At 42.3% G+C, this 243,793-nt stretch overlaps 7 protein-coding genes across 23 annotated transcripts; 3 read left to right on the forward strand and 4 right to left on the reverse strand.

Moving 5' to 3' along the window:
* Window positions 1–1,987: 1,987 nt before the first annotated feature.
* PMFBP1 (polyamine modulated factor 1 binding protein 1) lies at window positions 1,988–52,752 on the forward strand. Of its 6 annotated transcripts, none has more exons than XM_043599562.1 (21): window positions 1,988–2,158; window positions 4,899–4,970; window positions 10,072–10,227; window positions 18,825–19,067; window positions 21,625–21,846; window positions 24,414–24,584; window positions 25,563–25,673; window positions 29,659–29,785; window positions 29,877–30,034; window positions 31,989–32,229; window positions 34,206–34,395; window positions 34,558–34,711; window positions 35,337–35,504; window positions 35,773–35,910; window positions 41,244–41,408; window positions 41,957–42,124; window positions 42,436–42,603; window positions 43,440–43,546; window positions 44,035–44,109; window positions 46,145–46,383; window positions 46,943–47,195. In XM_043599562.1, exons 2-21 carry the CDS (start codon window positions 4,920–4,922, stop codon window positions 46,957–46,959), a joined length of 3,069 nt encoding a protein of 1,022 aa, XP_043455497.1. In that variant the 5' UTR covers window positions 1,988–2,158; window positions 4,899–4,919; the 3' UTR covers window positions 46,960–47,195. The 6 variants fall into 6 exon arrangements, with proteins under 6 accessions (XP_043455497.1, XP_043455496.1, XP_043455500.1 ...); XM_043599561.1 differs by lacking the exons at window positions 1,988–2,158; window positions 46,943–47,195 and adding exons at window positions 4,005–4,133; window positions 52,412–52,752; XM_043599565.1 differs by lacking the exons at window positions 1,988–2,158; window positions 46,943–47,195 and adding exons at window positions 4,005–4,133; window positions 49,314–51,102.
* Window positions 51,211–70,684, reverse strand: DHX38 (DEAH-box helicase 38). 2 transcript variants are annotated; one of them, XM_043599558.1, is made up of 27 exons: window positions 70,408–70,684; window positions 68,067–68,406; window positions 67,531–67,718; window positions 66,779–66,880; window positions 65,817–65,964; window positions 65,544–65,662; window positions 65,317–65,393; window positions 64,695–64,850; window positions 64,016–64,177; window positions 63,714–63,821; window positions 63,254–63,366; window positions 61,559–61,696; window positions 60,760–60,946; window positions 60,439–60,624; window positions 59,913–60,053; window positions 59,453–59,563; window positions 59,241–59,357; window positions 58,969–59,076; window positions 58,308–58,420; window positions 57,366–57,574; window positions 57,087–57,241; window positions 56,502–56,657; window positions 56,271–56,405; window positions 55,944–56,069; window positions 55,102–55,197; window positions 53,555–53,676; window positions 51,211–51,705 (listed from the first exon to the last, which is right to left on the reverse strand). In XM_043599558.1, exons 2-27 carry the CDS (start codon window positions 68,387–68,389, stop codon window positions 51,621–51,623), a joined length of 3,681 nt encoding a protein of 1,226 aa, XP_043455493.1. In that variant the 5' UTR covers window positions 68,390–68,406; window positions 70,408–70,684; the 3' UTR covers window positions 51,211–51,620. The 2 variants fall into 2 exon arrangements, with proteins under 2 accessions (XP_043455493.1, XP_043455494.1); XM_043599559.1 differs by lacking the exon at window positions 66,779–66,880 and having other exon boundaries at window positions 70,408–70,681.
* Window positions 70,685–70,813: 129 nt separating this feature from the next.
* Window positions 70,814–112,766, forward strand: TXNL4B (thioredoxin like 4B). 5 transcript variants are annotated; one of them, XM_043599569.1, is made up of 5 exons: window positions 70,908–71,096; window positions 74,056–74,224; window positions 75,478–75,629; window positions 77,416–77,622; window positions 77,864–78,351. In XM_043599569.1, exons 2-4 carry the CDS (start codon window positions 74,093–74,095, stop codon window positions 77,579–77,581), a joined length of 450 nt encoding a protein of 149 aa, XP_043455504.1. In that variant the 5' UTR covers window positions 70,908–71,096; window positions 74,056–74,092; the 3' UTR covers window positions 77,582–77,622; window positions 77,864–78,351. The 5 variants fall into 5 exon arrangements, with proteins under 5 accessions (XP_043455505.1, XP_043455507.1, XP_043455504.1 ...); XM_043599568.1 differs by lacking the exon at window positions 77,864–78,351 and adding an exon at window positions 73,039–73,314 and having other exon boundaries at window positions 77,416–77,581; XM_043599571.1 differs by lacking the exon at window positions 77,864–78,351 and adding an exon at window positions 73,039–73,099 and having other exon boundaries at window positions 77,416–77,581.
* On the reverse strand, window positions 81,415–87,024 carry LOC122494413 (haptoglobin). Its single transcript, XM_043599567.1, has 5 exons — window positions 85,695–87,024; window positions 84,475–84,557; window positions 84,066–84,167; window positions 83,241–83,315; window positions 81,415–82,328 (listed from the first exon to the last, which is right to left on the reverse strand). The coding sequence occupies exons 1-5, from the start codon at window positions 85,697–85,699 to the stop codon at window positions 81,550–81,552; spliced, it is 1,044 nt and encodes a 347-aa protein (XP_043455502.1). The 5' UTR covers window positions 85,700–87,024; the 3' UTR covers window positions 81,415–81,549.
* A 5,399-nt stretch (window positions 112,767–118,165) lies between the features above and the next one.
* Window positions 118,166–128,242, reverse strand: DHODH (dihydroorotate dehydrogenase (quinone)). Of its 2 annotated transcripts, XM_043599573.1 has the most exons (9): window positions 128,142–128,242; window positions 125,849–126,061; window positions 125,529–125,728; window positions 123,727–123,809; window positions 121,155–121,342; window positions 120,372–120,485; window positions 119,329–119,482; window positions 118,996–119,155; window positions 118,166–118,515 (listed from the first exon to the last, which is right to left on the reverse strand). In XM_043599573.1, exons 1-9 carry the CDS (start codon window positions 128,160–128,162, stop codon window positions 118,461–118,463), a joined length of 1,188 nt encoding a protein of 395 aa, XP_043455508.1. In that variant the 5' UTR covers window positions 128,163–128,242; the 3' UTR covers window positions 118,166–118,460. The 2 variants fall into 2 exon arrangements, with proteins under 2 accessions (XP_043455508.1, XP_043455509.1); XM_043599574.1 differs by lacking the exon at window positions 118,996–119,155.
* A 138-nt stretch (window positions 128,243–128,380) lies between these two features.
* PKD1L3 (polycystin 1 like 3, transient receptor potential channel interacting) lies at window positions 128,381–210,600 on the forward strand. The gene is given in 35 exon segments (XM_043599384.1): window positions 128,381–130,357; window positions 130,359–130,459; window positions 131,965–132,085; window positions 147,704–147,835; window positions 151,398–151,565; window positions 153,236–153,363; window positions 154,472–154,592; window positions 154,902–155,133; window positions 156,858–157,051; window positions 159,818–159,856; window positions 159,859–160,059; window positions 161,057–161,094; window positions 161,096–161,171; window positions 161,423–161,497; window positions 161,499–161,605; window positions 165,730–165,882; window positions 170,852–170,908; window positions 170,910–171,028; window positions 171,555–171,565; window positions 172,756–172,818; window positions 172,820–172,930; window positions 173,551–173,768; window positions 173,871–174,105; window positions 180,703–180,802; window positions 183,299–183,436; window positions 184,399–184,545; window positions 184,548–184,674; window positions 201,377–201,510; window positions 205,448–205,545; window positions 206,155–206,234; window positions 206,236–206,313; window positions 207,519–207,720; window positions 208,205–208,306; window positions 210,189–210,274; window positions 210,276–210,600. Coding segments are annotated over 35 exon segments (4,230 nt in total). The 5' UTR covers window positions 128,381–130,162; the 3' UTR covers window positions 210,319–210,600.
* Window positions 210,601–212,002: 1,402 nt separating this feature from the next.
* Window positions 212,003–243,521, reverse strand: IST1 (IST1 factor associated with ESCRT-III). 6 transcript variants are annotated; one of them, XM_043599584.1, is made up of 11 exons: window positions 243,411–243,521; window positions 242,830–242,992; window positions 222,738–222,840; window positions 222,147–222,327; window positions 220,831–220,918; window positions 218,201–218,284; window positions 217,580–217,690; window positions 216,482–216,688; window positions 215,756–215,848; window positions 214,601–214,649; window positions 212,003–213,405 (listed from the first exon to the last, which is right to left on the reverse strand). In XM_043599584.1, exons 3-11 carry the CDS (start codon window positions 222,823–222,825, stop codon window positions 213,206–213,208), a joined length of 1,101 nt encoding a protein of 366 aa, XP_043455519.1. In that variant the 5' UTR covers window positions 222,826–222,840; window positions 242,830–242,992; window positions 243,411–243,521; the 3' UTR covers window positions 212,003–213,205. The 6 variants fall into 6 exon arrangements, with proteins under 6 accessions (XP_043455519.1, XP_043455518.1, XP_043455523.1 ...); XM_043599583.1 differs by lacking the exons at window positions 242,830–242,992; window positions 243,411–243,521 and adding an exon at window positions 242,650–242,775; XM_043599588.1 differs by lacking the exons at window positions 217,580–217,690; window positions 242,830–242,992; window positions 243,411–243,521 and adding an exon at window positions 242,650–242,709.
* Between the last annotated feature and the right edge of the window lie 272 nt (window positions 243,522–243,793).

A 243,793-nucleotide genomic window follows, 5' to 3' on the forward strand; every position in this document is an offset into this window, starting at 1 on the left:
ATCCATACATTCTGGGTGGAAATAATTGATTGTACAAGGAACATTCCTACCAATTCATGGTGATCACATATTTTTTGAAAATAGAGGAAATATTGGGGTGCCTGGGTGGCTCAGTTGGTTAAGCATCAGACTTTGGCTCAGGTCATGATCTCACAGTTTGTGAGTTTGAGCCCTGCTTCAGGCTCTGTGCTGACAGCTCAGAGCCTGGAGCCTGCTTCAGATTCTGTGTCTCCTCTCACTCTCCCCCTCCACTGCTCATGCTTGGTCTCTCTCTCTCTCTCTCTCTCTCTCTCTCTGTCTCTCTGTCTCTCTCTCTCTCAAAAAGAAATAAACATTTTTAAAAACATTTTTAAAAAATAGATGAAATATTGAACATCATCTCATTATTTCAGTAATTAAGAGCCCTAGGATTCATCACACCTTTTACATTAGTAGGAGGTGGAACATTGGAGAAAAATATAAAACCCAGCAAGAATAAAGGAAAGACTTATGGCTGAGTGCAGGTAAATATACTCGTTTTGATTAACCCCCAAGGATAACTTTAACTTTATTTTTAAAACTCATTTTCTTCCTGACACACAGCACTCTATAAGCTTAATGTGTAAAGCATAATGGCTTGATTTACATATGTTGTGAAGTGATTACCATGATTAGTTAAGATCATCTAAAAAAAAAAAAAAGATTTTTTCCTTGTAATGAAAACTCTTAGGATTTACTCTCAACTTTCAAATAGACCATACAGCAATGTTAACTATAGTCATCGTGTTGTATATTACATCCCCCATTCTTATTTACCTTATAACTGGAAGTTTGGTTTTCTAAGGCTTGTAGTCCATCGATATACCCAGGGAGTACTAGCTCCTTGGGGAGAAAACCAGCATCAGCAATCTGTGGTTATGGCATTTGTGTAACCTCATGAGGGTAGATGGTGTATGAAATACTAACATATGTTTCCCATCCTGCTTGCTCAACCTGTATTTCATTGAACTCATTCACTTGTACTCTTTTTCCTTCCTCTCCCAAAAACAAAACAAAGCCTCTCTGAATTAGGAAAGAGGAAGGAGAGGGGAATTTGAGCATAAGCAAGAGAATTAGACTCTGGTGAGATTGATGAGGTGGGAAAGAGCTGGGGAAACAATAGAACCCCAGATAGGTTTAGCAAAGCAGGGGCCAAAGAGACTTTTGATCAATACCAGGAATGGGAGGCAGGAAAGTGAGCAAAACCTTAGGATCCTATCCCCTTCATCTTAACACCTTTCCAGACAAAATGTAGAATGATGTTAGGACAGGTCTAATAAGAGAAATCCTGAGACGAATCTCGTGTGTGTGTGTGTGTGTGTGTGTGTGTGTGTGTGTGTGTGTCTGTCTGTCTGTCTGTCTTTCTCTATGCATTAGGAACATCCTTGGAAAATGAAACAGGGCCAGCAGCCCCAAAGCCCACAGTATGAGGAAGATTCAATAAATCCAGCCTGTTGACCAGGACACTGTTAGCACACTCAATCTGGGAGAGATGTCCATGACCATGGACCAGAGCCTCCTCTGATGCCAGTCTCCAACCTAGGACCCCAAAATTTAGGTGTACTCTGAAGAGGAGGTAAAGAGGTGGAGGGAGATGTGAACTGATTTACTTTTAACCTGAAAATGATGGCACTTTCTCAGAAATAGCTAAGATGCTGTTTCTGCCATTTGTTGGAATGAGGCTCAGTAACCAGGTTGAGTAATAAAAAAAGTTACTTTTTCTTTACACATCTGAGTTCATACGTGCTAAACTAGTGACTCACGTGAGGTACAATGCTAGGTGTTTCTTGAGAATCTGGAAGGTGCTCTGAGTGTGAGCTGAGGCCAACCAGGAAGCACAAAACATCACTGGATACTCTGACTTTCTGGTTTCACTAAAATTGTTTATTTGTTTGTTTGTTTTTCTGGTCATAGCCGTCATGAAGAGAAGGCCTGCTGGGGCAGGGGGGAAGAGGGCAGGACTTTTGAATACAAGAAAGCAATTCCCTGGGCAGATGCAGCAGAATTGGATGTGCCAGTGGAAGAGATGAGGCATGAAGAAGTGGCGATTTCAAAAGAGATACAGAAGACATAGAATGAGGCTTTGAAAAGAGAGAAGACATTCAAGTCCTTGGCCCAGAGATCTGTACCCACAGATCAGGTAGGGAGCCCTCCCTCTATTATGAGTTCTGTCCTCTACAAAATATTGGTCCAGCCACACTCCTCAGAGAGCACTGTGAAGGTTCCACATGATCATTTTATAAAGCATTTGAGGCTCCTTCAAAGCACTCTTCCTTACCCATCTGGCAAACATTACTGTCAAATGCACTGAAAATTTATCATATAACCCTTCCATTTTTTTCACCATAAGCAATTCCAAATTGCCCACTGCTGTTGTTAATGACTCACAGGATTCCCATGTCTCCTTCATGGAGACACACAACTTAGTTCTCTCTTTCTTTTCTTCTAACTTACTTTACTTAGTGAAGTCCAATATCTTTTCATGTAAATATGAGGCCCTATGCCTTACACTTCTCCTTCCAAACATTCTTGGCCCTTGCAGCTAGTTGTGTAACTCCATAGTTGACAAAACCATCACAATCTAGACAGTCCTTTCTGTCCTTGGGATAAGATTTTATTTGATTTACGAGTCATCTCCAGACCATCCTGCAGGTCTGCCTGTAGAGGAATATTTTTTTTAATATTTATGTATTTATTTTGAGAGAGAGAGAGAGAGCAGGGGAGGGGCAGAGAGAGGGAGAGAGAGAATCCCAAGCATGCTCCATGCTGGCAGCGCAGAGCCCAATGCAGGGCTTGATCTTGTGAACCATGACATCATGACCTGAGCTGAAATGAAGAGTTGGACACTTAACCAACTGAACCACCCAGACACCCCTGCCTTTGGAGGAATACTATTCTCCAGGATATATTTGTCCCATTCCAACTTTTGTGTGATGCTTAGGCTGGTTATACTAAAGAAACATGTGCATCATGGTAGAACATTGAATCAGTAAACCTTAGAGACAATGGTCATTTAATTCAACCCCCCAACCTCAGTTTATAGAGCCAGAAACAAAGCCTCAGATAGATGAGTACCTTTCATTCCAAAGGCCATTCCTTGACATGGGTGCTAAACTAGGTTTAGAAGCTTGGTGGCCTAGAGCCTTGCTTAGTGTTTTTATGCCACATTACTTTTAATCTTCTAGTTTAAATGTTTATGTCCCCCCCCCCAACTCATGTGTTGAAATTCTAATTCCCAAAATGATGGTATTAGGAAGTGGGGACTTTGGGATGTGATTAGGTCATGAGATGGATTAGTTTTCTTCTAAAAGAGACTCCACATAGGTCCCTTGCCCTTTTAGCCATGTAAAGTTACAGGAAACACACACACACACACACACACACACACACACACACACACACAGCTGTCTCTGAAGAACGTCATCACCAAACACCTAACTTGCTGGGGACTTGGTCAAGGATCTCTCAGCCTCCAGAACTGTGAGAAATTTCTGTTGTTTATAAGCTACCCTGTTTGTGATACTTTGTTACAGCAGTCCATCTGGCTGAGACACCTAGTGTAGACATCATTTGTGATGGTCACCAATACTTCCTTTAGGGGATAAAGGAAGATGTTAGGCATGACCACGTGACTTGTTTTGGCCAATGAAATGTAAGCCGAAGTGAAGTGTGTCACTTCCACTCTAAGACCCTGTATGTTACCCCTCTGCTGCCATGGCAACAGTCAACATACTAGATGACAGAGGTTCTACCAGCTGAGGACAATGAGGAACAGCCCCAGCTGACTCATAAAGGGCATGTAGCACAGTGAGAAGTAAACGTTCATGGTTTTAAGTCACTGAAATTTGGGGGCTGTCTGTCACTGCAGCATCACCTGGCCTCTCCCTACTGGGGAAGCCTGAGCTACACCCCCACTCCCATGATGCACCTCTGTGCACGAAGACTAAAGAGGGTAAACAATGCAACATATCAGAATACAACCCCATAAAACATTCCAAATTCCATGTCTCACCAGCATTCTTTCTTCCTCTTGGCTTATATTAGGGGTGGGGGATGTGGTTCATTACAAAGAATGAGTATTTTGATAGCTTCTCATTCTTGGAACTATTCTGCAGGTAAGTGCCTGGCGGAAATCTCCTTTAGTCTTAGAATGAAAAACATGATAAATTGGATTATTTTAATAAGTCAGTTCTTTATGACCTCAAACACATTATCCTGTAGTTATGCACACACATGTGCAAAAATCTTTGGTTTTCTTTGAGGCTTTTTATATAGATAATTCTCAGCACTCTATGAGTTTCTACATAACTTTATAAGCACCAACATACAGTAACTTGATGCTTTGAAAAAACCACATCATCAGATATCTCCAAATTAATAGTTATAAGTTAATGACAGCTCCTCATGGAATAGTAAGACAGCCTGTGTGACCTTGGGTAAGTCACTTAGCCTCTCTGGACTTCAGTTTCCTCCTCTGTAAAACAAGGATAGTGGGGTTATCCTGAGAATGAAGTTGGGTTGTGCACATTCTGTCTGGTTCATAATTAGTGCATAATGTTAACTATATTTGAGCCATTGAATAGTGAGAAATCTAGAAAGTAAGATCTCAATATTTTGCTTTCCAAGAAACTATGAATTCAGAAACTCTTTGGCCCACCAAGTGTTGGTTTTGGGGGAAACCTGTAAATCCTTGGTCCTGTCTTTCTGGTAAAGGTTTTAACACGCTTTTGAAAACACAGATGGGCAGACAAGTAGGTATTGCTAACAGTTCGGGAAATTTTTCCAGGCTCCCTGCTGAGAGCACACATCCAGATGGGAAAACCTTTAAAGGGCCAGGCTTATTTCGATTTTTGCCATCTTAAATTCTTGGACTTTTGCAGGTTTATAACAAAGCTCAGAAAATGCTAAAGCTTAAAGAAGAATTGAGAGGTGCCAAGGAAATGAAAGATGAGGTAAGGCTCCTAACTCTTCTACACACATGGAGTCGAACCTTTGTTACAATTAACTTCAAACTCCAGTAATAAGCATCCCAAAATATCACAGAGATGTAGGCAGCAGACCATAGCATTTAAGAGCCCAGACTTGAACAAAGTGGGTCGTCATCCACATCTAATAGCACTATAATATTGGGCATGTTACTTACCCTCTCTGAGCTTCCTTCCCCTTACTTCCCCTTACTTAGAATATGAATAATTAGCACCCTTTTCAAAGGCTTGCTGTGAGGATTGAGTAAGATACTGTGTGTAAAACACCAATGCTCAGGACATAAGAAGTGTTTAATAGATCTTAACTATTGTTGCCAACATTGTTCTTTATCTGGAATGGTATGGAAATGGAGTGTTCTAATTAGTCTAATATTTTGGCCAAACTGTGTTTACCTATTCCCTCACTTGTTCCAGAAAGCTTTTAAGGCGGATGTTTAGGTTAGCATAGGATTGTCCCACATGACTTATGCTTTTAACAGACCTTCTTCTAATGAACACTTTCCTGCTGCATTACTGCAGGAAGCTGTACAGAATTTGCTGCATATTCTTCAGGGAACAAGGATCTGGCATGGATTTTCTAGAAGGGCATTTCTTCATTCAACTTATATCCTTGGCCTGCCTTAGATGTGCCAGGCATAGTTCTAGGGGGTGGGCATAAAGCAGTGAACAAAATAGAGAAATATCCTTGTTCTTGTGGAGCTTACTCTCTAGTGAAATAATTTGTCCAAGGGTATGATGGAGAAAAGTATGTAGCAATGGCCCAAGTGCCATAAAAATCAGCCCATAGGTGGCTGACCTCTGTCATATGTCATGTGTATCCTAAACCATATATTTATGTAGTGTGCCAATTTTTAAAGAACTTAGAACACAATAAAATTATACTCATTCTTCACTAGATGAATAAAATTGGTTCCAAAATTTTTGCTCACAGGCAAAACTTTGTATAAGTGCCCATTAATTCCCATTATAAGTAATCAAAATCTGCAATGTTTCTATTGAGGGAAATATAAACTCAGGAATAAAGTTAGTAAGATTGATAACAGTGCTTGAAATTACTGTATATGACTGTAAAATCTACTATTACATAGTAAAATGCTTCATTCCTGAAGCAATGATAATTTTAAAACATAATTCTCACTAGAAATTTATACATATTGAATGGTAGTCGTGGTTTCCATTGTTTGTTAAATATTTGTCTTTATCCTCAGATAAAAAACATAATTTCCCAAAGATGATGACCTTTATGGTATCGTTGGTTGACTCCAAAATTACTCTGGAATCCACCACCTGAGGTTTCTTGTTTGAGTGCCAAATCCTTCATAGAATGCTGCCATCTTAAATCTTTGTAATGCTCTTGACTTCTGAGACTACTTCTGAATCACAGGCTTCAGTTTCACATCAGCTTCCCCCAAAAAGAAGCATGAAACCATTTGTCAGTACTTTGAAGTCTAGAGCAAAATTTCTTCCGAGCTTTTGAAATGTATGTTCGAGAAGACATTCTCTTTGAAAAAGACCCATTTAATCAATACAGAAGATTTGCTTCAGTAAATAATCTGTTTTCCAATAACTATCAGCATTGCAACTGCAGTATCAGCCCTCACCATTTTGCCTGTGGTTGGTAGCTGCTGCTGATGTCATATGCCTTCAAATGGTGACCAGATTCCAACCTCGTATAAGTAAAACCAGGGTATATAAATGCATGGCTTGTGAGTGAAAACTCACCCAGCAGCAGAGGCTTGTGATTTCAGCCATCGTTAATGACTTCAGATCTAGGGCAGGATCAGATGGTGCCTGCAGGTCAGCATTATGAATCTCAGTTCCTCTCATGCCCCAGTACTGGTTACAGAGCTTTGATTGATGAAATGTCAGATTAAATCAATTCCTGCCACATATTGATACTCAAAAGGCATCTGCCTGGAATTTAGCCTTCATAAAGTAGATAGGATTAGAAATAGTGTACACTGACCTCTGTGCAAGATATTAGCAAGAAATTAAGTTTCCTGGAACCTCAGAAACACTTGCATTTCTGGAGTTCTGAGGTGAGCACATCCTCTTCTTACAACTGCCTACAGTAAAAATCTTTTGTTGTTCATGGGAGTCAGCTCGTTGCTCTCCTAGCATTTCCACGCCTGTTCTGATGAATAAAAAAAAACCCTGTATGATTTTGACTTTCAGAGTGAATGGTTAGGGGTTTCTTTGTTTGGTTTTTTGGGTTTTTTTTAATTTTAGAGAGAGTGAGTGGGGGAGAAGGGCAGAGGGAGGGAGAGAGGGAAAGAGAAAGAATTAAACAGGCTCCACGCTCAGTACAGAGCCTAACTTGAGAGAGAGAGAGAGAAGGAGAGAGAGAATTAAGCAGGCTCCACGCTCAGTACGGAGCCCAACTTGAGGCTCAATCCCATGACCCTAGGATCATGACTTGAGCTGAAACTAAGAGTCAGACACTCAACTGAATGAGACACACAGACGCCCCTAGTTTTGATTTCAAAAGCAAATTTCATTTGACATCCAACAAAACACATTTGTTATTCAGTTGGTTTGCAGAATCCTCTAAGAATTATTTATTCCAAACCTCTTGTTTTCTGAATGAAGAAATTGCCTCAGACACTCTGAGTCAAAGCTAATGTCCAAATTAGATGAGATCATCTACATTAAAGATCCAATTCTGAAGTCCTGTTGGTGCATTAGAATGGTGGCAAGCAGGTCTTCTGCTCAGAAGACATCTAAAAGTAGAGGGAGAGGGGTTTTTTATTGGCCTGACAAAGAGAAGGCATTTAGCTTTTAAGTTGGAGAAGCTCAAGATGTATATCACTGCTACTTTGTTAATGAGTCCACAGTGTGCCAGGCTCCATATGGAACAATCCGGTGACATGGTCCTCACCTTAAGATGTGTATATTCAGCATTAAAGCAAGAGTATGGGGCACATGACACTCTATAAAGCAGGCATTGTATTGTCGCCTAATCTGCTCATAGATGCCAAAGAAAGAGTCCTGTGGCAACAGGGGGAGAAGATCCCTAGGGTCTCAATACCCAGAGAGCCTCTATTCCCTATTCCCAGTGAGGCAGCAATGAGAAAAGGAATTTAAAGAACTGGAATCAAACTTCTGCTCCAGGTCGAGTCAAGGATTTTTTCTAGTTAGAAAACAGTGTCCGTACACCATTCTTTTTTTTTTTAACTGCTCTGCACACATTCTCTTAAGAGAGTCCCTGGTAAATTGTTGTAATGGTAATTACATGCTTGGGGCAGTTGACATCCACTGTTATTTTTCTGAAAGTGAGGAACGAGGGACAGGAGCAAGAGAGGAAGAGAGAGAGTTTTGAGATAATGAAATCCTTTTAATGACAGAGCCATGCCGTTAACCTAATTAAACTGTAAAGTGGTAAAAAAAAAAAAAAATCCAGGTACTAAATGGAAATGAAGAAATAAATCAGCTGAGACAGCAGCACTTCTGGGAAACCTTCTGAATTCCGAATACTCTGACATTGCGGTGTCCGATTCTCGTGGTTATCCTCTGGCCCCCCTTGGCCTTGTGCAGAGGTCTCTTAAACTGACCTGTCCAGTAAGGCTTGATTTATGATGTCCATATCAGGTCTCCAGCTCCCCTGGGGATGAGTGTTATGTAGCTCATGTATTTAAGAAGCCAGAGCAATCAGTGGGGTATGGTGGCAGATCACTGGCTACAGGGTCAGGAGAGCAGACCTCTCCTCATTCTGCTGCCAACCAGCTATGAGACCCTGGGCACTGTCGTTTGGATCACTTTACCATTTTTGTGCACCCATGGCTTCTGTATGCTTTTGTACCTGAAACGCTCTTAGAAGAATTGCCCTTGGGCTATTGGGGTCACTTTGCTCATAAGAGCAGAGAGCTGGAAGTCCTTGGGAGATTATATCCCATGGGGTAGCCCTTAGCCGTTGACTGGCTGATAATGAGTCTAACAGCCCAGCTTTTGCAACTAATCAGGACAAACTCCGGAGGTGTAACTTACACTCCAGAGTTCCCTGTGGGATCAGGCAAAAGCTACTGCCTTGAGAACTTTGTCTGAAATAGTGCCTTTCCTTGGTTTCTTCTTCTTTTCCTGTCTTGCTTCCTTCACTTCCTGGTTGATTTCTCTTGGGAGTGTTTCTTTAATAGATGCTGGGAATCCTTGCCTAAGAGCCTGCTTTGGATAATCATGTACCATAAAAGTACCGGACTCAGTTCCAACATCTAAAACTCAGAAGTGGTAGTGTCTATCCTCTTGAGTGTTATGAAAAGTCTGCACGGTGACAGGACTAAAGCACTGGATAGGTTCACAAAGGGCTTCTTCCTAATTTCTTTCTATACTGTTGCCACCCACAACAGTGAGAGTGGACGGTGGCATCCTAGTGTGATGGAGCACACACTCTCTTACCACAGCTCTACACCCCCAACTCCACCCAAGTTACTAGGCTCCGCACACTTTATTTTGATCTCTATCATTAATTTCCATTCTGACCTAGCTGTAATTAGCTAATCTTTTTCACTCGTAATCAAAGACAGATTATTTTATGCAACCAGCCCAGGGATTTTACTTTTATTCTCATTGGTGTATGTCTCCACAGAAAAGCACTCAGTTTACAGGTGAAGGACGTCTGTTGGATTAGTGGGTAGAAGAGAAAGTTAAAACACTTCAGAATCCACATCAACTCCATCACTGATTCACTATAGTCCTGACAAGTTCATTTGACATCTCGCTATGTTCATTTCATCAGTGGCAGAACCATTAATATTTATAGACAGTCTGTGAGGTGCCTGGAATTATTCTAGGCACTGACTTCCTCTTGAAAAACAGAGGAAGTGTCTGTGATGTACCCACAGCAGTGGGTGAAGATTAATTAATGTAAATAAGTAATTGTCTGAATAATGCAGAGCACTCAGACACCTCGCAAATGGATACTGTGTAAATGTTACACTGGATGAGTAATAACAGCTAAGAGTTGATGGACAAATTTCCAGCAAATTTAAAGTCTCTGTCAACCAGTTAAGTGAACGAAAGTAAGCATTTTCTTGATAGTTTATAATTAATGCTCGTGTTTTTTCTGACTGCCTAGGTGGGGGAGAGAGACCGAGAAGTGAGCGGCCTGAACAGCAAGCTCTTGAGCCTGCAAGTTGACATCAAAAATCTGCATGATGTCTGCAAGAGACAGGGGAAGACCTTGCAGGAGAACCAACTCTGTGTGGAGGAGGCAATGATGAGTAGCAACCGCGTAAGGGATTCAGCAGCTACTACCCACCTCTGCTCCCTCAACTTCCACCTCTGCTTCCTTAGGCAGGAACAATAATGGAAAATTCTTCCACTAGTCATTCAAGAGCATTTATTGAGCAGAATTAAATACATGCACTCTCTCACTCTCTTGCTCTCTCTTGCTCTCTCTCTCTTTCACACACACACACACACACACACACACACACACACACGAACACCCCATCCCTGCCATCAGAACTTTTTCATTTAGCTGTCTCCAAGGTCATCTACATTTGAGGCCCTGTCTTTTCCTTATCTGGCCTTTTACACCTGGATTTACAGCATCTGAGGCCAGAAAAGACCTGAAAAGACCAAATCCTAATTATATAAGGAGAGTAGCATCTCCTAATGGATGTTAGACAAACTTCTAAGTCAACCATGAAAATAACAACTGTCCCACTCGCTTAGAGGTGTCAATGATCATCAGCACAGCAGGTGATCTTTATTGCCACATCTGCAGCTCTCTGCCTACAAGCTTTTCTTCTAGATGCAGGAACCCAATCACCAGAGAAGCTCAAATGTGGAATGGCTAATGCCCCCAAAAGCAGCCCTCAACCAACGACTGATGGGGAAATGGATAAATAATCTATGTCTCTTGGCCCTCAGTCATAGAATACTCCAGGCATGCTCTTTGCTCTGTCCTGGAGTTCCTCAATGGGATCCTGCACCAGCTACCCACAATGGTAACTAGCTTGATAACACCCCCTTCCTTGTCTCATTTCTCCACCCACCTACCTGAATTCCCCAAGATCACTTCCCACATAAACTACTATTTAACACTCAGTCCCATGCCACAGAGCTTGCTTCTGGAGGTGTGCAAGCCAAGACACTCAGTAACACTTGTCCTGCACATGTATGAACAATGGCATGATCATCTTCCCCTGGAGTGATTATCTTTTTTGAACTAATACTTACCTGTAGGCTAGGCAGTTCACCAGCTGAGGCAACAATTAAGCCTGAGGTTTTCTCTTTTTGGAAACTCTAGTTCTAGGCTCTGTAAACCCATCTCTAAATTTATCCCCAGAAGCTGGGAAGCCAGCTGGAAGATATTTTCCCATAGCTCTCTGAAAACTTTGGGTTTATAAGATGCCTTATTTGCAGTCTTCATATCTTTTTAGGGACTTGAGTCCTTGGCAAACATGAAGCAGCTACTGGTTGCATAGATCTGCTGCTAGACCCCCTAGTTAGCCTTAGCTGTGTAAGACTGTGTAAGACTCCACTGTCTTCTTCAATATTTGTGGTCTGGTCTCTCTTAATTGGGTCTATTAGACTTCTTTCAGGACTTACTACCTCTCTGTCGAAACCACAGATTTTTCCTCTACAAAGTCCTAAAAATGTTACCAACAAAGCAATCCCACCTTATCCTACTGAGCGTTACTGTCCTTTCTCCAGGAGGTCACAAACATAGAAAAATCCATTGGTTTTCCTAAATGGATCTCAGGAAGAATATTATCATAATTTACTTCTTTCTAAATATTAACATTTTTTGATATTCTCACCATTGCTGTCACAAGTTTATTTATTCCCCCAGTCAGGGATAGCCATGTGGCTTATAAATGTACCTAGCAACTTGGAAGGAGAAAGGTATTAAATCGCATTTTATTATTCTAATTGCCCAGAAGAAGGTCTAACAGCTTGAAATAAGCTTTAAAACAGGCTCTCTTTTTTTCCTAGCACTTAGTGCAGAATTTAAATTGGAGACTGTGCATACAAATACACAATTAGATGTAGACTTATACTCATCCACTCAGAAAATCCCTGCAAGATCTGCCTTCTACAAGGAAATGTAATATGGGAACAGAGGGGAAAACCCAAGACTTTCTGAAATTTTTGACTACTATCTAACAAAGATCTGGAGAAATAAACCAGAGGTCATAATTAAGAACTAGAATTAGGAGACAAAATTAAAATACTACATCGGATATTAACATGTAACTACAGGGATCGCAGGCAGGGGGTGGGTAACCTAGTAAATCAAGAATATGTCATGCTCCAAAACCCAGGAACAGAGATAGCTAAAGCAAATGAGGTACCAAGGGTACAAATGTTATAGGGCACTCACCCTCAAGTGCCAACCTGGAGACTGAATGCCTTCCTAAAATCTGCACTTGCCTCACTGTAGTCCTGAACCTGCCCAGGAACCTTTCAATTAACGTGAAAGGAGAAAAGAACAACAGAGGTATCATAATAAAAGAATGATCAAATTAGAAAAAGAAAGGTCTTTCTGTGCAATTTCCCAGGCCCCTTTGGCCCCGGTGGTGGCCTGGGGAGAACACCCTGATTTTCAGTAGAGCTTAGATTATCAAACTCATCTTTGAAGTGGACGTAGGACACTATTCTTAGCATAAAACTGGGCAAGAAATTTGATTTCTGAAAATAAAAGTAACCAGTTGAATACAGGTTAATACATCCTTGATGGAAATTATGGCACAGAAATATGACTGACATTGAGTCATTGGGAATGAAAAACAATTTGTTATGTGGAACTGCTAAATGCCTTGTGGAATCTGGGATTGGATCCTCGAACAGAAAAAAAAATTAGTGAGAAAACAGATAAAACCCGAATAAAGTATGTAGTTTAATAGTAATCTACCAATGTTAATTTTCTAGCTGGACAAATGTACTATAGTTATGTAAAATGTTAGTGTTAGGAGAAGACAGGTAAAGAGCATATGGGAATTCTATATACTACTTTTGCAATTTTTCTGTACATCTAAAACTATTCCAAAATAAAGAGGTTTTTTTCTTTAAAGGGAATCTCTGATAAGCAGAGATCACTGATAAGAAAAATGTCTGAACCATGAAGATGTATCCAAAAGAAATGCATGTCACTTAAACACACAGTTTTACACTCTACCAATACAAGAAAGTACAAGAAATGTAACTTGTAGAAGATATGAAAAGTAACAGATAAACTAATCTGGTGATAAAAGGCTAAACTAGAGTTACAGAGAAAATACCTCGCTTAACACCTCTAAAATAAAGAAGTTCATGACAATGACTGGGGAAAGATGAGAGTTTCAGTTCTTAAATGAAGGGGAAAAGGCAGCAGGGATCCAGTTATCAGAGCAATGCCAACCTGAAACAGAAGAGAGTGCAAACTAGAATAGGGAATAAAATGGTTAAAAAGTATTTTGAAAAGCCGGCTTTAGGCAAATCAGCAGGACCTGATGACATACTTTGAAGAGTACTTAAGGAATTGGCAGGTGTTATTACATAGCTGCTAGCGATTATTTTTGAGAACTCAAGAGGATAAAGGAAGTCCCTGTAGACTGAAAAAGGGTAAATGAAGTGCTCATCTTTTTAAAAAGGGAAAAAGGACAATCCTGGTAATTATAGACCTGTCAGCTTAACTTCAATATCAGGGAAAATATAGAACTTAACATCAATCAATTAGCATCAACTTGAAAAGCACAAAGTATTGGGTAGAAACCAAAGTGACTTCTCAAAAGGCAAATCATGCCAGGCCAATTAATTTCCTTCTGTGATCAAGTAGCCACATAGGCAAGGAAAGAGCAATAGCTATAATCTCTTTGACCATAAGTAGGGCTGAGAAATTGACTAAATATGGCAACAGGTTCCTACAGGTGGCCAGTGCTCTCCATCTTTTAAAACACCTGAGGCCTGGATAGAAATCTGTCTGAGAAACATGGTGGACCTGACAGCCTTCTGGAACCATTCAACTCTGAATGGTAACTTCAAGAACTAATCTTACTTCCAGAAGATTACTTCCAACTTGCTTATTTTCTCCAAATCTCAGTTTAAAGGTCAAAGCAGAATCTCATAAAATATCTATGTCTTCACTAGAAAGAAAACTTAAAAAAAAAAAAAAAGAAGAAGAAGACAAAGAGGCAGTAGAAAATGCACTGATGCCTTTCTCATACTGCTCTTTGGCACATCTATAAGTGAAATGCAGACTTCATCCATAACATGTCATTTTCTATTAATTTAGAATTAAGACAAAATAATCTTTTGAATACTTAAGAATAAATAAGTAGAAATTTAATAGGTCTCAAACAATTTCAGGCATTTCTCCAAGACTTTGAAATTTGACCTCTAAACACATTGGTATCTATAGTGTACAAATGTTTAAAATTCTCATCAAGGAAACTCTAGTTTCTCTGCAGATATGGGCAGTTCTTTGGATCTTCAAAACCAGACAAATTTGGCCAGGCATTATGTTTTCCCTGTACTGGAAGATTTGAATGAACTCTCATCATCTGGTTGGCCTATCATGTTACCTCAAACCAAAATTAAACCCAGAAGACTCAACATGACCTCTGGGGAAGAGAAATTGGAACTAACAGTTCACCAGTATCACTAACAGTTTGCTGAGCTTTATACACATAGGAAATGACATTCTTTATCTACAGGAGGCTTTCAAGCCACAGAACAATTATGAACACACCTAAGATGAGATGATGTACCACATTCTAGGAGGGGAAACCCTAAAGAAAAAGTTTGACTTTAAAAAAAGGTGAACAAAGAGCACTTCTTTCATTCTTTTGTGTGATGAAGAGAAAATAGGAACATGGAAATAAGGGGAAACTAAGAAAGAATGAACAGTGAAGAGAGCACAGTTTGTTTTCAACTGGGTCATATATATCCATCAGTAGAGAGGCAGGTCCAAATCAACAGTTACACACAAGTACTGGAGGGACCAGGAATCCAGTTTTTATAATTTTCAGAGATCAAATCAACTTCAACAAAGCCAAGAAAAACTGAATTTGGGAAAAATTTGATAAGGATTTTGTTGGTTATCTGCTTCACTAAAATAAGCCCTCTGAATTGACCCTACCCCAGGATGTTCACCCCCTTGTTTTGGCTCTAGCCACATTTAATATTTATTCTTGACCATGTCTTTTTCCAAGTAGCTTTCCACCCCCAGCTTACCTGCAGAGACAGAAGACTTCGGCAGTTGAGAACATCCCCCTATCCATGTATGTGTGCATGCACACACACCCACATACCACTCCCAAGTCCCTTCTCTTTGAACCTCATTCATCGATGAGTTCTGAGAATAGCAACATTAAAAAAAATTTTTTTAATGTTTATTTATTGGGGGTGGGGGAGGGGACAGAAGGGTAGAGAGAGAGGGAGACCCAGAATCCGAAGCAGGCTCCAGGCTCTGAGCTATCAGCACAGAGCCCATTGCAGGCCCCAAACCCACGAACCATGAGATTATGACCTGAGCCGAAGTTGGATGGTTAACCGACTGAGCCACCCAGGCACCCCAAGAATAGCAACATTCTTATTTTGAAAAGAATGAGAACACTTAACTAAAAATATTCCATCTAAATGTTGGCAATTATAGCTGCACAGAGTAAATACAAAATTCAGCTTTGTTTGGCTTAAGAAAGAAGTCATCATTAACTTCCCTTCCGCCACATACACCAGATATTCAGGCCAAAAGTTTGGCTTGTCTTTGTCTAGGATTTCTTTTGCTGGTGACCACAATGGTCCATTTTCAGTCTTCTCATTCAGAATGAACTGACACAATTAGCTTTTGTCTTTCTCCTTTTGAGCTGGGCTGAGCTTCCCTTCTCTTACCTGAGCCACCCCACTCACTCTCACTAGAGAAAGTTTTCCCTCTTTTCAGTCCCAGTTCTCACAAAATTAATCTCATTAAACTTCAGTCTCTCCAGGTACTCAGACCAAAACCTTGGAGTCGATTTGCCTTGGATGATCATCATCTCCGACCATCCAACACAGCAACCAATCCTATGGAATCTATTTTCAAAACATATTTACAATCCAGCCATTTCTCCCAACTTCCACCTTGGTCCATGCCACCATCCCTTCTTGCCTGGATTCTTGTAGCAGCCTCTTTGCTGGTCTCTCTGCTTCAGTCTTTGCCTCCCTACAGTTGATTTTCAGTAGAATGGGCAGTGTGTAACATCTGGGCCTTTGTAACATCTAAAGGATATCATTTCACTTGTCTGTTCAGTACCTTCCAATGACCTTTTATCTCACTGAAAGGAAAAGTTAAAGTTTTTAGAATGGACTATGTGGCCCTGAAAGGACCTCACCTCTCTTTCTTTCTCACCTCATCTGGTACCACTCTCCCCCATTCTCTGCTCCAGCCAGAACAAAGTGATTCCTCAGACACCACCAGGCACCTCCCACCTCCAAACCCTAGCCCAAGCTGTAGCCCAAGCCCTAGCCCAAGCCGTTATGTCTCCCTGGAATGTTCCTGCTGTAGATTCCCACCAGGCTCTTTCCCTGCCTCCTTCAAATCTTAGCTCAAATACCACCTTCTCAATTTGGTCCTCCGTTAAAATTCTTAATTCAAAATTACAGTTCCCTCCATGCAAGCATTCTTCATCCCTCTCCCCTGCTTTACTCTCTTCCATAGCACTTTTTCCTTTTAATACACTACATTATTTACTTACTTAATTTGCTGACTCCCCCCTCCCCACTAGATGAAAAATGCATGAAGGCAGGTATTCTGTTTTATATGCTTCTATATCCCCAATACCTGGTACCGTGCTTGACACATAGTAGGTACACCATAATGTTTGCTAAACAAATTAAAGGAAAATATCACATCTGCAGATGGCTACTATGTTAATGCTCATAGCAGCATTATTCAGGATAGCCAAAAAGCTGAAACAATCCAAATATCTATCAACTGGTGAACAGATAAACAAAATATGGTATATTCATACTATTCGGCAATAAAAAAAAGAACAAAATACTGATTCTTTCTATAGCCTGGATGAACCTCAAAAACATTATGCTAAGTGAAAGAAGACAGACACAAAAGATGACATACAATTCCATTTATATGAAATGTCTAGAAAGGGCAAATCCATAGAGGCAGAAAGCAGATTAGTGGTTGCCTGGAGCTGGGGTAGGAACAGGAGTGACAAATGGGCATGAGAGAATTTTCTGAGGTGATGGAGATGTTCTAAAACCAGATTGTAAAATGGTTGCACAACTATATAAATTTTCAACAAATCATTGAACTGTACACTTACAATGGTTGAATTTTATGATATATAAAGTATACTTCAATAACCCTGTAAAAAAATGTTAATTTTTTAAAAATTTTGAAAGTACTCTGTTAATTAGCCCCAGACCACAAGCTCACATTTTTGGGAGCCAATGATATTGTCTGTTCTCTGTTTTACTTCCTACTTTCCTTTAATACCTAACTGTGTATAAATCTCTATGTCCTATAGAAGCAGACATGGCCCCGGCCTCCAGGAGTTTATAATCTAATTAGAAGTTAAGATATACAGAGGTCACTGCAATGCAAGTTGGAATGTGAAATGCCATATTAAAGACATGCCAGTAAAGTGTATAGTATTGGTGCAAAGGCAACTTTGCAGGGAAAACAAGGAAAGCAAGAATTGGACAGTTTTAAAGAATGAATAGGAGGATAATAAGCAGAAATGGGAGTTAAGGAATGCCCATGGGCCACCCTCTTCATCCACCTCTCTTTCATATGTCATCAAGGATGTTGGGCAAGCAAATATAGAAACTTGAGTGCAAAGACCTCAACTGTACTGTAATAAATACCTCAGGGATACATCCTACCAGCAGTATACCTGATACAAAGCAGGTGCTCAGTGTATGTTTATTGAATGATTGAGTCAAAACATAAGATGGGTCTATAGCAGCTTTTCAAGTTGACTGTGGATTAGCAGGAAGAGATCTCTCTCTCTCTCTCTCTCTCTCTCTCTCTCTCTCTCTCTCTCCCCTCTCTATTTCTCTGTGTGTGTGTCTCTCTGTGTGTGTCTCTCACACACATACATACACACACACACTCAGCATCTACAGGGTCACATCTTCCTTCAGGAGGAGACAACAGAGTCTGTGCCCAGATGTCCCTGAATGATAGCTCTGCCTCCCATTTCCCAGCATTCCAAAAAGCTGTTTCCCCAAGTTTACCTTTTTTTTAAATTTTTTTTTGACGTTTATTTATTTTTGAGACAGAGAGAGACAGAGCATGAACGGGGGAGTGTCAGAGAGAGGGAGACACAGAATCTGAAACAGGCTCCAGGCTCTGAGCTGTCAGCACAGAGCCTGACGCGGGGCTCAAACTCACGGACTGCAAGATCATGACCTGAGCCGAAGTCGGCCGCTTAACCGACTGAGCCACCCAGGCGCCCCAAGTTTACCTTTTTATCTGAGCATTTTTAATAATCGAGTTCAGTCCAAGAACACTGACCAGAAATTCACTACATTCTAGGTCAGTTAGGTTATTTTTAAATTGAAGACCAAACAAACAAACCCATATTAACATGTGTATCTTTATACTACTTTCTAGATTCTTTAGCTGTATGTTTTTTTCTTCTGGCCCAAATAATACGACTGGTAGATCCAAATAGTAAGAAAGACCTAGGTTTTTTTTTCTTTCAAATCCTCCTTACAGGATGGAAATATAAAATGATTTTTCATTGTGAATACAGTGAAGTGTTTAGTAAGTGTTCTGTGGATGAAAGGATGACTATAGATGGATGTGAATTGTTGGGCAAGTGAAAAAAATCAAAGAATGAATGCAAACTGAGCGACAACCTAAAGTTCTTTCCATATATTTGATCTCAATTGCAGAATAAGAAGCAAGTGCTAGCATTCAAGGAGCCGCGGATGGAGTTTGAGCCCAGTAAGCAGTGCCATCTGAGGCAACTCCAACAACTCAAGAAAAAATTGCTTGCTCTCCAGCAAGAACTGGAGTTTCGCACAGAAGAGCTGCAGACTTCTTACTGTTCCCTCCTACAGTATCAGTCCGTCCTAGAAAAGCAGACTTCTGACCTGGTTCTTCTCCACCATCACTGCAAACTAAAAGAAGATGAGGTATACATAGAATAACTATGGAAATGTCTCCTTGCCCATGTACCTACAGAAATCAGGTCGTACCTACTAGAAAACAGACAGTGGGCTTACAGAGAACTTCCCAATATCCTGAGCAGGTTTTATCAATGTTCCCTCTTTAATTCTCATTCTTTTTGAAACCAAACAGAGGGAACTGAACAGAATGGCATAAATGAGAGCTCCACTAACGATACATGTGGGGCACACGGTGTGTGTATGTGTGGTGTGCATATAGGTCCATCATTTCCATCCTATTACCATTGCAATTTAAATGCAAAAGACTCTAGGTCTCTGAGGGTTATAAAAAAGAGGCATAAAATCCATTAAATGAACCATTTTTAGAAAAATTAGATTTTGATAATATATAAATTTTTAGCACTTTGATAGTTGATAAGATAACCAGACATTGAGTCTGAGTCAATCACTGAGAGTACCAGATTGGTCATTTTTTCAGACTGGAGTTTTAGATCATAGAGACTTAAGTATATTCTGTACATTCATTTCTATTCATGTGCCAGGATAGTATTTTTTAAACCAGAAAGAGCATCCTTGTGGAATCCCGAGTCAATTCCAAAGACCAAAACTATAGAATTTAAGCCAGTTAAGCAGTGGTAGCACTAGCAGCAGTAAAAACTATAGGTTCTATGTAATGAGACAGGCGGCCTCCCCTGGTATTTTCTTCCTTTGCCTTTTGAGATAAAATTCCAGAGACTCTCTAGGATAGTGCTAAGATGGCTGGAGGTGGATGGTCTAGGACTATTTCGGGAACTGCAATTCTAGGGTCCTATCTTTTGGGTCCACCATCATCAGCTCCAGACTTCCATTTTTTAGGTCTCCTAAGATGGCTGCTGGAGCTCCAAACTTCACATCCTGTGATGGGGGCAAATAATCAGGATGGGGGCAAGGGAGGAGGAGGAGAGGAAAAGACACTCTTCTCTTTTAAGGACACCTTCCAGAAGCCCCACACAACACTTTCATTTATGCATCATGGGCCAGAGTTAGTCATATGGCTACAGCTAGTTTCTAGAAAGCCAAGGAAATGTATTTTAGTGAGGTGCACTGCCGTCCCAAATGAAGTCAAGTTTCAACTATGAAGGAGGAGGGGGAGAGTTGATGTGGGATCTGGCAAGTAGCAGTCACTGACAAAGATCTCACACAAGGAAAGCATTGGAAAAAATTTCTCTCAACATTCTGCCAAGTTTCCTCAATACTTTGTTACTCAGTAGCATTAAACTTTGTGGAAGGTTGTGTTTCCCAACAGCAGAGCCTACGACAAGGAAATGAATGGAAGTAGTTTATTCAGGAGGTGATCCCGCAGAGAGAGTGAGCAAGTGAGTCAAAGAAAGGCAGGAAGCCCATAAAGAAAATCACAAGACCCCTGCTGTGGGCACCTGGGGTTCATGCCCTCTGGAGAACCCTGGGAGAAAGTGTAGAATATGGTGATCCCATGCCAACCCACCCAGTCAGTGGTTGAAGGATGCACCTGAGACTTTTAACTCCCCAGTACTTGTAACCTGCCTTGTCTTTCTCCTCTGCTTGAGTGGGCTCCTGAGGCCAGAGCATCCCTCAGGCAATGAGTTGAAGATGTTTGTGGTTGGAATGCATTTAGCATGCAAAGGAATGGTGAGTGCCAAGGGGATGTGAGCAAGTCACTGACAGCTTCGGTTATAGACATTTAAACATAAATATTCCTTTCCTCTTTCCCTTATCTAATAAACATCTCAAACTAAGTGACCTTTTCCTAAGAGTAACTTCAAATGGCAATAAATAGCTTAGACTTACAGAATGCGTTCTATCCACTTTCTACACTGAACTATTTGAACCAAGATGAAACATTCCTTGATGACCCTCCCGCTCTTTTCTCCTTCAATACATATAACTCTAGCCATACAACCTAGCACACTCAACTCTAGACAGTTGTTTGCTAGTTATAAATTACATATTCCCCCAAATTATCTCCTCAACATATCCCCTCAACACCCAAGACATTGCTTATGAGCACTCAATAAATACCTGTCAGTTGGTTGACTAATTAACTGATTAGGAAGGAAAGGAATCTAGATAAGAATTGTTCAAGTCCCAGAGGAATTTGGGGTTGTTCCCCCATGGTCTCTCAGGAACTTTGCTGTGTGCATGAGGGGCTCCACTTTTTCTAAATTGATCTCTAGAGAATACCTGGGAAGGAAAGAATACTGGCATTTCAAGCCCTTAAAAAAATGGAGCTATAGAAATGCATTCATATTAATCAACTGACAAGTTGTTATTGAGTTTTTACTACATACCAGGCAGAATGGGAAATAGAAAATGGCCCCTGCCTTTAAGAAGTTTACCATCCAAATAGGACCATCTTTTTTTCTATTTCTAATCATTAACATTCTGATATTGTATATCATAGCTTTTAAATCTGTGCTGGGCCTATTCTGAACATCTGGGCTTCTAGTTAAGACATAAGACTCCTCTACGTGGGGTCTGATAGCTGTGCTCTTTCCTCATGAGATGCCTCCATGAGTTCAGTGTGGTTTCATTCCTACACCAACAGGTGATTCTCTATGAGGAGGAAATGGGAAATCATAATAAGAACACAGGGGAGAAGCTCCATTTGGCACAGGAGCAACTTGCTTTGGCCGAGGACAAGATCATCTCCCTAGAAAGGAGCCTAAACCTCTACAGGGATAAATACCAGACTTCCCTAAGCAACATTGAGTTACTGGAGTGCCAAGTGAAGATGTTGGAGGGTGAGCTCAGCGGGATTGTCAGTCAGGTAGGACTCACCCCAGACCACTCAGACCAGGCACTCCAGCAAGTGGACGTGCTTCCTGGTTGTCCCTGCTAACAGTCCCTGCTTCCTCTGAGGGAAACCCAAACCTTCAACCAGATGTCGTTCCCTCCCTTCAGTGTTGGAGCCCTCAGCTTTCAATTTCCAACCTTTACATCTCCTTTAAGATTCCTCCCTAGGAATTTTGAAGCTCCTTAATTAATATAAAGATGCAGCATTTCTAATAACTGGACTCTCAAATCTTCCATGTTCTCATGGGGGGGTTCTGGCTGGGGGGCTCATGTAGGTCACAGGACTCATGCATACCATACCTCAGGGTCAAACGGGGAGAAACCCATAAAAGATAACAAAGAAGAGCCAAAATGCCTGAATCCCCTTTTTTTTCCTTTAATTGCTTTTTTTAATTACACAAGTAATACAACAATGTAGGCTCTCTAGACAGAATTACAGAGATTAAACTTGAAAGCCTGCCTTCAGCCTCCTCTACCCCCCCCCTCCTCCCCTTAGGTAATCATTTGAAAAATCTGTTGGGAATCTTCCTCAGTCTTTTGTTATACAGTTACATATATAAATGGTTAGGATTTTCTTTTTATATAAATGGGTCATTTCATAAATGTGGTTCTCCACCTTGCCTTTTAAATGTAGATCTTGACAATTTCCATTTCCTTGTATTCTATGGTATGACTATACCATCTACTGACCTATTTTGTCTATTACAAACAAGCTATAATGAACATCCTTATTCCTATGGGATAATTTCCTGAAGTGGGATTGCTGAGTCAAAGGATATGCTTATTTTTAATGTTTAAAGATACTTCTAAATTGAATGTCAAAAAGGTTCTCCCAGTTTACACCTTCACCAACAATAATAAAGGGAGCTTACTTCCTCTCACTCCCATGGTTATGTTTTCAGTCTTTTTACATTTTGCTAACCTGATGCATGGGAAAAAAAAAAAGTTTTTCATTACAGTTTTCATTTCCTTTAATTCTGACAGTTGCAGGTTGGGCTCCCCACCAAGCAGACTCTGAGACAAATTGGCAAGCAGTACATTTTGGTAGGCAGATCCCTGGGTATCAGCACCTGTGACAGGAAGGAGAAGGAAGCAAGGTTGAGCAGGGGGAGAAGCTGAGCTGTGATGCAGTCCCAACAAAGGCCTTAGCCAACCCTGTGGGGAGCTCTGGGGCTGAACAGACCTTCAAAAGGGGCCCAAATTGGGGGAAAGGAGCTAACCGTCTAGCTCCATGTTGATCAGTTTTGAGTGTGAGCTGCCCCTAGGAAGAGGCATGACTTTGGGCAAAGCAATTTTCTTCAGCCCAGGCAATCCCCAAAAAGGGCTGACAACTGAGGGCTGTCTCAGGGCAGACCTCCCAGCCTGGGAGACACATCACAGTGCCCACACCTCCATGCTGACAAATGTTGAGCACTGCTCATGAGTATTTTGGTCATATGGATATCTGTTTGATGAATTACTTATTTAAATCCTTAACCTATTTTTTAATTGGGTATTTAGTCTTCTGTGTATCAACTTACAGGAACTTCTTAATATACTACGTGTAATAGTGCTGTATTACATATGTGACAAATACCTTCTCCCAGTTTGTACCTTTTCATTTTACTTTACTAATGGTATTTGTCACTATATAGAAAATTTTTTTATTGTTTTAAAAAAAATTTTTAGTGTTTTTATTTATTTTTGAAGGAGAGAGCATGAACGGAGGAGGGCAGAGAGAGAGGGAGACATAGAGTTTGAAGCAGGCTCCAGGCTCTAAGCTGTCAACACAGAACCTGATGCGGGACTTGAACTCATGAACTGTGAGATCATGACCTGAGCCGAAGTTGGACGCTTAACTGACTGAGCCACCCAGGCACGCCACTATACAGAAATTTTAAATTTTTATGGAGTTAAATCTCTGAGGCCTCCTTGATAGATTCGAGGTTTGATTTCATGCTTAGGAAGACCTTCTCTACCCCCAAGATCATAAAAGTTTACCTCATTTTCTTTTTAGCACTTTTGTAGATTTGTACTTCCATGTTTTTATCTTTAGTCTATTTGGAATTGATATAGATGGATAGAGAGAGAGAGATAGAATCTACATATATAGGTAGATAGATAAATATAGATATACATAATTTTGTGTTTTCCAAAAGGGGTCTCCAGCTGTCCCAACTTGATTTGTTGAACCTCTTTCCCATTACTCTGAAGTGCCAACTCAGTTTATATACCGATGTGTATATATGTATATACATAAAATATCCCTGGAAGGATACCCCCCAAAACTGGTAACACAGACTGTCATAGAAGAAGAGAACTGGGTCATGGAGGGTCAAGATGGAAGACTAACTTTTCAGTGTATCCTCTTATGAACTGTTTGAAGTTTTCACCATGTGTATGCACTGGTTAATTTTTTCCTTTAACTTAGGGAGATATGATTCACATATATGAACATAAACTTTTAGAATATAGAGCAAAGAGATTTTCCATGCTTCTGTTATTCTGAAGTTAACTCAGATATCATGAACAAAACCAACCCATTATTTCTAAATATCCCAGGACCCTGAGAATAAGGGTGACCATTCAAAGGTGCGTATATATACTTCTTCCTGCATGATTCAAGAGCATCAGGAGACCCTGAAACGACTGTCTGAAGTCTGGCAAAAGGTCTCTGAACAGGATGATCTAATCCAGGAACTTCGAAATAAACTAGCCTGCAGTAATGCTTTGGTAAGTGACTTCTAGAACATTTTTCTGAGACACCAAAAATAATGCCATGAAGAAAGAAAGGAGGGAAAAAGAGTCACCTAAAGTAATCTCTTTCCCCAAGACTCCTCAAATATCTTAATTATACTTGCCCCCACCTTTTGTTCATATTCTCCATGGATGCATCCCCCGAACCCACACTAAGTTCAAGATTCTAAAGAGACTTAAAATCTCTCACACAACAACCTAAGTGTTCATCAATAGGGAGATGGTTGAAGAAATTTTTTTAAAATGGTTAAAGAGATATCCATACTGTAGAGTAATATGCAGCCAAGAAAAAGTATTAAGTAGATCTGTAAGGACTGTGTAGAAGGATGTTTGTGATATATTGTTGAGAAAGGTTGCAAAATACTATGAATAGTTCAGTTCCACTTTTGTTTTTTAAACTCTTTGATCATATTATGGAAGTACGTACAGTAAATTGCCCATAGTATCCACTGCCCCCGAGTGGAAGGGAGAGAAGGGAGACTAAATGGAGAGGAGATTTCACTTATTTTTGATGATTTGGGTTTTGTTTGAATTATTTTCAACCAACAAGAACAAAATTTTCATGCTTTTTAAATTTTTTTTAAAGTACATACACATCCACCCACTGCATAAGAAACTTCCTTCTTTAATTCTTGAACTTTGAATCCTGTCCTCTGATACATCAGGTATGTTTTTCCATCACAGTTTTTAAAGAACCTTCTGCCTCATAAACTAGACCATACAGAGGTTCAGGAGGGAGTCCAAAATGTGGCCACTGACAGACTTGAGACAAACCACTGCCTATGCCTTACTGAACCTTAATGTAAGATTGAGAACCTAATTCTTTCTCTGAACTAAGCACACAGGAATATTACAATGAACTTAGGCTGAAAAAAGGAACACCCTGCAACATTAGTCTAGTAATAATCACATTCTGTTGATCACCCAGCATGACTGACCTCCACTTATACGCAGGTTCTGGAGCGTGAAGAGGCTTTGATAAAATTACAAGCAGATTTTGCTTCCTATACAGCCACACACAGACATCCTCCTAGCTCCTCAGAAGATTGTGAAGACATTAAAAAGGTAGGCGAACTTTTGCTTATTTGTGCCTGGGGTGTCGAGTGGAGTTGAGTTTGATTCTGGGTTTTCTTGCTTATTTTTCATTTCTATATTTGTGTGACCTTGGTTGGCCCTGTCACAAAGATACTGTATGCAATGTATGCCAAGTCCCAACGAATGTGTCTGGCAGTATTCAATTTTGTGGCTGAATTTTGGAATTGCACCTGCTTCTTAACCCCCTTTCAACAGTACTCCTAAATAAGACAGAGACTCCTCTTGGCTTGCTAGGTTCAAAAGGACCATTCAGCTTTCTAGTTTCTGGTTGGAGTTGAAGAGCACCAAATTTAGGGAAGATTGTCTATTCACAATCAGTCCTTTTTTTCAAAAACTCATTATTTTCAAAATTCAAAGCCATCTCAAAAATTGTTTCTAACAGTGAATAAGCATTTAAACCATGTAAACAAATAGCAAGATTTGACCAACTAGTAGCCAAAGCTAGGTTCAGTGCTCTCCTAGGTGAGATCTTTTTTTTTAAGTTACTTTTTTTTTTTTGATGTTTATTTATTTTGAGAGAGAGAGAGAGATAGCGAGGGAAGGGGAGAGAGAGAGAGAGGGAGAGAGAGAATCCCAAGCAGGCTCTGCACTGTTAGACCAGACATGTCATGACCTGAGCCAAAACCCGAGAGTCAGATGTTTAACCAACTGAGCCGCCCAGGTGCCCCTTAAGTTTTTATTTTCATTCCGGTTAGTTAACACACAACATTATATTAATTTTAAGTATACAATACAGTGATTCAATAATTCTGTACATCAGTTGGTGCTTATCATGACAAGTGCACTCCTTAATCCCCATCACCTATTTATTAACCCACTCCCTCACCCACCTCCCCTCTTCAGTTTGTACTCTATAATTAAGAATCTGTTTTTTGATTCTCTTTATCTCTATCTCTATCTCTTTTCCCCTTTGCTTATTTGTCTTGTTTCTTAAATTCCAAATAAGAGTGAAATCATGGCATTTGACTTTCTCTGACCAACATATTTTGCTGAGCATTATACCCTCTCGTTCTATCCATGTCGTTGCAACTGGCAAGATTTCATTCTTTTTTGTGGTTGAATAATATTCCATTGTATATGGAATATACCATATCTTCTTTATCCATTCATCAGTTGATGGTCATTTGGGCTGCTTCTGTATCTCAGCTAATTGTAAATAATGCTGCTATAAACATAGGAGTGCATGTATCCCTTTGAATTACTCTCCTTGTATTCTTTGGGTAAATACCCAGTAGTGCAATTGCTGGATCATAAGACAGTTCTATTTTTAAGTTTTTCAGGAACCTCAGGGGTGCCTGGGTGGCTCAGTTGGTTAAGCGTCCAACTTCAGCTGAGCTCCTGATCTCGTGGTTCATGGGTTTGAGCCCCACATCAGGCTCTGTGCTGACAGCCCAGAGCCTGGAGCTAGCTTCAGATTCTGTGTGTGTCTCTGTCTCTGCCCCTCCCCTGCTCAGACACTGTCTCTCTCTCTGTCTCAAAAATAAATAAACATTGAAAAATCTAATAAAAAAAAAAGTTTTTAAGGAACCTCCATACTGTTTTCCACAGTGGCTGCACCAGTTTGCATTTCCTTGGTGAGATCTTAAGTCAGTCATACCTGAACCTGGGATCCAAGGCAAAGCCAGCCACCTGAGGCCATACTGTGGGTAGGCAAAGGCAGGTAGCAGGGAGAGTGAACAACACATATAACCTCTCCAAGAGTCCTCTACTGGAGGGATGGAGACTCTTCTCTTTCCAGGACTTTCTGACACCAGAAAGTTTAAATGAATGAAGGATCAGTATTGAATTTTGGAGTTCTTCCTTGGACATCTGTCAATATTTATTTTAAAGGTCAGTTCCATATTATTCACGTCCTGACCTACAGCAAGATCTCATAACACTCCTGGGTTGTTTTTTTTTTTTTGTCTGAAAAATGTCTTTATTTCTCCCATACTCTTATTTTTTATAATGGCAAAAATACATATAACATTAAATTTGCCATCTTAATCACATTTAAGTGTACATTTTAGTCATGTTAAGTTATATTCACATTGTTGTGCAACAGATCTTTAGAACATTCTCATCTTGCAAAACCAAAACTCTATATCAATGAAACACTAATGCCTTTTTACCACTACATTTTTTAAATTGATGCAGACTTCCCTATGAAACAGACTATACTTTCCACTGCCATTTTATGTGTCCTATCCAAAGCTTTCATGTTACCTGGATGTTCTATTAGGAATGGCACTATCCAGGTCCCAGCTGGCCTGGCATAGAGTGAGCCTTTTTGTTTTAAGTTTATTTATTTATTTATTTAGAGAGAGAGAGAGCGCAAAGAGAGCAGGTGGGGTAGAGGCAGGGAGAGAGAGAGAGAGAGAGAGAGAGAGAGAGAGAGAGAGAGAGAATCCCAAGAAGGCTTTGCACTGTTGGCTCAGAGCCTGATCCAGGGCTTGAACTCATAAACCACAAGATTGTGACCTGAGCCCAAGTCAGACACCTAACCAACTGAGCCACTCTGGCAGCCCCTAGAATGAGCTTTTGAGCCTCTGCAGTGCCCACACCTGGATCATATGGTGATTACCCTATATTCCTCCAGCTGTCCCCTGCCCTGCCCACCCTCATGCTGCAGTCTCCTCTTCCTGACAACTCTGAAATCACATAACTCTCCCTTGATGTCCAGATGACTAACTGCTCCTCCTCAACCACATCTTCCTACCTTCTCTTAGTTACAGCCTCCTGCTTCGGGGTAAAAAGCCAAAGTCCTTGCCCGAGGACTACATGCCCCCCATGATGCTACCACCCACTGACCTCTCACCTCATGTCCCCCTACTCTCTCCATCACCTATCCCTCTAACCACATGACCTCCCCATGTTCTCTCCCCAAAGTCTGGTCACCGGCTAGTTCCCCTGTCTGCAGATACCTAGAGACACTACAGCATGGCTCACTCCCTGCTCAGAGACACCTTCTCAGTGGGGCCAACCTGTCCATTCTATTTATAATGACAACCCCATCCCCCCATACACCCCCATTCCCCTCTTGCTGCTCTGTTTCTTCCATAGCACCTATCAACTGTTAACATTGTCTGCAAGTGACTACTTAGGCTCTTTGTCTGTCTCACCCCACTGTAAGGTCAGCTCAATGGCAGCAAGGATTCATGTCTGTGGGGTTTTTTGTTCCACTGTCCCCAGCACTTAGGATAGTGCCTAGCACATAGTAGGTGCACCATCAATGACTGTCAATTGTTACAGGGCAGAAGGAGACAGGGCCTAGTACATAGTAGGTGCTCCATCAGTGACTGTTGATTGTTACAGGGCAGAAGGGCTGGAGGCTTTTGTGCACATTCTACATGAGGATGTTAAGTCTGCCACATTTTTTTATTATTTTAATATTTTTAAATTGAGATATAATTGACATACTTTAAAACTCACTGTTTAAAGTATACAGTTCAGTGGTTTAAAAATAGTCACAAGGTTGGGCCACCATCCCCACTAATTCCAGAATATTTGTATCACTCTAAAAAGAAATCCCATATCCACGAGCAGTCACTCCCCATCCTCCTTCCCTCAGCCCCTGGCACCTACTATTCTTCTCTGTTTCTCTGGATTCATCAGTTCTAGACATTTGGCAACTTAAATGTTTGTTTATTTATTTTGAGACAGAAAGAGAGAGAGAGAGTGTGTGTATGTGTGTGTGTGTGTGTGTGTGTGTGTGTGTGTGAGAGAGAGAGAGAGAGAGAGAGCGAGCAGGGGGAGGTGCAGAGAGGGAGGGAGAGAGAGAATCCCAAGCAGGCTCTGCACTGTCAGCACAAAGCCCAACATGGGGTCAATCCCACAAATGTAAGATCAGGACCTGAACCAAAATCAGTGGGATGCCTAACCGACTGAGCCACCCAGGTTCCCTGAGAGTCAGCATTTTAGAAAGCACTGTTCCCCCATATCCTCATCCCGCCCTGCTCCTTTCCCATCCGCCCAGATACTGAAGCACTTGCAGGAGCAGAAAGACAGCCAGTGCCTGCACGTGGAGGAATACCAGAACCTGGTGAAGGACCTGCGCATGGAGCTAGAGGCCGTGTCCGAACAGAAGAAGAACATCATGAAGGGTGAGCCAGGGAGCAGTGGGGGCCGGGAGGGAGGCAGAAGGAAGCCGGAGCCCCCCTCTGAGCGAGAAGCACATGCCCCATCCCGCTGTAGACATGATGAAGCTGGAGCTGGACCTGCACGGGCTGCGGGAGGAGACATCCGCCCACATGGAGAGGAAGGATAAGGAGGTCATCATCCTGCAACGGCGGCTGCAAGAGCTACAGATCCAGTTCACTGAGACCCAGAAGCTGGGTTTGAAGAAAGACAAGGTAAGGCAAGAGGAGCCCTCTGGGTAGAGCCACCAGTGGGACAGGTGAGAGGCTGGACCCTGGCCAGAGCAGGCCCTGCAGCTCTGTACCCACGCCCTGTGACAGCCCAGGGACCATCAACACAGGAGCAGTGAGACTGTGGGGTCCTTAGGCCCAGAGGCAATTCTGAGCACTTCTTTGGGATTTATCATAGCACATAATAAATAAATAAAATACTTTTGTTTGTACTTGATAGTGGAAAGAAATTCTGGAATGAAATACGGCCTTTTATAGCAACGTGGATGGAACTGGAGAGTGTTATGCTAAGTGAAATAAGTCATACAGAGAAAGACAGATACCATATGTTTTCACTCTTATGTGGATCCTGAGAAACTTAATGGAAGACCATGGGGGAGGGGAAGGAAGAACAAAAATAAAAGTTAGAGAGGGAGGGAGCCAAAGCATAAGAGACTCTTAAAAACTGAGAATAAACTGAGGGTTGACGGGAGGTGGGAGGGAGGGGTGGGTGGGTGACGGGTATTGAGGAGGGCACCTGTTGGGATGAGCACTGAGTGTTGTGTGGAAACCAATCTGACAATAAATTTCATATTTTAAAAAAAAATTCTGTAAGGTAAACTTATTATGAATTTCAAGAAATTTCAATTTATAAAATGACAAATATCTTATGAATATGCAAATCAGGCAGTTTGAAAATACTAATGGAACTATGCCTTGGAAGATCTATAATTGCCAACATAAGTCAAGGTCCTGGAAAAGCCTACGAATGGAAGTAAGGACAGAAAGGTTGTGAAACCAATGCAAGCTTGTGTAGTCAGTGCTATTCCAACTCTAAACTTCCATCAGAGCTAATAGAAATCATCCAACCCCTTGACTGGCTGGTCATTCAAACCTCCCATTTGAAGGTCTAGAGGGGATCCATTAGTCAAAATGGAAATATCAGAGAGATGACCACAAGAGGCAAGGAGTCTGGGTAAATAGCTTTGAGTCATTCATATATTCAGTCAACAAATATTTTTGAGTTCCTGTGGTATGCCAAGCACCCAGCCAGCTGGGTGGCTCAGCTGGTTAAGCGTCTGACTCAGTTTCAGCTCAGGTCATGATCTCACGTTCCTGGGATTGAGGCCTTTGTCAGGCTCTGCACTGATGGCCTGGAGTCTGCTTGGGATTCTCTCTCTCCCTCTCTCTCTCTGCCCCTTCCATGCTCAAGCTCTTCCCCTCTCTGTCTCTCTCTCTCTCTCTCTCTCTCTCAAAATAAATAAGTAAACATTTTTAAAAAGAATATAATAACACATGCAACATCCCTACTCCCCTGGAGGTTACATTCTAATCCCAAGAGACAGACGATAAACAAATCACAGAACTCATATATAATATAATGCCAATATCAGGTACTGATAAATTCTTACAACAGCTTTGTGGCTATTTCACACAGGGTGGTCAGGGAAGGCCTCTGTGATAAGGTAACATTTGGGCAGAGATTTGAATGAAGTGAGGGAGCCACCCAGGCAAAGGTCTTAAGGAAGAATATTCCAGGCAGAGGGAGTAGCAAGTGCAAGAGCCCCCTTATACGGCAGTCTGCTTAGAATATTCTAGGAGATAGGCTGAAGGCAAGAAGGGTAGGGGTGCCATGAGGTGAGGTCAGACCAGATCATGAGCATCCTGGGAGGTCATTGTGAGGACTTTGGCCTTTTACTAAGTGAATGCGGCTAGCGGAGGGTTTGAGTAGAGGCAGAACGAGATCTGACTTAAACTTTCAGAGACCCCCACCCTCCACCCCTTCCCTGGCTGCTGCGTTGAGAGCATCCTGAGTTAAGGCAGGAAGCAGAGGTAGGAGACTACTGTGATGTCCACACAAGAGAAGACGGCAGCTGGAGAGGACTCTAGACAATCTCTAACTGGCCTCACCAGGGCACTACTGAGGCCTCTATCAGCATCCACATTTTGCTTTCCTCAGATCCTCCAAGAGAAAGATGAGATGTTGCACGAGCTTGAGAAGGAATTGGCCCAGGTTCAGAACAGCCTCATGAAAAAGGAAATGGAGTTGGAGAAGCAGCAACGAATGACAACAGAACTTGAAATCACCATCCAGGAGGTGAAGCAAGATAAGTTCAAGGCAGAGTGTGGAGCCCTGCAGGCTGAGATCCAGAAGCTGAAGGACTGTCTTGAAGATGCTCAACAGCAACAGAAGCTGATTGGTGAGGCCCCGGCAGGTGGTGTCCCTGTCCCCAGCACACTTCAAACCCACAGGGCCAGAGCAGTCCCTTTTTTCTCTAACGGGCCACTTTCCTCTCCTTCCTCCACTTCTTCACTCCAAACCTTCAGTGACCTCAGGGTACATCTCCCAGGGATCACAATGCCCTCTCGAGCTCCTGCACGCACCCCTAAGTGGGAAAGTGGACTACTGAGCTCACATGCCCGCCGCCTTCCCAACTGCCTCAGGTGAAGGTCTTCTCCTCTCCCCATCCTGGGGAGGACAGGTATCCATATTCTGCTTCAGTGCACTGCTTTCCTCCCCATCTTCTCCAGGACCTTCATCATACAATTTACCTCTCCTCTCCCTGGTTTAGACACATTCTCTCCCCTTTTTTTTTTGCCTCCAAACGCATCCTTTCTGTGCAGCCTGCACTGTCAATTGTGTCCTTGCTCCACTGCTGAGACTGCTTTCTCAGAGGTGGCCGATAACTTGTTGCCCTGGGTAAGGGGTTCCTCTTGGGGTGATGAAAAATGATCAGAAATTAGACACTGATTGTGGTTGCACACCTTTGAGAGTATTCCAGAAGCCACGGACCTGTATGCTTTAAGGAGTTCAATTTTATGTTATGTGAGTGACATATCAATTTCGGGGGAAGAAAGGGTCCCAAGTGTAGCCTCCTTCCTCCCCTCCTGTAACAGTGTGTGTCTGTGTGTGGTTGGGCTCCCACATTCAACCATTGTTTCCCAGCTTTGGAGACATAACAGGTCCCTTCTTTCACAAACGTCACCATTGTTTCCTCTTTTCCCTCCTTCTCTGGCAGTAGTCACCTGCCCCTTACATTCTGCCCTCCTCCCTCTGCTCTAGTTCTCTGGACAACTCTAGAACCTAGAGCCCCCACCCTGACTTGGCACCTGTGGTCACTCATTTTGGAGAGCAGCCCGCTCTGGGCTTTAGCCCTCTAATTCTTCATTCCCAAAACTGAAACTGTTCTCTTCCCTGCTTAAAAACAGAAAATCTTCCTTCTTCTTCCAAGTTATATAATTATTTCTATAGACCATCTTTCTTCCGGTCTCCAAGGCTGAAAAACAGAGACTAGGGTGAGGTTGAAGTTAGAAACAAGAGTAGAAACTTTAGTATATAGGAGCATATTCTGGTGTAGAGAAACTCCAGTAAGCAACGTATTTGAGGTTTCTCCCTTTACACCCAGTGGGGGCAAAGGAATGGACTAAAAAGATATTTGTAGGAAGTCTTTCCCCATTTAATACATTCTAGTTTTCCTAAAATAGTCTTTTCTTTATGCCAGGTCCCTGCTCAAGAACCCACTAAATTAACTCTGAACATTCTCTCTGGCTTTCCAAGTCCTCCAAAGCCCTCTCTTGTCCGTGTACCTGCTCAGCTGTCTCCCAGCACCCCTTCCCACTTTTCTTTCCAATCAAACCAGTCTCTTCCCATCCTCTTCCCACATGCCTCCCCTGTTCCCTTCCCATGTGTTTGCTCTAACAATCCCCTCATCTGGAATTCCTTTCCTCCTCCTTATTCTCAGGCTCAGCACAACCTCTATTCCTCCATAAGTCCATCCCCACCAATCTTGCTTCACAGGAGTTCACAGTGAGTGCACGCTTACTGTGTCCTCTATGTCGTGTGGGCCAGTCTGTCTCCCTGACTAGACTCTAAACTCCATTAGGGTCAGGATTTGTCCATAATGACAGGATGAGTCACATAAGAGATACCAAGCAGTTTATACTGATTTGTTGAACTTTAGTCCAGAAGCAGGCCATGGCTGGGGGATAGCTGAAGACGGATAATTTAGCAGAGTTCCTTAGGAGTGATAATGAAATGGAGAGAAATGAGGGCAGGTTGGAAATTGAGGTAGGGCACAAAATGAAGGAACAGACTGGTCTTATTTGGGAGTCTGGTCTTAATGCACACTCCCTCCTCACATGCACATGTGCCTGGCTTGTCCCCTGTGTTCTGCAGCTCAGCAAGCAGCCCAGTATAAAGAAGAGGCCCTTCTGGCAAAGAGTAACCTAGAGGATTCCCAGAGGAAACTGCAAAGCTACCTATTCATGGAGAAGCAGAAGACGGAGACCATCCAGGAGCTGCAGAGAGAACTTCAGAAGCTGCAGAAGGATTCCTTGACGGCCGGAGAGGAACTCGCACCCAACAGGTACCACCACGCCACCTCTAGAGAGAGGCTCTGTCCGTTGCGAGCCAGCCGGGACACCGCGGCAGCTGCCCGGGAATGGGCCAGCAAGCCCCGTGCGGGTGGCTCATGATCCGCCCACATAGACACTGAGTCTGTCCTCCTGTTGTTGCCATGTTGCTTTAGGAAACGGATAGAGGAGCTGACGTCAGAACTCTCTGAGGCCCGGAGGAACCTTGAACATTCGGAGAAGGAAAAGAGGCAGTTTCAGAAGACAACAGCTGAGCAGGACGCGAAGCTGACTGACCTGCTAGATCGTCTAAAACTCCTTCAACACCAGGTATAAAGGGCAAGCAGGCTGCCAGCTCAAGCATTTGCTCTGCTCCAGATTAAATATATTAGTCTTTATTTGGGAAGATGCCACCACCAATCCATTCAAACTCATTGTCCAGAGTTTGTGTTAGAAAGCTAAGCCAGCCTGTCAGCTCTAGTTCCCATGACCAATAATAAGCATGTTCAAGGGCTAAGCTTAAAAACAGTCAGAGGACAATGTTGGGTTTTTTTTTATAGGATTCAAAAGCCATCCTTGTCAGTCATTTTAAAGTCTTTGATCTCTGAATTATTCTTTCTGTGCTTTTCTAAGATTTTTTTAAAAACTTTATTCAAAGAGGTTTTTATGTGGAAAGATTTAGTGAGTAAGTGGGAGAGAAGGCTGATGCTGTGGGAACTGGATCTATAAATAAAATAAGTTGGTATATCTAATTGAACAAAAAAAAATGCTGAACATCAGAGGAATCTGTTATTATCTATGCTAAATAACCAAGGAGTTGCCCTCATGTTTATTTCAGCCATTCCCTTTATACAATTGTCAGGGGAAGGGGGTTTTGTTTTGTTTTGTGTTTTGTTTTGTTTCAAAAGCGTAGAGCCTTAAGACTGTCTTTCAGGCCAGTCTCTTTACTTCTCAGCATAGGGAGCAAGCCTCCGCCAAAAGCAATCTAGAAGAGGAGCTTCAGGAGGTAACAAGATTACTGGAGGAGAAACGGGAGCAGTTGAAAAAGAGCAAAGAACAGGAGAAGTTGCTGGAGCAAGAGCTGGAGACATTCCGACAAGAGGAAAAAAGGAAAGAAAAGATGGTGAGAAGGAGAACCCAAGAAGAGCTGGGTCATGAACCCGGGCAAGACTTGAGCCCCACTGAGCCTAGTAGGATACAGAGGCCATGGGGACTCAAATCTCAGGAGAGAAGGGGGAGGGAAGGTGAGAAAGGCAAGTGAGGAGGAGAGAGAAGGCCCAAGAGAAGGCAGGCTGCAGGATGGAGCTACAGGCTGGGAAGGGGGAGCAGGCTTCTAAAGGAATCTGAGGTAACACCTCTTTTCTGGGCTTTGTTCTCTAATGGGGGAGCAGACAAAGGAAAATCTGAGAATATTGGAGGAGGAAAATGAGAATGTCAAAGCACAGTTAATGCAATATTCCACGCAACTGGATTCCTCTCTCAGCAAACAAAACGCCTCCCAGCAAATGATCCAAGAGCTAAATAATGAGGTGAGTTGGCAGAAACCCCGAGGGAGTAAGAAAGTTAAATGCTGTGACCCTTGACCTGAAATCAGACCTGTCTCTCCTCCACCACGGAAACACAGCTAACGGCCCAGCCCACGTGCATCATCCGTGGTGCCTGTAGATCCACTTCTCTCCTTGAAGTCGTAACCCTTCCGCACCCATTTGCTCAGCCAAAGAAATGTTTCTTCCACGTGTGGAAGGTCTTATTTAATATCTGCTGGAGCTCCCAAACTACCTGGGCTTTGGCAACAAGTATTCCACTACAGCATTTCAGACCGGAGTTGGGTGAGTCCATGGCTTGGAGCGCTTTGCTAGGGTACACTTCCAAAAATAGTGCCAAAGCTCAAAAAGGGGATGGAAAGAGAGACAGTTCTTTATCATCACACAAATGAAGAGGAAAGAAAAATGTAAATGGTACCTAACGTATGCAAGGTACTGTGCTTGACATCAGGCATCATTTATTGACTGTCTATTTAAGTCCTTCACATGCCTTCCATCTGCTTTACTCCCCGCAACATATAGAGTTCTATGATCCTCATTTTACAGAGGAAAGAAAGGCTGAGGCTCAAAGTAACTGATTACTAAGTGATGAGCTGGACCAGTATTTGAACCTGGATCATCTAGCTCCAACACTAACCTCTTTCCCCTTCATCATGAATGTCAATACTTTCCCCCAACTGAATATATTTCATCTTTCTGCAAGAAACAAATACAGCGTCTTGATAGGTGGTCTCTTGGGTTGCAAATGAAAGACCAAGCAGCCATCATTCTTTTATAATTTAAGAAGAAAAAATGTTAACCTTAAAAGACTATGGACTATGCAAAGTATAAGAATAGCACTGCCTAGTGGCGCCTGGGTGGCTCAGTCAGTTAAGCGTCTGACTTCAGCTCAGGTCATGATCTCTCTGTTCATGAGTTCGAGCCCCACATCAGGCTCTGTGCTAACAATGCAGAGCCTGGAACCTACTTCAGATTCTGTGTCTCCCTCTCTCTCTGCCCTCCCCCACTCACACTCTGTCTCTCTCTCTCTTAAAAATAAATAAACATTTAAAAAATAATTTAAAAAAGTAATAGCACTGCCCAATAGAACTTTCTGTGATGATGGAAACATTCTATATTAGAGCTCTCTTGTATACTGTATCTACTAGCCACATGTGACTGTTGAGTGCTTGGAATAGGGATTAGTATGACTAAGGAACTGAATTTTTTTTTAAGTTTTTTTTTTTTCAACGTTTTTATTTATTTTTTTTTTTAATTTTTTTTTTTCTTTTCAACGTTTTATTTATTTTTGGGACAGAGACAGAGGATGAACAGGGGAGGGGCAGAGAGAGAGGGAGACACAGAATCGGAAACAGGCTCCAGGCTCTGAGCCATCAGCCCAGAGCCTGACGCGGGGCTCGAACTCACGGACCGCGAGATCGTGACCTGGCTGAAGTCGGACGCTTAACCGACTGCGCCACCCAGGCGCCCCTCAACGTTTTTATTTATTTTTGGGACAGAGAGAGACAGAGCATGAACGGGGGAGGGGCAGAGAGAGAGGGAGACACAGAATCGGAAACAGGCTCCAGGCTCTGAGCCATCAGCCCAGAGCCTGACGCGGGGCTCGAACTCACGGACCGCGAGATCGTGACCTGGCTGAAGTCGGACGCTTAACCGACTGCGCCACCCAGGCGCCCCTCAACGTTTTTATTTATTTTTGGGACAGAGAGAGACAGAGCATGAACGGGGGAGGGTCAGAGAGAGAGGGAGACACAGAATCCGAAACAGGCTCCAGGCTCCGAGCCATCAGCCCAGAGCCTGACGCGGGGCTCGAACTCACGGACTGCGAGATCGTGACCTGGCTGAAGTCGGACGCTTAACCGACTGCGCCACCCAGGCACCCCATCTGAATTTTTTTTTAATTGTTTGAATGTTTATTTATTTTTGAGAGAGAGAGAGACAGACAGAACGGGGAAGGGCAGAGAGAGATGGAGACACAGAATCTGAAGCAGACACCAGGCTCGGAGCTGTCAGCACAGAGCCTGACACAGGGGTCGAACCCACAAACTGCAAGATAATGACCTGAGCTAAAGTCAGTCGCTCAACCAACTGAGCCATCCAGGCGCCCCAGGAACTGAATTTTTAATTTTAATATTAACTAATTTTATTTTTATTTAAATGTAACTAGCCTCATGTGGCTAGTGGCTACCATATTAGACAACACAGAGGCTGACGTTTCTGGAGTTTTGTCCCCCAGAGATATAAATCTCTCCTTTGCTGTGGTCCAGAGTTGATCTTTGAATTACTGAGATGCCTAAGGAACCTCCCTAAATATAAGGGGTATTACCTAAATATTTAATATGCACCTGTTATCACGTTTGCCAAAAGAAAGATAGCCATTAGAAGTAAAAAGTATTAATTTCAGAATTCCTTTGATGGAAACCAGGAGGCTAGAGGGGTTTTTTTGGTGTGTAAGCATGTTCAACTTTTTAAAATCATACCTCACATATAGTAGACGTATTATCAATTGAAACAGTCATTAGAAAGAGGTTTAGTTTCACATTCTAAAATGCATTTTCTTTCATCAGCACTCCATGTCTTAATTTTCAAATTTCCCATCTGAAAGCAATAGATCCTGAGATTTTTTTTTCATCTCTTTGATTCTAGGACATTTTTCCACCATATTTTATAATTAATTACTGTTAATAAGAAAGCTAATTTATTTTATATATTTATTATGTATTTGGACATTTTACTGAACTCACTTCTAAGCAGTAATAATTTTTCAGTTGTTTCTCATGGATTTTTTAGGTGGATGGTCATGTCATTTGCAAGCAACAACAATTCTCTAAACTTTTGTAATATTTATTCTTTTTTTTTTCCTTATTGCATTAGATAGTACCTATAATTTAGTGTTCAACAGTAGGATCCTTTTCTTGCTTTGAACATTAATGGAACCCATCTGTTTCAGTATGATGTTCTTTATAATGTGGTGAATGAAATTAATTAATTGATCCTAATTTGGGCCCATCATTACATTACTAGTATGAGTCCTAACTGTGTGTCATGTATTACTCTTTTAATACAATACTTGGACTATTCTAGGAAGTAAAATAAGGCCAGTATGATGGAAGTGTAGTAATCGAGGAGGATATTGGTATAGGATGAAAGTAGAAACATAGGGGTGGACATTATGGTCTCTATTAGGCAATTTGGGGTTTTATTATTAGAGCAATGAAAGGACATTGATGACATTTCCTCAGAAGAGCAGGTGAGGTGATTTGATCTAAGTTTTCAAAACATAACTGTGACTAATGTGTGGAAATGGATTGCAGAGAGGAGTAGGTATGGAAGTGAGGAGGCTATTGCCATTCAAGCTAGAGTTTCAGCAAATTCATGATGTGTTTTGGCAGCAAAATTAACCAGACTAACAATGGACTGAATGTGAGAAGAGAGGAATCAGGATGACTTAGTGGAACTCACCTGTAAAACCTTCCGGGCCTAATGCCTTTAGCCAGGGAGAGAGTATATCTTTATGAGAACTCTTATCAAAACTCCTTGATTCTATAATTTATGTATAACTATGTATATGTCTCCAGTACCTTTCTCCAAGCTAAACCACTGATGTTAGAGAAATTTAAAATAGAGCCTCCAAACTCCAGTGGGCTTTTAGTTCTTAACAGCCTTCCCAACTTACCCCTTTCTCCTTAAAAAAGCATATCTCTCCTTGGTCCCCCAGACTTGCCTATGGTTTTGCCACAGCTTGTTTGTCCTGGATTGCAATTCTCTTTCATTCCCAAATAAACCCATCTTTTGCTGGTAAAATTTTAAAAAATAAATAAAGCAATAAATAAATAAATAATATAAATAATAAATAATACATATTTATTACATATAAATAAATAATACAAAATTAATTTAATTAAGCTTCTATTTTAGCTTCTAGCATCATTGTGATTTATGTCCCACCCTTCTTTTCAATATCTCACCTCTGTGGTTACACATCTTGATTTGGCCACCATTTATTGAAAACTTACAATGAATCACATACAGTGATTCCCCTGGTTTACTGGGGAGACCCAGATGACTTCATGTTTTCAGAAGTCCCCAAAAAAGATGCACTTCTTTTTCCAGAAGACCAAATTATTCTATCTTTAGAAATGGTTTCACTCCCAGGACATGTAAATATAGGGTCAGAAGTACAATCTAACACTTCTCATCTCACTAATTCCTAGAGTCAAAGATACTCAAAATTCCATCTGAAACAATAATAAACTTCAAGCCCTGAGCAGCTACTGAAGAAAACTCAACAGAGTGTGTTTCTGTGTATGTGGCCACATAGAAGATGTGGGTGTAATTGAAATACTAAAGAACATATAAAATACCAAAGAACAGAAGTTGGGCATGTGAATTTCTAAGGTCTCTCTCCTATTTCTGGACTTGGAAGTAGATCTCTGCCCTGTACTTAGAAATATTTAATAAGATGGCTAGTTACTTAGTATGTTCATGATCATACAGCTATATAGTAATGTATACCTTACTAAGCCCTTTTTACCTACATAATCTCATTTGATCATCACCAAAACTCTACAAAACCATTGAAAGCATCCTGGTTTGCAGAAGAGGAAACTGAGGCTAAGAGAGATTAAGTAAATGACAGAACCTGGACCTCTAACTCCAGATCTTAATTCCTTTTAGCTTTGGCATGAATACTAAGTTTACAGCAAGGACTTTGGTTTTTAAACACACTTCTACCATAACTATATGTTCAGTGTATCCCTAATTCCAAACATTGCTGTGTATAATATTACATTCAATCAAAAAAATTATTTTGTATTTACTGAGCACATATTATGTGCCATGCCCTGAGCTATATAGGCAGTGGTGATACAGCAGTGAAGGAAGCACACACAGTCCCACTCTCATGGTGTATCAAGTCTAGTGGATTATGTCAGGAACTAAGAAAGGCACAAAATGTACAAATGAAATGTTGTATCATGTCTCTTAACCTAGAATTGAGTTCCAGCTCTTTATCAAAGGCTACAGAGTCTGTGAAAGGGACTATTCATGTGCTTGATACATCATGGTCCAGTACTGCCAGTACTCTTTGTATCTGGTGGACTTGCTAACTTAGAAGGGAAGTGTCAGGGGAGGGGTGAAGAAGAGCCTGGAAAGGCAGCTGTTCCTTTTATAACAGTGAGAGGAGGGTGTAGGCCTTATCACAGACTGCTCTGCAGGCTAGTGCAGAGAGAAGAGAACCCAGCTCTTATCCATTTCCTACAGACAGAGAATGCCTCTACTGGCATAAATCTTGACAGTGATATTTCCCCTCCCTAAAGCTAGTCCTTCAGAAGGAGGCCTTAGAGAGTCTGCAGGTCCAGCTGGACAAGACTGTGCAGAAAGAGAAGCAATATCTCCAGACCATGGTCAGTAAAGAAGCCTATGAGGAATTATCCAGAAAGTCACTCGCCTGCCAAGATGACCTGACACAAGCTCTGGAGAAGGTAAGCCATACCCTCTCATCTCCAGGACTGTTTTGGGCAAAGAAACATCTGAGTAGCATGAGAGATGTAAGAGTCAATCCCCTGCATGACTGGCTGCCACCAGGACCATCTGCAAACCCTTGCACAAGCTGGGAGATCCTTCCAGAGAAGGCCTGCTTCCTCTTAATGAGGCTTCTTTTGAGGGGAAGAAGGGGAGGCAAAGATGGAGGCCAAATCCAATCAGTCTTTCTGGCCACAAGTGACCCAGGGGCGAGGTTTTCCCAAAACCTAGATTGTCTGGGTAATTTGTGCCCCACTCAGTACCAATCATGCCTAGCTGATCAGTTCATAGAATTGGAAAAAGAGGAAACAGGAAGAAAGGGAGGATGTAGAAAACCAACCATTGTCACTTCCCACCCCTCTCTGGGACCCTAGGCAAGTGACTGGGTGTCTCTGCCACCCTGAACAGAGAGGATGGGGAGGGACTGGAATGCTTCTCCATTCAGCACCCAACAGAAAGGGCTAAATGGCTTTGACAGCCATTCTCATCCCCTTTGTCTTTGTGGAAGCTCAATCATGCGACCTCGGAGACCAAGAGCCTGCACCGAAGCTTGGCACAAGCCCAAGAGAGGAAAGTTCAGCTGGAAGATGAAATCATTGCTTATGAGGAAAGGATGAAAAAGCTCAACGTGGAATTAAGAAAACTGCAGGGGTTCCATGAGCAGAGCGAGCTAGAGGTAGGAAGCAGTCAGGAGCTCAAGCTGCCTTCCTGTTCCAGGTCGCCAAGGTCTCCTCTTGCCCCTCGATCTCTTTAGCACTGAGCCATTCACCTCGGCTGACCGGTTCCCTCCCTCCACTTGGCTGGCTCAGCGAGCCTCAGGCAGAGGAGGCAACCGTCAGAGCGGGGGCGCCCTCTGCTGGTACTGGAAGTAAACTGCCCCCTGAGGAGTCCCCAAAGCTGAGAAAGCTCTCTTAGGCCTTGTCATGGATGCTCTGGGGTCAGGGCCTCAAGCCAGGGTCTCCCTTCTCACTTTGTGCCCCTGAGCAGGTGCATGCCTTCGACAAGAAGCTGGAGGAGATGAGCAACCAGGTGCTGCAGTGGCAGAAGCAGCACCAGAGCGACCTCAAGATGCTGGCAGCTAAAGAGGAGCAGCTTAGGGCCTTCCAGGAGGAAATGGCCACCCTGAAGGAGAACCTCCTGGCAGACGAGAAAGAGGTGGGTACTCCTCAGCTTCTGACACCTCCTCCCAGACCCTCCCAACACATCCACGACCACCAGGATACCAAACAGCCCTTGTGGGGATGGGGGCACCTAAGAGCTAGGCAAGGACACCCCCAGCCCACACTCTATTCAGTGTGAAGCAGGGTCTCAATGTTCTAAGTCCCATAGCAGTTGTCTCAACCCAACTGTCTTCCTGTGCCTTTGTTGACAGCGATATTGAGCAGAACAAAGGCCTATTCCAGGGAAGAGAGTGCCATCTCCCTGTCAGGTATACCACCTGCCCTGACTTAGATAACCCACAGGGCAGTCCCCCTCCAGAGCCCATCCTGACACTTTCACCTACCCTGTAGTAGAATCTGCTAAGAGATCTTTGAGCATGCCCTATGCCCTGGTCCCTGAGCAGTGAAGTGCGTGGTAGGAGGCCACAGGATATCTCAGGGTAGCCACAGGGCCTTAGCTTGCATTAAAAAAAGGGCATCCATTCCTCAAGATATTTGTTTTTCCATCTGTTAAAAAAAAAAAAAGTGGCTTAATGTATTGCTTTTGTAGAACAAACTGTTTTAATGCCTTTGCCCAAAAATCATTATTGTAAGCATACATGTGTCCTTTGTCTCTACTGTAAATGGTGCCCTGGCAGAGATGTCACCTTGTGTGCCTGTACTGCTGGAGGCAGAGGTTCTGCTGTGGCAGTCCCAACTCTGGCCTAGGGGTTGGATGGCAGAATCAATGTTTCTTCTTCCGGGAAGAGAGAAGAGGCCTGATTTAGAAGTAAGGAGATGACAGGCCTATGCTCCCACCCCTAACCATCTCCTTTTCTTCTTGTACCAAAGCCCTGTTGTGTGCCCCAGAGGTCTGCACCTAAAGATACTACCTGTAGGCTGCACCAAGAGAATGATCAGATTATGTCCAACATGGAGCAATGGGCAAAAGAGCAGAAGTAAGTAAGGGAGAAAAAAGTAAGGCAGGGTTCCAGGGCCTGGGCTGAGCTGAGAACCTGCACACACACTGCCCTCTGGGGACATGGATCCAGTATCAGCCCACATTCAGAGGCTGGGAATAAGATGGAGGGGCCTCAACTAGTCAGTCAGAATCAGAAAGATCTGCTGACTTAGAAACAGAGCAGCTCCAAGATAAAAGAGATGCTTTGCTGTGGGTCATAGTCCCTCTTCCCAACCTGGAATCTGGCTTCGCTGCCTGAATCCCTTGACATCACCTGAGATCATGGTGATCTTGCATGGGAGTTTGAGAATGGAGGGTCCCCTTAATTGCCAGGTGCTAGGGAGGCTCTAGCTCTGGGGACTGGGTAATGAACAGGGTCTAGGGTTCAGCAGACACCTTACTGAAAACACCAACAACCCATCCAACCGGCTCATGCCCTTCTACATGGAGGTCTGGGAACTGTTTCTCTTTTGGATTTTATTACAGGATCGCCAACGAGAAACTAGGAAACAGGCTCCGTGAACAGGTCAAATATATTGCCAAGCTAACTGGAGAAAAAGAGTAAGTCATCCCACACCACCCAGGCTGCTGCTTGGGCCCCAAGGAGAAGGGTCAGGCACGAGCCAGGGCTGGCTTTTCCATTAGATACATGCATCTGACCTCAGGAAAGATTTGGGGCTTTGGAAAGATTCTGAGTAGTGAATCCACATTTATGTGACCTTGGGCACATCACTACCTCTTTGGGCCTTTGTTCCCTCACCAACAATACAGGAAGGGGTTAATGGTCCCTATGCCCCTTCTCACTGTTACCTTCTGCGATTATCAGAGGTCAAAAATTCTAAGAAGGAAACATGAACTGAAAGTTAGACACTACTAGTTAGGGTAGAGACTAAGCTGCTGTAACAAAGAGACCTCCGAATGAAGGAATGTAGAACATGGAAGGAACATCCCTAGGAAGTGAACAGTCCAGGGTGGTGGGGTTCCTCTGTCTCACATGGTCATTAGCGAACGGAGGTTCCTTCTACTTGCTGCTCCAACCTCCCCTGTGGCCTTATTTCACCCTCCTGGTCAAAGCTGGGTCAGCAGAGTGCAGTGTAGGAGGAGTGTTGGAAGTTTGGGAACAGAAGTGAACATATGGACGTCTAAAACCAAGACTTTGGAGATGGTACAGGTAACAGGTCATGATAAGCTCCAGGGCAATGTTTCTCAACCCTTTGTCAGGGAACACTTAGAAAATAACCACATTTGTTTGGCACAGTGGAAGGATTTGGGATGGGTTGTTTATGACAAAGTTGACCAACCAGTAGCTGCCCCAAGAGCTGGGGGTGTCCATATCTCAGTTGGAAAGCTCTGAGCTGTGACCTTAGGAGGGTGGCTGAGTTTAAGGAGAAGATAAGATCATTGGAATACAGAAGTCAAGCAACTGAGAGGCCAGGACTTGGACAGAAAGTACAGGATGTTGAAGACACTTGGGAATGCTGAAAGAAGTGGACCAAAGAGAGTAGCAGAGAGCCAGGGAATGAGGGCATGGTGAGGACCCCTCCTCCAGGCCCAGTGGCATATGGAGTATGGCAATGACATGTGGGGCTCCAAGGGAATAAGTGTCTTGGACACCAGCCAGGTTTATAGAGAGCAAGAGGACAAACCACAGTCCCAGAGAAGTTGGGAATGAATTCTTTGATTTCTTCTAGAAAAGACCATGAAATTTTTCACTAGGACAAAAGCATTTTCTGAAAGGGATTAACTGAAAGAAAAATTGTAAGAATCTGAAGGTAACAGAAAAAAGCATTTCATCCTTTTTCTTATATTGTGCCCAGTTCCAGGAAGTTCTGTTTCACAAAGAACTCATTCTTAAGTGAATCCATTTGAAGGAAAACCATCTTCTAATAATAATAATAATGCAAATACTATTTGTCAGTTTCCTGTGTAAGACACTGATTTAAGTGATTCATATGTATTAATTTATTTAACCTTCATAAGAAACCATGAGTTCAGTACCATTAAAATCATAAAACCGTAAAAACTGTCATGGGGGAAGAAAGAGAGGAACCCAAAGGCTAAATAACTCATGAATAGTAAATGGCAGAGCCAGAATTCCAATTCAGGAAGTCTAGTTCCAGAGCCCACTGTCACCCACTGCCCTGAGCATTGGTTTAGAGAAATATGACCATTTATTGAGCCACAGGAGATATGCTAAGTTCTTTCACCTCACCTACATTGCTGCCACCATTTCCTCATCTGTAAAATGGGGATAAGTTACTTGTCCAAGCTCTCAACAGAGCTGGGATCCCCTGTGCTCTCAACCTTCCAGCAAAGGAAGGCAAAAGAACCTGGACTTTGGCATCAGAACTGGATGAGAGTGTTTCCCAGGTATGGCCAGCCAGGACAGCCCGAGCACATGTGATTGTTCATAATAGCCTTCTGGCTCTTCAAATCCAATTTCTATCATTTGTCAAACTGGATCTTTCTATGAAGCACAGAAGGCAGATCAGACTTTATTATCCCCATATGACAGATAGGAAAACAGGCCCTGAGCTGACATGACACAGTGGCTCGGGAGTTGAAGCAGACTGAACATCCTCTGTCCTTTCCTCAGCCACCTCCACAATGTAATGGTCCATCTGCAGCAAGAAAACAAGAAACTGAAGACTGAGATAGAGGAGAAGAAGGTGAAAACCGGGCACCCAAGGCTATACACCAAAGCCCTATGCCCGAGCAAAACGGAGCCCATACCAAAGGGAAAAGTGTGTGCCACCTTGGGCTGGAGGGGGATGTCCCAGGACATGAACCAAAGAATGGACATCACCAAGTTTGTCGGGATACCCCACTGTTCAGGTATTCTGCCATTTATCTTTTGCTACTTATGTGATATCATCTCAGTCCCATGGTTCAAAAAAAAAAAAATAGCAACAGCCTGATGCTATTTTTCAAGAGATCACTGCATTGGGAATTCAAAGTGGGAGCTGGGGGACAGATCTTTTGCTCAGCTACTCTAGACCAAAGATAATTGTTTCCTCATCTGTAGAGAGAAGAGGTGAGTGAATTAAGGCTCGTTCTGATCTAAGACTCTTTGATGATACCCAAGTGCATCATATGTCAGACCCATCCCTCTCCCTGACCCAGTCCCTTTTGGGCAGTGTAGGGACAAGGAAGGAACAGGCAGAATAGACATCTTCCTCCCATAATATGTTCGGAAAACCCCAAAAGAGCACCCCAGTCCCCTGTTCAGCCTGGGTCGACGGCTACCTTTTCTGTCACCTATAGACTCCATATTACCCCCAAGGGAAGAAGTCACCCCACAGCTGAGATGCCTGGCCATGAGGCCAGTCCTTGAGGAATCACCTCATTAATTTCTCCTCAAATCAAGACTATCATTTCCTCCCTGTTCCCTCAGGTTCCTCATATTGCTAGAATCAGCGCCTTTGCCCTGAGCATCATTTCCACGCACGTTTTTCAGAGGACAGTGATTTCCCGCCCCTCTCTCTTGGATCAGCTCTTATGGGAATGCCTCAAGGTCCCAGCCTATTTTGCAAGATGCAAACATTTTATTGAGTTTTGTCCACTTTCTGCAGTGGAGTGAGCATTGGAACCGTACTACCATCTCCAGACCCAAACTCTAAAATAAAAACATGAGCATAGCAGTGTCAGTGAGCTCTCGGCGTCTTGCAGACATCTCTGCCCCCTCAAGCCCCCAGCAACATGTTCATCCTGTTTTCTTAGTATTCTAAAAGATACAGTCTCTCTCACATATATGGGGAAGCTCTAACTCCCAAAGCAAGCTTCTGGATTACCTGTATTAGTTTTTAAAACAAGAGATAATTAACTCCTTCTTTATTTCCATCTGTCTGCAATTTTAAGGAAAAAAAAATATCTAAAGACCTCAAAAAGGAAAGTGATCCTGAGACCCAAAAGAAAGGAAGAGAAATGAGTGATACATTTTCCAAATGGAAGAGGGAGAGAGAAGCATCTGCTTTCTCCTTGGCCGCCATATTCCATTTCTCCTTCTAATATTTTGTTTTTCTCCCCAGCCAGCTCAGTACAAGTAAAATTCCATTATAACAAACTCCAAGCACAACTAAACTATTTTATTGTGGCAAGATTTTGTTAAACTGAATATATGTCTGGAATATATATTCCTAGTCTGTAGGAGATTGACAGAAATAGCTACTAAGATAAAGTTAGAGAAAGAAATGAAAGAGCTTGCATCTTGGGGTGGAGGACAGGAGAAGTGAAGGAAGAAACCCACTTCCTTGGTAAGGGGTTGGTAAGGATTCTTAAATATTCTTGCCTCACTCCGCAGCCAAACAAAAGCCAAGAAAATTCATTCCAAATAGGAACATGTTGCATAGAATGCACATACCAATACCTGGGAAAAGCAAATACGAGAGGTGCAGTTTGAGGCAGGAGTGACGGGCATCTCTGACAGTCTCTGCTGTGACAGTGTTGTTTGTTTGTTTATTTTTAACTATGTACCCCCATTGGGTTTAGAGTAAGGATGTATTTTCCAGAGTAAACAAAAACTGAAGAATCTGGTACTAATGAAATGGTTTCCTGCTTCTACCCTGTAGCCCATTCACTCAAACAAAAGTTCAGTGTCGTTAAAATCCCTACTACAATCCACTAAAAAAGACATTTAGTCTCTATATTTATGAAAAAGTTTCAGGGGCACCTGGTGGCTCGGTCGATTAAGCATTCGACTTCGGCTCAGGTCATGATCTCACGGTCCGTGAGTTCGAGCCCTGCGTCGGGCTCTGTGCTGACAGCTCAGAGCCTGGAGCCTGTTTCAGATTCTGTGTCTCCCTCTCTCTCTGCCCCTCCCTCGCTCGTGCTCTGTCTCTCTCTGTCTCAAAAATAAATAAATATTAAAAAAATAAATTAAAAAAAAAAAGAAAAGGTATCATATATTTTGGCCAAGATAATAATAGCTGGATACTTTTTTTTTTTTTTAAAGAGAGGGAAAGTGAGAGAGAATCTCAAGCAGGCTCCACACCCAGCATGGAGCCCAACATGGGGCTCAATCTCACAATTGTGAGATCATGACCTGACCAAGATCAAGAGTTGGATGCTCAACTGACTGAACCACCCAGGAGCCCCAATAGCTGGATACTTTGAATGTTGTACATTTTTTCAAAGTTATCTTTCACTTCCTGTGGGGTGACTACACCAGAGCATGGCAGGTAGTGGGTTACAGAAAGGGCAGAGCAGGAAAACACAGATATGTCACCCCAGCCATCTGGCCCTGTGAGCCCAGCTAGGGAGGAGATCTGATGGGATAGAGGAGTTGAACTTATAGAAATGTAGTTTCTCTAAAGATAAGACAAAGGGCAGGGAAGTTGAGTGTTGCCTAATTATAATTCTTTAAGAAATAACCAAAGGGGTTTCTAAAAGGTACTTTGAATAGCTGATATTAGAAATGGTCTCTGTAGGATATAGCGATGGTGGACACTTGTTCATTATAAATTTGTTCAAATGCATCAAATATGTACCACCAAGAGTGAAGCCTAATGTAAACTATGAGTTCGGTGGGATAATGTGCCAATGTAGGTTCATCAGTCGTAACAAGTGAACCACTCTGGTGGGGGATGTTGATGGTGGGGGAGGCTATGCGTGTGTGGGAGCAGTGGGTATATGGGAAATTTCTGTACTTCCTGCTCAATTTTGCTGCACACTGGAAACTGTCCTAAAAAGTAACAAAAAAAAAAAAATTAGTGCTTCAGCCACCCATTGAGAAGATGTCACTCAGATTCTGATATCTGGGCCCACAGAATCCTTTGCAACAGATTCTCTTGGATCCACCTGGAGTATAATTTTCTCCACTGAGCTGAAGAAACCCAGAGCAAACATCAGCCCCCTCAGGCTGTCTTACTAAAGGGAAGGAGAAGTTCATTGGCATCACCATGTTGCCCCATAAGCACTTGTCTTTTGAGCCTTCTCTCCACAGCCCAACTGAGGAGGAAGTTTCCTGCCATAGACAAGACCTTGCAAACAAGCTCTGGAGTCCCCAGAATAAACCCCCATCTCAGCCCAAGACCCACAACTGCTGACATGTGTCTAAAGTACCATCAACTAGGCATTTAAGGATAGATGCCCATGACTGAGAGCAACAGGGGGTCCCGAGAAAGATGTCCAGTTCAACAGCCTCACTGTTCCTTCACACCAGGAGAAAACCTAAAAGCCAATCTCCAGAATCCCCTTCAGGGTTTTTGTCAAAGACATGCTTTTGTATCCCTGGGGGCAGAAATCAGTTATTATCTGAGGAAGAGGTGTAAGAATCAGAATATTAAAGTGGGAAGGAACTTTAAGGTGGATCTGAACAGAAAGCATCCATAATTTAAAAGAAAATATTAGAGAAAGAGGTCCAGACAGACTCTTGTACAGAAGTTCCAACACCAAAACAGATTTGGGAAGTGCTGCTGGGGGGTGGGGAGCCTCCCCAAGCACCCTGTGGCACCTGGTGTGGCAGGTGTCCTTGCAGGTGCTCCTTGTTTTTAAATGAGAAGTTTGGGTTGACCCATGGTTTTCATCATCTCTGGCTTCATGTTTGTGATCTAAGGAATCGGAAGGTAAGTTCATGACCAAGGTCACAGCCTGTGTGTTAGTAACAAAGCCATTCACTGGAACCTCCATTTCCCCCCGTTCTTCTGCATCCCAAGCCCACATCTGTAAACAGATCACATACCCAGCTTACTTCTTTCCACAGAGCAGGTAGACACCTTCTGCTAGCCCTTCAACTTGGTGCCATGATTAGAAGCCTTCCCAGAGGGGCAGCCAGAAGCCCTTTCTTCACTCCAGAGCCATGAAAAATCCGTTTCTACCTGAATTCCCAATAAAGGCAGTTAGAGGTAAAAAGAATGGAAGTGGAGGTGGTAGCTGGTGCTGGCTGGCAAAGCCAAGCTTCCAAATTCATCTGTAAAATTGACTTAAATTTTAAATTCACATCCCAGGAACAAAGTGAGAAAGGGAATAGAAGTAATAGCAGCATGACCCACGGGGCTGGAGCTGAGTGCTGGCCTGGGATCAAGGTGCTTCTGAGCCCCAAGCCAACCCCAGCAGTGATTCAGCCCTGACACAGAACCTTGCAACCAGCACACCCAGCAGAAGCCCAACCCCAGGGGATCACAAAATAAAGACCGTGCGTGATGCAAAGGGCCAAATACCCAAAGAGCCACCTCAGCAGATACAGGCTGCTTAACAAGAGAAAAGCTTAGTGATTTCAGCGCAAGGATCATCCTTTACACAAAAATCAAGAAGCAGTATGTTACACTAGTTTTGCCAATACAGCACCCTTACACACGCAGAGCAAACTTCTGCCATTCTGAGCAAGAGAGCAGCCAACCCACACCTGGGGAAGGGAAGAGGGCACATGGCTACTCACCTCCCTCCCACTTGGCCATTGGCCAGCCTTGTCCTGCCCACCAGCCTTGGGAACAGTGAGGCGCCCTCAGAGTTTGGCCCGCCTAGTGCCCCAGGCCATTATCTGTCCCTGCCAGCTGTGTCCCACCCTGCCAACCCTCTTCTAAGAGGACTGCCTGGAGAACAGAAATAAAGTGAGGTGAGATTTTAGAAGGAGCCACCTAAAGAAAGTCCAGTCAGCGTCTTGCCCATCTTCTATCATTATGTAATTTAGGGCAGCGAGGGAAAAAGGAACAGTCCAAAATGCAATAACGTTTTACAAACAATAAATTTATTTCCAAATCCTGAATTATAACCAAATTACAATTCCCTGTAGGTCTATTTTGCTGCTTTACACAGAATTTTAAAAAACCATAGTTACGGCCAAGTCATTTATACACCAAGCGTCCCAGGAATGGTTTATTTGGACACAGTGGGTCTGGCCAGCTCTCACTGCCCTGGCAGCTCTCGCTGCTCCGCACCCTGACCTGCACCCCTGCACCAAGGAACTGCCACTCCCTCTGTTGTAGAGCTGGCCCCTGCAGGAGCTTCCCCGGGGGCTGTGATGTACACAGACGAAAGTGCGCAGATGAAAGGGTTTTGTTGGCAGGCCCCGGATGCTCTGGCCACAGGGCTCAGGACTCAACACACGCTGCATCCTCTGCAGGGAGAGCCTCGGCTCAGAGCCCAAAGCGGGCTGGCGTGCGGCGAGGGGTCATGGGTTCCCCTTGCTCCTTCCGACCTGGAGTGTAGATTTTTGTAGACCTGGAGACACGGAAAGAGGGGTGAGGAATCACACTGCTACTCACGCCAACCAGGATGCACAGCACAGCAAGGAGCCTGAGGCCTTGCTCTTTCCGTGTGTGAGCAGGCTTTGGGGCTGAACGGTCTTCTCCCCCAGCACATTTCCCCCCTGCTGCCATCCCCATTTGTGATGGGGAGCAGAGTAACAGCACCACCTGACTCTGATACCCACCAAGGACTGTTGGCAGCTAAATTTTTTAACAATTCCTTTCATGCCTCCCAGGTGAACTATGGAAGCAGTCTTCCAGCCACCTCACCAGACGGCCACTCCACCTTCTAATAAAGAATCTGGCTGGCCCTAGTCCCCAGTCCTGGGAGGTCATCTCTAAAACCTCAAGATTTCCAGAGGGATTGAGTGTCTCTGTTACACATGGTAACATCTGATAGTTTATCCTAACAAGAGGACTCAGGATAAGGGCTGGCCCAGCTAGAAAGACCAAGTACGTGGGACGCCTGGGTGGCTCAGTCGGTTAAGCGGCCGACTTCGGCTCAGGTCATGATCTTGTGGTCCGTGGGTTTGAGCCCCGCGTCAGGCTCTGTGCTGACAGCTCAGAGCCTGGAGCCTGTTTCGGATTCTGTGTCTCCCTCTCTCTGACCCTCCCCCGTTCATGCTCTGTCTCTCTCTGTCTCAAAAATAAATAAACGTTAAAAAAAATTGTTTTTAAAGAAAAACCAAGTACGTGACCAGAAGGCTATACTTTGAGACTCACGATATCAGCTCAGCCTCTATGGAAAGGAAGCTGGAGACTGAGTCAATCACATGGATACATACTCAACCATTCGTGACTATGTAATGAAACCCCAATAAAGCTCTGGACGCTGAAACTTCCCTGGCTAGCAATGCTCTGTGCATACTATCACACACCAATGGGCCAGGAGGGTAATGTGGCCCCGAGGACAACGGAAGCTTCTCACTTGGGACCATCCCAGACCTCACTCTATGCATCTCTCCCTTGGTGCTGATTTGTAATCTTTGGCTATAATAAAATTGTAATCTCAAACACAGTACTTTCCTGAGTTCTGTGAGTTATTCTAGCAACTTATTCTAGCAACTTATTCTAGCAAGTTATCAAATGGCGGGGGAGTCCATGCAGATCCCCAAATATGTAGCAAGGTGGTCAGAAGTGAGAGGGATCTTTAGCACACCCCAAGTTATAGCTGGTGTCTGAAGTAAAGGCAGTTTTTTGGGTTTTTTTTGTTTTTGTTTTTTTTTCAGAGAGAGACAGAGCGTGAGCAGGGGAGGGGCAGAGAGAGAGAGGGAGACACAGAATCTGAAGCAGGTTCCAGGCTCCAAACTGTCAGCACAGAGCCTGACACGGGGCTTGAGCTCAGAGAGTGCGAGATCACGACCCAAGCTCCAGTTGGACACTTGACTGGCTGAGCCACCCAGGTGCCCCTGAAGTGAAGGCAGTCTTGTGGAGAACTGTGCCCTTCACCTGTGAAGTCTGACCTGACTCCAGGCACCAGCAGACACAGAAGCCCAAGACTCTCCTCCCGTCTCCACGTGATTTCCAAGCCCTAGTCTGTCGGTAGAGCTATAAGCCCTGCCTACTTCTCCAGCCCACTGCAGGCCTCAGTACAACATGACAATGACCAGGAGCTGCAGATGTATCACTGCCCCTTGAGAGTATGTCTGGAACTCCTCCCATGCCTCCATGGAACCAGTCAACTTCTGTGACCAGCTCAGCTCCACACACTCAAATTTTAGATCACCGGCCTGCATGGGGACCTGCTCAGTCTATCGGGCTGCTCCCCAGAGCCTCCCAGGGGCAGGCACCATCCCAGCCAGGGTCCCGAGGCCGCAGCCCACCTGACACTGCCCAGAGGGCTGCGCTTTTCTTGCTCCTGCCGGCGGGCTCGCAGCTGCTCCTCAGCCAGTGCCATCTCCTCCTCCATGGCAGAGGCTTCCTCTTTGGCCCGTCGGCGGTTCTCCTAGAAAAGGGAGGGCGAGGTACTGGGGACCACCACCAGCAGGTGGAGAGCCTTGTCCCACCCATCTCCCCACCACAAGCCAGGTGCCGTGTACACAGTGCCAGCAACCAGAGGCGGGGCCACATGGCTCCCTGCCCCAACACCAAGGCCATCTATTCTTTTGAGGCCGGTTCGTTGATTCAAGACAGACACAACACGATTCAGTCCTAACCCTATCGTGTCTCAGCTCTCCACTCAATTCCGTAAGTACTTTCACTCTCTTACCAAGTTCACAGTAATGCCAGGAAGTACAAGAAATAGGGAAGACACGATCAGCTGGCTGGGAAGAACAGACATAAGGAAGGTGTGCACAGACCCAGTGTGGACAGTACATACAAGAGAGGAAGGAAAGCCCCCCACAGTCTGAAGCCCTGAAGGACAGCTCGAGGCAGCAGCCATCCACGTACGCGAAGAGCATGAGGAGGTGGAGCGGCAGGAAGACAATCTATCCTGGAGGAATCAGGCAGAACCACTGACCACTCTCAGCATCCCCAAAAGTGGGGCCACCAGCCCTTACGTGCTTCCTGATAGGATCTAAAAGGAAGTTCACGGCACTGCACACATTTGTGCATCTTTGCCCAACACAGCTGAACCTGAATCTTATCAGGCTTTTGGATTAATTACTAGTTTACAGAAAGAACATGGGACAGAGGCACAAGTTAAACGCCATCACAAAAAGCAATCGGCCAAATACAGAAAATGGAATATTCTACAAGTGACCTGGTCTCTCCAAGTAATCAATGCCATAATAAAGAATGAGAACAGAGCACATTCTAGAACATAACACTTACACATATACCAACTAACTGTAACATTCAGATTCTGATTCGAGCAAATCAAATCATATGAGTTTATCTTTGAAACAAATGACAAAATATGAATAAGGACTGGAAGACATTAAGGATTAATTCTGTTGAGTGATAATGGCAAAAAGGTTACATTTTAAAAACCAGTCTTTTTAGAGATGTTTACTCAAGTATTTATTGGTGAAATAAAGTGTCAGAGAGAGGCTTTAAAATTTTTTCTAAGAAAAAAAATTAGCATATGGAGAAGAGGAGGAATAAGCCAAATAGGCCTGACCAACATGTTGAACATTATGGAGATTCGGTAAGGAATACATGACAGCTCCCTATACTGTTTTTTATACTTCTATGAATATTTGGACTTTTCAATAATAAGGTTTTTTTTAAAAGGCTCATCCGACCAAGCAACTGGAGCAGATGGGCGAAAATCTACCATACCAACCTGGCTCCATCACAGCTTTTATGTTTGAGAGAGAAGTAAGGAGGACAGGGGTCAGGTGAGGATGTGTCTTCAATCCCGGGCTGTGAGAAAAATGGGTCCCACGGGCAAACAGAACCTCTGTGGCGAGCGCGGGATGCTTACCTGCCGAGACTTTCCCGCCTGTTTGACGCTGTAGAACATGGGGCCCAGCTCCGCCAGCCACTCTCCATCCACAGCAGTGACACACTGCATGTACTCCTGCAGGCAGAAGGGTCACAAAGCGGTGGTCACAGGAAGGCCAATGCTTTGGGCCGTCCCTCACCGAGTAGTTCCACAATCGGGACCTACGTGGGAAGGGCCTGACCCCCAGCCCTGTGAGGCTGAAAAAGGCAGACATAAGCCCCAGACACTGGAATTTTAATCCTTTCTCCCAAATCCCTCCATGCTTGAAAAAAGGCCCCTCCCCCACGCCCAGTATCCAAGAGAAAAGGCCTAACCCCTCAGAAAGCCTTTTTTTTTTTTTTTTAATTTTTAAATGTTTATTTATTTTTGAGACAGAGACAGAGTGCGAGCGGGGGAGGGGCAGAGTGAGAGGGAGACACAATCCGAAACAGATTCCAGGCTCTGAGCTGTCAGCACAGAGCCCAATGTGGGGCCTGAACTCACAAACCGTGAGATCATGACCCGAGCTGAAGTCAGACACTTAACCAACTGAGCCACCCAGGCTCCCCAGAAAACCCTTCTAATGACACCAACAGGGGTTGCTCATCCCTGGCAGCAAGTAACAAACAATCCTGCTGGCATAGCTGAGGTCACTGGCATCTGAAGGTTAATTCCAAGTAAGCATCCTCAAATCCTCAAATCTCTCAATTCGTCTCAAAGCAACACATGTGGCCTCAAGTCTCCCAGGCTCAAAGCTCACACAGGAAGGCAATGAAGGGTTACAAAGGCCCAGCCCAGCCAGGTAGGCCCACGTCAAGTACACTGCGTCAGAGAAGACTCACCTTGGTGGTCATGACCAGCTCGTGATACACTATGTAGTCTGGGGTGTAGCCCATTCCAAAGAGGGAGCTGGTGGGGTGCAAGTGGCAGGGCATCCCTGTCCGGATATTCACATACTCCCCAATTCCCTAGGGCAGAGACACAAAAGGTGGCCACATCAGGACAATACTGCTCATCTGGGCAGCCACTCCATCCCAGGTCTTGACAAAGGCCTTGGTGGGGAAAACCCAGGTCTATAGGACTGTACAATGAGAATGAAAGAACTCCGCGCTGGTATGATTATCAGGCCGGGAAAGGGCCACAACTCCCTCAGGCTCCTCTGGGCTCACCTTGAGCTTGGCTGCCTGGTGGAAATAGGCAGCACAGATACACTTCCTGACGATGTCCCAGTCAGTGCCACACGAGGCCAGGCTCATCCGCTGCTGTACCATGATGTCCTTGAGCTGAGCCCGCACCTCCCGGACCTAGAGAAGGACACAGGGCAGGCAAGGATGAAGCCCGCCTTCTCCTGCCTCCCCGCCTCACCCCAACATCCTGCTTATCTGGGCGACTGCCCCCACCTTCCGCATGGCCTTGGCATGGATGAAATGATCATTACACCAGATGGTGGAGTAATTATTATTCTTCCACTGCAGGTAGACATTCAGGTAGGTCAAATGATCACTCTCGGGGACAGCAAACTTCTCCCGGATTTGATCACTCTCCTCCTCTCGGCCCTAGGAAGGAAAAAGGACCCTTACTGTAAGCACGGGGAGTCCAGGCCCACTGCAAGGATCCCGGAGCTTTTCACACTGTTACCTGCTTGCACGCACAGCTTTAAACACATCAGTGTGTTACCCTAACGATCCAGGGAAAATAACGTAGCTTCTGACAAAACATCTACTCTAAAACGTGACAGCGCAGGCACAACTATACCAGACGATAAGAAATTTCCAAATCACCTGAAAACCACTGATCTAGCCCATGCTTTCCCCTACCCCAACCTGCTTAACAGAAAGCAGTAATACCACTCTTTGGAAACTTTGACTCCCATGCCTCTGTTCCATTTTAATGATACAGAAAGAAACCAGTCCTCTCTAACCCTTCCTCAACCCGGTAAAGCCCCCTGCAGCTTCGAGGAGAGCAGAGCGGCCACCACCACCAACCTTGGGCCTGTAGAAGATGGCTGGCACCGAGAGCATGGACACAATGAGCAGGATCTCGGAGCTGCAGCCCATGTCACAGGACACGATGAGCATCTTGGACAGGGCGGGGTCCAGCGGGAACTCTACCATCAGCCGCCCAGTCGAGGTCAGCCCACCTGGGAGAAGAGCGAATCCAGACATTCGGTGGACACAGTGAAGTAAACGAGGAGCGAAACTGACCGCCAGAGCCCGTGAGTACCACCACCACCACCCCCATCTCCAGCTCCCGGGGCTCGGCACCTGTGTTGTCCAGGGCCCCAAGGATCCAGAGCTGATACATGGAGTTGAGCATGTTGTCCTCGGGGGGCGGGTCCATGAAGTGGAACTGCAGCAGGTCCTGCACCCCGAGGGACTTCAGCAGCAGCACCACGTTGGCCAGGTTAGTCCTCTGGATCTCGGGCACCGTGGTCGTCAGGAGCTCGTTCTTGTAGGCGCTCTGGGTGTAGAGCCTGCCGGGAAGAAGACCACACTCTGCTGCATCTACCGCCTCGGGGCCCAGCTGCCCGCGCAGGGGTCCCTGCAGTGGAAGACCCAATGCTACCCCAGCTTTGCCCTGCACCTGCACCTGCACCCCACAGAGGTCAGTACGGAAGAAAGCCACAGGCAGGGAGGACAAGTTCTCATTTCTTTCCCCACCTGCCTTGTTCTCTCTGAATCCCAGATTTCCACCCATTCAAATCAGTCCTGCCAATTGACTCTTCTGCTGGAGTCTCCTACATATTTGTTTCAATTCTGGAACCAATGAGCCTGGGACGAGATTTATGGCTCGGTTTTGTTTTCTTTATGCTCTTCTGTATTTTCTGAATTTCTGTAGCGAATACGTTATTTTTTAAAACACGAAAATCAGAAAAATTAACTGCAGAAGTGTAACAGGAGCCAAGATATAATCTGCTCAGACTTAGCCTGTGAGAGTCTTCAGGTGCAGGTACGTTCAACATGGGACTGCCTGACACCCAAAGGTGCTCAGACCTCCAAGCCATCTGGAAAGGCTACTCTTTGGCTCAGCAGCATATGAGGAGCAAACCACCAAGTGGCAGCCCCACCATCAGTCCCGAGCCTCAGGGATCCTAGGGCCAGCATCCCTGTGCTGGATCACAGTCCAGTCCCCACTGCCCCAGCCTGGGCTCCACACTCAGCAATCCCAGCGCTGCCCCAGAGAGCAGGCTAGCACAGGGCTCCTACCTGAAACACTGACCTGGGCCCGTCCTGCCGGCTCGCCCTGACCTCTGGTTGGCATTGGCCTGGCTGATGGGATAGATCTGTAGAGCATCCATGCCAATCCTGGGGTTGAAGACCTAGGAGGGGACAATAAAGAGCTGATTAAGCATAGAGTAAGGGGAAAGAGGGAGGCAACCTTGAGACAAAGACAGACAAACCCTGGTTGCTACGCAGCACAGAGTACAGTGTTTTAGCAATGCAGACAGCCATCCTTTTTCCTTTTTAAGTAGGCTTCATGCCCAGTGTTGAGCCCACTATGGGGCGTGAACTCATGACCCTAAGATCAAGACCTGAGCTGAGATAACAAGTCAGTCGCTTAACCCACCGAGCCACCTTGGTGCCCTGGCAGCCATCCTTTTGAAACCAGGAACCTTAAGAAATTTCCCCACAAATACCAGCTCTGTGGATCTGCACAGAGTTATTAAATCATCTAACTCATGGCGTTATCACAAAGATTAAGTCAATCAAGTGCACAGCAAAATCAGCACTCAAATGTTAGCCTCTTAAATCCAAGTCCCTCCCTCGTTTAAGGGCTAAAGACCCAGGGCCTGCCTTCCCACCACCTACTACATTGAGTTAGCTTCAGGTGAAGGCCCAGGGCCCTAGTGCCTGTGTCTTTTCTTACCTTTAACTTGCAATAACCAGAGTCAATAACAAACATGATGCCATCGACAGTCAGAGATGTCTCGGCAATGTTGGTGGCAACGATACACTTCCGAACTCCATCTGGAGCCTAGAACCAGGCAGGATGTACAAAGAGGGAAGGCTGTAGGCCCTCAGGTAGGAAAGACTCCACAGGGCAAAGAGCACACCCCACCCCTCTCTCTAGTCCTCCCTTGGGAAAATCCAGGGAGACCCAAAGGTGGGTACCCAAGACAGATATTCTTGCTATCACACCTTCTGGAAAATTTTGGCCTGGAGATCAGAAGGCAGCTGGGAGTAGATGGGCAGCACAGCCAAGGCAGGTGCATTCTCTAGTTCCTCCAGATGTTCCACAATCTGGTCTGAGGTCACCTGAGGGCACAGAGAAGAGCCATGAGATACCAGAGCCCCAAACTCCCATATGTAGGATCCTACCTGCTCATCATGGTCATGACCAAGGCACGCACCTCAATGTCCTCTTGGCCAGGCATGAAGATAAGGATATCCCCGGGGGCCCCCGACAGGTGCACCTGTAAGGACTGCTTCACCGCGGCCTCCACATAATCCTCCTGCGGCGTCTGCAACACCAGTCAGAGACATGGTCAAAGGGAAGCATCGAGAGAAATGCAGGCTGGACATCCCTCAGGAACTGGTGGTCAGTCACTGGTATAGGGATAGAGCCAGTGGACTTTCAGGGCTACAGATGGGCCTGACTGCCCTCTCTGGACCCTGCACTGCTGCTCTAATGAAAGAATAAAACTAGACCTCCCCCGAGTACAGTCCTTTGTGTCTCAGACCTAGAGCTAGAGTGCCCCATCTGCCCCACGGTAACCCCAAAATCCTTTCCTGGCTCAGTTCCCTACCCCATGCCCTCCAACTGACTTCTCATCAGAGGTCAGGAATGGTTCAAAAAGGAGGCCTCAGTACCTTGCTGAAGAGAATGTCAACAGGGAAGGTACGACCAGGGATGTGGAAGATGGGAACATTCCCGAAAAAGGCAGCAAATTTCTCTGCATCCATAGTAGCCGATGTGACAATGAGCTTCAGGTCTGAGCGCCTAGCCACCACCTGAGAGAAGAGGTCAGTCCGAGGCTTCCCTATAGATTTGGAACACTTGGCTCCCTCCCTCCAATCTCAGCAACATTACTCACAGATGAAACAAGCTGAAGCTGACACATGGGCACATTAGATTCCTAACAGTCCTGAGGACCAAACCCATAGAGCCACGGCCAAGAGAACCCGGAGTCTCTTGGCTGAGCAAGAACAGAATAAACTACAACCCAGGTCTCAACCTGGCAACCTGGAGGCCTCAGCAAACTCAGGCCTGTCAGAGACCCTCTTGGATCCCCCAGGCAAGACCCCAGCCCACCCGAAGTACCTCGGTCATGAACTACCAACAGGGCATGCATCAAAGCCCCACAGGTGCAGACAGACTGTGCCCCACAGCCCTCACCTCCCGCAGCAGCCCAAAGAGCACATCAGTGTTGAGGGAGCGCTCGTGAGCCTCGTCCATGATGATGGCACTATAGTGATCCAAGTCTGCTTCCCGGAGGGACTCCCGGAGCAGGATCCCGTCAGTCATGTATTTGATCAAGGTGTTTTCTGAGGTGCAGTCTTCAAAGCGGATGGCATAACCCACCTGAAAGTCAGGGAGAGACAGCTCAGAAGCTCTGGGCCCCAGCTCACTGCCCGCATACCCCATGCTGGGCCCAGGCCTTAGGAGGTCAGCTCAAAAGGACGGAAGCTGTACAGCTCAGCCCTCGTGCCCACTCACCTCCTCACCAAGGCTTCCTCCCATTTCTTCACTGACTCTCTTGGCCACCGACATGGCAGCCACACGCCGAGGCTGGGTGCACCCAATCATCCCGTAGTCCGTGTAACCGTCTTCATGCAAGTACTGTGTCAGCTGGGTGGTCTTACCGCTCCCTGTTTCTCCAACCACAATCACGATGCTGTTATCTCTACAAGGGAAAGAAGACGAAGGGCAAATCAGGTCAGGCGGATGGCCACCTCCAATTCTCCAACAAGATGGTGCCACCTCCTATGCCTATGTCTGGCTATCCAAGGAGCACGCCTGCTTAAAGACAGATTTCCCTGGGAAAACAGCCCCGAATGAAGACACCCCCTACAATGTCTAGAAGATAGTAAGGTTTAGGGGTGCCTAGGTGGCTCAGTCAGTTAAGCATCCAAGTCTTGGTTTCAGCTCAGATCATGACCTCATGGTTTGTGAGATTGAGCCCCACATTGGGCTCTGCGTGGACAGCACAGAGCCTGCTTAGGATTCTCTCTCTCTCTGCCCCTCCCTGCTCATGCCCCCTGCCTCTCTCAAAATAAATAAATAAAACATTAAAAAAAAAAAAAGAAAATGGTGAGGTTTAAACAAATGAAATATAACAGAGCAAAGTCGTTTTGCTTATTACTTCATGCAAAGTAGCCCAGGGTATGGAGGTCAGGTAAGAAAAAATTCTCTCCCTTCTCTACCAGATGCAATAGCCCAAAGTAAAAGAGCTACTGAGTAAACACAAGGGACCCAAGGGACACCCAGTCAACACTGGAATTCCTAGACAAGTTACCTGATAATAGTGAGTAGCTCCTGCTGCACAGCAAAGATGGGCAGGTACTGCCTCTGCTCCAGAATCGACTTCTTTTTGGCAAATTCGCTGCTAGCTTCACTCTTTTTCTTCATGTGATCCGCAAACTTCTGCTCCGTCCTGAGAACACACAGCAGCCTAAGCACCCTGCACAATTTCCCACACTGTTTTTCCTGACTGGGTTACTGTCCTTCTTCCTACACCCAAGAACAAGACCCACCTCAACAAGACGCAAGAAATCTTTGAGACACTAGAGCAGCCAGGTGATCCAAGATGTTTCTCGTCTCCTCTGGCCTAAGGGACTAGAACTGCGGTCTGAGAACCATCATCCACAACATACCCAACATTCCCTGGGCAAAGAAAACTAAGTATGACTCAGAGGAGTTCAGGTTAACAAATGGGCCAGTTCTCTGCCCCAAAAAGCTCAACCAGAAGAGGAACTGAGATCACCAGGTAATTATCTTGTACAGAATACCCAGCACAATGCTCAATGCTCGAAAGGCTAAATGGAGGAGTCATGGCTACAGAGTCCTGACCAGGGTCAGACCTCCTCTCTCCTCCTGGCAGGATGGCGGATGGCATGGTCTGTAAAGCTTCATTTTCAAAGAATTGTGAGAAAAAATAGTCCCACTTAGTAGTGACCTCCAGCTTCTACTGAAAGCACACAAATATCTGACACATGTATACACGCCTAGACTCCAAAAAATTTTGTAATTTTCCCAAGACTGCAAAGAGAGAGCGGTTCAGTGCTGCCAGTGGGTGTCCACATGTCCGCTGCCCGCCACTCTCCCGAGAGTCCTGTCCCCCTTTCAGACCTCCCCCCACACCCTGTCAGGCTTCCTATTCTAATTTCTCCATCACTCTCAGTCAGCTAACAATTAATGCCTACGGGATTACATTTATAAACAAGGGCTGACCATCAGTACTGACTTCTCATTTGGGTTATTTCTCAGAGGGGTGCAGGGAATTATTCACTTGGATGCCAGTTCAGTAAGACTTCAGTATGTTCAAAGGATGAGATTCAGGAGGGACATTTGAGTCCAGCCATCTACCCAACGTGTGAACCCCAACAGGCAGCTATCTACCATCTGCTTAAATACCTCTATGAACAGGGAAGCCACTCCCTGGTAAAAACAATCTTTCCTATTTTCAAAACACTGTTAAAAGTGGTTCTTCCTTCCATTAAACTGAAATCTAAGGGGGCAAAGCCTACCTTCCAACACTGAACATCAGAAGTACACTTCAGCACCATGACTAAGACACCAGGCTCCAAAGCTACAATGTCTGGGTCTGAGCATCGCTCCATTTACAGCTGGGTGACCTCAAACAAGTTACTTAACCTCCCTGGGTCTCATCCTCTACACACAAAAAATGGGAAGGAGAGCACCTATCTCGTGGGACTGTCGTTGAGAATTCAGTCAGTATCTGTGAGGCATTTAACGCTGACAGGCACTGAGGTCACTCCTATAGCAGTAGTAGTGGTGGTGGCAGGAATAATATCTAGGAAAAGCTGAAGATGGTAGAAGAGAGACCAGGAGGAAGGGATGAGAACAGACTAGAAGATCCAAAGTGACCTAATTTTTCTGTTCATGAGCCACAAATTCTCTCAGTTCCCCAGCAAGTGTCCTTGAGGGCCCCAGGCTCAGGAGACAGCCCACTGCTGACCAAGACTCCTACCTATAGTCCACTTTACCGTCTTCTGTCAGCGCTTTATCGGGCTCTTCCTCTTTTTTGACACCCATTATATCTCCCAGCTTGGTTCCAGCCAGTTCCCAGTGTTTGTGTTGAGCCTAAAAAAAATACGGAAAGTCTGCTCCATCGTGTAACACAACTGTGGTCCAAGGCAAACCAATCCCACTTGCACAGGAGGCTCCATCTAGCAGGTGGTAAATTCCCACAAAGCCGCAGTGGCCCGGCGCCCACATTCCCTTCTTCTACCTCAAGCCACCAGAGCATCAGGCCCTGTGGTTGTCTTAACAAAGGCCTTGGTGGAGGAACACGAAGCCCTCCTCCAACAGCTGGTTCTTGCTGTGTGAGTGTCCTCGAACTTCCAAGAGGACCTCTACCCATGAGAGCTCATGCAATTTCTAAAAAGAGAAAAAACAGACTCCCAGGCCCCAAAGGACAAGAAACCAACCTTTTTGCGTTCCTTCTGCTCCCTGTGCTTCCGCACTGTTTGACTGCCTTTCCGGGCAATAATGGCCAGGTCAGAAGTAGCATCCTTGACTGGAATCACAGGCTCTGGCTGTAGGTTGGGGAAAAAGAGGAATCCTCCACTGATTGTTACACTCAACAGGAAGGTCCACTTCATGACAGCCCTAATAAATGAAAGGATTTCTATCCTATTGGGATGGGGGCTTTTTTTTTCCTCTTTTTTTTCCCCCCACTCTCAGCTCAATTCTATCTGAGCTTTCTTCTCTCAGGCCCCAGCGGCCTCACCTGCTTGGTGAAGACGATGCGTCCGTCAAGGAAGGGAGGAACCAGGTTGTGCACCATCAGATGCACCTTGGCTGCGCTGTCCTCCTCAAAGTCTTCGTCCACCTCTAGACGATGGACCACTCCACTGGTGAGCATGCGGTTGGTCTCCCAGCGCTCATTATCCTATGAGAACACAACGGGGGGCCGCGCTCAGACTGCAACCACAAGGCATCTGAAAGGTCACTGGGAGAGTCCACACATCAAGTCCTGAGAGAAGGGCCACGCGAGGCCTGGGCCGTAGACATGTCACAGGCCTCTGTACCCTGTGGCTCCTAAGAAAGAAAAGTGACTGATCCCAAACCACCAGCGACATTTTTTCCAAGCAGCAGCCCTTTATATGTGAGTCAGAACCTCTATACAGACACACAAATGGCAAGCATCCACGGCCCCACGCAGAGACACAAAGAACACCCTACTAGTTCCCATCCCAGCATGGAAGGAGGACTACAAGAGAGAGAGATGTTAGGAGATAACTACTGAAAGGTTCTACGCCCACCCTCCTCACACTCTAGAGGCACAGCGACACCCAATACTTCAGCGATGAGAGGCCACCTGCGCTGCCACCATGTGCACAAGGCCCGCACTTCTCCCACATGCCCAACGCCAGCCGGGTTCACTCCAGCTACCGCCAGCAGCCCACCTCATTGATCTGCCTCCGCTGAGCAGAAATGCGCTTCTGCTTCTGTTTATGCAGGTGCTGCTCCCGCCTCCTCACGTAGTCCTCAGAGGAGTAGGCCAGGGGGTTGTGGAACTCATCGTATCCCTCATCCATCATGTACCAGTCCCGGTCAGCTTGCTGCAGCGATGTGACAGAGCGGTGAAAACAAAGAACAGATCGAGTTTATGTGCAAGACAAGACCAGAGGGGAGGTGTCTGGTGAGAAGTCACTGGTGTGGTGGAGCAATGTTTGTGGGAGGTGCAGGAGGAAGACCATGTGCTCTAGGACAAGCCATGTGGAGGACACAGGCGGGAACGGACTATGTGGCCGCCCATCGTGACGGCACTTCTTACATTCACCACACGGTGGCACCAACGCTTAACTAAAACAGGTCTGCCAGTGGCAGGTGAGAAGTTTCACAGAGGAGCCTGTGCCTCTGGAGAGACTCCAAGGCTTCGGGACTGAATCCAGCTCGGCTCTAGAGACTGTCCAGTGCTAACTGCCCTCATCGAAGTCCAATTCCACCAGAGCGTCACTCGTGGCCCATTCACCCATGGAGGTCCACCACTCCTCATTCGGTGCCTCAAAGACATAAGGTTTTTACCCTCTGGTCATCTTCCCACTGCTGCCGTTCCTCTTCTGTGTCAAATGAAATTCCTTCTTCGCCATCCTCCCGTCTTCCTGAAGGAGAACACGCAGCAGGTCAGTCCAAACACCCCCAGCCCCACCAAGAGCCCTGCAAAACCGCGCAGCTCCAGAAGCGCAGCTTTGCTCAGCCTCACTGGGACAAGTGATCCCGCTTCCCTGTCCCCCTCCCTCCCCCTGCCTTACCTCGGCCCCTGGACAGACGGGGTGTGGACCCCAGGTGTCTCCTGTCATCGGCCCATTCGTTGTATTTGTAGGATGGGGTTGGCAGAGGTGTGTCATCTGAGTACCTGCTCCTCACAGACCTGGGAGACCGTGTAACCAGCATCACTAAGTCACTAAGCTGAGACATGTTCCCCAGCTGCCATCTGTTCCCCCAGCCCAGATCCCTTTGCGCTCATCACGTCCACCCTTTGCCACCCACCCAGAGAAACTGGGCTGCTCTGCCCAGAACATCACCTATCGCGATCTCGACTGGACTGCCGATGGCTCCGCTCAGAATCTCGATAGGAAGGTGTCGGGGAAGGCGATTCCCACTGCGAGCGCCTTGAGGAACCACAGCCACTGTCCTCTTCCTCCCAGGTAGACCTTGAAGGGGTAGCTGCATCTGGGGCGACAAAGAACACATCCACCGGAAACCTCTAACTTCACTGGGACACGGCTCTAGTGCTATCAGCCAAAAGTGAATTCCCCAAATCTCTTTCTTTCACTATCGATAGACTTGATATCTACTTGTAACACAATCTTGACAATTTTTAAGGTATCTGGATTTTAATAGGCCAGTTTTCACGTATTTATAACACTTTTCTTTTTTTTAATGTGTTTACAACATCTTGAAGAATATCCAATTTCTCTCAGCAAACATACTCCTCTTAAATATAAACAACTTTTTAAAGTTTATTTATTTATTTTGAGTGTGTGTTGTGTGTGCACAAGTGGGGGAGGAGCAGAGAGAGTGAGAGTGAGAGTGAGAGTGAGAGTGAGAGTGAGAGAGTGAGAGAGAGAGAGAGAGAGAGAGGATGAATCTCAAGCAGGCTCCACACTGCCGGCACAGAGTCCGACGCGGGGCTGAAACCCATGAACCGTGAGATCATGACTTGAGCCAAAGTTGGATGCTTAGCCGACTGAGCCACCCAGGTACCCCTAAATAATTATTTTTAATCAATTCTTCTGTTCCCCAGCTCCCTATTCTTTCCTGCCATTTGGAAAACTGGCCATTCAGTCCACTGGCCTACCAACTTAGAGGAGCATATCCGTCTCAACAGGGAGGTCCAGGGCCTTCCAACCTGACTCAGAACCAAGTATTCCAAGAAGTTCATAGTGGAACCAGCAGTTGACTCTGCCCACGGCATATCAACTGAGGACGCTGCCTTGTATACACTGACCCCTGACAAATCACCACAAGCAACGGCTCGGTCTACCTTTAGGTCGGTGTCTCGGGCTCTCTGGTTCATTTCTTCTGCTGCGCTCTGACCCTCCATCCCGCTCAGATCTGCTGCTGTGTCTGCTTCTATCCCTCTCATCTGTCAAGAGTCACGTGCAGAGCTTAGAAAATGTGTGTCCCATCCTAACTTCCACCCATCTTCACCCTAGAGAAAGGACAGGCCTTCCCACTCACTCACAGGTGCAACCTGCACTGCTCTAATGCGATCCATGGGCTCCTGAAACTCACATATCCCCATTCTTTCAGGGGGAAAAAATAGTTACTGGCTACAAAGTTTCAAACTCACAGTAACAGTTATTTTCCTGCAAGAATTCAAAAAACAATAGTTATAAGTCTACAATGAATACCTGTTAATGGTTACCAATCTATAAGCTATAAAATTTAAATAATACTGAGCAAAGCCAGCGTTGGATTCTATGTCCAGCTTTGCTTCACAGCACTGTCCTTTCTCTGTCACCAACACCAGTGTAAATTCTGGTTTCTTATACACACTGCCTGGTATTGCCTTTATCACCAATTTTCATAATTAAACGAGAACTACACACTCAAGCAAAGCAGCTATGCTGCAAGTGACAGCTCTTAAACAGCCTGCTATTCCCAACCCCAACACTATCAACACCAACAGGGCTCCCTAATTATCAGGCATTAGAAAAATTCCTGCAACAGGAAAGAAGCTGATATGTCCACTCAAATGCTTACTGGCTATAGGAACTAGGCTGGGCTGGTTACCTCTGTCTCTCTTGCGGTCAGAGTCTCGATCCCGTGATCTCTCTTTCTTCCGATCCTTTTCTTCTTTGGACGAGGCATAGACGCCATGTTCCCGCCGCTCCCGCTCTCTCTGCCGACTGCGTTCCCAAAACTCTTCACTCACACCACCAGGATGGGATGGAGTCTCTACCCGAGCAGATCGATAATGCCTGAAACAGAGAGGGCAAGTGGTAAAACGCCCCTCCTTAGGAGAAAAACCTTGCCTCCAAAGGGGGGCTGGCTGGGTGACCTGACCTTTTCCACTTAATCTCCCTACAGGCTTACTGATGGCAACAACCCAAATCATTTCTAATCTTTGTGCTCTACTCTTTAGTCACCTTTGAATGTTCCCCACACATCTGAAGAAAATATCAGTTCCTATCTACTTGAATACTACAGAATCATAATAAAACCATAAAGATCTATATGTCCAACAAGAAAACAGAAATCAACATGGGATGTTATTCCCTGGCCTCCATTCTCATTCCCTTTTGGTCAACCCATCCAAAAGCCTTTACCTGTCTTTTCGGCTATGTCGGCCAGCTTGGTCACTATCTTCCTCCTCAGCATCTCTCTGGTCATCTTTGCTCTCTTCCCAGTCCTTGTAGGAAGAGATTCTGGACTTCTTCTTGTCCTCTCCATCGTCCTTCTCCTCTCGCTCCCTTCGTTTCAGGGAAGCCAACAAGTCCAGTCCCAGCAAGGAAGGGCGGGGGGCAGGGGCCTTGAAGACATGCTGTTCACTGGCTGCACTTTTAGTCTTACAAATAAGACCACCAACCTGAGAGTCCAGATCAGTGCCTTCCAATCGATGGATCGAGGCATCCTCGCTGGTGTCCTCCATGACAGGCTCTGGGATTTCTGTGTAAGGAAGACAACCCATTTTGTATTGGATATAAAAGGAGAAAAGGTATAGCTCTGCTATATCCCAGGATAACTGAAGTTACAGGGATATTCAGGGAGTTAACCTCCCCATCAAGACCAGGATTTGCTTAGCTACCTCTTGCCAAAATCTTTCCATTATGTCACTGACAATCTCAAAAGATCCTCCTACTCCCACTCTGATACACATCAGAAACAGACACACATTCACACACCCACCAAACACCGGGATCCAAGAGGATACCAGGCAAGCACAGTCCTCACGAAGGACACTTACTAGAACATGATGGCATCTAGAAAGGCACTGTAGGGGAAATACCACTAGATTTGAAGTCAGAATCCTCAATTAGAATGCAAGCTTTTGATATTTTCTACTTGTATGATTGTAAGCAGATAACTTAATATTTGGTTAGGCATAATTTCTGTACCTGTGAAACAGAAATATTTTTTGCTTTATTTAGTCCACGGAATTATTATAAGAATCCCACAAGAAAGTGTATGCGAAAGCTCTCTGTAACCATAAAGCCATACATAAAAGTAACTGTCACGTTATTTTATTTGCCATGCTTCTCTGTACTAATCGGGGCTCAACATTTTCTACATGAGCCCTTCTACCTCTCCCTCCCTTTAAACTACAGATACAGCAGAGTAGACATGCTGGGGTATAAAGCTACCATATACTATGTGATCCATATACTAGTGGATTTTTTTGGACCAGCTGTGTTTTGTAGAAAAGAATTACCTCCCGGCAGTTGGGATCTTGTTTAATAACAATCCATGTTCACCAAAAATATTAACAAGAAACACTAGGTTATGAAATGGTTTCCTGAAAAGTATTAAGGTGATTATAAGATTTTCTGACACTCAACGTGTATCAAATTCATTCCTCTTTACGTCCCATTACACACCATCCACTTATACACCGATTCTAGGTGCTTGGATAATTCTCCTCTTTCAGTAAGTCAGTGAAGCAAAGGAACTGTCAAGGTGTAGGGTACCACCAGAATCCAGGATGTTTTGCCCAGTTCTAATTAACATGCACGGCTCTACAGAGAAATATTGCCAAACATAATATCAACACAGACACAAGAGTTGCATTTTGAAAAATGCCATCAGGCAGAAGAGAAAAGACAGAGCTGCATATTGGTGACTTCTGTGCATGTGAGGAAATCTAAACAGGAAGGTAAACATATATATGCTATGCTCAACAGTAGCAGGAACTAAAAAATATACTCCTAGATTGCCAAAGAGAACCTTGTCTATCTTGCTATTACTACAGCCAGCACCTAGTGAAATAAAGTTTGGTGAATAAATGAATGAATGAATTTAAACTGATTAATGGAGAACAGGAAAACAAACATATGTAGAGACAGCAAAGGAAGATCCCAATAGCACAAGACAAGGAGTCTGATAGGACTTAACTAGCTGCTAATAACAAATAAGGAATTAAAAGGACTGGATTCTGGAGAATGATTAGTGACAAAGAAGCCAATTAAGAATAGAAAATTTAGAAAGACTAGATTTACTCATTCAACAATTTTTCATCGAATACCTTCTGTGACCCAATCACTGTTCCGGGCAATAGGAAAAGAACAAAGAACAAAACAGGCAAAAATCCCGCCCTCTTGGAGTTGACATTCTAGTAGAGGAGATCACATAGTAAAGATACCACTATGACAGAGAAGAAAGACACAAGGAGCCCTACTTAGCTCGGCCTCTGCTTGGGAGGGGGCCAATGCAGAGGCCTAAAGAAGGGTGCAGGATGACCCCTGGGCAGCCAGGCAGCAGTACTGACCAGATCAAGGAGAAAGGACGGGAAAGCCCGGACCGGTGCAGCATCCCAAGGGTAAGAAAGGCAAATTGGGTGACAGGGACGAGACCACAAACTCGGACCGGAACCTGAGCGAAGGACCCATATCCGCCGCTTGGAGCTGCCGTAATTGGCGAAGGTCAGGTCAAGAAGAAAGAAAGGACACTCACCTCGCCAAATCCGACTCTTGGGACCTCCTGTCCCAGATTTCGGGGCGCCGGCACCGCCACCCCTCACTCAGATCGCCTCAGAAAGCCAATCCCAAACCTTGAGCGCGGCCATTATTGTCCCATAATACCCTGCGCGATCCCCTCTATCCGTCCAGAGATAACCATCGAGAGCAGCCCGGAAACCGCCAGTTCCTGGCGCCAAGTGTGGTATAGAAAGCAACCAAGCACTCAACGCTAGAGTATCCTCCTCTGGAACCCTGGTCAGAGACATTTCCGAGTCTCGTCGCGACCAATCATAGTTAGCCTGAAAGGCGAGGCCCCGCCTCGGCTCTAAGAAGAAAGGGAAGGAGGTCGGTCATGTTTAATAAGGGCGGAAGTGACGCTAGGCTTCCTGTCAAAGGCGGGCAAAGTGGGCGGTGACTAGAGTAACGAATAATCTCGTCGGCTTGTGGGACTATTGAGGGGAAGGACCGCAAGTTTATCTACTTGCCAGTGAGTATTCTTTTTCCGTTTCCGGTTTTATAAATGGTCCGCCAGAGTTGGTGGGCGGCAGCCCCTGGGTTACTTTGTGTTAGGGTCGCTGCTTTTGGTGTAGAAGACGGGAACCGCCTGTGTGCCGACATTTCGGAGAAGTGGTCGGGGTTGCGAACAGTCAAGTGGAAGAGAAGGAGGTGACTTGTACAAAGAAAGTAGGTGTCGTTTTCCCTAGCACTTGTGGGCCAGGAGCAGCCCAACCACAGGCATCATTAAGCATATATATATTAAGTATGTATGTATATCGAATAGTTTGGAAGAAGACTCTCACTCCGATGTAAATAAAAGTCACCTGTCTGTTCACTGACAGAGATAACCACTATGTGTTTTGGGATATTTATTTCTAGTTATTTCTGTGTAAATGTATACATTTGTATTAGGTTTTGTACAGCAGTGGGATCACACTTTATATACTTTTTTGTAACTTATTTATCATGAGAACTTTTCAGTATGTGAAATGTTCATCTGTAACAGTATTTAGCAGCTGTGTAATAGTATGTTCAAGGACTGTACTATCATTTTTTTTCCAATCTCCTATTTTGGGCTATTTAAGTTGTTTTCAGTTTTTCACCTTAAGAATGTAATAAATCATTGTGGACGTGTCAATTCTCAGAAATGCAGTTGTTGCTCAAATTGTTTTCTTTCTGGAAAAGTTTTTGCTTCTGTGCATTCCAGCAGCAAGTAAGAATGTGTGGCCCTTTATTCACACTCTTGCAATATTGTTTTACCTTTACCAACTTAATGGCTTTGTTAAATAATCTTCCATTTGCTTTTCTTTTTTTACTAGTAAAGCTTAACTTTCCAAATGTTTTTGCCTATTTGTACCTCTTCTTTTGTGAAGTCTCTGTTGGTATCCCTTGCTATGAACATTTTCTTAGGTGTGGCTTTAGTTTTCCTCCTCTTTATCAGAACTGGAGTTGCTGTTTGAATTCTAGGGTGGGATAGATCCATCCTCACTTTGACTTTCCCTTTTATCAGTAATTTTTTCTGCTACTGACATTTGATGAAGTCCTTCCTAGCAATCAGCTTGCCTGTCTAAAGTATGACTTATTACAGGAACAATTTCATTTCCTATATACATTTTTATTAACTCTTGTCTTAAAATGTGACTTGTCACACACACACATAAAGAAATCCTCCCTTTTCATAGCATTAGCCAACTTGGGGGCCAAATATAAAATATCAAGTACCCCGGTGGAGTTCTTCTGGATGGACTCAAAAATAGAGTTTCTCAACCATAAGAACAGGAGCTTATTATAGCAGAAGGAACACTGCACTAGAAATTTGGTGGCTTGGGGGCACCTGCATGGCTCAGGCAGTTAAGCATCCATCTCTTGATTTCGGCTCAGGTCATGATCCCAGAGTCGTGGGATCGAGCCCCATGATGGGCTCCGTGCTGAGTGTGGAGCTTGCTTAAGATTCTCTCTCCCCCGCTTGCGTGCTCTCTCTCTCCCTCTAAAATAAAATAAAAAACTTTAGAAGGAAAGAAATTTGGTGGCTTTGATTCTAGTCCGTGCTGTAGCTAGAACCAAAACTATAAGCAAACAAGTCTATAAAATGAGGGAATTGGATTAGTTCCCTTTTATCTGAGTATTTTATGATTTTTTTTTTTAATTTTTTTTTAATGTTTATTTATTTTTGAGACAGAGAGAGACAGAGCATGAACGGGGGAGGGTCAGAGAGAGGGAGACACAGAATCCGAAACAGGCTCCAGGCTCTGAGCTGTCAGCACAGAGCCCGACGTGGGGCTCGAACCCACGGACCGCGAGATCATGACCTGAGCCGAAGTCCGCCGCTTAACCGACTGAGCCACCCAGGCGCCCCTATGATTTGTTTATTTTGTGGTTTTCACACACACTCTTAATCTATCTGTTTGTCACGTGGGGGTGGGGGCTCATGATAATACTTCATCAGTAAAAGACGGTTTTAAAAGTGTGGTGCGTGTGTGAAATAGTATGTCTCTGTGACAACGTGTGTATAGATATGGGAAGGTCTATGCATGCTAAGTAAAAAAGCGCAAAGTGAAGAAGAGTGGGTAAAGTATGTGTGCCGGACAGCTGTCATTTGCCTCTCCAGATGCACTCTTTCCTTCTCTAGACTGCTCCAGGACCACGAGACTTGGATGCCCTCTGCATCTCCCCTGCCCTCTGGTTCCAGTGTGAGTCACCCAGTGGGCACAGTAGGAGGAGATCAGACAGACGGAGAAGAGTGGCTGCATCCCTTAACTGCAGGCTGACCCCCTATATGACAGCCTTCTCCACCCGGCGTTCCCCACCACACACTTGTGCTAACTACTCCCTGCTGTAGCTCCTTCAGGCCTCAGGGTGGGAACAGCGCCCTGCTCTTACTAGCCCGAGTACAGCACTGTACCTGGTGTGTGCCTGTACCCTGCCTTAGTGAAAATCTTTCGAAATTACCAAATTTGAGAATGTTATCTTTCTCCTGCTAGAACCCTGGCAGATAGAATAGCCTGTCTTTGGGGTAAAAGAGGGAAAAAACATAGGAATGCACATTTGTATGTTTTTGTAAATGCATAACAAAACTGGAAGATACATGAGAAACTAATGAAAGTAGCTACCTGCTGTGTGGGGAGAAACAGGCCAGTACTAACAGGGCCAGTTGAGGGCGGAGAGAGGGAGGGAGATTTTTCACAGTACGCCTTTTTGAAATTTTTTTTTTAATGTTTATTTATTTTTGAGACAGAGAGAGACAGAGCATGAATGGGGGAGGGTCAGAGAGAGAGGGAGGCACAGAATCTGAAACAGGCCCCGGGCTCTGAGCTGTCAGCACAGAGCCCAACACGGGGCTCAAACTCACGGACCACGAGATCATGACCCGAGCTGAAGTCGGACGCTCAACCGACTGAGCTACCCAGGCGCCCCCACAGTACGCCTTTTTGTATTTATGTTTCTTTTCAAGCTGGTGGACTTGCCAGCAGTTTGTGCATTTAGTGTGTTGTTTTTTTTTTTTACTGTTGTGATACTATGTTGTATGAAACTATTTCTTTCCTCTGAGAATAAAATATATGTGTATTAACTACTACAAATTTTTTTTTTTTTTTTAATTAGGACTCATACACTTAATCTGTCTTTAAATATTGCAACTGTATTTCAGGACTGACAGTAAGGATAAATATTTGGATTATGGCAAGATGAGCTTCCTGTTGCCCAAGCTAACTAGCAAAAAAGAAGTAGACCAAGCAATAAAAAGTACTGCAGAGAAGGTATTAGTTCTCCGATTTGGGAGAGATGAGGATCCAGTCTGTCTGCAGCTAGATGATATTGTAAGTGAATTCTTTAAATAAATGGTTTTTATTAAAAATCTGTACGTTCTCACTTCAACATCTACAAAGTGCATGAAAGGCAGTGGCCGGGCCTGGAGATACTGCTTTTCATTTGCTGGCATGCTTTCACTAGGAGCTGGTCATGTGCCTGCCCTGAGCTAAGCCCCCAGACCCGTGATCCTGCTGAATCTGTCCTAGACGTCCCTCCCCACCAGTAGCCATCCAAGTTCAGTTTCACCAACAGAGCAGTAGAGGACCAGAAGCACTTATTTACTCTGTGCTCACAACAGTGGAATAATTACCATCACTGTTACTACTCCCACACAGGGAGATGAATGCCAGGGACGTCAGGTGACTTCCCACAGGACAGACCAGTAACTTGCAGAGCTGGGGTTCGAACTTCTTTTTCTCTGCCTGCAAATAAGCTTTTCCAGTGTGGTGCCTCCAGTGTGTGCCTGATGGTAATCTGATTTCATAACACGTCTTCATACTCTGATGAGTAGGGAGGGGGGTATGGGACAAAATGTGGTTATTCTTGTCTCTGTTATAGAGAGAGACTGATCCCAGAACTAACACCTCTTCACACCATTTCTATTGCTGCCACACACAGTGTGGATCCAGTATAAGAATCTTTATTTCTGTGATGAAAAATGAATGCTGATGTGTTAATCTGAGGGAGGAATGGGCCAGAGGATTATACCCTCAGCCATAGAGGGAAGGGAGTATCAGAGGCCAAGAGTATAGACTGAAGCCAAGCTGCCCAAGTTCAAATCCCAGCTGTACTGCTTAAGTTGTGTGACCAGGGGCAGATTACCCAGTTTCCTCATCTAAGAAGTGGGGACTATAATAACCTCATATGAATGTTGTAAGGACCAAATGAGTTAATAAGCATAAAGCACTTTGGACACTTAACGTGTAATAACCCGCCAGACAAGCCTTCACTGTTTTTATTATGATTATCATTTAAGGGGGGATTGGAAGGCAGAAGATTGGGGGGAATTTCAGTGTCTGCCGTGTATATTTCTGAGTTGTTTTTGTTTAAGCGAACATGGATTTCATAAATCTATAAGAAGTTTATAAAAGCTTTTTACAACCAAAAATCAATTGAAAAAAAAAGAGAGAGAAATGTATTCACACAGTTTACACAGTTCACCCAGGGCCCTGTCTGAATGATAAGGTTACATTGTGTCTAATGTGGAACTCAGGGGAGATTTAGCTGCCTCTCATTGTAACCTGCATGTCTCTATTTGCAGCTTTCTAAGACGTCTTCTGACCTGAGTAAAATGGCTGCTATATATCTGGTAGATGTGGACCAAACTCCCGTTTACACGCACTATTTTGACATCAGTTATATTCCATCTACTGTGTTCTTCTTCAATGGGCAGCACATGAAAGTGGATTATGGGTAAGTTAGATTGACCTGAAGTCATTGCAGCTGGGAGGGGTTCTTTCAACCAAGCAGTTCCAGTAACTCACCTGCCTATGAGGGTGGCTCTGTGAGCCCTGTGTTGGTGCTGTGTCCTCAGGTGACCCACTCCTTGGTCATGTGAAACTTTGGCACAAAAATGACAGTGTATCCAGTATGACTGGCAAATGTTAACCTCCTACGTAAGTAGGAAACAATTGAACAGTTTGTGCAGCACTAACTACCCTTTGGTGTAGAAAATATAGAACAGCTTTTTTAAAAGTTTCTTAGGAATTTCATTTAATACAAAATGTGTCATTGTTCTTAAACTTTTGGGACTGGTAGGCTGCATTTATGAAAGAAGTGTTCCTTCCGGCAAACTGAGACATGTTTCTCTCTAGCCAAGTGTCCTATCTTCTGCTACTCAGAGAATTCTGATGTCATTCTTCAATTCTGTCAAGAATAAGCACCATGAAATCTTTAACACCTTCCGTTGTATCCAGTCAGCATCCTAGCACTCAACATGTATTTTCAGTGTGTCCATAATTCTTAACACTTCTCACTGTGGTTCAGGTGTCTGCTTGTTTAGATCTTTGTATCTGTTTTGTCATTATCTACTTGAAAGTGCATTAACCATTACCTGTTTTATTTTAAAGCTGTTTATTCTCCTAGGATACAGGTGATAGAAGTTAATTTGATGCATTCTTTTTTTTTTTTTTTTGAGAGCATGCTCAAGATAGGGAGGGGCAGAGGGAGGGAGAGAGAGAGAATCTTAAGCAGGCTCCATGCCCAATGTGGAGCCACTCACAGGGCTCACAACCATGAGATCATGACCTGGGACTTTTAACCGACTGAGCCACCCAGGCACCCCCCTGGTGCAGTCTTTTTAAAATGTGATTTATGACACTATTTGCCAACTTAAATATGTAAAAATTTCAACCTAGCAATTGCATTTCCAAGAATTTATCTAAAGGGAAATAATCATGAAAGTGGGCAAAATTGGCTGCCTAAATATTCATCCCACCATTATTTAGAAAGCAAAATACTTGGAAAGAAACTAGATGTTCACAGAAGGACACTAGATGTCAGTTTCATATGATGTTGTAAATACAAGTTTAATGACTTTGAAAGAAATAGGTTTTATGTTAGTTGGGACATTACAAAATAGTTTGCATGATATAATTACCATGATTTTGAAAAAAGAAACACACGTGTATACACACGTGTGTGTACACACACACACACACACACACACACACACTTTGGAAGAATATGTACCAAAATGCGGCCTTTGACCTCACTGGTAATGTTTTTTTCTAAAAAATTTCTGTAATGAACATAACCGATGTTTGAAATAGGAAAAAAAAAAACGATTTTGTACCCCCCCACTCAAAAGTATAAGTGAGGGGAACTCAGAGACGGTGACCAGTTAACGGGTTCTTCACGGCAAGGCCAACAGCAGCGGCAACCAACTATGCCCATCCCAACGCCCAGGGAATTCTACTTGATAAGGAACTGAGAAGAAATTGAGGTAGATTTTGAAAGGAAGGCTCTTCACCTGGTAGGGCTCACGTGCCCTCCCAGTGGCCCATGGCTCTGCGTTTAATCCTGTATCAAATGGGCCCTGTACTCACAAACGGAGAAATCAATGTTGAGCTTTATGTCTGAAGTCTCCCTCAGGAACAGAAAGTATCAGAACTGTGCTTCATTTTGTTTATCCTGAAGGTCTGCAGTGAGAAATCGCTAAAAGTTCTGAGCGTGGTTTTTTTTCTCCCGTGCTCTCTAGGTCTCCCGATCACACTAAGTTTGTGGGAAGTTTCAAAACCAAGCAAGACTTCATAGATTTGGTTGAAGTAATTTATCGAGGAGCAATGAGGGGAAAGCTTATTGTCCAAAGTCCTATTGATCCCAAGAATATTCCCAAATATGACCTTCTCTATCAAGACATTTAACGCATTCATGACTATCAAAGTTGAAGAAAAAAGCACATCTTGAAACAGTACCTGAGGGGCGCCTGGGTGGCGCAGTCGGTTAAGCGTCCGACTTCAGCCAGGTCACGATCTCGCGGTCCGTGAGTTCGACCCCCGTGTCGGGCTCTGGGCTGATGGCTCAGAGCCTGGAGCTTGTTTCCGATTCTGTGTCTCCCTCTCTCTGCCCCTCCCCCGTTCATGCTCTGTCTCTCTCTGTCCCAAAAATAAATAAATAAATGTTGAAAAAAAAAAAAAAAAAGAAAAGAAACAGTACCTGAACCCAGCTGTGCCGTTTTCCTGGAGTCCTTCGAAAATGTGTTCAGCATCCCAGCAGAGAAGAGTGCTGACTTGGGTAGAAAATACCCCACCCGCAAGTAGAAGACCACGCTGGCACTGCAATGGGCAGAGATGCTTAAATGTCTATTCCCTGCAAACCCCAGAGCAGTCAAGACCACCGGGGTCAATTTCCCCAGCGTGATTTTTTTTTTAATTTTTATTGTGCTTCTCTTTATTCGTTAAGATGATACAGAATCCTTCTAAACATTGGCTAGTATATTTATGTTGACTTTGATATACAAGTAAAATAGAAAATCATTTCCCGTAAGAGCAGAAGTACTTATTTTTTTTACCCTAAATGTACCCACACACACACCCTCCCCCTCACCCGTTTCTCCACTCATGTATTTATTTCATGCTCTCCTGTCTCCAGTCCCTGTTATCTCAGTTTCTCTTGGAATAAATGTTTCTCTACAGATAGTGAAAAAATGTTTTATTTTGGAAACTTTCTGGTTTAAACTTTTATTTATTTATTTTTATTTTTTGAGAGAGAGATTGCAAGCTGGGGAGTGGCAGAGACAGAGGGAGACACAATCTGAAGCAGGCTCCCGGCTCTGAGCTGTCAGCACAGAGCCCAACACAGGGCTCGAACTCACAAACTGTGAGATCATGACCTGAGCCAAAGTTGGACGCTTAACTGACTTAGCCACCCAGGTGCCCCATCTGGCTTGAACTTTTAAAACAGTATCCCAGTTTGCTCATTTGACTAGCTTTTATTAAATTGCCCAAGAAATGGGACGTTGAACCTTTACCATCCAGCACCCAATTTGAGCTAAACAAATTAGTAAGTAGCAGCAGATTTCTCCCAGAAGTCCAAGTTCTGCCACTTTCTGAAGAAGAGGATTTTACTTCAAGGACTCAAGACTGGAAAGAGATGTCAGAATTGTTAGAAATAACATCTTTGTGGTATTTGCCCATTTTAATAACTTTATGAAGAATTCTTGCTCTGCCAGCAGCCCTGGCATAACCTGCCACCACTTGACAAGTCCCTGCTTCTCTCAAAACCTCCCTGGGCCTCTGGATACTGACTTTGTAGAACAAAAGAATAGATGCAGACCCAGAGGGCAGTGGGCCAGACGTGGATTTGCTTGCCAGACGCTGATGTCCCAGCTCTGTGCAGACCAACACTGTCTCTGCAAGTTCATTCTCCCCTTAGTGGGCGCTTCCTTTACAAGCCTTTTCTGCAAGAAGAGATGACCACCCGTCCTGATTCTCATTGACGTGGCATAGAAGGAAGGCCACTGTGGGTTTTTGCATCCTTTGCTGACGACAGGAGAGAGCCGCTCCAGGGATACGACGTGGAACCGTAGCAGCCATCCCAGGACCATTAGGACCAGCCCCGGGATGAAACGTGAATGTGTGGAGAAGAACAATAAAAACCTGGGTCCTTGATGATGCTATTGAGCTGCTTAGTGAACTCTAAACCTGCCTCCCTCCAGAAAGAATAAAATGTCTTCATTGCCTATCACTGTTAGTTGGATTTTCTGTCACAACTTCAGTCACACAGTGTTTGACATGTGGTAGGTGCTCAGATACCAACAAAAACTTAGAACTTGCATGCATAAAATTCTCATATCTTCTTTCTTCCTGAGGTCTTTAGGGAATGTTTCTCTGAAGTCCTGATTTTTTTTAATTTATTTTTGAGACAGAGACAGAGCATGAATGGGGGAGGGTCAGAGAGAGAGGGAGACACAGAATCTGAAGTAGGCTCCAGGCTCTGAGCTGTCAGCACAGAGCCCGACACGGGGCTCGAACTCACAGACTGTGAGATCGTGACCTGAGCTCAAGTCGGACGCTTAACCGACTGAGCCACCCAGGCACCCCTTTTTTTTTTTATTGTTTTTGTTCCTATCTTAGTTACTTTCCATTCCACAAGTATTGATTGAGTTCATACCAAATGCCTTCCCTGTGCTCCATGCTACAGAAATACAAGTGACTCCTGAATGGGAGAAGGCTTTTTAGTGGAGACAATGCCCAAACCTCAAAGGAGGGTAGGACGTACTTGTGTGGAAAGGGAGAGGCATTCAGGAGAGGGTGCCAGGAGGAAGAAGCCCAGATGCTGGAGACAGCAGAACATGTTCAGAGAGCCACGCGGACTTCAGTGTCACTAAAATCCAAGGGGTAGACCAGGAGGGCAGGAGGTGCTGCTGGGGAGGAAGCTGGAAATGATAAGTGAATTGAGAAAATGCTGAAAGTTTTTTCTTACTGTTTTTCTTCAGGACAGTGGCCAGAAGCCACTTAGTGCAATCAGATAGTTCTTCAAGACAAGTGGAGTGTTTTTTCTTCAAGAAAATTTAGTGCTAAAGCTATACCAACTGAAAAAGAACTGTATTGAGAGATATTTTGTTTATGTGTGTGTATAATTCTTCAGTTTCTGGCTATTCTTTCACAGCTTTTAGAATATAGATGCAAGATCTTCATTGGTCTCTACTAGCTCTAACCTGTTGAAAAGTGTGGATGGATCTAGAGAGTACACCTGAGGACAACTTCACAGTGAAGGGCAGATCCTGGTGCGAGAATACTGACATCAGCATTTTATACCATGAGAAGGAGAGGCCATATTTTCATAGGACACAAAGGTACATTAATGAAAGGTCAGTGTACTGAAGGCTTAAACAGCAGGAAGGAATAGAAGAAGTTAGAAGAAGAGCCTTCTGTTTACAGGGGTTCTGAAACCTTTCTTCTGGGAGACCCTTAATAGCAAGACCCTGTCTTTGTGAAAGGGAAGACTCAGGTGGCTTGCATTTGGCTCCCAGTAAAGGATAGGTTTCTTCCAACTGGGAAAAGCATACCCTATTGAGGAAGAGACTTGTAACTCTTTACCAAGTTCCAGAATGTTCATAGGGATGTTAGGGATCAGCTGTTTTAAGCCCCTCTGGAAGGAAACCAGGGACCGATGGCAGGGAAGTGAAGGCACTTGGCAAACATGTGGCCACACTATGATCTGGACTCAGCAAGTCCAGAAGTCCTGCCTGCCTTTACCCCATCTTACTTTGTTTTCTGAAGTGCTGGTGTGTTGGAGCACAAATAATAAAATACTGCCTGTGCCAAAACCCTTGTTTTCATCCCACGTTGAGCTAGCCTCTTCCTCATCAGCCCGCACTCTTTCCCCTAACACACTTCAAAGAAGAGGATACCGTGTAGAGAGCTGAAGTTCATATCCAGACAGACCTGGGTTCAAAGTGAATTCAGACTCACTATCTAAGCTGTATGGCCTTAAACAAATCACTTAACTTCTCCAAGTCTGTTTTCTTGTCTATGAAACCAGGGTAACAGTGACCTTTCTGAGGCCTGCTGTTTGGTAGGCACTCAGTCAATGAGTATGATCCCCAGGGTGGGAAAGTTTATTTCATCTTATGGATTTTGAGTTGGCTTGGGGTGTTTTCTGCCACACTCCTAGTAGACTCTATACCACTTAGCTGCTGCTGTACCATAAATGAGAGAATAAAAAAGGCCTGAGGCTAAAAACAGCACAGAAATGACTCAAAAGAAATCCCTTTATTGATTGACTCAGCACTGCTTCATACCCCATTTTATCCCCTCTCCTCCCATCTAGTTTCCCCTCCTCCAGAGTAAAGTCTTGCTGTCAGGCTAGGGCTCCCAGCCAGACAGCATTAGTTGCCAGCTGTGGTTTCCTGAATCCAGGCCAGGATGGAGGGCACTTTCACGTACACGCCATACTCAGCAACCCTACAGCTCTTATCAAAGCTCAGGATTCCAGCTGCATACCAGGTGTTGTCGTCCTCATCGTGAACGGCAAACGCACTGCCAGCGTCACCGTAGCAAGTATCTTCCTGAAACTCAGACAAGCCAGCACAGAAGGTGTGCTCATTCAGTATGGGCTGTACCCCTACAGGACTCTTCGATGACTTCTTCTCAGGCACTGTGCTGCCTTCGTAGTGCTTCACACAATTCTCTTGATCAGCCACAGGCAGCATGACGTACTTCAGTAGCTCAGTGAAATTAAAGTTGGTATTTCGCCCCCATCCAGACACATAGCCCACACGCCCCACTTCTGCATAATCTTTTGAAGGTAGACAGATGGGCATTACTCTCTCATCAATGGGCACCTTCTGTTTGAGTTTGATGAGCCCGATGTCTACATTGGAGTAGTCAGGGTGGAGAACCACCTTCTCAATCTCCACAGGCTGATTTTTCCCCACATAGAGTTTCAAAGTTGGGGCAATGTCTTTTGCTTTTGCATCATCTTTATGGCCCAGGAAGAGATTTTTAGCCGTGGTCAACAGCCACTGTTCACTGATCAATGTGGCCCCCGAGGTGAGATTATGGTGGGAGACCATCTTAGCCTGCCAGGGGAAGCTGCCTTTGGCATCCACTGATCCACCCATGATCCGCTGCACCTGGTCCACCGGGTTCTTGGGCTTTCCACACACTGTCAAGGAAAGCAAGAAAGTCAGGAGCAGAAATGTGAGTCTCCCAGTGTAGGAAAGAGGGGCAAAGCATTGGCAATTGCTGCTGTCTAAACTGTTGTGTTAATTTCTGCACAGCTAGGAATATTTACACTCCTTGCCTTACCACCTGCTCCCCCCATTTCCATTGTTGACAGTTTAAAGTGGCTCTTTTTTATAAAGTTGTTTACATCAGTAGGGCACAGTTCTATTTCCTACTTTTCTAACTCATGAAAAAAAACAAGTAGTGCTGAGATTTTCAAATCTCAATGCTGAGACTTTCCCTAAAAGTCATTGTGAGGGTGAGAAGCTATAAAAATTCATTCTCCCTAAATAAAGAGCCATCTGTTGCAGCGTTGGCTGGAACTCAGATTTTAGCTAGAAGGCAGCTTAGTGATTCTACACCACTAGTCATAGAAGAGGGCAGACAGAATCCTCCCGTCCCAGGAGGGAAAGGGAAGGAGCAGTAGCTTTTCCTAATAACAGGAACTAGAAGTCCTAACCCGTCTCCAACCTGCTGCCTCATACTACCATGGATTTCTTTTTGTTCTGTCCTCCCATGACTAGTTCTTCCTGGAGCTGGCTGTACACTTGACCCTGGGCTGCCTAGGCGGCCTCTCTGTATACACAGGGCCTTCTGATTCTCTGGGGGCAATGTGGACAGTGGATTCAGTCAATACCCCAAAGACCCAAATGAAGGAGATCCTTAGTGCACTTTTTTGGAGAGCCATCACCCAAATGCTCACTTATCGGCCTGGCCATTTTGGGTTCTCCCAGGTCCCTCATCTTGGCCCTGTGATGCTCAGAGGAAGCCACTCAGGAAGGATGTGCCTGCCCACACACTAGACTCTCAACACCTACCTTTGGTCAGCTTCCCAGGGCCCCTGGCTTCCTACCTGCTTCACATTCGGGAAGTTTCTCTCCAATGGCCTTGTTTGTCCAGTGCTTCTCACTGTTTAATGTATACTCTCCTGAAACAAAAGGATAGAAAAGAGTTAAAAGACACTGAATCTGGACCCAGCATGAAGAGAGGAGGTGTTTAAAGAGAATCAGAGAAAGAGAGGGGAAGGGAGGGAGGGAGGAAGGGAAGAGCAGTGTACTAGAAGCCAAGTGCGGGGGGGGGGGCGGGGCGGGGGGGGGGCAGTGAAGCCCAGCAGGACAGATTTGTTGTCATGGAGACACACTACAGAGTAGGAACCAGGGTTCAAATTCTGCCTGTTCACCTTACAGGCTACCTGAACTTGAGCAAGTTATTCAGCCTGTCTGTACCTCAGTGTCCTCATCAGCAAAATGAGAGTAACAGTATCTCTTCACAGGGTTTTGTAAGAACTAAGTGAGCAGATATACATCAAGAACTTAGAACAGTGCTGGGAACACAGTACTCACTAGTAAGGACCACCCCTTGTCATCACTGGCACCACCCTTAGTTGTTTGTTTTTTGGTTTTTGTTTTTTTTTAACCACATCTCCTTTTGGAGATGTAGATCTCACTCTGAGATGAGTAGGCTACATGTTATCACCTCCCCTTAACAAAGGAGAAAACTTGGAGCTAAAGTTAATTTGCCCAAAAGGCCACAGCTACTGGTGACAAAATCGCTATTAGAATCTACCTCTTCTGGTTCCAAGGAGAACATGTAAGTTTTCTGGCCCATCACCCTTGGCCCCACTCATCATGGAAAGGCCTGGATGGAGGAGTGTGCAGGGACATGGTCCAGGTCTTACCGTCTCCTTCGGTGCGCAGTTTATAGAGGGGATTACACTGGTAGCGAACAAAGTGCTCCGCATAGCCATTCTCAATCTCTGGGGGCTTTGGAAGGCTGACCTCTGCAAAGGAAATGCAATAGGAAGAGGGGGTTCATGTTCAGAAACTCATCCCAGAGACCCATGAAAAGAGTTGAGAAGAAGCTGTTCTGCGTATCAACTGCCCTCCACGTCAAATGGAAGCCAAAGGGAAGGCCATCTCCCCTTTTTTCTGGATGGCTCTCCAGTGTTCTTCATGGGACTGAAATACCAGAGGTTAAGATGAGAAGGAGGAAGTGGCTCTTCCCAAAGAGAGGGTGCAGATGTGATAGGGTCAATGAGACCCAGAAGTGCTGGGACATCCGGCTCCCACCCAAACCCAAAGACCTACCTGTGTTATCCGTGGCCTCATTGCCAGTGTCCACTGCGAAAAGCTGCCCCCAGAACAGGAGGGCAACAACAGCTCCCAGGGCTCTGCAGAGACAGGACAAGAAGGGGTGCACAACTGGTCTCCTTGCTACACACACACACACACACACACACACACACACACCCCTCCCATTAGCCAGCCAGAGAAGAAGCTACATGGAAGTGTTAGAACCAAGAAGTTGCCTCCTGCCAGCACCCATATACACAGTCCACTTGGGTTCCAGTGTGGTCCGTGCTGCTGGGAATTCTACATGAGCCTCAGAGAGGAACCACCAAGATAGGAAGGTACATAGGCATGTGGGCCTCAATTTCTGGCAGCATTTAGGAAACATTAAGTTGCTAATAATAAATGAGCTCTCCTGAAAAAAAAAAAAAAAAAAGCCTCAGACACCAAAGGTGCTGGGCTACAGGATAATAGCTAATAAAGTGTGGGTAACTTGAAGACGGAAAAGTAGGGATTTCTTATGCTATTCCCTAGGCTTTTTAATTTTTTCCATAAGTAGATGTTTTAAATATACAGAATTTATGGTTTTCCTATTTATGATGATTTGCCTTTAGGAAACCCCAAAACACCAAAAGGTCACCAGGAAGATAACGGGCTTCCTGAAAGCATGACCGTAGACATGGGCATTGACGCATAGGCGACACTACCAGGTAATCGTTTCGCTGACAGAAGCCAACCGTACAGAGATTGCTTAGTTAAGTATGTAGTCTTGTTATTTCAACCTTTAAAAAAGGTTTGTTTTTTTGGGGTTTTTTTGCTTTGATAAAATCTCAGTGCCTTAATTGGGTCACTCAAATGTGTTACTATTGATTGGTCTTAGACATTTTTTAAAACAAACAAAAAAAAATCTGCTAATAAACATATCTTAAATACCAGAAAGCCTACTATGGGAGCCTCTGGCATCCCCTGTAAAGATGAAAATTTTGTAACCTCGAGGAAAAAGATATTGTTTAGAGTAAGTCACATTCTCATGGACGCAGAAAAGCAGAAGATTTAGCACGCTAAACTAAACCCCTTAATTTGCTATAGTTTAGCCCAGTGGCCCTATTTCTTTGTTCTTGATTTCCATCTCTCCTTTGGTTCCCCCCATACCTGAGCTGTCCCGTGGGTACAAGATGTGCACAGAGAAAGATGACATGAGCAAGGCAAGGAGGGAAGTGGCAGAACCATGGACTCACCTCATCTTTGGTTTGTCCTGCCAGTTGGAAGAGCAGTGCTGTGGGGGCTACCTGCTGATGCTTTTATGCCTCCGGTATCTCACTCCACCCCCTTCTGGGTTTCGTAATTGCTGTGTCTACACAACTTTGACCTTGTTAAGGTCACTGCATTTTCCAGTAACAGAGCCACAAACAATATCCCTGTTAAGAGCTGAGCTCTTGCTTCACGCTTGAGTTGCCCCTGGGTGTTTCTTTACAAACCCCAAAGAAGCCTGGCCACGCCATGACCCCCTGTAGCTGCCCAAGTGTTTCCCGAAATCAGCCACTGTGCAGGAGTGGGGGAGGAAACGTCAATCTGTGTCTCTTTGTTTTGGAGAGTTTTCAGCACTGAGAAAAAAAAAAAAAAACAAAAAACCCTTCTTTGCATTATTTCAAACGCCTTATAGATGTTCCTGCAACCTGGCTGAGACAGGGCTCTAAAGAAAGCATTTCCTTTTCACAATCATCTTCCTCACCCTGTGTTGACATCTCCCTATTGCTTAAAACTTCTCCAACCTGAAATCAGTAAAATGTATCTATTGTCTTCTCTGATAGCTCTTTGCAAGAAATCACACAAAATGGTTAAAGCTGTACTGTAGGCTGCTGCAAACCATGCTCAATGGCAGTAGTTCTCATGGTATTGTAATCCAGTAATTAATACAGACAGCAGGTGAGGAAAATCAGTACGCTTCAGTCAAATGTCTGCACTCTATATTCCAAGTCCTACTCAACTGAACTCAATAAAATACGGCTTTGTTCATTAAAAAAAAAAAAAAAAGATCAGTGGTTCTTAAGTTATAATGTACAAAAGAATCACTTTGAGATATTGGTGGTGGCACTGATGTAACAGCAAGATCACTGGAAACAGCATAGATGTCCATCAGTAGGGAATGGGTGCAAACAAGCAAAAAGCAGAATTAGACCTATAAATACTGAGAACAAAGTGATGGCTGCCAGAGGGAAGGGATTGAGAGGATGGACAAAATGGGTGAAGGGGAGAGGGAGTTACAGCTTCCGGTTCTGGAAAGAATAGGTCATGGGAATAAAAGATACAGGGAATACAATTAATCATATTGCAATAGCGTTGGAAGGTGACCGATGGTAGTAGCTACACTCGTGGTGAGCACAGCATAACATATAGAGATGTTGAATCACTATGTTGTCCACCTGAAACTAATGTAACATTGTGTGTCAACTGTACTCAAAATACTTATAATAGGGGGATGGCTAAATAATGTGGTATATTCATATAATGGAATACAGATCTTCCACGCCTTGTGATAGGGCTGCATCCTGATAAACCATCTTAAGTTGAAAATATTGTAAGTCACAAATTCATTTAATACACCTGACCTATCAAGCATCAAAATTTAGCCTGGCCTACCTTAAATGTGCCCAGAACAATCCCATTGCCCTAAGTTGGGCAAAATCATCTCACTCAAAGTCTCCTTTATAATAAAACGTTGAATATCTCATGTAATTTATTGAATACTGTAGTGAAAATGAAAAACAAAGTGGTTATGTGGGTAAAGAATGGTCGTTAAGTGTATTGATTGTTTACCCTCATGATCGTGTAGCTGACTGGAAACTGCCGAGCATCACAAGAGACTATCATCCTGCATATGACTAGCACGGGCAAAGATCAAAATTCAAAGTACAGTTTCTACTGAATGCATGCTGCTTTCACACCATCATAAAGTCAAAAAAATCAGAAGTCGGGGGTGAGGAGCTAGGTGATCCAGGTGATGGGATTAAGAGATATGAACTTCCACTTATAAAATAAATTAAGTCATAAGGATGTTATGTACAGCATAGGGAATATACTCGATAATATTGGAATAACTTTGTGTGGTGACAGATGGTAACTACACTTACCATGATGAGCATTTCATGCTATATACAAATGTTGAATCATTATGTATCTAAAACTAATAGAATAGTGTACGTCAACTATACTTTTTTTAAAAAGGAGGAAAGAAAAAACTCATTAAGTTGAACGATCTTCAGTCAGGGACAATCTGTATTACACAGCTGTGAGAGTGAACAGACAATGAAAAAACATGGAAAATCATAAGTTTGAAAGAAAGTGGCAAGTTTCAGGAGATTACGTTAAGAATGATACCACTTTGGGGGCGCCTGGGTGGTGCAGTCGGTTAAGCGTCCGACTTCAGCCAGGTCACGATCTCGCGGTCCGTGAATTTGAGCCCCGCGTCAGGCTCTGGGCTGATGGCTCAGAGCCTGGAGCCTGTTTCCGATTCTGTGTCTTCCTCTCTCTCTGCCCCTCCCCCGTTCATGCTCTGTCTCTCTCTGTCCCAAAAATAAAATAAACGTTGAAAAAAAAAATTAAAAATAAATAAATAAATAAAAGAATGATACCACTTTGGGGCACCTGAGTGGCTCAGTCCGTTAAGCATCCAACTTCAGCTCAGGTCATGATCTCACAGTCTGTGGGTTCGAGCCCCACATTGGGCTATGTGCTAACAGCCCAGAGCCTGGAGCCTGCCTCAGATTCTGTGTCTCCATCTCTCTCTGCCCCTCCTCTGCTCACGCTCTCTCAAAAATAAACATTTAAAAAAATTTTTTAAAGAAAAAGAATGATAACACTTTTAGAGAGCTCAAAAACAAACATACTTGGAAAAAGATTCTTTGATCCAAATCACAAGCAACAACAAAAAATAGATAAATTTAAAACTTTTGTGCATCAAAAGACAAAGCAAGAAAGGGGAAAGACAATCTATGAGTGGGAGGAAATATTTATAAATCATATCTCTGACAAGGATTTAATATCCAGATATTCTACAAAAACAACAAAAACACAATCCAATGAAAACATAGGCAAATGCCATTGACGGATGAATGGATAAAGAAGATGTGATGTGTGTGTGTGTGTGTGTGTGTGTGTGTGTGTGTGTGTGTGTGTGTATACACAATGGAGTATTACTCGGCGATCAAAGAGAATGAAATCTTGCCATTTGCAACTACATGGATGGAACTAGAGGGTATTATGCTAAGTGAAATTAGTCAGAGAAAGACAAATATCATATGGCTTCATTCATATGAGGTGTTTAAGGTACAAAACAGATGAACATAAGGGAAGGGAATCAAAAATAATATAGAGGGGCGCCTGGGTGGCTCGGTTGAGCTTCTGACTTTGGCTCAGGTCATGATTTCACGCTCTGTGAGTTCGAGCCCTGCATCGGGCTCTGTCCTGACAGCTCAGAGCCTGGAGCCTGCTTCAGATTCTGTGTCTCCCTCTCTCTCTGACCCTCCCCCGTTCATGCTCTGTCTCTCTCTGTCTCAAAAATAAATAAACATTAAAAAAAAGTTTTTAAATACTAATATAGAAACAGGGAGGGAGACAAAACATAAGAGACTCTTAAGCATAGAGAACAAACAGAGGGTTGCTGGAGGGGTTGTGGGAGGAGGGATAGGCTAAATGGGTAACGGGCATTAAGGAAGACATTTGTTGGGATGAGCACTGAGTGTTACACATAGGTGATCAATCACTGGAATCTACTCCTGAAATCATTGTTGCATTATATGCTAACTTGGATGTAAATTTTTAAATAAATAAATAAATAAATAAATAAATATTACTTTTTAAAATGGGCAAATGATTTGAACCAACATTTTTTCAAAAGAAAATACACAAATGACCAATAAGCACATAAGCACATGATAAGATGCTCACCATCACTGGAAATATCATTACAGAAGTGCAAGTCAAAACCACAGGATGCCAAGGCACCTGGCTGGCTCAGTCGGAAGAGCATGCTACTCTCAATCTCAGAGTCATGAGTTCAAATCCCACATGAGGTGTAGAGATTATTTTAAAACTTTGGTATAAACACACACACACACACACACACACACACACAGCATGGCACTCATACCTACTAGGATGGCTACAATCAAATATATGTTGGGCCCCTGAGTGGCTCAGTCAGTTGAGCATCCAACTCTTGATGTTGGCTCAGGTCATGATCTCAAGTTCATGGGATCAAGCCCCATGTCAGACCTTGGGCTGACAGCATGGACTCTGCTTGGGATTCTCTTCTCTTTCCCTGTCTCTCTGCCACTTCCCTGTTTGCACATGTGCGCGCTCTCTATCACTCTCAAAATAACAAAATAAAATAAGTATATTAAAATATACATATTTTCAAAATATATGTTTGAAATTATATAATACATATATCTATGTGTATATATATGTGCATATACACATATATGCACACATATATACATACATAATAAATGTTGGCAAGGGTGTGAATAAGTCGGAACTGCCGTATACTGCTGTAGGGAATATAAAATGGTGTAGTCTCTGTGGATAACACTATGATGGTTCCTCAAAAAGCTAAACATAGAATTGTTATATGACCCAGCAGTTCTACTTCTAGGTATATAGCCAACATAATTGAAAATAGGGTCTCTAAAAGATTCTTGTACATCAATGTTCCTGACAGCATTATTCACAATAACCAAAAGGTAGAAACAATCCAAGTGTCCTTCAACAAATGAATGGATAAACAAAACGTGGCATATATGTACAATAGACTACTGTTCATCTATAAAAAGTTCTGGCACATGCTACAAATATTATGCTAAGTGAAAGAAACCGGACACAAAAAGACAAATATCGTATGATTCTACTTCTATGAAATATCTAGAAAAGGCAAATTCATAGACACAAAGTAGAGGTTACCAGAGCCTAGGGAAGGGGACAGAGGAGTATTATTGCTTAATGGGTGCAGAGTTTCTGTTTGGAGTGATGAAAATTTTTGGAAATGGTAGTGATGATTACACAACATTGCAAATGTAATTAATGCCATTGAATTGTACACTTTAGAACTGTTACCAGAAAATTTGTTATATATACTTTATCACAAAAAATTCATAAAAAATAATAAACTTCTTTCTCTTGAGGCCAAAAAAGTTTTTTAAAAACAAGCAGAACTAAAACAATATGTCTTATAGGCCTAGATGCCAAGAAGACAAAAACTGTATTTTTAAATATTTTAAAAGAATGGTAAACACAAAATGTAAAATGTTACTTCTCATAGGGAGGCAGGAGGAAGGCATAAGAGAAAATCACATATGTAAATATAAATAAATAAATATAAATAAATTATTGTTAACAACCCAGCTTTGGGCTCTCTCCCTCTGCCTGTCTCCCCCACTCACACTCTTTCTCTAAGAAATAGAATAGAACAAGAATGAATAAATAAATAATTTTTCAAAACATATGTTGGTATCAAATAACATTTAAAAAGTGAAGGAGGGTGGGGGAGAATCACCAGACAGACATTAAGAGGCAAAGCCCAGGCCCCTCCTTGCAGAGAATTGATCCAGTCTGAGCAGAGTCTGAGAATCTGCATTATAAACGGCCACAACTTCTCCCACTGTGTATACATGCTGCAACATGACTGCACTGCTCTGTGATCCTGTGAAGCGGAGGTGGAAGTTTTCTCTTTGGGCTGCAAATGCCCCTCCTAGAATATCTAAAATGAGACATTTCTCACCACCACTGTAATTCGAATAAATGCTTACCCACTAGATGCATGAAAATTTGCATTTGTGGGAATGCAAGCTGGTGCGACCCCTCTGGAAAACAGTATGGAGGTTCCTCAAAAATTAAAAATAGAACTACCCTACGACCCAGAAATTGTACTACTAGGCATTTATCCACGGGATACAGGTGTGCTGTTTCAAAGGGACACATGCACCCCCATGTTTAGAGCAGCACTATCCACAATAGCCAAAGTATGGAAAGAGCCCAAATGTCCATCCATGGATGAATGGATAAAGAAGATGTGGTATATACATACAATGGAGTATTACTCAGCAACCAAAAAGAATGAAATCTTGCCATTTGCAACTATGTGGATGGAACTGGAGGGTATTATGCTAAGTGAAATTAGAGAAAGACAAAAATCATATGACTTTACTCATCTGAGGACTTTAAGAGATGAAACAGATGAAATAATATAAAAACAGGGAGAGGGACAAAACAGAAGAGACTCATAAATATGGAGAACAAACTGAGGGTTACTGGAGGGGTTGTGGGAGGGGGGATGGGCTAAATGGGTGAGGGGCGCTAAGGAATCTACTCCTGAAATCATTGTTGCACTATATGCTAACTAATTTGGATGTAAATGCAAAAAAATAAAAAAACAAGTTAATAAAAAAAATTAAAATGAAGACTACTTGTGACTTTGAAAATAAAGCTTTTTTTCTCAAAAAAAAAAAAATTGCATTTGCCTGTAAACAAAACCTGAGCTCTATTATAACGGACAAGGGAGAGTTCATAGGCTCTCTGCCTTTGGCATCCTTTATTAACTTGACAATTAAGAGTATCCAGCCCAGGGCGCCTGGGTAGCTCAGTCAGTTAAGCATCCAAATTCAGCTCAAGTCATGATCTCACAGTTCTTGAGTTCAAGGCCTGCATCGAGCTCTGTGCTGACAGCTCAGAGCATGGAGCCTGCTTCAGATTCTGTGTCTGCCTCTCTCTCTCTGTCCCTCCCCCACTCATGCTCTGTCTCTCTCTCTCAGAAATAAATAAACGTTAAGAAAAAAATTTTTTTAAAGAAGAAAGAAAAAAATAGTATCCAGCCCAAAGGCCTTCTGACTTGGAATTAGGATGGGACAAGATGAGGAGGTGACAGCTGAGAGTAGCCAGCCACAGGATGTAGGAAACACATTTTGTGGTGAGAACAGAAAGCAGAAAAGCTTAAAAAATTCATAAAGCAGGACAGCAGTTGGCAGAGAAACTTGAAGGGTAGAGTTTTAGTTTTGGAAGGAAAAAATTATTTTTTAAAAGTTCTACCATTATTGAAGTCTTGAAATTTTGCAAGCTACAGAAAAATAAAAATAAGAAAAAAGTCTTCCCATTATTTTGCCACCCCAAGACAACCAATAACCACTATTAACACTTTAGTGTCATTTTCTTCCAGGCTTTTCTCTGTACATTCTTTTACATCATGTTGATAATTCCTTATATCTATATCTATATCTATATCTATTTCTATATCTATAATTTTTGTGGTCTGCCTTTTTTACCCAATATTACAGGCATTTTCTATGTTGTAGCAAACTCTTTACAACACTTTCAATGCCACATCATAGTCCTAACTTAAAGACGTGTCATGTATACTTTAAATATTCCTTCATTGTTGGGACTTTATGATTCTAAATTGTCTGTTATAAATACCTTACATAAATTCAGGGAAGTAAGGTAGGAGGCCAGGCTAATTTTATTCCATATGGGTATACAATTGATCTAGCGTCATTTACTAAAAACATCAAATCTTAGACAAACATCAAATCTTAAAACATTAGGTCAAGATATAAAATATTTCTAGCACCCAGAAGACTATTTTGAGTTCCTTGCAATGAACACCCAACCCTCAAAAAGTAACCAGTATTCTGACTTCTGTCATGATAGTTTTGCCTGATCTTGAACTTCATATAAATAGAATCAAATAGTAGTCATTTGTTTCTGGCTTCTTTTGCCCATCATATGTCTGTAAGAATCATCCATATTGTCACATTAGTTTGCTTCTTTTTTATTCCTGAGAACTATTCCATTGTATGGATAAACCACAGTTGGTTTATCCATTCTCTGTTTATGGGTGTTTGAATTTATTCCAGTTTGGGCTATTATAAATAAAGCTACTATGAACTTGCTTGCACATGTCTTTTGGTGAATACATGTGCTCATTTTTCTTGAATAAATATCTTGCTGTGTCATAGGGTAGGCAGTGTTTAGATTTATTTTTTTTAAGTTTGTTTGTTTGTTTGTTTGTTTATAACATGAGCAGGGAAGGGGCAGAGAGAGAGGGGGAGAGAGAGAATCCCAAGTAGGCTCCAACCTGTCAGCACAAAGCCCAACACAGGGCTCAATCTCACAAACCCTTAGGTCATGACGTGAGCTAAAATCAAAAACTGGACGCTTAACCCACTGAGCTACCCAGGTGCCCCAGTGGTGTTTAGCTTTAGTAGATGCTGCCAAACAATTCTCCACTATACACTCCCACCTGTAATATTCCAGTTGCTTAGATTCCAGTTGCTCTGTATCGTTGCAAATACACTTCAATTTTAGCCATTCTGATACATACACAGCAAATTATAATGATGGCTTTCATTTGCATCTCACAGATATTGAATGATATATATTGCTGCTTTTTTTTTTTTTTTTTTAGAGAGAGAGAGAGTGCAAGAGAGGGAGAGAGGCAGAAGCAGGGAGAAAGAGAATCTTAAGCAGGCTCCACACTCGGGGCAGAGCCCAACATAGGGCTCAATCCCATGACCCTGGGATCACGACCTGAACCAAAACCAAAAGTTGGATGCTCAACAGACTGAGCCAACCAGGCAACCCTATAGAGCACTTTTTATATTATTGGTCCATTTAGATATCTTCTTTATGAAATGTCTTTTACTTATTGATTTGAAAATGTCCTGCTGGGATTTTGATTGGGATTGCATCAGATTTCTAGATCAATTTGGGGAGAATTGACGTCTTGACAATATTGAGTCTTCCAATCCCTAAACATGGTATATCCCCTCATTTATTTAACTTGTCTTTAATTTCAGTGCCTTGTACACTTTAGGATACATCTAGTGCACCCCTTTTATTAGATTTACTCCTAAGCATGCAATTTTTATGGCTACTATAAATGATATTTTCATTTAATTTGCTAATTGTTTATAGTGAAGGTAGGAAAGTATGCGTGATTTTAGTATATTGATGTTATATCCAGCAAACTTGTAAATTCACTAATTAAATCTAATAGTTTCCTTAATCTAATTTTTTTAGGTACACAATCATGTCATCTGCAAATAATGACTTTTTTACCTCTTCTTTTCTAATCTTTGTATCTTATTTATTTTTCTCACCTTATTGCACTAACTAGGGTTTTTGCTACCATGTTAGACATAAGTGGGAAATGAGCATCCTTGTCTATTCCCAAACTCAGGGAGACAAAAAGCATTCAGAATTTCACTCCTAAGTATTATGTTAGCTCTAGGCTTTTTTGTTTTGTTTGTTGTGTTTGTTGTTTCTTTTTGTAGATATCATTTATCAGATTAAGGCAGTTCCTTTTTATTCCTAGTTTGTTGAGTTTTTTTTAACATAAAGAGGTGTCAAATATTTTTCTTTATTAATAAGATTATTTATTTTGTTAATGTGGTGAATTATATTGCTCAATTTTTAAATGTTAAACCAACCTTCACTTCTGGAATAAACTTAAATTTCTCATGATGTAATATAATTTTTATATATTGCTGTATTTGATTTATTGATTATTTTTTAGGATTTTTCCATCTGAGTTCATAAGAAATACCAATCTATAAATTTCCTTTCTGGCAATATCCTTATCAGGATTTAATATTAAGTTTATGTTGATCTCTTAATGAAATATGAAGAGTGTTCTCTGTTTTTCTATTACATGAAAGAGTTTGTGTAAGATTGATAATACTTTTCTTAATTGTTTGGGGGAATTTTCCAATGAAGTCATATAGGCCTGTGGTTCTCTTATGGGAAGATTATAAATGGGGTTGAGGGAAGGGTCCGAGATGGTGGCACAGGAAGATCCTGAACTCCTGTCCTCCCACAGACATAGCAAATCTACAGTTGCATATGGATAATTTCCCTCTGAAAAATATCTGAAAACTAAATGAACTGCTCTGCAAAAGAAAGGATTAAAGAACCACATCAAGATGGATAAGAGAGTCAGAGACACACTCTCACCAAAAAAACCCACCCCCAGCCCGGGAACACAATAAGGAGGGATCTCACCAGGCAGATGCTTCTCTCAGAGGAGCAAGAGGTTGGTGCTCCATATCAGGCACCCCAACCTCTAGTATCTGTAACAGAAGGACAAGCCCCAGAATGTCTAACTTGGAAAAACAGTGGGGCTAACATTTGGAGGTCCTAAAGTGGTATAGGAAACTGAGATTCCCCTCTTGGAGGGCTCACATATGGTCTTTCTCACCCCAAGACCCAGCATAAAACAGCAGTTTGAAAAGCACCTAGACCATATGTGAGGGAAATATATGCTGATATGGTGACATCAGCTAGAGGGCCAGGGGACAGTTGAGATGCTCTCTGGAGATGGAGGTGCTGGAGGACACCATTGTTGCACTCTTTCCACATGGCCTGCTAGCGCAGGCAGGTGAGCTCAGAGATAGCACTCTCCTGCCAACTTGCTGGGATGGTCAGGGCCAGGGGGTCATGACATTTACTGAGGTCAGAGAGCACAATGGTTGCAGCACTCCCCCACTCCCTGACTAGTCACAGAGTTCTCCCACTCCATAGCTAAAGTCTGCAAACACAGGTGGTTGCAACACTTCCCTGCCCCATGGCCAGGGCTGGCAAGTGCAAGAGGCGATGGCATTCTCCTGCTTTCAGCCTGAAGCCAGCATGTGCTCAGACAAGGCACTATCCTGCTGCTTTGCTAAAACTCATAGGTGAGAAGAGTTAAGACATGTTCCTGCTGCCTCTTAGACGGTGCTAGGGTGCCTCACCCCCAACACTCTCCAGCAGTCTTGCCAAAGCTCGCAGGCACACTCAGCCCACACGGGGACACCTCTTGATTGCCTAGCCTTGGTAGCCAAGAGGTCTGTTCCAGAGCTCAATATGACCGTAACAATCAGACAGTTCTCGACAGGCTACAACTCGCAGTCTTCCTGTGAAAAAACCTATTTCCTTAGCCTGGAGCTTCAGCCTGAGAGGCAAGCTTCAGGATTTCCCACAAACCTAGAGGCTAAGGAGGCACTCCCAGGGAATGTAAACAGGGAGATATCATCATTCCATACCCCCATGGCCTTCCTACAGCTCAACAAGACTTCCCAGAAAGGAGCTTATACACTCATCTGGAACCCTGATTTTTGGAGTTGTCACACAGGGGACACCTCCAGATCTCCTGGTCTGAAGGACAGCAGGCATTACAATTGCAACCCCACAGGACTGTGTATATATGCATATTTTAAAAGCTGCTCCTCAGAGTCTGGCTTCCAATCAACCTGAAACCAGGTGCTGAGTGAAATACCTCCCCTTGGAGCACTGACAGGTCTTGGCACATCTCCCATAACAGGGTCATATCAAGAATAAATCAGGAAATTTAAGGGTGCCTGTGTGGCTCTGTTGTTTAAGCATCCAACTCTTGATTTGGTTCAGGACATGATCCCAGAGTTGTGGGATCAAACCACACATCATACTGTGCACTGAACATGGAGCCTGCTTGGGATTCTCTCTCTCTCTCTCTCTCTCTCTCTCTCTCTCTCTCTCTGCCACTGTCCCCTACTCACACTCGCTAAATAAATAAATGAATAAATAAATAAATAAGAATAAATCAGGCAGTTTAGACAAAGGTTCAAGAGACAACCGAGAACTAGGGCAAGGTTGAATGAAAAGGATCATCACCTAAACAAGGCCATTCCTTCAAGACAGAGAGATAGATGTTGTTTCCTAATACACAGAAATAAACACAGAGAATCAAGCAAAATCAGCAGGAAAAGAAATGTGTTCCAAATGAAAGAATAAGATATAACCTCAGAAAAAGACCTTGATGATATGGAGATAAGTAATCTACCTGATAAGCAACTCAAAGTAATGATTACAAAGATGCTCACCAAACTCAGAAGAAAAATGGATGAATACAGTAAGAACTTCAACAAAGACATAGAAGACATAAGAGAGTACCAAACGGAAGTCGCAGAGCTGAAGAAACAAAAACTGAACTGAAAAATACATTAGAGGGGTTCATCAGTAGACTGGATAAAGCAGAAGAATGAATCAGCAACCTGGAAGATAGAGCAATGAAACTCACCCAGACAGAGTAACAAAAGGAAAAATACAATTTTAAAAAATGAAAGTAACTTAAGTGACCACTGGAGCAACATCAAGCAGAATAACATTTGCATTATAGGGTTCCCAGAAGAAGGGTAAGAGAAAGTGTCAGAAAACTTATTTGAAGATGTAATGGCTGAAAACTTCTCTAACTTAGGGAGAGAAATAGACATCTAGGTCCAGGAATCTAGACAGCTCCAAAAATGATAAGCCCAAAAAGAGCTATACCAAGACACATTATAATTAAAACATCAAAAGTTAAAGAGAGACTCTTAAAAGCAGCAAGAGAAAAACAGATTGTTACCTACAAGGGAAACCCCATAAGGCTGACAGCAGATTTCTCAGCAGAAATTTTTCAAGCCAAAGGGAGTGTCATGACATATTCAAAGTGCTGAAAGGAGAAAGCTTCAAACCAAGAATGCTCCATCCAGCAAGGTTATCATTCAGGTTGGAAGTAAAGAGAAGTTTTCCAGACAAGCAACAGGAGTGCATTACTACTAAACCAGTCTTACACAAAATATTAAAGGGACATATTGGGGCACCTGGGTGGCTCAGTCAGTTAAGTGTCCGACTTCGGCTCAGGTCATGATCTCACGGTTCATGGGTTCAAGCCCCGCATTGGGCTCTGTGCTGACAGCTCAGAGCCTGGAGCCCGTTTCAGATTCTGTGTCTCCATCTCTCTCTGCCTGCCCCCACCCGTGCTCTGTCTCCCTCTGTCTCGAAAATAAACATTTAAAAAAATAAATAAATAAAGGTACATATTTAAGCTGAAAAAAAAATGGCACTAACTAATAATAAGAAGACATATGAAAGTAAAAATCTCACTGGAAAAAAGTAAATATATAGTAAAGATAATGGGTTAATTATAAAGCTATTAAGAAGGTTAAAAGACAAAAATAGTAAAATTAACAGAAACTACAATAATTAGTTAAGGGATACATAAAATTAAAACATAAAAAGTGATATCAGAAACATTAAACATCAGAGAGAATAAAAATGTAGTTTTGGATGTGTTCAAATTTAAGTTGCCAGTAACTTAAAGTAGACTGTTACAAACATAGGATAAGTAAGATATGTGAACTTCATAGTAACCTCAAAGTAAATGCAAAAAGAAGAAGAAGAAGAGGAAAATAATCTAAATATAACATTAAAGAAAGTCATCAAACTGTGAGAGAAGAGAGAAAGAGAAGAAAGGAACAGAAAGGAACTACAAAAACAGCCAGAAAACAATGAACAAAATGGCAATAAATACATACCTATCAGTGATTACTTTAAATGTAAATGAATTAAATTCTCTGAGCAGAGATGTGCAGTGTATGATTGGATTTAAAAAACAAAACAAAACAAGACAGGGGTGCCTGGGTGGCTCAGTCAGTTAAGCGTCCAACTCTTGGTTTCAGCTTGGGTCATGATCTCACGGTTCATGAGTGCAAGCCCTACATCAGCCTCCATGCTGACAACATGGAGCCTGCCAGGGATTCACTCTCTCCCTCTTGCTGCCCCCCCTCTGCTCTCTCTGTCTCTCAAAATAAATAAACTTAAAAGAATTTTTTAAAAAAGGACATATCTATATGCTACCTAGAAGAGACCCACTTTAGAAGTAAAGACAGACACAAACTGAAAGTGAAGATATGGAAAAAATATTTCATACAAGTGGAAACAAAAGGACAGCTGATGGCAGCTATACTCATATCAGACAAAATAGACTTTAAAACAAAGACTGTAACAAAAAACAAAGAGGGGCACTACCTAATGATGAAATGGTTGATCCCATAAGAAAATATAACACTTATATATGCACCCAACATAGAAGGACCAAAATATGTGAAACCAATGTTAACAGACCTAAAGGGAGAAATTGACAGCAATACAGTAACAGTAGGGAATTTTAACACCCCACTTACATCAATGAGTTGATCATCCAGACAGAAAATCATTACGGAAACATCAGCTTTAAATGACACTTTAGACCAGACGTAACAGATATATACAGAACATTCCATCCAAAAACAGCAGAATAGAGGCATCTTGCTGCCTCAGTCGGTAGAGTATGTGACTCTTGATCTTGGGGTCATGACTTCAAGCCCCATGTTGGGCATAGAGATTACTTTTAAGGGGAAAAAAAAAAGCAACAGAATACAGTCTTTTCAAGTGCACACAGAACATTCTCCAGGATAGATCGCATTTTAGGCCACAAAACAAGTTACAATAAATTCAAAAGGATTGAAATTCTATCAAGCATCTTTTCTGACTACATTGATATGAAACTAGACATCAATTACAAGAAGAAAACTGGAAAAGCTACAAATACATTGCGATTAAACAACATGTTACTGGACAACTACTGGATCAAGGAAGAAATTTAAAAAATACCTAGAGACAAATGAAAACAGAAATATGGCATACCAAAATCTAAGAAATAAGAGTAATCTCAAATAAACAATTTAACTTTATACCTAAAGGGACTAAAAAAGGAACAAATGAAGCCCAAAATTAGTAGAAGGAAGGAAATAATAAAGCAGGGCAGAAATAAATGAAATAGAGACTAAAAAGACTAAAAAGAAAAGATTAATGAAACTAAGACTTGGTTCTTCAAAAAGATAAAATCAACAAACCTTTAGCTAGACTCACAAAGAAGAAAAAAGAGAGAAGGGGGGCTCAAATAAATAATATAAGAAATGAAAAGGGATGTGTTGCACCTGTCAGAATAGCTAAAATAAAAAAGACAAAAACTAAAAAGTGTTGGCAAAAATGTGGAAAAAAGGAACACTTGTATACTGTTGATGGCAATATAAATTGTTACAATCACTGTGGAAGAGAGCATGGAGGTATTAAAAATATAAATAACATATAATCCAATAATTCCTCTGTTTGGGTGCTTACCAAAGAAAACAAAACGCAAATTCAAAAAGATATATGCACCCCTATGCAACATTGTTTACAGTATCCAAGATATGGAAACAACTTAAATGTCCATTGATAGACAAATGGACAAGGAAGATGTAGTGTGTGTGTGTGTGTGTGTGTGTGTGTGTGTGTCTGTGTATACATATATATATATGTAATGGAATATTCAGCCATAAAAAAGGATGATATCATGCTATTTGAGACAAATAGAAGGATCTAGAGGATATCATGCTAAGTGAAATAAGTCAGACTGAGAAGACAAATACCATATGATTTAGCTGATATGTGGATGTAAAAAAAAAGGAATAAATAAACAAAAAGCAGAATCAGACATGTAAGCACAGAGAACAAGCTGATGGTTGCCACAGGGGAGAGTGTGGGGGGATGGGCAAATGGGTGAAAGGGAATGGAAGATACAGGGTTCCAGTTTTAGAATGAAAAAGTCACAGAAATAAAAGGCACAGCATAAGGAATATAGCCAAGAATATTATAATAACGATGTATGATGACAAATGGTAGCTACACTTGTAATGAACATAGCCTAATGTATAAACTTGCCAAATCACTATGTTGTACACCTAAAACTGATGTAACAATGTATGTCACCTATGCTCAAATAAGAAGGAAAGAAAGAAAGAAAGAAAGAAAGAAAGAAAGAAAGAAAGAAAGAAAGAAAAGAAAGAAAAGAAAGAAAAGAAAGAAAGAAACTTTAAAAAAAAAGACATTGGGGTGCCTGGGTGGCTCAGTCAGTTGTGTCCAACTTTGGCTCAGGTCATGATCTCATGGTTTGTGAGTTCCAGCCCCGTGTCAGGCTCTGTGCTGACAGCTAAGAGCCTGGATTCTGCTTCTGAATCTGTGTCTCCTTCTCTCTCTGCCCCTCCCCCACTTGTGCTCTGTCTCTCTCTGTCTCTCAAAAACAAATAAATGTAAAAAAAAATTTTTAATAAAAATTTAAAAAATTTTTAAAAAGACATTGATGAAAGAATTGAAGAAGACACAAATAAATGGAAAGATACTCCATACTCATAAATTGGAAGAATTAATATTGTTAAAATGTCCATAATGCCCAGAGTGATGAGTCAGTGCAATCCCTATCAAAATTCCAGTGGCATTTTCCACAGAGCTAGAACAAATACTTCTAAAATTTGTATGGAAACACAAACACCCTGAATAGATAAAATGATCTTAAGAAGCACGAAGCCAGAAGTATCATGGTCCCTGATTTCAAACTATACTACAAAGCTATAGTTATCAAAACAGTGTAGTATTGGCATAAAAACAGACACATAGATCAATGGAATGGATTAGAGAGCCCAGAAATAAACCCATGCATATATGGTCAGATAATTAACAACAAAGGAGGCAAGAATATACAATGGCGAAAAGACAGTCTCTTCAATAAATGGTGTTGGGAAAACTAGACAGCTACATGCAAAAGAATAACTGAACCACTTTCTTATACCATATACACCAATTAACTCAAAATGGATTAAACACTTAGATGTGTAAGACTTGTAACGATCAAACTCCTAGAAGAAAACATAGCAAGCTCCTTGACGTTAGTCTTAGCAATGTTTCTCTCCATACTGATTTTTTTCATCAACTCTGACAATCTTTGCCTTTTATAACTGGAATGTTTAGTTTATTTACATTTAATGTAATTCCTAATGGAGCTGGTTTCAAGCCTACTATTGTGCTCTTTGTTTTATATTTAATCATACATTTTCTTTTTATTTTTTTCCTGCCTTTTTTGTATTACTCAATTTTTAAAATGTTTTCTCATTATTTTGTTACATATTCTTCTATTATTTTTCTAGTGGTTATCTCAGAGATTTCAAGATATGCATCCTTGACTTATTACAATCTACTTTAAGTTACTGTCTTTATCACTTCCCAAATAATACAAGAACTTTACAACAATGTAATTCTCTTTACATTCTCCCATCCTTTGTGCTATTTGTGTCATATATTTAACCTTCATAAGCATTAAAAAAAAAACAAACAATTGCTAGCAGGTGGATGTGAAGTCATTTTAAATGTGAATAAACAGAAGCCAAGAAGACAAATTCAGTGTTGTGGCAACTTAAAGGAAGGGACAAATTCAAGAGAATTTTCAGAAAAGCAAATTGCAGAACTTAGTGAGTAACTAAATATGGGGAAGACAAGACTTGAAAATAACTCAAGGTATTAAGCTTGAGACTCAGGGAGGAAACTGATTCTGTAGATACATATGGCAGGCTGGGATGGTGTTAGGGTTTGGGTTGGGAATAGAAAACGGTGAACTCAAGTTTTTAAATGAAGTTTAATGTGAAATTCAGGCTTGAAAGATGACCACTGGAAACAGGACCAGATTTGGAAATCATCTAGACATAATACCACTTTTACTGGAAATTGTGGGAGAAATGAGTGTATCAGGGTACTGAATTTAAAAGAAGAAATATCCATTCATTCATCAAATCTTTATCAAGTGTCTACAATATGTCTAGGTGTTCTAGGTGCTGAGGATATAACTGAGAACAAATCAGATGAAATTCCTGCCCTCCTGGAGCTGACATTCTAATGAGAAAATAAAGGATGATCAGTGGATGTAGTTGGAAGTACATGATTAATTGAGACAGAGGAGTGTACCATATATAATAAATAGAATCTGTAAGGATGCTGGTCATGAAGCTTACGAGTTGGAAAAAAGCTTGAATAAGGCATAAATACCTTATTTTAACAGTTCTCAAACTTTGCTGTACTTTAAAATCTCTTGGGAGCTTCTAAAAATCCTGATGCCCAGATCATACTACATCCCTCTTACATAAAAATGCATGCAAGGGTGCACTGGCCATTGATATTTTTTTACGATAGCCAAAGTGGGGAAACTAATGAGGAGAACAAAGACAAGAGAAAGGTAGCTAAAATTCAATCTCCTTACAACTTGCAGCCCACTGATAAATACCTGACACATGCAGAGTGTGACATTGCTCAAGGAACTCATGGTTGCCTTCATATTCATGTTTCATTGGAGGCTAAAAGCAACCTTATCTTGACAATAGTGAGACCTCCAAAGTCCTGGAGACCTTACTTTCACCATACAGATATTCCTTGGAAACTTAAAGTTATCTCTATCCACCCTCCCTCCACAAACTTAAAAATATACAATCAGTCACTCCTCACAAACACAAGTGCAGCTCTTTCTGGCCACAGTTCCTATCCCCATACTATAATAAAATCAGCTTTTTACACCGTAAAACATCCCAAGAATTTTTGACCATTGCCCTTGATGGCTCTGCATCAGGAACCATTGGCATATTTCATCAAATTTGATATGCTATGAATGATAAGAAAGAGAAAACTCTGCCAATTAAATTCTGATAAAATGCTTAAGATGCCATCAATTTAAGATGCATCTCAATTTCAGCGATGCCAAAAATGGAAAAATAATAAGCATTTCAGAAGTGGTGGAATACTGTGGACACAAGTGCACGAGCAGCCATGGAATGAGAACTGCTGAATTTTCCCAGGAGTGTACATGACCTTAGAACAGAATGAATAATTGAGTGTTGAATCCAGAACAGCACATGTTGTTCAAAATTTCAGTTTGGCTCAATAAGAAAATTAAACATAGATGCTCACACTCTTCTGCCTCTTTTTAGGTTATCTCACTTTCCCTCTGTCACCAGGGGGCAGGCACTACGTGATCCTGCTGTGCCAGGAACATGGACATTGGTTCCCAGCTGTACTCCCTTAGTTCTGCCAATTCTCTTCTTGAAAACTGGGTCACTGGAGACATACATGCTGATTTTTCAAGCTTTTAAAAAAGCCTCCCAAAAGTAGCTCAACCCTAAAAAAAAAAAAAAAGAAGAAGAAGAAGCATCGACCCTGACACTTTATAAATGAGGAACTTCTTTCTAGGTTCCAAGCTTTTAAATCAAATATTATTCTCAAAGCAGCTTCTAGCAGTAAGACAGCCAACCAGACCTGGTCAACCCACAGAGTCTGCCAAAACTTCAAATATAATTTGCCAGTTTGAAATTGGTCAGAGGTCAAAGTTATGAAGATATTGTTAGAGAACAAAATTCAGCCAAGTAAATTTGAGGGTTGAATTAGCTTTATTAGGTGATTCATGAATCAGGCAGCATCCCATCTCACAAGTAGAGAGCATGCTGTGGGGAGTTTTACAAAATGGAAGGTTTTTATAGCAAGAAGGGTGGGCAAAGAAGTTATTAGCAAAAAAGAAAGAAACACAAATGAAGTGAGGGAGGGAGGATTTGATTGTTTCTGGCCAGGACATCTTCTTCTTTGGATACACGGAATGGGCAAGATTTTCATCATACAGATGACCTCACCATTGCTGATCAGGAAATTTCACATTGATTGGTAAAAAGTCACATTCCTGGAATGGGTTGAAACTGTAATTAAGTCTTAGTTTGTTGTTGCAGGGAAGAAGAGGGGTGGAAATGACTCCATTTTGGGCTTGTTTCTTTTTTTAACATTATTATGGTCATAATAATCCCCTTGTGTGCATTTCCAGCAGTTCCCAGTGTGGACTAAATCAGCAAACTCCATTAGTGGAAATAGCAGACTGGAACTGGGGAAAGGACTACACCAGCAAACCCCAGTAAATGGGGACTGGGGACTAGAACTGGGGACAGGATTTCAGTATAGAATTGAACACTGAACCAAGAGCTAAGGACTGGCACTCGGTTTGAGCCTCCAGTGATTCTAGACTGACCCCATCTTAGAAAGCCAATTAGATGCCGAGCTTGAGGAAAAGAGAATGGAGCTCAAATGGAGAGGAACTCATGGCCCTTGGAAACAGTGAGAAAGAGACTGAACTCAAAAGGGGTTTCTCAGGCTCCACATCTGTTTTTCAGGGAAGACCCAAAAGTACTGTTGCTCAGGGCAGGAGAAGCTTGATGCTGCAAACTGGAGGCTACTTTTGAGATGAGCCAATCCCCAGTCCCAGTTTTCCCACACGCCCTCACTCATACCCTGCCCTCACTTGGGGCCCTGGGAGCATCACAGCCAGGAAGCAGGCAAAGACCACGTGGGCCATGACTGCAAAAGCATTAGGAAATAAATCAAGGAAACTTGTCTGGCAAAGCATTTGGGAACAGTGTTCTGAGTGCCAACCAGGTTCCGGGAAGAGTTGAGCCATCCATTCTGGTCCCATGACAGATCTTTCTAGAAGGAATGGTGTTAAAATTCTACTTCAAGCTCCAAGAAATTAGGGATTTGCATGATGATGACCCCAGGAAATAGTATGAAATTAGTCCTAGCCACACAGAGAAATCACTGCAGCTGTGTGAGGCCATGCCCCCAGAGGAGTCCCTCTCTGCTAGGGAAGCACTGGGCGCCTCCCACTGTTGTAGAGAGTGCCCCACTGGGTTCTGGTCAGTTGTGTTTGTATTTGTCTCTTCTGAGACATAAGAGATGGTAGAAAATTCCGTTATCTTCATCCCCAATATGCAGCACAGCCACTGCCAGGAAGTAGAATCTCAGTAAATGGTTTGCAAGAATGAATGAGTGAAAGAATAAATGAATCTATAGGTCAGCCTTATTCTCTCTCTCCGTGTCTCTCTCTCACATGCAAACACACATGCACACATATACACATAAACACATATATACACGTGTGTGTGTGTTTCAGTGGTTGTACCAGAGTCTCAAATATATTTGAAATCCTGCCCTAACCAGAATGATTTCTTTCAGATTCCCAGACTTGGGATCCATACTTTTCACCCTTTTGAGGTAGGAAGATGTCACTGAATTCATTATAGGACTATAAATTCAACATCCAAGAGAGTAGTTGAAGCTCAAAAGGCTGGCCAGCTTCTCAAATAACCAAGGACTGAAATAACAGCATCAAGGTTACATGTCTTCCACAGGCTTGGGGCGGGGAGGTGTAGCTGACCCAGGAATTATTCTGACCCTCCAGGCATAGCTTTGTTCCTGGACCCATTAAGTCAACTCTAGTGGTCCATGGGGATAAAGTGGTGCAACCAGATTGCCTTCACATGCTGTAACTCCTTTTTTTTCCTGTGGGACACTTCCCAAATGGAGTTCTCAACACACAGAAAACCTCTCCTGGGCTGTGGCAAGAATGCAGAGTTTGCATGTTTTGGGGTTTTTTGTTTCATTTTTTAATTGTGTTAAATACGTATATTTTATTGTAGGATTGAGATACTATACATTATGCCCCAGAAATAGCCATTTTTTTTCTTTCTTATACTCCTTGGTCCTGTACACATTTACTCTTTTGTGCCATTATTTATTCTTTTATTTTCTCTCTGTCATTATCTGCTTTTGTTTGTTGTTTTTTGTTTTTTGTTTCATATATATAATTTATTGTCAAGTTAGCTAGCATACAGTGTATACAGTGTGCTCTTGGTTTTGGAGGTAGATTCCTGTGATTCATCACTTACATACAACACCCAGTGCTTTTTCTCTCCTAAAGGCCCTGCCCTTTGCAGCCTTGCCCCTGTGTTGCTGCTCAGGTTTGTATTTCACAAACTTGCCTTGTGCCAATGCCAGGTCATTCTCACTCTGCACACACAGTCCCCTGGTGTTCTCTTACACATGACAAGCCATACTAACTTCATTTCTCACATTTATAACCACAAAGTTCTCACAGAAAATTTTCCTGGCTGCCAAGATTCATTCAACACTAGAGGTTAGGTAACATAATAGTTTGACCACATTCTCACAGTGCACTGGTACCAGAGATCTACGCCTGAAGGAAAAAGAAATCCTGAAATGTGTCTTAGCCAAGTAGAAAGCAGATAACATATCTTTCAGGCAAATACAAGATTACAGTAGGCCGTAATATGGCTTATTAGTGGGGACTAAATTTGGATATATATGAAAGAAAACCCCAGTTAACAGGGACTTAAGCACACAAGTTTTTATTTTCTCAAAAGAGGTGGGGAATAAGCAGACAGAGCTGATGTTGGAAGTTCTACAAAGCCCTTTCCAGTTTTTGCCTCTGGGGTGACTCTGATTCTCATGTGGAAGGTGGCTGCCAGAGCTCCAGCCGTCATACCCATGTTCCGGGCAGTAGAAGACTTCTCAGAAGTTGCACACAATACTTTCACTTTTATCTCTTTCAGTAGGATTTGGTCATATATTCACACCCCAACGAAATGGAGCTCAAAGGCTAAAGGGAATATAACCTTTATTTTGGGAATAAATGTAGAATATAGAACTGTTTGCAAGACAACTGACCTGATCTCTTCAGAGGTGACTGTTCTAGATTTTAAAAGACTAAGAGACACATAGGTGAGCCTTGATTGACAATGGAAGATATTTTGAAGGTAATAAGGAAAACTGGAATATGGACTGAGTGTCAGAGGATATTTGAGAATCATGGCTAATTTCCTTAGGTGTGATCTTAGAATTATGGCTTCACAGGAGTATGTCCTTATTTTTAGAAGATTCAGGCTATGAAGTACTTAGGAATGAAATGTCCTGACATCTACCACTTCCTTCAAAATGGTGCCTCATCCAACGGAATGGGAAAAGATATTTGCAAATGACATATCAGACAAAGGTCTAGTATCCAAAATCTATGAAGAGCTCACCAAACTCCACACCTGAAAAACAAATAATCCAGTGAAGAAATGGGCAGAAAACATGAATAGACACTTCTCTAAAGAAGACATCCGGATGGCCAACAGGCACATGAAAAGATGCTCAACGTCACTCCTCATCAGGGAAATACAAATCAAAACCACACTCAGATATCACCTCACGCCAGTCAGAGTGGCCAAAATGAACAAATCAGGAGACTATAGATGCTGGAGAGGATGTGAACCTCTCCAAAATGGGAACCCTCTTGCACTGCTGGTGGGAATGCAAACTGGTGCAGCCGCTCTGGAAAACAGTGTGGAGCTTCCTCAAAAAATTAAAAATAGACCTACCCTATGACCCAGCAATAGCACTGCTAGGAATTTACCCAAGGGATACAGGAGTACTGATGCTTAGGGGCACTTGTACCGCAATGTTTATAGCAGCACTCTCAACAATAGCCAAATGATGGAAAGAGCCTAAATGTCCATCAACTGATGAATGGATAAAGAAATTGTGGTTTATATACACAATGGAGTACTACGTGGCAATGAGAAAGAATGAAATATGGCCCTGTGTAGCAACGTGGATGGAACTGGAGAGTGTGATGCTAAGTGAAATAAGCCAAAAAGAGAAAGACAGATACCATATGGTTTCACTCTTATGTGGATCCTGAGAAACTTCACAGAAACCCATGGGAGAGGGGAAGGAAAAAAAAAAGTTAGAGTGGGAGAGAGCCAAAGCATAAGAGACTTTTAAAACCTGAGAACAAACTGAGGGTTGATGGGGGGTGGGTGATGGGTATTGAAGAGGACATCTTTTGGGATGAGCACTGGGTGTTGTATGGAAACCAATTTGATAATAAATTTCATATATTGAAAAAAAATGATGCCTCAAAATACAATATATCAATAGGTAAGAATGTCAATAGAGAAAACATGGAAAAGACAGTAAGAGTTACTGAGCCTAAGTGGAGGGGTATGGATATTTATTATACTATTCTTTCAACTTTTCTATATGTCTAAATTTCTTATAATAAAAATTAGGCTAGAGTAATTCTCCATTTGGTCTGGCTATCCCACAGTCTTTCATGTGAGGTTGGCTGCCTCCTGGAGAAAGGGAATGATGTTCCCAAGGGCACTCTTGAGTCACGTAGTTCAGAGGGTCTATAGTGGGTTGGATTCCCACAGTCAGCCAGTGGTTCAGCCAGTGGTCCAGCCAGTTCTGGTGGATCCCAGAACTTGTGGGTGTTGAGAGAGGACTGCATCTGGGCCCTCAGCTTCTCCCAGGGTCCTCCCCCATTACCCAGGATACAGCACGGCAGTGAGGATCCACAAATGCCATTACCCATTTGAGATAACAACATGGCAGAAGGGAGAACATGAATCTGCTACATGTAGGCACCTTCTATTGTGAAGGCATGAGTAGCGTATCAGGACACTACTGGGTAGAGTAGAACAAATGCTAGGCTTCATACTAAAAAAATCTGTCCTCCCTCCACCATTTCTGCTCATAACATCTTGGAGGAGGCATTTTAGCTTCCTCACCTGTAAAGTGAGGATCATGATCACTGTTTCATCTACTTCACAGGGCTATCTGAGAGGCAAAGAAAAGATTGTGCACAATTTTCTGTAAACCTACAAATGTACAAGATTATTAGGAAAGTGAACTTTCTTATCCAGAACTGCTTCATCCCCTTAGGCTCCCATGCAGGTAACCACAGATACCAGGGGCAAATGCAAGTTCTCAAAATGCTGCTTGTAGTGGTTTGGAAATATCTCCACAAATTCTTTGGCATTCCTCCCTCCAAAAATGGAAACAAATTCCCCTCCCCTTGCATGTAGGCTGGACCAAATGACTTGCTTCTAACATAGGATCGCCAGATAAAATACACGATACCAAATTAAATTTGAATTTCATATAAACAAATTTTTAGTGTAAGTATGTCCCAAATATTTCATGGGAATACTTATACTAAAAGTTTCTTCATTGTTTATCTGGAATTCAAATTAAACTGGGTTGTACCAGTTGCTTTTGTTTGTTAGTTTTGCTAATACTGGCAGCCCTATTCTAATGAATACAATGAAGTGGCATAAGTAACGGTATAGGACTCCAAGACAAGGTCATAAAAGGCATTGTAGCTTCTACCTTGCTCCCTCTTACATCCCTCTCTCTAGGAGAAACCAGATGCCATGATTTGAGGATACTCGGGCAGTCCTATGGAGAGACTGCCAACATATCCTGCCAACAGCCAGCAGTTCCTCACAAGCCACATGAGTGAACCATCTGGAAGTGGTTCCAGCCCCAGTGAAGGGTCAGCTGACTGCAGCCCCAGCCAATGTCTTGGTTACAATGTCATGAGAGACCGTGAGCCAGAACCACCCTCCTAAGCTGCTCCTGAGACACTCTGTGAGGTAATAAATGATTGTTGTTTGAAGTTGCTATATGTTGGAGCCTCAGGCCCAGCCCCGGCTAGTGCTGAGGTTTCTACAGAAGGTTCCCCACCCCTCCCAGGCTCTGAGCTTTGATCACCATTCCCCATTCTACCACCTTATTTCAGACCAATCCTGTGCCCAGGACAAGTATCTCTGAAGGCTTTTTAAAAAATTAATGGTCCACAGTAGGAAGTCTATCTGTTAAAAGAAGATGAACTTTGAGGGGGAAAGCAACACTGAAAAAGAACAAGTAATACTTTTCAGAGGTCCTGTGAGGTCCTTTACGTGCATCAGGAGATACTTCGGCCCTGGGGCCTAATTCTGCTGGTTCTGGCTGCTTGGTTTGGGGAAGTTATTTAATCTCTCAAACCCTAGGTTTATTTGTAAATACGGTCATAATAATACCAATTTGCCAGAATTTTATGGTGATTAGAAATATCAACAATAATGTTTTTAGTCAGGTAGCACTACTGCTCTTTATATTTAATCCTTGTACAACCCTTTGAGATAGATAATGTCCTTCTCTTCCTCTTGCACTTGGGAAACTGAGGCACACAAAATTAACATGACTGCACACAGCTAAAAAGTACCTAATGTGCCTGACACATAGAACACACCTTTGTAAAAGTTATACTATTAGGATATCATTTAATCCTCCATACCATTATTTTTCCTGGTGAAAAAAATGGGGCATCAGCAGGATTAGTGGATCTCCCAAGGTCGAACTCCAACGTCTGCCTGCCCTCTTCCCCCCAGCCGCAGTGAGTCCTGGAGTGAACAGCACCCCCTGGTGCCCTCATGGCCCCCACCCTGGCTGGGGTGGTCATTCTCCTGGTATTATTCCTCCTCCTGCAACCTTCCCCTTGCTGGTGCTTCTGGCTCATGAGAGTTTCTAATTGCTGCCACAGGATGGAATGAGCCAGACACCTCAATTGGAGACCTTGATTCACATCTGGTCCACAGATCAGTTTTAGTGGACTGGCACAACATCAGCTCAGATTTTAAATACAGGAGCCGCCATATAAAACATGCAGATTTCTGCATTCTCTGATCCAATGAGATGCTGGCTGGCCCTCCTGGGTGGCAAGCCCCTGGAGCAGAGGAGTACAGTCTCTTTCAAGATGGGGCCCGCGCCCTCCCATGCACCACTGACAGCAGACATGATGGGCCCCCAGTGTCCTGCACACTCAATGTTCCTGTCGAGAGGCACTGTTTGAATGTCACCAATAACCTCCTGAGCTATCCCAGTCACAGCCTTGGCCCTGAGATGAAGTGAGAAATCATCTCAACTCTGTGTCTCAGTCTTCTGCTTGACATTGAGAACAGCATTCTGATGGGATGTTCTCCTGCTCCCATCCTCACTGAAAACTGGACAGAAAGTATCGACTACAGAACCTGAGCCAAGGCAGCCTATCAGAAGGTCAGCAGAGAAATGGATTTTTTTTCAAAACACCAGATATATGTGACTTGATGTATCTACCCCTTTGGAAGAAACTGCTGCCAGAAAGAACCTCAGCTCCTTCTGATACAGAGATGTGCCTACTTGTCAGCCCCACTGTCAGGAGGGTGACCTGAACAATAAGAATGGGAGAAGCTAGGGAAAACGAGTCCCCTTCTGGTTTCCTTCCCTGGGGTCTTAGTGGAACTTAGTGGAAGCCTCTCTCTCTGTCTCTCTCTGTCTCTCTCTGTCTCTCTCTCTCTCTCTCTCTCTCACACACACACACACACACACACACACACAAATGGATGTGGCAATCACTCTGGCTGAGGCCCAAAGTGGCTTGCTAAACCCACAGTTCCTTTTTGCTTTTTCCACAAGGCAGAGAAATAATGTAAACTACTCCCAGGGAGAAAGTAGAGAAGGAAGAACAGCTTATCCCAGACCCATACTTGGAAATTCCAGTGTGGGACTTAAGAGGAAAGGGTACCCTCTCTCACAAAGTTGGAGAGAAAGTATAAATTGGCATATTTCTCTGTAATAGCATTTTGGCAGTAAATGCTAACAATTTAAGTGTATATAACCTTTGCCCAAGCGATAGCACTTCTGGGAGTCTATTTTACAGGAATTCTACTAGAAGAGTACAAAGACACATGAACCAAGAGACCCCCTCCAGCACTGCCTGTGACGTGAAACAGTGAAGTCAGCCTACACGCAGCCACAAGTGAATGTTGGTATGTTTGTGCTGTGGAAAACTACAGTTCTATTAGAAAACACACATATCTAAGGGAAGAACATTGAAAAATTCCATGATGATATGTGAAAAAGCAAATTCCAGAATAAGATTTAACTTATTAACTGCCTATATTTAACTAATGTGAAATGACCATGCTAATTATTTATTTATGCACAGAACACAAAATGTAAGTGTGAACAGTGTAAATGGTATTAGCAACTCTGTGTGTCATTCCACTCAATGATCCTGAGCCCCGGAGGGCTACCTGAGCATTGTCAGTCTGTGTCTCCCAGCACTGTGAGCTTCTCAGGGCTCCTGGCGTGGTTTTGAGAATTAAGAAGAATGGGTACTCCTTATACCACTTGGCCCCTGAATGCAAACCAACTACTTAGTCTGGTCCTCGAGGGAGAAGCAGCAGCGTGCTACAGCTGTGCTGACAGAATGTCAGTCTCCAACAGAGAACCTTCCAAATGGTTGCTCTTCCTCATCCCTTCCCTTTTCTGAGCAGTTAGTCATAAAGCCATTGGGTGGCACAGAGAAGGTAGGGGCCTGCCATGGGCAAAAGAGGAGCAAGTGACTCAGAGAACCAAAGCCCACACAGAGTGAGGAGTGTGTCCACCGCCTGGAGCGGGGCACTTGGAACGCAGCATCAGAGCCCCAGTCAATGAGGAAAGTGACCACACGGAGGGACAGGCCAACACAGAGGTCCGAGCCTAAGTGGTCTGAGGACAATGTCTGCTGCAGGAAACAGCCTGGAGCAGGTGTCAGAGCTGCACAAAGTCAGGAGGGTGCCTATGCGGTGGGGGATGGTGAGGGTGTCAGGCCCCGAGCAAGGGAAAAGGCACCCACACACTTGCAGGGAGTAGAAACTGGAAGTAAGTTCCATATGAGAGGGAGGATCAAATAAGAAAACAGAATACGTATTAAGGGAGTTGCCAGAGTTTCCATTGTCAGAGAAGGGAGTTACAAATAAAGGAAGAGAAGAAACTAGAATGAATGTTTGGTTTGGGACTGGATTTGAAGGTATCAGTCTGAACTCATGATTTTCAACATATAGAGATATAGAAATATAGGTGTGTGTGTGTCTGTGTGTGTGTACACACATACATATTCCCTAGCTCTGTTCACTGCAACAGCTTGGGAGCAGCAACCCCTCAGTGGCAATGTGCACTCCCCATATTTTATGGACGACCTTCAGGTTATTTATGTAATGTCATTTGGTAGCAAGCAATATATTCTTTTTTTTTTTTCAACGTTTAGTTATTTTTGGGACAGAGAGAGAGACAGAGCATGAACGGGGGAGGGGCAGAGAGAGAGGGACACACAGAATCGGAAACAGGCTCCAGGCTCTGAGCCATCAGCCCAGAGCCTGACGCAGGCTCGAACTCACGGACCGCGAGATCGTGACCTGGCTGAAGTCGGACGCTTAACCGACTGTGCCACCCAGGCGCCCCCAATATATTCTTTTCAACAATTGGGCAACTAAGGTATACAATGTTAAATTATTTCCTGTAGTTCACTTGATATATCCAAAGACATCTAACTCTCTTCTGCCAGGAAAAGAAAAAAGTATTGTATTTCTAGCCTTTTTACCCTCTCCCAAGAAGAAATCTTAAAAGTCATTTTATTTTTTTAATTTACATCCAAGTTAGTTAGCATACAGTGCAACAATGATTTCAGGAGTAGATGCCTCGGTGCCCCTTACCCATTTAGCCCATCCCCGCTTTCACACCCCCTGTGATAACCATCTGTTTGTTCTCCATATTTAAGAGTCTCTTATGTTTTGTACCCCTCCCTGTTTTTATATTATTTTTGTTTCCTTTCCCTTATGTTCATCTGTTTTGTCTCTTAAAGTCCTCAGATGAGTGAAGTCATATGATTTTTGTCTTTCTCTGACTGACTAATTTCACTTAGCATATCCTCCAGTTCCATCCATGTAGTTGCAAATGGCAGGATTCCACTCTTTTTGGTTGCTGAGTAATACTCCATTGTATGTATATACCACATCTTCTTTATCCATTCATCCATGGATGGACATTTGGGCTCTTCCATACTTTGGCTGTTGCTCATAGTGCTGCTATAAACCTGGGGGTGCATGTGTCCCTTCGAAACAGCACACCTGTATCCCGTGGATAAATGCCTAGTAGTATAATTTCTGGCTCGTAGGGTAGTTCTATTTTTAATTTTTTGAGGAACCTCCACACTGTTTTCCAGAGTGGCTGCACCAGTTTGCATTCCCACCAACAGGGCAAAAGAGATCCTCTTCCTCTACATCCTCGCCAACATCTGTTGTTGCCTGAGTTGTTCATGTTAGCCATTCTGACAGGTGTGAGGTGGTATCTCATTGTGGTTTTGATTTGTATTTCCCTGATGATGAGTAATGTGAGCATTTTTTCATGTGTCTGTCAGCCATCTGGATGTCTTCTTTGGAGAAGTGTCTATTCATGTCTTTTGCCCATTTCTTCACTGGATTATTTGTTTTTTGGCTGTTGAGTTTGACAAGTTCTTGACAGATTTTGGATACTAACCCTTTATCTGATATGTTGTTTGCAAATATCTTCTCCCATTCTGTCGGTTGCCTTTTAGTTTTGCTGATTGTTTCCTTTGCTGTGCAGAAGCTTCAGATGCTAGTTTCTAAACATCACTGTCCAATAGAAGGAACCAGGGTTTCTTGTAGAAATAGCTGGTTCCTGGGCTGGGACAGGGATATTATCTGATAAGCCCAGAACAGCTTGTGCCAGAAAGCAAGGAGATGCTAAAAGAATAATGAAGACATGTATACAGGACACACAAGCCACCTGAAGAGGCATCCATTGGCCAAATATAAGACAACTGGGCATCAAAATATGATAATAGATTTTGAGCCATTCAATAAAACTGAAAATTATGAGGCACAAAAATATAAATGAATAAAACAAAGGTTTTATGAGGAACAGTTTAAGTACATAATTTCAAAGAACCTCCCTATAAAGTACTTATTAATTACAAAGAAAAATGAGTAACTTTACGGTGGACAAGTGGTACAGACACACCTTCGAGTGACCCATGTGAAATTAGCAGCACTGAGACAAACTGACCCCGGTGTCACCTGGGAGGACACAGTGACCCGGCACTGCTGCCGTATGTTCCTGCCACAGCTGCACCGCCTGACTCCAATCACACCACCAGACAAACCCAAACGAGGGAAATTCTACACAATAATCGGCCTGTCATCTTCTAAAGTGTCAAGGACTAGCAGGAAGTTTTCCAGACAGGAGACTAAAGAGACATGACAACCAAATGCAACATGTCATTCTGAGCTGGATACTTTTACAATGAAGGACACGATTGGGACGGCTGGTGAACCACGAAGCTGGCCTGTGTTCATTCTCTCTTGTGTGAAACACAGTCCACAAATTCCAGTGGTTTGAAACACAGTCACTGTCAGCACCATTCTGCATCAGGAGTTGAGGCTCAGCTGGGTTCTAGGCTCAGGGTGTCACCAGGCCAGGATCAAGGTGTTGGACAGATTGGATTCTCACCCAGACACTTTGGAAAGAAATCTGCTTCCAAGCTCATTCAAGTTGTTGGCAAAATCCAGCTCTTTGTGGCCGTAGGTCTGACATCCATTTCCTTGCTGGCTGTTAGCCAGGGGCCAACACCTCTCTTCTCATGCCCCCCAAACCAGCCTTCAAAATGGCAACCACTTTGATCCCTTACGCTTCTTAGAAAGAGAAAACTTGCTTTTAAAGGGGCTCATGTGATCAGACTGGACCCACCTGAATAACCTACCTTCAAGGAGGCTCCTATGTTAAGCCATGTAACATAACAGTCACGAGAGGGATATCTCATCACATTGCTGGGCTCCAGAAATTAGGACAGGGCATTGGGAAGGGGGAAGGCATTTTAGAAATTCTGCCTGCCACACAGCCTGAGGATGAACCGATATGTCAGTACTGATCTCCTGATTTTTGACGGTTGTGAAGCAGAATATACTCGTTTGCAAGAAATACACACAAAAATATTCAGGATGGAGAATCAGACCAGCAAATTTAAATTTATTCTCATATCACTTGGTATTAAAAAACAGTTCTCCTAAATTTTTTCTATGTATAAGTATTCAGATACATAAAAAGATAGCTATGGATTACATGTATTTGTATATAATAAAAAGAAAAATATCTGGAAACATCTAGTAAGATAGATACAAAAGTTACCTGTGATTACCTGTGGGAAATGGAGTTATTTAAGAGGGAAGAGAGGTACACAACTTTTATTTGCGGGTTATTTTTTTAAAAAGAAAAAAAAAGGGGGCGTTTGGGTGGCTCAATCAGTTAAGCAGCTGACTCTTGATCAGCACAGAACCTATTTGGGATTCTCTCTCTCTCTCTCTCTCAAGATAAATACACATTTAAAAAATAAATTTAAAAAGTTAAAAAAAAAAGTCAAAACAGGTGAACGATCTTTGAAAAGGACAGCAGGAGACTGGCTGCTGGTTTTGTGGCAGAGTGAGCGAACACAAGGAGGGACAGGCGGAGGCCAAGATTAAATGATGAGGCAACAAAACATGTTACCCCTGTTATAGTTCTATGCCTCTCGCAGAGCTACCAAGAAATCAAATTTAGAATAAAAATCTGTACTGAGGTGATGGGAACAAAGGTAATTCTCTGCTGGCTGTGAGGGCATGCCACACATCAACAGCGCTTCCTAGATAAGGTTTCCAGCCCCTCTTCCCCATTTGCTTTCCGGTATCGAAAAGACCGGCGCTGCTCTCTCTTCAGTTAACGACTACACCTCTTTCACATCTTGTCTAATGTCTTCAAGCACCTTGAGAAGCTGTCTGCCCAATGGCACCCCAAGCCACAGATAATAAAGAAGGGGCACAGCAAGCACACTTTCCTGTGATGGGCTGAATTGTGTCTCCCCAAAACTGACATACTAAAATCCTAACCCCCTAGAACTTCAGAAAGTGCCCTTATTTGGAGACAGGGTTTTTACCAAGGTCATCAAATTAAATTGAGGTCAGCGGGGCAGGGCCCACTGCAACATGACTGGGGTCCTTCTAAGAAAAGATGAGGACCCGGACTCACAGAGGGAAGGCAGTGTGAAGACAGAGGATGGCCACCCTCAAGCCCTATTCTTACAACTCTATCTGTGTTTGAAATATTTTCAAGTAAAGTCAAAAACTTAAATAAAAGTAAAGGCAGAATGAAACAGAGTCAAGCTCCTTGGACCCACAGCTGACCCCAGGCAGCAGAGGCCTAGAAGGCCCTGCAGCACCTATGTGAGGCCTGTGGCCCTCACTGAGGGCTGGGATTTAAATCCAGGTTTTAAACTTTTTTTTTTTTAATGCCTATTATTTATTTTTGAGAGAGAAAGAGAGCACAAACAGGGGAGGGGCAGAGAGAAAGGGAGACACAGAATCGGAAGCAAGCTCCAGGCTCTGAGCTGTCAGCACAGAACCCGATGTGGGGCTCGAACTCACAGACTTTGAGATCATGACCTGAGCCGAAGTCGGACGCTTAACCGACTGAGCCACCCAAGCACCCTTAAATACAGGTTTTAAATGGCTTTATTTTTTCTATGATTTTTTTCCCTCAAATATTTAATGTCCTTGCAATATTAAAGGGATTTGAGTTTAGAAAGACTCATGAATGCAGTTCACGGTCCGACAAGTGATTAAAGAAAGCCTCGTATTGATTCTGGTGATGCTCCTGACTGGGTTTACAGTTGGGCTGGAGGAAGGGCTCTCGTGGTTTGGGGGATGTGGCTCTCCTCTCTGAATCCAGCCACAAAGACCCATCTCATTTAGTGGGGAGATTCCAGATCAGGCTTCTTATTGAAAACATCCTCACCTCCGATGGTCTGCTCCAATGGCATCTGTGATTCTCGTAAAACCCTGTTCCCTGAAAAAAAAGGAAAAGCAATTTTGGCAAATAGGGAAGGACAGGCCCTGCTCTCGCTGGAAGCCCACATTCACCTAGGCTGTCAGCTCCATAACCGTGCCTGCCTGTCTCCCGCAGAGGCGTGCCTCCTGCCTTCTACATCGTCTTCACTCAGGAACCTAGAGGTGTTTCCACCTAGGTCTTCACACTGGGAAAGGAATCAATTTCAAGTATTCACAGCTCCCTGACATCAAGACAATGTTACTGAGCAGGGATGCTGCCAGAACCCCTCAGGCCAATAAACACCATTAATCTTGAATTCCTTGGCCCTTTTTGTCCTCTGTATTAGGAGCAACAGAGTAATTTTCCCCCCGGGTTCTTGAATCCTTTCTGATGAGGAATAAACAGACAGGTAAATAGCATCTCCTCCTCCCTGTGAGTCATCCTCAACTGATGCCACCTTAACTTCACCTGTGTCAAGCCACACGTGGCCCCACTCACTTCAAAAGGGCCTCCAGCTCCCGCTTGACCCTGCCCACCACAGGCGGCCCCCGGTAGGTGAGGGCCGTGTACAGCTGCACGAGGGAGGCCCCCGCCCGGATCTTCTCCAGGGCATCCTGCCCACTGCTGACACCACCAACCCCAATGATGGGGACTCTGCCTGCAAGAAGCACACGTAACATCGTGAGGAAGGGCAGGCAACGTGAGACCCTTAGTTTGGCTTCCCCCGCTCTGGCCCCGGCTGAATGCAGCAGTTCGGGGAACACTGATTCAGATCAAACCCAAGAGCCTGAGCCACACACAGATCTGAAGACACAGGCACCGAATTCTTGCCTTTGGTGAGTGCATACATCTCCCGGATGGTCTGAGTTGATAAATCCCGGAGGGGCTTCCCACTCAGCCCTCCTGTTTCAGAGCGCAGGGCACCCTGGAGGCCGGCAGGGCGGCTCACTGTGGTGTTCGTGATGATCAGTCCATCGATGCCCAACTGCAATGTGAGACAGAGAAAGAACCCTCCAGTGGTGGCACTGATGCAGTCGGAGTAGCTTCCCTGAGGGTGTGAGACAGCAGCCGGGCCAGGTGCCCGCACTACAGCCCCGGGAAGCAAGAGCTATACCAGAGCTCACTATGCTTCTAGAAAAAGAGTCTGAATGAGCCTCAACATAACAGTAGCAGCCATCACATATCGATCACCTGTAATGTTCCACAAGGACAGGATTTAATCCTTAGAACCACTCACTTTAGTCTTGTCCAAGGCCCCTAGGTAGTACATGGTGGAACTAGGACTTGAACCCAGGACTGCCAGATTTGGTCCGTGTTTCCACCATTCTCCTGTAACACAGGGGCCTGGGGTAGACTGGAGAGAGTGACAGAACAGTCTGACCAAGACTGACCAAGAATGCAAGCACAAGCCTTAGAGCTCTTGCTGGATGAATGTGAGGAAAGAGACAAGGGAATGGGTACAAGTAAATGACTCATCCAAACATTTGCTTCTTTAAATTTTTTTTTTTTTTTAGTTTATTTGTTTTGAGAGAGTGTGAACAGGGGAGGAGGAGAGGGAGAGAGGGAGAGAGGGAGAGAGAGAGAGAGAGAGAGAGAGAGAGAGAGAATCCCAAGCATGCTCCACACTGTCAGCTCAGAGCCCGATGTGGGGCTTGAACCCACAAACTGTGGGTTCATCATGACCTGAGCTGAAATCGAGTTGGATGCTCAACCAACTGAGCTTTTCATTAGATGATGAGTTACATCATGACATATCAAACCAGCTCTCACTACCACAGAAAGGAAGCCACAGGCTAGCCCAGCTGGCCAAATGGCACCCACCCCCGCCCCTCCCAGGCAGTGAGAGGCATCCCAGGGCCTAGCCCGATTCCTACCTCTCTCACCACACTGGCAATATCCTCCTTGTCCTGGGCTGTGAGGTCAGGTGCGATCTTCACCAGCACAGCCGGTTTGCGTGCTCCCTGCAGGGCGTCCCTCTCCTGCAGCACCTAGAACAACACATGGCCAGAGACGGGGACCCTGGAGGTCGTAGCCACAGATCAGCATGTTCTCACGATGAAGCACCAGCGACTTCTCCTTCTCAGAAAATACAGCTCTCAGTTATGCCAAAGACCCATCCCACAGATCTGATTCTCCTGAACAAAGGGATCCCTAAGATTAAGTCCCTAATGTTGTCACTGGTATTGGCTAATATATTAAGGCTTATTGAGACTTGTTTTCCTAAAAGAGATAAGAAGAAAATACTGTCACAAGTACTGTTTGATAAAGACTCATCCAGGGGTGCCTTGCTGTTTCATGCAAATCTTGATCTCAGGGTCGTGAGTTCAAGCCCCACATTGGGCATGGAGCCTACTTAAAAAAAAGAAGAGTAATCCAATTTATTCAGTCAGTGTGCTCGATGCTAGGGACAGAGAGAGACAGTCCCTGCTCTCAAAGGGTTTATGGTTTAACACAGGGACAGGTAACCAAGCCATTAATTACTGTTAAGCATAATCAGTGTTATGACGGGATTATAGGTATAGCAAGGGGTCCTATCTGGTCCAGGTGCTAAGGACAGCTCCTTGATAGTGACATTGAAGCTTTTTCCTGAAGAATCAACTAGAAAGAAATGGGTAGGACAGGCTGGTGGAATGGAGCCTGGAGATGTAATTTCCTACCTTGGTCAGCAGGTGGCGCAGCTCAGCCTTTCCCTGAAGGCTCCGTAGCCCAGTGGTGTTCGGACTGGACACGTTCACTACCAGGTAGTCGGCCAAGGGACCCAGGACTCGAACCCCCTCCACGTAGTCCGCAGCAGCGTCCATGGAGGTCTTATTCTTCCCCAGGTTTATTCCCAGTGGTAGCCCCCCTGTAAAGATGGCTTGTCAAGATTTTGTTCCTAAACACCATTCCCTGTGCAACATTTTGAAGATGTCCTTGACTAAACAGCCCACGAAGAGCCCCGTACACCTCCACCTCTTTGTGTGAACTTCCCGGACCAGCCGGCAAACACCATGGAAGCTGCACGGTGTTGCCGCCTTGGTCTTGCTGACCAAGAAGAGGTCACCATCTTTGCGCAGCATGTTTGGGCAACTACTAGGATGTTTTACTGCACTGTGTTCCTTTCCTTTTTTAAAATTTAATGGAAAATGGAGAAATTAGGAGTGCAAATGCTAGCGATAAAAAGTAAGGGCTCATAAATGTAATGAGGACAGTCAGAAATCAACAGGCATGTTAAGGGACAGCTGTTTATTCTCAAGGGCTGTCTGCTGGACTTGAGTGACAGGGTGTGCAGTTGGGAAGAAAAGGCAAAATTAAAGAATATGTATACAAGACTGGAAAATGTTTTCCACTAACCATGCCTAAAATATAGAGGCATAAATCTTTTAGAACTTGGAATTTCAGTTTTCTGAGAAGGGGCTCCAGCTCATAACTAGAGTGAGCACAAGTCCCAGTGCTCCCAGAACAGCCCTCATTGCTCCTGTAGCCTGGGCATAATTATTAATGCCTGCACCCTTCACTCCCCAAAATGTCTCAGTTTGCATGATAAGTTATTATGCCACCCAATTTAAAAATCCATGGAATTACTGACTTGCATTTTGGACTGTTAGAAAAATACATTTTAGAAACATGCTGTGCCTGAAAGCCAGAGGTGGTCTGTACTTGGCTTCTAAGATACCACCTTATCTGCAAAGGTCACTGGTAGGTCAGTGGTGCCAGCTGCTTTTACCACGCAATAGCTGGGAAAAGACCTGGAGCACCAAGTGAGCTCCCAAAAGGTGTGTCAGGTCACTGGGATCAAAGACCAACATCTAGTGTTGCTAACCACCTTCTCATTCCCTAAACTAGTCACCCTTTTAATCACCAGCTTGAAAGTAAATGAGATTCCCTTGGGGGCGGTGGGGGTGGGGGTGGGTAGCATCCAATTAGACAAAAGCTACACAAGGCCTCCAAGCTTCCCAAGTCCAGCCTCCATCAAGCCAAGCCATTTGTAAGCTGATTCTTCTTTGCACAGATGAGCTGGCTTGAAAGGGAGCCTTACTTTCATGCAGCTAAGGGACCTTCCATCAGCAGTTAGCTGCCCAAAGGGCCAAGACTCTGAAGTTAGACAGAAATTTCTGAATTACTCTATCTTCAAAAGGCACCATAGCTTCTGTCAACTTATGCTAGCAATAAGCTGTCTTCAAGTCTTCTAGATGCTGGAAAACATGAACAAATCTGCTGGAAGATTCTGCTTCAATCAGTGTTAGTGCTGGAGTAGGGGTGAGGGAGGGGCAAGGAAGAAAAGGGGCTAAAGCTCGCACTGGGGACAATGAAAAGAAGGGAAGCAAGAAGGCAGGAGAGTATCACAAGCTATGGAGGTCATATTATAAGCTTCAAAGTTCCCCAAATGGAAAGGTCTGTAGTATAGCAGGGTCTGCTCCTACCAAAGCTTGGGATTTCCAAACAAGGTAACTTCCTTCTCCTAAAATCAGAGATTGCCGACTGCCTCGGCCCTTTCAACCTTACTTCCTGAAGTGAATCCGATGTCCATAGGTTTTTCTTATCTCACTACCAGGACATTTAATGACACTTAAATTCCTGGAAAGAGTTCTAGAGGAAAATGGCCACAGCCCCACACAATCTCAGAAGACACCTGGGAAGGGGTGGTGAGGACAAAACAGAGCTATAGGCACTACATGGATCTGGAGGGAGAGCAGAGCCCCAGAGAACAGACATCGGCATCTCTGAAGGCAGCCTTACAACATGCATGGTGTTTTCTGAACAAGTCATGAAGGATAGTTTCCCAAAAGTCAAGATTAATTCTCCCCGAGTAGGGAGGGGTATGATTAATTTCACTTTTCTTCTTGATGCTTCTCTGTATTTACTAATGCTTCTATAATTAACATGTATTGTTTACATAACGCACAAAAGGACATCATAGGAAGACCGAGGAAGATGGAGCTCAAGTTCTGCTCACATCTCAACTACCCACGTGACCACAGCGGGACTGCTTTGCTCACTTCCAAGCGGCCCCAGTTATGACACAACACAGGTTATATAACGAGGGAGAAACTAAGCAAGTCTTTACTAAATTATGAAATTCAGTTACAATCTTGCTGACTGTGATAAAGGCAGGAAAATTCCTGAGTTCCATAGTATTTTTTTCCCTATTGCTCAGTCACATTTACTTCATTAAGAATTCCTGACCTTTCTCCCACAGGTTTCTTCACAACAAATGGAGAAAGGCCCATTAGCACAACCCCACTTTACCTTCTGTGAGCCTGGCCTGCTTCTCCTGTCTGGCCCGCAACCTGTGTTCCACCACCGAGAGTCCGTGACTGTTAAATCCATATCTGTAACATATAAGCAGGTGGGGAGGGGACGAGGTTAGAGCCCTCGGCCATAAGGCAGACACTTTGGAGAGATGGTTTCATGGCCACTTCTATACTTTGGACTTTTAAAAACAGGAAAGAAAAAAAAAATCAGAGTCAGTTTTTAGACTTTCAAGGTTTAAACACCCCTGGAATTCCTAGAAAACTTGCCAGAACACCATCAAACACAGAGGGAAAGATTTAAATTTGCAAACAAGTCGCTCAGGTACCTAGCACTGGAAATAGCCCAGACTCGCCAGGTAGCTGTCCCCCGACCTGTCTGAATCCAACCCACGCTCCTCCTCACTTATGTACCCCTCCCCTGCAGTGGGGCCTCCCTGACAACCCATCTTTCCTCCTCCTGCCTGTGCTCCACAAGCTCCCTCCCAGAGAAGAAATCATAACAAATGCCTATTGTTTAAGGCACTTTGTTACTTGCAGCCAAAAACGCTGAACAGATAGAGAGCACCTGTTTTTGTTTACTTCATGAATAAATTGCTCGATTCACTTGGCAGGCGCTTACTGGGCACCCATTCCAAGCCACCCACAGCAAGGAGGTCAAACACACAGGCTCTCCTCCCTCAACCACTTCTCGTTTATGGATTCTGCCCAGTACCGTTGTCCTGGTACCTGCAGTTACTGTGGCAGCCGAATCATCAACAAGTATATTTTGCCTGGAAATTCTGAAGATACCGATCCCAGCCTGCAATGCAACAGAAAGCTCAATAACTTCATCTCTAATGCTGGAAAATTTCCCTGAAATAAGTACAATAAAGCAGGAAGAGCGGCCACCTAAAATTCCCACAGGTTCATCTTCCAGAAGGCCATCAATGGTCCCAAAGATGCCTATTAAACTCTCTCAAGGAGACTCTCAAAATTCTGTTACCAAAAAGCAGACACTTTTTCATTTTCTGGGTTTGCTATAGTGAATACTGCCTAGGGATTGCAAAGAGAAGGGCTTTACACAATCTAGAAGGATCTCTCTTATTAAAAGCAGCTATCCATATGGATTATTAAAATTTCCGGTTTACCTAAGGGCAGGGCTTCACCATCCAGTTCAAGAACTTGTAGCCACATGTGCCCCTGAGCACTTGAAATGTGGCCATTACACCCTGAGAGCGCTTTAAGTCAAATGCACACTGGATTTAGAAGACGTGCTACCAAAGATGGTAAATAGTTAATTAATCATTTTTATTTTGATTATGTGTTAAAATGACATTCAGAACATGTTAAGTATTTATAATTAGATATAATTATAAATAATAGTTAAATGGAATATATTATTGAAGTGAATTTCACCCATTTCTCTTTACTATTTTATTGTGACTACCTGAATATTTTAAATTACACATCATATTTCTGCTGGACAGTGCTGGGCAAGAGCACTGGAGTAACAATGTGAAAAAAGCACAAACTCTGAAGTCAAATGTATTAATCTCAACCCCAGATCTCCCACTTATATCTCATGATTAAAGATAAGTCATGTAGCTCTCTGAGCCCCTGGGGTGTATATGTGTTAAGCTAGAATAATAAAATCTGCTTTTATGCCTCCTCACAGGAGATGCTCAACATGGTTCTCGAACATTCCCAATAGCAGAAAAATGTCCACACTGTATGACAGAAAAAACAGGCAGATCTCCCATCGCTGCGCACCCTCCTGGGAAGAAAGCATCCCCTGTGACCTCTGGTCCATTCACACACCTGTTAATGACAGCTTGGTCCTCTGGAAGGCGGAAGACTCTGGGTCTGGGGTTTCCTTCCTGAGGTTTTGGAGTAACACTGCCGATCTCTACAAAACCAAAGCCCATCTTGTAAAGTCCATCCACAGCTTCCCCATGCTTATCAAATCCTGCAGCAATTCCAACTGGATTTCGGAATTTATGGCCCAGGACTCTCACTTCCTAGGGAGAAGGAAACAAAGCCAGGCTATCCTGGTGTTTCTCAAAGTGCAGGCCCCAGCACGTCTGTGTCAGAAGTGCCTGTGGAGCTTGTTAATCAGAAGGTGTTCCAAAAGCACCTACCAGCATGTCAGAGTCTTGAAATGTGGCACGAGGAAGGAGCCCCAGGGAGGTGAAATGAATGGCCAGCCTGTGGGCTGACTCCGGGTCCAGCAGCCTCTGCAGAGCTGGCATCAAGTGTTCAGCATAGAAATGTTCATCCCCCATGGCCGTCAGGTAGGAAGTGAAGAGAAGTCCTCCGCCCCCCAGGATGACCACAGCATCCTGGGCCCGCTTCTGAGGGGGAAAAAAAGAAAAAGGCCCAATGGGGCCAGACTGCAGTAACTTCTCTGAGCCCTATACACCCAGGCACACAGGACATAATGACATGTGATATGAAGCGATATCCCTACCCTTCTGCAAACACTGGTCTCCTTCATTTCTAGTCTTGCTCACACATTGGTCTCTACTTTCAGAGGCTGTATCCACACTTCTGCTGACCCACACTTGTCTGGCCTTGAAGGACTCTGGGCCAGAGGCTTCAAAAGAGGCAGTACTGCCCCCTGGGGGACATGTGGTAGGCATTTTGGAGGAATGCTAATAGATTTAAGTGGGCAGGAATCTGTAAAGGTAGACACCTGCACTGTTTTAGGCTGTCTGACAGATGAAGTGTCCCTGTCCTGCATGACTTTTGGAGATACTACTGATATTCAGTATGTAAAAAAATCTATTCATATTATTTGAGCCTGTATTCCACCACATAAACACCAACTATGTCATGCACAGTTTTCATATGCATTGACTTTTCCAGGAATGCAGTTCCACCATAAATTGAGAGATGACTGCACTGTGTTGCACAGAACGTTACTAAGCCTTCCTTGTTCACCGTTCCAGAGATCTCAGGAATGGTATAGTGCTTTGTTTGGGTTTTGACAAAAAAAACATACCTGAGGCGCTGGAATTTCCAAATAGAGGCTTAAACACCTGAGTCTCTCACTAAGTGAGTCATGCCCAACATTTACATACCAAAATACATGTTATTTTATTATGAATTCCTTTAATGTCTCCTTTATATTCCAGTTAGGACATTATGCTAATCTTTTAAAATTATACGTAGATTACATTATACATAAATTCCACTTCAGGATAATAAAAGCAGTTGCAAAATATTTTTTTTAAGGAGCATCAGGTCTTATTGAGTCAAGAATCACTAATCTAGTTTTGGGCACCAGGGTGGTTCAGTCAGTTGAGCATCCAACCCTTGATTTGGGTTCAAGTCATGATCTTACTGTTCGTGGGATCGAACCCCTGCTTGGGCTTCTCTCTCTCTGCCTCTCTGCCCCTCACCCACTCTGTTTCTCTCAAAAACAATCCTACTTGAAAAGTGGTTCATAGTTATCACTGCCAGATGATGAGTCATCAGTCAGTCAGTCAGTCAGTCATCTGCCCAACAGTAATCGAGCACTCAGAGGTGGGCGAAACAGTCTCCGCCCTCAAAGAGACGACAATCTTATAAAGAGACAGTCATTAATCAATGATCACGCAAATATGTAACTGCCAATAGCTATGAATTAACATGCGGTTATAACACACCCCAACCCAATCTCAGAGGTAGAGGAAGGCTTCTTTGAGGAAGTGACTTAAAGCTTATGTCCAAAAGATAAATAGGAGTTAACTAGGACGCGGTGGGAGGGTATGAAAAAGTGTAAAGGCGCTCACAGTGGCACAGGGTAAGGAGATGCACCCAAGAAATGGGGGAAGGGGAAAGGTTTGTCTGGAACCAAGGAACAAGGCAAAGCACGGCTTAAAAAGAAGCTGGGGAGATAAACAGAGACGTTGGGCAAAATGAAGATTCGGGTTCTCCCTCAACAACTTGGTGGCATGATCAGATTTGCCTTTTCAAAGTCACTCCCCGTTGTCGATACAGAACAAGTATTTATTGTCTTGCTTCCAGTCTCCAGCGGATTGTAGGAACGCTCCTTAATGCCAACAAGTATCTGAACACAGTTACATAAGCCCCCGCCCTAAAATTTCATCTAGAAGGGCTGGGGCCATGTTTTAGTGTAACTTCACTGCACGATGGATCCTGCGGTCATGTGTTCACTAAACGCCCGTGTGCCAGGCTCAATAAACGTTTGGCCCACGTGCGCTGACACAGACCTGCATCTACCCAGACAGGAACGTGCCCTTGTGCACACTGGCCAAGCACACGTGTAAATGCACACGCACGTGTGCCTCCAGAAACGCACAGACGTGCAAACTGGGCCCACGATCTCGGAACCGCACTTCGCCTCAGGTTAGCCCTCCAATCTGCTTTAGCCCCACTCCTCGCCCAACTCCTGGCTCTGCTGCCGCAGAGCCCGCTTTCTGAACTCACTTTCAGCAGTCTCCACGCCATGCTCCTTCCGCCACTGGGCCCGCCTCTGGCTTATTTCCATTGGAAGAGATGGTGGTGAGCCCTCCAATCACCGCCCCTGCAGCTGCCACCTCACCAATCGCCAGACAGGAGGGTGAGGCGGGCCTCCCAGCGGCTGAAAAGGCCTCGCTCCGCCCCGGAGGTGTGGCTAGACGCTGGTGCCCGCGCGCGCAATCACGGCAGCCACGCTCCTTCCGCCCGCCGGAGTCCAGGTGTGGGCGCCGCGCTAAGCTGGGTTGCGATACACTCGGCTTGGGGTGGTGTGCGTAGCTGTTCTGCGGCTCTGCGACCTCGGCGAGAGAATGCGCATAAGTAGAGCTTCAGTTCTAAGCAACACTGTCACCAATATCTTGATCATTTAAGTTGAACATGTGATATGCTTGCGCTCTAGGTAAAGCAGGTATTGAGACCATATATCAGGCACTGAAAAAAAGGTTGGAATGAATTACGGCACTGTGGAGTTGACCTCACAGAAGTTTCCATCAGCCTCAGGTTTCACTTAAAAATGCCTTAAACGTATGTATGTGCGTAAGTATGTATATTAGTGAAAGTGTTGGGAAATCAACACTTTGTTACAAAGTCTTATAACACCCAGAACGATTCCATTGCAGCGAAGTGGACTCCTAGTCAGAAGTGGACTCCTAGTCAGAAGCCTTCCAAATTAATTGGACACTCTTTTTCCTGCCATTTCAAGACTTTTCCGTTTTCTCGTTTCCCTTCCCACTGCTGTCTCCACAAGTGCCCACCCTGCCCCACCCCCAGAATTATTTCTCTTTATAAATACTTTCCTCTTCTATGCATTTACTAAATCACATTGGCTTCTCCTGGTATGACCGTTTCTTCTATCTCAATATGGCCACGTGCTGGAAATAATTTCTTTCTCATCTGAACTTTTATAGATAGATATATGCTGTACCTGTCCAGTGACACTGTCTTTATTTAAACTACAATTGTTATATCTTTTTTCCCCTAACTAGACTGTACACGTCCTGAAAGTAGGGACCATACCATATTTATCTTTTGATTACTGCAGTGTTTTTCAGACTGAGGGAGGTGTATTCTTGGAGTATACACTTAAGAGAATTGTTGATACTAGTATCTTTCCATAGTGATTTTTAAAGGTAGTGTAAGCATTTAGGCCATTTGGATAACCAACTGAACCCTGAAACCTACCATGCTATGTCAGTGCCCACAGTTATTTGTATTTGTTATCACATTTTGGTGCCAAGAAAGAAAACTGGCTAAACTAAATGATAGATGTGCCACAGGTGCAAAACAAATGACATGCTGTATGAACAAAGGTTTTTCAGCAAGCTAAATAAAGTGGTGAGAGAACTGATTTTTCCCTACAGCATGAAATAGCTTGTGTGCCAAATCAAAAGAACCTGTGTGGTCATAAGCCAGTACAGTTTTTATGTCAGGTAACTGTTTAGTTCAGCACGTTTTCATTTCATTAGTTTTCAGTTCTGTTTGTATTAATTTGTATTCATTCGTTCATGGTTGTGTAAGAGCTTTAGTATATAGTTTATGCCTGGTTTTATGGCTGAATGTATTTAAAAAACAAAATACAATAACTTAGACACAGCCTGGGGGTCTGCCAGAATGGTTTCCTTTTAAAAAACCACACAATACTTTTCTCAATTTTTAGCAACTCTGACTTAGATATTCATCATCTTCTCCTTTACAGCTTAGGCTTAGCAAGTAATTAGCTAAAAGCGTATCTGGTTGTGTAGACACAGGTGGTGGTGCCCTATAAAGACTCGTCGTTTTATTGATCTTTGCTGTTTGTTTTCAGCTTATAGGAACTCCACCTGGGTTCTTAAATTAGAAACACACAAAACATCTTTTATCTCCTTGACTAATTATTCCCTATTCCTAAAAGAATAATACTAACAAATATGACTAACCCACTAAGAACATTTTTAAAGGACCAGGCAGCTGCTGAGCCTCTGCACTGTTGTTGCTCATAGTTCACAGAGAAAATGTTCTTAAGAGGAAGAATCTGTCTTTGGTTATATGTCAGAACAGGTATCATTCTGGGAAGGGAGCTAAATAGCCCAGAGCAACATGGTAAAAATAATTGTTATCAGCTTAACAAGTTTCACTGTAGCTTTGAGGAAGCAGAAAACTACTGCTGTGTCCAGGGAGGACACCTTGCTTACACTTGGAACCGGGAAGGTTCGGGATCTTTTCTGGGACTTTCTAGAAGAGAGGAGTAAGTGGTGGATTGGACAAAATCTCATGCTGCTGGGAAAACATCAAGAAGAAAAACAACCCAGGTAAGGCTCTGAGACTTAGCATGTACGAAGGACACTTCCTTGGGGCACCTGGGTGGCTCAGTCAGTTAAGCATCTGACTTGGTTTCAGCTCAGGTCATGATCTCACGGTTCATGAGTTGGAGCCCCACATCAGGCTTGGTGCTGACAGTGTAGAGCCTGCTTGGGATCCTCTCTCTCTGCCCCTTCTCTGCTCATGCTTGCTCTCACTCTCTCTCTCTCTCTCACTCACTCACTCACTCACTCACAATAAATCAATAAGGTTAAAAAAAAATGAAGGGAACTTCCTTACTTTGACTCTGGAATAGGAGTAAGAAAAAAATTTAAATCTTTCCACTTTTGTACACAGAAAATCTGTTGCTTTACTTCATTACCACAGTTCTTCTGGAATATTTACACTTTTGAGCTTCAGCCTTTGAATTGTCTGTGTAGCAAAGATGATGAGATTTTTTTTTTTTTTAGTGTTTTATCAAAAGGTAACATACCTGATCTTTCACTACAAGTACTGTGCAAGTTTCTGAAGTGGGAAACCTTTTATAGCCACTTTTTTCCTGGTAAATACTTCTTCATCACTCTTGGCTCCAAGTTTCCTAACTCAGAAACCAGGAGAGAAATTATTTGCCTGTTATCTGTCTTACAGAGATATTTTCAAAACCATGCACCATAATACTGTGATCTTACAGAAAAATCCAAGGTGCAATTATATCATCATCGTCTTCATTGAAGTCTAGGTAAATTAATACTAAGCCTGGTGATAACACATAATATATGAAAAATCTATACTATGTGGAGGTGAGGTGGAGAACAAAGGCAAAAGAAATATAGAAAATATTAAACTTCTTTAAAACTTGCAGCCCAGCGACAAGTACGACACTTGAGACAGTCTGAGTGACCTTCCTCCAGGAGGAACTGCTTCAGTGTCCTCCTTAACTGATTCAATGTTAGTACTTTGCTAGAGGCAAAAGGCAAACTTAGCTCAACCTCCAGGATCCTGTAAGTCTTTAACATATAAAAATCCCTTTGGAAACTTCCTTTATCTCTACCCCCAACCCAAGATACATGTTAACAATCATCTTGCAAGCATATGGCCCACTGATACACATCTGAAGGGTCTCATGACTAAGGTCTTGATTGCTTGGAGACTTATTCTGTCCCTAACCCCCTTCCGGTAGGTAGGGAGGTAGATAAAGTCAGTCACTCTTCATTATATCATATATAATATATTATATATTATCGGTATGTAGTAAGTCACTCCTCACAATACCCCAGCAGCTCTTTCTGCCTGTGGGTCCTGTCCCCATGCTTTAATAAAATCACCTATTTGGCACCAAAGTTGTCTCAAGAATTATTTCTTGACTGTTGGCTCCCGGACCCCAACAATACATAGTACCAGGGAGAAATCCTAAAGTTTCACCTATTGGAAGCTAGTAAAATTTGGTTTTCATATTTAATTTTTAAAAAGGTTGACTTTGGAGTATGAGGGTCTGTGTCTGGTCCTCCTTCAACAGATGTCGTGGCCAGCAGGGTCACAAAGCCCACCAGATGCACTTACATGTCCAGAAACTCCCAACTGGATCTCATCAACAGTGCACTTGGGCTCACTGGGGCATTCTTTCAGTTGCCAGGCTGGTAAGTGATGAAGCCACATGCGGCCAAAGGCATAATTTCTGGAAACCTACAGTATGTTGGTTAAGGAGTCTGTTCCATGAAAGGTATATGCAAAGTGACATCTGAGGACTGAAAGAAAAACTAAAGAAAAAGGCTGACAAGTCCAGCTTGACAAGAAATGGTTTATTAAGGGGGAACCAGCCAAGAGGAGAATGTTTAAGAATAGGTGTGTTTTCAGGACACCTGAGTGGCTTCGTTGGTTAAGCGTCCAACTCTTGATTTCAGCTCAGGTGGTGATCTCACAGTTCATGAGTTCAAGCCCAGTGTCAGGCCGCACACTGCTTGGGATTCTCTCTCTCTCCCTCTCTCTGTCCCTCCCTCACTTGTGCTCTCTTTCTTTCGTTCTCTCTCAAAAATAAATGCATACTAAAAAAATAAAAAGGATGGGTTTGTGTCCTAGTCCTGTCTCAGGGGCAGATAAAGGACATTATGCCCTGAGGTTTACTTAAGGGTGTGGTTAAACAAAAAGAAGGTTGGAGTGCTCTAGAAGGTTTCATGTCACAGAGTCTGTGAGTGATAGTCCATAGGATGGATATAGGGATTTTGATGATACTGATTAGATATTGATTTTCATGATACTGATTACAGTAAGTAACTGTTCATCTGGAATGACTTTCACATGCAGCCTACTCTGGTAGGTAGAGTTGTGCCTGATGTTGCCTTCATGTCTTGACTTGGGTAGAGTGTGGGAGAAAGTGTATGAGTAAACTCCCTTTTCCTCAGGTACCCTGAATCCATTCAGTGCTTGGGCTTCGGAAGGAAGACGAGAAAAGCTAAAGGAGGAAAATAGAGTATGGTGTAGGAAGATGTGAGGGTGAAGGGTGAGGAGGCTGTTGTCTATAAGTGTTTCTCAGGAGTAGGCCATGAAAATTGTGTGTGTGAATGTGAGTGTGTGGTTTTTCTTTGAATCAGCATTTTTCACGGTGTTACATACAGCATTCAGTCTTAACTCTGTGAATTCTCGGAGACCTTACTATGCCTCCGAATCTGAATAAAAATTTTATTCCACTTTAAAAAATGCAAATACATTCTTACTAAAATATGAAGCATCTTTGGGTGCTTCATAAAACAATACATTGCAATGTTTATCTATTATGAGAAAAATAAAAGATCACCATCCTCAAATACTGGGTATTGAAAGGACTCAGTATTTCAAGTTGATAAATTTTTGGTTTCCAGCCTCTCATTCTCCACCCTTTCAAGCTCCCTGCGATATGTTTGTCCGATTTTGCTGTGATAGCATGCTGTTGTTGGCAAGGGCAAGGTTGTGAGGCTGGTCTCTGCATAAATCAAGTGGTCCTGTGTTTCACTGTCACAGATGGGAGTGATTGTGAACTGTTCTCCATCTTCACAGCAGGCTGTTTGGCCCAGCCTATCTCCACGATAGGAAAAGCAACCCTTAATATAGCCTAAATGATGACAATTTTTCCGTCCATTTTTCACTCTCCAAGATTTGAGTTTTTAGACATTTTCACTTCCTCTTCATCTTGGAGTGAAATGCATTTCCTGATATTTATCACTCATGTACTTGCAAGATATTACTGTTGTGAAATAGAGAATGTTTGTACAGAGGATAATCTGGGGCAAAAAGAATTCTAGGGGTGGGGTGCCTGAATGGCTCAGTTAAGCATCAGTCTTGAGTTCAAGCCCCATGTTGGGTGCCACGCTGGGCATGAAGCCTACTTAAATTAAAAAAAAAAAAAAATTCTAGGGGCAACCTGGCTGAGTTGGTGGAGCATGAGACTCTTGATTTGGGGTTGTGAGTTCAAGCCCCATGTTGGGTGTAGAAATTACTTAAAGATAAAATGTTGAAAGAAAAATAACCAAAAAAAATATTTTTTTTAAAGAATTATATTCAGTTATCTAAGCCAGCACTGCAAATTCGGAGCCTGCTTTCCCATAATCATATTAAATAAGTCTCTGCAGTTAGGAGCTCAGGCTCTCATGTCAGACTTCTGAGTTCATGTCTTGATTCTGGAACTTTCCTGTTGTGGCACCTCGCAAGTCCTTCAAAGGATTGTTATGAGGATCAGTAAAATTATACAAGTAAAGTATTAGAATAGTGCCTGGCAGAATATTATAGTTCTTACTGCTAATATTGTGAAATTTCTGTTTTTTTATGCAAAGTGTGTTTTCTGCTTCTAGATGGCATCACATTCATGTCAAAGGTCATTGGAGATTCAATATTGCTAATTACTTTTATATATATATATATATACACACACACATATATATATATATTAATGTTTGTTTATTTTTGAGAGAGAGAGAGACAGACAGACAGACCGTGAACGGGGGAAGGGCAGAGAGAGGGAGACACAGAATGTGAAGCAGGCTCCAGGCTCTGAGCTGTCAGCGCAGAGCCTGGTGTGGGGCTCGAACTCACAGACAGCGAAATCATGACCTGAGTTGAAGTCGGATATTTAACCAACTGAGCCACCCAGGCGCCCCAACCTTTATATATTTTTTTAAGTTTACTTATTTATTTTGAGAGAGAGCACGAGTGGGGGAGGGACAGAGAAAAAGGGAGAGAGAGATACAAAGCAGGCTCCCAGAGAATGCAGAGGCCAACGCAGGGCTCAAACTCAGAAAATGGCAAGATCATGATCTGAACCAAAATCAAGAGCAGGGGGTACTTAACCTACTGAGCCACCCAGGTGCCCCTGCTAATTACCTTTAAAACTAAAGTATTGACACATGTAATTGCTTAGAAGTATTCAGAAGTCACTATTGTTGCATTAGTGTTTATACATTTTATTGTGAACTTAAGGAGTGTCTCTCCCAAAATAATATGTTGGTTGGAAAAGTATTTGTAAATTTGTTCCTTGACATTCAAAAAATAGAGAAATGCAAATTAAAACTGAGATACCATTTCCCACCTATCAGATGGGCATGCATCCACAAACTTAACAACATACTCTGTTAGCAACACTCTAGGAAAGTAGGTACTTTCGTACATTGCTAATGGAAATGCAATAAGATGGTTTCTAGGGAGAGGTATTTGGCAATCTCTAGCAAAATAGCATTGACATCTACCCCTTGACTGAGCCTTCCACCTGCTGGGAATCTATCCCAAAGTTACACTGGCAAAAATATAAAAAGGTACACACACGAGGCTATTCATTGTGGCTCTCTTTGTAATAGCAAAAAAATAGAAATAATCCATATACCCATCTAGGGGGGTCCTGGTTGTAAAAAGAAATGAGGCATATCTCTATGTACTGCAGTGGGGTTACTTCTGGTTTTTTTGTTGTTTTGTTTTTGTTTTTGTGGAAAAAACCCTGCAGAAAATGTGTAATGTATTGCTAACTTTAAGAAAGAGGTTACATGAATATATATGTGTATATACCAACACACACATCTGTATAAACATAATGGAAAAGCAAACAAAAACTAATGAAAATGATTACTTATAAGGTAGAGACTACTTAAAAATTTAAAGAAAAAAAATTTTCAAAGGACCTGACATACATAAACATAAGGCAACTCCAGATAAGGCAAATCTCCTTCTTCAATGAGAAGATTTAAAGACAATTATTTTGGGGTAAACTTGACTATATCATATCTAAGGATATAGGTGAAACAGTCAAATGTCTCATTTATTAACTTAGTAACTTGTTCTACAAAGGCATATTTATTTATTTTATAAAAATATTTCTGCACCTAACCTAGGGCTTGAACTCATGACCCTAAGATCCAGAGTCATATGCTCTTCCAGCTGAGCCAGCCAGGCGCCCCTCTACAAAGGGATATTTAAAATCAGATGTTATGTAAAATAGTATATTAATTTAGGAGCACTGCTCTCTCAAAACTTGCATTTTATGACATAGCTTTATTGAAACTTTTCAAATGCGTCTTCAGCCTCAATGCTTTAATTACCATCAGGGTGATTTCGGTAAAGATTTAAGTTTCCAAAGTACACCATCTTTACTTTCATCTAATGCCATCACAAAACTCACCAACTCACAAGTACCCATTTACAAAAGCAATTGGGGGTCCCTGGGTGGCTCAGTTGGTTAAGCATCTGACTTTGGTTCAGGTCATGGTCTCACAGTTTGTGAGTTTGAGCCCTGTGTTGTGCTCTGCACTGACAGTGTGGGGCCTGCTTGGTATTCTCTCCCCCTCCCCTGTTCACACTCTCTGTCTCTCTCAAAATAAATAAAAATTTAAAAAACTAAAAAAACAAAAAAACCCACACCAAACACCAAAAAACAAAATCATTTGGAAAAGCTGATTTTTACATTTGTTCTTTAGATAAATATTCATGTCTCTACAGTGACAGTTTCTAAATTGCTCTTTTAAGGGATACTTAGAGGGCTTGTTGACAAAGACCTAAGAGTAAACACTAGATGCACTTTGAGTTGTCTTTTTTCCAGCCTTTTGGTCAGGTGTTCTCTATATAATCATCCCAGACTGGTATTGACTGAGTTCATTTCAGGCTAATGCATCTTTCCCAAATAGTATTTATTTTCAAAATTAAAAAATATGAGAAAGAACACTTCCTTCATTTGAAAGACTCTGCAAAGACTTTATTTTTTTATTTTTAAATTTTTTTTTATATTTATTATTTTGAAAGAGAGCAAGATAGAGCACGAGCAGGGGAGGGCCAGAGAGGGAGATCCAGAATTCAAGGCAGGCTCCAGGCTGTGAGCTGTAAGCTCACAGGAACCGCAAGATCATGACCTGAGCTGAAGTCAGAGGCTTAACCAACTGAGCCACCCAGGTGCCCCTGCAAGGACTTTAAGAAGACTCTTTTTAGATGGAAAAATGTGGGAGAATACATTGTCCTTTATTTGGGCACATGTGAAAAAGAAGATGGCCAAAGGCCTATCAAGAAAATAAGTATATATAAAATTAGGGCAAAGATTGCAATAATAAGAGCAGACAATTTTCTCTTTTTCCCTTTGCCCCTCTCCCCTGCTCATGTTCTAATTAAAAAAATAAAAAATAAAAAAAGGGGGTCACCTGGGTGGCATAGTTGGTTGAACATCTGACTCTTGATTTTGGCTCAGGTCATGGTCCCAGGATCGTGGGCGTCAAGCCCCATACTGGGCTCTGTGCTGAGTATGGAGCCTGCTTAGGATTCTCTCTCCCTCTGCCCCCTCCTCCACTCATGCTCTAATAATAATTTTAAAAAGACATTTTTAAAAAGATGAGACAAAACACAAAGCAACAAATATTAATTGGGTACATGTTATGATGACATATTTCAGTATTAATTAATCTTGTATATCCTTTCAGGCACGAATTGATTTCACTACACATTACCTGAAGTCATTTTGTTTTTTGGTATTGCGACTTTTCCTCTTGTCTTCTTGGGTCTCCAGCCTAAACGAGAACTATTTCCATTTCTTTCATCTTGGTCTGAAAAGGCATCTATTTGGAAGCCAACGGAAAAGGTAATTTATAGTATATAGCTCTAGCTTTAAGTCTATAAAATAGTTGTTACTACCACATATATGATAATCAAGACAACACAAAGATTTTATTTGTTTTTTAAGAACAATAACATAGGAATTCTCAAGGGGATCTTGTGCTCTGGAATAGTCACATCACCTTATACTATCCAATGTCCCAAAATGAGTTCCACCAAGTGGGTCAACACTAAAAAGACAGAATTAAGTTCACTTTATGAAATTACATTCTAGGGGCTCCTGGGTGGCTCAGTCAGTTAAGCGGCTTACTCTTGATTTCAGCTCATGTCATGATCTCCCAATTTGTGAGTTCAAGCCCTGCATTGGGCTACACACTGACAGTGCAGAGCCTGCTTGGGATTTTCTCTCTTTCGCTCTCTCTGACCTCCCCGCCTTCAAAATAAATAAACTGGAAAAAAAAGAATTACATTGTAAGCACAATATTCTCCTTGTGTTCTATAATTCCTATTGATAGAGAGATAGGAACTCAATAGGTGAGCAGTAATATTCTTGAATGTGCCTCATCGTGTACACTTGCTGTTTCTCACACACGCGGCCCAACACGGCTTGGCAAAACCACACAACCTCCCTGACTATATGTCAACTGAAATTCGGATCATGAGCCTGGCAATCACACTGTATCCTGGGGGGTTATTTGTGCTTCTACTCTGAGAGGACTACTTCTCACTTCCTCCTCTACCTCCAATGACTAGGAAGTCCCTGATCCTCATTCTCAGGTCAGGTCATAACCTTGATTTCTGTTTCAAAAATAAAATACAAGCAATTAAGAATCCTCTCCACAGACTCCTGCCACCAAACGTGTCCACTGAGCAGCAAGCATCTGCACCCACAGATGATTGTCTTCTGTCCTGTTCCTACAAGTTCCCCGTACTCCTACCCACAGTGAATCTAGCTGCACGCTGGCTCAGATCAAGGACACTGTGCTGGCTGCTGTTTTTTCTGTCTTAAGACAAAGCACCAATTCACACTGCCTCATGAACTACTGCCCCACTTCTTTCCTGATCTTGAGCAAAATTCCCCTAAAAATTGTCTAAACTTGCTACATCCAGTTCCTCTCTTGCTCTTTTTCCTTATTTTTAGGAAACAATTTTTTTTTCTAATTATGTAAAACATTGATAGAGTTTCAATGTCAAAATTATGAAACCAGGAAAAAACTAAATTCCATCTCTGTCCTTTCTACTCTATTCGTTTCCTCACCCAACATGGGCTCAAACTCACAACCCTGAGATCAAGAGTCACATGCTCTACCGACTGAGCCAGCCAGATGCCTCTCAGGGTCCTTTGAAATTTTTGTGTCACTTTTCTTTTTTACATGTGTTCCTATTAAATTTCATGTAAATGAGTCTAATTATTTGACTCTGAAAATATTTTTATAGTACAGTTTATCACATTTAAGTTTATTTTAATAATTTGTCATTTCTTATGTGCTTTCTGGTTCTAATGCTTCCTTGCTATTTTCTTCTGTCTTTGTTGGACTTTTGTTCTTCAGGACTCTCGTTTTAATTGTTTACCTTCAAGGAGTTGTTCTTTTTGAAAACACATTCCTTCACCTGTGTTTGCCTAATTGCTGGGCTCAGGAATGAAAGTCTCTTTAGAAGCCCCCTCATGTGGCTAAAGGAATATAGCACATGTTAGTTTTTCCTTCCCCACCCTCTATTCCTAGATTTTGTTAGTACAGTCTGTAGGTTTTATTCAGGTTATTGTTACATTGGGTTTTTAAAATCTATATTAAGATTAAGAATATCTTTTTGGGGCTCCTGGATGGCTCAGTCGGTTAAGCATTCGACTTTAGCTCAGGTCATGATCTCACAGTTGGTGGATTCCAGCCCCATGTCTGCCCCTGCACAGACAGCTCAGAGCCTGGAGCCTGCTTCAGTTTCTGTGCCTCCCTGTCTCTGCCCCTCCCTGATTCACACTCTGTGTCTCTCTCTCTCAAAGAAAAATAATAATAATAATAAGATGTATATATATATATATATATATATATATATATATATATATATAAAATTTTTTTAGGGGCGCCTGGGTGGCGCAATCGGTTAAGCGTCCGACTTCAGCCAGGTCACGATCTCGCGGTCCATGAGTTCGAGCCCCGCGTCAGGCTCTGGGCTGATGGCACAGAGCCTGGAGCCTGTTTCCGATTCTGTGTCTCCCTCTCTCTCTGCCCCTCCTCCGTTCATGCTCTGTCTCTCTCTGTCCCAAAAATAAATAAACGTTGAAAAAAAAAAATTAAAAAAAAATTTTTTTTTAAGAATATTTTTTTAAGTAGTCTCTACACCCAATGTGGGGCTGCAACTTACAACCACAAGATCAAGAGTCACATGCTCTAGCAACTGAGCCAGACAGACACCCCAAGAATACCTTTAAAAAATTTTTTTTAATGTTTATTTACTTTTGAGAGAGAGAGAGAGACAGAGCGTGAGTGAGGGAGGGGCACAGAGAGAGGGAGACACAGAATCTGAAGCAGGCTCCAGGCTCAGAGCTGTCCGCACAGAGTCCGACTCGGGCCTTGAACCCACAAACCACGAGATCACGACCTGAGCCAAAGTAAAACACTTAACCAACTAAGCCACCCAGGTGCCCCACCCCAAGAATACTTTTTAAAAACTTTTAGCAAAGCAAGGTTTCTAACAATTTAGAACTTATATCAATTTTAACTGGAGATGTTTATGTCCAATCATTTTATACCATAACTTTATCCATCTTGAAATCTTACTTTTGTATCATCTCTATTCTAGTTGTTTTCACAAGATCCACTGGTGGAGATATTTTGGGAACTCATGAATAGTCAAAAAGTCTTTTCTTGTCCCTTCCCAATAAGCCATATTTTAGCAGGGTTTACAAGTTAAAACAGGATCAGGTGCTCTAACAGAAGTCAAAATGGTAGCTTGAACAAAGTGGAAGTTGATTTCTCTCTTCACTTACATAACAGTGTAAGTAAGCAGTCCAGGGCTGATAAGATGGCACCACAGTTTATAGGGCCCAAGCTCTTTCTGCCTTGTTCTGCTGTCAACTTGTAATTGAATATCGTGGTCTATAAAAGCTGTGTTAGCTCCTGCCTCATGTTCACATTCTATCAAGTGGGAAGGGGAGAAGGGAAAGTGGGAAGCCTGATCATTTTCTTTAAGGGCACAGTCTAGAAATTGCACCAATTACTTCTTATATCCCATTGGCTGGAACCTGATCACATGGCCATACTGCTGCAAGCAAGGAAGGCTGGGAAATGTAGTCGTTAGTGGAGCTACTATGTTTCCCTGGAAGGAAGGCACTGTGGTGGAATAAGCAATAGTCTCTGCACTATAAGTAACATTTCTTTCCTCAGTCTTCCCCTCAAAACTCTGTACACATCATTCCCTTGTGTTTTGTCATTTAATGCTATAGTGGAAAAGACTACAGTTAGCCTTTTTTTTTTTTTAAATAATAGGTAGCCTTTTTTCATCTTAGATTGTAAAATGTTTTAATCTGTGTAATACAGAAATTCTCTTAGCATGCATCTAGGTCACTTTTCACTGATTTTGTCTAGAATGTGATGTTCTATATACACATTGTTCTTGGCTTGTGAAAATTTTATTCTCTGCCACCTATTTGTCACTTCTGTTTCATTAGTTCTGATTTTGTCCTTAAGAAATACCAGTTATCGGGGCACCTGGGTGGCTCAGTTAGTTGAGCATCAGACCCTTGACTTAGGATCAGGTCATGATCCCAGTTCATGGCATCAATCCCCTCATCAGGCTCCACACTGAGCATGGAGACTGCTTAAGATTCTCTCTCTCAGGGTGCCTGGGTGGCTCAGTCGGTTAAAGCATCCGACTTCCAACTCACAATTCCAACTCACAATTTGTGGGTTTGAGCCCCACAGTGCACTCTGTATTGACAGTGCAGAGCCTACTTGGGATTTTTTCTCTCCCTCTCTCTCCCCCCCCTCAAATAAATAAACTTAAAAAAAAAGATTCTGTCTCTTTCCCTCTGCCCCTCCCCTGCGTGCATGTGTACATACACACACTCTCTTTCTCTTTATCTCAAAAACAAAAAAACAGTTATCCATGTGCTAAATTGCACGTTTCTGTCCTCCATATCTTTCCTGTCATTCTTTTAAATGAAAAGAATGGTTTTGTATGCTTTTCTCTGTTGCATTCAGGGCGAACTCCTCACTTTTGTCCTCCGTCTCACTGTTTTGATTTTTCCAAGTCGGTTCTGTATTACCAGTGTGGATTTTAACTTTTCTGAAGCATTTTAGCTCTCTTGAAATCCTCCAGTATCATTTATTTCTCCTTTAATTTATCTCATTCTTGTGCATGTTAGCTTCACTTGGTTTATTTTTAAGACTTTCTGTTTATATTAAGGATGTTAACCAGCTTTGTGAAATATTTTTCTGGATTTTGCTGTTGATAATTTTCAGAGGTATATGTTCCTCTAAGTCCTCTGGATTCAATTCCCAGGGTCCAGAGTGACATTCATGGGCTTCTTTTTGTTGTTTTTTTTCCTCATCTTTTTTTTTTTTAATGTTTATTTATTTTTGAGGTGGGGGGAGAGAGAGAGAGGAAGAGGGAACAGGGGAGGGGCAGAGAGAGGGGGACAGAGGATCTGAAGCAGGCTCTTTGGGGACTGCAACAAGTGTCTGATGTGGGGCTCAAACTCACAAATCACGAGACCATGACCTGAGCCGAAGTTAGACACTCAACCGACTGAGCCACCTAGGTGCCCCAGTTTTTTCCTCATCTTTTAAGGCAAGGCCTGTCCAAGCACAGTGTTTGTCCATAGACCAAGAAACTGGATCACCCTTGGTTCAGCAGCTTGTTGACCCACCTAGTGGTCATAACCCCTTTCAGATCGCCAGTTGAAGCACAGGATCAGTTGCTGGTTCCCCGTGAGCTGTTGAAGTAATGACCGTAATCCAAGGTGACATTTTTCTCAACCTTAAATACATTGCTTAGATTTTGACATCGTTCGATATTATTACACTCATTCTCCAGATGAGAAAGCTAGTAGGCTGTCATTTGTCTAAGGCTTCATAGTTACAGTAAAAGGTAGACCAGGTCAAGAGCTCAGGTCTTTTGCCTCAGAATCCAGTTTCTAAATTTTTTTTAAAGTTTATTCATCTTGAGAGACAGTGAAAGGGGGGGTACAGAGAGAGAGGGAGAGTGAATCCCAAGTAGGCTTTGTGCTGTCACTGCAGAGCCTGATACGGGACTCAAACCCATAAACGGTGAGATCATGCCTGACCTGAGCTGAAACCAAGAGTCAGGTGCTTACCCGACTGAGCCACCAGGCACCCTCAGAATCCAGTTTCTTTCTTCTACTTTCCATCCTGCATTCCTTGGTAGAAAAACATGGCAGTTAACATCTCACAACTCTGTCCTCCCCCAGCAGTAGTGGCTACAATGATTCTGCTGCTAAATATACCAGTCCCATCAACAACAAAGGGAATGTTACAAAAAGAGATAGAGAGAGCAGGCTTGCTATAGCCAGATAAATTGTAATGGGTCTAGACACGCATGCCTTGAAAGAGATCAACTTAAGTTAATAGCAAATAGCTATGTCGGTTTTTTAATGTTAATTTATTTTTGATAAATAAATCCCTGTGCAAAAGTGGGGGGGGTGGGGTGGGTAGAGACAGAGAATGCAGAGCAGGCTCCAGGCTGTCAGGACAGAGCCTGACGAGCTCAAACTCACAAGCCTTGAGATCATGACCTGAGCCAAAGTCTGAGCCTTAACCAAATGAACCACCCAAGCATTCCTCAAATAGCCATGTTAACACACTGATAGTGCCTTCAGATTACGGTTTTCTTGCTAGAAAATGTGGAAAGGGAATGAAAGCGATAATGGTGATCTGGTGAAATGTTGTAAATGATCATTTTCTAGAAAAATCAGACTACAGCCATACCACCCTCAACATGGCCAATCTCATCTAAAAGTACCATAAGGAAAGAAAGAATGAAAGGGAGGGAAGGAGGGAGGAAAGATCAGAAAAATGCTCTGATTTATTAATAGAGAGAGCTCCTCCTTTTGCTAAAATTATGAATCATATATTTCTGCAGTAATATTTGTGTACTGGCAACTTCACAATTGCTCTGATTTAATGTTTTTATACAGAGAGCCTTTGGAGAAGAAGCAGAGATGAGACATTAGTGATTTGTGATGCTTCAGCTCTAGAATCCCAGCTTGTCTGCAGAATTATCAACAGTGGGAAATGATCAGTTTGGTCTCCATATAAAATGATTTATACTGTTGTTCACCAAGAATGAAACATCCTTAGGTAAAATAGAAAGAGATACTTCTATCCTACACTTTTACTTGGACTCGACCTGCTTTCTTCTTTCTGAGGCAGCTGCTCACCCAGCAATGGCATGTCCCCACACTGCTGGTGCTAATCTTGTAAGTGCCTCCCTTGACAGTAGACACCTGGGGTTATCAATCTCTGTCTTTCCTGGTCCGTCCTGCCAGAATACTACTCGGTCTCCCCGAGTTCTCTGGATGTAGTTTTCTGATAAGGAAAGTACTTACGTGCAGGAAGGAACCAGGTTTAATGGGTGCTTTACCAACAACATTTTTAAAGCCTACCTCTGGCTTTCATGTTGTTATAATTATCATTTGTTGGCTGGTTGTTTATTCCCTGCTTCATTCCAAAAAGGACTTGTGACATCTTACAAAAGGATATTGCAATGTCATAAAATTCAGATTTCTTTTTAAAAAGGAAAAAAATTTGAAAGGGAAATAAAAGTAGAAACTCTGCATAATCTATAAAAGTTCACATTCCAGAAATTTCTTCACCTTCTTGCCTCTGTGTCCTATATAGAAACCTTTCAGTGGATGTCTAAATATAGATTTACTTTTGTTTGACCCACTGCCAAAAATAAGATTTTCTAGCAGTATAAAAGAGAACAGGGATGAAGTAAAAATCCCTTAAGTCAACATTTTCTTTTTTTTTTTTTATGTTTATTTATTTTTGAGAGACAGAGAGCACATGCACAAGTTGGAGAGTGGCTGAGAGAGAGGAAGACACAAAATCTGAAGCAGGATCCAGGCTGTCAGCACAGAGCCTGACGCGGGGCTTGAACCCATGAAACATGAGATCGTGACCTGAGCCAAAGTCGGACACTTAACCAACTGAGCCACCCACGTGCCCCTTAAGTCAGTATTTTCCAAGCAGTGTTCTGCAGCACAGCAACCAACGTTGCCTAAAACGTTTCCAGAAGGAAAGAAAACAAATGTTGCTGCCTGCAGGACTTCTCAGGGCCTTCCATATGGCCAAACCTAACCACTTCTGACCAGCTGCACCATTATCTCGCTGTAGTCTAAGCCTCCATCATCTCCCGGCTGCACTTTGCATCCACCTCCTGCTCATATCCCTGCTTCTACCCTCGGCCCTTTCCTGTCCGTGCTCAACACAGCAGTCACAGGAGTGAGGCTTTATGACCCAAGTCATGCTACTGTTCCTCAAAGCCCCCGCTGTCTTGGAAACACTGCCTTCATTTTCATTTGGTAAAATTGGCTTCAGCCTTTTCCTTTATGTACCTTTCAGTCCAAGACCCTGTGCCGTTCCATCAGCCCCTTTCCTTCACTACCCAGAGTCATGAGGCATGTCCTGTCTGTCACCTCGGTGCCTAGCAGCCGGCCTGCATCTGAAACACAGGCTGGGAAAGCTCCGGTGGAGATGACCTCAAGCCCCATAGTAGACTCCCTCCCGAGGTCTTTACTTCTCACCAATAAACATAGTTTCAGGGGGCACCTGGGTGGCTCAGTCAGTTAAGCGTCCGACTTCGGCTCAGGTCACGATCTCACAGTCCGTGAGTTTGAGCCCCGCATAGGGCTCTGGGCTGATGGCTCGGAGCTTGGAGCCTGCTTCTGATTCTGTGTCTCCCTCTCTCTCTCTGCCCCTCCCCCGTTCATGCTCTATCTCTCTCTGTCTCAAAAATAAATAAACGTTAAAAAAAAATTTTTTAAAAAAAACATCGTTTCATGAGGCATCTGATCAGGTAAATACGGAAAACTGAGGTCACCCTGGGTACCTTTGTGGCACTGTAAAAGCATTCCTATTCTATTTTGTGATGTTGCAGGAACAGCCATGTGAGGAACGGACCTAGTTCACCCCTTACATCTGAGCAGAACTCTACCTAAGAGAGTAGAGAACTCTACCCTATGCTGATGCATAAGCACGTGTCCTGCTCAAAAGCAAGCACTAAACAAGTCCACAGTGGGTTTTATACCCACTTCAGTATTTAATGTCTTATTTTTATTCAATACGATTATTTTTGGTACTTCTGATGGGGGGGACGCTTTGTCCATCTGCCACAATTTTCCAGCCATGGCACACCCTTCTGGACTGTTATTCCTACTCACCACCTCAGTGCTCCTTTTCTTTTAGTTCCCTTTTTCCCCACAAACTTAAAAAAAAAAAAAAAAAAAAGACAAAGCCACTTTGATAATGTTGAGTGAAGAAAATCATCCTTCTTCTCTCTCTCTCTTTTTTGTTTTTTTTAAACACAAGCCCTACTTACATGCAACCTAACATTTCCTTGCTAAAAGGTAATCCTGTTTATGCTGGATCTGCTTTCAGTGGCAATTGAAACTACACATTCACTATTGTTGCAGTTAACATTGTGCTCTCCTGGCAGAAAAACTGATCTACAGTGGCTTCAACAGAGAGGGTTTTGTTTTCCTTAGATAAAGAGAAGTCTGAAGTATAGCATACCCAAAAGGGCGTACAGATAAATTATTGGAAATATTCAGAGAATACCAGATCAATAGACAAAAGCTGATTGTACTTCTACACATCAGCAGTAGTTAGAAAATAAGATTAAAAAAAAAAAAAAAAAAGAATAGCAAGTACCTAAGAGGAAATGTAACGAAAGATGGGCAAAACTTATATGGGGACAACTGTAAAGCTTTATTAAGAGCTAATGAAGAAAGGTGAAATGAATGGTGAGATCCACCATGACTCAGCCCAGGTTCACACTGCTCTAAAACATCAGATAAGGCGCCCTTGGTGTCCTTCCTGGCTGCAAGTAGAATGGCATTCGATAAGACCTTGACCTTCATTGGAAAACGTGAAGTTGCGTGGCAGCTGGGTCTCACTCGTACCTTTATTCCTGCTCATTTACACCTTGGTCCCAAAGTATAATACCAAAACTGGGTGGTCCTCAATTCTAAGATCATTCTGTAACTGCTCCAACCCCCTATAAACCCTACGAATTAGGAATACCCCTATTCACTTGCATGGCCCACAAGGGCCAGATCATAACTGACTTTAACCGCTCTGACTCCTGAGCCTAGCAGCACCCAGTAGGCCCTTAATTATGACTTATTGAGGGGTGCTTGGGTGGCTCAGTCAGTTAAATGGCAGACTTTGGCTTAGTTCATGAATGATCTCATGGTTCATGAGTTCAAGCCCCATGTTGGGCTCTGTGCTGACAGCTCAGAGCCTGGACCCTGCTTTGGATTCTGTGTCTCCCTCTCTCTCTGCCCTTCCCCTGCTCATGCTCTCTCTCTCTAAACTAAACATTTTTTTAAAAAAGACTTAACTGAATACATGACTGAATTAAGCTGCAGTGGGCTGTTCTCTAGAAATTGCGTCAAGTAGTTGGTGTAAACAGATCATCTCAGTCAGGACTTCCAGTTCAAAAGCAGTGGCCTCTTAAAAGTTTTAAGACCATGTCCAGAGTTCTGGGTTTGTTTTCTCAGAATTTCTGCCTCCCACCTCCTGCCATGTGGAATTTCAAGTACCTGTGCTTCCCTCTTGAACATGAACTCTTGAATTGAGAGACAGGAACCAGCGGGAAACCTGAGGAAAGCATACTTCTGAATAGAAAAGTTCATTTTCATTGCTTTGATTTCCATGTATCCCCCACTTTTGATCATGGCCATGAGATTTAAATTTCTCTTACAGATCTTATTCCCAGACCCATCTGTCCCTGTATCTATCATTGTAAGACCTAGGTATCTCTTTCCTCTATTGCATGGAAGAGGTGAACATTCTATGCATTTGCAGAAAAGCTTCTGAAAGTAGTAACTGTTAGGGGGAGCCTGTGATTCATTGAGCTTGCAATGTTACTGGAGGTCAATTCTTACTCAAACAAGGTCTGAAACTACTAAAGTGCAGCCATTTTCTAGAGATAATGTTGAAAAAATCCTTCATTCTCAACAGGTCGCAGATGAGCCAGCAGGGAGTTTGAACGAAGTGATTCATGGTTTGCAAAGTCACAGCAAACTACGGAGAGCTTGTGAGGTGCTCCAGAAACTGACGGCCTTTATGCCAGAATTTTCTAAGTCAGCTCAAGTAAGCAAGAGGGTGATCGGGAGGAAACGAGATATGAGAAAGGGGGAAGTGAAACAGACAAAATGTGTATAAAGTAGAAAATACGTAATCTAGAGATTGTGCCCTGTGCAGAATTTAGCCTTGTGAACCATTTTGTAGAGACCCAATTTAACATTCAGTCAGGGTATATTTAAGTCTGAAGATTGCGGATAAATTGATCAGTAATGACCTTTTCAGATATGCTGTGTTTATTTTCTTTTGATCATTTATCAAGTTACTGTCTTTCTGATACATTTGTTAGACATAATGGGAGACAGAAATAGATCCACTCCTTGCCCGAGATAGAGCAGTTCAGCTTCGAAACAGACATGGGCCATCAGTGCCCCCGCAATGCTTACATTTGTTCCCTCCACATTTGCCAAGTTATTCCCAGTAATTATTCGTGCCTGTCTCTACTCCCTACACATAAATAAATTAAGGGAATGAGATTCATGAGAATTTTCATTTTTTTTCTTTTCCCTGTCCTATATTTTCAGATATCTGTGATAAGCATATATATACAATTTGGGCTGGTTTATTTTTAATTACGGCAATAATACATGCTTGTTATTTAAAAATCTGAATTAAAGCATATAAAGTTATAAAGCAATAGCCCTCACTGTCTTTATCCTTCTTGCTAATCCCATTCTCAGGATGTAATCACTATTATCAGATTTTTTTTTTTAATTTACATCCAAATTAGTTAGCCTGTAGTGCAACAATGATTTCAGGAGTAGATTCCTTAGTGCCCCTTACCCGTTTAGCCCATCCCCCTTCCCACACCCCCTCCAGGAACCCTCTGTTTGTTCTCCATATTTATGAGTCTCTTCTGTTTTGTGCCCCTCCCTGTTTTTATATTATTTTTGTTTCCCTTCCCTTATGTTCATCTGTTTTGTCTCTTAAAGTCCTCACATGAGTGAAGTCATACGATTTTTGTCTTTCTCTGACTAATTTCACTTAGCATAATACCCTCTAGTTCCATCCACGTAGTTGCAAATGGCAAGATTTCATTCTTTTTGATTGCTGAGTAATACTCCATTGTGCATATATATACCACATCTTCTTTATCTATTCGTCCATGGATGGACATTTGGGCTCTTTCCATACTTTGGCTATTGTGGATAGTGCTGCTATAAACATGGGGGTGCATGTGTCCCTTCGATACACCTGTATCCCGTGGATAAATGCCTAGGAGTGCAGTTGCTGGGTCGTAGGGTAGTTCTATTTTTAGTTTTTTGAGGAACTTCCATACTGTTTTCCAGAGTGGCTGCACCAGCTTGCATTCCCATATTATCAGATTATTATTAATTTGCTCTACATAGCCTGCCAGATTTTTTCTATGTGTAAACAGGTTTGTTATTGTAACAAAAATGGCATTAAAGTATACACATTTTTCAGCTCCCCCCCTTTTTAAAAATATTTCTAATGTTTATTTAGTTTTGAGAGAGAGCAGGAGAGGGGTAGAAAGAGGGGGATGGGGGATCTGAAGCAGGCTCTGCACTGACAGCAGAGAGCTCAATGCTGGTCTCAAACTCATGAACCACAAGATCATGACTGGAGCCTAAGTTGGAGGCTCACCCAGCTGAGCCACCCATGAGCCCCAGCCCCTTGGTTTTTTTTTTGCCTAATGCTGTGTCATGGATATCTTTTCGTGTCAGTACACATAAGTGAACCAATTATTCTTAATGTGCATCTGGACATTTTTTTGTTTGTCTCCTCTCACAAATAGCATATCCACAAGCCTCCATGTACCTACATCACTAAGTACTTACGCACATGTTTCTGTGGAATAGAATGCCAGAAATAGAATTGAGGGGCTTTTAAATTTTCAGTGGATGACAAAATTGTCTGTTAAAGGACACTGTTTTATATCCCCACCAACTGTTGCCCCACACTTCTAATTTCAAAGGCAAGAAAAGAAAGAAAAGGAAGGAACATTTTACTGATTACAAAGGAGGCCGAACGTCATCTTATATATTGATTGACCATGTGTATTTCCCCTCTCAGTGGCTTCTTCATGTCCTTTGTCCATTTCCCCCACAATGGGTTGTCATTTTACTTACTTGTCTGTAAGAGAGCTTTATTTATTGTTGATGTTGACCTTTTGTTACAGATGTTGCAAATATTTTGTGCCCATGTTTTTTATAACTTTATTATTTCTTTTTTTAAATGCAGAAGTCTTTAATAAATGTAACTTTGAAAACAAAAATAACATTTCAAAACAAGAATAGGAGGACTCGCAGTGGATATTCTATCAATTTGCTTAACCTTCTCACTTGCTTTGCATAAGAATAGCCTCCAGAAAGGAGAATTGGGGTTTTCAGTTTCATTCAGAACTTCTCTTGATCTCTATTTTAAGTCTATCTTGAGTGCTTTTTTGAGTTTCAAAGGATCATCTACTTGGTGTTTAAGTCAGTACTGCTCTTTGCCTGTCTTTAGCTTAGTTTTGTTAATTAGGTATTTGATCTACTTACCACTCCAGGAGGGTTCTGTGAGTTCCTTAGAATAACCTGAAATACAGGGGTGCCTGGTTAAGCGTCCAACTTCAGCTCAGGTCATGATCTCATGGCTTGTGAGATCAAGCCCCACATTGGGCTCTCTGCTGTCAGGGCATGGAGCCTGCTTCAGATCTTCTGTCCCACTCTCTCTCTGCCCTTCCCTCACTCGTGTGTGTGTGTGTGTGTGTGTGTGTGTGTGTGTGTGTGTGTGTATGTGCAATTGTATGTTCTGTCTCTCAAAAATAAATATATTTTTAAAAACTTTTAGGGGCACCTGGGTGGCTCAGTTAGTTGGGCCTCTGACCTTGGCTCAGGTTGTGATCTCATGGTCTATGAGTTTGAGCCCCACATCAGGCTCTGTGCTGACAGCTCAGAGCCTGGAGCCTGCTTTGGATTCTGTGTCTCCCTCTCTCTCTGCCCCTCCCCTGCTTGTACTCTGTCTCTCTCTCAAAAAAAATGAATAAACATTTAGAAGTTTTTTTTTAATTTTTAAAAAGAATAACATAAAATAAAAATCCTTCCTAAAGGTAAGATGTAATATATTTTCTTTGGCTGCCAAGTTGTAATACTGGGGTTTTTTATGAATTTTTTTTTCCCTTTTCCTTTTTCTTCTTTTTTTTTTTTATTAGAGAAAGAGAGAGTGCAGGGATGGGAGAGGGGCAGAGGCAGAGAAAGAATCTTAAGCAGGCTCCATGTTCAGCCACACACTCCTGTAATATTGCTTTTTATAAAAATGCATTTGAGGGGCACCTGGGTGTCTCAGTGGGTTAAGCATGTGACACTTGATTTCGGCTCAGGTCATGATCTCAGGGTTCATTAGATGGAGCCCCACATTGGGCTCCATGCTGATGGCTCAGAGCCTGCTTGGGATTCTCTCACTCTCTCTCTCTGCCCCTATCCCCACCCCTCTCTCTCTCTCAAATAAATATTTTTAAAAATGCATTGAAATGCATAAAGAAATTGAACTCCTTATAAGAAGAACACAAGTAAATTTAAAACAGTCAGAAACAGCTCAGGGCTGTGTGTTTGCTTCCAAAATCTCCCAGGTTAGTGTCATCAGTCCTCATGTTTACCTGAGTGAGAAGTCACCAGAGAGCACATTTCAGAGCAAAGCAGTCTGGGTTTCAAAAACCCCCAACTGCCTGCCTCTCCGAGTCCCTCGACACTGTGATGGAAGCTGCTGGAGCAAGTCCACAGAGGTCCAAGCATGCCATTGAGCAGGTAGGTACAGTACATGCTGATGTCGAACTCGGTTTAGAAACTTTTTAAATCTTGGCAGATCCAGGTATCACACGGCCTCTTCCTCGATCTCTAAAGAGTCTCCGGCCAAGCGGCACCACTGAAGAGACCACCGTTAGACCCGCTCTGGGTCTTCCTCACTGTCTCATCTGTGCGCCAAACCTCCGTAGTGCTATAATCCAGTGAAAAGAGCTCAGTATGGTGTTTGGCATATAGTAGACACTCAGTAAATTAAACTTGCATTTTCGTGTTGATTTGCATTTTTGTATTCATTTGAGGAGATGTTCACCATCATCGGTCTATGTAAATGTAAATCACACCACAATAAAATGCCACTTTGTACCCAGAAATACAGACAGTAACAAGTGTTGGCAAGGAGGCAGACGAATTTGAGCCCTTGTACATTATTCGATTGTGAAATGATACGGCCACTTTGGGAAACAGTTTGACAGTTGCCCAAAAGGTTAAAAAAGGAACTTCCCACGTGGCCTAGCAATCCCTCTCCTTGGAATAGGCTCACATACGTCCACACTAAAACTTGCACAGTCGTGTTTGTAGCAGCATGATTCAAATAGTCAAACGGCCAAAAAGCGGAAACAACCCAAATGTCCATGATCCAACGAATGGATAAGTAAAATGTGTTATATTTGTTACATTAGCAACAAAAAAGAATGAAGCACTACAACATGGGTGAACCTTGAAAACATTACACCAAGTGAAAGAAGCCAGGCACCAAAGACCACGTATTGTGATTCTATTTTATGAAATGTCCACAAGAGACAAATCTCTAGATGCAGAATGTAGATTGGTGGTTGTCTAGGGCTGGGGGGGTGGGCATAGGGACAGGGGAATGGACAGAGACAGCTGGCTGCTGGGTACTTGGGTACTGGGTTTATTTTAGGGAGATGAAAATGATCTAAAATTAGATCATGGTGATGGTTGCACTGTGAATATACCAAAAAAACATTGACTTGTATACTCTAAGTGGGTGATTTGTATTGTGAATTTCATTGTAATAAAACTGTTTGTGAAAACCTCTCATAAGTAGGTCACAGGCAGGGGTGCCTGGCTGGCATAGTCGGTGGAGCATGCAACTCCTGATCTCTAGGACGTGAGTGCCAGCCCCATGCTGGGTGTAGAGATTACTAAAAATAAATTTAAAAAAAAAATGTTAAGTAGGTCTAGAGAAGCTTATATCATGGGACAAAGAAATATTTTCTTGGATGGCCCTGTTAGTTGATACAAAGGATGGCGAGTCTTTAGCCAGACTACAAATACTTTCTTTGGGTCCTTTGCAAAGAATGTCCTCTTTCAGGGGCGCCTGGGTGGCTCAGTTGGTTAAGCATCTGACTTCGGCTCAGGTGATGATATCACGGTTTGTGAGTTCGGGCCCCATGTTGGGCTCTGTGCTGACAGCTCAGAGCCTGGAGCCTGCTTCAGATTCTGTATCTCCCCATCTTTCTACCCCTCCCATGCTCATGCTCTGTCTGTCTCTGTCTCTCAATAATAAATAAACGTTTAAAAAAAAAAAAGAATGTCATCTTTCAATATGTCACTATCCAGGTCTTTGTCCTCCTTCCAACCCCTCCAAGACCATTATCCACAAAAGCCACACAGGTCACATGGTATTTCCTTCTCAATGCAGGTAGAAAATATGCTGGAAATGGCCTTGCTGGCCCTTGGGAAGATCAAGGAAACATTTCTACAGCAGAACCAGTTTTCTGAGTCTTTAGTGACTTTGACCTCTATCATTGCTTCTCTGATGCTGAGCAGGTAACAGAGGAGGAGGGGGAGAGTGGTTCATTTTAGGTTTCTGATCTTTAGAAAACACACAGAAGTTGATTTCCATTTAATTTCTCCTTCATTAGCCAAAACATGTCAACCTGGCCCCTGAGCTCCTATACTCTAGAGTCCCCAGCAGCTGTGAGGTTAGGCTTTCCAAGGGCTTCAGCTTTGGAAGAGCTCTTGAACAGACAACCAGGATTTAATGTTCAAGTGAGTGTCAAATTGATTCTGACCCAAATGGAGTTGGGATTGGTGGCTACAGGCGTTTGGATGCACCATGATATGTAAGCTGGCCAGACCAAACAAGAGAAGGGTGGGTGCCATGGATTTCTGTTTTACAATGGCAGGAATGGAGGCCTCTTAAAAATGGAGGAGTGCCTGGGTGGCTCGGTTAAGTGTCTGACTCTTGGTTTCAGCTCAGGTCATGATCTCGCGGTTCGTGAGATCAAGCCCCGCATTGGGCTTTGCACTAACAGCACAGAGCCTGCTTAGGATTCTCTGTTTCCCTCTCCCTCTGCGCCTCCCTTGCTCATGTGCATGTGTGTGGTTGCTCTTGTACTCTCTCTCTCAAAAATAAATAAGTGAACATTAAAAAAAAAAATGAGCCACTGTAGAGGTTGGAAGCATTAAACAGACCTCTGGATTTAACTGAGTTTCTGTGTTATGGTTTGAATTGATCTCAACTCTTCACTATTTATATATGAAGCTAGGAATATCTGAATAAGTATTGACTCGTTATACCAACTTATCCATATCAGTATATAGTGTATCTCTTTTGGCATTTACCTAACAAACAAGAGCAAGATTGCTGTCTTATCCTGGAGAGCAGAATACTTCCTTGCTAGTAATAATGAATCCTCCAGGTATAAAAATGTTAAAAAATAATAATTCTGAGGGTCACAAGTAAATGACTTATCTTTAATTCTTCCTCGTATGATGTTATAATGAGAAATATTATTTCAGTTGAGATATTAGCAAGGGGAAAATCCCAGCATTTACTTTAATTTCTGATATCTGATACATTATTACCTTTCGGGGTGTTAGGTAATAGATTTCAGCAATTGATGAAACAAATTTTCTTGTCTCTAGGTAATAGGACTAGCTTCAGTTCCTTCAGGGATTTTGATGACAAGAACATTGTTGGAAGTATCGAAAGTGTGTTGCTAAGCTCTAATCATAAATTTTTCCAAGTACATGATTTAGTGGAAGATATTGAGGTATGACTTCATTATAAAGGAATGAAATAGAAGGGAATAGGAATTCTTGGAGAATAGGATAGAAGGAAGCCATTTTAGATTCATGGCAGTGCCATTATTTTATTATTCACATCTTCACTTGGAAACTTTTACAAGAACTACCTTACCCTTAGGAGGTGTTTTAGGTTTGAGATTATATACTCTCCCTTAATCCCTACAGATATTCATGGAGGAATACCTAGGAAGTTACATTCCATTATCACTAGAAAGGAGACTGAAAGGCATCAACAGATGAACCATCTTGAAGATTGGTTAACTGTCTCATTCTAGATCATGCTGTGGAGAAATGTTAGCGTGGAAATCTATCCCACCAGCATCAACATGAGCTCAGACCATTTTGTTATGACAGTGAGCATCACTTCCCTGGAGAAATCCCTGATCGTGTGCATAGAACCTGAAAGTCCCCTTTTAATGACGCTCTACCTGGGGTTCCAGTATCAGCCTAACCACACCCACTTCAACCTGAACATCACCCTTCCAAAGAATCAGGTATGGCAAAAAGGTAAAACCCCAATCAGAAACTTACTTTGAAATGTATTTTTTTCTTCTTTTTCAACTTTTTATTTTGAGATAACTGTAGATTCTCATGCAATTGTGAAAAATAAAAGAGAGAGCTCATACCTTTTACCCAGTTTCCCCTCATGCTGGCATCTTGCATAACTTTACCACTATATCCTAACCAGAAAATGACATTGATACAATGCATTGACCTTACTTGGATTTCATCAGTTTTATCTGTACTCCTGTATGTATGTTTATTCCATGTAATTTTATCACTCATGGGAATGTATATGACCATGAAACACATTTTTTTTAAAGATTGTGGAATGGATCCAGATATATATGTGATAAAGCAAATTTAGTAAAATGTTAATTCTAGAATCTGGTTAGTGATTAAATGGGTCAACTTTCCATATGGTTGAAACTTTGCATAATGTTGAGAAGTAAAATTCCTGCACATACACATATATTTCCAATTTTATTTCTAATCTTAGATTTGGGTCAGGCCAGAGATACCTCAGTAAATCTTGGTTTAATATCAAAATGACTACACTGTGGCTTAGAAAAGTGAAGAATTTGAGACATATATAAAAAGTTAAGAATTTCTGAGATACATAAATAGTGCCTTAGATGTACTTGACCAAAAAACATATTCACTGGATATCAACTTTAAATGCTGTACTGGGGCGCCTAGGCATCCGACTTCAGCTCAGGTCATGATCTCGCATTTCGTGAGTTCGAGCCCTGCATCGAGCTCTGTGCTGACAACTTGGAGCCAGTAGCCTGCTTCGGATTCTGTGTCTCCCTCCCTCTCTCTCTCTCTGCCGCTCCCCCACTCATGCGCGCGCTCTCTCTCTCTCTCTCTCTCTCTCTCTCTCTCTCTCAAGAATAAACATTAAAAATCAATTGTAATACTGAAGAATCTTAATAAAGAGCTACTGTTTGCATTTAAAAAATGTGTGGAGGAGTGGCAATAACCATGTTATAAAACATAAAGCATGTTATAATCCCCTCTCATTACAGTCTTCTCATGTTGAACAAGCTTCTGGCTGTTTTATAGGCCTCGCTAACACGAATGATCACTTTTTAGGGTACTGCTCTTAGACACAGTACCTGAGGCAGCACCTTTCATCCTGGGCTCCCGGGTATAAAGTTCTGTGTTACAGACAAGCTCTTTCCGACTCAGAACATGCGCTCCATTTTCCTTGCCAGTCGTGGCAATATCATGTCCCTTGGGGATCTTAGACATCCTCTGGTCCGGAGGCTTTGTTGGAAAGATGAGAACATTAAGGAAATGGTGTGACTTGCCTTAGCCCTTAACAGCCATCTGGTGACAGAGCTGGGCCTCGAATCAGGGCTCTTTCCTGGAACCACACTCTTCCCATCCTTGCTTCGTTCTTGGGCTTCTTCTTTTAGCTCCGTCTTGTAGCTACTCGTTTGGGTGTGTGATTCATTCATTTTTCTAAAACTCATCATATATTCTGACTCATTAGACCTAAATCTTCATCTGTCAAAAGAACACAGCTTTTTATTGGAATGGGAGAAACTCAGAACCCCAGGTTGTGCAACTGGTCATTTTCTTGAAAGTCATTTGTAATTCTAAACTTAATCCTTTCCCCACTTGTAAAATAATGATAATAATAACAATAGATCCTTCAGAAGGAGCGTTCTGATAGTAATTTTGTCCCATTGGAAATGCAAGTAAGCCCTGTTCTTTGTTCTCAGATGAGGAATGTACAGGGGTGCTGGCTCCAGAGAGTCTGCAGTATGGGAGCAGTGCCTACTACACAACAGCTGTGCTGAATAAAAGCCAGTAGAGTGCCCAGAGCACACCCACCCTGCTCTCGGCGGCAACTGCCGTCACTCGCTGTCATTTCTGGGACAGCCACAACAGCACGTGGGAGACCATAGCGTGCCAAGTAAGAAGCCACACCACTTCTCTTTCTCTTCTGCCCCAGCTGGCATGAAATGCAGAGCATCTGTTACCTCATTCGAGGGGCCCGGAAAGAAAAAGCATCAGGAGGGAGAGAAATCAGCCTGGCAAAAAGAAGATTGCATGTAGCGGGCCAGGAAAGTGTGTCTCTTCGGAGCAGGCTTACACTTTATATTTGTTATTTGCTTCTCAAATATTCAGTCCAGGGTGAATCTGACAGTTCTAGATAAAAGAAGCAGTACGTAGGGGTGTCTGTATGGCTCAGTCAGTTAAGCGTCTGACTCTTGATGTCAGTTCAGGTCATGATCTCCCAGTATGTGAGTTCGAGCCCTGCATTGGGCTCTGCACTGATGGCACAGCGCCTGCTGGGGATTCTGCCTCTCCTTCTCTCTGCTCCTCCCCAGCTGTGCATGCTCATGCTCTCTCTCTCTCTCTCAAATAAACTTTAAAACAATTTTTTAAAAAAGCAGTAGGTAGACCCTGTTAAATTCTGCAAGTGTTAAATATGTTGTGGGTAAAAGTAAACAAATTTCCTGCTTAATTAAAGAGAGCTTTTGTAAAAATAATTTGGCAGATTCTTGTACATTCCAGGCGAGGTGGGGACTTTTCTCATTGTCACCTCGTTCCAGGGGTCTGCTCACTTTAAAATGGTGCCCTGCATTTTCGCATGGGCGATTCTGTGTGATCCCATCTGATTTAAGTCCTGGTTCAGTTGCCCCAACACCTTGGTGTAAAGTTCTGGAAATAATGAGGCTGTTGGTTAAGAGCTGAGAGAGGGTCATTCACATGTGAACAGAGGAAAAGAGGATGCTGTGGAAGGCAGCTGCGCCATTCGTGGCCTCGGCAGGGATTTCGGAAGAGCTGGTGCAGAGCCTCTCAAGCAAATCCTCTACCTGGGAGCCCCTTAGGTTGCAGTTTCTGGTGAAATAAATCGGGGCAAGACCTGAGTGGTCTTTCTAACAAGCCCCCTGCACAACGCTGGGACCCCGTGCGGGGAAGAGAGCTGCCGAGAGCAGGATGACAGTTAGAGGGTGAGAGATAGACCCGGCACCCAGAACTTAACCTTGTGCCTTAGAAAGCAGCCAGTCGTATTGACAATATTTGAAGCTTTTTATCTGCACAATCGAACGTGGAATTGGTAATTTTCATTTGATTGCCTAGTAACATTTTTAAAAATACATATTTTTTAAAGTTTATTTATTTTAAGAGAGAGAACACGTGCGAGCGCAAGTGGGGGAGGGGGAGAGAGAGAAGAGAGAGAATCGCCAACAGGCTCCATGCTGTCAGCACAGAGCCCGACTCTGGGCTCAAACCCACACACCTCGAGATCATGACCTGAGTTGAAACCAAGAGTCGGACGCTTAACTGACTGAACCACCCAGGTGTCCCTGAAGACACTTTTTTGTGAAGAAATGTTACAACATGTGGAAGTTATAAGGAAGTTATGGGGAATAATATAATAAAAACATTAAATACTCTGGCTTTATCGCAAAGTTGGTATTTTGCTCTGTATAGTTCAAATTTTTTTATAATAATAAAACACTCTGGAATAATCAAAGCCCTCTATGTATCCGCGTCCAGTCTTGTTTTCTCCCACTTACCAAAGGGCGACCACTGTCCTGAACTCAGCATTTGTACTGATTGCTTCAGCACATATTTACCGGGCATCTTCTACGCACCAGGCCCATATCTAGGAACTAGAGATACAGTGATGGACAAGACAGTGTCCTCCTGAGCTTACATTCCAGGGAGGGAGACTGACAAACAGATATGAGAGTGTTGTTTTGCATGCTTTTGGTCTCTTTGTAAATGGCATCATCTATACCGTATCCTCCTTTAATTTGTTTTTTTCACTCAGCATTTATCCATGTTGCTATATCTAGCTCTGACAATTTCTTTTTTCTTAAAGGGGAAGTTGTCTCTTTATTTTATTTATTTATTTTTTATTTTTGAGAGAGAGAGAGAGAGAGCATGAGTGGGGGAGGGGGCAGAGAGAGAGAATCTCAAGCAGGCTCCATGCTGTCAGTGCAGAAGCTGACTGGGGCTCAAACCCGTGAATCATGAGATCATGACCTGAGCTGAAATCAAGAGTCAGACGCTCAACTGACTGAGCCCCCCAGAAGCCCCTCTACCTCATTCGTGTTAACTGCTGTAGATTACTCCATCAGCACGCAGTAGGAGTCCTCTACTTGTTTGTTTGTATGTTCTGCTGTTACTGGACATATATATAGGTTGTTTCCAATCTTTTTTTTTTAACGTTTATTCATTTTTAAGACAGCATGAACGGGGGAGGGTCAGAGAGAGAAAGAGACACAGAATCTGAAACAGGCTCCAGGCTCTGAGCTGTCAGCACAGAGCCCGACGCGGGGCTCGAGCTCACGGACCGCAAGATCACGACCTGAGCCGAAGTCGGACACTTAACCGACTGAGCCACCCAGGCGCTCCATCCAATCTTTTAGTTATGAACAATGCTGACAGAAACCTTTCTCATGTCTCCTTGTGCACATGTGCAGAGTTCCCCCAAAGACGTGGGTTCAGACCTGGAATGGTAGGATTCAGAGAATTTGTGCTTCTCCAGGTTTGCTAGAGGTTTCCAGATTGCTCTCCACATATACTATTTTACACGACCCCCAGTGGTAAATACACGACCCGGACATTGTTTTCCCTCCCTAAATTGCATGTGTTTGTGTTTTATTACATGCTTCCTTAGCACTCTGTTCAGTTAGAATCAATATCTTGATTCTAATTGCAGGTTGGGCCACAGAGTACAGTTTTGAGGACACAGTAACTGCCTGAGGTCACTGTAACCGCCTGACCTACTTTGGCAGCGACTTCTTCATTGTGCCCCGGATGGTGAACATTGAAGACACTATCAAGCTGCTCCTTCGTGTGACCAGCAACCCTGCTGGGGTGTCATTGCTAGCCAGCCTTTTAGGATTCTATATGCTCACCTTTGTGCAGGCTTGGAGGAAGGATCAAACATACATGCAGAAGGTGACAGTCATGACTTTGATTCCAAAAGCTTTGCATAGTGTCTTGAGTAGGTGGAACAAGATGGAAAAACAACAACAACAACAACAACAACAACAACAACAACAACAAACCTTCACCAGAAGAGGCAGGTAGAGTGGTAGGAATTCTCAGTGGCATAGGAATTCGAGTGCGACTTTTTTCTTAAATTTCTCTTCACGTTTCCTGTCTCAGGGCTTCGCAATTTAACCCTTTATGTTCCTTTTTTTTTTTCTTTAGCAGAGGTTGAACTCTCATATGATTCATTTAAGTTAGGAATAAGCCCGAACATCTAGAGAACTTAAAATCAAATGGAAGTTTATCTCACTTTATACATTGGATGTGAAAGTCAGGTGTAAGTAAAATTAGAATTCCATGTAACTGCAATATAGAAAAAACCTGTATGGAATCTCCTTTTGGAACAACAGCAACAACAAATCTTCTGATGACAGCCTCTTGTTAATTTCTGTTCCATGCATTCCTTATTCTTATGTGTTCTTACACTTGGGGATTCTAGAATACACACCGTCCATTTCTTTCTAGCCATGGGTATAGCGTTGCCAGTTTTAACAAACAAAAATATAGGACACCCGGTTAAATTTGAATTTTATGTAACTCATGCATTTTTAGTACTTCTGTTCCCAAGTGATTCATTGTTTACCTGAAATTCAGGTTTAACTAGGTGTCCTCCACACCATGTGATAACCCTACCTGGGCGGGCGGGAGGTGGAAGGATTTCTAAGGCCAAGACCTGATCAGCTGATTCTATGAATATTTCATTTCAGAGGCATCAACCCAGGACTTGAGCCCTCATCCCCTGCTTCATCACTTAGGTCTCTTGTTTGTTTATCTTGTACCCGCACGCCACCCTTGATGTTCACCGAGGTGCCAGAGCTGGAGCCGTGCATCCTCCTGCTTCTTAGCTGGAGGAAGCAGTGTCTACACTAGGTGAAGATCCTTCTTGGTTCTGCTGTTCCTACAGGTGAAGGTCACTGTCCTGGCTGATAATGACCCCAGCTCTGTTTCACTACCTCCTGCAGGTCTCCACTGGCTATCGAAGAAGGGCCGCCATGCCAGCTAAGCTTAACGAAATGAATGTTTTTCACTCCTTGCCTTGTGTCTCCTATTGCCCGAGATGTGCCCTGACCCCGTGACGCCCCGGTGTCCAGGAGCACTTACGAGAGTAGCTCCTAGTTCTACACTGGACATCGGCAGAGTCTGCCATACTTGCCCAACCCCCCAAAGACTTCATCTCAGTACAACTCTATCTTCCCCCTTCTCCTTAGGGATAAACCCCAAGAATCCTCTGAGAGCTTCCTGCATTTTATCTTTGATTATCATGTTTTAGGTGGTTATCACCCTCTATGGATCAGAGGGGCAGAGGGAGACCCATCACCTTTGTGACCCCGAGAAGGCAGTCTTTCGTTGAGCCAGAGCGTCTGGATATCTTCCTCCTCAGTACTCAGTCCTCTTGAGGGGAACTGCACAGCCTGTGGTTCTGGCATGACGATTCGGGGGCCAGCCCTTTTCGGTAAGTCCCTGCGTCAGGCTGCCTTGGCCTTTCTCCTCCGTGGATCTGCGGCGTTCTGGGAAAGACCAGCATGCCATCACAACAAATGACAATAATGCTTTGGGCCAAATTGTAACCAATGACTGTTAGATTTAAATTTCAAAGCTCAGGGTGCCTGGGTGGCTCAGTCAGTTAAGGATCCAACTTTAGCTCAAGTCATGCTCTTACAGTTCATGGGTTCAAGCCCTGCATCGGGCTCTGTGCTGACAGCTCAGAGCCTGGAGCTTTTCTCAGATTCTGTGTCTCACTCTCTCCCCCTCCCCGGCTCGTGCTCTGTCTCTCTCTGTCTTTCAAAAATGAATAAACATTAAAAAGAAAATATTAAAAAATAAAATAAAATAAATTTCAAACCATTTACAAAGAAGAAACCCTGCAAAGAAATATGGGAAATTGACAATATAATTTTGTATGGGTGATTAAGTGATGGGTGGTTTTTTTCTTTTATCTTCATTTAATATTGTCATGATTGTAAAAACAGCAAATAACAACCACTTACTGCCCCAAAGTGTTATAAATTAAAAGTACCTATAAACTTGAAAAAAGATCTTTCAAGATTAAATGTAATGAATGACTATTCACTAAGTATACTTGGGGTAAAAATTAAGAGCTTGAAGGAAAGAATAGAAGAATCGTGTTATGGGATGTGCCCAGGGGGCTAGAGAGGGAAAAGGTCAGTGATGAGTGCATGAACCTGATGTGTGTGAGGTCCACATGACCTGTTTATCTCCAACAGCAGGCGGAGTGAGAAGAGGTGGGTGGAGAGAATAATGGTGAAATTAACTAAGGACCAAGATGATTGGTTGTTTGGGTTTTGGGAAAAAGAAGGGAATGAAGTCAAAGGTCTAAGGCCCTGGTGTTCAAATTGTTGCTGAATATTGTCCACCTGAAAAGGGTGTACAGCTTGCCTGTTTGTCAGCAAAATGAGTCTTTCCCTGCTATGCTAGACCACTAGGCCAGTAGAGTCTAATAATTTGCTTGCTGTCCCCACTCTGTTCAGGCATCTACAGAGCAGCTTGTACACTATCATTTCCAGTTTGATTATAATGGTGAATAATGTGTAATAAGTACTTGAAGAAATGCTTAACTTTGCTAGTCATCAAGGAATGCAAAGTAAAGCCGCAGTGAGAGCACTAAACATCCACCAGAATAACTAGAATTAAAAAGTCTGACAAAACCAAGTTTGGGTGAAGTTGGAGGCAACTGGGACTCACAAGCGATGCTGGGAGCACAAAACAGTGCAGCCACGTGGGAGAACAGTTTGACAAGGCTTGTAAACTTGAATAGACCTTTACCATCTGACCCAGAAATTCCACTCCCAGGTATTCAACCAAGAGAAATGAAAACATATGTCCATTCCAAAATATACACACATTCGTTCATAGCAGTTTTACTAATAGCTGTTCAAAACTAGAAACAACACATAAAAATTTTTTTTAAAAAACTAGAAACAACACAAGTGTCCATCAGGTGAATGAATAAGCAAGTATTAGCATGTTCATTTAATGGAATACTACTCACCAACAAAAAGAACAATCTACTGATACACACACAGTAACATGGATGAATCTCAAAAATGTTATGCCAAGCAAAAGAAGCCAGAACAAAAGAAAACATGCTGTATGATTCTACATATATGAAATTCTAAAACAGGCAAACTAGTGCAAGAGACAGAAAGCAGATCAGCAGCCACCTGGGGCCAGGGGTGAGTCTGAGGGGGGTTGACTGCAAAGGGACACAAGGGGACTTTTGGCGGTGATAGCTTGGCAGTGGTGGTACTTACACAAGTGTTCACATTATGAAAAATGTGTTGGACTGGGGGTTCCTAGATGGCTCAGTTAGAAAAGTGTGCAACTCTTGGTCTCGGGGTTGCGAGTTTAAGCCTCATCTTGGGTGTGGAGGTTGCTAAAATAAATTAAAGACCTAAAAAACTGTACTGAACTGTACCTTTTATTCATTTTTTTAAGTAGACTTCACAGACAGAGCAGAGACCAGCTCAAAACCCTGGGCTCAGGGCTCAAAACCCTGAGATCAAGACCTAAACTGAGATCAAGAGCTGGGCACTTAGTCACCTGAGCTACCCAGGCACCCCTTGACCTGTATGTTCAAATGGGTGCCTTTTATCATATGTAAATTATACCACAATAAAGTTTTTGTTGGGGCGCCTGGGTGGCGCAGTCGGTTAAGCGTCCAACTTCAGCCAGGTCACGATCTCGCGGTCCGTGAGTTCGAGCCCCGCGTCAGGCTCTGGGCTGATGGCTCAGAGCCTGGAGCCTGTTTCCGATTCTGTGTCTCCCTCTCTCTCTGCCCCTCCCCTGTTCATGCTCTGTCTCTCTCTGTCCCAAAAATAAATAAACGTTGAAAAAAAAAATTTTTTTTTAAGTTTTTGTTTTGTTTTGTTTTGTTTTGTTTTTGGTACAGCACCAGTGGGGGAAGGACAGAGGGAGAGGAAGAGAGAGACTCTCAAGCAGGCTCCCTGCCCAGCACAGAGCCTGACATGGGGCTCAATCTCACAACCTTGAGATTATGATCTGAGCCAGAATCAAGAGTCAGATGCTTAATGAACTGACCCACCCAGGCACCCCCACAATAAATTTTTTTAAGTATGCATGTAGAAAAAATTCTAGAGTTACATATACTAAGTATTACCAATAATTACCTCTGAGTAGTAGGCTTATAAATTTTAAAATTGTTTCTTCATTATATTTTTAGATATTTTCAAAAAAATTTTAAGAGTGTATTTATTTTGGGAGAGAGCGGGGAGGGGCAGTGAGAGCGGGAGAGAGAGAATCCCAAGCAGGCTCTGTCCGTGCTTTCATCACAGGGCTTGATGGGGGCTCGAACTCACAAACCATGAGATCACGATCTGAGCCAAAGTTGGACACTTAACCAACTGAGCCACCCAGGTGCCCAAAATATTTTCATAGTCTTTAACAGCAAATTTGTATACTCACATTAGATTCTTTTTATATGAAAGAATAAGAAAGTAAAAGTTACACTGGGGTCATAAAAAGCCCATGACAAGTTTCTCACCAATCAGAAAGTAGATTTTTTTCTTGTTTTTTATACTTTACTCATAAATGAAAAACTTTAATAGTACAAGATACACTAGCTAAGTTTAAATCAAATGTACCTTAGTCACTTGTGATTTTATAAACTGCCTCAATCAGAGAGTTCCTAGAAATATTTTAGCTTTAAAGAAGTCTATTCATCACACAAAAAATATTTTCAACTAAAATTCAACAAAGATTTTGGAGAGATTTAAGTTGTTTTATAACATTAAACATAGGCTCTCAGGGAAATAGCATCATGACAATAGAGGAGGAGGTTAATGGACTAGTTGCAAGATGAAGTCAAACAACTTGAACAGTAGGTGTCCCAGGGGTCAAGTTTGTCGGCGGTTGAAGTTCCTGGAGAAAGGAGACACATGGTAAAACACTGTGGTCAGAAAGAGGATGAAACCTCAGGGCCTCTGGCTCTGTGAGGTAAAGACAGAGCTACAGACCCCGGCAGGATCAGAAGTCCGTAGTATAAATGTTGAAGATCACTCCCTGACCCACCCCCAGGGATGTCCCCTCAGACCCTGGTGACAGAGACAGAGACAGATGGGATACTCAAAGAGATGGCAGGGCCCTGGCACATCGGAATAGGAAAGTTAAGGAATATACACATTCACCAAACTATTCCTAAGTTATACAAGTCTGCGTTCTGTTTTGTTTGGTTTTGAGACAGAGAGAGTGAGAGAGAGAGAGAGAGAGAGAGAGAGAGAGAGAGAGAATCCCAAGCAGGCTCTGTGCTGTCAGTCCAGAGCCCAATGCAGGGCTCGAACTCATAAACTGTGAGATCATGACGTGAGCCAAAGTCGGACACTCAACCGACTGAGCCACCCAGGCGCCCCTGCATTCTGGTTTTGATACATGAATTCTCTTAGAGGTTGCAAAGGAAGAAATTGGATCAGCTTTTGTTTCTTTCTCTAGTTCTTGCCTCACAATCAAAAGAATCCATTTACGATAGTGCAAGATTACTTCTTGTTACAACAACTGGTTCATGCCCACCTCCCTACCATGCTTATCTTCATTTTACTATAGGTATGGAAACCGGGTAATTACCAGTGACGTGGCAGGTAAAAGGAAATGGCACTTCCTGTCCAACTGTTGGCTGGCCATGGACCTTGGAGAGAGTGAGCATGACCGGGTCTTCAAACCAGTCTCAAAGAAAGAACTCTTTTCCTTTAGATATTGGTGGGGAAATGGTGGTGTTCCACAAGTCTCTGAGGCTCTGTTCATTTTTCTTCATCCTCCGTTGCTCAGACTGGATAATTCCAATTGACCCATCTTCGGGTTTCTGCTTCTTTTTTCTGCCTGCTCAGATCTGCTGTAGAGCCTTTCATTTCACTTAATGTATTTTTCAACTGCAAACTTTCTGTTTGGTTCTTTTAAAAAATAATTTTTAGGGATGCGTGGGTGGCTCAGTTGGTTGAGTGTCCAACTTCAGCTCGGGTCATGATCTCATAGCTCATGAGTTCGAGCCCCACGTGGGGCTCTCTGCTGACAGTGCAGAGCCAGCTTGGGATCCTGTCTCCCTTTCTCTTCCCCTCCCCCATTTGCAGTCTGTCTCTCAGAAAAAAACATTTTAAAAATAATAATAATTTCTGCGTGTTTATTGATATTTTCTATTTGGGAAAACACCATTCTCATTTACTTTCCTTTAGTTCTTGACATAGTTTCCTTTAATTCTTTGAACACATTTAAAATAGATGATTTAAGGGGCGCCTGGGTGGCGCAGTCGGTTAAGCGTCCGACTTCAGCCAGGTCACGATCTCGCGGTCCGGGAGTTCGAGCCCCGCATCGGGCTCTGGGCTGATGGCTCAGAGCCTGGAGCCTGTTTCCGATTCTGTGTCTCCCTCTCTCTCTGCCTCTCCCCCGTTCATGCTCTGTCTCTCTCTGTCCCAAAAATAAATAAACGTTGAAAAAAATTTTTAAAAAATAAAAAAATAAAAAAAATAAAATAGATGATTTAAAGGCTTTTTCTAGTGTATCCAGTGTCTTGGCTTTCTCAGGGACAGTGTACTGATTACTCTGTGTGTGTGTGCCTGTGTGTGTGCACGCACACACACAGGCACACACACACAAGCCATACTTTGTTGTTTTTTAGTGTCTTGTGATCTTTTGTTGAAAACTGGACATTTTATTATTTAAAAATTCTTTTTTTAATCTTTATTTATTTTTGAGAAAAAGAGACAGAGTGTGAGTGGGGGAGAAACAGAGAGAGAGGGAGACACAGAATCCAAAGCAGGCTCCAGACTCCGAGCTGTGAGCACAAAGCCCAACAGGGGGCTCAAACCCACCAACCACGAGATCATGACCTGAGCTGAAGTCAGACGCTCAACCGACTGAGCCACCCAGGCACCCCAAAAACTGGACATTTTAAATAATAGAATGTGGCAACTCTGGAAATCAGATTTTCTTCCCTTTCCCTGGGATTTGTTGTTCTCTAACACAAATTTGTTGTTGTTGTCTGTTTCATGACTTCTCTGAATGAATTCTGTATCCTTTGTCATGGCGTGCAGCTGAAGTGTCTGCCCAGTTAGTCTGGAGGTCAGCTAAAGTTTGGATAGAGATTCCCTAAACACCTGGAGCCAGTAAGTCTCCCGGTCTTTGCCAAGGGGATTTGTGTGCATGTTGTGTCATACCCTCAGCCATCAGCAAGGCACCTGCCAGCTCTGCCTTGGTCTTCACTTCCTGCTTGCTGAGAGCCTCAATGTCATGCAGGGGTGAGGGCTCAGGACGTTCTCTGGCATCTCCTGAGCCCGCACACAGCCCTGGATTCCCAGCAGTTATGTCAGAGCTTTCAAAACTCCTGCAGACTTCTTGTTTCCCAGTTTCTTTTCAGTTTTTTGGTTAGCCTGTTGTTCACCCACCATGGCAGGCAGCTATGAAGTTAAACAGTTGCCTCTGAGTATATTTTTAAAATTTTTGTTAATGTGTATTTATTTTTGAGAGAGAGACACACACAGAACACAAACAGGAGAGGAGCAGAGAGAGGAGACACAGAATCCAAACCAGGCTTCAGGCTCTGAGCTGTCAGCACAGAGCCCAACACAAGGCTCGAACTCAGGAACCGTGAGATCGTGACCTGAGCTGAAGTTGCCACTTAACCCACTGAGCCACCCACGTGCCCCGCCTCTGAGTATTTTTCACAGTGCCCTCAGGGGAAAAGCTTTTCGAAGCTAGTGAATACCCAGTCAGGTCAAGTAAGGACAGCCTTGCAAGTGGGGTTTTCCTGGGAACTACCAGACAGCTCAGATCATCACAGTTCTCTGGGAAGGAGACCTTAAAGGAGCTCCAGTCCTGTTCTGCCTTCTTTTTAGTGGCCCCTGGCTTTCTCTGTGATTAAAGGCTGTCAGGTCACCGTAGAGCTAGAGAAAGGGAGATGGGAACAGGGCAAGTGATAATGCCACAGAGATAACTGCTTTTACTGATACTCATTCATTTTTCGTTTTTCTTTTTTTTAGTTTTGTTTTTTATTTTTTAAAACTTACATCCGAATTAACATATTGTGAAACGATGATTTCAGGAGTAGATTCCTTAGTGCCCCTTACCCATTTAGCCCATCCCCCCTCCCACAACCCCTCCAGCAACCCTCAGTTTGTTTTCCATATTTATGAGTCTCTTCTGTTTTGTCCCCCTCCCTGTTTTTATATTATTTTTGTTTCCTTCCCTTTATGTCCATCTGTTTTGTCTCTTAAAGCCCTCATATGAGTGAAGTCATATGATTTTTGTCTTTCTCTGACTAATTTCACTTAGCATAATACCCTCCAGTTCCATCCACGTAGTTGCAAATGGCAAGATTTCATTTTTTTCAATTGCCAAGTAATACTCCATTGTGTGTATATATACCACATCTTCTTTATCTATTCATCCATCGATGGACATTTGGGCTCTTTCCATACTTTGGCTGTTGTGGATAGTGCTGCTATAAACATGGGGGTGCATGTGTCCCTTCAAAACAGCACACCTGTATCACGTGGATAAATGCCTAGTAGTACAATTGCTGGGTCATAGGGTAGTTCTATTTTTAGTTTTTTGAGGAACCTCCATACTGTTTTCCAGAGTGGCTGCACCAGCTTGCATTGCCACCAACAATGCAAAAGAGATCCTCTTTCTCCGCATCCTCGCCAACATCTGTGGTTGCCTGAGTTGTTAATGTTCGCCATTCTGACAGCCATTTTAATGACTATATGTTTCAGTTATAAGATTTCTAATTAATTTTATTTCTGTTTCTCAGGATTTTTTATTCTTTTTAAGTGAATGCTATGCCTTGATTCGTCTCTTTGAGCAACCTGAAATACTTATTTTGAAGTCTTCATCAGACTGTCCCATAAAATTAATTTCTTCAGGACTGAATTATTGATTGTTTTGGTTGCCTTTCTCTGCATTTGATTTCTTCCTGAGTTTAGGAATTTGGGATCATAAGTTTATTTGGTGGGGGGGGGGGGGTTACTGTTAAATTTCTTTCTCTCTCCCTCATCCCTGACTAGTAGTCTTGTTGCTGTTTCCATGTAACTCTTCACATGGCTAGTCTAGAATTAGGTCTTATTATATTACAGTATTTTGGATCTCCTATTCCTCAGTGGAATTGACAAAACTAGGGCTCTTGCAGATTTTGTCTGGAACGAGTGGATTTCTTGGCTCAATTCCTGGTTATGGGGCTGTCCTTTTTCCGCCCACCTCCCTACCCAAAAATTGGCAGTTTATTGTTCTGTAGTCTCCCTTCATGAGCTCCAGCCTGAACCTGGGCTCCAAGCAGTGAAGTTGGCTTTACTCTCCCTACCCCACCCTATGAAATACTTTCATTTCCAATTACCTTGGAAGAACCAAACTCCTGCCTGCATACTGCTTTCTTCTGGAGCCCAGAAATCTTCCCTGCTCATCTCCATGTTTTTTTCATTCCATTTCTCCTCCTCATAGATGTTTATCTTGTTTTGAAACCCAGCCAATATTTTGGGCTCTTCCTTTTTTTCTTTTAAATGTTTGTTTATTTATGTTGAGAGTGTGTGCATGCATGCAGAGAGAGGGAAAGGGAGAATCTCAGGCAGGCTCCACACTGTCAGTGAAGAGCCTGATGTGGGGCTGAATCCCACCACTGTGGGATCATGAGCTGAAATCAAGAGTCAGTCACGTAACCAACTGAGCTAACCAGGCGTGCCTTTGGTTATTTCTTTTTTTTTTTTTTTTAGTTTTTTTTTTTAACATTTATTTATTTTTGAGACAGATAGAGACAGAGCATGAGCAGGGGAGGGTCAGAGAGAGAGGGAGACACAGAATCCGAAACAGGCTCCAGGCTCTGAGCTGTCAGCCCAGAGCCCGATGCGGGGCTCGAACTCACAGACCGTGAGATCGTGACCTGAGCCAAAGTTGGACGCCCAACCGACTGAGCCACCCAGGCGCCCCTGGTTATTTCTTTTTATGCCTTATTTATAGTTCGTCCACATTTGGAGAAGAGAAGGGGCTCAAACTATAAATTTACCAAACTATGTTGAGTGGAAGCCCAATGCAAACTTGTGAAGAGTAAAAGATTTATCAAAACTCTTAGCTAAAAGAACCGTTGTTTTTTTTTTAAGTTTATTTATTTTAAAGAGACAGAAAGCACAAGTTGGGGAGAGGCATGGACAGAGGGCAAGAGAGAGAATCCCAAACAGGCTCCTCACTGTCAGTGCAGAGCCCAGTGCAGGGTTCGAACCTATAAACCATGAGATCATGACCTGAGCCAAAGTCAGACACTTAACACACCGAGCCACCCAGGCACCCCGCTCAGCACTTCTTGTTGGACTGTGCTCAGTTCTTTATATGCTCACCACAGTCCTGTGATCTGAAAAATATTATTAGCCCTTTTTTTACGGATCAGGAAACTGAGGTTTGGAGAAGTTAAATTAATTTTACTGAGATCGAGGGGACAATATGTTTCAGGTTTAAAAGAACCGTTTTTAATTTTAAACTCTCATACAATATAAATTAACCTTATCCTTGACAACCTTTTGTCCTAAAGCTACAAAAGAATCATGTTGCCATGAATTTGAAAGTCTTCATAGAGGTGTTGGATACTGGCCTAGTTGTTGGTGTAAGCATGTTGCCGGGCAAACCGCCCCTTAGTCTAGGATGCTGTCGGAATGAAGTCTCACTTCTGTCCTTTTCTAATTTCTCTTCTTAGACACCTGTTTTCCTCCATGATTGTAGGAAAGCTCACCCAGGATCATCTGTGGCTCGGAGAACCAGTTTACGAGACTCCAGAGGCTCTCTTGCTGCATGACCTTGCTTCTGTGCGACATGGTCGTCAACGTCATGTTCTGGAGGAAAACTGGCACCACTGCCCAGAGAGATGAGCAAGGTATGGGTGAGCCCTATGTGTAGCCTTTGTAGTGTGTAATCCTCTTAAAGTACTGCACTCTTCTTCCTTGCAGGGTCAGAAACACAATCCTGATGTGCCTTTGTTTTTTCCTTCGCTACTCTAACACTTGAATACTCTTAACAGGTTTCCTCAGGGTTCCTATTCATTAGTGAATGAAGCAGCCTTAAGAACATATCGGGATCTTTACTGCCATGAAGATGTCCTGTCCTTAGATAGTCATGGTTAAATTGCCAAACAGATGGCTAAAGCTAGGAGAGGAAGGAGTCTGAGATGATTTCAGCTCTTGAGGATACAGGTTGATGTGATGTTCTTCTTCCAGTGGGTCCATTGCTATGACCTGGTCCCAACTGTTCATCAGCATCCAAACCGCTGTCTTCCTCTTCCCTGTCAGTCTCGTAATCGGGAGGCTCTTCCTGCTGATCTAGCCTCAGGAACCCCTGCCTCTTTTTCCTTCTGACCAGGCTTCCTGCCTCTCAGATGCTCCTTGTGAGCCTCTGTCTCACAGAGGTGACTGAAGTAAGCTTGGTATCTAACTGTATAGGTAGATGGTGGGCCCTGTTTCCCCATGTAGCAGGAAAGGCCAGCAGAGGGGATCTCCTGGAAGGCTCATGGGGTCCTATTAATCTTGATAGCTTTTCCCTAATTTCTGTCCTCTGGGCCACAATGCATCATGCCCCTTGTTTCTCCTCTTTTTTTTTTTAATGTTTATTTTTGAAAGAGAGAGAGAGTGAGCGGGAGTTGGGGCATAGAGAGAGGGAGACACAGAATCTGAAGCAGGTTCTAGGCTCTGGGCTGTCAGTACAGAGCCCGATGCTGGGCTTGAACTCACAAACCGCAAGATCATGACCTGAGCTGAAGTCGGACACTTAACCGACTGAGCCACCCAAGCACCCTTTTGTTTCTCCTCTTAACGGTGAAGTATTGTGAGGACAGGATGTGAATACAGAAGGTACTATTCTGGAATTTTCATTTTTGATGTTTGAGCAAATGGTCCAATCTTTCATTCTGTATTCTCCTAAAACTAGTTTTATTTTCTTTTTTTAAATTTCTATTTTAGGGGAGCCTACGTGACTCAGTCGGTTAAGTGTTCGACTTCAACTCAGGTCATGATCTTGCCAATCGTGGGTTTGAACCCCATGTCAGGCTCTGTGCTGACAGGTCAGAGCCTGGAGCCTGCTTCGGATTCTGTGTTTCCCTCTCTCTCTGCCCCTCCCCTGTTCATGCTTTGTCTCTCTCTCAAAAATAAACAAACATTAAAAAAAGTTTTTAAATAATAAATTAATAAATGTTTATTTATTTTGAGACAGTGTAAGTGGGGGAGGGGCAGAGGGGGGGAGGGAGAGACAGAGAGAGAGAGAGAGAGAGAGACCGAGAAAGAGAGATAGAGACTGACTTTCAAGCAGGCTCCACACTCAGCATGGACCCCGACCCAGGACTTGATCTCACCACCATGAGATCATGACCTGAGCTGAAACCAAGAATCGGACACTTAAACAACTAAGCTACCTAGGTGGTCCTCCTAAAATTAGTTTTGGAGCTACTGTGAGGTGACGTATTTCTGAAAAAGGAGAAAGAAAATGAAAAATGGAGGCTCTTCCCACTAAGTATTTGCCTCTCCTAGTCAAGGGACAACCTCACCATCTATAACCGAGACCAGTCCTGGGTGAATGTAAAACTGACTTTTCTCCTTTTGGTTCCATATTCAGGAATTAAAGGAGACTGTGGGATTCCTACTCTGGAGAAATATGTACCTACTCTCAAGAGTTGTAACAACCTTTACGGAGTCCTTCCAACATTAACAAGCAGGTGAAGCTTTTACCCAGCCTCCTCTGTTCTCATGTAGCAGGTCACGGCTCTCATCAGCGGGCAGGACCCCATTGGGTAAACGGTAAACTACCGCAGGTTTTAGTAACTGATCTGTTATCTACCTCCTCCCTTGCTTGCCTCTTGCTTATCCTTCCTACCTCTCAGCATGACCAACAGGCACGGTACAGCCTTCTGCTTGACCCAGCTTCCTTAGGCTTCCAGTAGAGCTTTTAAGAAAATAGATCTGGTGAAACAAAGTAAAGGATTAAGGAAGAGCCCACAAAAATGCCCTCAGACCCCCCCCCCAATATTCCATCTGCTTTGTTGGGGGTTCTTGAAACATGTCATTCTTTTTCTTCTGTTGGAATGGTGACATTATGTGATCTATGGATTCTTGAATATAATTGGGGCCTCCTGGGCACTTATCTAATATAGTTGTACATGTACTGTGGTTCTGGTGAAAAAGCCCAGTTAGGTTTAAATTTTTATTTACTTCTAGAGCAAAAGTTGTTTTTATTCTGGATCGCAGTGTAGAATTTTAGAAATTGTTACCAGCTGGCCAGGATGATCAGAGAAGACAATACTGATTGTGGTCTAATCTCCAGTGACTGGGCAATTTAACCTCATCATCAACGAGTGAGATGCTAATCTCTGCCAGTTAATTACTATCTGCCGAAGTCTCCCACTTGCTGAAGTGTGAACCTCGGCCTGTATTTTCAATGGTTCCTGAAGGCCAGCATCATTTCTGTCATTACCTGCTCAGAGTTCTGCAGAGGCTTCAATCTCACTTAAGCGCACTGGGTCCCACTCAGGCTGACCAGCCTTGTGACATCCTAGATGCCACCAGTCAACTGCAAGAACTCCAGGAGCTCTTGGAAATACATATTCTTCCAACAGAACAGGGACCATTCAGGTAATAATGCACCACCCCGGCTTCTTTTATCACTTATAGTCTTCCTGTGCTTCTCTCTGAGCTGTGGGCTAGCAGGTTATTCTTTCAACTTCTGTTCTTAAGAGAGGCAACCAGTTCCCCCCTCCTGAGCCCGGAAGCAGGGAAGAAGCCCATCGTTAATGGCCTGCCCCGATGGTTGACTTGCATCTCCTGGCTCCCTCTGGGTGTCACTAGCCCAGCTGCAGCCTTTTTTACTGCATTTTATAGTCTGGAACTGAACAAAGACCAGGCCACCAACTGGGTTATTTCAGTGATATTATCAGTGCTTCAGAACATCTTCATCAGCCAGCTAGTAAAGGTATGTGAAAAATGGGTCATACTGGCATGGTAGGCGGGGGGGTGAAGGGGAGGTACCCACTCTAGTTGCAGGTAGTTTGGAACAGTGAGACCCTTGGGTGTCAATTCAGAGTGCCCAATGTTTCTGCCAATTTGACCACACACACACACACACACACACACACATACACACACACACACACACACACACACACACACACATACACACACACACACACATACACACACAGAAATAGGCAGAATGGGATTTGAGATATGAGTGAGGTAGTCACAGAAAAAACTAACCAGAACTGAGAGACCAGTAGAAACAGAGCAGAAAAGCATGGCCAAGTTAAAAAGGACAAGTAAAAAAATCAATCGGCATCAAACTACTTTTTAAAAAAGCAACAGAAAACTTAATTTTTAAAAACTTTGGATTAAGGAAAATGTCAAGCCCCACAGAAATGTGTAGAGAATAGTATAATGAATTCTGCCGTTCTGTTAGCCATCTTCAACCATTACTTCATTACCAGAACAAGTCAATCATCTATTTTGAAAAGAAAAATGCCTCACTTCATATCATCTTATCCATAAACGTTTTAGTGTGTATATTTCTAAAAAAAAAAAAAAAAAAAAAGACTATTTTTTTGTTTTGTTTTTAAGGTTTTTGTTTTTTGTTTTTTGTTTTTTGAGAGAGAGACAGAGCATGAGTGAGGGAGGGGCATAGAGAGAGACACAGAATCCAAAGCAGGCTCCAGGTTCTGAGCTGTCAGCACAGAACCCAACATGGGACTCAAACCCATAAACTGTGACATCATGACCTGAGCGGAAGTCAGATGCTCAAGCAACTGAGCCACCCAGGAGGCCTTTAGGCCTCTTCTTTTAAAAACATAAATATAGGGGCGCCTGGGTGGCTCAGTCAGTTAAGCATCCGACTTCAGCTCAGGTCACGATCTCGCGGTCCGTGAGTTCGAGCCCCGTGTCGGGCTCTGGGCTGATGGCTCAGAGCCTGGAGCCTGCTTCAGATTCTATGTCTCCCTCTCTCTCTGCCCCTCCCTCGTTCATGCTCTCTCTCTGTCTCAAAAATAAATAAACTTAAAAAAAAAAACATAAATATAGGGGCGCCTGGGTGGCTCAGTCAGTTAGGCATCCGACTTTAGCTCGGGTCATGATCTCACGGTTTGTGAATTTGAGCCCTGAGTCGGGCTCTGCACTGACAGCTGACAGCTCATAGCCTGGAACCTGCTTTGGATTCTGTGTCTCCCTCTCTCTCTGCCCCTCCCCCACTTGCTCTCTGTGTCTCTCCCTCCCTCTCTCTCTCTCTCTCTCTCTCAAAAATAAACATTTAAAAAGAGTAAAAAAACAAATATAAAAACAATTATCACACTAATGTGTTAATATTTATACAATACAAATGTACTTTACACTATAAAAAGATTAAGATGGTTTTTATGTTGTGTATTTTAACGCTTTTTTAAAAAAAGCCAGGATTCAGATTTTCCTAATTGTCTCATACATGTTTATTTTATAGTTATTTTGTTCAAATCAAGATTCAAATAAAATCCATGTGTTGCAATCAGCTGATATATCTTTTAAGTACTCTTTATGCTTAGTCTACAGGAGCTCCTCCCTTTCTCTTCCCATTGCTGTCCATTCTTGCTATTTTTATCACAGTGTATTTGTTGAAAAAACTGTATGTTGTCCAGTAGAGTTCTAACATTCTGGATTTTGGTTACAGGATTGTTTCTGTTTTAAGAACCATAGAGGATGGGTCTGAGCTCCCACAACCAAACCTGGAGAACTCTTAAAACTCTTGACATTCAAGCCTCTCTTCAGACCAATTAAAATTTTTTTTAATTTTTTAAAATTTATTTTTGAGAGAAACAGAGTGCAAGCAGGGGAGGGGCAGAGAGAGAGGGAGACACAGATTCTGAAGCAGGCACCAGGCTCTAAGCTGTCAGCACACAGCCCAATGCAGGGCTCAAACCCACAAACCGTGAGATCATGACCTGAGCCGAATTCAGACATTCAACCAACTGAGCCACCCATGCACCCTAGACCAATTAAATATTGGTCAAAAAACCAGACCAAGTAATGCCTAGAGATGGTTTCCAACGCCCAGCACGCTTAAACTTCCCAGGTGGTTCCAGTGTGTAGCCCCATTTGAGACCCACGGATCCCAGGGTGAACAAGGAGTAGGTAGATCTTAATTAAAAACTGCTGGAGGAGACCAAAAATATAACAAGACCACTTTAGGAGACTCCTTTGTATCAAACACACAGACAAAGGCTTTCAGGAAATGAAAAATGTGATTTACAGATTTTTAAAATTCACAAGTTGAATTGAAGGAGATGTCACTAATCACCAGGAAGTTTAAATAAACCAAAATAATGCAAAACATGAAATACATATATAAAAATACTGAATAAGGATGAACAGACTTTTTTTTTCTTTTTTAAAATTAAATTCTAATTAGTTAACATGCAGTGCAATATTGGTTTCAGGAATAGAATTCAATGATTCATCACTTATATCCAACACCCAGTGCTCATCACAAGTGCCCTCTTTAGTAGCCATCACCCATCTAGCCCATCGCCCACCCACCTCCTTCCCTCTGTCAACACGTTGTTTGTTCTCTATTGTTGAGTCTGTTGTGCTTTATTTCCCTCTTTTTTTCTTACCCCTCCTTCCCATATGCTTACCTGTTTTTCTTAATTCTAAATATGAGAGAAATCATGTGGTATTTGTCTTTCTCTGACTTAAATTTCACTTAGCATAGTTCATTCTAGCTCCATCCACATCATTGCAAATGGAAAGATCTCATTCTTTTTGATGGCCAAGTAATATTCCGTGGTATGTATATGTGTGTGTATATGTATATGTATACACACATACACACACATTCCTTATCCACTCATCAGTCAATGGATATTTGGGCTCTCTCCATAGTTTGGCTATTGTTGCTAATGCTGCTATAAACATTGGGGTGCATGTACCCCTTTGAATCTGTATTTTTGTATCCTTTGGATAAATACATAATAGTGCAATTGCTAGAACGTAAGGTAGTTCTATTTTTACTTTCTTGAGGAACATACTCTTCTCCAGAGTGGCTGCACCAGTTTGCATTCCCACCAACAGTGCAAGAGGGTTCCCCTTTTTCCTCATCCTTGCCAATACCTGTTGTTTCTTGCATTGTTAATGTTAGCCATTCTGACAGGTATGAGGTGGTATCTCATTGTGGCTTTGATTTGTATTTCCCTGATGATAAGTGATGTTGAGCATCTTTTCATGTGTCTGTCAGCTATCTGGTATCTTTGGAGAAGTGTCTGTTCATGTTTTCTGCCCATTTGTTAACTGTGTTATTTGGGTTTTTTTGGAGGATGTTGAAGGGAGAAGAGACTTAGACTGTAGATCCAGGATACTTAACATGCAGGTGATAGGAATGATAATAATTAAACAATCCACTCTTGCAAAGAAATATTTAATTTATATTAAAAGGCCTCAACTAGTTCCAGGCAGCACTGAAATGGAGAATAGCTCTGGAACGGAGCCCGGAATTCTGCATTGCTGACAATTTCCCAGGTGATGCTGGTGCTGCTGGTTCATTGATCACACTTGGAGTAGTATCATTCTGTGTAACAGTTTCTGTGAAAAGTCAATATCATGAAAAGATTAATGATGGGGGAGTATTCTAGATCCTTTGACTAAATAAGACATTTTTAACATGGATAGGATATTATTCGAGGAAATTATTGATAATTTCCTTAAGTGTAATAATGATAGGAGAATGCCCTGGTTTTTAGGTGATACATACTTGCATACAGGTAGTCCTTGCTTTGTGCTGTTTCATAGTCTGTGAATTTTAGTTACATGGTTTAGTTAAATAACACCGGTGTCCCAGCAACACAGTTCAAATATCATTTACCATGGGACTTGAACTGTGAGTGATTGCATAAAGTACTAACTGCTTGCTCTTAGCTCTTCAGTCCACAAATCACCACCTAAATAACAGCTGTACATCATGATCAGTGACTGTGTCACTTTTAAAGTGTGTGGATGATTGGCCACCTATTATCTGGCTTAGGTACAGACAGCAAAGTGTGTAGTTGTGTTATCTCCTTGTCTTCCAATCACAAACCCCTGTGACATTTTACAAAAAAAAAAAAAATCGGAAGAGGCAATTGACCCACAAAGATATAAGTAACAAAGAAAAGTGGAAATGCTGGAAGTGGCATTTAAATAGGTGTAATTGACAGGGGTGCCTGGGTGGTTCAGTCGGTTAAGCATCTGACTCTAGAATTTGACTTAGGTCATGATCTCACAGTTTGAGGGACTGAGCTCTGTGTCCAGCTCCTCGCTGAGCACGGAGGCTGTTTAGGATTCTCTCCCTCCCCCTCCTCCTCTCTCTCTCTCTCTCCCTCTTTCTTTCTCTCCCTCTCTCTCCCCCTCTCTCTCCCTCCCCAGCTCTTAGCTCTTGTACACACACTCTCTCTCAAAAAACAAAAACAAAAAAGCAAACAAACAAAAACAACAACAAAGCAGGGGCACCTTGGTGGCTCAGTCAATTGAGCTTCTGACTTTGGCTCAGGTCATGATCTTGCAACTTGTGGGTTCAAACCCTGCTTTGGGATTGCTTTTGTCAGCACAGAGCCAGAGCCTACTTTGGATCCTATATCCCCCTCTCTCTGCCCCTCCCCAGCTTGTGCTCTCTTTCAAAAATAAACATTAAAATATTTTTTCACCAAAAAGTGATTTTTCTCTATACAAAATAAATATTTTTAAAAGCAAAAGAAATTTTATGATCACAATGGCCAAAAAATTTGTAAGAAGTTTATCTTCCCTGGAGTCAAATATATTAGAACAATAATATTCCAATTGGTTTTTAAAAATGGCAAAAACCTGATAATACATGGCGATGCCTCAACCCTTCACTGCTAGCGGAGGAAAATAAGGCAACACAGGGTAAAACCTTCAAATTCTGCATCCCTTTACTAAATAAGTTTCATTTCTAAGGACCTATCCTGAGAAAATTCAAAGTAGTTTACTTTTAAAAATTGGCAACAAATTAAATGCCCCAAAATAGGACACTGCTTAATGAATGTCTTAATATGAGGTAGCCATATCTATATAGTGGAATGCCAAACAACCATTAAAAATGTTAAAGAAAATGTAGTGACATGGAAAGCCAGTCCAGATATATTAAGACACAAGTGATTAAGGAATCTATTCCAAATTTAAATTTTTCTTAAAATCTCTAATTCTTCCTTTTTCCCAAATTTTTATAAAAAACGTTTATCACTTCAGTTAAAAAAGCTGAAGGGGTATGCCCAGGTGGCTCAGTCAGTTAAGCCTCCAACTTCAGCTCAGGTCATTGTCTCATGATTCATGAGATCTAGCCCCACATCGGGCTCTGTGCTGACAGCACAGGGCCTGTTTTGAATCCTGTTTTCCTGTCTCTCTGCCCCTCTACCGTGCTCGAGCTCGCTCTCTCTTTCTCTCTCTCAAAAATAAATAAAAAAATTTTTTAAAGTTGCAGGGGCGTGTTGGTGGAAAAGTATAAAAAGAGGAAGAGATGGAAGCAGGTGTATTAGATTAGTTATTGCTATCGCTACAGTGTTGAATTTGGTTGGACCTGTGGCCAAGTGAACTTTCTACTTTTTCTCCCATCTAGTCCGGGCCACCTGAGGTCTCCAGAGGAGACACACCCAGAATGGAGTGTCTAAAATCGGGTGTGTGGCAACAGGCTGGAAATAGCACCCTTGTCTTTATTCTCCTGAGGACTAGAGCGCTTTCTTCCCCTCCATGGAGATTAAAGGACAAGGTGGAGGGGGTATACTTATTACACATGTAACAGATACTTTTAAAGTCTTAGTTACAAGAGTCCATGCTTACTTTAGCAAAAGAGAGACTTAATTGTTGGGATTTTTATCCCCAGGGGCATCTGGGTGGCTCAGTCGATTTAGAAGCCAACTTCAGCTCAGAACATGATTTCACAGTTTGTGAGTTTGAGCCTGGTTGGGTTCTCTGCTGTCAGTGCAGAGTCTGTTTTGGATCCTCTGTCCTCTTCTCTCTCTACCCCTCCCCCACTTATACTGTCTCTGTTTCTCTCAAATAAATAAACTTTAAAAAAGTTTTTTAAGAAGTGTAGCTTCTCCAGTCCAGCTCATTAGAGGTCTTCCAAAGACAGGTGGGTTTTGTTTGTTTGTTTAATTTAAGTAGGCTTCATGCCCAGCCTGGAGCCCAACATGGGGCTTGAACTCATGACCCTGAGATCAAGACCTGAGCTGAGATCAGGAGTCAGACACTTAACCAACTGAGCCACCCAGGCACTCCAAGAAAGATGTTCTTAAGTAACTTACACAGATCATCACAAATCATCTGATAGTTAAACTTTCCTATCAAGCAGCTTACGGACTACAAGCAAAATTAGAAATGTTAACATTGTATTAACCAGGTCCCTGTGATTATGCAAAAATAATTATGAAACCACCTAATTTTCGGTTTTTCATGATAATAAAGGGCCAAATAATTGAAATGCATTAACCATAGTCACCTTGGATCCTGTACTGTCTGCTCCTTCTGTGATCTTCTCTGTTTCCCCTGTGATCTCTCTGTCTAGGCGATCGTCCTCACATTGTCCATCTCACTGATGCGGAACAGGATGCCGTGTCTTACCAAAGAGAAGGAACAACAAACAAGGAGGATCTTGGCACTCTTGGGTAATTTAAGTAGTTCTGAGTACCAACATCTGATTTTGCAGAGAGCAAATTGTATTGAAATACTGGACATCTAGCCACCTCACCGAGTCCGTCATCTATGTAGGGACCTTGTCTCTCCTTAGCTGGCTGCTTCTTCTCTGCTGCCCATGGAAAACCATTGTGTCACCACACTCATGTGCTCCTCCTGAGACCCTCTCGTGCTCTCTCAGTGCTATGCCTCTTGTCCGGGTCCTGCATCTCCTTCCAAGTGTCTATCTCACCCCTGAGCCCCAGAGGCTGTTTCCAGCTGCTCACCATCTTTATCTGGACACCTCTGATCAGACCTACCCCAATCCAGATTGCCTGGCCTGCAAACCCACTTCTTTACTCTTCTCCTTTCGTTTAAGTACATGCCCACTCTCTAAAAATGTCAAAATAATCCTCAATTCTTACTCGTCACATTCAGTCACCACGCCTGAGGGAAACTACCCTCTAAAAACCTGATTGGAGCTGCTCCTGTTATGCAAATGAACCTCACAAACACAATGGTGAGCAAAAAAATTAACATAGTACTTTAATCATGGAAAACAGCACATATATACACTTGTGTGTATACATAGACATATCTATCTATCTATATATATTTGCATACATATATATCTCTGTATATGTGTATACAGAGATCTATATAGACCTATATAGACCTATATAGATCTCTGTATACACATATACATACACGTGTATGTGTGCATATATATATATAATATATATATATATGTATGTATGTATGTATGTATTTGTGTCTGTGAAGAAATGCATGGGAATGATAAACTCTAAAATTCAGCATTGGATTAGCTCTCTGAAGGAAAGGAATACTATCACAGACAAACACTAACCAACTTTATTAAGTAGTGGTAACTTATTTCTTAAGCTGAGTGGTAGATACATTACTAAGGGATAGGCACCCCATTCCTTATGAGATTTGTAGAAATTAATCTGGTTTCATACTGCCTTCCTAGGCCTCATTTCATTTCTCCATGCTCTGGAATTGTTGTTCCCTCTGCCTAAAAAGGACTTTTTCTTTTCTTGTCCTTGTCCATTTGGAGAATTGTATCTGACTCATCCTTCACAACAAATGTCAAGTTTCACCTCTATGACACCTTCTCTGACTTCCTCAGGGAGATTTATTTTCTCTTCCGTGACTCCCAAGCATTTGGCACAGACGTGCTAGCAAGTTTCATGTCCTATTCTGGCTCCTTCTCTCTCCATCTTGGTTTACATGTCTCTAGATACTTCTCACGGTGTGGTCTGCAGACAGCAGCTTTGGCATCTCCTGGAATTTTAGAAAATGCATAATCTTAGGCCTCACCCCAGGATCTGCATTTGAACCACATTCCCAGGTGGTTCCTGTGCACATTGAAATGTGAGGAACCCTGCTCTCCAACAGTGCTCCCCACGTGCAGTTCACGGACTAGCACTGCTTGTTTCTAGTCCAAGATGAAAACAGAAAGTGAGAGGAAGTATTTAGAAAGTTTTATAGCAATCGGACAGACCAATTTTAGACATATTGAATCTAATTTTTTTAAATTTTTTTTAACGTTTATTTATTTTTGAGACAGAGAGAGACAGAGCATGAACGGGGGAGGGTTAGAGAGAGGGAGACACAGAATCTGAAACAGGCTCCAGGCTCTGAGCTGTCAGCACAGAGCCCGACGCAGGGCTCGAACTCACGGACCGCGAGATCATGACCTGAGCCGAAGTCGGCCGCTTAACCGACTGAGCCACCCAGGCGCCCCTGAATCTAATTTTTAAAGTAGGACTTGGACAGCGCCTGGGTGGCGCAGTCGGTTAAGCGTCCGACTTCAGCCAGGTCACGATCTCACGGTCCGTGAGTTCGAGCCCCAGAGCCTGGAGCCTGTTTCCGATTCTGTGTCTCCCTCTCTCTCTGCCCCTCCCCCGTTCATGCTCTGTCTCTCTCTGTCCCAAAAATAAATAAATGTTAAAAAATAAATAAATAAATAAATAAATAAATAAATAAATAAATAAATAAAGTAGGACTTGGGGACACCTGGGTGGCTCAGTCAGTCAAGTGACTGACTCTTTATTTCAGCTTGGATCATGATCTCGAGGTTCGTGAGTTCGAGCCCCAAGTTGGGCTCTGCACTGTCAGCATGGAGCCTGCTTGCATTCTCTGTCTTCTCTCTCTCTACACTTCCCCTCATCTCTCAAAATAAATAAACTTTTTAAAAATGGGACTTGTATTTTACATGCTCCTGTTTTACTTCTTTATTCTAGCAATTCCTTGTTACTGTATTTTATCAAAGTATCTGTCCCCAGTGGACTGGAATTTTTCTTACGTCCTTCATGATAGTTTGAGAAGTGCCACTGCTGTGGCTTTATTCTTTGTGTTTTCAGCATTTAAGAGGAGGTACTCCTAGTAGAGTTTCAGCAAATGTTGATGAATAACTGCTTAATGAAATATAACTGTTTTTTGGGCTACATTTGAATTTTTGACAGCAAAATGTTCACCATTACCTGGTTCGAGAGATAAGAATAACCCTGTCTATACAGCTCCAGCTTTCCACAGCCCGGGTAAGTGACCAGAAAGAACCTTGAAAGAGAAGAAACATTTCAAGCTGACAGGAGATATTTTGGGCATGGAGAGCAAACAGTAATCCTGTTGCACAGGATTGATTGATCCTGGAGCACAATTCCCAGCAAAGGGGGAGTGAGAAGTAAATGAAAATACAGGGGAGTGAGAAGCTGTCTTAAAATACTCCCCTTGAAAAAAATATGGACTCCAGGGAGTGTGGTAAATGGGCAGACTCCTGAACTTAGGAGTCATGAGAAGTCATTATGTGCTTGAATAAGCACCTTCCTCTGCCTACAGAGTAGAGTAACAACTTGATCTATATACTTCACAGGAGGAAAAATGAATATGCTTTCAAAAGTGGTTGTCCTCGGGGTGCCTGGGTGGCTCAGTCGGTTGGGCATCAGACTTCAGCTCAGGTCATGATCTCACAGTTTGAGTTCAAGCCCCATGTCAGGCCCTGTGCTGACAGCTCAGAGCCTGGAGTCTGCTTCGGATTCTGTGTCTCCCTCTCTCTCTGCCCCTCTCCTGCTCATGCTCGATCTCTCTCTGTCTCTCAAATTGTTTTAAAAAAATGAGAAAAAAAAAGTCACTGTCCTCTAAGTACAGGGGAACTGGTTCAGCACATATCATGTTTGGGTTATCGCATTTCCTGGACCAAAGAAGACCAATTCTGTTTTTATCTGCCTTCCCTTTCTTGTGAACACAGTCCAGAGATAGCTAGAGAGAGAAAGGTTGGGGGCGGAGATGCATTTAAAGAACTAAAATACGGCAATTCTTGTGTAGGATTTTGTGTATCTTATTTAAAGGAAGACTTCTGATGAGTGGCAGAGTAATTCTGGGAAGGAATATATAAATATTTGTAGATATGTATAGGCACCACCATGAGCCAAATACGTTGGCTCATCTGTTTTCAGTTGTTGGGTTGAATGAAATTGCCAAGGCTTGGGAACCATGAAGGAGAAGGTGTAGAGAATTTCTAAGCTAACCAGTCAACTGTAATTTTTTTTTTCCTATTCTTTCCTAGTACAAATCCTCTTCCTCATCTTGTTGATGACTGTGGTCTACTCAGCACAGAACTCCAGTAGGTTTTACCTCCATCAAGCTATTTGGAAGAGGTTTTCCCACCATTTCTCAGAGATCAGACTTCTTAAGCATTTCTACCCACAGGCCAATCTCACCTTCCTAACCTTTATGGGGATTACAGAGGTATGGACACAGTCCTGGGGCCCCACTTCTGGGATGCTTCTTGTTCAAAATTTTCTACCAGTGACCAACACTTTGTCCTACCTTTCTGTCCTAAGTAAGCTATATTTTGGAAATTGTTGCATTCATTTATCTCAGGATTGGTAGTTTCCTTTGGGCATTTGGAACACGGCCATGGTTCCTGGGGTGGCGGCAGGGAGAGCCCTAAAAGACACGTTCATCTCAGTAAAGGCTTTTTTGGGCCATTTAGGCAAGTGTTAACAGATGGCAACTCCTATGCCTTGCATGTTGATCCTTTCTAGTTCACTTCTGGATGGTGATACTTCTCGGTTCAGGGCATGTTTGCTTGCAGTCTGTTACTATGTGCGGAATGAAGTATTGACCAAATTAAAAGTGAATGGAACCCTGGGTGGCTGAGGCTAGTGCCATCATGGTAGGCGTGGTCCTCCTTCTGGACTCCGTGGCTCTGCAGTCTAGTGTCTTGGTCCAAAAGCACAGACTCAGAAGCAAGACTGATCAGGTTCACTTGTTAGCAGTGTATTCTTGGGGAAATTACTCAATCTCTTGGGCCCCAGTTTTTTACCTACATGATGGAGATACTCTTAGGACCTGCCCTGTAAGATTGATGCGAAGATTAAAAACTCAGTAGATGTAAATGCTTAAAAGAGTGTCTGACCCAGAGTATTTACTGGATAAGTGTTAGCTATTATTATTAACTGGGGCAGCTGGGGCTCTGGCTAATCTACCACAGAGTGTACATGAGTTACCTAGACATGCTAAGGAAAAGCCCCAGCAATTGGTAGATGGAGACAGAGAAATAGAATTAAGTAGACCAGAGGTGAAAAGCAGTAAAACTTGGCACTAACGTGGTTTATCTCTTCAACTACTAGCAAATCTTTACTTTCAATTTTATTTATCTATTTATTTTTTTAGCAATCTCTACACCCAGCTTGGGGCTTGAACTCACAACCCCAAGATCAAAAGTCGCATGGTCCTCCAACTGAGCCAGCCAGGCACCCCACAAATCTTTACTTTCAGGATTGATGTAGGCCAGTCCTGCTAGTCCAATTGTTTTCAGGAATATGAAGCCCAAGCTATTCATGGCAGATAATCTGTTTCTTGTAAATACTTAATCTTCCTAAATAGCATGGTGCAGTGTTGAATCACATATAGGGAAGGATCTCTTTTTTTGTAGGATTTAATTAAAAATCTTATAGCAGTATGAGCTTGCCTTTTCTCTCTTGACTTTTCTTCCTGGACTGAAAACAACTGATCAAAATTCTATCATAATTTCATGTATTTTTCATTTAAGAAACACAGAGTGAGAGGGGCCCCTGGGTATCTCAGTCAGCTGAGCATCCGACTTTGGCTCAGGTCATGATCTCACAGTTTGCGAGTTTGAGCCCCACATCGGGCTCTGTGCTGTGGGTGCAGAGTCTGTTCTGACCCTCTGTCTCCCTCTTTCTCTGTGTCCTTCCCCCTCTCATGATCTGTCTCTGTGTCTCTCTGTCACTCTCAAAAATAAATAAACCTTAAAAAAAAAAGAAATATAAAGTGAGACCATCTTTGAAGATTGCTAGCCCTCACCTTTCTCTTCTGTCTTCAGCCTCTCCCTGTCAGATTTCTCTCAATAATCTTTCATGTTGAAACAGGTTTTTTAAATAATTAAAACACATACATGGAGAAAACTCAAATGTGCCACAGGGTATATTGTGCAGCTCTCCTCTGTCCCCTAATCCTCGGAGACACAATGACATTCCCAATTTATTATATATTCTTTCGGAGGTAATCTGTGCATTTGCAAATATGTTTGGTAAGTGGTAGCCCACTTATAAACATTGCCACGAATTTTGTGTTTTTCTGTTAACAGTTCACCAGAGATTGTTTCATCAGTATACGTAAAGCCGCCCCTATGTTTTATTCATTTACTGTGTAGCATTCCTTTGGTCACATGTCTCATAATTTATAAAACCAGCTCCCTATTGATAGACATTGAGATTTTTTTCAGTCTTTCATTGTTAATAATACTATTATTAATATCCTTTTGTGTACATAATTTCACACATGTACAAGTATATCTACAACATGAATATCTGGAAAAGATGTGGTAAAATGTGCATGCATTCTTAATTTAGAAAGATATTGCCAAAGGGTACCTGGGTGGCTCAATTGAGTGACTTTTTTTTTAATGTTTGTTTATTTCTGAGACAGACACAGAGCATGAGTGGGGGAGGGGCAGAGAGAGACACACACACACACACACACACACACACACACACACACACAGAATCCAAAGCAGGCTCCAGGCTCCAAGCTGTCAGCACAGACCCCGACGCGGGGCTCAAACTCACAAACCGTGAGATCATGACCTGAGCCGAAGTCGGTCGCTCAACCGACTGAGCCACCCAGGCGCCCTCAGTGACTTTTTTTTTTAATGTCTCTATGTCTGTATTTGTATGCTCAATCTTTCCTCTAGCCTCCTGAACCTATGAGATACTTTTTTTTTTTTTTTTAGTTTGTTTATTTTGAGAGAGAGTGTGAGCAGAGGAGGGGCAGAGAGAGAGGGAGGGAGAGAGATTGGATCCCAAGCAGGCTCTGCACTATCAGTCGGACGCTTAACTGACTGAGCCATCCAGGCGCCCCAAGTGTCTGACTCTTGATTTCAGCTCAGGTCATGATCCCAGAGTCATAGGATTGAGCCCCACAATGGACTCTGCACAGAGCATGGAGCCTGCTTAAGACTGTCTCTCTCTCTTTCCTTCTCTCTCTCTCTCTCTCTCTCTCTCTCTCTCTTCCCCCCTCCTTCTGCCCCTCTCCCCTGCTCTCAAACTGTCTCTCTAAAATAAAAAAAAAGAAAGTTATTGCCCCAGTCTTCTCCTTATTGTAACAGTTAACACTCCCATGAGCAATGTATGAGTCTGGCCACATCCCCAACAGTCCACTGAAAATTGGTGTTTTCAAACAATACCCATAGCTCTGAAATAGAAGAAAGGCTTTGCAAGTGCACTCATGAGAAAATGGAAGTCAAAACCAGAGTAAGGTACCATCTTCCACCTCTCATCTGGGCAGAATTTGCCTCTGCCCTTGCCCTGCTTCATTCCATCCTCCCATACTGTTTTCAAACATAAATCAGTATTATTCCCCTGTTCAAAACCTCCCAGTAGATTGCTATCATACTTAAAATCCCAAACCCTTTCCAGAGCTTACAGAGGCCTGCCCAGCCTGGCCCACAGCTACACCTCCACTCCTATGCCCACCCCTCCTCCACTGTCCTTCAGCCATGCACACTTCTGTGCCCTCCCACACACCAACCCTGTTCTCAACTCAGGGCCTTGGAACGTGCTGCTACCCTGACAGATATTTGCATCGGGTGCTCCGAACGTTATTATGGTCTCTCTCACAAGCCACATCCTCAGAGAAACTTTCTCTAGTCATCCCTTGTAGACGAATAGTAGTGTTCCCTCCCCAGCCCCCTCTATCCCTCCTCCTACTTAATTTTTCTTCTTAGCACTATCATTACCTGAATACTATTCGGTTCTTGTCTCTCTGTCTCCCTCCTCAAATGTGTGTTCTCTGTGGACAGGGACTCTCTTTCATCCAGTATGCTCCTGGCACCTAGAGCAGGATCTGCCATACGTGTGCACTCCATACATATCAATTGAAGGAATGTATGAACGAACGAATGTCCTTTCCTAATCTCTGCCCAGTTTTCATTGGGCTGCTTGATTTTTTTAGACTGTTTGGATATATGGGAATTTTTTGTTGGTGTTTATTTTTTTTTAATTTATTTTATTTTATTTTTATTTAAAAAAAATTTTTTTTAATGTTTATTTATTTTTGAGACAGAGAGAGACACAGCATGAATGGGGGAGGGGCAGAGAGAGAGGGAGACACAGAATCGGAAGCAGGCTCCAGGCTCTGAGCCATTAGCCCAGAACCTGACGTGGGGCTCGAACTCGCGGACCGCAAGATCGTGACCTGAGCTGAAGTCGGACGCTTAACCGACTGAGCCACCCAGGCGCCCCTGTTGGTGTTTATTTTGAGAGAGAATGACTGAAGGAAAGAGACAGAATCCCAAGCAGGCTCTGTGCTATCAGTGTGGAGCCTGAGATGCGGTTCAAACCCATGAACCGTGAAATCACAACCTGAGCTGAAATCAAGAGTTGCATGCTTAACCGACTGAGTCACCCAGGTGCCCTGGGTGGGGATCTTTTTATGTATTAAGAGCTTATAGGGGCGCCTGGGTGGCTCAGTCAGTTAAGCGTCCGACTTCGGCTCAGGTCGTGATCTTAGAGTTCATGGGTTTGAGCACCGCATCAGGCTCTTTGTTCAGCACAGAGCCCATTTTAGATCCCCTGTCCCCCTCTCTCTGCCCCTCCCCTGCTTGCTCTCTCTGTCTCTGTCTCTCTCTCTCTCTCTCCAAATAAATCAATAAATAGCGAGCTTATATGGTTGTAGATCTAAATTTAGATTTTTATATAGAGGGGCGCCTGGGTGGCTCAGTCGGTTAAGCAGCTGACTTCAGCTCAGGTCATGATCTCACAGTCCGTGAGTTCGAGTCCCACGTCGGGCTCTGTGCTGACAGCTCAGAGCCTGGAGCCTGTTCCGGGTTCTGTGTCTCCCTTTCTCTGACCCTCCCCCGTTCATGCTCTGTCTCTCTCTGTCTCAAAAATAAATAAACATTAAAAAAAATTTTTTTAAATAGATATTTATATAGATAGAAACTATGAACTTACAAAGATTAATTCAGGGAACTGATATCTGTATGATGTTCTCTTCACACTCCTATCTCCCTAGGAGTATGGTATGCCTTTCCGCCCTCATCTTCCATGGATCCCTCATTAATAGTCCAAATCTCTTGTTAGGTTTATTTTATCTTTGTGTAGCTATTATGAGTGAGATATTTTATCTGTCTTTACCATTTAAGTAAATATTGTTTGGATGTATGAAGGCTGTTGATTTCTGTATATTAGCACTCAACCACCTTGCTGAGTTCTCTTTTTTCTTTATTTTAAAATATTCCAGTTAGTTAACATATAAGGTTATATTAGTTTCACGTATATGATACAGTGATTCCACAATTCCATACGTTATCCGGTGGCTCTCCATTACCTTTTTGTAAGTAGTAGTTTTTCAGTTGATTCTTTTTCCCCAGCTTTACTGAGGTATAATTGACAAGTAAATTTGTATGTGTCCAAGGTACAATGTGATGTTTTGATATATGAATACATTGTAAAATATTTACCACAGTCAAGCTAATTAACATATTCATCATATCGCAAAGTTATGTGTTTTGCATTTTTTTTTTTAGATTTTATTTTTTTAAGTTTATTTATTTTGAGAGAGAGAGACAGTTAGTGGAGAAGGGACAGAGATAGAGGGAGGGAGAGAATTCCAAGCAGGCTCTGCACTGTCAGTGGGGAGCCTAACAGGGGCTTGAAGTCAGGAACCTGTGAGATCATGACCTGACCCAAAACCAAGAGTTGGATGCTTAACCAACTAAGCCACTCAGGTGCCTCTGAGATTTTTTTTTAAAGTAATCTCTGTATTCAACGTGGGGCTCAAACCCACAACCCCAAGATCAAGAGTCACATGCTCCAACTGGGCCCACCAGGTGCCCCAATTTTGGTTTTGGTATGCTAAGAACACATAAAGATGTATTCTCTTAGCAACTTTCAAGTATACAATATAGTACTATTAACTATAATGATTATGCAATACATGAGATCTCCAAAATTATTCATTTAAAAAAAAAATTTTTAACGTTTATTTATGTTTGAGACAGAGAGAGACAGAGCATGAATAAAGGAGGGTGAGAGAGAGAGGGAGACACAGAATCTGAAACAGGCTCCAGGCTCTGAGCTGTCAGCACAGAGCCCGATGCGGGGCTTGAACTCATGAACTGCGATATCATGACCTGAGCCGAAGTTGGACGCTTAACTGACTAAGCCACCCAGGCGCCCCCAAAATTATTCATTTTAAATAAAACTGAAAGTTTGTACACTTTGGCCAATATCTCCCCATTTTCCCTTCCCTCTCCCCAGCACCTGCTAACCATCATTTTACTCTCTGGTCTATGCATTTGACTTTTTTAGATTGCACATGTAAGTGAAATCATACAGTATTTATCTTTTTCTGTGTGGCTTATTCTGCCTTGTATAATGTCCTCCATATTCATCATGTGGTAGCAAATAATAAGATTTTCTTTGCGTGTGTCACGTTTTCTTTATACAGTAACCCACTGACATACACCTAGATTGTTTCCATATCTTGGCTATTATGAATAATGCTGCAATGAACATGGGAGTGCAAATATCTCTCCAAGATATTAACTTCATTTCCTTTCAATATATACCCAGGAGTGAGGTTGCTGGATCACATGGTAGTTCTGTTTTTAATTTTTTAAGGAACCCCATGCTGTTTTCATAATGATGGCACCAATTTCCATTCCCAGCAGCCGTGCACAGAGTTCCCTTCTTCACACCTTCACCAACGCTCAGTATGTCATCTTCTAGGTAAAAGCCCATCACGAGGTCCCTGAGCGGCTCAATTGGTTAAGCATCTGACTCTTGATCTCAGCTCAAGTCTTGAACTCAGGGTTGTAAGTTCAAGCCCTGCATTGGGCTCTGCACTGGGAGTGGAGCCTACTTACAAAAAAAAAAAAAAAAAAAAAACACAACATCTGAATAGGTCTGAGGTGATACTTCATTGTAGTTTTGGTTAGTGATTTTTACATATACTGTTAGCCACTTTTTTTCTTGATAAAAATGTATATTCAAGTCCTTTGCCCATTTAAAAAATTTTTTTAATGTTTATTTTTGTGTGAGAGAGAGAGCACAAGCAGGGGAGGAGCAGGGGGCAGCAGGACAGAGGATCTGAAGTAGGCTCCACGCTGACAGCAGAGAGACCCATATGGGGCTTGAACTCACAAACCACAAGATCATGACCTGAGCCAAAGTCAAATGCTTAACTGGATGCTTAACTGACCGAGCCACCCAGGTGCCCCTGACCATTTTTTAATCAGTCATTTAAGTTTGTTTGTTTGGTATTTAGGTGTATGAGTTCCTTGTGTATTATGGTTATTGACCCCTTACCAGATACATAATTTGCAAATATTTCCTCCCATTTCATCGTGGTTTGGTGGTTTCCTTCACTGTGCAGGAACTTTTTAGTTTGTTGTAGTCCCTCTTGGTTTTGTTTTGTTTTGTTTTTGCTTTTGATGTCCTAGTCAAAGAATTGCCAAGACCTGCATCAAGGAACTTTGCCCCTGTTTTCTTCTAGGAGTTTACAGTTTCAGGTCTCAGAGTTAAGTTGGTAATACTTTTGGAATGGATTGTTGTATGTGGCATAAGAAAAGGGTCCAGTTTCATTCTTTGGCATATAGATACCCAGTTTTTCCAGAACCATTTGTTGAAGAGACCATCTTTTCCCTGTTGTCTATACTTAGCACGCTTGTCATAGATTCATTGGCTGTATGTGCATGAGGTGATTCTGGGCTCTATGTTCAGTTCCATCATTCTGTGTCTGTTTTATGTCAGTACCACATGATTTTGATTGCTATAGCTTTTATTTTTTTATTTTTTTTTCCTGGGAGAATTATTTTCCAAAGTGCTCATTTATTTTTTTTTCAATATATGAAATTTATTGTCAAAATGGTTTCCATACAACACCCAGTGCTCATCCCAAAAGGTGCCCTCCTCAATACCCGTCACCCACCCTCCCCTCCCTCCCACCCCCCATCAACCCTCAGTTTGTTCTCAGTTTTTAAGATTCTCTTATGCTTTGGCTCTCTCCCACTCTAACCTCTTTTTTTTTTTCCTTCCCCTCCCCCATGGATTTCTGTTAAGTTTCTCAGGATCCACATAAGAGTGAAAACATATGGTATCTGTCTTTCTCTTTTTGGCTTATTTCACTTAGCATCACACTCTCCAGTTCCATCCACGTTGTTACAAAGGGCCATATTTCGTTCTTTCTCATTGCCCTGTAGTACTCCATTGTGTATATAAACCACAATTTCTTTATCCATTCATCAGTTGATGGACATTTAGGCTCTTTCCATAATTTGGCTATTGTTGAGAGTGCTGCTATGAACATTGGGGTACAAGTGCCCCTATGCATCAGTACTCCTGCGTCCCTTGGGTAAATTCCTAGCAGTGCTATTGCTGGGTCATAGGGTAGGTCTATTTTTAATTTTCTGAGGAACCTCCACACTGTTTTCCAGAGTGGCTGCACTAATTTTCATTCCCACCAACAGTGCAAGAGGGTTCCCGTTTCTCCACATCCTCGCCAGCATCTATGGTCTCCTGATTTGTTCATTTTGGCCACTCTGACTGGCGTGAGGTGATATCTGAGTGTGGTTTTGATTTGTATTTCCCTGATGAGGAGCGACGTTGAGCATCTTTTCATGTGCCTGTTGGCCATCCGGATGTCTTCTTTAGAGAAGTGTCTATTCATGTTTTCTGCCCATTTCTTCACTGGGTTATTTGTTTTTCGGGTATGGAGTTTGGTGGGCTCTTCATAGATTTTGGATACTAGCCCTTTGTCCGATATGTCATTTGCAAGTATCTTTTCCCATTCCGTTGGTTGCTTTTTAGTTTTGTTGGTTGTTTCCTTTGCTGTGCAGAAGCTTTTTATCTTCATAAGGTCTCAGTTCATTTTTGCTTTTAATTCCCTTGCCTTTGGGGATGTGTCGAGTAAGAGATTGCTATGGCTGAGGTCAGAGAGGTCTTTTCCTGCTTTCTCCTCTAGGGTTTTGATGGTTTCCTGCCTCACATTCAGGTCCTTTATCCATTTTGAGTTTATTTTTGTGAATGGTGTGAGAAAGTGGTCTAGTTTCAACCTTCTGCATGTTGCTGTCCAGTTCTCCCAGCACCATTTGTTAAAGAGGCTGTCTTTTTTCCATTGGATGTTCTTTCCTGCTTTGTCAAAGATGAGTTGCCCATACGTTTGTGGGTCTAGTTCTGGGGTTTCTATTCTATTCCATTGGTCTATGTGTCTGTTTTTGTGCCATGCTATAGCTTTTATATTGTAGTTTGACATTAGGAAATGTGATGCCTCCAGCTTTGCTTTCTTTCTCAAGATTCCTTTGGCTATTTGGCATATTTGGTGATTCCATATAAATTTTAGGATTATTTTTTCTATTTCTGTGAAAAGTGCTTTGAAATTTTGATAGGGATTACATTGAATTTGTAGATCACTTTGGGTAGTGCGGACATTTTAACAATAATCTTCCAATCCATAAACATGGGATATCTTTCCATTTTATTTGTGTCTTTTTCATTTCTTTCATCAGTGTCTTATTCTTTGTATCTTTCAGTTTCTCAGTTGAATCTATTCCAAAGTATCTTATTATTTCTGATGTTCTTGTAAGTGAGATTGTTTTCTTGATTTCTTTTTCGGGTAGTTCATTGTGTAACCAAATGCAACTGATTTGTGTGTATTGATTTTATATCCTATAACTTTACTAAACTCATTTATAGGTTTTACAGGTTTGTATTTATTTTTGTTTTGGTGGGATCTATAGGATTTTCTTTGTATAAGATCATATTATCTTTAAACAGACAATTAAGTTTGTCCTTTCCTATCTGGATTCTTTTCATTTCTTTTTCTTACCTAATTTCTTTGGCTAGGACTTCCTATAGTATGTTGAATAGAAGTGCAAGAGTAGGCACCCATGTCTTATTCTTGATCTTAGAGGAAAAGCTTTTAAGCTTTTCACAGTTATGATGTTAGCTTTGGGTTTGACATACATGGTCTTTATTATGTTGAGGTACATTGCTTCTATGCCTAATTTGTTGACAGTTTTTATCGCAAAAGGATGTTGAATTTTGTCAAACGCTCTTTCTGCATCTATTGAGATCATCACATGATTTTAATCCTTTATTCTGCTAATGTGGTATACCATGTTTATTGAATTGTTTATGTTGAATCATCCTTGCATCCCAGGGATAAATCCAATTTGGTTGCAATGTATGATTTTTTTGTAAGTAGGCTTCACATCCAGCGTGGCACCTAAAGTGGGGTTTGAACTCAAAACCCTGAGATCAAGACCTGAGTGGAGATTAAGAATCAGACGCTTAACTGACCAAGCTCCCCAGGTGCCCCGCAATGTATGTTTTATTTTTTTTAATGTATTTTTGAACTTCATGTGCTAGCATTTTGTTGAGAATTTCTTTGCATTTGTGTTCACGAACTATATTGGCCTGTGATTTTCTTATCCTGTAGGCTTTGGTATGAGGGCATTGTTGGCCTCATAAAGTGAATTTTGAACTGCTCCCTCCTCTTTAATTTTTTGGAAGAATTTGAAAAGGATTGATGTTAATTCTTTAAATGTTTGGTAGAGTTCATCCATGATGCTGTCTGGTCCTAGGTTTGTCTTTGTTGGGCGGTTTTTTTGTTTTATGCTTCAATCTCCTTACTCGTTATTAGTCTGTTCAGATTTTTTGTTTCATCATTATTTAGTCTCGATAAGTTGTGTGTTTCTAGGGATTTATCCATTTCTTCCAAGTTGTCCAGTTTGTTGGCATACAGTTGTTCATAGTGTCTCTTGTAATCCTTTGTTTTTCTGTGATACCAATGTTAATGTCTCCTCTTTCATTAATTTATTTATTTGAATCCTCTTTTTTCTTGGTCAGTCTAAAGGCTTGTCAGTTTTGTTTATCTTTCAAAAAAACATTGTTTTTTCTTTCTATTTTTCTAGTATTTATTTCATTTATTTCAGCTCTTTATTGTTTCCTTCCTTCTGCTAACCTTGGACTTAGTTTGTTCTTCTTTTACTAGTTCCTTGAAGACTTAAGTTAGCTTGTTTGTTTGAGATCTTTCCTTTTTCATAAAGTAGGTGTTTATTACTATAAACTTTCCACTTTAGGACTGCTTTTGCTGCATCCCGTAAGTGTGGCATGACATTTTGTTGGAGAACAAGAAGCTGGAGGCACCGTAAGAATGTCCTGAAGGAAAGGGACAGAGCGGCAAGGAACTAAAAGCAGTTCCCTTCCCAGGTGGAAAGCCATTGGGACTGCACGTTCTCTCCAGAAGGATATCATATGGGCACCAGGCCTGGGATAAGAATGTTTTGTCTGGCACCAGATGTATTCATGACCTGGTATGGAATACGCTGCAGGTGCAGGACCGGTCAGGGTGCCAAATACTACGTTGTATGTGCTTGCTGTTATCAGACAATTTGCAAAAATAAAAGAGGCTTGAGCCAGGGGACCGCTGCTTCAGCTCCTGGACAGTCTCAGCCCCTGCTTTCCAATTCTCTCGTCATCACACCTTTAGGACCTCTCTACAACATTTATACTTCCATTTTTATTTGTCTCAAGGTACTTTATAATTTCCCTTTGATTTCTCATTTAATCCATTTGTTGTTCTGAACTGTATTGTTTAGTTTTGTGTATATGTGAATTTTCCAGTTTGCCTCATGTTATTGATTTCTAGTTTCATACCATTATGGTCAGAGAAGATACTTGATATACATGCTTTCAATCTTTAAATTTGTTAAGACTTGCTTTGTGGCCCCACTTACGATGTATACTGGAGAATGTTCCATGTGCACTTGAGAAGAACAAGTATTCTGGTTGAATGGAGTGTTTTGAATAGATCTGTTTGGTCCGTTTGGTCCACAGTGTAACTAGTCTGCTGTTGCCTTAATGATTTTCTGTCTAGATGATCTACCCATTGTTAAAAGTGGATTGTTGAAGTCCCCTACTATTATTGTATTGCTGTCTATTTCTTCCTTCAGTTAAAATTTGCTTTAAATATTTAGGTGTTCCAATGTTGGGTGCATATATATTTATAATTGTTTTGTTCACTTTATGAAGTGAGCCCTTTATCATTTTATCACAAGTGACCTTCCTTGTCTGTTGTGCCCGAGTTTAAATGAAATTCTATTTTATCTGTTATAAGTTAGAGCTACTTCTGGTCTCTTTTGGTTACCATTTGCATGGAATATCTTTTTTCCACACCTTCATTTTCAGCCTGTGGTGTGTACCTAAAACTAAAGTGAGTCTCTTATAGGCAGTATATTATTGGATCTTGTATTTTTACCAGACTCAATCATTCTGTCTTTTGACTGAAGAATTTATTCTCAACATTTAAAGGAATTATTGATAAGAACTTACTGTTGCCATTTTATTGTTTTCTGATTATTTCTCAGCTCCTTTGTTCCTTTTTCCCTCTCTTGCTACCTTCCTTTGTTATTTATTTTTTGTAGTGGTATGCTTTAATTCCCTTCCCTATATCTTTTTTTGTATCTATCTATATAGATTTTGCTTTATGGTTACCATTAGGTTTACATGAAACATCCTATAACCTGATAACAACTTATGTTCAATCACATACAAATACTCTATACTTTGGGGCACCTGGCAGGCTCAGTCAGTAGTGCATGCTACTCTTAATCTCAGGGTTGTGAGTTCAAGCCCCTGCTGGGCATAGAGATTACTTAAAAAATAAATAAAAATAAACAAGATTGTGCTGCCTGTATATTGGGGAAAAAAAGAAAGAAAACCCCTCTATACTTTTTCTTCTCTTTCCCCTGCACTTTATGCAATTGATGTCACACTTCTTTTTATATTGTCATCCAGTAACCAATTATTGCAGTGGTAGTTATTTTTAATACTGTTGTCTTCTAACTTTTATACTAGGGATAAAAGTGATTTATAAACCATTATATTATTACCATATTCTGAATTAGACTATGTCTAATTATTTACCTTTACCAGCGAGTTGTATACTTTCCTTTTGTTACATAGCATCATTTCCTTTCAACTTGAAGAATTCCCTCTAGCATTTCTTGTAATACTGATCTGGTGGTGATGAGCTACCCTAATCTTGTGTGAGTCTCGGAATGGTTTTATCACTCCTTCACTTCCAAAGGACAGTTTTGTTGGGTTTAGTGGCTTTGGTTGGCAGTTTTTTGTTTTCTTTCAGCACTTTGAATATGTCATTCTGCTCCCTCTAGCCTGCAAGGTTTCTGCTAAGAAATCTGATAGACTGTGGGGGTTTCTTTGTGTGTGTAAAGTTATTTTTTCTCTTGCTGTTTTCAGAATTCTCAAGCTTTGAGTTTTAACAGTTTGATTATTATGTGTCTCAGGATAAGCTTCTTTGGGTTGACCTGACTTGGGGGGGTCCTTTGAGCTTCATGTACCCACATGTTTATATCTTTAAGTTTTCATTTATTATTTCTTGAAATAAGTTTTCTGCCTCTTTCTCTCTCTCCTCTTTCTGGGGTTCCCATAATATGTATATTTGTTCTTTTCACAATGTCCAGAATTCTCATAGGCTTCCTTCATTCTTTGTCATCATTTTTCTTTTTGTTCCTTGAACTGGCTAATTTCAAATGACTTATCTTCAAATTTACTGATTCTTTCTTCTGTATGATCAAGTCTGATGTTGAAGCTTTGTATTGAATTTTTCATTTCTATTACTGTATTATTCAGCTCCAGAATTTCTGTTTAGTTCTCTTTTGTGGTTTCTACTTCTTTATTAAAATTACCATTTGGGGGGTACCTCGGTGGCTCAATTGGTTGAGCATCCAACTCTTGATTTCAGCTCAGGTCATGATTTCATGGTTCATGAGTTCGAGCCCTGCGTCAAGCTCTGCGCTGACAGTGCAGAGCTTGCTTGGGATTCTTTCTCCCCCTCTTGCTGTGCCTCCCCTGCTCACATGCACACGTGCTCTTTCTCTCTCAAAATAAACTTAAAATTACCATTTTGTTCATGCATTGTTTTCCTAATTTCATTTATTTGTTTTGTCATGTATTCCACTGAGTTTCTTTTTTTTTTTTTTTAATTTTTTTTTTCAACGTTTATTTATTTTTGGGACAGAGAGAGACAGAGCATGAACGGGGGAGGGGCAGAGAGAGAGGGAGACACAGAATCGGAAACAGGCTCCAGGCTCTGAGCCATCAGCCCAGAGCCTGACGCGGGGCTCGAACTCACAGACCGAGAGATCGTGACCTGGCTGAAGTCGGACGCTTAACCGACTGCGCCACCCAGGCGCCCCTCCACTGAGTTTCTTTAAGATGATTATTTTGAATTCTTGTGAGGCAGTTCATAGATCTTCATTTCTTTGGAGTCATTCTTTGTGACCCATATAGCTTTGCGTTGGTATTTGTGCACTTGAAAGAGCAAACACATTTTCCAGTCTTTCCAGACTGGTTTTGGCAAGTAAAGACCTTCTTCTGTAGTTTCCCAAGGCTAATGAGATTACCTCCAGAATCTCAGTTGAGTTGGGATGGAGCCATGTCTTGTGGCTATTGTTACATCTGCAATGGGGTCCACAATTTGTGGGCCTGTTACCAGAGGCTTAGGTGGGTATGGATTCTATCTGGTCTCTGGGTGAACAGGACTTACTCCAGAACCTTGTTCACTAGCACTAGCACTGGGACAAGGGTCTGCTTCAGAGTTGGCATATGGCAAGCCTATTACCAGGTGCAAGAATGAGTGTGGCTCCCACCAGATTCCTGGAAGGGCTCCTGCTGGGTCCCTGGGCAGGTGAGATGGGCCCTGGACTGTGGCTGAGAAGGACTGGAACCACCTACCAGGGCTCTTCAGGATCCGCAGCCAGGACCAATGTCTACAGACCTGGTTCTGGAGGGATGGATGAGTGTGTCCCCCACCCGATCCCACAGTGGGCGGGACGGCTTCCTGACAATGGCTGGGATGGCCTGGAGCCAAGTTAGAAGGAAGTTTCAGGATCTAAACTCAGACATGGTTGCTAGGCTTGTCTCCAGGAGCATTAACGGGTGTGTCCCCCAGCAGGTCTCTGGACTGGCAGGACTGCTCATGTTCTACAGCCAGGAGGGGCTGGAGTCTAGTTGAGGGCCATTCCAGTGAGTTTGGTGAGTTTGTCTCCAGGAACCTTTGAACTGTGGCTGAGAGGGACTGGCACTGGGTCACAAGCTGTTTCATGGTCCACAGTCAGGACTGAGGTCTGCAGGCCTATTATCCAAGACACAGGCAGGAGTCTCCTGGTGCATGGTGCTGGTGGCAGGACCAAGACCGAAAGGTAATTTAGCCAAGTGCATAGGGGGACAAAGCTATTTCTGAGTCTGTCGTCAGGACCACAGTTTGTGAGTCAGCCACCTGGGCACGGACCTGCCTTCTCAGAATGGCCTTTTGTCAGTCTTGGACTCCACTGGGGTTTCACAACTCCCTACCTTTGGATCCCAAGGCTCCCACAAACATACTTTTTTTTCCTGAGAATGGTTGCCAAATTATTGTTTTTAAGAGCAGACGCAAGCAGAGGGCCTCCTGTTTCACCATCTTACTGACAGCTTTCAGTCATTTTCTTGTCCGGTTGCATTAGCAGAAATTCCAAATTCTGTTTTTTAAAATAGCAAAAAAGGGCATTTTCTGTTACTAATTTGAAGTATTTTTAAAAACAGTTTCTTGTACTCTTTCATTAGGATTTATTACTGATGGGAACTCCTTTCTTTTGGGCAGTGTTCTGCTTCATCACATTCACATTCCTGGTGCCATACTTCTCCCAACTGGAGTATCTCCCCAAGAACAAGTGAAGCCATCTCACAAGATCAGGAGGATACAGAGAACTGTGGAGTCAAGGGGGCCTCCCCTGATACGAACATCACAAAGTCAGACAGCATTTGGCGTTATCAGGATCAAGAGATACTGGGTGGCTATCCTATCCAAGGGGAATTTGCCATTTACTCAGGAGGAGGGTATGTTGTGAGACTTGGAAGAAGTTCCAGTACTGCAGCCAGGTGAGCAAGGCTGAAGCCTGGAGGGATAACCAGGATGTGCACTTTTGTCCATTCTTAGGGCAATTAGGAATTAAGGACCCATTTGAGTAATTTCTACAGCCACTATAATGCTACTCTGTTGTCTCCTACACTTGTAATACTTTTTAGACTTTAAGGAAATGTATTTTTTAGTTTGAAAATTCCTTGTTCAACCTCAAACTGTAGGTATGTTTTGGTTTGGCAGTTTTCCCAAACTCATTTTTTTTTTCTCATCTGGAAAAACACCTACCAATTTCAATTCAGGTATCTCTAGTTTAGGCAAACTATAATCTTCAAATTTAAGAGTCATCATTGCCCTTTATGAACCATAATCATCCAAGATTCAAAGTTAAATTGCCAGAGATTTGTAGAATCGTTTTATATGTGTATGTGACAAAAATCTTTGTCATTATGTATGAAAAAGCTTAAATTATCTCTTCATTTAAGTTTACAGCAAGAATTTACTCAAAAAGAATGATGCTGGGGCGCCTGGGTGGCTCAGTCAGTTGAGCATCTGATTCAGGTCATGAATCCAAAGTTCAGGTCATGAATCCAAAGTCATGGGATCCAGCCCTGTGTCAGGCTCCACACTCCCTGCTTAAGAGTCTCTCTCTCCCCTGCTCTCTCTCTCTCTAAAATTAAACAAAACAACAATGATGCCAACCAAATAATGACATTTCCACCCCTCTCAAACCTGAATAGCTGTTAAGATCAGCACTTAACATTTAGAAGTAGAAGGAGTAGAGTAATAGGTGGTTGACGTAAAATTAATTCTACCCTAGATGTTAAATGCCAAATATGTTTTCTTGAACATTGAAGTTTGGTGTGAATACTATTATGAAAACCTTCATCTTTGTAGCTAAGTTTATATTAGTGTTAATTAACACTAGTGACAGTTTGAACATTAGTAATAGTGTTTAATAGGTAAACTAGATTTGGAGATGTAGCTTTGCATACTACTGGTACAAAGGTGATATTGGAGATGCCAGGGCATTTTTCTCCTTTGCAGGGTTGAATGGAGAAGGTAGCTTGTAGCGTGCTTCTCCGTCTTCCCAGAGTTCTGCAGCATCTTGAACAGAGCCACTGGCTTGACCATTGCACCAAAAGCCTCTTTGTGCAATTTGTGGTCTTCACTGCTAATGTGAACCTGTTGTGTGCAGGGACCCTGATTTTGGAGTCCAACAACATGGGTATGAAGACCTCTTCTCCCCTCTCTCTCTGACCTGCGTATCACAGGAGAAGGCTCAGTTTCTTCATACCATTAAAAGACAAAGTTATTGGGGCGCCTGGGTGGCGCAGTCGGTTAAACGTCCAACTTCAGCCAGGTCACGATCTCGCGGTCCGTGAGTTCGAGCCCCGCGTCAGGCTCTGGGCTGATGGCTCGGAGCCTGGAGCCTGTTTCCGGTTCTGTGTCTCCCTCTCTCTCTGCCCTTCCCCCGTTCATGCTCTGTCTCTCTCTGTCCGAAAAATAAATAAACGTTGAAAAATTTTTTAAAAAAGACAAAGTTATCAGGGCACCTGGGTGGCTCAGTTGGTTGAGCGTCTGACTTCAGCTCAGATCACGATCTCACAGTTCGTGAGTTTGAGCCGTGCGTCGGGCTCTGTGCTGACAGCTCAGAGCCTGGAGCCGCTCATGCTGTCTCTTCCCCCACTCATGCTCTATCTCTCCTTCAAAAATAAATAAAAACATTAAACAAAAAAAGTTAAAGTTATTAAAAGTCAAATAGTTCAAGGCAAAAACTAGCAGTCCTCTCTTCTTCCCCACCTCATGGCCCTTCCCAGAGACAGCTCCTTCCAGCTTTTTAAACTGGTTCTTTGAAATTTAAAAATTAACATGATTAACTATTTCTTTTTTTTTTTTAACATGATTAACTATTTCATGAATTTTTAGTTGTAGGTATTATCTATTTCTTTTTTCCTCTACTGATGAACATTTAACTTTCTTATATCCAATGCATATCCCTAACACACACATACACACCTTTTCTTTCCTTATCCCAATATAGTAATAATGAAAATAAATATTAAACTAACCATAAATTGTGACTATATAAATGATTTTTCAAAGATGAGCCATGTAACATATTAGTTAAATTTCTTTTCTTCTACAGCTTTTTCCTTAGAGTTTATAATTACCTCCCCCTTTTTTTTTCCATTTGGTTTTGCATGGATCTATCAGAGTCATCTCCAAACTCCTCCAAAAGTAAAAATCTCATTCTGTTCAAAAAGTGTCAAGTAACCTTCATTTTAACCTTTAAAAGATAAAAGGACCTCTCTAGGGCCCTCCATCCTTTTGGTAAAGATTGGTTATCTTCTAGGTCTGCATTATAGCACTCACCCTGGAATCTCCCTAGGGATTATCTTGACCTCTCTCCTCTGCTGGATCTTTCTCCTGGATCCCATTTTTCCTCTGCTGCTGTACTTTATCATTTAAGCTAGAGCACATCATCCAGGAAATTACTGCAAGGGTGCAAAATTAGTAAAAAGGGTGCAAAAGTAGTAAACTTTTTGAAGCCTTCCATGTCTCAAAATGTTATTCTGCCATAACATTTGATTGCTAACAATTCTGGAAACAGTTGTCTTCACAGAATTTGAAAAGTATAGCTCCATTGCTTTCTAGCTTCTCAGGTTGTTGTTAAGATGTATAATGATGTTTGATGCCCCCAGCTCTCAAAAGTTTTTAGAATTTTCTCCCTTCAAGGTGAGTCTTTTAATCTGGAAATGTGTCCATAAACTCTGAGAAATTTTCTTACAGACTTCTATTAATTTCTTCTCTATTTTTCTCTGTTCTTTTTCTGGTATTCCTGGCATTTTGACATTGGAGTGACCAGACTGATCCTTTTTCTTGGTTTTGCTTTTCCATCTTTTTTCTTCTAGTTTCTGGGAACTAAATCCAATAAATGGTTTGGAAATGGTTTAGAATTGAAGCATTCATCTTTATATTTCAATTTTTTTTAATTTTTTTTTTATATTTCAATTTTTAAGAATTGTTTGCCCTTGTTTTTTTTTTTTTTTTTCATAGTGTCCTGTTCTTTTATGGATGCAGTATCCTCTGAACTGTGAGGATGTTACAGAGTTTGTTTCCTTTTCCTCCCCTGCTCCCTTTCTCTGATGCCTCCGAGCTTTATTTATTTATATAGTGATTTTACTAAAGTACAGACAGAGACAGGAGGACCCTTGGGCAGAAAGAGCTGCCAAGCTTTTATTTATTTTTTTTTTCAATTTTTTTTTCAACGTTTATTTATTTTTGGGACAGAGAGAGACAGAGCATGAACGGGGGAGGCGCAGAGAGAGAGGGAGACACAGAATCGGAAACAGGCTCCAGGCTCTGAGCCATCAGTCCAGAGCCCGACGCGGGGCTCGAACTCACAGACCGCGAGATCGTGACCTGGCTGAAGTCGGACGCTTAACCGACTGCACCACCCAGGCGCCCCTAAGCTTTTATTTTTTGATTTGTTTTGTTTTGATCTCCAGTTTTCAGTGTAAGAGGTTCAAATATGTGGCCAGCTTTTCATATTGAAGAGGGGGACAGTGAAAAGCAAATAAATGCTATTTAGAAGTTATTTGCATATGGAAAGAGCTTGTCAACTGTTATCTAGGTCTATGGGACAGTTTTCACATAGAGGGACCCTCCAAACTCCTGCCTTGAGGATATAGGCTTGTTGGACCTCTCAGAGCCTGGAAGCATCTCACCAAGTGGTATAAAAACTTTCTCTTAATTCTTTTCTAGTAGATCATACCTGGTGCCCCTGACTTCAGATTCTCTCTAGTTCAACATCAGTAGGAAATAAACCTTTAATTTTAGGGTGGTGGAAGGCAGGATGGGTAGCTAATACCTCACTGCAAATGATGAGGAAGGAAATCTGGGATCTTGCGATCAATTCTTGTATTTTCAGTTCCACCTGACATTATCTTCAAAAGTATCTGATGCCTCTAATTTTCCTTTCTAGTCTTGCTTCTGGGTTTTCTACACAGCTGATTTAGGTTTCAGCTTTCTTGACTCTGCTTTCAGTGTCATCCTTCTGTTGTCCAGCTTCCGGCAGTTTGTTGCTGTCTCTACCCTCCTCTTTTTCTTTGGGTTGTTCTTTATGCCTTCACTATTACTGTAGTGGCCTTTTTATGAGATTAGAGGGAAACTAGTACGTTCAGTTCCCCTATGTTTAACAGGAAGTCTGTCCTCGTCAAACTTCATTTTCTCTTTATCTTCCCCAGAATTTGCCCCCCAGTATCCTTCCATTTTACTATCAGGCGTTTAATCAGGAATTTTAGACTTCTATATTTATTTCTAGATGAAGCGTGAAGGCTTCCTGTGGGTCTTCATAGGATTTTTCATTAGTAGTAACTACCCAAAAAATAAAAATTAAAAAAAATAATAATAAAAAGGGGTAAACATGGGAAAGTCCCAGTCTTAAGAGGAAACTCTGTGAAGTGGAATTCCTTTTATTTTTAAATGTACTTTCTACTAAGGGACACATCTTAATTCTAATATTTTGGGGCCTTATGAAAGTTTATAGTCACAAGACCTGTCATGATTTTATACACAACAGTCTCACTGTCCTGGGTGGAATCTGAGGCTTTTTAGTCTATCATAGAAACATCTGAGTATTCACAGGATACTGTTAGTATTCATGGGATATTAGTGCTTTACACTTAGTAAATTTGAAATGGCTCAAAGCATACTTATTTCTGAAAGTGTATTTTTAAGTAGTGTTCCCTTCTCCCCACACTTTACATCACGGTCATCATTTCTCTTCCAAACATCATATTGCAAGAGTACAACTAGTCAGTGTATCTCTGCACCTGTTCTGGCTTGGCAAGGATAACACCTTTAATAGCTGTGAAGTCAGACACTGCCCTTATGGTCGGGTCACCAATATACCCATTCACTCTATTGATAGTGCAGGCAGCACATCTCTCCAACACATACATGATCTCAGCTAATATCCAGTGACAGCTCTAGAGGAAATACCAAGTAAAATGTAGAGATTCAGGAACATTTGTAATAGATAATCCAGGAATAGTTGCACTGATTTCCAAGACAGAGTTTGAAAGGAAGAGGGCACAAGCTTTAAAGACTCTTGACTCCAGGTATTCTTTGTTCTCAGGTGCCTTCTTCACCTCTCTGAGGCTGGACATTTAAGTTCCCTTCAGGCATCCAAGGACTTTGGTCTCTTATCTCACAAGCCCTCTGTTATCTCCTAGTCTGTTACTACACCTTCGTACAGGTGAACTTAAAGTGTTAGATGTAAAAGATTCTTGAAGTTTCCAGATGTTATCAGGGGAGCTCTACAATGAGCTATTATTAGAATTAGGGCTATGACTTTGGTCCTTTCCAGAGCCTGAATTCAGTTAAAAGGTGACTGGCTTTCCACCAAGTAGCTCTTCCAGTTTTCAAGAGCTAAGAGATTAATCTCTAGAAGGAATATTTTTGTGTACAGTTGCATTATCCCTATATAAGGTAATAGCAAGAATTGAAAATATGAATAAATAGAGCAAGTATTCAAAAGTACAGGTAACTGCACCAAAAGACAATCTGTCGTAAGCCAATACCTGTCTTATTTTCAGGCCTGAAAATTAATTTGGAAACTTTTTAAAATATAAACAACAAAAATGAAATCATGTATCCAATGAAAGTTGTAGTGGAAAAGGCGAACTTTTCTGTAAGCAGCGGCTCTGAGTTACTACAGAGCAGACCAAGACCATTAACCCAGTGTGTTCAAGTTAGATTTGACAAGTGCTCAGCTTAGTGTTTTGCCAGTATTAAAATACTTCGTTAGGGAGAGACCTGGCTAATCTTTAAGGCAAACCGTAGTGACTGTGGCGTCTGTGTTTAGGGTCATTGGCTGAAACAGCAGAGGTGGCGGTCCTTCACTAGGAAAAGAAACATCCTGGACACGAGCATAAGCCTCATTAGCTGTCATCCTGGGTCTTGACATGAAGCTTACTTCTCTGCATAAGAAAAACATAGCACAATACCACTATGATCGTAACAGGTAAGAAGGAGACTAAGGAGCGAAGCCTATTTCTAGTCAACGTCCAAAGTTTCCTGATTACTCACAAGTATCCTTTCAAACTCCCTTTCCTCCTCCACTGCTCTATCAGACCTATATTTGTATACCAGAGTTAAAAACAGAACTCCGACTAATGTCCACAGCTGAGAAGACAGTTAACAAGAAACCATTTATACTGCTAATCATATTGAAAATGTCCTCTGTCTTCCTAATACTTAGGTATATGTTTGTCAAGGATAATACATTCAAATTTCACACAGCAAGGACCTGGAATTAGTTGTATTTTGCACCCTGACCAAAGAATAAAGCCTAAGGCATGACAAATGATCATGCTTTAAATAAAACTGCAACACAGTGCATTTTTTAAATCCAAAGAGGGTTGCTTTCTGGGTAGGGATGTTCATGCATTAGCTTGTCCATTACTTAAGAGACATCTGGTGCCCCTTTGGGCACCTTCTCTGGTCTTTCCCATGGGGAGGAGCATCTATTTCCCAGGCCAAGTATTGCCATGTGGTACTTGACTTTTTCAGTGGTCACTAGTCTGGATTGTTGATCTGTGTAATGAAGCAATGTTCCAGGTCAGACTTACAGAGGGTTGTTTATGTAGGGAGTGTGTCTGTGCAGTTAAATCGTGTTGACAGTTGAGGTCCATCTTGCTGTATGGCACTGCCTAGGTCTTAGACACTAGAACAGTTTGTGATCAGACACCAACTTGCTCTATGGGGTCTTTCCAAGTTGCAATACAAGATTGTGAATGCATTTCTCATGTAACACCCTTCCGTCTAGTTTACCTATCATCTTTCTACTTTCAGCACTGTTAAGCCTATTAATTATCCTACAGAAAACAGAGCAGCATAAGGGCACATCTCCTTAGGCTAACTCCTCTCCTTTTGAGGAGAGATTTAACTCAAACTGGAGCAGTAGACGAGGCTGGCCTTGATTTGCAGGATGAATTTGCATTAATCTCCTAGGGGTTGCACTTCAGGGCTTCTGGAGATCTCCCAACCAAATACATGGCCTTTTGCCAGTGCTCTCACATCCACAAGTACCAGAGGCGACACTGAAAAGAAGAGTTCTGACATCAACAAGTGTTTGACCCAATAGGACTTGCAGAGATGCTACACTTCAGCTGGAGAAGTGGATAGCATACACTTCACCTCAGTGACTGTCAGCCTTGCTGGGTACAGGTTCATCAGCTTCCATGAGGCAATAAAAGTAAACTCAGCAGTCGTTCACCTCATGGGCTTCCTGGTTCTACTGGCAACTGTTCAGCTGTGGAACCTGCTGGATCCTAACCCCAGGCTGCAGGTCGTCAGTAGAGCACCCAGCAACGCCTGGGACAGCTTCCTGCTGTTCATCCTGATCCTGCTGACAGGCTATGCCATTGCTGTAAGCCCTCGTTCCCACTGCCTTTTCCTAAAAGCAGTGCTGGCCTTGGAATCACATTGCCTCCCTGAAAAAGCACTGTATGAGAAACCATTAGTTCAAGTTAGCAATGAGTTCTGGAGAAAAGAGTGAAGAAATCTTTTAGTTATAGTTCCGTACTTAACTAGTAGTGAGACTTAAATGCAGAAATTTGTCTCATCTCCTAAAATTTAGCTCACAGGTTGATGTGAAGGTCAAATAAATTGATGAAAGCACTACGTAATTAAAAAGGAAATATGGGGGTGTGTGTGTGTATGTGTGTGTGTGTGTGTTGGTGGGGGAGGGCTTCTTTTAGGCATAGTGATTTGAATGGCCACTAAAGCATTTCTTTCATTTCCATTCTCTTTGGTTCTGTGTTGGCCTCCTTATCAAGCACCTCAGGAGGGAAAGAACTGAAACCAGCTTCATTACGGTCTACCTTCTCCTGACTGGTCTTTGTCCTTTCCAGTTTAACCTGCTGTTTGGATGGAGCATCTGGGACTACCAAACTTTTTTCAGCTCAGCAGTGACTGCTGTTGGTCTCAAGATGGGAATCTCTCATCACAAGGAGGTAAAAAACCCCATCACGGTTTTCCTGCAGGATTCTATTTGGTTTTTTATACTTCAGGGGAGAATTGCTTACAAAAAAAGCAGCCCTTTCTGCACCACTGTACACTGGAAAAGGGAGTGTAGATCCTTTGCCTTTCCATTTTATGGTGCTATCTATGAATACAATTTGAGTGGCTGTTACTTTCAGAAATGTGCCCTTTTCAAGCACCTAGTCCCACTTTCCTCATTTCTTGTATTCTTAGACTTATTGCCAGGACACTAGGCCTCAATTTATACTCTCATAACCTACCCAGATTAACATTATTTGCTGTTTCTGTCTCAATGGCCCTTTTAAGTATACAATGAAGTATATACTTTTAAGAAAATTCGGCAGGTATAATTCCAGAAAGAACTGCAATATTTGTTTATAGTTAATAAATGCTCATTTCAGACAGCTTGTATTCTCCCCCTAAAAACTACCAACACAAGTCTCTTCTATTCAGTATAAAAAGTATAAAAAATAAAGGAGGGGGGCACCTGGCTGGCTCAGTCAGTAGAGCATGTGACTCGTGATCTCAGGGTCAGGAGTTTAAGTCCCACATTGGGTGCGGAGCCTACTTAAAAAAGAACAAGGAAACCTAGATGAGGATTTGTAGCCCTAGCATATATAGATATGATTAGGACAGAAAAAACTATAATTCAAATTAGTGAATGAAGCCGTCACTCTTGGAACACTTTATTTACTAAAGCTCTTAAGGAAGTAACAATCACAACAATAAGCTTTTGCTAACACCTCCTTTTTGACTTAACTCTTTTTCTGCTTTAATCATAATCATATACAATATGAAGGGAAAATGGAGTATACTTACTGGGCAAAGTCTTACAGCACAATCTGAGATTGTCCCAAGTTACTTGTTGACTTAGATAGAGTACCTATAATTAAGCACTTTTAAGTGGATGATGTATTGTTACTAGGATATATTTGGTCATACAGATTTCCATCACAGTGGTATTTATTATAAACATTCACCCTCTAAGTTGTTGGGCTGTTTTGTTTTTTTAACAGTACCCTAGTGGCAACAGTGAATGAGCCAAAATATCAAGGGAAAAAGTGCATCATTTGTTAAAATGAACATGTAAATTAAAATGCTGTTATGGAAACCACTCTAGTAACCCTGTATTTGAGAGATGTCTTTATGCTGAAAAGACTAGCAAAACTCAGCAATTACACTTTTAAAGATAACACTTAAAAAAACAACCAACTATGCTCTGTCTCCCTCTGTCTCAAAAATAAATAAATAAACGTTAAAAAACAAAAAAACAAAAAAAACAACCAACTTAAGGGCACCTCAGTGGCTCAGTCAGTTGAGCATCCAACTCTTGATTTTGGCTCAGGTCATGATCTCACAGTCATGAGTTTGAGCCCGGCTTGGGATTTTCTAAATAAATAAAAAGAAAAAAAGACTAAAAAGCCAGTTTTTATGGTTAACCTGTTAAATTTTATTAGAATGCTCCTGTGTTTAAAGTAGAGGTCATAGAACGGCAGGCAGTTTTCAGGATTTCTGATGTATTTTTTCAGTAACCTTTTGCTACTCTTTCAAACCTCCATGTTTATATTTTCCAGAACTGCCAAAACTCACATGGGTTTTGAATTATAGTGCTATTGTGACTCACCTGTTTACCTGTGAAAACACTGAAGTCAATTATTTTTATACCCACCCAGTCTATCATTCTTTCTCTTCTGTCCACTCAAAAGTATTTTCCTTTTTAATAATTTTGCTTCTCCAAGTTTCCACCAAATATTTTATGTGACTATATCCCAAACATAAGCATATAACTTACATTTTTAAAGTAGAAATTAAACTGACAATCTTTAAACTCAAAATTTTATTGTCTCTTTCCAGGTTGTTGTTTTAGAGCCAATCCTGGGTTCTTTTCTGATCCTCACCAGTGTCATCTTGATAGTACTTGTGATCATTAACCTTTTTGTTTGTCATCCTCATGGCTTTTGGTAAAGAAAGTCCCTTAAGGTAGGTAACTCTCTGGCTCAGTAACTGAAATATAAATGTCATGATTCTTCTATCATTGGAAAAGCTCAACTGTTGCTGCTCTTAGGCAGACATAATGCACAGTATTAGCATATTCCCTTTATTGGTCTCTGCCAACCATTTTTATAGGAAACCCAGTTTACTAAGACTATATTATGTTCTATATCCACTGTCCTATAAACACCTGGTCCTCCGCTATTTAGCAGAAACACTCCAATGCCTGACAGTAAATCATAAAAGGAAATTTCCAGTATTACTATTCATACTTTTTTTTTTATTTTTTTTTTCAACGTTTATTTATTTTTGGGACAGAGAGAGACAGAGCATGAACGGGGGAGGGGCAGAGAGAGAGGGAGACACAGAATCGGAAACAGGCTCCAGGCTCTGAGCCATCAGCCCAGAGCCCGACGTGGGGCTCGAACTCACAGACTGCGAGATCGTGACCTGGCTGAAGTCGGACGCTTAACCGACTGCACCACCCAGGCGCCCCCTATTCATACTTTTTTTTGGTATCTTGTGGTACTTTTTCTCTCCAACATCAGGATCAATTGTTAATTTCCCCCACTTTTCTCCTTTTGTCTTTGAACAGACTCTAAAAGAAGGTGCATTCACAGATGGTGCTGCAGAGAGTTTGCTAGGAATCCAGCGGCACCAGAACACATGAGCAAATGGTCATGATAGCAATGGGCATTAATAATGGAGCCTGGCTCCATTCCCAGCCTGGCTTATTACTACTTAGCATATTATTACTTATCTTTGCATGGCAGTTTAGAAAATTACCAATGTTTATATATAATGCACTGTTAATTTTGTAAATCACTGAGGAATCAAAATCCCCTGTGGCTGCAAGTTCTTCTGTTTACAGATCACGGTCAGGAAAGGGTTAACCCTGTAAGAGTGATACAGAATAATCCAGCTCTGCTGCCAAACAACAAGTAAAAAAACACTCATCACCAATGTTTCAGTATGGCTGTGGGAAATATAAATGAATCACAAGTGGGCTCACAGCAGCTTACTTTTTTTTTTAATGTTTATTTTTGAGAGAGAGAGAGCACAAGTGGAGTAGGGGCAATGAAGAGGGAGACAAAGAATCCGAAGCAGGCTCCAGGCTCTGAGCTGTCAGCACAGAGCCCAACAGGGGTTAGAACCCACTAACGGTGAGATCATAACCTGAGCTGAAGTCAGACGCTTGACTGACTGAGCCACCCAGGCGCCCTGACAGCAGCTTAAAGATAAATGCATGAGGTTTGGGTAATGGAGAGCCCTGTCCCAGAGGAGTAACCAAGCAAATTCACAAATGCTATCTAGGCTTAAATACAGAAGTTGAGAGGTGCCTGCGAGGCTCAGTCAGTTAAGCGTCTGACTCTTGATTTCAGCTCAGATTATGATCTCATGATTCATGGGTTCAAGCCCCACATCGGGCTCTGTGCTGATAGTGTGGAACCTGCTTAGGATTCTGTCTCCTTCTCTGCCCTTCCTCTGCTCACTCTCTTGCAAAAATAAACATTAAAACACACACACACACAGATTGAAATGGGCTCCTCGCTGCTGCAGGTCCCCATGACCCAGGGAACCAAAGAGTTAAGGTCTGGCTTGTGCCGAGCATGGGTCACTGCTTAAAATAATCTCCACTAAAATCCAAATGCACCTCATCGTTTGACCAAACCAAATTCAGCAAGGCACAGAATTTTTAACTTTATTATCAGCTACTGAGCTATGAGATAGATACAAACTAATCAAAAACACTAAAGTTGCTTGAAACAAGTATATACATTACACTACACATAAGCCAGAGTCCTACCTTCTGATCCCAAAACCATCCCTCTGGGGAAGGACAGCCTTATCTACAGGGAAAAGGAGCACATTAAGTTACAATAGTAATAGTCTCATCTATCTAGGAAAGTAGTGAACTACAGCCACGTTTTTTATGGGCACCAAAAAATTTTCTGAAATCAGTCTTTAAAGGTTCTCTTAATCATAAAGTTTTCAAATGAAAACAAGAACCCTTCTTCTCCTGTAGGCATTCCAGCTCACTACCCAAGAGATTTGAGTACTTCTATTAAGGCAACTGGAAGCCCACCTTAGCCTTGAATGGTGACTTCTGCCCAACATGTGACCTGTCCGCCATTTGCCAGTAAATGCAATCCAACAGAACATGCTATGGGGAAAAACAGGAATTTATGCAGTGTTGCCCTCTGGTAAAAGGAGAACACAGCACTCAAAGCAAAAGGCCACGGAGGGCTCCCTGAGAATCCAGCAGAATTAAGAGAAGCCTTCAACTTTCCAAATAAACTTTGCAACTGGATCCAGGTAGAACAATGCCCTGCAGCAAGAAGTAGTGTATATGCCAATGAGAGGACCCAGCTTCCAAGAACTGTTAAAGAGGCTTCCAGCATCAGTCTCTCTTCCCATTCATATCACACCTTTTTGTCTTGATTCTTGCTCACCACAAATCCCTCTGTACAGAGGGGTTTGTTTCTAAATCTAGAACTTCAGCACAGGACTAAGAGAGACTTCATGAAGTAATGTCCTCCGTGTCCAGCCATCTTTGGCAGCTCTCCTTACAATGATTTCACCTTTTCCCTGCGGAGGGACAGAAGGACAGGTGATGGGCGAACCTGGGATCACATTCAAAGGAGACGAACAAGCAAGGTTGCCAAGGCTGCTCTGGCCTCGTTGACTCTAATTGTTAGTCTCTTAAGAGCAACAGAGAACTGGAAAGCAGCAGAATTTAGAGCAGGAAGAGAGCCCAAAGGAAAAGTGTGCTCAGTGATGGTAAGAGATGAAAAAGAATTGCACGGAGATTCTTTGTTACAAGGAGAAACAGTGCCGTCTCAAATCCCAGAGCCTGGAGGTTGCCTGGCTTAAGAGATCTAGGTTTTCTTTTTTAACTCTTCAAATCTCCGGGAAAGATCATCAAAGTCAATGTCCTCAGATGCTGAGGTGTTGGCACCAGCAGATGCAGTCGGTAGTGTGTCTGGCACAGACGGCAACTCTGGTAGTACAAAGTTGTCGCAGGTGTCCACAGGTCTGGAAGGGGGCTTTGCGGGGGCTTCCGGCTTGGGCCCAGGACCTAATTAAATAAGGTTAAGGAGCCCAGTGTTACAAACGCCAGAGAAGGGGCTCAGATCCTCAAAGCCCACAATCCCCTTTGGCAAAAACAATGTAACTATCAAAACACAGAAGAAAAATATGATTAAAGATCAATAAAACTTTCAGTACAATTAAGATCTACATTCCCTTAATACAGCTGAATCCTGTTTTACTTTCCTATGGTAAGAAGAAAGATTAAGAGAAATTCCAGGTGTGGTACATGAAACCAGGTACACAATGCATTCTCTTAGACTATGCCCTTTCACAAAGGTCTGCTCCCGTAACAACAAAGTCCAAGGGGTGGCACTAAAATTCTATTGGAATGAGCCACTCTTTAAGGATTAGGGGAAGAAAAATTTTATACGGAATATTAATGTCTACATTGCTTGATGTAACAGAATCAGAATTTCCACTCTTCCATTTTGTATTTTACAAGTTAAAATCATCCCCCTTTCCATTTGTATCTAAGTTCTAGAAAAGGTGAACCTAAACTATAGTTTTAGAAAATAAGAACAGTATTTGCCTCCAGGGTAGAATGGACTGGGAAGGAACATAAGAGAACTTTCTGGGGTGATGGAAACTTTCTACACCTTGACTGAAGTCACTGTTACGTAAAATCAAAACTCATCAAAATATATACTTCTGTGTATTTTTTTCTATGTTAATTATACCTCAACAAAACAACTATCCCCAAATTTTAAAAGCATCCCCCACCCTGGGTTTCTGAAGTGCTAGTAGTGTTTTATTTTCTCAGTGGATGGCCACACAGCATGCTTGCTCTGTGAAAAGTCACTGAGCTATTCACTATGGTTTTATCTAATGCCCCCTCATTAATGCCCAAGTTTGTTAATATAAACATGTATTTATATAAATACAAATAATTTTGATACTTCTAATACAATGAAAGTTGAAGCAGCAAGAACATCAAGAACTTGAGGTTGAAAGAATAATACCACCAACAGAAACAAGGAACTTGAAAGATTCTCTGGGGCCAGAAAAGTATTTTCTTTATGGACAAGGGAAATCCTGAGTTCTATTTTTGTCATACTACACTCAGGGAAAGGACAGGGCATGTGGGTAAAATGCCACAGACATGAAAACTTTCTCTGAGGTGGAAGCAGTAATGAGAAAACAGCAAAAAGGTTCAGCACTGAGGGTTTCTGACTCACACTCACCAACAATCTGTGCAGAAGAGACATTCTTATCAGCATTAACGTCATCAACCTGAAACACAAATACTGTTACCAAGGGAGAAAGCAAAGGCATTACTAGAGAGAAAGTACTGATACTGGTATAAGCCCCTGTGTTTTCCAAAAGCTAAGCAGAAGCAACAGAACCACTCCAAACAAACTGCCCCTCCACCCCCTGTACTCTTTTCTGATCTTCCAGCTAGACAGATACCACATTAAACTCTAAACCACCAAGCAGAGAAAAAGGAAATTCTTACTACACCATAACACCTCTCTCTGATACCTTCACCTTCTGTGCAGAGAAAGCACTAACCCATTGAATTCATCTCTCCAAGAACCAAGTCCTCAAATACTGAAGATCTTCTACCTCATTCCTAGAAACAGCTGTGGGCAATGCTTCAATGCATGCAAGACCAAACTTAAGAAAAACCCAAGCCCAAGGGGAAAACCAAAGGAAAGAACACTAAACAAGTTCAGGAACAGGAGGATCTCCCAGCAAACGCCGTATCAATTTGTTTTCTCTGTAATTCATCAGATGGAAGGAAATAGGTCTCAAAAGGCACATACTAGCTGAGGAAACAAAGCTGACAGAAAAGGAGCCCTCTAATTTGGAATCAAAGCTGTGCAACCACCAACAATTCAAGGAATGATTATATTTATAATAAGTTTTACCTACAAAACTAAAATGTAAAATTAGTAATATCGGCTGAAATTTACTAACTGGACACTTCTATTTAAGACAAAAATCTGGCCACTATTCCTTTACACAGTGTTGAATTCCTAAAACTGGTAATTTTAATTATGATATTCCAACAGCAGGACTATACCAACTCAAAACAATTCTCTGCCCTACTCCAAAAAAAACTAGGCAAGTGCCCTACGTGAACTTACTAAGAGACCTTCAGCTCCTTCCTGATTCCTGGCTTAATTGCAGACAAAGCATTGCCACCAATGATGATGTTGCTGCGGCCGCCACCACCCAACTTCCAGGGTAATGTTAAAGCAACACAAGAATCCAAAGCAAGAGCAATGATGGTACCAGGAATTGATCAAAACTTTGCCTTCCCTGTGGCCATTATTTTGCTCTCTCTTCATGGGAGTCACTCTCCTGCTGCTTACAAAAGAGCCTCAACCACTTACAGATTCATACGATGGGGGAGTTGCTGGTATCTGAGGTGGATGAATATTGGGAAAAGCCTGGTAAGTCCCCATTGGCAATCCATTGAAATCCGACTGCAAGAGAAGAAAGGTAACATCAGAGACACGGCCCCAATTTGAGTTTTCTGAGGTTTGTTGTATGGTAAGGGAGATATACATATATTCAGTGTATATTCAAGATATATATTGAATATATACATATATTCAAGAGCCAAAAAAGAGAAAAAAATGCCTAAAAGAATTCTAGATCTTCAAAGATCTATAGCCAAAGGCTAGTTTTCAAATTACTAAATTAACCGCTTCCATGTTGACAAGGAAAGATTATAATCAAACTCTCCTATTACTAGTAATGACCTTGTCTACAAAATGTCTACAAAAGAGGTTTTTCCACCTGGTAATAAGCAGTATTCATTTTTGGAAAAAACTAGTATGGCTGCAAAAGGTCCCAAAGGTATTTACCAGTAAACCTATAGGAAAAAGTTTCTTTAACACCATCTCTCTGTATTTTCCCCCATCATTAACTATAGACAAACCAAAAGACTTTTTCCAAATCCCGGTATTTTTTTCCACAATATGATCACTAATACCAAATGTTCTTATTGCTCAATCTTGACAACCTACAACTTTTGTGTGTATTCATATAGCCAATGTGTCTCTTCTTCTGTTACATTTTCTAGAGTTTATATCCACGCTTATATGTATACTTACTGGTCCCTTTGGAAGTGGGTAGGAAAAAGGAGTACTTGGAGAGGGCATGGGCATAGGCACAGGCATAGGCACTGGCACTGTTCCGTCAGGTCCACCAACTGGTGCTGCAAAACCACCCCCTCCTCCTCTTCCAGGGCCCCCTTTCTTCACATCATCTGTGAATCCAACATCAATAAGATCGGTCTCTATGCCAGGAGGAGCTTCTGCCTGAGAAGAAGAGAGAAACCTGTATCATTAACCCACACTGCAGGCCAGATCCCCCAGAAGTAGACTCAGAGATGCAGGTCAGCATGGAGGAAGTTTACTGGGGTAGTCTCTTGGGATAAAGACTTGTGGGGAGTGAAGGAAGCAGGGCTGGGCAAAGGGAAAAGCTGGGCTGCCATGTAGTCATAGCAACTGCTCAGTCAATTCCTTAGGGAGCTCTGGAGCTGGGATGGGTCTGGAGCAGGTGCCCTCAAATGGGGCAGAGTCTAAAATCCCAGTTACTAACTACAGGCTGCCCCTAAGGAAAGACTTTGGATGAAGCAGCTTTCTTCTGAGAGCCACTGCTGGAGGAGCACTCAGCTGTGTATGAGTACCAGTCACCAATATTCTCAAGAGCTGGGAGGATAAATGCTTTTATCCTGAACTGTATTTGGGATGGGGGGGAGGTTGTCTAAACAGCATACTAAACCACACACTACACCCCACCAACCTTAACTGAGTGATTATTATTTGTACATCTGCCGTCCTTACACTATAAGCCTCTTTAGGACAGTGACCTTGTTTTTATCTCTGTATTTCTGTGTACTGTCTGGCACAGGGCAGGCACCCAATAAATCTTTCAGGATCCTTTCTTGCTTCAATTCAGTGAAATTCATTGAAAACCAACAATGCCATTTTGTATTTGTATCAAGGTCTGTACCTTTTCAAAGTGCTTTCATCATTCATCTCATCTGATCCTTAAAATACTCTTTGCAGGCATATTTATTGTTACCCAAGCAGAGAAAGGCTTAAACTCCCATACACAAACTTTAATGAAAAGAATATGGTTATTTTTAAAGAAAATGATATCCAAAGACTCATTTCCCTTTGTACTCTGAAAGACTCTAAACTCACCATGACCACAGAGTCGGGCTCATAGGGCACATTATAGTTCTTGGCAATTTCAATCAGATATCTCTCCACCAGGATCTTGGGTGGGGCTTCCACACTCAGTTTGTGCATTAGCTATAAGTAAAACACCCAGGATTAACATCTATGCCAACTAGCCTTAAACCTAACTTGTCTCACTTTTAAACTTTGCTCCTCTTATTTTATATGTAAATTGAGAAAAAAGGGGTTCAGACTAGTTACATGATTTCTTTTTTCAGTCACGAGACATATTGCAAAACCATGCCTCTTTCATGTTCTCTGGTTACATACAACCCAGGTGTTGCTAAGACTGATACACCGCTGTCCACATTTGAATTCATCTACTTCTCTCCTCGCTTCTACATCCACAAATCACAAGAGGCACAAAGGATGGGGGCGGGGGGGGGGGCCTCACAATCAGAAGTTTAGGGACGGAGTAAGGAGCTGACGACACTGCCAACCAGAAAGCCTCTCACCCTATGAAATATGCAACCCTAGATTAACTCAGCCATACAGCAGGACCCACGAGAATCAACACAGGCAATAGGATAATATGCCCACATCCCTGTCTACTGCATCATGTTTATTAACAAGTATGTTCATTACCCTGTCATTCACAGTTCCAATCTGGTTGGTCCTACATAACTTGCCATATTCCTTGCTATACTTGGCACAGAGCTGATCAGCAACCTACAGAGAGGAAAAAAAAAAAAAAAGGCAAAACAGTAAATAAAAGTGGAAACCATTCCTAAAAACTACTTCAAGCTTCCTCCTAACAATAGTAAACATGCTTCTTTCTACTACAAGAATTCAAAACAACCAGGGTCTATAAAGCCTTAAGGGGTACATATTCGTACTTGTTTATCCAGCCATCCACTGAGCTGTAACTATGTGCCAAATTCTATTACAGACATTATGATATATGCTATAAACACAATGAACAAAAACAGACACTGTTCTTATAGAGGCTTATAATCTCTGAGGAAAACAGTCATTACTCAATCACACAAATGAAGATACAAATGCAGCTGTAATAAATGCCACCAAGGCAAAATAACAGCATGTGCAAAGGCCTCTGGTGGAAAAACAGGGCCAATCCTCAAGCTGAAATAAAGTAAGTGTTGAGCCCGAGGGAGGAGTGCCATAGGAAATGAAGTAAGAAAGGCATGTGGGGGCCAGAAAATGCAGAATCATATAGGTCATATTAGGAATTTTGTTTCTATCACAAGAACAGCTACTAAAGGGCTTTAAAGCAAGAGGTAGTGACAGGATCAGATCTGTGTTTTGAATAGAACCCTAAGCTGTTCTGACAGAATGGTGAAGAGACTAAAGGAAACCAAAGTAGGTACAGAAAGAAGATTCAAGAAGTTACTGTAATAGTCCAGGCAGGAAATGACTGGCATCAAACCAGAGTGGTCCCAACACCTGAGAGCTCAGTGAGGAGGCACTCATTGTTCAATATATAGACCCGGTATTTATGATGTAATTTAGTCCTTTGTCTTTTGGTAACACTCTTGGTTGCTTTATACTATGCAGAAATTTTTTATTATATTAACGTAATCACTTTGTTCATGGCTTTTGTGGCCTTTTCCACTATGAGATTATCTTTTTAAATCTGCCTAGCTTTCTTCTAGTTTTTAATGAGTTCATTAAAAAACAAACAAACATATAAATCTGTTTCATCTTGAATAAATCTTGATATAAAGGAAAAGTATAGAAGAGGTTAAAACGAGGTTTTAACCCCGGGTTGGGGCTCCTGGGTGGCTCAGTTGGAGAAACATGCAACTCTTGATCATGAGTTCAAGCCCCACGTTGGGTGTAGAGATTACTTAAAAAGAAAAAAGAAAAGAAAAAGAAAAAAAGAGAGACAGAGACTAAAAAAGTTAAAAGTCTATATAACAAGCAGCTGCCTGAGCTGGTACAGCATGTGACTCTTGATCTCAGGGCCGTGAGTTCAAGCCCCATGACAGACGTAGAACTTACTTAAAAAGAAAACAACAGAAAAATAAAAAAGAAAAGAAAAAAAGAAGAACCTGTTGCCTCTACTCTCCCATTCCTCTACCAACAAAACTCTAGGACTACCATCCCTACAGGAATAGAATACAGGAGGCTTACTCTCTGGGGAGGTTAAACTAATAGGACTCTGAACTCCACGCACAGCAGAGAGCAAAGATACTTACTGACAACCAAAATTTTAAGTCTTCTATAAGACAAGAATGAGACCTTTGGCTTTCTCCTCCCATGGTTCTCAGAAATTCTGGCAGCCAGCTTACACCCTTGAGGTAGAAAACAGGATTCTGTGCTGACAGCTTAGAGTCTGGAGCTTTCTTCAGATTCTGTGTCTCCCTCTCTGCCCCTCCCCCACTCCCTCTCTCAAAAATAAACAGTTAAAAAAATTTTTTAAATAAATAAATGAAAACCCACAGAAGACAAGGAAATCTCAAGGGGCATCTGGGTGGCACAGTCAGTTAACTGTCCGACTCTTGATTTCGGCTCAGGTCATGATCTTGTGGTTTGTGGCTCAGGCTATTACTGCAAGCCTGTTTGGGATTCTCTCTCTGCCCCTGCCACCCACACACACACTCTCAAAAATAAACTTAAAAAGAAAAAAGAAAAAAGAAAAAAGATGGGTCAGGAGGTAAGACTGAGACAATCTACAGAATAAAACAAAAAGGCAAAGATGTAGAAAACAGGTAACAAATGAATTTGAATACTAGCAGTCAGTACTATATCTGTGTTGTGAGGTGAAAGTTTTTAGTTAATGTCTAGCTCTTCTGCTAGATTCTAAGCTACAAGAGTAGGGTTACTGTCATATTTTGCCCACTGCTGCACCCTCAGTGCCCACTTAGCTCATAACATCAACTTGATAAATATTTGTGGAATTAATGAATGAAGCAAAATATGTGACCTTAAATTAATGTTAACTGGTTTACAGTTGTGTAAGAACTTTCCTATTTGAATATACTTAAATAACATTACAATAAAAATAAGACAAAACTGAAGGTACACAACACTTTGCTCTTTAAAAAAATTATTCATGTTTGCAAAACACTGTTCTGTTGCATTATATAAGGGCTGAAAAGGAGGTAGAGACAAATTTACAAATTTACAAAGCCTGTTTCAAAGGCAACATAAGAAGTGTACAAAATATCTTGTCAAATAAGCAGAAATGATTTATGTTAACCAACCTAACAATTTAACAAACTACAGACATCAATGAAACTGGTTGTACTCACTATTTTCAACTCAGCCACTTCTGACTGGAGTCGAGGAGCAGCCCATATCAGTGTAGACACAGATTCAGCCAGACCAGAATCTAGTTCCCTAATTAAGGAAGAAAAATTAATAAAATTTAATATTCTTTAAAACAAACCAACAAACGTTAGCATTTGTTGCTATCATATAGTTGATAGCCTTGGAAAGCTCTTTCACAAATCTCACTGGATTCTCATAAAATACTCTAGGCTTCCTATTTTACTTGTGGGGAAACTCAAACTGACAAGCCCAAGGTCACAAAGTCCGGAAATGGTTGAGCAAAGACTCAAACTTAGGCCTTTTGATTTCAGACTCCTTCCTTTCTTTTCAACAATTGTCTATATCAAGATCAGGCCTTCCGGCAAAGCCATTAGGAAAAAGGTCCTTGGGTATGTGAAGTAGTCCCCTAGTGCTAGTTGCCCACATGTAGTAAGAAATCACTATTAATGCTTTCACAGATTCCCTTTCTCAAAGAGGTGATTTGATTTAGGTCTTCAAAATGCATTATTTCATTACACTTACACAAAATGAATTAAGTTGTAGATACCTCTGGAACAACACTGTGCCTATAGTTAACACTGTGCCTATAGTTAACAATACTACTGTGCACTTAAAAATGTTAATAGGGTATGGGGCACCTGGGTGCCTCAGTCAGTTAAGCGTCCGACTTCAGCTCAGGTCATGGTATCATAGTTTGTGGGTTCAAATCCCCTCTGGGCTCTGTGCTGACAGCTTGGAGCCTGGAGCCTGCTTCGGATTCTTTGTCTCCCTCTCATTGCCCCTCTCCACCTTATGCGCACACACTCTCTCTCAAAAATAAACAAACATTAAAAAATTAAAAAACAGGGGTACCTGGGTGGCTCAGCCAGTTAAGCGTCCGACTCTTGACCTCACAGTTCATGAGTTCGAGCCCCCGTATCAGGCTCTGTGCGGATAATGCAGAGTCTACTTGGATTCTCTCCCTCCTTCTCTCTGCCCCTCCCCTGCTCTCTCTCTCTCAAAATAAATACATTAAATTAAAAAAATTAAAAACCAAAATACTAACTTAAAAATAAATAAATTAAAAATGTTAAGAGGGTAGAGATCTGATGTCATGTATTCTTACCAATAAAGGGAGAGGAGAGGAGGGACACAAGGACTTCTAGAGGATACAAATTTTATTACCTTGATTGTGGTGCTGGTATACGGATGTATGCATATGTCCAAACTCATCAAACTGCATGCATAAAATATGTACAGCTTTTTCTATAAACCATACCTAAATGTATATTTTTTTTAAAAATACAAAATATCTTACTTCATAGACTGGATGAGGCCAAACCGAGCCAGCAGCAGGTCACAATAGAGCTCCAGGATCTCCATGGCCTCCACGAGGTAGTCTTCTCGGATGATGTGCTCCACACGGATCCGAGCTCGTTCATCTTTCCCAGCAGCCAGATAGTCAGCAATCTCTTTTCTTGCTTTCTGGGCCAATTCCGCTAAGTCACAAATCGCATCCAGTCACATAGTAGTAGTACACTGAGCCGCCTGCCCTGCAGGAGACTTCCACTCCGACAGAGAGAAGTGCGTGTTTCTTCTACATCCTAGCTCACTGTTAGCAAATCTAGTCCCAACTCATCTAGTCTCTAGAACTTCCTCCACTATCTAGGTGAGACTATTGTTTGTGTAGCCAAAAATTTCCACCTCAGGAGTCATGTTATCCATTCCCTACAACAAAGTGATTCAGTCTAACTTGTCACAAAGGGCAGCAGTAATATATCTAAAGCTTCAAGGATATGGGATCCCTAAGACTTCATAGTAGTAGCCTAACAGAGCCAAATTATTAGGGTGCTAGAACCTGGTGATGTATTCTGGGAAATAAAATACAAGGAAATCATGCATTACTCACTTTTTTTTTTTTCCAATAGTTTAAGACGGTTTATGACTAATCTCAAATTGACTCGTAAACGCTCAGCTTTAAATCCAGAGCCCAGCATGCTGTGTTGTTCCTCCTGGAAAAAGATAAGAAACACAGTTACTACCTTCAAATTGAAATTAGTATAGAAACTAACATCAATTAGAAGGTAGATTAGCTGACACTATAAACCAGAATGGTTTTCCACAGACAAAATGACATAATGTGATTCACATTTCTTAAAGATCTCTTTGGCTTGTGTGAAGAATTGACTGAGGGAGAAAAAGAATAGAAGCAAGGGACTAAGGAGAAGACTATTACTATAATCCAGACAAGAGATGGAAACAGTTTAGAATCGGGTAGGTACCAGTGGTAAGGGTAGAGTGACTGGATTTGATATCTTGAAGGCACAGCTCAAAGATGCTGGCGATGGTTAAAACGAGTATTATATATTGCTCTAGGAGCAGGTTGATAAAAAAACTAAGTAGCAGGAAGGCCTCCTACCTCTCCCAAAAATCTCATCAGGGTAGTGATGAGAAAAGATTATCAAATTTAGAACCAAATTCAAAAATATTCTTTCCTTGGGGCACTCGGGTGGCTCAATTAGTTAAGTGTCCAACTTTGGCTCAGGTCATGATCTCATGATTCATGAGTTTGAGCCCCACATCACTTCTGTGCTGACAGCTCAGAGCCTGGAGCCTGCTTGGGATTCTGTGTCTCCCTCACTCTCTGCCCCTCCCCTGCTCGTATTCTCTCTCAAAAATAAATAATAAACATTAAAAAAAATTTTTTTTAATTTCTTCCCCTCAATTCCTCATATCCTCCTGACTCAGCCTTTGGGAAAAAAACTAGTGTACAGAAATATTAATATTTTACTCATGTATAAATAAATATACAAAGGGGTGAAAAGTCCAAGAAAAAAAAACTTTAAAATTCAACAGAAGGCTATTTACCAAGACTTTCACTGAACAGAAGAGTTACAGTCAGTAAAACCACTCCCCTCCACCCACAAGGGGGTATATCATTGTGCATTCCATATTAAGCACAAATCCTATGTTTCTCAATTAATTCTGGACTTGAACTTCAAAACAGGTAACATCCAAACAAAAGCTAGGTCTAACAAAGTAACCAATAAACAGGCAAACCAAAGAAGATATCCAACGTAAAGAAAAACCACTAGGGATATTTGTCTGCTTGTGCAAAAACCACTAATAAAAAACATCAGATATGTTTTCCTTTTGTAAAATTACCTGCAGAAGCCTTTATACATTTAATAATTAACCTAAGTCCCAGTTTATAATGGGGTCTCTGTCACGAAATACCTTGGATCCATTATACTGAGTATTTATTCAAATACTTATTGAATATCTCTACATCAGACAATAGCCCTACAATCCTTGCCCTTAAAGGAACTTATATTCTATTGGAAAAAACAGCTAGAAGAATCTGGCAACTATGAAACTGGTTAGAACTATGATTTTACAGTGTTTCTCAACTGGAAGTGATTTTGCCCCCTATAAGGATATCTGGCAATGACTGGAGACATTCTAAGTTGTCACCATTGGAGGGGATGCTACTGGCATCTGGTGGGTAGATCCAGGAATGCTGCTAAAAATTCTATAATGAACAGGACAGCCCCCCACAACAAAAAAATTATCCAGCCCAAGGGGCACCTGGGTGCCTGAGTCAGATGAGCATCCAACTTGATTTCAGTTCAGGTCACCATCTCACATTTCTTGGGCTCAAGCTGACAGCGCAGAGCCTGCTTGGGATTCTCTCTCTGCCTCTCCCCAACTCATGCAAACACTCTCACGCTCTCTCTCAAAATAAATAAACATTAAAAAAAGAAACAGATTCATGCAGACTTTTATACAAAAATATTTATCAACACATTTTAGGATCAAAAAACTAGACTAATGAACTATATGAACAAAGAATATTGCTTATTAAGCAAACTATAGTATATTTATGCTGGATTTTTACATAGCCACTAAATTTTTTTGAAACATATTTACTGAAGTAAAAATATATCAACAATATTAGTTAAAAAGGCAGGACTATATATATGAAGTACGACCTTAAATTCTGAGTTTTTAAATTTTTATTTATTTATTTTTGAGAGAGAGAGAGAGAGACAGCACAAGTAGGCGAAGTGCAGAGACAGGGAGACAAAGAATCCGAAGCAGGCTCCAGGATCTGAGCCATCAGCACAGAACCTGACGCAGGGCTCAAACTCACGGACCGTGATATCATGACCTGAGCCGAAGTCAGACACTTAACCGATTTAGCCACTCAGGCACCCCTAATTCTGAATTTTCTGAATTTTAAAAGAGCACACATATATACATACATATAGACAAAGGCTGAACTAAAAAGAAAAAGATGTAATTATTATTATATGTAAACTCTTTTCAAACCCCATGAGTTTAGACTAACAACAGAGCTATTAAAAGACAGGGGCACCTGGGTGGCTCAGGTGGTTAAGTGTCCAATTCTAGATTTCGGCTCAGGTTATGATCTCATAGTTCAGTAGTTTGAGCCCCCCCCCATCAGGTTCTGCGCTGGCAGTGTGCAGTCTGCTTGGGATTCTGTCTCTCCTCTTTGACCCTCCCCAGCTTGCTCTAAGTAAATAAACTTAAATTAAAAAAAAAAAAAAAACACCTCAGGAGCATATAATTTAGAATTTCTATCAAAGACAAATAATATAAATTCATTTGCCTCCTTAGGAAAAATAATATTGGGGAGCCTGGGTGGCTCAGTCAGTTGACCATCCAACTCTTGATTTCAGCTCAGGTCATGATCTCGCGGTTCCTAAGTTTGAGCCCTACGTTGGGCTCTGTGGTGTCAGTGTGGAGATCATGTAAGATTCTCTCTCTGCCCCTCCCCTGCTTGTGCTCTCTCTCAAAATAAATAAATAAATAAACATTTTTTAAAAAGGGAAAAACAAAACATTAACTCATCAGAAAACATTAACAATCAAGATCACCTTATCGTAAGTGGAAAATATGTAGAAACTGGAAAACCACAAACTAACAGATACAGAGAACAGACCAGTGGTTGCCACAGGTGGTGTGTGTGTGTGTGTGTGTGTGTGTGTGTGTGTGTGAAAAACTACAAAAAAAATAAGTATGGTGCAATACTGAGCAACAAGCTTACAACTATCTAGTAATTTATGACCATCTCCTTAAACAAACATTAAAGAGAGAGAGCATGCATACCATGTGTGAGCCTGTGACAAAGAGCTAATGCAAGAAAAGGAGGAGAAATCTCCTCACTGGGTGCCAGCTCCTGGCTTTCACATCCATCAGCCTGTCTAACCACTACTCCAGAAACGAAGTCAACAGATGTATAAGGGCAAGATTTGGGCTCAAAGCCCAAATGCGGCATTACCCACAAAACAGTAATATTACAAGTATGATTAAAAATGTATACATGGTCTTGATATCCCTTTTAACTCAGATGCTGTTCCATCAAGGGCCAGTGCAAGGGGAGAGCTATGCAGGAGGACCTTCATTCTGCCATGGAGCTCTGGGAAGTTTCCAAGAAGAGGAAGGATGAGCACTAAGCTTGAAGTGCAAGCAGGGCTCTACAGAGAGGCAACGCAGCAAAGGTAACAGAGGCTTGATTCTCAATACTCACTTCTGTTTTTAACAGCCTTTGTGCGTGCCATTAAACAACTCTGAGCGGCATTTCCCTTACCTTTAAAATGAAGACAACAGCAGATATCACTAAACAAACAAACACAAGAACAAACCATCAAATCCTATCAGGCACTCTCCTATGCACAAAGCATCAGCCATATGCCTCAGCAGAAAGCAAAACAGGCAAGAAAGTTTGTGGTGGACAAAAGAGGAAAACTAGCAGCAGGTCTAATAGGATATTAAACCACAACCAGAAATATAAAGACCAAGTGTCCAGAGAGACAAGTGCCTAAACTCCAAAGAAGGAACATTTTAAAGTTCATGAGAGATGCACAAATGAGGTTCTGGAAAGGGAATGCCTGGGAGAGAACAATGTTAGCAGGAAGGGAGGGGAGAAGAATGGTAAGAGCAAAAGGGCAAAAGGGAGAGATTTAGAGTTCTGTCAGGAAGAAGAAAATTTTTTTAAAGTCAAAGCAAGAACAATGTATCTTCCCATCTCAATGAAAGTAAAAATTAATGAGGATGTGAACAGAAAAAGAGTACAGCTGATTAATACACTAATACATTAATACATATTAGGAAAGTAAAGTTTACCCCCTAAATTAGAATAGGTATCTAAAGTGAGCTAGACAATGAAAGACACAGGTTAACAGAGAAGGTAGGTTAACAAAGAAGTGACTTTAGCAACATGAAATGTTGGCAGTTGTAAAGACATCTTTATTTCACATATTTGCCTAAGATGGGCAGCATCCACAAATGCTAGTTTAGGACCATGCTGAAAGAGCATAATAGCCTGGAAAAGAAAAGATCCTAAGGGACTGTGAAGGAAAGTGCTGTAATTCTCTGAAGGAGACACTTAACAAATGTTTTATGCTGCAAATTAGAAACCCAACTCTGTGAAGGAAGCTGAAAATACTGAAATGTGGCAAAGTTGTTTTTATTTCAATCCTAATCTTTTAGCTGGGAATGTCTGGGGAAAAGAAACTCCAAAAGCCTACTGTAAACATCTGTGGAAGATGGATAAAAATAAACCCAAATTACTAATCTTATCATTCAGTAGTAACATTTATTCAAATCTTAAAAAGTAAGTAAAATCACAGGGCCTGTTCAGGGACTCTAACAATCAGGGTTCCAGCTGAAAACAGACAGCATCCACATCCTAGGTAATCTGAGAAGAATTTAATAGATTATTTACAAAGGTGTGGGGAAGGCTCCAAGAAACCAACAAAGGATAGTGTATTGCCCACTAACACATCCAGGCCTGAAGGGCAAGATGAGGAACTGAAACCTGGCGAGGGTAGCTATATGAAAAGGGTCTCCAAGACAGAAATCAAGGTCACTGGTAGAGGCATGCAGACAATTTGCAGCAATCTGGCAGGAAAGGAGAAGGGAAATAAATACCTAGTCCCCATTCCCCCGCCCTCTGGTCTCCTGGTACTTCCATCTACCTACCCCCAGTTGGAAGGCAGAAAGGAAAGGGGCCTACAGACAGTGCCCAAGAGTGAGCCTCCAAGGACACAATATCAAAAGGAAAGAATGCTATGTGGCTCTGGAAAAGAAAACAGAAGCTATCTAGCACAAAGACTATACCACACAGGACTAAACAAGCAGGATCTACCAAAGCAACCCCAGATTTACACTGTAGTAAGGTTTCAGCTAACCAGACTAGAAAACTGAAGTTAAATGAATTATCTAAAAAAAGAAAACTGAGTCCTTTATGTCCTTTCCACACTAAATACAGTATGACGAACATAATTTAAGTCTCTTATCTCTAAAGTCCCTTCAACTCTAAGATTCCGCAGGATACTAGATATCCAATTACAGTGAATTTATGGAACAGGCAAAAAGCCATAGACAACAGAGATTAATCCTCAAGACATCTCTTAAAAATCTTATTTTAAGGGGCACCTGGGTGGCTCAGTTGGTTGAGCGTCTGACTTCGGCTCAGGTCATGATCACACAGTCTGTGAGTTAGAGCCCCGCATCAGGTTCTGTGCTGACAGCTCAGAGCCTGGAGCCTGCTTCAGATTCTGTCTCCCTCTCTCTATGCCCCTCCCCCACTCATGCTCTGTCTCTCTGTCAAAAATAAATAAACGTTAAAAAAAAAAAACTTATTTAAAAAAAATAACATAACATTGAAGGGGAACCTGGGTGGCACAGTTGGTTAAGCATCCCACTTTGGCTCAGGTCACAATCTCACGGGTTGTGAATTCAAGCGCAGCATCAGGCTCCGCACTAACCGTGCAGAGCCTGCTTGGGATTCTCCATCTCCCTCCATCTGCCCCTCCCTGCTCACTCTCTCTCTCTAATAAATAAATAAACTTAAAAAGTTATTAAAAAAATAACATAACATTGTTTTCCTGGAAAAAGAAACTCAGCAACTCATTTTACACAGTCTTTCATGCACCTAGTATTTACTAACCATTTTACTATATACCAGCAATGTGCAAGTTCTATATGTAAAAAGATAAAAATTATCAGTCTTCTTGCTATCACACACACAAAAAATTTCAGATCCACGAAACACTAAAACATCGTGAATATAAAGAATGTATATCTTAAAGTTATTAACATATAAACAAGTCACCAATAAAAAAATAACCTGACTAAAAAATGAGCAATGGACTTTAAAGAGACATTTCTCCAAAAGTAATATGCAAATGGCCAACAGGCATATGAAAAATGCTCAATTTCACTAATCATTAGAGAAATGCAATCAAACCCACTAGGAGCTAACACTTCACACCCATCAGAATGGCTACTATTAAACAAAAAAAAAAAGGTGTTGGCAAGGATGTGGAAAAACTGGAGCCCTTGTGTACCGTTGTTGGTCAGACTGTGAAGAGGGGTACCACTATGGAAAACAGTATGGTAGTTCCTTAAAAAATTGAAAATAGAACTACCATGTGATCCAGCAATCCCACTTCTGGGTACATATCCAACAGAAGTGAAAAAAGAATCTCAAAGAGATATACACACACCCATATTCATAGCAGCATTATTCACTCCAGCCACGAGGTGAATGTAACCCCTATGTACACTGACAGATGGATAAACAAAAAGTACTATTTATGTTTATTTATGTGTTTTGACACACATACAATAGGATATTATTATTAGTACAATCTGCGTCCATGTTGTAGCAGGATTTCCTTCCTTTATAAAGGGATGAATGATATTCTATTATTCTAATATTCTAAAATACAAGTCTATTAGTATTTAATAAAATGTATGCCTTAATGTGTAAGATAAATGTACACATATACCTTAGGATCTGGCAATCCATTCCTGAACATATACCCTAAAAGGCACGTGTACAGAGGGCCATGAAAACATATGTATAAGGATTCTGTGGTAGTAAGGTGGTAGAGGAAAACAAAGTGTCCATTATAAGAGGAAAAATAAAATGTGACAGAAGCATAGGACAGACTGCTCATGCAGCAGTCAGATTAATGAACTAGCTATACTCGAGCAACCTGAGTAGTCCTTTAAAAAACAAGCAAAAAGCAAACAACAGGGTTCCAGGTTCAGTGCCTCTCCCGCCAAATAAAGCTATATGACCTGAACAGAATGTATGGAGCAGCTATTTGAAGACTCTGAAAAAACTATAATAGTAGCTAGATCGAAAAGACCAGAATCTGAAGAGCCATAAAATGGCAGTGAGTTTATCACTTTTCTTCCCTCTGATATATTTCCTGGCCTAGAAGCAAGGCAGCCTGAAAACCAAAACTGAGGATCAGCACGGAAAGGAAAAAACATTAAGAGAAGCTCTCTAATCCTGGTTTGAGGAACTGGAAAGGGGTCCTCTGGTGGGGACAGAAAGTGGGTCAACTACATCAAACCAGGAATACCAACTCACCTGGGAAAAGACAGTTATCACCCATCAATGCTGAGATTAAACAGATGTTGGAACTGTGAATTAAATGACAAAGACTTTATGCGGCGCCTGGGTGGCTCAGGTCATGATCTCGGGAATTTGAGCCCTGCATAAGGCTCTGTGCTGACAGCTCAGCGCATGACACCTGCTTTGGATTCTGTCTCCCTCCCTCTCTTCCCCTCCCCTGCTCTAGCTCATCTCTCTCTCTCACTCACAAAAAAAATAAACACTGAAAAAAAAATTACAAATAAAAAAAAAATGAAGGAGACTTTATAAAGCAACTGCTATAAAAAATGCTGCAACAGGGGTACTTGGGTGGCTCAGTTGGTTGAGTGTCCAACTTTGGCTCAGGTCATGATCTCAGGTCATGAGTTCAAGCCCCGCATCGGGCTCTGAGCTGACAGCTTGCAGGCTGGAGCCTGCTTCATATTCTGTGTCTCTTTCTCTCTCTCTGCTCCTCCCCTGCTTGTGCTCTGTCTCTCTTAAAAATAAACATTAAAAAAACATTTTTTAAAAATGCTGCAAAAAGGTGAATACCCTTGAAATAAATGGATATAAAGTCTCAGAAAAGAAATAAAAGATACAAAGAGGAAACAGAAACTTTAGAACTGAAAAAGACAATAACCAAGGTAAGAAACTCACTGGTGGGCTCAGTAGCAGAATAGAAATGACAGAGGACAGAGCCAGGGCACTTGGAAGATATCAATCAATATAGAGTAGCCAATCTGAAAAAGAGATTTAGGTTTTTTTTTTTTAAGTGAACAAAGTATCAGAGACCTGTAGCACAACAGCAAAAGCCCTCAGAGTCCCAGAAAGATGGAAAAAAATAGTGTGGTACCCAAAAATTGTAAAAAACTATAGGCTGAAAACTGTGCAATTTTAGCAAAAAGCTTAAATCTACAGATTGAAAAAGCTTAGGAAATTCAAATCAGAATAAACCCAAAGAAATGTATGCCCAGACTCATAATCAAACTGCTGAAAGCTAAAGACAAATTTGTAAAATACTGAAAGCAGCCAGAGAAAAATGCATTGCCTATTCTATTCAATGACCGTGAATTTCACTTCAGAAACCATGGAAGCCAAAAAGTGGAATAGTATTTCTAAACTGCTGAAAGAACTGTTTGCCAGGAATTGTATATCCACTGAAAATATTCTTCAGAAATAAAGGTGAAATAAAGTCATTTTCAGATGAAGGAAAACTAATAAAAGAATTTGTCACCAAACCTGCTCTAAAGAAGTTTTCCAAGCAGAAGGAAGTGATATCAAAAGGAAACTTGAAAGATTAAAATAAAGGAAGAAATGGCAAATATCTGGGAAATCTAACAGATGACTCTTGAGTCTCTTAAAATTTATTTTACAGTTAAAAGCAAAACTAGTAACATTGTCTAATGTGGTTTTTGAAGTATACAGATGTAATGCATAAGTACAACATAATGAACTAAAAGCTAAAACATGATGTTTCTGTATTCCACAATAAATAAATGGCAAAATACTGACTACAAGTAGACTGTGAAAGTACATCTATTATAATCCCTAGAGTGACCTGTATACCATTCCATACAAAAAAATACCAAAAAACTTGTGACTTTAAACTAGAATACTAAAGTGTTCAAATAACCCCAAAGGCAGGAAAGCAGAAACAGAAAGAAAAACAGAGGAATAGAAAACATAATAAAATGGACCTAAATTCAATGGACCTAATTACGGAGAAATGGTCTAAAACAACAATTTAAAGACAGAGATTGTCCGAATCATCCAAAAAATGGTCCATCTATATACTATCAACAAGAAACTCACTTTGATATAATGAATATATTAAAAGTAAAAGGATGAGGGGCACCTGGGTGGCTCAGTCAGTTAAGCATCTGACTTCAGCTCAGGTCATGATCTCGCAGTTCATGAGTTCAAGCCCTGCATCAGGCTGTCTGCTCTCATCACAGAGCCCACTTCAGATCCTCTGACTCCCTCTCTCTGCCCCCTCCCATATTCGCATTTACCTGTCTCTCAAAAATAAACATTTAAAAAATAAAAAGCAAAAGTAAAAGGATGAAAAGGGGTGTATCATGCAAACATAAAAAAAAAAGTTGGAAGTTTCTATCTTTTGACACCCCTCCACCTATTTTAGTACAAACTTCCAGTTGTAAAATAAAGTCATGAGGAAGTAAATGTAGGGATTAGTTAATAATACTACACTGCATATTTGAAAGTTGCTGAGAATAGATCCTAAAATTTGTTATCATGAGATGCCTGGGTGGCTCAGTTAGTTAAGCATCTGACTCGATTTTGGCTCAGGTCATATCTCAGGGTTTGTGAGTTTGAGCCCTGACTGGGCTCTGTGCTGATAGTGCAGAACCTACTTGGGATTCATATTCTCATTCTCATTCTCTCTCTCTCTCTCCCCCCCCTTCTCTCTCTCAAAATAAATAAATTAAAAAATAAACTAAAGAAAAAAAGGGGGGGAACAGGGCACCTGGGTGGCTCAGTAGGTTACGTGTCTGACTCTATTTCAGCTCAGGTCATGATCACACAGTTCTTGAGTTCAAGTCCCAACAATTGCACAGTCAGTGCAGAGCCTGCTTGGGATTCTCTCTCTCTTTGCCCCTTCCCACCTGTGCTCTTACTCTAAGTAAACAAAAAAAAACTTAAAAAAAAAAATGTTAAAAAAGAAAAAAAATAAAGGGGCACCTGGGTGGCTCAGTTGGTGAAGTGTCTAACTTCAGCTCAGATTTTGGCTCAGGTTCATGGGATTCTCTCCCTCTCTCTGCTCCTCCCCTGCTTGCTTGCCTCCCTCCTCCCCACTCCCCTCCACCAATAATAAATTAAAAAGAAAAAAGTTAAAGTTAGTTGTAGAGACTATATTAATTTTAGACCAAGTAGTTTTCAGAACAAGGAAAACGAAGAATAGAAAAGGAACATTAAATAATGATAAAAAAGTGAATTTACCAAGGAAATACAACAATCCTAATAATAAATGCACCTAAAAGTAATGCTTTAAAATACATGAAACAAAAACTGACAGGAAAGGAGAAATAAATCCCTAATTACAGATGGAGACTTCCACATGCCTTCCTCAGTAACTGATCAAACTGGTGGAGTATCAGCAAGGAAATACAAAAACTGTATCTCATTGATAATTACTAAACACTCCAGCCAACCCAGTAATCATGTACATGGAAAACACTTGAATGTAGACCATATCCTAGGCTAAAAAAAAAACCTTAACAGAACAACAGAAGTCACACAGAGTATGATCTTAAACCATATGGAACTGAACTAGATAGAACTCAGTAACAACAAAACACAGCAAAAAATCTCCAAACACTTGGAAATTAACAACACACTTCTACATAATCCATGGGTCAAAGAGGAAGTTGCAAGCAGAAACATTTTTATTTAATTAAAAAAAATTTTTTAATGTTTATTCATTTTTGAGAACAAGAGAGCATGAATGGGGAAAAGGTAGAGAGAGACAAAGGGAGACACAGAATCCCAAGTAGGCTCCAGGCTCTGCATTGGCATCAGAGCCCGACACAGGGCTCAAACCCACAAACCGTGAGAACCTGACCTGAAGTTATACACTTAACCAACTGAACCACCCAGGCACCCTAAGCAGAAACATTTTTAAAGGTATGCACTGCAGAAAATGAAAATATTTTGAAACTTGTACATGTAGCTTAAAAAGTAGTCCTGGTGCACGTGGGTGGCTCAGTCGGTTAAGCATCAGACTTCAGCTCAGGTTGTGATCTCTTTGTGAATTCCAGCCCTGCATCGGGCTCTGTGCTGATGGCTGGAATCCGAGCCTGCCTGCTTCAGCTTTTGTGTCTCCCTCTCTCTGCCCCTCCCCCACTCACACTCTGTCTCTCTCAAAAATAAATAAACTTAGAAAAAAATTTAAGGGGTGCCTGGGTGGCTCAGTCGGTTGAGCATCCAACTTCAGCTCAGGTCATGATCTCACCGTTATGAGGTTGAGCCCCACTTCAGGTTCTCTTTTTGTCAGCACAGAGACTGCTTCAGATCATCTGTCTCCCTCTCTCTGCCCCTCCCTGACTCATGCTCACTTGCTCGCTCTCTCTCAAAAATAAATTTAACTTAAAATTTAAAAAGTTAAAAATTAAATAAAAATTGGCAAATTTGGGGGCACCTGGGTGGCTCAGCCAGTAGAGCATGTGACTCTTGACCTCAGGGTGGTGAGTTTGAGTCCCATGTTGTCCATAAAGATTACTTTAAAAAATTGATACATCTATAGCAAACTGGCAAAAAAAAAGGGGGGGGGGACACAAACTATCAGGAATGAAGAGGGAAATATCATTACAGATCCTACAGACATTAATTAAAAGGGGACATTATTAGGGTGCCTGGGTGGCTCAAGTCAGTTGAGCGTCTGAATTCAGCTCAAGTCATTATCTCATGGTTTGTGGGTTCAAGCCCCACGTCAGGCTCTGTGCTGACAGCTCGGAGTCTGGAGCCTGCTTCAGATTCTGTGTCTTCCTCTCTCTCTGTCCCTCCCCTGCTCACACACTCTCACTCACTCTCTGTCTCTCTCTCTCTCTCTAAATAAACATTAAAAAAAGGGGGGGGGGGAATATTATTATCGAATTATGCCTACAAATTCAAATGAGTCAAGAATGGACAAATCTCTTATACTTAATTTACCAAAATCAACAGAAAAAGAAAACGTAACAGGGGCGCCTGGGTGGCTCAGTCAGTTGAGAGTTTGACTTCGGCTCAGGTCATGATCTCCCGGTTTGTGAGTTCGAGCCCCGCATCAGACTCTGTGCTGACAGCTCAGAGCCTGGAGCCTGTTTCAGATTCTATGTCTCCCTCTCTCTCTGACCCTCCCGTTCATGCTGTCTCTCTCTCTGTCAAAAATAAATAAACATTAAAAAACATTTCTTAAATAAAAAATAAACTGTAAGATATGCAAACATCTATAATACAAACCCTATGAAAGGATTATAACTAGTGAATACAAAACTATTTCTCAGTATTCTACCTTGTTTATATACAGGCATACCTCTTTTTATTGCACTTCTCACATACTGCATTTTTTCAACTTGAGGGTTTGTAACCCTGCATTAAGCAAGTCTATCAGCACCATTATTTCAAAAGCATTTGCTTACTTCAAGTCTGTGTCACATTTTGTTAATTCTCACAATATTTCAAACTTTTTCATTATTATTACATTTGTTATGGTGACAAGTGATCAGTGACGTTTGATGTTAATATTTCAATTGTAACTGGGGTGCCACCAATCACTCCACAACCACTCCAATGTAAGACACTGAACTTTGTAAGTGTGTGTGTTCTGACTGTTCCACCAACCAGCCATTCCCCCATCCTTCTCCCTTTGCTTAAGCATCCCTATTCCCCAAGAAACAATACTAAAATCAGGCCAATCAATAACCCTACAACGGCCTCTAAGTGTTCAAGGAAAAGAAGAATCATATGCCTCTCACTGTAAATCAAAAACTACAAATGATTAAACTCAATAAGGAAAACACGTCAAAAGCTGAGACAGGCCGAAAGCTAGGTTTCTTGCACCAGTTAGTCAAGTTGTAAATGCAAGGGAAAAGTTCTTAAAGGAAATGAAAAGTGTTACCCCACTGAAGACACAAATAAGAAAGTAGAACAGCCTTACTGCTGACATGGAGAACGTTTTAGTGGTCTGGATGGATAAAAGATCAAACCAGCCACAACATTCCCTAAACCAAAGCCCAATCCAGAGGAAGATCCTAACTCTCCTCAATTCTACAAATTGAGAGAGGAGAGGAAGCTGCAGACAAAAAGCCTGAACCTCGAAGAGGTTGATTCATGAGGTTTGAAGAAAGAAGCCATTTCCCTAACATATAAGTGCTGATGTAGAAGCTGCAAAAAGTTATCCAGAAGATGTAGTTAAGATAATCAATGAAGGTGACTAAAACAACAGATTTTCAACATAGATGAAATGGCCTTACACTGGAAAGAGATGCCATCTAGGACCTCTATAGCTGAAGAGAAGTGAATGCCTGGATTCAAAGTTTCAAAGGAAAGGCTGACTCTTGTTAAGGGCTAATATAGCCAGTGACTTTAAGTTGAAACCAATGCTCATTTACCATTCTAAAAATCCTAGGGCCCTTAAGAATTACACTAAATCTGGGGGCCTGGGTGGGTCAGTCAGTTGAGTATCTGACTTCAGCTCAGGTCATGATCTCATGGTTTGCGAGTTCGAGCCCCACATAGGGCTGTGTTGACAGCTCAGAGCCTGGAGTCTGCTTTGGGTTCTGTGTCCCTCCCTCGCTCATGCTGGTTGTCTCTATTTCTCTCTCTCTCTCTCTCTCTCTCTGATTAAATAAAACATTAAAAAAAAAAATTATGCCAAATCTAGGGGAGCCTGGGTGGCCCAGGCGGTTACCCGCTTGACTTTGCCTCAGGTCATGATCTTGTGGTTTGTGAGTTTAAACCCCACATTGGGCTCTGTGCTGACGGTGCAGAGCCTGCTTGGGATTCTCTCTCTCTCTCTCTCTCTCTCTCTCTCTCTCTCTCTCTTTCTCTTTCTCTCTCAAAATTAAATAAAACTTGGAAAAAAAAAAAAACCAAAGAATTATGCTAAATCTACTCTGCCTGTGCTCTATAAATGGAACAACAAAGCCTGGATGATAGCACATCTGTTTATAACATGGCTTATTAAATATTTTAAGCTCACCATTGAGACCTACTACTCAGAACAAAAAGATTCCTTTCAAACATGACTGTTCATTGACAACACACCTGGTCACCCAAGAACTCTGATAGAGATGTATGAGATTAATGTTTCCAATGCCTGCTAATACAACAACCATTCTGCAGCCCCTGAATCAAGGAGTAATTTCAACCTTCAAGTCTTATTACTATTTTCTTTAGTATTTAAAAAAAAAATTTTTTTTTTAACGTTTATTTTTGAGAGACACACAGAGTGCTGGCTGAAGAGGGGCAGAGAGAGGGAGACACAGAATCTGAAGTGGGCTCCAGGCTCTGAGCTGTCAGCACAGAGCCCAATGAGGGGCGTGAACTCACAAACAGTGAGGTCACAACCTGAGCCAAAGTCGGTCGCTCAAATGACTGGGCCACCCAGGTGCCCCTCAAATCTTATTATTTAAGAAATAAATACATCTTACATGGCTAGAGCTGCCATAGAGAGTGACTCCCCTCATGGACTTGGGCAAAGTTAATCAAAAACCTTCTAGGAAGTATTCACCATCCTAGATGCCACTAAGAACATCTGATTTGTGATTCATGTCAAGAGGGTAAAATATCCATATTAACAGTAATTAGGAAAACACTGACTCCAAACTTTGACGGGTTTGAGACTTTAGTGGAGGAAGTAACTGCAAGTGTATAAAGAGCAAAACTAGTAAAATTAAAAAGGGGAGGCTGAAGATGTGGCTGAATTGCTGCAATTTCATGATAAAAACTTTGATGAGAAGTTGTTTCTTTTTTTTTTTTAAGTTAATTTATCTATTTACTTAAGCAATTTCTACACTCAATGTGGGGCTCAAACTCAAGATCAAAAGACCAAGAGTCATATGCTCTTCTGAGTCAGCCAGGTACCCCGAGACGTGTTCCTCATAAATAAACCACATTCTTTAGTGGTTTCTTGAGATGAATTCTACTCCTGGTGAAGATGCTGTGATTGTTGACACGACAACAAAGAATTTAGGATATGACATAAACTTAGTTGATAAAGCAGCAACAGGGTTTGAGAGGACTGACCCAAATTTTGAAAAAAAACGGTCTATGGTGGGTAAAATATTATCAAACAGTATCATATGCTGAGAAATTGTTCATGAAAGGAAGTCAACTGATGCAAAAACAAAAAAACAAAAACACCCAACTCCATTATTGTCTTAAAATTTTAAGAAATTGCCACAGTTCCAGCTTCACCTGCATCAGTCAGCAGCCATCAACATGTAGGGAGGACCCTCCAGAAGTTAGAGCTTGCTGAAAGTTAGCATTTTTTTAACTTTTTTTTTTTTTTTTTTTTTTGCGAGAGAGGGCATGCACTTGCACGTGTGGGGGAGGAACAGAGGGAGGAAAGAGAGAATCCTATGCAGGCTCCACAACCAGTGCTGAGCTGCATGCAGGGCTCAATCTCACAACCATGAGATCATGACCTGAGCTGATATCAAGAATTGATGCTTAACCAACTGAGCTACCCAGGTGCCCCAGCAATAAAATATTTTTAATTAAAATATATTTTTTTAGACATAATGCTACTGTACACTTAAAAGACTACAATATAAACATTAACTATTATATGCACTATGAAAACAAAAAAATTGATTTGTCTCACTTCACTGTGGTGGTCTAGAACGGAACCCACAATATCTCCAGGGAAGGCATGTACTGATCTACTAATATTTTTATTAGTGTAACACCACTATGTCACACATTGGTTCTTCCCAAATCCTTACTTTATCCCAATTCTTAACTCTGGAACAACAAATCCATCTAGTCCCTCTTTTATCATTCAGTTCCAGAAGTCTTTTAAAGGATAATCTCTTACAAATCAAAACCACAATGAGATACCACCTCACACCTGTCAGAATGGCTAACATAAACAACTCAGGCAACAACAGATGTTGGCAAGGATGTAGAGGAAGATCTCTTTTGCCCTGTGGGTGGGAATGCAAACTGGTGCAGCCACTCTGGAAAACAGTGTGGAGGTTCCTCAAAAAATTAAAAATAGAACTACCCTACGACCCAGCAATTGCACTACTAGGTATTTATCCAAGCATAGGTGTGCTGTTTTGAAGGGGCACATGCACCCCAACGTTTATAGCAGCGCTATCAACAATAGCCAAAGTATGGAAAGCACCCAAATGTCCATCAATAGATGAATGGATAAAGAAGATGTGGTATATATATATACAATGGAGTATTACTCGGCACTCAAGAAAGAATGAAATCTTGCCATTTGCAACTAGATGGAACTGGATGGAACTAGAGGGTATTATGCCAGGCGAAATTAGAGAAAGACAAATATCATATGAGGACTTTAAGACACAGAACAGATGAACATAAGGGAAGGGAAGCAAAAATAATGTAACAGGGAGGGGGACAAAACATAAGAGACTCTTAAACATGGAGAACAAATAGAGGGCTACTGGAGGGGATGTGGGAGGGGGGATGGGCTAAATGGGTAAGGGGCATTAAGGAATCTCCTCCTGAAATCATTGCTGCACTATATGCTAACTTGGATGTAACTTAAAAAATAAATAAAAATAAATAAAAATAAGCAGAAATATGTAACAAGAACTTAAAAAAATGAAAATGAGTCAAAGTAAATAAAGGATAATCTCTTCATTCTGAAAAAGGGAAGGTGTAAAACCATGGATTGAGTCATTCCTCATGTTGTTTGGAGGATAAAGGTGAGACTGCTGCAGTTCACACCTGCTGCCCCAAATCATGAAGCTGCCCAGAGGTAGTAATCCTGAAAGCTCTATTGAAGTAGCTAAAAAGAGCAAAAAAGATGCTGAATTTCTAAAGGACCAGCTTTAGAGTATGTAGCTCCAAAAGTGCAGTGGGTAAGGGAGGAAGTAGAGCGAATAGTGGGCTAGAATGGTATTATGCAATATAAAAAAAAGTTTTTATATTTGAAATGTATTATTTTACTTATCTTGAATATTTCTTCCTTATAAAATAAATGATATGAACAGATTTAGGTATGACCGCTGTATTTCAGCTATGAAGATGTCACATTAAAGTACAAACAAGCTAGAAGGCATTTCCAAGTTAATACAGTCCAATCCTTAAAACCTTTCATTTACAGAATGCCAACTTTACTATATTTTCACACAGTAAACTGTTACCTAATCTCACTGACCAAAACAAAAACTTCACTGACCAAATTAATCAAGATTAAAAAATTAATAAAATAAAGGGCCACAAGACCTGTAGCATCATGTGTAACTCACAAGAAATGTATAGGCTACAGAATTCAGGGACCATCAAGATTTTCTGGAAGAAGCTATAAATACTGAAATATGTAGGCATTATTAAAGTGTTTTTTATCTTGTTTCTCAATGAAATTAGTATTTTTTAAAAAATCACAAAAAATTCAGTGGGTATACATTTTACCAAGTTTTTCCTCATACTGTTACAAACCTGTAATCATGCACTCTGACACTACTGAATCTTTTTATCAAGTGACACAGAATCTGTTACAGTGTTTGTAACTTTAATGGCTGCCTAATATTCCAATGAGTAATAATTTCTAAATTATTTCCCTTTCTGACATTTGTCATATAATGCTGAAATTAGTATTCATGTGCATACTACTTTTCCTGTATTTGAAATCATTTCATTAGACTATAATTTCTAGCTTTATTTTTTAAATCAGCATCGACTGCATACAGCTGGGACTTGATTCTAACTTTAAAGGAATGAGAACTTGGGGTGCCTGGGTGGCGCAGTTGGTTAACCGTCCGACTCTTGATCTCGGCCCAGGTCATGATCTCACAGTTGGTGAGTTTGAGCCCCGCATCAGGCTCTGTGCTGATGGTGCAGAGCCTGCTTGGGATTCTGTCTCTCCCTCTCTCTGTCCCTCCCCTGCTTGTGCTCTCTCTCTCTCAAAATAAATAAATAAACTTAATAAATAAAAAAAAAAAAAAGGAATGAGAACTTAAGCAGACTAGAGTTGGGGATTCTGGAGGGTCCTGATCACTTAGAAGCCCAGAGGCACAGGAAGAGAATAAAAACAAATAATTTGGACAAAACAATAACACTAGTTTAAAAATGAGAGCATTTAAGAAACTAGGTGACTTTAGGACTGCCTGGGTGGCTCAGTCTGTTAAGTGTCCAACTCTTGATCTCAGCTCAGGTCATGATCTCAAGAGTTCCAGAGATGGAGTCCCCAGTCAGGCTCTGCACTGACGGCACAGAGTCTGCTTGAGATTCTCTCTCTGCCCCTCCCTTGCTCTCACTCTCTCTCTCTCTCTCAAAACAAATGAAGTTAAAAAAAAAACAAAACAAAAAACTAGGTGACTTCGAAATGCAATACTAACACTAAATTTTCAAAACACTCCTTTCTCTTCTAACAAAAGGATACTACCAAGTCTTCCTATCCCAGAAGATGTAATTCTGAGGAAGCTGTAAAAAAATTTCCCAGGGCACCTGGGTGTCTCAGTTAAGCCTCCGCCTCCAGATTTCCGCTCAGGTCATGATCTCAAGGTTCCTGAGATGGAGCCCGTCTTGGGCTGTGCACAGATAGCAGGGAGCCTACTTGGGATTCTCTCTCTCTCTCTCTCTCTCTCTCTCTCTCCCCCTACCCCACTGGCGCGCTCTCAAAATAAATAAACATTAAAAAAAAAGAAAATTTCCCATGGACTACTGGAGTGTAGATAGTCAATAAACTTCTACGTGTTTACGCGCACACACACATATCTCAACCACTATTTTGTTAACATACACAAGGAGGGACATAAACAAAACAAAATTGGCTCTGAACTGATCGCTGAAGTTGGAAGAGGAGGGAATTCATTACACTGTCTACGTTTGTCTGCCTGAAATTTTAATGAAAACTTAAAAATATATATGCATAATAGAGAAAACTACAAGTCCCCAAAAAGTTACTTATGACCGGCTTTTGTTTTTTATTTTACTACAACAGAAAATGAAAGTGGTTGTCTTTCCTACTAATTGTAAACGGACCCTCCATGGATCCCTATCCTTGCATAAGTTTACGCTGCTGGAGTTTTCAAATCCTCAACTCCGGCACCCCGGAGGAGGAACGCTGAGAACACAAAGAGGAGAGAGACAAGGACAGGGCCTCAGGCTTCTCACAAGGTCTCTCATAACACACGTAGGGGTCTGCGAAAAGGGGCGAAGACCGCTGCTTGCTCAAAACAGAAAAAGGCCATTTTCTCTGGCCAAAGGAGGCCCAATTCCAGGCCCCCCCCACACCAGGCACCACCTCAGGGGGCCGCCCCGCCAGGTGGAGGCGATCAGACTGTCACGCACACCGGAGACACCGACCTTCCCGAAGTCTCTCTGAACCAGTGGAAACGGCACAAGGGTGTCACCGAAACCGCAGAACGAGCCCTGTCACCATCGGGAGGCAGAGCCGAGGCCGTGGCGTTTCCGCCTCGAGGCAGGAATGACAACGGGAAAGTTTCGCCGCTTCAAGTAACCAAGACCAGCGGTCTCCCGAGCTGCTCGAGGCCCTGCCACGCCCCCAACCCCGGCCTCCATTAGGCCTCCCGCACCGCGGACTCTCGGGCCTGACCTCGGGCCTGACCCCCAAACCCAGGATCCTTCCCTTTCTCAACTGCCACCTGGGGGTCGTCTGAACCCCAGATTTGGGACTTCCAAGTACGGAGCGCAGTGGGAAGAGGAAAACAAAGACCCTTGACGCTGAGACTGCCACACTCACCTGGCTGAATCCAGGTGCAAAAACGGCTGAGACAGACTTAGCACTCAAAGACCAGCATCCAAAATGGCGGGTCCCTCAGCCTCAGCACAAGCAAGCGCAGGCGGAGGAATCTGCGAGGCCAAGCTAGCCACGCCCCCCTTTCCAGGGATTGGCTGCGTTCCCGCCCCGCCCGGAACTCACGTTCGGAGGGACTGGGAAGCTCCCTCATTGAGCTCCCTCCGGAGCCGGTGCAATGGGAACTACTTCCCGCGGCGGAGGCATGGGTGGTGACGCGTTAAGACTTCACGCCCTCTGCATTAGCCTTCTCCGGTAGAGGCGCGTCCTGGGTATCCCATAGCTTGACCTGGGCGCAGGGAGGCAGGAGGGAGTGGTTTGTTCACCTGCTTTGTGCTCAATTCCTTTTTTCCGCATTGTTCCATTCCCTCGAAAAATCCGCTTCAGCACTACCTTTTAAACACCCAGTGTTACTCCTAGAGATTTGCTCCGGTGCCTCGCTCAACTCCATTGGCCCTGGGGGCTTTCCCTGGTGTCCGTTTCTTTCCTCCGGCGGCAATGACTGAGCAGGTTTCCACCTTTTAAAAGCTTTTTATCCGACCCTTCACCCTATTCCCTTAGTTGCCCACCATCACTCCATCGATCCCCTCCAATAGTCTTGCCCCCTTTTAAAACCAAGTCCCATTACTATTTTAACCAGACTCTCTAGCCTGTATTATATAATTCACTAGTATGTTTCCTCAACACCACGTTCTCCAGAAACTTACCATATCTTTGTTCAGAGGAAACTTGGATATAGTTGTCTTTGTTTTCCACTTGAAAATAGTCTGCTTACTATTGGAAGGGGCTTCTTAGGCTCTTGGCTTCTAGAAGGAGGTAACCCTGCCCCCTGCCGTAAAGGCTTCATCTATCGGGATCAACACTGTGGTTTGCTAAATTATAATGCGGTCATATGACAAGGATGGACTATGCGTAACTGTATGAGGTTTTTATGAATTTAGATATACTGTTTTTATAACCACTTGCGGTATTTCTAAATAAAACCGGTTCCAGAACCTCAAAATACAGTGTTTGGTTCTTTTAAAATGTGTGGGGTTTTTTCCCCTGTAAATGCATGCAAATATAATTCAGCCCGTTGTGCAATAAGGTA

This window comes from Prionailurus bengalensis, chromosome E2, assembly GCF_016509475.1.
Source record: "Prionailurus bengalensis isolate Pbe53 chromosome E2, Fcat_Pben_1.1_paternal_pri, whole genome shotgun sequence".
Taxonomy (NCBI): Eukaryota; Metazoa; Chordata; class Mammalia; order Carnivora; family Felidae; genus Prionailurus; species Prionailurus bengalensis.

Coding starts and splice junctions, on each gene's coding strand:
- IST1 (XM_043599584.1), bottom strand. CDS start 222,825: ATGCTGGGCTCTGGATTTAAAGCTGAGCGTTTACGAGTCAATTTGAGA. Junction 222,328..222,737: donor ACTATTGGAAAAAAAAAAAA/GTGAGTAATGCA, acceptor TTTGTGACTTAG/CGGAATTGGCCCAGAAAGCA. Junction 214,650..215,755: donor CTCCCCCATCGTATGAATCT/GTAAGTGGTTGA, acceptor TTTGTGTTTCAG/GTTGATGACGTTAATGCTGA.
- DHODH (XM_043599573.1), bottom strand. CDS start 128,162: ATGGCGTGGAGACTGCTGAAA. Junction 120,486..121,154: donor TGCGCCACCTGCTGACCAAG/GTAGGAAATTAC, acceptor GTGTTGTTCTAG/GTGCTGCAGGAGAGGGACGC. Junction 119,156..119,328: donor GATGTATGCACTCACCAAAG/GCAAGAATTCGG, acceptor TGCTTCTTGCAG/GCAGAGTCCCCATCATTGGG.
- DHX38 (XM_043599558.1), bottom strand. CDS start 68,389: ATGGAGGACACCAGCGAGGATGCCTCGATCCATCGATTGGAAGGCACT. Junction 58,421..58,968: donor CTGGTTATTGCAAGTTAAAG/GTAAGAAAAGAC, acceptor GTCCCCTCCTAG/GTCTTCAACCCCAGGATTGG. Junction 57,575..58,307: donor GGCCCAGGTCAGTGTTTCAG/GTAGGAGCCCTG, acceptor TCTTCCCGGCAG/GCTCTACACCCAGAGCGCCT.
- LOC122494413 (XM_043599567.1), bottom strand. Junction 84,168..84,474: donor TGAGGCCACGGATAACACAG/GTAGGTCTTTGG, acceptor TTTCCTTTGCAG/AGGTCAGCCTTCCAAAGCCC. Junction 83,316..84,065: donor ACTGCGCACCGAAGGAGACG/GTAAGACCTGGA, acceptor CTTTTGTTTCAG/GAGAGTATACATTAAACAGT.
- PMFBP1 (XM_043599565.1), top strand. CDS start 4,920: ATGCTAAAGCTTAAAGAAGAATTGAGAGGTGCCAAGGAAATGAAAGAT. Junction 24,585..25,562: donor TAGCCTGCAGTAATGCTTTG/GTAAGTGACTTC, acceptor ACTTATACGCAG/GTTCTGGAGCGTGAAGAGGC. Junction 43,547..44,034: donor CAATGGGCAAAAGAGCAGAA/GTAAGTAAGGGA, acceptor ATTTTATTACAG/GATCGCCAACGAGAAACTAG.
- TXNL4B (XM_043599570.1), top strand. CDS start 74,093: ATGAGCTTCCTGTTGCCCAAGCTAACTAGCAAAAAAGAAGTAGACCAA. Junction 74,225..75,477: donor GTCTGCAGCTAGATGATATT/GTAAGTGAATTC, acceptor CTCTATTTGCAG/CTTTCTAAGACGTCTTCTGA. Junction 75,630..77,415: donor CACATGAAAGTGGATTATGG/GTAAGTTAGATT, acceptor CGTGCTCTCTAG/GTCTCCCGATCACACTAAGT.